The sequence below is a fragment of the Cantharellus anzutake genome, assembly GCF_015039405.1.
Source record: "Cantharellus anzutake strain C23 chromosome Unknown EI90scaffold_10, whole genome shotgun sequence".
Classification (NCBI taxonomy): Eukaryota; Fungi; Basidiomycota; class Agaricomycetes; order Cantharellales; family Hydnaceae; genus Cantharellus; species Cantharellus anzutake.
In genome coordinates, this window is record NW_024066960.1 from 310,279 (window position 1) to 549,645 (window position 239,367).

Here is a 239,367-nt window from a genome sequence, read left to right on the forward strand (position 1 = left end):
CAGAACGACCCCTCGACCCCCGCCCGGCCCGGAACTCGTAGATGGAGAAGAGGAGTACAAAGTTGAAAAGGTATTGGACTCCAAATGGCTACGCCGGAAACTCTGGTACCTGGTAAAGTTCACAGGCTGGCCAAACTCGGAGAACCAGTGGCTCCAGCAGGACCACTTAACCCATGCCCCCGACCGAATCGAGGAATTCCACAGAATGCACCCCCAAGCCCCAGGGAGAGAGAGGGAGAACCACCTGGCCACTTCGAGGCGAAGTGGCTTAAGGAGGGGGTGATGTCAAGGCACACCCACCTGACCCGGCCCCACCTCGCCCGGTGCCCCACCACCCACTCCTCCTGACCTCCCCCCTCTTCCCCTTTTACTCTTCTCTTTCTTCTTTCCTCTCTTCTCTCTTCTCTTTCCTCTTTATTCTTTTCTTATCACATGGACGACTTCCCTTGTATCAATGTACCATTGACCCAGCTGCAGTGTAACGCGCCCGGACCCGGACACACCGGATGACCTCCTGCATACTGGATGCTCCTAGGACCTCTTACGGAGGTACCCGGACGGATGCGGCTGTGCGCATAGATGATGTGGTGCTTCCCATGTGGCCTCAACCACATGTATATAAACACAGCCTAAGTGGGAACTGAGAAGCAACCTTCTTCTCACATTTCCCACTTTAGCCTGAGTGGCCAGGGACCCTCATCTGCTTCGGGCCCGTTGTTACATGCACCCACATCATACCTACCAGACCCTCAGCCCCGGGCGATATACCCGGGCACGCTCGACCCCGGGTCGGTCCCTGACATTTGCTTCCGAAATGCACACACCTCTAAGCACCTATTACTCATCACAGGAACATAGTAATATGGTACTATAGGTGCACCACCTGACTTACCCTCTTTTGCCCTTTGGGTGCATGCACTGCTGCACTGCTGCACTGAGAGCAATTACATAAGTAATAATAGTATAAGGGCCCAAAGGGCACCTTGCTCAGCCAGGGGTGAGGCCCTATAGGTGTCAGGGCACACCTGCCTGACCCGGCTCCACCCGCCCTCACCCAGTATCCCACCATCTCCATCCCACCTCCATCATTGTCCTCCATTTCTCATCCTTCTTTCCTTTTATTCTCTATTCTATTTCTATCTACATGGACGACCTTTCTCCATTCTATGTATCATTGACCCACCTGCGATGTGTGCATGACACACCCAGCCCCAGATGACCCGGACAGCTTCACGGTGCAACCCAGCATGTGCATGTGCAGCACACACCCTCAGGATCCCCCATGGGGACACCCGGGTGACTGCAGCTGTATGTGGGGTGACGTGGCAACCTCATGTGACCCAAGCTGCATGTACATAAATGTGCCTGGAGTGGGAACTGAAGAAGTAACCTTCTTCTCACTATTCCCACTTCAGGTAAGTAGCTTAGTTTTCCCCTTTTAATAATAACTCACCCCACTTCAGTCTGAGTAGCCAGGGACCATCATCTGCATTGGGCCCATCAGTACACAGGCCTGCTCCACACCCTGCAAGGGCCTCAGTGCCAGGCATCACATCCAGGCCCTGACCCCAGATGCGTCCCTGACAATAGGGTACTGATTTTGTGCTGCTAAGCCTACCTAAGAGGTGGTTTTTACCAAGGGGCCCCCATGAAACACCACATAGGGCAGTGGGGCCCCAAGATCAATGTGGGGGCCCCTTGGTAAAAACCACCTCTTTGGCGGGCTTAGCAATGCAAAATAGGCACCCTGAAAAGACAGTGAATCGATTAACATGTAAATAAGTAACATAAATGTAATTGAAGAATTGAAAGGAGTTGGACAGAGTGAACAGATTAATCAGGTAACATAAAAAGTGAGTAGAAAATGAAGGAATAGGGTGAGTGAAGAAATGAGCAGCCAAACAACAGAACAAATGAGGAGGCAAAGGGACATCTCTATGCCCTAAGACCAAGTGAAGTCCCCCAGACCATCAAAACTCATGTCTGTAGTTTGGTGGTGAGTCAAGGTTGGAATACCAGTCCTGAAGGTCAGTGTATTTAAAAGCGGCAAGTCAAACATGCTGGATGAAGAGTGAGATAGCAGCAGCGGCTCTGCTGGCAGCATGAAAGGTGGTACATTGGCCATCAGATCCAGAGTCCCAGATGTTGATCCTGTCACAGTTGAAGGCAGAAAGTGAGAGGGAGACACACTCAGTGTTGCTGGCAGGGAGCATGGACTTTGAACAGCTGTAATTGGACATAGTCAGCTGAATATCAGCCAAACCAGGTGCTTCATTCATCGAAAGAAGACCAGAGACATCACATATGGTCAACAACACATGACCCTGATGACCCCCAGCCCCTTGATTGTCTCAAAGCAAGACAATGTCCTTGTAGTCCTTACTGTTTGGAATGCAAGCTCCATCCTCAGCACTCCAAGGAACGACATCCACCAGCTTCAGGGAAGGATTCTTCCCATACTCTGCATACCTTTCAGTTGGAGCTTCTCCACCAACAGCATCATAGAGGATGTGCCACTGCTCGACTTTCGCATAGTCACCACCCTTGCAAATGAGATCAAGGAAGATATTTGGGGGACAGTTATGGATAGCCACCTTCTGCTTGATGAGCATAAGTGGGAGGGTCTTCCAAGGAATCAAGTCAAGCGGTGGAGAAAAGCACCCCTTGAACGTTGAAAGAGGGCTCACAGCTCTCGATGGCTCGTGGGGCCAAACTCTCCCTAAACTCCTACTTCTTGACTAGACTTTGCTTAACTTGATCCTTAACTCTGTGGTGGGTTCTCCAGGATTCTGCAAGGTCCAGGCTTAACAAATCCACTACCCACTTGTTGCAGGCTAGATTGTTGCCCTTATTCCTACTGTTGGAATTCCACTCACTCACTCCAACTCTAGCGTGTCCTAGCACCTTAGAGAATTTGGGGGAGGGGAGAACTTCTTTTCAAAAATCCAGTATGTACAGGATTATAAGAAATAATTATTTTTAGAAATAATAGATGAGAAATATTGGTGCCATGTGGCACCTGGGTACCTTATTAGGTGAAATAATAAAAAAGGGTAACAGTATCAATAAAAGAATATTGATCAATAACTGAAATGATGCAAAAATATGAAAATATAAGAAAATAAGTGATTTCTCAACGGATTTACGGAATTAAGAGCCGAAATTGGAAATGAAGCCGGAGATAACTCTCACACAGCCGATAAGCATTTTTACCAATTTATTAGACGCTGTGGGAACGAGTGAGGCTGGGATTCTGGGTTACCGCTTGAGATTCCCACACCCGCACATGCTCATGACCTACTGTGCCTAACTTCTCCAACACGGAACTCCATCAAATCTCCACCGATTGGGACGTTCTTGATATCGTCGGAATCGTACGAATTAGCACTATTTTTGGATACCAAATCTGTACTGAATCGTTGCATGAATGGAAGGGGTTTTCTGAATGGTGGAAGCAGGTATCCAAGCTGGCTCTGTGCTGGGGCAATTATCCCACCTACAACGTCCAACCAAATGCTTGGTGAGCACAGTCACAAGTTGAAGTCTCCATTTTCTGCTTTTGCTTCCAAAGCTTTTGCTTCTCTCTCACAACTGCGTCTCCTTGACCCTGATGGGTGAGAACATATGAATAGAAATCACTTTCCAGCTGCTTCAGCTTGCAATGGTCATGAAGGAAGTTTTGCACGATGGAGTCATTGAAAAGGATGATATTCCTTCCATGTGCAGCGACATTTGACAGTTCTCCAGACACCATACCCACAAAACAAAAAATGCCTGCATGTCGAGTGAGGTCAATGGTGCCCCTGAGTTCTCCCTCAAGCCATTTCATGGCAACTGCTTGATTGTCATCAACAAGAGCCATGTCTTTGATTGCCTCTTGCTTCTCCATGTTGAACTGTGCCGCCATCTTCTTGCAGTGATTGTCAGGGCACACCCACCTGACCCAGGTCCACCTGGACCCACCCAGCCACACCACACCTGCTACCCTGCTGTCCATCCCTCTCCTTCCTCCCTCCTCCCTCTTTCCCTCTTTCTTCTCTCCCTTTCTTCTCCTTTCTTTGTTTCATTCTTCTCATCATTCTCTTCCTGTTTATTCCTTCTATCTACATGGACCACTTTCCTTTGTATCAATGTACTATTGACCTGCCTGGCCCAGACACCCTGGACAGCTTCCCACTGTGCCCAGCATGCACGCATGCAGCAGACGCTCTCAGGATCCCCCACAGGGACACCTGGATGGCCGCAGCTGTCTCTGAGGATGACGTTGCAAGAGGGCTCGCGGCTCTCTATGCCGACTAAGCTCGTGGGGCCAAACTCTCCAAACTCCTGCTTTCTTCACTAAACTTCGCTATACTCTCGATCCTTAACTCCGTGGTGGGTTCTCCGGGATTTCCGCAAGGTCCGGGCTCAGTGTCCACTACTCACTCGTTGTGAGCTAGATCACTGCCCTTATTCCTACTGTTGGAATTCCACACACTCACACCCTCTCTAGCGCGTCCTAGCACCTTAGAGAAAAATGGGGGAGGGGAGAACTTCTATTCCAAAATCCGGTATGTACAGGATATAAGGAACAATTATTTTTAGAATAATTGATGAGAAATATTGGTACCATATGGCACCTGCATACCTTATTAGGCGAAATAATAAAAAGAGTAACAGTAACAATAAAAGAATATCAATCAATATCTGAAATGATGGCAAAATATGAAAATATAAGAAAATAAGCGATATCTCAACGGATTTACGGAATTAAGAGCCTAAATTGGAAATGTAGCCGGAGATAACTCTCACGCAGCCAATGAGCATTTTTACCAATTTATTAGATGCCGTGGGAACGAGTGAGGCTGGAATTCTGGGTTGCTGCCTGAGATTCCCACGCCCGCACATGCCCGTGACCTGCTGTGCCTAACTCCTCCAACACGGAACTCCGTCAAATCTCCACCGATTGGGACGTTCTTGATATCGTCGGAATCGTACGAATTAGTACTATTTTTAGATACCGAATCCGTATCGAGTTGTTGTGTGAATGGAAGGGGTTTTCTAATCGTAGAAGCGGGTATCCGAGCCGGCTCTGCGCGTGGGCGATTATCCCGCCTACAACGTGGCACCTGTCATGTGACTCAAGCTGCATGTACATAAATGTGCCTGAAGTGGGAACCAAAGAAGTAACCTTCTTCTCACATTCTCCACTTCAGGTAAGTAGTTTTCCCTTTTGTCAGGGACTGCATGTCAGTTCATGACGATAAAGGTGTTCCTGAGAATCCTAGTCATTGTTAACACTGAGGTGCCATCCTCAGCAGAGATAGAAGTTATATACCGCTACCCACTAGAGCGTGGCTACAATGAGATAAGAGATAGCCAATAGAATGATGACATGAAAAGATAGATATTCATTCGGATAATCGTAAGTGAGGTGTGGGAAAGGGGTGACATGTGGACAGAAGATAGAAGTGGGATGCTAAGCGAGAGCTAAGTGAAATTACCTGCATTCTTCGGATCACTCTGGATCGTCTTACAGCAACTCCCTTCTGGCATAGGGAGTCAGGGTAGCCGGTTAGGCCATGCCCTGACACCTTTTAATTAATAACACATTCTCCACTTCAGTCTGAGTGGCCAGGGACTGCTGTCCCTTTCTGGACCTGCCAGTATGCACACCCGGTTTACACCCCACAAGGGCCCCTCTGCCGGGCAATACATCCGGACCCCCTCTACCCCGGACGCATCCCTGACAGTGATCCTTCCAGTCCTCCAAGCCTTCACTGCCATGCTCATCATGAAGTTCGTTGAACATGGCTGATGCCTTCATGGCAGAATAATCCCCCTCACAGTCCTGGGTGAAGTCATGCTGGAACTTATTCCAAGCAATGGTGGTTTTCGAAGTTTGAAGACTCTCGCTGCGATTCATGCTGTGCAGCAGAAACACAGAAGAAACCCCCCCTTTTCCTCCAAATACTGTAGGAACTCTTTCTTCTTCAATGCCAACTCCTTGATCTTTCCCTTGCTCAACTTGCCACCTCTGTGCTTCTTCTTAGCCAGTTCCTTAACTGACATGTGACTGTCCCGTTCAGGTGAGATGCCCCTCTTTGGAGCAGTTGAACTGGTAGGTGCCATGCAGCTTGACTGGCTAGCAGGCCTGGAGTGCGGAGAGAGGTCATGAAATAGGATGTCTGTGGGGGCAGATGCTGGAAGGCTGGCATTGGGACTTTGCGACGGTGCCATGATACCGACATGCTGTTTCACTGCATTGACTCTAGGCTTCACACCTCTCTTAGGAGCAGTGGGCACAGCAGTGTTCACTGGGAGGACTGATGCGAAGTGTGGGGAGAGATTATCAAGTAGGGGTTCCACAGTGTAGGCAGGATAATCACCCACATGCACAGCCAGCTTGGATACCCACTTCCACAACTATAAAACCCCTTTCATTCATGCGACGATTCGGTACTAAATTGGTATCTAAAAATAGTGCTAATTCGTACGATTCCGACGATATCAAGAACGTCCCAATCGGTGGAGAATTGACGGAGTTCTATGTTGGGCAAGTTAGGCACGGGCATGTGGGGGCGTGGGAATCTCAAGTGGCAACCCAGAATTCCTGCCTCACTCGTTCCCACGGCGTCTAATAAATTGGTAAAAATGCTTATCGGCTGTGTGAAAGTTATCTCCGGCTTCATTTCCAATTTCGGCTCTTAATTCCGTAAATCCGTTGAGATATCGCTTAGTTTCTTATATTTTCATATTTTGCCATCATTTCAGTTATTGATCAATATTCTTTTATTGTTACTGTTACCTTTTTATTATTATTTCGCCTAATAAGGTACCCAGGTGCCATATGGCACCAATATTCACCATCTATTATTTCTAAAAATAATTATTTCTTATAATCCTGTACATACCAGATTTTGGAAAAGAAGTTCTCCCCTCCCCCAATTTCTCTAAGGTGCTGGGACATGCTAGAGTGGGTGTGAGTGAGTGGAATTCCAACAGTAGGAATAAGGGCAGTGATCTAGCTCACAATGAGTGAGTAGTGGATGCTGAGCCCGGACATTGCGGAAATCCCAGAGAACCCACATGGAGTTTTAGGATTGAGTTAAGCAAAGTCTAGTCAAGAAGTAGGAGCTTAGGGAGAGTTCGGCCCCACAAGCTTAGTCAGCATAGAGAGCCACAAGCCCCCTTTCAGCGGCATGGGCTTTAGATCTTGGAGGACCGGCATTGGGATGCTGTGAAGGTGCCACAATTTTGGAACACCGTTCCACCACACTGACTCCAGGTCTCACATCACGACTGGAATTTGCGATGGAAGTGCAAGAAGGGGATGTGGGGCATGAAGATGATCCAACACTATGTTGAACATGATTTCAATTATCAATGAGCTAAATAGTAAGAATCGGAATACATACACGAAGTCAATGGCATGAATTATGTTATCCACCTGCCCCCCAAGCATGGTGTCCACAGTGTAGCCATTGCCTACTAGCCACTGGAGAATTTCTATAAAGCCATTGAGGCCGTGAGGACTGACCGAAATCTGATTTGCCAACTTCTGAATAGCCCCCAGCTGTCCCATAGCCCAAACTCCAAAGTGCTGGTCAAGCCATGGATTAATTTCCCCCTCCCATGCATCTGCAGGCATTGCGTATAATGATAAGGCATGCATGATCGATGTGATGCTGTATTGTCCAAAAACTGAACCTGGACTCCCTCCAGGGGTGGAGGATGGAAGTTGTTTCGCTGCATCATGAAGTCGAGATATATTTGCAAAGATTGCAGGGGGAGTTACTGGGGTAATATTCATGGAAGGACCTGGAACTGTCCTCGCTTCTACTGGGGCAGTTCTGGAGTTGGAGATGACTCGGGAGCAAGTGGGGTTACTCTTCTTTAGGGCCCGATAATCAGGGATGGTCCGAGTACAGCTGCTTTGTTCACAAAGCATGGGTGCTTGTTTTGGTCATTTTGGGGAACTGTTGGAGCTCATAATTAAAGGATTCTGTGGAAAACATAATCAATTGAGGTACCACACTTGGCATTTTGGTCAACATACATTAAGAGGTATCATCTATATGATGGGTCTTAATAAGAAATCCAGGGAACATGCTCTTCTCGTGCTTGGAAATGGGGATGCATTGAGGTTGAGTGCTCCACCCTCCTTGCCAGCCAGAATGATTTGACCTTGCTTCACTTGATGAAATACGGGCAGACTGAATGCTCCACCCTTCTCATCAACCAAGAAGAGTGCAGACACTTCAATAATGTGTAACCTCTATGAGCAGCTCGTTCCTCCTGTGAAAGAGCAGAATGACCAAGACAGCTTCAACCTCATGTTCTTAGATAGAGTAAGAGGCTAGTGATGAATGGGATTCAGGCCATGGCAGCTTTGAGGAACTCAACTCACCACAATGTGCTAAACAAACAACTATACAGTTTGTTATGTAATCAATGCATCGCTAGTGTGACCTTGCCTGCACATGATGCCAAAAATGTATATATTATATGAGAAGAGAAAAAGGAGTACATGTGGGAGATACAGAGGAACATGACATTGCAGTGGAAAGGCAGGAAAGAGAACACATTACGTAATTGTGGACTCCAAAGTGACCATGCAAGCACGGAAATGACATGAATACACAAGGCAGAAGAATGACCACATCAAATAAGATGAGTCCACAGCTTGGAGATGTGCTTCATGTAGCGAAGCCTACCAAGATTCAGTTCAAGCATGATTTGCCAATTATTACCCTTAGGGTGATATTGAAGCATTTCTGCACTTAACTCGATGATACATGGTTCTTCAGCATTGCTCGTCATCTCTTTGTGAGCCCAGTGTGCAACATGGCGAATCTGTCAGGGGATGACTCCCGGGTCCCCATGACCCTCCCCTATGGTCCACAGCCTGACCTATGAACAGCCCTACTGTGGGTAAGGAGATGAATAGATAAACAGTAGGTAAGGTACACTTGCCTACTGTGGGTAAGGTGATGAGAAGGAAGCTAACTTCTCATCTTCCCACAGTGGCCACCATATCAGGAAAACTTCCGGGGATACCCGGAAATCACATGAAGGCAGGATCCGGGGCCGGACCATGCGGCACACGGAGCATGCGGCGCGGGAATGCGCGCGGGAAGTGTAGCGGGTCCGGACGCAGGTCCGGGTCCGGGCTAGTCAGGGTGTGTGCCCTGACAGAATCACACCATCCATAGGGCCTGACATTGGCCACATAGGCATGGAGAATTTCAACAGACCTTGACTCTGGAGAGAGTGGGCACCAATAAGAACCTCAAAATGATGGAGTTCAGTATCAGAAGCCTCCTGATACACTCTAGATTGTAGCCAGGCAGCTGAAAACGTGATGCATTGCATAGGACGTATACAATCATTTTTGTTGGGGGGAGGGTGTTGGTATGGGGACTGGGGAATGAGGGGGATACTTTTTGTACTGAAGGAAAGCATGAAGATGATTCACCTTGTTCGCCTTCAGAGGTGCAGTACCGATGATAGCTGGAATATCAGCATGCTTGCACGTAAAGGCCATATCCATGTATAGCAATTCCACTGTGGATGTGTAATTAAGGAGTGAGCTGACATACATATCTGATGAACAAGCTCTTCCCTCTGAACACAACTTATCAGCCATTCCATCACGATCAGCAAGATGCTTAAAGAGCAGCTCCATAGATGGTGGCTCATGACACCCACTCTTCCTTGCATGATGCGCTGCATAGACTCCTTGGGCACTGCACTTTTCCAGCCAGAGCAACTCTGTATCCTGAACCTCATCTACCACAGGCCAATGCGCTGGAATTGACGAGCTGAGCATGCCAACTGACTGCGAGGGAGCAGCCACATGGCCACCCTCATTTGGCAGCAAAGCATGATACCCAATAGTCACAAGAGGATGTGTTGGCTCCCTCGTCACCGCAATCTTGGCAAGGCCACTGTCTGATGCCTTCTGGCTTTCATTGTTTGGCCTTGAGAATGAATCCACGGATTGACTGCCCTTGCTCAGCGATGTGGCCATTGGTGTCACCACATTCGGCAGAGGGAGGTTTCCCAGCACAGCCAGCGGGGAGGCAGTGACATGGCTGTCCCCAGGATGCATTGGCCTCCTCACCGCAGAATCGGCACTTTTGACAAAGTTGTTGTCTGACACCCTCGAGGCAGCAGAAGTGAGATGAACACCATGACTTGGTGTTGTACCATGTCTGGATGGGATGGGATTTGGCAATGGAAAACGATTGAGCAGAGGGCAACCGGAGGGTCAGGAGCTAGTCACAGATCTGGAAGATGATTTTGGTCCTTCACAGCATGTCATGCACTCCTTGAGTGGGTTTTCGACAATGGTGATGTTGGGCATGAAGGATGGTCGACAGGGTTCCTGGTGTGTGAGGAATCCGAAGTCTCAATATGAATGGGGTCAAAACAAGTGTCTCCTGGAGACAACCTGGAGGTGGGGGTAGGAGGTGAAGGAGACAATGAGACAAGAGCTGGTGGATTAATGCAGCTGACGGACATGTGATGGCACTTGGAACCTTTATCAATATTATTTGTCTCAAGGTCCATCGCAGGCCCCATGCAGACGTCTTCATGCTGCAATGGTAATCCATCTCAACCATCGACCTGATGTCCATCATGATCCCATAATTTCGGCTTCGTTTGGCAAACTCTTGATCAGGTCTGTACTTATGCCAATTGCTGATGATATGGTAATCATGGGCTGACAGTTGCCTCTTCTTTTTCCCATGTCCTCGATCCCAAATCCCTTGGCATCTTTCAATGGCATCTCTGTCGTCGTCCCATGCATTTGCAAGAGTTGGCAGGCAGCATCCACACTCTGCTGCTCATCTGAAAACTTTTGAGCCACCACAGTCACCCTTTCTTCATAATCGGATGAGTCCTTATCATGTTCCTGATGGGGAGGCTTGAAATGAGGGTAAAATTTGTTGTTGCTAGAGCCTCCAACACTATCATGCCAGGTATGCACTGGTTTAAGTGTAGGGGAGGATGGACACCGTGGCAGAGGGGATGGAGGAGGCATGACAGGAAAGAGGTTATGGCCGAAAAAAGATTTAATCAACCAACACAGTTCCCCTTCTGTGTAAAGTGGATTATGGCTAGGATAAAGTACATCTGCAAGGGCCAATTCCATCATGATTGAGGGGTCCCATAAACCAGGGTAGCCATGGGTTGGCCTGATGATCCAGGGTATTGGGCAAGCAGGTGTGAACTTGAGCTGCTTGAAAATGATGCCCCTTGGCTGTACTGCTGGAAGGGATGCAGACTGAACTGCCATCGCATAAGTTTTAAAATCTGTCCTGCACCATGGCACGAAATCTTGCCAAAGACTACCCCCACTCCCAATGACCTGAACACCGAAAACAGGAACACCGTGATGGGACAGCATTTCCATTCTTGTCCTCAATGATGGGCAGTCGTCTGCAAAAGGGAGTTTAAACACAACACCTATCAGCTGATGTGTCGTCCACACCCAAGAAATAATCACCATTGTGTTCACGAAGGAGCCACTTGATGTGATGATGACAGTACCATCGACCAACGCCACCCAACTTGTACACAAACATAAGCACTTCATCTACATTGTTGACTAGCCCTTCAATATTCCCCCCATATGCCTCAGCCTATCCTTCCATTGAAAGGATTCTGCAGTCAGCCCATCCTGAGTTCAAGGCATTGGCATGCATTGTTCCACTAATGAAAACATGTCCCAGATTGCATCCCACCACGAGAATAGGTCAAACTGAGACTGTACAAACGCTTCGACCTGGAGAATATATTCATTACTAAGATGTTTTCTGCCACGGTGGTTTTTGACAACTGATGGACCAGGAAGTGGAGGATGATATGGTGCATTGTGTGAGAGCACGAGAGGCACATGAGAGATTGATGACCAGTAGAGGAGGGAATAGGGGGAATTTTTGGATACTGAGGGGCATTGTGTATCTTTCTTCGCTCAGCAGAGGTATGATTGTGATGAAGGGTGAAGGGATAAATGGGTTGCTCAACATGGTTCCCAAGAAAGCAAAACTCCCTCAGAGTGTTAGCATAACAAAGTATCCATGTGTGAGTGAGAAAGTCTCTGGGTGGCTTTGTGGTCCGGATACCTGATGGGTCATCAATGACAAATTGTTTTTCAAGATCAAAGGAAAGGAACGTACCTGCCTGTATACGAACAGCCCATTCTTCCATACTTTGGCACATAGTGCTGGAAGGCCCTATGGGCTCCCATTGTACAAATGTCCCAGATGTGGTCCAGGTCAGCAGAGTATCAAACCCAATTCCCTATTAGTAATTCAATACATGTTTGAGAACACCACCCCCAATCACACCATTTCAGTTGGTGTTTCAACCAGGTGGGGACCTATTGGTCCAGCTGGAACAGCAGGCTCTGTGGTTCAGGAGCATGCTGCATCACAAGCTGAGCTTGGGCTGCAGGGATGACTCAATGTCTGGTTCCATGACATGGAAGAAATGAATGGGTTTAGACTTCGGATGCAACAAATTGACCAATTCAAGAGACAAACCATGGCAATCATGTGACAGTTCAAAAATGGCAGCAAATGAATGGTGAACAGCTGGTAAATCGCATATTCGGGACAATAGAGTTGGAACACATTAAATAATTGGACGACAAACATAATGGTTCAGCGAGACATGTTGGAAATCAAACGTGAAAAAATGCTGTAAGGTTTCGTTGGGAGACAAAACTCATCACTGACTTCAGGGGAGTTCATTGCCCAAACAGTGCCATAAGGGGATAATTGGGATAAAATCCCATATTTTCTCCATGCATTCAGGTCTTTCAACTCCATGTTGGAGGTGGACTTAGTCTGGGTGGGTGGAACGATCGAAAATGATGGTGAAGCAGATGCATCATCCCTTCCATCATGTCCACATATTTGATGCAACCCTCTTGAATTGTGAATCATGGAAAAGCCCAAAACACATCTTGGTAGCCTAGTCGCAGTGCAAGCAAGAATCATAATGCATTCACATGAACACCATCACAGTATTATATGTACCTGCTGCCTCTAGATTCTTCACACTTTCAACCTTGCAGATAGAAACACTCCAATCTGACTTGTGGCCAAGATCATCTTCTGGAAACTGACATTGACATGTTCTGAGCAGTTCATTTTGCCACAGATGGTCTAATGGCAGAATGAGCTTGCAGACCATCAAGTCCCATACCTAAAATCCGAAGTGACAAAGAAACCTGATCTTTGGGCCAATTGGCATACCTCAGGTTTAAACCAAGCACCATTCAAGGTGACATGGTTCTGGGACACCCAGGCATCGAGGAGCAACAGAGGTGAAGGCACATCAACACCTAACAAGGTGAACCACAAGGGCATGCCCTTTATGGAAAGAAGCTTGGAGACAGTTGAAGTTACAATGGCAGGCTTCGCAGGCTTCTTTTGGAAGTGTGGGAGGGTCCTCTTAGTCAGAAACATGCAGCTGGATGTCAGGTCTATGTGCATGAGATATGAATGATGGTGTATAGATGTCGTTGGAGTAAATGGAACATCAAACGAAAATGACACTGCCATGCAACTGTTTGAGGCTCAAGTAAAGGATGTGGCATAGGGTCAATGATTTACTCCGATGTAGAATAAACTAATTCATTGTGCATGCATTATCACTCCAATATTGATATTTGGCCTTCAAATCAATCCCTGGCTCCAATCCTAACTTCTCAGCATAATGGAGTTGTGTAATGTTCTGAAGAAACAGGTTGTTTTTTGATTCAAAGGTTATTCTGCGTTGTTCTTTGGCTTTCGCCAAGAAATGACTAGAAAAATGGCAACTGTTCAAGTACATCAGTTTCTTTGTCATCCCTCAGCATGCAAATTATACTTTATATGATAGTTGACAAAACCGCACTTTATAGACAATGCCCAGTGGAAATTGAAACAAGTTGGCAACGTTGATGCCATCAATACAACAACGCTTTATGTAGTGTTAGCTTTGTGCACAGGAACCATTTTCACTTCGATCAATAGGCATGGAAAGAAACTGTCAACAGGAGTTTTTTTGAGGATGAAAAAGAAACAATGCAAAAGAAATGATCTGAAAAAACCTGTTTCTTCCTACTGAACAGAGCAGTTAGTAAATCTCCCGAAAGTGCAAGCAGGAAACATGAATATTGTTCAGAATAAAAGATGGTTTGTTGTTAGTATTACATAAGAAACTGGGCATACCAGACGAAGCCTTATTCTTGGTGTGTCATGAATATTCTGCAAGGGGGTTTTTAAATTGGCCAAGATGGTCTACAGACAATGTGCTAGTTGGTCTCAAGGAGAAATGGGGGTCATGTTGGCAGTTGACTTAAGTGAGCACTCAGGTAGCACAGCAGGCATAACTAGTAGGGGTGTGCCCTGGTTCTATGACAATATCACGAACCGGTTCTGAACCAAACTGCAACTGCAACCGCAAAGAATTTGACCATGTTGAAATGTAATGTTGTGCATGCATTCATATAATAATGATACACTCCCAAGCATTTGTAAATGCCCATAGTGTTAGACACTGGTCCAGGGTCAGCACTGAGGGTCGCTGTTGCAGACTGCTATAGGCTGCGATGGCCATGATGCCATGAACAAGGCCCGAGGGTAGGGCATTTGGCCTCAGCGACTCTCAAGGAGCGCTGTGCCCCCTAGCTGTCTCTTGGCCCTCATTTCAGACTCACTGGGGTTGCCTTGTTGGGGTCAGGACTTGGGAGGTCATTGTCACGACCCGGCAATTCCCACGGTCAGGTGACCACTCCCCACACCTTCTCCCTCCTCTGCTTTGACCCCATTAACTCTGCTGCCTGCCTGACACCGCCTGGACAAGCCTGTCATCCCTCCCCATCACTGCTACCTTTTCCATGGCCTGTCACAGGCCTACAAGTCATTCCTTATTACTCTTGTTTTCTTGATGGCTGTGCATGGCCATCCTTCTCCCATGCTCGTTGTTTGTTTTGTTCCTTCTTAAAGCTGCCTGCAATCTCCATGAGATCTGGCGACTTATTCCTATTCATTCCATTACACTTAAATACTGGTTGTACACTACCTCATACTTTAGTTCGAAAATCAACTAGGGTTACCCCCTGTGCTCCTTGTCTGACCCAGTTGCACCCTCTGTCCTCTGAAATATCGGGGCCACATCAAGTACAAGGCACAATGCTCATGGATGAGTCATTGGAGCCGAAACCCCGCTTTGCTGTGGTTGTCATCCCCACCCTTAACAGGCTGTTACACTGGAGTAGCAGGCCTTAACGGTTGCCGGTGGCGGGTCATGGTAACGTTCTTCCCATGCCCTGACAGTATTTTCGAACTCCCCTCGCTCTTGACGTTAAACTATGTCTCACAAACCCATGACCCATTCTCAGACCCGCCCACCAGTGGCTGGTACATACTTCCGCATCACCATATGCACAGTATACCTCCTGCATATTATTTGATAGGAAAGAGTCAGATGAACCTTTATTTGAGAGTTTCACAGCAGACCAGGCAGACTTATGGTCCTCAATGCCAGTGAAATGCTGTCAATACTGCTGGCAACAAACGCTGAGCAAAGTTGACAGCAATTCACTTGGTAATGAGGCTGAGGTAACAGCCCAGACACCAATCGAGCCGGTGCCAGAACCCAAACCAGAGCCTGAGCCAGCGCCACAAGAGGAGTTACCTGCTGATCCACTGGTTACTGTCAACAAGGAGATTGAAGAAATCGATACTGAGCAAGCTGAGTGAGCCCTGCCAAAGGGACGGATGGTCTTCATGCTTACCAAGGCGATCACCGATCTTGCTCGAACCACTCACGACATCTGCCAGATAATTCCACCGCCAGCACCACTGCCAGCTCCTCCACCACTGCCTTGTCCTGAACCAGCCCATAAGAAGGTCCGTGAACCCAAACCATTCGATGGCTCTGACTGTAACAAACTTTGTATGTTCTTCGTTCAATGCAAAGTAAATTTTATGACCCATGCCCAAGCATTCCTGACTGAGGCTGACAAGGTACTGTTCACTGTCTCTTACTTGAAGGGGGCGGCACTGGACTGGTTTGAGCCCAATATCCTTTGTGGCCACTGCCCCAGTCGAGAACCACAGTGGATGAACGATTGGACAAGGTTTGTGGGAGAACTCGAATGTAACTTCAGCCCATGCAATTCCATTGGTGAGGCTGAAGAACGTTTGTTCAACCTAACAATGGAGGATGGACAAACCATCAGGAAGTACGTTACCGAGTTCAACCGCTATGTGGGTAAGTTGGACAACTGGGGTGAAGGAGCCCTCCGTGCCCTGTTCTACCATGGTCTGCCCGATCACATCAAAGATGAAATCACTCAGTTTGGTAAACCAACATCGTTATATGACCTACGGGACCTTGCAGATGAAATCGATATGCACTACTGGGAACGAAAGGCCCAGACTGATCGGCACAGTAAACCTGCCTCTGACACCCATGACAAAGGCTCCCAAAAACCGCACCCCACCAAATCTCAATGATCCACCACACCTTCCCCTGCCACACCCTCCACATCCACTAACAATAAACCAAAGGACAAGCATGCCGATGGTAAGCCAAAATCTGACCTCGCCACAAAGCTTGGGAAAGACGGTAGGCTAACCAAAGAAGAGCATCAATGGCACTTCGACAATAACCTATGCATGTTCTGTGGTAAGCCAGGACACATAGCTAAGGACTGCTACAAGGCCGGGTCGAGTGCATCCAAGGCCAGAGCGGCCAAAGTCGCCACCCCAGAACCGGCCACGACACCAGAGCCGGAGTCAGACTCGTTGTCTGATGCAAAAAACTAACTGGCAACCCTCTGGACACTGCACAATCAGAGGGTTGTACTCAACCCCTTTGTGCGAAGAGGGAGGTGTGCTTGAACACGTCCACCCTATCTGACCCCAATTCTCTTTCTTTCTCTGTTTCTTTTGGTTCCTGCGATGGTTGATTTCCTGCTTCAAGGGGGAATGCCCCCAGCTCTCCTTTGTTTTCCAATTATGGGGCCTCTATCTGTTATAGGAATGGAGTCTCTCGCGACCGAGTCGATGGAACGTCAACCACAGCAGGTCCTCCTTGTCCACATCCTCCCATCTCTTTCTTACATTCTCCCCATTCCCCCCCCTTATACACTCACTCCACACTAAGCTTTCCCTTATTGGGTTTTGGTGCTGGCCAGATTATTTATTCCATTTTGTGAGACTTCTCACGATCATTCTTATTCAATAGTTAGTGTCACGTTCATGTACAGCTACAGCCGAGAAAGATGAAACTCAACGAATAACACACTCTCACCTTCTGTGCAACAACTGTAAACCTCCTTGTGCCAACACTGTAACATCTGTGTAATATTGTATATGTCTCGGTCACCATCTATATGGGTCATCCCTACCGAGGTTGACAACTCTAGCCATGGATCGTTGTTGTGGGGACAAGTCCATGCAGGTTAAAACGAGCCTCATTGCACACTTCACCCTTTACTGCATCAGGGATTAGGATTGGTGAGTCGGGGTAATAGTAGGAGTTGTAGAGGTTGTAGAGGCGGTTCTGACGAGTCTAAGATCGTTGGATTTGGTTGGGTTGTTGAGGAGATATGACATTTTCTTTATTATCTTTACTATTTTCATTCATTCACGCATGTGACTTTCCTTTTCTATTTGTATCGGACTCTTCCATGACCTGCTGTATAGTAGTTAGAGAGGGTTATCAGCACCGTACCCAAGGACCCCACTACATCTGTCTGACACTAGAGAGAGACCTACCCCCCCCCAGACCTGAGCCACGAGTCTAGATTGACTAGACCCGTTACATTGTCAAGTTCGCACATGACTCAACTCAGGTATGTGCGAACACCTTCTGTTACGACTCACGTCACTCGCCCAGGTACCAGGCTCTTGTCTGTCTCACCATACGGTGAGAATCTGGTTAACTCTATAGATGTATTAGTATTCAATACAAGCCCGTTCCCTTCATCGCCGGTATGCTCTTGCGAGCGCCAAGTAGCTGCCAATACCACCACATGTCATTCGACCTATGATCAACTAACCCCTCTGTCACTGGTATGCTCATACGAGCACCAAGTACCCATTGACACGAACACAGACCGTTTGCCAAACAAACGGTCTTATACCCCATTGCCGGTACACCCATCTGGGCACCAAGTATCCGTCAACCCAGCCTCAAGTGGCTCCCTCAAGGAGCTGGAATCTCATTCGTTGCCGGTACACCCATCTGGGTGCCAAGTACCCATCAACCAAATCTCAGGAAGCTCCCTCAAGGAGTGGTCATATCACTCGCTACCAGTACACTCCCTCGAGCACCAAGTACCTGCTAGCCTCTTGCCCTCGACTGGTCCAGTTCTGGATATCCCCTTTGTCTGTGATCCTATACATCCGCGCACGGTACACTCACGTAACGAGCACCAAGTACCTGTCGTAGCAGACTCCCATTCACCACAAGGTCCCAGCTTTCTGTCAAAAGCTCTAAGGCTATCGGACAATACTCATTACACGACTAGGCCACCCTACATACACAAGGTCGACGATCCCAAGTTGTCTATAAGGACGGAAAGAAATGGATTACCCATAACCCATTTCTTTAACATTGGTGCCCCAACCCCGGTGTGACTAGATCGCACCATGCCACTAAGGACGCTGTTGTGGGGACAAGTCCGTGCAGGCCAAACCAACATATATTGCACACTTCACCCCCTACTGCATCAGGGATTCGGATTAGTGAGTCGTGGTAATAGTAGGAGTTGTAGAGACTGTGGAGGTGGTTCTGACGAGTCCAAGATCGTCGGATTTGGTGGAGTGGTTGAGGAGATATGACTTGTTCTTTATTTTCCTTACTATTTTCATTCATTCACGCATGTGACTTTCCTTTTATATTTGTATCGGACTCTTCCATGACAACTGTACAGACAGTTAGTTAGAGGTTAGACATATCAGCACCATACTCACAGGACCCACATCTACCTGAGAGATAGAGAGATACCTACCCCCCCCAGACCTGAGTCGTGAGTCTAGTTGGATAGACTCATTACAACACCAGCTCAATTGACGCTCAACCATGATGCTTTGGCATCATCCACACAAGACACCCTCTCCTACCAGGTACCTGACTCCGCAGCAACGTCTTCCCCATGGGGTGATGTGCAAACCTCGCCTGAAGCCATTCGGAGGCGACGAGATCTCACACTCATCATAGAGGCCATCAGAGAGTTCGAGGGTGGAGTTTTCAACAATCCCAATGCCCCTATGACCAAAATCTGTAATTGGCAGAGAATCATGCCAGCCCAGCTCGAAAGAGAACTCGTCCCCGATGACGGTGCTAAGCCAACACTGCAATATCGGCTTGCACCCCTAGATCGACTAGGATTGTCTGATATGTTCTCGAAGATTTCAGCGTTCACGTGTCTGGCCACTGCCACCAAATTTGCCACAGGCGAATTCATTATAGACCCACGTGGCAATTTCTCACTCATGCTGGCTGAGAAGGGCTGGGCGTCACAGAAGGAATTCAATATCGTATGGCACTTCCTTGACCAACGACTCAACGCCTTCAAGAAGCACTTCGATTCCATAAAAAGAGCTGTCAACCCTTCACAAGAGTTTGACAAATTGTGGCTTGGTGGTTTCAGGCCGGCCAGTGTGCCACATACCACTTTCACTGACCGGGAATTGGTCAAAAGGGTGTGGTCCACAGAGATTAGGCCTACCTGCGAGCCAACCTGCAAGACGTTGGGTTGGGAACTAAACAGTCAGCACGAACCAGCAGTCGACGAAGTCACCTTCATACATCAATGCCAGCAGCTGCCAATAGAGCTCCCTGTTCCCAGGCCCAGCATTAACATCGCTGCAGCCATGTTATGAAGGGATGAAGGGACTGTACCAATGATGGACCATCCTCATGAATCCTGTATGCTCCACGATCCCAAGAAGGATCTGGACTACTGTCAGGGCCCGGCCTGGGACCCAGGAGTACTCTTATGCTATGTGGGCACTCTATGCGGGCACTAAGTTGAGAAGAAGGGTAACCTTCTCAACTCCCCGCATGGCACCCATAAAAGGAAAGACTGTACAGTTCCCCAGTTGAGTGGTGTGACTATGGGGAGGGTCTGGGTGGCAGTACTCAGAGGGCGTGGGAACATTCTGGGCAAGCAGCTCGCCCAGAACTGTGGCAGTGTCTGGAGGTCTTCTCACACTTCTGTGCTCACACAAGTGTACAGGGCAGTGAAACAACAACTGGTAGAGAAGGGGAGGTGGTGGTGTGGGGTCAGGGCTTAGGTGCTGGGCCCTGACAACTACACAGAATTTGTTCAGGGCCTCAAGGGCAGAAAGACAGAGGTGGGCCCCACCGACGAGAGGTATCAGAACGATAGGAACAGACCTGGGCCCAATACAGGTCCTGCCCACTCATTGTTTCGAGATCCTCTCACTCCTATAAACCTCGGTATGGAGCCAGTTAGATCTGGACCCCAACCTTGGCCACAATATCACCAAGGTGACAAACCACCGCAGCCGCCTGCTCCTCCAGACCCACCTCTAGCCCAGGGTGGGCCACCTCCACACAACTATCTGCCACCTCCGTCAGGAGGTCAAGCAGGTGCGCCCCCTCCACCACTGCTCCTGCCAGGGGGTCAGGCAGGTGTGCTGCCACCACCGCCACCGCCACCACCTGTGCCAGGAGGTCAGGCAGGGGTGCCTCCACCTCCACCACCTCCAGGGCCGGGCGCCGTAATTCCTCTCCAAATGCCAGGAATCAGGCCATACCTCCCATTTGACCAGACACAACCTTACGTCAATCATAAGTACACTATGTCAGATTTCCCCGAGTTCGATGGCTCGATCGACAGTTATATAACCTGGTGCAGTATCTGTCGAAATTTAGCAAGACACTTGGTGGCCTTCACCCAACAAATGGCAGGAGTCCTGCCTGAGAGGTTCAAGGGCAAACTCACGGACTGGTGGACTACTGTCCCAACAGCCGACAAGCTGTATTTCACTCAAAATTGGGAGGCTCTACACAGTTATATTACACTACTTCTTGACACCTGCATTTATTGACAAAATACGAGAGCATTACCACTCGTGTCAATACCGTAAAGGTGAGGGCCACACAAGGGAGACACCGCTCAATTTTGTGACATGCAAGTTGCAATTATTGTGCACTCTCTACCCTCTGGCTGATGTACCAAGTCAGGATGTCCTGAAGGGTGAAGTCCAAAGGCTATTGGAGGACGTTCCCAGAGGTTGGTGGGCCCACATCAACATCGACCATCTCGAGACAGTGGAGGCACTCCAACAAATGGTCGTGCTCAAACACGACAAGCTGGTGGCCACCAAAGAGTTCAGCATCGATGCCATTGCCAATAAGGTCGCCAGGTTGAACTTCGAAAGGAACAAATGTGGAACAGATCGAGTAGAAGCTCGAAGTGCAGCCGCAGCGTCGGAGAGCCACACCTACCCCATGAGTGACTTCAAATCACATAAGAAGCCGCCTCGACCCTGTAGACATTGTGGGAGTGCCCTGCACTGGGACAATGACTGTCCACCTCGTAAGGTGGACTGGACCAAGAGTGATCGCAAGGATCAAGGTGGCCCTTCCAAGTTGGAGCATTCCTATTGATGGGCGTTGTAGGAGAAATAACGGTCACACTATGGAAACCCATTATGGAAATATGCCAGATAAATCACAAAACCCCATATGACAAGTAGATAAGAGAAAATAGAAGGACCTGAATTTTAACGAATTTTGACGAGATTTTACAAATTATTACGACTACATACGATAAAATGGAAGAAAGAAAATTAGCAAAAATACTTCAAGCTTAGCATCAACGAGACAGAATTTTCGGGGGAATTTATAGCAAATATTAAACCAAGAGTTAGGACAATCGACCAAGATTTGACTATAAAAACAGCCAGAGAACCTCCACAGAAACTACTTTCCCATGTCTGCACACATAGCCAAGGATGGAAGTACCACAGAACAAGGATTCCTTAGGAACTAATGCAAAATTCAAAGTTGTGTTTATAATAGGAAATGTAGATGTCCCCCAAACGGACCCAATGAAAGTAATTACAGGGAACACTACCCATAAACGACAGAGATATGACTAAAACTCCTGGAAAACAAGGATAACGTTTAAAAAGCAAGCGTGAAGAATAAACAGTAATGACCAAGACGAGCTTGATAGCCCATTAGAAAGGAAGGGATCTAATCTTAATCCACCGAATTTTCATAATAAAAGGATCATGCATTAATGAGATATCCAATAATGGGAATAGCGACATCAAAAGTCCGGACTCAGGGAAAAGACGATGTTTACGAAGGATCCATAATTAAAACATACAACGAAATGTACACGGAAATTATGAAAAATAGGGAACTATAGTTATGCAAATTTTCAGCCCAAACGGTCCAGCCGTTGTGAAGTTATACCAATGACGGGAATATAGAAATCCGCATCATGTTTAATGACACGTGAGGGTGGCAATGTGAAGGGAACTGGCCGTCGGAACCGAGATCTGCACTTCAGCAGACCGCGAAGACCAATTTCTGTCCAAATAAGGAAGAGCCCAGTCAAAATAAAGCACAGAAAGTGCAAAACAACCTTAGATCATGAGGGAAAAATCTGAAATAAATCATGGAAGCCCATATGAAGGATATAAACACCTGCACATACCATAAATCCCAAACAATTGAACAGAAACAGTGCCCGCATACGAACGACTATGGGAACGACACATGTGATTACCGAAGTACCATTGGAAAGATGGGAATAAATGAAAATTTATGATACCAAGAACGTGAAAAACCATCCAGAAATGAATGAGATACAAGGACATGAAGTTAAAAACCTGAAAACATGTGGGAAGACAGCTTCAAGAGGTCCAGAGCCCTAAATAAAATACATAAAAATATGATATCTTCAAGGATGACCTACTATAACAATGAACAATACATATGGAGGATTAGGATATGATAATACAAAGGGGAATCAGGGAAGATGAACAAAATCCACAAAATCCACTAAACTACAATGGACCATGGCAGGAATTTTAGGGAACAATATTCTAATGAAGTGGAGAGCTATAATACATTCATTTGAGTAATTCTTGACTACTAGCAACTTTTTCTTTCAGTTTTAAACCTGAATAATTCACTCATTTACCGCCATATGCATAATAATGCGAAGTTTGAATTCAGAATCACTGAGTCATAGCAAATTTAATGGTAAATATGAGGAATTTGAAATAGGAAACTGCGACAAATGCAGTGCAGTCAAGTTCTAATTAACCATTAAAATAGCTTAGGTGAGGAAGGACAATAAGGATTCTAGGCATGGTCTGACTGCAGTATAGCTGCAGTTCAGCGCAGCAAAGTGCAGTAGAACTATAGCATGAAAATTTCATTTTTTATTCAGTTTGAGAAAAATACACTGTAAATAAATCCTGTAAATACAAGGTAGAGCATGAAAAAGGAAGGCAACCCAAGGAGTATAAAAGGGACACCATTTCTGCGACTTTTCGCCCCCCCCAGAGAAGTAAGAAAATAGAGTATTATTTTTCTCAAGCATTTCTGGTTGTCACTCCAGCACAAAAAAGTGATATACAGTTAAGATTGCCACTGTAGTAAAAGGCAGCAATTAAGGAGAGAAATATTAAGTAGATATTTCAACAGGAGAGCTGGTTAACACTCCAGATTTCAAAGTGTAAACACAAAACAGTTATTTTGCTACTGTTAAAACAAGCAATAAAATAAGACAAAAATAAAACAAACTCAAGGGACACTCGAGACACAATCCAAATCCATTAACTGAGTAGAATCTTTGAAACTTCACCAAGTAGAAGATTTAATTAAATAGAATTAGCCAAAACACTCGGATTGGTACTATATTTACAACAAATACTACTAGTACACTTCCCCATCCTAACTAAAGAACCAGGGAACAGCTTGGTGGTGGTCTCATTTGAACCTCCCAACTGACCTTCCTTCGTTCTCTCCTTCAACGGCATTCCCTCCCACATCACCTCAGATAGGGGATCCGAGTTTATCTCCCACTTCTTCCGCTCCCTGGGCAAGGCCCTTCTTCTCACACTTCCCACTTCAGGCAAGTAGCTTATTTCCCTTTCTACTAATAACAATTCACACTTCCCACTTCAGCCTAAGTGGCCAGGGATGCCTATCTGCACTGGGCCCACTGCCATGCATGCCCACATCACACCCTACTGGGCCCTCAGCACTGGGCAATACACCTGGGCACTCTCGACCCCAGGTCAGTCCCTGACAGTCTTCCATGCATATGGCCCCTTCCTTCTAATGGACTACCAAACTCATCTCGGTCATTACTGGTTGTTCTTCACGCTTTCCTTTTGAACATTGTCCTTGTTTCCCACGAATTTTGGCCATTTCTCCATCATCTATCAGTAGTTTTCCCTGAAATTACCTTCATTGAGTCTATCTGAGAGGCATCTACATTCCCTATTATAAACACAACTTTGTCAGCTACATGTGTGGGCATGGGAAAGTAGTTTCTGTGGAGGTTTTCTGGTTGATTTTATAGTCAAATCTTACTCAATTGACCTAGTTCCTTGTTTGATATTTGCTATAAATTCTCCCAAGCATTCTGTCTTGTTGATGCTAAGCTTGAAGTATTTTTATTAATTTTCTATCTTCCTATTTGCCATATGTAGTTGTAAAATTTCATAAAAATTCGTGAAAATTCATTAAAATTCAGGTTCTTCTATCTTCTCATTTCTACTTGTTGTATGGGGGTTTTTGTGATTTTTCTGGCATATTTCCATAATGAGTTTTCATAGGGTGACCGTTATTTCTCCTACACCGGAGACTTAGCAAGGAGGGACCTTGGCCAGGGGGAGTGCTGTGCCATTGCTGTTTGTCTGTTTGGTCCTTAATTTTGGACATGGCAAGTGAGAAGTCTCTGGGGGCATTCAGGTCAATCTTAGACTGAGTCAATTGAGTATGTACAAGTGCTGCAAGCAGGAACAGACTCCTAGAGGGGAGAGAGGGGGAAGAAGGAAGGGAATGCTCCAGCTTACTCCCTGACAACTCAGGGAAGAAGAAGAGGGGGGGGGTGAAAAGGGGTCAGGAGGTCTACTGTACTAGGTTCAATGTTTTTAGCAAACAAAACCAACCACTCAACTAAACTGGTGGAATTGCCCTAAGGACCAAATTTTTCCTTAGCTTTAGTTACTAAGCCTCTCATCACACCCCAGAGTGCACTGACTCCAAGCTAGATGTGAAGAGGGGGGAATTCGCTCTATTTCCTAACTAAAGTACATACTTATATCGAATTGCTACATTGTGCCAAGGAATAGTTCCGAAATAAATGGCTTTGGCAAGAGTAAGCCTCCACCACCAATGGTGGTAAGGTTCAGGCACCATTGGCTTGAGTAAAATCCCAAAGAACAAAAGAAAAATGAAGTGAAAATCAAAAACTTCGTCATATCACCCCCATCACTGCGTCAAAACTTTGTCCCTTCATACCATCCGACTCTCCTCAACTGTAGCTTTCAAACGATACCAATTTTGTGGAATTTGGTGTAGAATTGGCTAAGAATGGGAATTCAGTGGTGTGGGATCCTGTCACATCCCAGAATCCCAACCCCATATGCTCCCACTACACCTTCCTAACAACCTCACCATCCCCTACACCATACCTCCCCACTTCCCAATGTCACCTTCCATCCCAACTGTCTCAGCTCTGGCCTGGACTTTGGCACATTCACTGCGTTTAAGCCAAAAATTTCCGCAGCCCTTTCTGCCATCAGAAACATAAGTGCCATGGAATCCCAGCCCTTTCCACAATGGAAAATCGAAGCCTGTTTATCCAACAGCAGAAATGTTGATGGAAAATTGATGTGTGCTGTCCGACAGTGGAAATGACAGGGAAACCACATGTCCCCAATTTCTCCATGCAATCCACCCGCTTTCCTTCAAGACTTTGCATCAAATCATCCCATCCTCTCACTGTCTGTTACATATAACATAAACTGACCAATAAATCACCTGGGCAACGTGTCTGTGTTATTTGTTGGCATTTGTTTGTAAATGTTGTTGTTCCCTTTCAATGTTTAACTTAGCTGGAACAGAACATCCAAAGGGGGCATGATGTACTTGCTCTTTCACTGCGGACTCAGCGGACTCTGGCTAGACTTCTACTCTGGGTTACTTGGGTTGTCATATCTTTCATGGCTCTCTGTGCCATTATTCTAGATGTACAGGGTTGGACATGTTATGTTCAACATCCAGGGCCATCTTGGTAGTCTCTGAGTCCATTGAGCTAATCTCTGGTGGTTTGTTTGGTGGACTCTTCAGCTCCTGCTTGCTATGTGGGTTTTTGCTCTATGGTTTACCAATGAGTTATGCATTGCCATCTATACCAGGACAGCGTTAAGTTAATATCTTCATATGTTCATCTGTTCTCCAATCATCTGGTATATAGGACTCCCACTAACAAGTACCACCTTATCCAGTGTTCTCCCCTCTCCCCCTCTCGCTTCAGGCAATGATATGATGTATATTCACTTCCCAACTCCCCATGTCTGATTAATTGTCCTTGTTGTCTGCCACAAACTAATGCTAGATAACGCTACAGTTGTGTGTGAAGTAGTGGAAGGTGTGGAAGGAAAGGCTAGGGTAGGGGCAGAAAGTTTTATAGTTTATTTTCTTGTATGTACATCAAGAAATATATATGTGCTTTCCAGACATGGATTGGACAAGAAATCAATATAATAGATTATCAGCCACCACCAAATCCCCATCATTTCCCAGCCCCAACCATGGTAAAGTGATGCTCAATCTGCCAGCAGACAGAACCAATATCTGCTGTGGGAAATTGCATGGAAATCTGGTTATCCCTGCCATTTCCACAGCGGAAATTTTTGGCTTAAATGCAGTGATTCACCCTTGGCCATCTCCACCCCAGAAGCTCGGTCCCAAGTCAGAACATCTGGAACCTCTGGATTTGCTTGGACCTCCCAACGGATTTCCAATGTCTTATTATATACCTCTAAACCCTTCCCTTCCTCATTTTATTTAGTGGAGTCACCCAACATTCCTCAGATATGTAACTCCGGCTTCAGAGCTACCCATATCCCCTGGTGACCCCACTCTAGTCATCTTTAATTAGTCATCTTCCACTTATAGCATGACTGATGTCTTCTTTCAATTCAGTCAGCTAACTTCACCTTACCCATTTCTCATTCCCATTTATCCCCCAGCCTTCCACTCCACCCTCCTAGACCGACACCTCAGTTCCCTGTTAAGGATATCATTCAGAACCTTTCAGTATCTTTCGGTACCTGTCGGTATCACTTGGACTTTGACTAAAGTCCTTCTCCTCCTCCCTCTTATATACCAGTAGATTAGTGTCATATCCATCCACGGCCATCGACTTCCACTACCTCCGATCTCTCCGGACTACCTCCGCTCCTTCTTCACTAACCTCGGAGCTCCTGTATTCCGCAATCACCTCGGTATCCCTCGATGGTCACCACCCCCTCTTTTCAATTTATTACCTATGCCTCCCTAAGTACGGAGCCCCAAAGGCTTCCAGACAGCTCCGACGTCCGCTAGTGCACTCCCACCTCTGCTGGGCAATACACTCGCTTGCCCTGCAAGCCCACCTTCAGGCCTATCCCTCCTTTCCATTTCTGGGTTATCACCTACCATTCCGCTAACCCTGTAACCCAACTTGTCAGTAATATTCAATCGGCTAATGTTTAACCCTGTTAGCTCTGCTCCGCTTGGCCCTGTCGTTTACAGGCCCACCCCCGCTGTAACTATATATACTTGACTTGTAAACAGGTTACACCTCAGTAATAAAATCGACTAGAGTTTACCCCCTTTTAGTTCTGGTTGCCAGTTAGTAAGTTAGGGCATGGATGTGTTACTTGGCACAGCGCTCCTGGCATAAGTCGCTGAGGCTGAAGCCCTCCACCATGGAGACCTTCCTTTGTCTCGATCTGGTCTCTGACAATTAGAACCCATTGTACTCTAGTTCTAATCTCGACTAAAACATACTCCAAGTTCCCCCTATGAGTGACTCGACGAAAGCATGAGAAATCAGGGGGGTCCAAAACAGAACAAACGGAGACAAAGGGAATCACAGAAGCAGAGTGGTACCGAGAGTCAAGGGTTAGACTCTATGGCACATCTGAAAGGAGGTAAGGAGGGCAAAGCCCAGAGGGGCAGGAGGATGAGGTGAAGTGGGGTTGATGGCTAACTGGCTAAGTGTAAAGAAGCAGTAGTCCAAATAGGGGTGAGAGAGAAGTGTGCACTATACACTACAAGCAGTGAAGGTGCCAAGGATGGTCCATGAAGTTTGGAGGTAGTGGAGCTTATGGAACTTGCAGAGATGGGGTTGGAAGTCCAAGGAATATTGGCAATGGTGTTTATGTGAAATGAGGTCACCAATGCAATGGACTTAAGCTGAGGTGGAGTCAAAGTCCGAGGTCAGTGTTAGATACGGCGAGTTTGGACAACTCCGGAGTGGAATTGGAGACTTAGTGTGGAAGGACCTTGGCCTCAGCAACTCAGGTGGAGCACTGTGCCATTGCTGGTTGTCCTGGGGGTCCCTAATTTCAGATCTAGCAGAGGGGAAGTCTCTTAGGGGGGAATCAAGTCAATTTCAGACTGAGGTTACAAGTTACTAGGTACATTGTATATGAGGAGGGGTCTGGAATCAAAAGGAGACAAAGGGAGCTGGAAGGAGGAACAACACCAAGGGTCAAGGGTTTGACTCAATGGTGTTTCCCAAAGGAGGAGTGAAGGGCCAAGGCCCAAGGAGGAAGGAAGGAGGATGGGAGTGGGGAATGGCTGACTGACTGAATAGAAAGGAAGCAGCAGCCCAAATAGGAATGAGAGAGAATAGCGGAAATGAATAGGACAATGCAATAGTTGCAAGGTCTGAAGTAAGTCTGGAAAGTCTGAACTCGGAGGCCAAACTCCAGAATATTGGCAAAGGTAAATAAATGGAATGGGCTAAGTGGAGGTGGGGTCAAAGTCCAAGGTCGGAGCTAAGACCAGAGTTCCGAGATGGAGATGCGAACGGGATTCCGGAGCAGAGGTCTGGAGTCAGGAGCATAGTTGCATACTCATCTGGAAGGTGTCGAGGTTGAGGTCAGACCTGGAATGGTCCAGAGTCAGACCAAAGGTGATGTTGGAGCTGGAGGTGGGATAACCTCTTGGGAGTCAGCAAGGAGAAGGTGATGGGAAGGAAGTAGGGCTCTGGAGTCAGTTTCGGAGTTCCAGGAGCCCAGAGCAGAGGTTGGGATTGTATGGATATGACAGTCAGGACCATGACAGGATCTTGGAGTGAAGGTATGAGTGGTGTCCAAGTATGAGGTACAGGAAGGTGGCAGAAAGTCATAACTTGGTGAAGGTTGGTGGAAGAGGGATGGAAGGAGAGGAGGGTGGTGTCAGGTCTGAAGGTGGATATCAGAGTGGACAGTGAAGGAGAGAATGAAGGAAGGTCAGTTGGGAGGTTCAAACGAGACCACCACCAAGCTGTTCCCTGGTTCTTTAGTTAGGATGGGGAAGTGTACTAGTAATATTTGTTGTAATTATAGTACCAATCCGAGTGTTTTGGCTAATTCTATTTTATGGGTTAGTCTAAAAGTTTCTGAGAATTGACTTACAGATAAACCGAGCCCTGCAGAGCTGTTCCTCTATTGTAATTTCTTAATTTGTCTGGGTGTAATTCTGTGTAGAGTTGTTTTAATTTTGATTTTAACTTGAATTAAATCTTCTACTTGGTGAAGTTTCAAAGATTCTACTCAGTTAATGGATTTAGATTATGTCTCGAGTGTCCCTTGAGTTTGTTTTATTTTTGTCTTATTTTATTGCTTGTTTTAACAGTAGTAGCAAAATAACTGTTTTGTGTTTACACTTTGAAATCTGGAGTGCTAACCAGCTCTCCTGTTGAAATATCTACTTAATATTTCTCTCCTTAATTGCTGCCTTTTACTACAGTGGCAATCTTAACTGTATATCACTTTTTCGCGCTGGAGTGACAACCAGAAATGCTTGAGAAAAATAATACTCTATTTTCTTACTTCTCTGTGGGGGGTAAAAGGTCGCAGAAAGGGTCTCCCTTTTATACTCCTTGGGTTGCCTTCCTTTTTCATGCTCTACCTCATATTTTCCTCAAACTGAATAAAAAATGAAATTTTCACACTATAGTTCTACTGTGCTCAGCTGTGCTGAACTGTGGCTCTACTGCGGTCAGACTGTGCCTAGAATCCTTATTGTCCTTCCTTGCCTAAGCTATTTTAATGGTTAATTAGAACTTGACTGTGCTGCATTTGTTGCAGTTTTCTATTTCAAATTCCTCATATTTACCATTAAGTTCGCTATGACTTGGTCATTCTGAATTCAAACTTTGCATTACTATGTGTATGGCTGCACTGAGACCTTCAGCTGATTTATTCCATTTTTATCCCATGACATTTGATTAAAATGAGACTTGAAATGGTAAATGAGTGAATTATTCAGGTTTAGAACCAAAATAAAAAGTTGCTAGTAGTCAAGAATTGCTCAAACAAATGTATTATAGCTCTCCACTTCATTAGAATATCGTTCCCTAAAATTCCCGCCATGGTCTGTCATAGTTTAGTGGTTTTCATGGTTTTCATCCATCTCCCCTGATTCCCCTTTGTATTATCACATTCTAGTCCTCCAGATGTATTGTTTGTTGTTATAGTAGGTCGTCCTCGAAGATATCATATTTTTATGTATTTTATTTGGGGCTCTGGACCTCTTGAAGCTGTCTTCCCACACGTTTTCAGGTTTCTAACTTCATGTCCTTGTATCTCATTCATTTCTGAATGGTTTTTCACGTTCTTGGTATCATAAATTTCCATTTATTCCCACCTTTCCACTGGTACTAAAGTTGTGTTCTATTTCTTGGTATTCGTCGAGTTAGCAAAAGTTCACACGCACATTCAGTAATCATGTGTGTCGTTCCTGTAGTCATTTGTATGGGGGCACCATTTCTGTTTAATTGTTCAGGATTTATGATATGCTTGGGTGTTTGTATCCTTCATATGTGTTAGACACTGGTCCGGGGTTGGCACTGAAAGTCGCCGATGGGGGCCGCTATTGGCCACGATGGCCTGAGGGTAGGGCATTCGGCCTCAGCAACTCTAAAGGGAGTGCTGTGCCCCCTAGCTGTCTCTTGGCCCTCATTTCAGACTCACTGGGGTTGCCTTGTTGGGGTCAGGACTTAGGGGTCGTGGTCACATCAATATTAGAGCTAAAGTACTATAATGTAGTATACAGGATATATATAGGAGGAAGAAATGAATGGAAGCAGACCCGGGCCAAAGGCCGAAGGGTCTGGAAGCAAAAGGGAACAAAGAGCAGGGTTGGCCACACAGCGGCCAGCAATGGCCAAGGGTCAAAACAAACAATAACAGATAAATAAAGGAAGGAGTGTAGGGCTGCAATAGCGGCGATGGTATCGTAGCAGCGCTGGACTCGGAGTTGGGCCGGAGTCGGGCACGGGAATGGTAGTGGCCCTGTAGGGGCCAAGTGGGCAGGGTAGAGGAGTCGCGCTGGGCACGGTGCTGGAGGCGGACTCAGGGTGGGAAGGTTGGTGTGGCTGTGGGGAAGTCGGCCAGGTGCAGGGGAGCCTAGGGGCAAGTGGGGGAGTGAGCAGGGAGTCCTCATGGAGGATAGGGCTGAGGTCGGGGCTCACGCTCACACTCGTGTAGCGGGAATGGGCTCAGTGGCGTCAGGATGGGTGGCTAACGGGCCAGAATGCATGGCTGTGACAATATGGGCGTCCATGATTTATTTCAGATTTTTCCCTCATGATCTAAGGTTGTTTTGTACTTTCCATGCTTAGTTTTGACCGGGGTCTTTGTTATGGAAATGGGAATTTCCATTTTAGACTCTTATGGGTTCTGTATCATGTGATTTATATAGTAATAGAGTTTAACTAATCAATAATCAACAAAAACCTGCTGCCACACTACCTGTTCAACAACATGTTAAACCATCTGTGAAACCACCTGTAAACCCTTATGTCCAACCCCCTTCCCTATTCCTGCACCAGAACAGACGAAAATGGGCGCTTCCAGCCCCATTTCTGTAACAGTCTTCCTTATTTGGATGGAAATTGGTCTTCATGATCTGCCAAAGTGTGGATCTCAGTTCCAATGGCCGGTTCCCTTCACATTGCCACCCTCACATGTCTTTAAACATGATGTGGATTTCTATATTCCCGTCATTGGTATAACTTCACAACGGCTGGACCATTTGGGCTGAAAATTTGCATAACTATAGTTTCCTATTTTTCATAATTTCCGTGTAAATTTCGTTGTATGTTTTAATTATGGATCCTACATAAATGTCGTCTTTTCCCTGAGCCTGGACTTTTGATGTCACCTTTCCCATTATTGGATATCTCATTAATGTGTGATCCTTTTATTATGAAAATTTGGGTGGATTAAGATTAGATCCCTTCCTTTCTAATGGGCTATCAAGCTCGTCTCAGTCGTTACTGCTTGTTCTTCGCGCTTGGCTTTTAATTGTTGTCCTCGTTTTCCGGGAGTTTTAGTCATATCTCCATCGTTTATGGGTAGTTTTCCCTGTAATTACTTTCATTGAGTCCGTTTGGGAGACATCTACATTTTCTATTATAGACACGGCTTTGGTTTTGCATTAGTTCCTAAGGAATCCTTGTTCCGTGGTACTTCCATCCTCAGCTACATGTGCAGGTGTGGGAAAGTAGTTTCCGTGGAGGTTCTCTGGTTGTTTTTATAGTCAAATCTTGGTCAATTGTCCTAATTCTTTGTTTAATATTTGCTATAAATTCCCCCGAGAATTCTGTCTTGTTGATGCTAAGCTTGAAGTATTTTTGCTAATTTTCTTTCTTCCAATTTATTGTATGTAGTCGTAATAATTCATTAAAATTCGTTAAAATTCAGGTTCTTCTATTTTCTCATATCTACTTGTCATATGGGGTTTTGTGATTTATCTGGCATATTTCTATAATGGGTTTCCATAGTGTGACCGTTATTTCTCCTACAACAGGGATAGGGCAGGACTCCAGAGGTGATGAAGAGGAGGGTCTGGAAGTCAAATCGGGATCAGGTATGGACAGATATGACAGATGGAAGAGGAAGGAAAGACATATTTTTATGGGGTTCAGACTGCCTGGAAGAAGAAAACAAGCAAGAGCCAGGAGCAACCTCCCTTGAAGTCGGAAATTGACCATCATCAGAACAAGGAAAAGAAATCAAAACAGAGAGAGAATGAGGAGCAAATAGTCCCGACACTGAAGAAATTGCATGTTGCCTGCCTGGACTTACTCCATGATATCCAAATGATGTAAACCAGGTGACTGGACAAATGACATAAAATGGACAAGCCTGGTATCAAACCCATGACCTCTAGTGTGCATCCATACACTACTCACCCATTATGCCAGGGAGGTTACTCCATCCCTTATTCCAACAAACACATTCAAATGTATGAGGATCAACATGACCAACCAGTTGTATGTGGCCCAGAGGGTCACTACCTAGTTTAGTATGTATCTTGTCTTCATGCAGAAGTGGCTCAAAGGAGACATAGCATGTTGTCATGACCATGCATTCTGACCCAGATGCCGGCCCTTATTCTGTTTCCTTTTGTTTCATTTTGTCACCTGACTCATTCAGTTTCTTACTATATATATATGTATATTACATTATTATAACTTTAGTCTGAATATCGACATGGTTTGTCCCCCCTAACAAGGCAGCCCAAGCCACTTCAAAATGTGGGCACTGAGACAGTAGGTGGGCACAGCGCTCTCTTGGAGTCGCTGAGGCCGAAGCCCAACCCCGGAGCCTTGTCCCCGCCAGTCGTCCCTTTTGCTGACCCGTACCTAACACATGTTGACAGCCCTGACTTGCACCAAGACTTCTGAATTGAGGACACATAATGCAGAAGAAAGCGCACAACCAGAAGGAAAAGTGAGAGTGTAGGGAATGGATGTGTGGCGATGTGTGCTGTGCATGCTTTCTTTATTCTTTGTTTATTCCTCTTTATTCTTGTTGTATACAATAGGGGGTTTCACAGTTGGCTAAACTGAGTCTAAATTTGATCCAACTGTCCAACAGCACCCTTCCTCCACCTTTGTTTTCATCCATGTCTCACATTGTACATATGTCACTATGGCTGTCTCCCTGCACTTGCAGCAACTCTCAAAATGAACAATACCGCATCCAATCTGCCTGTTTATTGAAGCACCCTAGCTCACCGGTCACTGCTCAGTCCAATGTTGAGAATGAGTGACATTACAACCTATGATTATGTAGCTACAATACATGAACATAACACAGGTTGGTTGGGATTGTGGAAAATATGAGTGGATGTTCCTTCACCTCAGTCTCATGTTGGAGAACTGAGGGAGAGTGCATGGATGTGGTATGAACGCAATGTTTGTGCTCTGTCATGAGGTCAAAGCATCCATGACATGGTAATTGCATGAAAGAGAACAAGGAGAAAGAGACAAGCCACATACTCCATGTCCCTAGCGGCCTATGCTATGATAGTTCCCATTGAAGTCCAAGACCATGGTGTGGAGTCAGTGACAGTGGAGACAGTGGAGACAAGATGATGGTGATGGGGTTGATGAAAGTGGACAGGTGATCTGGGATGAAGAACTGTATAGTAGACACACTCTCAGAGCTCACAGATTTATCAGCAGTAAGCCCGAGTTTAGATTCAGTTTAGAAAATTGGCTTTAGGCCAATTGGGGCTCTTGAGCCCCAAGTCAAAGTGGCCAGTTTAGGTCCAGTTTTGTCACTCATGTGCCACTTTAGAAATTTCACTTTGGATCCAGTTTAGCCCACTTTAGTCAACCATGAAACCCCCTAATGTAAAACAACTGTATTTACATATGTATGGCTCAGGCTCAGGTAAAGGGTTCTTCACTCTTTACCCTCACCCACTTGTCAAATCATAAGCTCAATACAGCCTAGATCTCAACAGCCAGAGGACTGAGGAGTCACCCAGGTTGGAACCCCAACCAACCTTACAGAGAGCTTGGAGGAGACAAATCACGGGAATACCTATAGAACCTGCAATGTCGCAAATAAATGGGTTCCCACTTGCTGAAGGCATCTGAAGGGCATAAAGCCCCTTCTCCTACTGCAAGACCGAAAATCTGCAACACGGATCCAAATTAAGGGACAAAAGGCTCAAGCACTGCCTGGACTAAGAAACATAAATGACACTAACAAAAAGGATTAAGAGTGCATCAAACAAAGAAGATAAACGAGCCATAATCTGCGGAATACAAGTTTTATTTAATGTCGTTCCTCCATTAAATCACAAGACATCGACTTCACCCCTGATAAAAACTCGCTGAAAAGTAGCGTGGGTTTCCTGGTCCAGATTCACATGAGCCCCACACTAGGCAAGAAGCCTGACATGCATAAATGCGGTGGCAATTTTCGGAACAACTTGAAAACGATGCATACATGCAAGTTACACCAGGAACCCCTCCCCAACAAACAACATACCTCAGTGTGTACACACCACACTGCGAAAGCTTAAGGTTCCATCAAAAAAATTATAGTTACATGAAATTGATGAAAAGTCTTGATACACCGTTTCATGATTAAGAGTCCAGCGATGCGCAGCGAGCACATTCCCCCCAGGAAAAAAAAACCGATCTTTTTGTAAGCAGATGCCGCATGAGCAGTAGGCAAATAAATTTAGACTGAGGAGGATGCTAAGGCAAGAAAATGTCAAATCTTGCTGCCACATAAATAAGAAGCCGCACGTACGCTCCGAACTCTCAATGGAAGTAGGCATGCTGATAGGAATGGCCTGCAGAATCCGACTCTTTATCTACGGAGCTACATAAGCAAATTGGCGAGATCGACAGCTCCGGAAAGGATGGTACCGCAGCTGGTAATTTGGACAAGTGAATGGACTGTCCAGCATCTCCTACGGGCCCCGGAAACAGGTATTGTCGGACATGACTACGAGCATGCAGGCTGGATAAAGTGGTGAAGGGAATGCGGCGATATTCATGCGACCTAGGACTTACTTTGCTAGCAAAGTGATGGTGTATACTCCTCCCAACGACTAAATAATGGAATTGCAGGTAATAGGAATGACGCGAGTAAGAGGATTTCCGAACTAACCACTGAAAAGCACATATGTACGAAGTGAAATCCACCATACGCAACAAACTGGATCGAGAGGACGGTTTATCCTTTGGTCATCAAAGCAGATCAGATCAATTCTGCTCACTGCAATCAAGACGGTCAGAGCCAGAACACTATCAAGAAAGGAATCCTGAATCTCGCCCAGATGTGTTGACGAATGCGGGGGCGGCTGACCTTGTAATTGCACCGGTATGAATCGCGTACCTGACTAGGATTCCTATAGCCCTGTCCGTCCTAGCAAGATCTATTCAGGCCTGCGTCCTAGCGGGCGGAAGCTAGCTCGTACCTTGCGAATCCGGTTCGACGGCGGCGTAACAGGACAATCATTATTGCTGCGATCAACGTATCTGCGGTGGCCTAAGGGGTCCTCTCAGAGTCTTCGCAAAATAATCCGCATGGATGATGCTAACCTGAGCTGCACACAAACCGACAACTGGTGTTCGGTTCCAATTGGGTAGTGAATATACTTGCGGGTGCAGATTCCTTGAAAGACGCGATGCGATGTTATCGTTACTCCATCGCACTCGGCACGATCACTTGCCCCACAATATACACCCCTACAGATATACAACGCAAGTTGATCAGCACATTGTGACGAAACAGGATGAGACGATTTACAAAGCCCGAAAACTGTGGATAGCAGGGCCCATTAGTTTGCAGGTGCTCGGATTAGTATAAGCTACGACATACCAAGCTGAAGCAAACTAGTCATCATTACAAGCAAAGGGACCCATATATTGGTCACTGGGAGTAAACTAATGAGTGATTCTACTTGTCCGAGCGGAAAAAAAAACGAAACAGACTTTTTCTGATACGCCAGGAGAAGAAGGATTGAACCAAGATGGAACACACAGCCTGGGGAAAGTACGTAAGATAGATGGTGTAAGCGCTGGTCGGGGTACAGGACACACCGTTGACATAGGAAACTCAGAGTTATACCTGAACAGTAGGTGAGGGAAGTTGTGGGCAACATTCAAGGTAGGCCCACCATGAATTTCTGATTGGCGAGTCCTTGCGCGAAATAATCATCCTGTACTGACCGGACATACAGCATCCACTAAACAACGAACGTGAAATGAAGTGCTTGCGATGCTCGGGAAGCACATACAGAGCAAAGAACTGGACGAGCCTGAGATACACATGGAATGAGAACCTGGACTTGGTGCTACGCCGGCCTGGCTCACATTAGCACTAGAACCTGGATGGGTGCAGCAAGTGTAAGATGGTGTCAAGGCCGCGAATCACCGTGATGAGAAAAATACCAGAAGTTTTGTCACCACAGGGTCGTTCGGATAGGCCAGAAAATATGATCGAGACTGTACAGTCGTGATCCCAAGGAATCTGTAGGCGGAGACTTAGCCTGCTCCACTTTGCATGACAGCTTAGCTTACATCGCGATGAAGAGCATGCCATAGGTGTAGCCACCAGAAAGGTGTTCAAACGGAGTCATTGCGAGTGAGGAGTTCAAGTTCGAGAGTTTCCCCCGTGTGCTGGGGATCTTATATAAGTAAAAGACTAAAGTTCAAATCTTATTGTCTTGTTGACGTCCCTTCCCAACGGGTTCAACCTTCTTACAAATATAGAAAGCCGACATTGGGAAAAACTATACCCGCTGATCGCCACTGAATTGAAGGGCCGATGGACGATATAAAATTGATACTGGACTCAACGTGATAAACAACTGCCGTGATTATCTACGAGATGGCTATTTCCCTGATGGATCGATGGCGTAACTGCACGGAGTAGGTTTTTGATTGATGGGAAATTAATTTACAGCGAGAGAGTGGCAGTTGAAAAGTGAAAGGTATTGGTAAAAAAAAATTAAGTACAGGGGAACCGGATAGCTCCGGGACTTCTCCGGACATTCAGTACTGACAGCAAAGGACAATTCTATTGTGCGCAACATCCATTCACGCCCATGGTGCAACCCTTTGACATCTCCAGCCACCTCGAAACATCACCCGGCGCCCGCAGGATAGAACATAGTAAAGAGGAGTGATGTCAATAGTTTTTTTGGCGTACTTTTTTTAGCTTGGAGTCAACGAGGCTTCGGGATGATGTTCTGATCTGAGAAACAAACGATGGATATAATTAATCAAGGAACTGTAAAATGAACCGCCGCTTCATCAAAGGTGTCATAAGCATCCTGTGTTCTGGGGGATCAGGAAAGAACAGTGAGCCGAAAACGGATGCTATGAATGAGAGTCGGCCTCAGCACTTAAGTGGGGAAATATATTTCAATACCTAATACTATTTTCTTTCTAGACAGGTTTGAATGATGTTGCAAGTACAAGTGGAGATATGCTGTCAGAGAAATAACGGCCTGGACGATATTAAAACATTAGCCCACACATGTGAACCAGCAAGCTTCAAATGGACTCACGTTTGCTGACACCGGTGGTAGCAAGTCAACAATCTGTGGGAAGTGAATGAGCCGAAGGCAGACGAGACTCCGGCCCAATAGCGTACCTCGAATGCGCCCTCTCGCGAGTCGATGAGCGCACATCTCCCATATAATTCATAGGGAATTAGAGGCGTAGGGGAATATTCTATAAGCCCGACGAGACACGAAGCAACAGCATGCGACGTCATTGCTAATTTCCCACCGAAGGGTTCAGAATGACCAAATTGACCATCAGACCCCTGGAAAGTGGGGAGATCTTTTCCGATATCCAGAAGCTGAGAATATTAAGCCGGCGAAATGGATTAATGGTTCTCATACTTACCTCCAGTATTCTCAGTTTCGAGTCGGCATCGGGTGCACGAAGGAATAGGTCGTCCTGTTGGGGACGGTATGACTCAGATGTCATTGGTCATTAATGGAGTAGAACACCAACCACGTCTAGTGCTTCAGTCATAAGCCAGTTAATCAATTTGAGAATTTGAGGGGGCGCAGCCAGGGAGTCTGATGCCGAGCCTAAATCAGAATCGGCGCTGAACTCCCTCACTGGCACAGTGAGCCTCGAGAGAACAGCGAGGTCTGTCCCAATACATGTACGAGCTAAAACGAAGTCAAGCATTCAATTTCATTGGGAAGACACAGCGCACCGAATGTTCCTTTGACGGATACAAAAGCATCTCGTCCCCGAGCAGCATGAAGGACAAGAGTAGCCTCGAGATCACTTAATAGTCGTGGGGGATTAAACCGCGATGCAACGGAGCCGCTGATCCTGGCGGTACAGAGAATGTTTATCTGGGCTCCCGGGGCAACTAGACCCTATGATGATGCGGATGGTAAGCCAGCCGCTGAAAGACCATACATTACTTACATGAGATGGTTCTAGGGAGAGCCAAGTTGAGACTAGAAGTCACCTTGCCGTCAATATACACAAATGGCCAAGCATCGCACCATACCTATGCCTTCATTTTGCTTTAAAGGAAGGAACCTAAAGAAAACGACCACCTAAGTTGAGTTGAGTATAAGTACCGATAGAGGTTTCATATGGAATCATACGGACATTTCTATCGTTTCTGACCGCAATTTCTCGTTGAGAAGGACGATCATAACTGCCTCAAAGATCAACATGTGCTAATTCCTACACCTGTGTACCCACCGAACAACACCGAAATCTATCTCAGAGTTAAGGACTGTTAGCCCCAAAGCCGCTATTTCATCGAAAGGTTCTGCATTAATGAAGTCAAGAAACCGAGTGATAGTCTTGTCGAATTCCTCCCATTGCAAGGTGCGAAGCTTCAAGTCCCGATACTTGAGTACCGGACCAGAAGATTTAAATAAAGAGGCAAAGACTTACTGTCACCAAATATTCTGCTGCCACAGGTTTGTGATCACTGATTGGAATCTCCGGGTAACTCGTGTAGGAGATTGGTGTGACAATGCGTGGAGAACCTTTAACTAGTATTCGGTCCGTCCAGGCCGGTGTCCGTTTGGAGTCGTAGATTGAGGATGTGTGACCCCGGACGGTCCTGTACGTGCTATAATATATCATTACTACTAGTGTAGTGGATAGGGTATTGTCGTTGCTCACGGGGGGAAGGATATTGACTGTTCCGAGTATCCAGTGAAGACGCTCCCTTCACCCCTTTGCTGATTGAACTGCGTAGAAACATGAGACGAAAGAAAACGTGGGAACAATCCACCAATACCTGATCGAAGGAGAGTAAATCTTGGTACCCGGTAAGTGGCGCATCGCCGATGAGAACTCGTACTTCATGATCAGGCAAGTTGATACGATAATTAAGATCTTGATTCGCGCAGAGAATCGGCATCGACGGTGGAAAGAACATCGGGAATCGCACATACCACCCTTCAAAAAGAAATCAATTCATTGAGTGGCTCAGGTGTGGACACACATGATCGCCACCCACAAGCCAGAACAAGATGTCGCAATCATCGAGAGTTGAGGATGATTGGGTCTCCAAGGGGAACTGAAGTCGCCGACAAAGCTCATGGTAGTCATTATTGCGTCTCAAAGTCATCTCATCACCTGCAGCAAGATGAGAATTTACGAAGCAAAGAGCCGTGTCATCTAACGTGAATCGAATGGCTACGGCCCCTTTATTCCCCATTGTCCCCAACAACCCAGCTCCTGCCGAAGCTGAGGATACGGAACCGACGGCAAGTGAGGACTGAAGAGATTCATGAATCAAGACGATGATAAGCATCCCCACTAGCTGCCTTGAGGCTAGCTTCAAGGCGAATGAGCCTAACAAACCGCCAACAGCCAAAGTAAATACCTTCGAATATTTCTGTGCCAGATCTTCCCCTAACCCTTCGAGAATGGCTGTATACCAGGTATCCTCTCTTTCCGTGGTAACACTGTAAAGGAGAGCCTACATGCTGGTATCCAGCTCTTGAAAGCCAAAGACATAAAGATGGGGCTGGGAAGAGTCGTTGGGTGAACGGATCCAAGACTTTAGGCTATGGGTCGGTAGTTGATTCTCGACGTTGAATGTTCCGATGCGAATCCTAAGACACTGAGCATCCACGTTGTGCACACAAAAAACAACATAGACTGACAATATTGAAGAACTTGCTGAAAATGAATGCTCTGTGGATCGTACTTGCTCCCTGATCCACGCCTCGCGTATCTGCATAATGTCAGAGTCCTCATCGCTGACGAACCCAGCACCAGCATCGGACAATACCAAGGGCGGAGGTACTGAACGGAGATCTAAAACGGGGACTTGATCCAAACAGACAGAAGAATTCTCAAACATAACTCACACGTTCTATAGTTGTGAAGACGACCTGGGATATCATGGAGGTTCGAGATAGACGCGCTGTAGTGCGCAAGCCAGTGGCCTGAATCGTTGTGCGGGAAACTTGAGTCTACTGGAAACAGGATGAGTCAATGGGAAGAGTCAGTCCACTGAACATACCTACCCGTAACCCGCAACCACTCTACTTCATTCACAATAGCTTCCATGCCAGAGACATGATGAGATATAAGGCATACTGCACTTCTAGAAGTGGCCCGGACATCCACTTGGACATACTCCAGAGCTACGATGCGAAGCTTACCACCAAGACTTCGTCATCTCGCAAATTTCAAAACGTACTCACTAGTGCCAAGTATTCCATCGTTCATTCCTAGTCGGGCGTCGCGGGCAACCGTGGCTCTCTTTGAGGTAATGGTGAGCTTAGGGGTCACCGGGAAGATGTCAATCAATCGAACGATGAGAGGGGCAGAGCGAGACAACTCGTAAAGAAATAGACTGATGATAAAACATGTAAGATGAAATAAACATAAATGCAGAAAAAAGTGAGGACCATATTTCAAACGATGGGCCTTCACTTCTATGGCGAACGACAGCCAATGCGACGTCATCCACCCAGTTGTGTGAAGTATTGACCGATGAAGGTGCAAATGAGCATTGAGACCATAACAAGATGTCTTCCGATTCCCGAACGGAAGACCTTAACGCATCCTCCAGCTGCGACTCCCGCTGCGACGACATTCCTTCGCTGGCTTGAGTTAGTGAGTTGAGGTGACTCCAACGTTCCTGTGCCTGTGTACATACGTCCTATTATCCAGGACTTCGGCCCGCAATTTCTTTCGTGACACTCAGTAGCTACCAGGTCCTCAGGGATGGTTCTGGACAGGATTCTTCGGAATAAATACACGAAAATAAAGCAAAAAAAAATATAAAGTCCGATTTGGGCAGGCTTGTCCACCTTCATCCGAATGATGTCATTTCAGGTCTTCACATACAAATCATCGGATATTCAGTTGACCATGTCGAAAATGGGACCTGCCATCCAGTCTAGAAACTTAAGCACCAAAAGTCTCGACACAAACATGTGTAAATACATGGTTCAAGCTTGAATTCCAACATCGGAATCCAGAACGGATGTTATGGGTCAGGGTTTCTAAGTTACTCGTTCTCTAATATATCCTCGATCTTCTCGTATGCGCCGTTTGCTGACAGGGATTCATTCTACTATCGGCACTGGCTACCCAAAAGGTCTGCAAGGATCAGGTGGGTTTTCAGGGAGGACAGTCACTCATAGCCGTGTGCAAGCACGCACTGATGAAGGTGATATGGTACGAAGAAAAATATCAATGGTTGAGAAGTAGGAATGACAATTGATAAGGAGTGGCATAAATAAAATATCAACAGTATGACGGGGCACGGGTACTGTGAGCCCCGAGCGCCGTCATAACTTGCCCGTCCAAATGGAGCTGATGCACGAAAAAACTATATTGGGACTCTTCTATCATTAGGTATCTGCAATGAAGGCTTAGGCCAGTTTGTGTTACCAGCAGCCTTACTACGTAGGCTTCCCATACGAATGTGCCGAGGCCGTGTCCAACAATATGAAAGTCTCTAGCCACGATTACAAGGAGAGCGGGGGAATGCCAGCACTCTTGGAACTGTTAGAGCCATGGCCAAGAGGAGAGTCGGTGATCCACCTATACCACGAGATTGAGACTCGCCACCAAAATCAATGAAAGGCGACACGCTTACCGAACAAAGAGATCTAGGGCGGCCTCACTTAAAAAACGATTGTTTTAGTGCGACCCCCGAACAGGAATATAATCGCGACTCACGGTTGATCATATGGAACCATGTGCCTACAAAATGCGAGATCATAAGCCCATGCTCAACGGCAAAGATAGGGTGGCACATACCCAGCCTCGTGAACGACAACGTAGGTGAAATTCCCAGCACCGAAATGACCGCCTCCACCAGCTGCGCGGAATTCGCCAGCGAACTTACCACCGCTAGTGTGGAATGGGAAGAACGGCGCCTTATGGAACTCGTCCTGCAAGCATTTGGTTGATAAAATCATGTCATCCTAAAAATTAGAATTACTGACATGGTAAACTGACTCGAGCTTAAGCATCCAATCGTGGTTACCAATGAAATTGCACATAAAGTCAGCGTCCCCTATAGCGTCAAACTGGTTATGCCCACAAATCAACCCCGATCTCAACTTTGCTTACCGGCATAAACAAGGAGGCGTATACCATTTTCTAATAACTCAGGAAGAACGGCAGCACTGTTATGCACCCCGTCACCTTGCAACATGAACGCTTGGTTAACGTCTGCATCGCAGCTCTTGAACTCCGTCGCAGGGTCGACGCCAAGTTCTTGCTTCACCGAGGCTTTGTTAAGGTAAGTCTCGATCCAACCCGTTTGCTTGTAGCACAAGTCCCCATCTTGCGACCTATCACACTTGCGACGAACGTCATAAGGATTGAGACCGAGTTGCTGCATGAGAAAATGAGAGAAATACCAAAGGTGAGCGAGATTGCAAGAAACCTGGAACGGCCCGTACAACTGAGACCAACAATAGAGACCAGCGGGAACGCTGACATGGCATTAGATATTTCCATATCCAGGAAATAGCTCAATCGACCTACCAAGTAAACTTGGTTCCAAAAGTGTAACAAGACTGGACGAGTCGCTGGCATGTGGGGACCTACCACCCAAAGTGAGATGCCAAACGATCACAAGCCAAGCGGTAGTCACCACACTCACCTTGCTTCGAAGTGCCTGACATTCAGGCCCTTCTGGGTCATCATAAACGGGGTATGGCCCGTTACATGCATACTCGGGAACAGTAGAAAATTGAGTATATGGCTCAGTTAAACCATTTCCAATGAGGAGGGAAGCCAGGTTAATGTGCAATATAGTGGGGCTTGGGGTTGGCGCGAGAGCAAGTTCTTGATTGTGTTTGAAAATTGCTGAGGCGATGAGTGGACCATATCGACCTCCGTAACTATATCGCCAACGTGAGCCGGTGCGCCACAGATGGAACCAGGAGAATCACTACTTACCTTTCGGCTGCAATGTGGAAAGGCAGTTTGGCGTATTCCTCGAAACGGTTTAAAAATAGCTCTAAGAACACCCAAACATCTATGGGACACTCAGTAGCATTCCGAATAGAAAGGAGGGGTGGTCATGCCTTCGGCCGCGGTAGGGGTGTTGTTCACGGTGGAATCTTCGGAGTAAGAATACCCAACATTGACAGGCTGCGAGGAAAATGTAAGTTCAGGTGATGACAAAGATCCCAGCTACGCGCCTGATCAAGGAATATTATCTAACACATCCAGTCATCCAGATAAGCGCTACTCAAAGATAACAAGAGAGCAAAATTTACGTTAGCGTGAGTATTCCAAGAATACTTGTTTAACTCGGTGTCTTGACCATCAGGCCTAATGCTACAGGGGCCGAGCTCGAAAAGGAGACCATTGCTGCTGGAGCAACCCGGTCCTCCTGAAGAAATTGAGTTGGATGTTGGCGAGGTTAACATGATCACCATGCCCACCATTCAGCCAAAGGACAAGAGGTGCTTCCTTTGGGTTCACGCGGGCCTCGAAGAACCTACTAAGCTTGAGAATCAACCATGCCAACAGAGAGCCGGTTATTACCAGAAAAAGAGATGCTTATTCTCCGCGATGTCGAGGTACCCGGCATACTGTTTCACGCTTTTATCGCACAAGCTGGGCGATTTCAGACGTATCTGGTGCTCAGGAAATTCGGGCATGCGAAGAAGCTCATCTACATAGTGCGACGTGAGTCATGTTGAATATCGCTCAGCAAAATTGCAAAAAGAAATAACTCACAAACACTGTTTCCGTGTTGAACGAACTCGACTTCGCGCTCCCCCTTGAATCCCTTCCATCGAGAGATGGTGGGCGGAGTCCTTAATGCAGATGAGATAGTATCGGCGACTTTCTTGACAGCAGATTCAACAACGCTCGCGACGCCCTCTTGCAAGATTGCCCACTCGTCAACTGGTGGTGGGGCGAGGTTTTCAACTAAGCCATTGAAGCGAACCGCAGTATCTGTCGGCATTGCGTTCGTCGCAAGAGCAGATGCTAGCGCAAGGATCACCGCCCTCATGATTGTTGAGCGAGGAAGGACGAGACCTGAACGAACGTGAGGAAGTTGTCACATGCTCTTATATAGGAATGGGAGATCACGAATTCCTCCTCGAGGATGATACACGTCCCACAGAGTAGTTTTCTACTCGGATAACACGAGTGTGATCAAGCGCATATTCCAAGGCAAACCCAGGAACACACGGGCCTTCAGAAAAACGGTGTGCAAACTGCTCGACGACACCCGACTCTCACTATCCTTCGTAGAAAGCCTGCACAAACAAGACATGGAAGGATCGCTGGACGTCCACGACCCCATCCAACTCAGGCTTCCATACAGCGAACCAACACCCCAACCCCATTGACCAAACTCACCACCAGGTTCAAGACGCTAGACCAAAGAACCTTCAGCAGGCTGATTTAATCCCGCACCCACGCGGACGATTATGTACTACCACCGCTCCCGATCACATCAACCAGTCACCCTTATCATGTATTGCCGATCCCCTCATGTACATTCAGTTGTTAGCCGCACTGCCACGTATGGGGTAACAAAACAGAGTACAACAACACACGAAGTTATTGGATCGGCATGCGATCATATCTCCTTTCCATCTGTACCTTTGCAGGTAACATCGGCCTGCCGCCTTCAGAAATATGCGGATTTAGCAGCATCCTGAAAACCATCTCAATGCCCCGCTTCAAGATAACCCCCCTTTTGCAATCATCTACTGTATCTCCAGTGTTGGGTCCTTCCTAGTTTTGCAACCAGAGCGACAGAAGAACCCAAATGGACAAGATAGCGGATTTTTTCCGTGACAAAGTTTTCCATGGTGGAATTTCTTCGCGACAGAAGTTCTCATGATGGAGTCGTCCTGCTACAACCCTGTGAACGTGGGCCAAATTCAGCACCGCCCTGCGCTCGGGGTCCAAGCACGCGCTCCGTTTTGTGGTCTTACATTTTAGGGTACCTATCTCCATCGAACCGGAGCTGGGGGTTGCGAGGAGCACCTCATTTCAGATGGTCATGAGACCGCTGGGGGCGGGCGGCCACCTATCTATGATGTCCATCTATTTTGTCCACCACCTATACAACCTGGTCATCCTATGGGAGGAAACCCACGGATAAACCTTCGGTCCCTATGTCGAACTCTCTCACCGACTCCCACTGCCAAAAGATATGGCATTCCCAGCCTCCTGGTGATCACGTTCTGCCGCTTTTGGAAATATATGCATAGCTCCAATACCTCCTAGTTCAGGCCAAATGTGGGTATCTTCTGTTGTTACTCTAATGACAGAAAGAACTGAGGTACACAGGATAGCTGTTTTTCCTTCACGACATACTGTTCTCATGATTGGATTTTTCATGCACGGCCTGAGCTGCGCATAATGGGCCAACTCAACTCTGCTCCACTTCCTGCCGTTTGAGCTACACACCCTGTAAGGTGGCCGTACGTTTTCCGTCGACCTATTTCCGTTGAGATAAGGAATGCGACCGCCAGGCCCTTCGAGTTTTCTTGGATCGCGTCAGGAAACGTTTATAGGATATTCCAATTTCGTCATCCAATGGAGAAGGATAGCGCATTTCTTTGGTCCCTGGCTTCGGAACTAGCTTATCTATTTGTTTCGCGCATGCTCCGCCTCCCTGTCTAGCCCCGTGCCAGACCCCGATTCCAGGATTCTCTGTTGACATGCCGCGCATCCGATAAGGGATACGATGGTTTCCATTTCATCCAGGTTCCCTCATATCTAGGATATAACCCCTGTCGGATGCATAAAAGGAGGATGTGTGTGAGGTATCGCTATGCCCCCGATGGCTTCAAGTCAAACTCACAACGTCCCCAGACGTCATGCTAATGGCTGCCTCGTGTGCCGCCTTCGAAAAAAAGTAATGAGACTCTCCGTTGGCTTGAATGGCCTTACCTTTCTTTTCAGAAATGCCAACAAGATGATGACGACTCGTGCAACAAATGCAATGAGTTACTGATGGAATGTATTCCATTCAATGGCCGCCTTCAAGTCACAGCGGTGGGTTCATGATTTCACCCCTGGCTCTGTGAGATAGCGTGACACTCTACGTTTTCCCAGGAGCTCCAGTCACATATCAATGATAGCAAAGCAGAGATCAAAGCAATGATCGCAGGGCGACGCATGCGTTCTGCAAAGGGTGAGCACATGTCCCAGCTCGCCTAAGATCGCCCGGTCTTACTCCCTATTATCAGCATTACTCCCAATAACCCGAAACTTGGCAACTCTAGTAACGCAGTAGATCTCACGGATGTCACTGAACAAGCCCCAGCGTGACAAGCCGCATCTCACCAATTCTTCTACGTCCCTCGTCTATCACCTAGTATACCGAACCGCATTCTCGTCTTTGCCATATATTTGGTGTTCCGCCTACCTCCCACCATCCCATGCTCGTACCACCGTCTTCTTGGGAATGCTAGTGATGAAGAGAGTCAGCGAGCCAATTCAGCCGGGCTTTGAAAGTCCAATCCATCGGTGCAGCGGATCTACTAGAGTCATGCAGAGCCGACCGACCATACCATTCCTGCTACCTATATATATACTTGAACCCTGCATGCGCGAGTTGTATTGAAGGAGTAGGAGCTGCTTCCGCTCGCTATCACTGACCATGCGACTGCGTGATAAGGGCCCAGCAAACCTTAGGCCTGTCCATCTTTGAGCCTCAGAAGCCCATACGCCATGCGCATTAAATCGATCGTTGAGTTGCCACCCACCAGAACGTAATACTTCCTTCCTAGATGTCCAGCTCGTTGCAACTTGAACCCTCTCTGTGAAAGAAAATAACACACCCTCAACTACTAAATAATCTGCATATGAAAATCGTGCATCTCCTAAACCCAGATCGGGTTAAACCCGATATTATCACACACGCGTAAGTTCTATATTATTGCCCACAGCCAGTGGACACATGACAGTTTCATGGCGATCGAGGCTAGCTGCTTCAGTCTCCGGCGGACCGGACACTGCTGTAATGCACCCAACACAACCAGACCAAGTATCTTCAGTCTTTCGCGCGCTCACTGCGGCGCGGATCAAGATCGATGCACCCTGGATGCACCCCGAAATCAGCACTTCTCCGTCTCCGAGCTGCTGACCCAGGCTGGCCTTAACTAACGACCATATCATAGCGCCAAAATTGGGAGGATCGCTAACTATTATTCGCTAAACTCAAGTTGGATGTGCAAATGCACTTGGGCCATGCACGGCGTGTGTCCAACGCAAGTGCGGATATGCATTGAGTTTGAAATTTGGACATCTGGGTTGAATACAATTGAATTAAGCGGCGGCAAAGCTCGACCGCGCACGGATCCCCAATCTCTGACCAAGAGGCTTATCTCGCAACCAAAGGTCCCTGAACGCGCCGGCACACTTTCCTGGAAGTTCACGTAGACCTGGATCTAGGGGGGTCAGGTCACCGCCCCAACTCGCTAACTGTGGTGTTCTAGACAAACCTCCTGATGCTGAAGTCGTTCATCTAAAGTGTGGCTCTGCCTTACCTTGATCCCACGTTGCTAGCTCATTTAGGTATCCTGAGAACAACTTTTGGGGAACTAAATCGTTCTCCGAAATTCATCTCATTGCTCCTCTTCGTCACTTTCCTAGAGAGTAGCCCACGTGCAGAACGCAAGCTCTTCTGACTTATCATGCCCTGGAACGACTCCTGGCGTAACAGGTTGAATCCGTCCATGCGGTTCCAGAAAACTTCGTAAGCCCGCGTGGTTTCAAGTAAACGATCTGCCAAATTCCAACTTCCAAAAACGGCGATCCCAATATATGATTTTTGGGCCGTCATCCCAGCGACGAGTCCCCAGTCTGATTCCGGTGCACCATGACTAACAGGTACCTAGTGATTCAGCGAGTTCCGTAGCCATCAAACCAGCGTTGTTACAGAAAGGGAAAAAAAGGAAAGGAAATCGTTCATACCCTTCTGCTTAGTAGGCCCCACGGCCCCGAGGATCCATGCTATAGTGTTGTCTCAAATCCTGGGATGAGATCAGGATGACAACTTCAGGCAACAACGAACTTGCAGCGTGAGTACCCCAGCCCCTAAGAGTGCTTTTCGCTGATGCGTATGATGACCATGCTCTATTCGGGCCTACACTCAATTATAGCCACGCGTTCAGCAGATAAGAAGTAAACTGCCTCGCATCCATGAGGGAAATATGGGTCTGCATGATCACGAATCAATTTTGGCTGCAGCCCATAGCTAGCTTGCTCAGCATCAAGGTCCTCACACGTGCCACCGAGCGCGCGGCCACTTAATACATAGAAAGGGAAAATCATTATTTAATTAGAGTCTGCATCAAGCGCTCTCGTCGTGAACAGAGTCATTTAACTGCGTCTGCTTTCGAACTTAAGCACCAGGCAGTCCTCAGTGCTCCTCACATTATCGCTATTATCTCGACCTTGCACCACCATCCCCTTTGAATTACTATCCCGTTCACTGTAGAGGCGCACAAACGATATTGAAACTCATCTTTTTCACTCCCTCCTTCCAGACATTACGTACGCCGCCACAAGTGCGAGCATAGCCTGACGCGGCCGTAACCTAACGTGCATCAGCCTCTATGTGCGGGGTCTTCCGCCTAGCCCTCACTCCGCGAGTCCCCCACCCTCCGATCCGAAACTTCGTGGGTTGGACCTGCCACCACGATGCCTGAACATGCGGGCGGCCTCCCACGGGATCCTGCCCATCTCGACACAACAGCACTTTGGAACGACGCAACCGTTGTCACACACCCCCCTTTGCGCAGCTGCAATTTTCCCACCACTCGCGAGTGCAGCAAAAAAAGAATCGCATTTCCTACCGTCGTTGGATGAATATCCACAGCAACTCCATCCACCTTGCATCTCCCCTCAGTCAGTCCTCAGAGTCGGGGGGAGCAGCGTACAATGCATTATGGCCCCGAAGCCCCAGCCCACGCCAAGTTCAGTTCTAACGTATCAATACATGGGGTTACGTGTCCAGATTCGTCAAGACCAATTACATAAACTGTCCAATACCCATGCCTAGCGTGGTGGATAACTAGGCAGGCATCGCGCTTGGGCAAAGGAAACATCCGCAAACCAGATGCTGCTGGAATGACGAGGAGGCTATCGAACCAAGTATCTCTCAGAGCGTCAACTTGCTATATCCTTCTTGATTGGGCTGATGTAGGTTGGCTGGGTGACCGAAATGGGCGCGCATTCTTGTTCATTTGCTTGACACTGTCTGATGTAGTGGAACGACTTTCTCCTCGTCTTTCTTGCGACTGGACGGATATCTTCTTTCGCTTCCGACTGATACTCTTCAAATAGGCCTTCGGTCCAAAGATGTCCCAGCGCCACGAGCATCGCAACACAGGCGGAGTGAATTCATGATCGATCCTCAGCACCCACGCATTGGTGACCATACGCCTTGCCAACAGGAGGGCGCTGTCAAGAACTGGTATCTTTCTACATCCACGAGCCCCTCCCGTCTTTTCGAATGATGATCATATTGCTCGTACGCTGTCCACCCGCCCTATTCGTCGGTGCCTACCCCGAGGGCTATTCACAAGTTTGTTTGCGGAGTCCTTTTACTTCCCCGTGCAATGTACAAACGACCACGTCCATCCTTCTGTTGAACTTAATGTCGACGTGATTGCATGACCGCACGCGCACATTTCCCCTTGTTTCATTTATTGATAGACACACTTAAAAGTCACTTTTCGTGGATTTTCTCTCTCCCTCTTGGACCAAGGCGAGATTTACACGTACCTCTCTTGGTTGTTGACTGAAACATCTTTTCTAGCGCTGCTTATGTAGTCGCTAATCGCTAGATTCTAATACCTTTCTTTCTGCCGTAACAGACTCTTGGTCTGTACCCCAATCTTTATACCATCGTCACCCTACCTTTTTCTACCGTCCGTGTGGTTTAAGGGGAATATACACAAGGGGCAGTGGATCGATGCCTCATGAGCGTCAAGTTGAATACCTAACGAATCCCAAATACCTCAGCGACTGTCAAGTAGAGCACCCCCGTCAGTCTTGCAGCCTGCTGAACAATAGATAGAACTTCAATGGCAACTACAAAACATGTCTCCTGCACATGCATCGGCATTAATTTGTAAGGGCGGCCATAACCCTTACCGACAGGATCGCTCTTCTATAGATGGCCACTTTTGGGATGGCCCGTGTTAACATCCCCATGCGGTTGCTGGGAGAAGGGCGTTCCCTGGATGCATTATTACTCCCTGCTCATTTTTTCATTGAGAAAGGTTGAACCACTAGTTTTCCATTGTTTGAAGGCTTCTAGCGCCGGGGAAGAACCCCAGCGCTGCCTGCCTCGCCTCAGTCACACTTAGCCCACCTGACACCCCCAATCTTGGTCATGAATTCCACCAGCTTCTCCACACGAATATCCTTCGATATTGACCTACCAACGTGCCGCCCCGGGTTCGCACAGGTTTTATTCAATTGGAATATAGGGAACATGGCGAAAGAACCATCTTATTCGGGTGCCCATCCGGTACTAGCCGCCCAGCGGTGTTAGCCGCTGGTAAGTAAGTCGCAAATGATCCACGAGCTATTGGGCACTGGCCTGGTCTGGCCTCTCGTCTAGCCGAGCGGTCGCCTCCGTCTTTCTTATGCAGGCCTGTCTAGTCTCGTGAAATTTGCTACATGTCACCACAGGGTCAGCATCCAACGGAGCTTTGAACGGGTTCCTGATTTACCCAGCCTAGCCCAGGAAGCAGATTGGTGTTCGCCAGACATGCAGGACCGAAACGCACTAGTTTAACCATGGCTGTGTGCTACGCTAGAATTGATACACGCACGATTTTGAGGATATTCAAAATCTCAGGGAGATTTTTAGCTGCTATTTCTAATTCAAACACGACTTAACCATGAACATGATTCGTGTCTCTCAATGCATCATTAATTGCACCTCAAGGCATTTTGATCCCTGGTTTCCTAGCCCGCTATAGAAAGTGTGACAGTACTCACCGCGTGCTTGTGTTTCGTCGTGACCTACCTAAGGCATGCCAGTGCATCAGCAGTATAAATCCCCCCTCCTCTCAAAAGCAGTATAACTCCCTGTTATTTCTCTCCCGCGATAAGGGAACAACTGCTGTGCTCAAATAACGTGGTAATTCTATTCAAGACATGACTTCTAGTGTCTCAAGTCGCAGCACTGGCTCATGCCTAATCTGCAGGCTCCGTCGCAAGGCACTCTAGGAATTCTTTTTGACTGAAGTCAAGATTCTTATCGTTATTTCACGTGGACAGAAATGTAGTGAACCGCTAGCTGGCGAGGCCTGTGTGGCGTGCGCGGAGTATCGTCTACCCTGTTTATCTAAACAAGGACGGTCCCTATCGGCTGCCCAGGAGGTGAGCATTCTTCCCGCGGCTGTCATCTGGGACTACAGTTTTAAAACGTGGTTGGTTGTGATAGACATCCCAGGGTGCCAAGAAAGCGCGTCGCGAGATAAACCAGGCAATTAAGTCCCGGGATTCTCGGGACGGAGTCGGTACAAATATGTAGCATCTGATTCAGCACTTAAATAGGCTAACATCGCATTTCAGCCACATTGCCGTCAACAAGGGAATTTCTGGAATCACTAAACCTTCCTATCGAATCAGAGACATCGCTCGCAACCCCCAGGTACATTGTTTCGGTGTAGCCTTGGAGTAACGCGGAATCCATTGTTGCCTCTGCTAGGGACACCGTCTGGGACGAAGATACGCTCGAAGAAGCAAATGACACGATATCGTTCATGACGGGGGAAAGCGCAATTCATGACCCTGTTGCAATGGATGATGAACTCCCTCCTCAAATTGACGTACTATTTCCGACACCAAATGCTCTCGAAGCAACTGGCCTGGTTTTTCACGTGCTCGGGCAATGTCATTGCGGCCAATATCATGATAATTGACGGCCCGAACCATACTTGGCCAGGAAAACGTGTAGGGCACCTATTCTGTATTTTTTTACCTATGTGTTCGACTATGTTATATGGTGGTCCTTTCGGAAATGCATATTGCGATTGGAATGCTCGCCTTTCGTCTTTGATAGCTATCCATTCACAATGCAGCTGCTTCTAGTTCTCGTTGATACTGTCGTTAGCCTCAAGAGCACAAGAAACGTGCGCAATTTAAACGGCCACGCTGCATCAGCAAGACAACCTCACATCAACCCAATTAACGTTACTTCTCGGTGTGGATATACATGCGTCACCGCACTCTGGAAGCGTAGGTTTGGAACGATAATGACGCAATTTCGACGCAAAGGAGTAATCAGACCCATTAGGAGCCTGAGCGATCTGATGGGGCCGAGCAACTGCACTATTATGTGACATCACGAAAACCAGACAGGTGCACCTGACCGGTTTTGATTTGGATATATCACCGCGCCGGGCGGCAACAAGCCCCTAAGCTCTAAGCGGGTACTTGCCGTTCCGAGGATACCAAAAGGCCTTTGTTCTTTAATTTGGCTCAATTCCGGAGCAGGCCTCCATTTTATTTGTTGTTATTTTGACCAGTTCATTGGCCGTTATTCAGTCCGAAGCTGTCATCGGATCTTCCCGTGTCTATGTTGTCCGGTTCTTTGAAAAGCAGCAATTGGTAACTACCCAGTGGACGCTACGGATTCAATGTACATGTATATAATTTGACCCGAGCTGTGAAGAGGTTATTGTGATTGCCAAGGCGTAAACCCCCCTCATCTCCAGAACAAAGTCATTGGTTCATTCGTGATCAAGGCCTTGACTGCGCACGCCATCGGCTGCTGCTACGCGGAGAACTCTGTTACTCCGCAGATTGTTTATATTGAACGTCACGAAAAAGCGCGGCACCGATGCCACACCTCACCCCTTTTGTCGGCTCTGCACACACGCAACCCTGTACTCGGTCGTCTCTCTCGATGGCGAATCGCCCACATCCACCCCGCCCTTGCTGACATCCAACAGCTGATGCGGGGCTCAAAGTCGGTAAGCCGGTCCAAGAGGGCGCGTCACGTTCAACTGAATCACGCATTATCACATCCAGCCTGGAATGGTTAGCGGAAGAAAGCAACACACACTGTATAGGTGATCAGTTCAACGTGCGAAAGAAAACTAACCGCGCGAACAGTGTTCAATGAATCATACCTGCTCGACCCCTGCCAGCACCACACTCATCCATACGAGTTCCCCGTCTGCATGATATTGAATCTCAAAAGGCTACGCCTTGGTTCTAGCGCCGTCCGCCCTACGTTACGGTCACGTACTAATTTCCCCAGATTCAAGCGAATCGGAGACTTTCCAGATTGATGAAGTAACACGCCGTCCACTGGTAAAATTCTCGAGCTCATGTCCCGCCTGCGCACGCCAGACTGGGCCCGATGTATGAAATAACCAACACAACTTGATGACGTCTCCATGGGCTAGACCCCCGGTCCTTGTGAATGGCGTTATAGGCGCACCAATGAGGGTTTTGGTAGCGGGTAAGAGACTGATAGAAGGATTCCAGTCTGTTCGGCTTAATGGCGAAGGCTATTACTTCGCTGGCGAGAGGACGTTGTGAATGATTGGGAAGCATCAGGAGAGAGCAGTTTGGAAATCATAAATAATGAGGAAAAGCGTTACTGCCGGAGGGGACGGCACGCCCGTATTCGATACTAGAATAGACGAGGCGAGTAGCGTTGCCGTGTGTCACGGGGAGCACTCTCCCGTCGTCAGAGGGGACGTTGAGACGTGGAAAACCGATGGTTGAATGATAGACGAAGGGTCTGGGTACGAGTATACAGTCCAAAGGGTAGGGATTTGAGTCGTTCGTGACTGAAAAACGAGGAACAGTGGATCTGGACGCGTCAGCCGTGTTATTCGCCTTGGAAAGGAGAAAGCAAGAGTAATTGTATTCCACTCAATTACCTTGTTTCCCTTTTTGATCACTGCCGAGCAGTAGATTCCAGCTTCATCACCGCATACGATGGAACAGACGATCTAGATTTCTGCGCAAAGTGGGGTTAAGCCATCCATCCGGGCTGGCGAATCTAAAAGACGCTAGGAACCCTATAACGAATATCCCCTACCTACAACATCCGGCTCACCAGTTCTAAAGAATCACCTAGAAATGATGGGCTCAACGCAGTCAGTATTGGTCCCCCTCGCGGATCCAGGCCTTTCGTGCCGTCGTGCCGCTCGAAGCGGCGCTAAACGAAGGTGAGATGCCATTCATATTTCCATGCTGTTGCTTTCCCTAGATTCTGGAGCCAATATACATAGGTCGTATTTATTGGTGGTCATTGCTTTCCCCAGTTTGAGAGCCGGAAAGATGTGAGCCCTGTTCTTCGTGGCAACTACGACATTTATCGCCCTTCAAGGGGTGTGAATCTGAAGCCCTGGGCCTTGTTTGGGTTAAGTGACGGGGTCATGGGGTGGGATTTGTATCACATGTGTTGTTGATAGGAGGAATTTATCCCAATAGGCCGGGGACTGATTTTCGCCTCCTTCCATCAGCCTCATCAGCCCCTTTCCCAAGGTGCGAAGGACACGGGCCCTCGACGGACGAGCGACTCTCCAAAACCCTAATCATGATGCAATTCTACCGCATGTCGTAAGAGACGGAGAGAAACCCACCTCAGAAAAATTTCCCTCTGCCCCTGCACCCTTAACTTAAGCAGCATCGACCCTGCCTTGTATTTGGAGTTCAGTAGCAAAAATGAGGTCCCCACGATCTTGGCACTCCCTTTGGGTACGGCAAGCATTGGCGCCAGACCCCTTTTGTTGAGGGCTAAGAAGCCGTCCAAAGGCAAGCCGAACTCATTTCCCTCACTTTGCTACACGTAACCTAGACGTCCACACAACTCTCTGTGCAGATGTTGGGGAGACGCGAATGTTGCATTAACGCACATGTCATCGTTATCCTGAGTTCCACCGGGGCTGCGCGGCAGAAAAATACAGTCCCTGCTGACAGCCATCCATACGCCCACATATCACCACCGTACGATGACGCGGGCCAACCGCACCGACCTTCCCAGGCCCGACAATCTACTACCCCCAAGCCACATTAATGTCAGACCATCCCAATAAACCCGACTCTGCACTTTAGGACATGAACACTCGGCGCGCCATCTGATGCCAACCATCACCAATGTATAGCTATGCTCCTAGATGAGCATAATCCTTTGCGATTAAAAAAACGCCGGACGAGACCAGTTAGAAAGTGCAAAGTGAGTCCAAACATACCAATTCTCGCTGCTAGATAATATTCTAACGCAGTGGCTGGGACTCGCATGATAGAGAAACACTGCTGACCTGGACTGACGAATCCCGACCCTTGAACCTCGATTATGGATATCAAAAAGAAACCCCCACCTTCCATCGAGCTCAGTAGACCGCGCTATCTCCCACCAGCGACGAAATGATTTTAAACACATCAGTGTTCATTTCCGGGTCTCCCTTAGCATTTGAGGCGTGCCATTCGATCAACCGGCTCATATCTCTCTTGTATCTTCATTCGTGTACGACAGGACGAAGGGAAGCGTCCGTAAAGCAGAAAGCACTCCACGGCGAAGGCGGGAACACGGCCAACATGAACAGCGCGTAGATTTACGATACTCCCCGCCATCGCCGCCCGTGACCCGTCGTGCAAGCTGTGTACATGGCCACATCGTCTCCTCGCCCATCGGCAGACCCGGCTTTACGGAACCTTCGGGAGCTGTGATTGCGAGGACAAGATGTGGTCGTGACATGATTATGCATGCGCGTTGGTTCAGTAATGCTTCTCTTCTAAGAGAGTCATCCTCAAGGCTATAGGTCATAGGAGTGCTTGATCGTTTGAGTTGTGGCGGTATGGCCAACTTGACCCATCATTTATTATTTAACGTAAGTGCTTTATTCTCTCTCTCGACCTCTATCTCGTTTCCCTCGACAACTATTTGGCTGTCAATGGATGTATCGTTGTCACCAGAGGCCGCAAGGGCGCGAGTCAAATCCCGTGTGCAATCAGTAACATAGGCACAAAAATAGCCATACTCACCAATAGATCAATCGAGTCCCAATGAATCACTTACTTGACTGTTTAGGATATACAATAGGACAAGGCTATTCTGCGCTAGCGCAGAAATGATCACGTGAAATACCCCAAATGTATCATTGAATTAATGTCGTAAATCGTGCAGCGCTGCTCACAGCTTCCAGCGTGGCTTCTTGGTGCTATTTGAAATTTTTTCAAGACCCGCTTCTCCGCTGTTCTTGTGAAGAACAGGTTGTTGACTGAACATGTGTACTGCTGATCAACATGATCGAGGCAACACGTCACAGTAGGGGATCAGTGTGCAATGTGGATTCCCGACCTAGCACTATAGATTTATGAGTTGCTGCGCGTCACCATTGTTCACCCTGCGAGTGGTTCCCGGTCAGGGTTACCAAAGGACAAAAATTACGGATCGTTCTAATGGGAAGCCATTGATCGATCACCTGTGCTTAAACAAGTTAAGGAATCGGCGACACAACCCAATCTAGTTCTGAAACAACGAGCTTTCACCCGTTGCCCCTCCAAGCTGAGCCAGTGAGGGCAATGATTGTGTGTTGTCTAGGGTTAACCCACTCCTTTTCGGTGGCATGACATATCGATCCAGACGCCTGCGCACTGAATTCCAGAACCTTTTGGGTATGTACGGCATCACATAAGCTAGTTGTGACAATTTTTTGTTATAGTTTTACATAAGTCCATTTTTAGAGGGGAAAGAAGACAATAGGCCCGTCTTGCACAAACCCGAACATGAGGATCGACCGTAAGCATGTCGAGATATAAAAGATGGATCTCGACGCCCCCTACTGCTGCATTCGCCCCTCCCCGCCCCAAATGTCAACTCAAGCACCTGCTCGTAGCACTCAGGGTTGCGTGACCTGTCGCCTAAGAAAAAAGGTTTGTTATCTGGAGTCTGAGTGCCGCGCCCGCCGACGATGCTCTCTCAAACCATCAGAAGTGTGTCCCCGACGAACCAAGCTGTAAGGCCTGTAAGCGCTTCAAGCTTCAATGTGTTAAAAAGGCTGGCCCTATTCGAGCGCAAACGAATGTGAGCTGGGACACAATCGCACCAACCTTTCTACCCAGTCGCGCTAACATTTTTGGTGCGTGAACCAGGCATCAAAGCTCAAAAAAGAAGAGGCTCAGAGGCAAGTGCGCAGTGCTATGCGAGATAGGCAGTGTCGAACGGACATAGGTGGGGTTCTCAACCTCTCTACTACTTGTGCCTTGTTTCTAACTTGAAGGTGCCCTCAGCAACTTTGAAAGCCGTCGAGGAGCTGGCTGCTCTTCAAGACGAGGACCATTGGTTTAGTGAAGGCTCCGACGCCGATGCTATTGGGTCAGAGGTTGAAGAAGAAAACGCCGCAGGGTGCCGATCCGACATTACAGGACATATGAACACTGAACTTCAAGATTTACAGTCAGGTAGCTCGCTTCCCGACGGTTCATTACCTCCCGGTCTTGAGACGATCACTCGAGCCCTTCGCTTGACCCTTGTTCCTGATGCGAATGTGCCAGCCCGCACCATGTCCGACATTCCACTTCATCGTCTTCCTTACAACCACCCTGTTATACAAGATGTGACTCGCGGCGCTTGCACGCTCGCACGATATTATGGTTTCCGCGTGGACCTACTTGAACCCGGCCCCTCGGCCATGCCTGAACCACGCCATAACGACTCAACAAGCCAGTCGGAGATCACACAACAAATCCCGCTGCCACGACCGATCTGATCATCTTGGCCTAAAATGCGAAAATTTATTGGGTGCCGACGAACCAAATAAGCCTCTACATTTCTTGGGAATGTGATCTGAAATCTGTTTCATTTTCATTTGGTCACGTAAATATCATCGTAAACGTCCACAGATAGCCCTTCTGGAAGGTTGGGAGCATCCCAGCTCTTCGAAATGATCCTCCCGCCAGAAATGCCACGAGTCACAGCAGAGTATGCGAACGCACCGCGCAATGACTTCACACAAGGACGTCATCAAGCATTGGCACTAGGGTCGAATAGCTCTCAGGACATGTATGTAAACACGTGTGCAAACGACACAACTGGTTTGAAGTGGTTGTGATTCTCCACCAAGACATCGTGGACCCTGAACTTCCCTGACGGCTGAAGCGGACCATGGACGCCGTTGACAGGAGAAATTTATGATGCCAAGGGATAAGTTTCGGATCAAAGTTAGATGTTCTGGCCCTGGGGTTGTGAGGTTTGGTTCAACGCTATTTTACACGTAGATCAAAGTACACTATGGAAAAGCTAACAGATAGGAGTACCCAACCTACCTGCCCTTTACGATAGTGTGGCTGCAGACAACTCATCGGAGGGGAACGTGTCGAAACGAACTTCGACACGCGGTGGATTAGACGGAAGGGGTAAAACCTTGGACAGTCAGGGGAAGATCCGGTATGATAGACACCCTGCAGTCAGGGTGGAAGTCACGAGTCCGCCGTCAAAGGGTGTTCAGTAGCGGAATAGTGCCTCTGTCGCCAGACGCGCTTCCGAATCATCCGTTAGTGAGATTCAGGTGAATTAGGTATGGGACCCAGTTAGCTGGCGAACAACTATCCGGGCGACCGGGGGCACCATACATCGCTCCTTACTATAGTCCGCCCCACTAGGCGACGACTAGAAGCCCGGAAAACCAGAATGTGAGAAAATTCCTCTCCCCACTCGCCTGCGAGGAGAGAAAGATAGGGGGATTTGGGATGTGGTCGTCAAATGCTGGTCATAATCTTGACACCTTGGAGGTGTATCCGACTGAACGCGCGGGTCCTTGGACAGCGCTCACTTCTGGCTTGGGCGTTGAATTTGGGATCATCCACACGTAAAGTGAAAGTTAACACGTACTCCGGCCCGGGGATGTCTACCGACTCCGACGCTAAGTCACAGAGGCTGGGTCCTACCTACTCCGATGTAGCAACTATTTCATGTCCTGGCATCGGTATCGCCATTGCTGGGGCATTGGGACCTAACTTAATCCTTCTACCAATCTGGTAATTATTGCCAGCAAACGTACTGCTAGCTTCTTTCCGCTGTATCATTCGCAGAAGCAGCACGATTCTCGGCTGGTTCAATTCTTTGTGAGTGGAAGACTGGTACCAAGGCCAAATTAAGAACGTTCAACTGATATGCATTTATCTTTTGTGTCTTGAAGGCTTCACTGTAGCAACCGAAGCTTCCAAGCATCTCTGCCATTTAGACGTCTCTGTATATACACGGAAGGTAATAGGACTCGGTTGTTCCTTGTTGAAAATGTATCCTAAAGGGGTTTGAACCCACCAAGGGGAGGATTTCAGTTGCTTTCTCTGGATCTACAGCAGCCACCACGGACGATGCTTGTCTATACACGGTATTCCTCCACTCCTGCTCATCCCTATCCCGTGTGATGGCACCAAGAAGCGCCTGTCCCCCATTACAATGTAAAACGCTGCCAGCGCTACTTCTGTGATGGGACGCCACTACCGCATTTGTGGTTGCGTTGCAAGGGAGTGTAAGGGTTAGAACCCTTTTCATGTAATGCTGTGAGCCGAGTTATGCAAATCCCTTTTGGATTTCAATCATTGATGTTGCAACAACTGTGCTCTTTCCTTCTAAAGGATACTTGCATGACCGCAAATGGCCGACTTCCTCCTTAGTTCGCAGTCGCACTGCTGCGCGCGTCTCCCCACCTAAGAAATGAGTCCTCGAGGATAGAGCGTGTCATCAGTTCAGTATCCCTCAGAAGCAAGATAGAAAGCGATGATCTCCATTTGGAGAATAACTTGCAGAACATGTACGGATCCTCCCAGGTCAACAGCTAGTCCCCCCGGTAATTCCCTTTTGTTCATGATACCGTGTGATCCCCCAAGAAGCCTCAACATTTACGGCTTGAGCGAGACTTGGATATCCCGGGTACCGTCATGGGAATCACCTAGTCGGTTTATGATATAGCGTGGCGGTTCAATCGTGACTGCTGGGCAGCCTTCAACGTGGGTCAAGAACACAACCTATGCTTCTGGGCAGACGGCCGTTTCGAACGAGTTGTGAATTTGCATGTGTTCATCGCCCCCACTCGAGAGCGTCCCGCCCCTTTTGGACCAGATCAGGGTTTTGTCTGGGCATTGAATAACGCGATAGACTGCGACACAGGTCCCTATGTTATCCTGGTTTCTCTCCCCTGTCACTGGTGTCGCAAAGGATGCACCCATCGTCCATTCTTCTCACCCCTTACGTGACCATCGTCCTATCTCCCCTCCGAGTCGTTTTTATCCTAATCGTCACGTTCTCGTCACAACGCAGGCGCCCTCGATTCACACGCTTCAGCGCCAATGCCCGTACTCACCAGCTAATACAGGACTCAGTGAGATTGCGTTCTTTACTTCCTTTTGACATGTGCCCGCCATTGGGCGCTTGGGACACGGCAGCTCTGAACGCGTCTCCATCCTTTCTCAGTGCACCGAGTGTGAGACTCTCTCGCGCCGTAGTATCGAGCTCCCCGGCCTGCCGAGCGTCCGCCAGGCCGTGTCCCTCGACTCGAACGTTGGCCGCGATCGAGTGCTTATGACGTGTCACATAGTTATCTTGCTCAACTTGATTCATTGACGTTGGAACGTCACTGGAATGGATACTCCCCACGCGAACACCGCACTGACACTAATCATCTTCCTCAAGTAAAGGCGAAACTCAATTATACGGGCTCAAACGCTCCTACACCACTATTGGAAGCTTGCCCTTTGGGAATACGAACCCATCTATACCAATCGAGGGGGCACCCGCCTAACGAACCCGGCTATCGCAATAGAACCGAAACCATTCATGGCAGAGAGCAAGGGTATCGCTTTTCGAGAGGTTACTATTATGTCGGCTAGACTGTGGTTAGTTTCAGCTTACGTTGCTCCAAGCCTCCAAAGGGCTTGGAGATGAACGTTTGAACGTTCGTGAATGCACGAAAATAGCTCCACACCACGATCGTCGATGCACATTTAGTTAGATCTGCCGCAAGCTGGTCTGGTTGTATGTTTGTTACTTAGCGACAGAACATGTTGATGTCAGTTTCAAATGAACCGATCATGTATGATGCCGGCTATTCCCGTCCGAAATTTCATGGCAAGACAAAGGCGATCATCGTCCCCGACACTTCGATATCTCCTCTGCTGCCACTATTAGGGCCACTTTAGAGCTTCGCTTCTTATGGGTGTTTCAATTCTCAGTTCGCATATCCCTAAATGCTAGGGCTCCAATGCTGCCCTCGTCCTGTCGTAGCTCGTAACCCGGCTTGATAGGTCAACCCCTGCCCACCTGAGCCTGCAGACGTTTGGGCATACCCTGTTCCCCTATATGTACTTATTCACTACTGCGTATAGCCCTTCGGGTCCATGGACTTTCCAGGCAAGGATCTTTCCGTTGCCATCCCTTTCTTCGTCTTGGAACCAATGATCGTTTCATATCAGCAATACTAGCCCCTCGTGGCTTCTGAGGACCACGTTTAATTGTGGTGGCTCCAACACGTCAAGAAATGCTAACTTATTCAAGGCAAAACGAGGGACCTTCGGGCATGCTCTGCGCCACACTGCGTTGTTCGTTGTGTTCCCTTAAGGCATTCTCCATTGATGCAACGCTTCTGATGGCGGTAATAGTAGCTACACGATTACTCCTCCAATCGCGCCACTTGACTGCTAGAGATCCGTCCACTAGGTTTCATTCGGGCACCATACGCAAAGTGCTGTATGAGGGGGGACTGTGATTTTCGTCATCATCGCAGTGTGCATGTGAACCCAGCACAATGAACGTTTTCCATTGTTCCTGACTCGCTCTTCGGCACTTTCTGCCCGACACTATGTCGCAATTAGTGGATCAATACAGGGTATCGCTCCAATAAACTCCATCCGCCATACTGCTGCTCAAACGGCCCTGCCTTATGGCTTCTTCCGTGATTCTTGAATGAATCATTGAAACCTGTGCGACAGAAACTTGAACTGGAAATCACATCCGGAGCACCGGCTATGCCAGTCTCAATTTGTCATTGAGCATGCTGCAATTTTGGGGGTTCCGTTTCTGCGGCTTCCATCCCCCATGCCCATATTGCCGTGTTTGGATATTACTCGTAATGCGCACTCAAGACTGCCACCAGGCATTTTGCCTAATCACCATTCGAGTACCGCCTTCAAATTGCCCGTCGTCGTTATTGGGGACGTGTTGCAAGAAGCACTCTTCCTCATAACTTAACCCTTTGTCTCACTTTGCTTAAAGTCATTGTCATGGGACAAACAATGGCCTGGGGGGCTGTTTGGACCCACATGTAATGTTGACATACGTCAACCGTTATTTGATGGCTGTCCTTGTTTTCATTAGGAACGTGTTGGTGCCATGTTCCCTTGTTGGCATATCGCCCTGTGTCTCATCAAGCCCCTGTTTCTCTTGGAACCCGTTGCGATACCCATTTGTTCAGGGCCGTCCTCGTGGCACCATTCGAACTGGGTTTGTGATGACCCTGGGCATACTCATGAGGGTGAATCGTATAGCGCCCAAGCTTAGGGGTCAACCAGGCTCCAGCCGTGAGGTTGCAACGTTCTCGCTAATCTATTCCGGATGAAGGCATTTTGCGTAATTACATGCAGGATCGTCGCCCCAAATTATTGCCAGAAACAAAGCGCCCATCACTTCACGAAAGGCTATGACTGTCCACACGCCTTCACTTCGGATTTATGCGACTCGGCAACTACATCGGGGTGCCACCAGAAGCTTCTGCTCCACACAATTCCGGAAGTTACCCTGAGCGAGCTGGACACTTCCAGTTCGGTGGCATGCCTGGAATGAAATAACATTATCGTTCTCATACGGGACTGCCTCGCCGTTCTATAGAACACCGTGATTCCTGAAACGTGAAGGTCCAAGCCAGGTGCTCAATGGCCATTCCGAGGCGATTTGCATGGTGGCCAGTCCATTGCACAAATTCCCTTCCACTTCACTGCTACGTTTGGTATAGCCAGCCAAGTATAAAATGATCCCCGTTCGTTCCTCCAAGACCTCCAAGACATAGAAAATTCCAACGCTATGACGACTCCTCACTCTGTCTCGAGACGAAGCACTACGGGCTGCCTAACCTGCGGTGTGCGAGCTAAGGTGAGGTGATATTTTTAGTGCCGGTGGTCATGGCGGACTGATTCCCGTGCATCAGAAGTGCGACGAGAAATGGGCCCAGGATGGGTGCAAGGAGTGCACCAAACTCCGCATCGAATGTGTTCGGGTGGAAGGGCCAAGAATTCTGTCAAAGGATATTAGGGTACGTCCAACCTTGCCTTCGACGGGACATCGAGTCACAGAAAGCCTCTGGACGTAGGGATCAAGCGAAATGTCAGCGTGTACCCAAGAGATTTCCAAGGCTGTTAAGGACGCTAGGAAGCGACCCGAAGAAAAGATGATCAGTGAGTCACGATGGAGGCATTCGATTCCAGTCATCTAATTGCTTGGTCCACCTATCAGGGCCTCTCCCTGCCGTCCGTACGTTTGCGATTTGGCTAACTGAGCGCAACTTTTCCGGACTCCAAGTGCCGCCCAGTTACGAATCGCCCCAAGCGCCCTACCTTCAAGAGTACACTCACAACGCACAAGCAGATCCCGACCCATTCGCTGGGCTCCACATCTCAACCGAAGCTACCCCGTCTAGCACCACGGCGGCGTACGGCCACTTTGTGGGCCTCCCCGATATTCACGACAGGCTCCTTGCTTGCGACCAGGTTCTCCACGATCTTGCGAGGGTGTTGGGTTGCTACCTTGAACCCGCACCTGGAGTGCCAGACGGCATTCCCCCAATCGTTAGCATCCTGGATGAAACGGGGGAGGATGGCGTTAGGCTGGCCGAGATTATTTCAGGCGTTATACTGGGCTGCGGCATCATGAGCACCAGCCTCGGAAGGTCCTTTATGATCCCGAATGCGTAAGCTGTTTACAAACATGCGGTACTACTTCCACATGTAGCCCATTTGTAACTTGACTTGAATGGCTTGATTCTTACTACCAATGTTGATTGTCTTCGAAGTACCAATGTCGCTCCCCAGGGTCTTCATTTTAGGCAATGTTCGATCTTCACGGTGTTCAATATTCCACCTTAGTTTTATGCAATCGCATGAGCCGCCGCACACGACTAAGCAGGAGAGCCCTCCAACGGGTGCGCACACCGAGGTCCATGCGATGGGCCGAGTCGTCATCAACTCGTGATCGTCGATCGAGGCCTGAGTGGCTGTGCGCAAGGCCACGTTGCATGCTAAGTATTTTTGCCTCGAGGCAGTATCAAGGAACAAAAGTTGGCGAATGCGCTGCGAGCGCCTCTCGGTTAGGCTAGGACCGCGAGGGATTCTCTTCAAAAACATGACATTGAATCAGTTCTCGCCAAATAATGTGGTCCAATCATTGTCCTCCATCGTGATTCCGACACCACTCCTTCCCTTTCGTCTGAGCTTCTGGCATTGATTATCGCACAAAGTCCCGTGCTTCCACACACGAGACCCTCTCCGAGTCGATCGGACATCAGACGGCTGTGGTCTGCGTCTCTGATCCAACATGATGCGAACCGGTCACAGACAAGCCCATATTTTCTGTGACTTGAGCTCATGCACCTATACAACTGCATGCATGTCCTAGGTCAATCTCGCAGCGTGCGAGTCACTCGGGGTTTGCATCCTATCGGATGGATCCGTCTCGGCTCATTACACAGAATCAACGTGTTGCTCTCGTCATTTTGCTGCCGTCACTGCCAGCGCTTGGCGTAAATGGAAGGAGCAAGTTCCCACGTTGAATATTAATATTGATTAAGCGCTCGACCTGTGCACCCTGTGCACTTCCGCCGCATCGTCTGTGTCGCTTCAATGCCACTTCGATGTTTGGCGCCTTGTTGTCATCAGAGCGCAGCTAACATCATTAGATGACGATGTTCCTGAGATTTACGCGGTATGCTGTTGTTGGCGCATTCATTGTGATCGGAAATCAATTATTGCGAGGATTACTCATCGCCTTCATGCATAGCAATCGGGTGGCTGAGTCAGTTTGGAAATATGTTGGACATTGCATAAACCACTCTTTGGACCGCAATTTCTTTCTGCGTCTTAGGCTTAACGGTTACGCCTTGCTTGCATTTCTTGTGTATCGATGGTCAGTCCGTGAGCTCTTTTTCCCAAACAAGCTATTTTTATCGGTGGAAGATTCAGAGTCATAGCCAAATTTGATTACTTTCGGAGCATGGAGCCCGCCCTGCCCAAAGGAAGTTCATAAGTTCGGGAGAATGAATTCAGCTTCGTGCCATCTTCTCTGGTCATATGGTACGTCCATCACCTTTCCAGGAATCATTTGATGCAGGACGATGTATATAAGACGCCACCCCTAGCAAGTCTCAGAGCCCTCCAGACACCGGGATGGCTGCAGTGCGAGAGTCACGCTCTCTTTTATACGCTCCTTCGTCCCCATCCAGGGCAGGCCCCTGTATGGTGTGCCGGCTTCGTAGAAAAGTATGTTCCTTGTTTCGAGAACATGAAAGTATTGGCGCTCACACTCTACTTTTCTCCCACGTCGCGAAAAAGGGTTGCAACTGGTCAGGCTCGCATACTACTGGGTGCTCTTCATGTCTCAAGTTGCGAATCGAATGTGTTCCGAAGAACGGACCAGTTCCTTCAAGCGTGAAGGTGAGTTGCAAGCATCGTTAGTCACACGCTTTCCCCCTCACCCCACGCAACCTGTAGAATTCTGAAGAAGGGCGCGCTTGTCGCAAAGAAATCAAGGATGCGGTGCGGAGTGTTCGCGACCGCACGGACGTCGGTATGTCCTATTACCCCACGATGCGATTCACAGGGTACGATCATCACTCTAGCTCAGCTGCCCAAGACCCGTAGACTGGCATTTAAGCTGCGACACCGTGGCCCTGCTTCAGGGATCTTTCCGACCCTCCATCACACCCCACAAGACCGATCGTGCACCGAGGAGAGAGAAGTTCCAACCACAGTGTACAGTGGCGCTCCTAGTGCCACTTTGACATCGCCGAGGGACCAGGTGCAATACACCTACGCCACTCCCCACAGCGCAGGGCGTGAGGGGTTCCTGAGTGACCAGGGATCTTCCGTCGATCATATCCAAGCCAAGGCATTCCCAGCCGGCCCATCCATTCCCGCGTTAAACACGCCACAGATCAATTGGATCCAGCCGTTCCCTCCCTTAGGGTCTCCCAGCCCTAATTCATTCATCGGGAACATGCAGGGCATTGTACCTAACGATCATCCCCCTAGTTCGGTAGGGGGGGTTCGTGATCGCCAGGGCCCTGTGGTAACACCTACCGCAGAAGAATATTGCATCATCAACGGCATCTCTCCGTGGTCATTTGCGCGTCAACATTATCCGATGGATCTGCACAATGCTTGAGCACCCAAAAATGGTTGCAACCTCTAAAACGTTCACTGGAAGAACGAAAAGGATACCGCTCATTTTATTACGAATGGACGGAGGCCGGAGGTTGTCAGGGACAACACCCTCCATCCATTCAATAGAGTCTTTTGCTGAACAGGACATTTACGACCTTATTTCTTTGCACAAGTGCGCACCTGGCTGTGCCAATTGTCAGGGACTGCCATCAAGTTATCGCGCCCACCATGTGAAATATACTTGCCCCCGCCATGTATCTATGTCCTATGTCCTATGGTATTCATGCTGGGACCATGCATCATCTTTCTACGACCTAGGATAGCCGTTGATCAATCTTCCTCAACTGTGGAGATTATGATAGACGCGTCTCTCCATTTATTACTCACTATCGCCCGCGTAATTAACCCCTGCATCGATATCCAAGCCACCATTAGTAACGGCGGGAACAAAGAATCGGACATGACGTACCCCCTCGTTCGTCTCGCTCTTTCGTTCCCGTTCTACATCAGGGCGTTTTGTAAGCACGTACTGAGGGCGCAACTGATAGTACCCGAAGAGGAATCAGGACACATCCGAAATGACTCATAGGCTTCTTCTAGTACTTAGTCGACTAGATCGGAAACTTGTTACTTGCAAAAAAGCAGCGTTCTGGATGGGTTGTTCGCTCATCTGGCAACTGTTAAATGCAAACTGAATCTGGTGCACCTGACTCTCCTCGCCTTGCGCACACTCACTGCGCAGTCGGAATGTTCCAAGCAGAACTAATTCACAGGTCCAGTATCGATCAGGACCTTGGGACTCAACCATTCAGTTCATCTCCTCGGGGCCGGCAGCTGTAGGCCGCCCTGGTTGGGCGCCCAAGTGTGAACGCGAACCAGCCCTCATCAGTCCCCTCCAATCAACATACACTCGCTCTCAGTGTGCTGTTCTTCATGCAAAGTGTCTAATTCGAAGGCCCGAGTTTATATAGCGCCAGGGATCATCTGTCCATTCAACATCTGCAACGTGCACAAAATTCTCATGCGTCCATTTGATTGATCTCTTTGATGGATGTGAACCAATTGACTTGCACATGCCATTGCCTGCTGGCCAAGTGTTTTGGATTCTCCGTTACAGCTCCTTGTTTCAGCCATGACAACGGCACGCGTTAGGGTTTCTGTTTTCTGTTTGATCGCAAATAGGCAACAGCTATCCCACCTCGCATGGCACGGGGGTGCCCCATTGTTTGTACTGGCCGCGTATAAATGCGCGCGGGGAACCTGAAGTACTTAGTCGACACAACCGCATCAATTATAGCATCGGATCATTCCATTGCGCATCACGGCGCTTGTATGGAACAGTCCCGGAGTGAGGCAGAGATCCTGGCACCATGCTTTTCAGGCTCTGTGCTGAGTGCTGGTATACCCGAGCGGACGTTGAAATTGCTAATCATCTCGCTGCCAAGCGATGCATTAAAAAACTACTGCCAACCCGATTCTATTATCAGATCCTTCCACGGCACTCCCCCTTCCCTTCGGTGCTCCGAGCTCCCGATTCATAGCTCCTAACATGCGATTAGGTTGGCAAGGGCGATGCAATAAGGGATGACGGGGTCGGTTTCCATGTCTTTCATCTCTGTGGCAACGGTTACCGAGATAGTCCGTTTGAGTCTAATTGGGAACCGAACAGCACCTGAGAATCTCTCAGTTAATTATCTCCTCGATTCTACTGCCATTGATATTGCTGTGCCCGCGTATTGCTTCTCGAAATCGGTCGCATCATCGCTTTTTGCCATGCTCCTTATCGTCTCAATCGTATGAAGTGAGTTACCGAAAAAAATTGTTGCAACTGCAATCGGACGAAGCCGAGCATGCACACGGTCGTGAATGCTACCTTGTGATACAAGCTCCGCACCTTTCACCAATATCCACAAACACGTATGTTGTGATGAGTCTTGTAGCTTACGTCGCGGACATGTCAGCACGTTGGCCGCTGCGAAGCGGCCCGCCCCGGGCTTCTACCACTTCAAATTGTCGTTGCCTGCACAGCCCGTCTCCGCAACGTGAGTTGTGTGATGTCCCTATCTTCCGTATGTATGCCATCCGATCCCGGCAGGCCATATGAGTGTGCCAGGGCAGCTTATCGGTTGCCAATCTGTATGTGAATGTGAATCAATCGAAATGGTTGCCGACTCACACCCATCCGGTCTCCTGGCAACCAGCTTCCCGTGCCTGCAGGCGTCCGTGCTTAGAACGAGAGCGCTCATCAATGCACATAGACATAGCCACTTCGAATAATAAATACCTGCGCTTCCCCATTGCCCAGCAGAACATCTAACGCAGACTGGACAACATTATGGCTACACATTCACTGGACTCGTTCAAAGCACCCACTTCCAACGTCCAGGGTCAGCGAGGTGGGAATGGATGCTTTGTATGTCGGCTCCGAAGCAAGGTGGGATTAATTCTCATTTTCGGGTGATGACGAAATTGGATATTAATTCTTGACTAGCGCTGTCTCAGGACCGAGAACGGTGCAGGCTGCCCAGCCTGCTGCAAATTGCGCGTTGAATGCGTCAAGAAGCTTGGATCCATCTCCTCCTTGATGGAGGTAAGTCAACCAAATACGACGGCTTCACAAAGAAGATTGATCGTGCGCTATAGAACTCCGTGGAAGGACAAGCCTGTCGAGATGAAATTCACTCCGCGGTCAACAGCAGGCGTTACCGTCGGGATGTCGGTGCGTGAACACATCTTCTATTTAGCCTAGCATCAGTTTATTGATCCAATGTCTCTTTAGCTCTTTTACCCCAAACTAGAGCTTTTGCTGCGAAGCTCGCAACCAACCTTTCATTCATTCATTCAGATCCTTCCCCGCAACAAGCCCCCTAGAGGACGATCTGAAGTATGTCCTCGATTATGACGAAAGATCCAGCCTCCCTCCGAGCGACCCGTCCATGGTCCCTTTCGCGCCAAATCGCAGTTCGGACTCCTGCTCCAACCGTCTAGACGATATGACCTCAAGCCATGGCAGCGCTAGTTCATCATTCTCCCCACTGTCATCATTCATTCCTCAAGGAGATACGAACGACAGTTCTGACTACGTGCTTTTTCCGTACACCTCTTCACCAAAGAGCACGGCGATATTGAGCGAGTACCGTTCGGAGCCAAATCCCATCCCAAATCGTCCTCATCCATGCACATCATCTTATACTTACGGTATGCCACCTACATCCAAGGCGAGCCCCGATGCGTTCATCGAAGGCATGAGGACTCTGTTACGAAGCTACGGATATGAGGTTGTGCCTATATCGCGGTGATGTGACGTCGGTTATGAAGAATGGTTGCTCGCGGATCTCTTTGTGAGGTTGCTCGGCTGTTTGCTTTTTTTCTTTCTGGAAGGCTACTATACCCTGTATTAGTTTCACTGGAAGCAAGCTAGTCTGCTTCATCTCATCACCATGGTTCGTTTGTTGCCTCCTTTGCTTGCGCGAATCCCAGTATGAGCATAGGACTATCGGGGTCGATAAACATGTGCCGATCGCGAGAATCAGTGTGATGGAGTTTTGACTAGGGCCTATAAGGACGCTGAAGGCTCCGCTCAGAACTGTGGTGTGATTTGACTTTCGAATCCAGCCCTCTGCCTAATGAACTCCGGGGTTGGGTCAGAGTTTGGACAAACGTATGTTCTAATTCCCTGGGAGAGTTGTAAAAACTAAGTGTGTTTCCCTACATTGGGATGTGTTGTGCGGCTACCGAGAGTTCTTTGTTTTCTACGTGTTCGGCTCCACGCGCAGAACGTACGTAGCAGAACGCCAGTCTAGCATTGAACGCAGGGTAGCTTTCCATCAATGGCGACAGACTCATGAAGCGCTTCCCAGGTTTTTTAGAGCATTTCATCAGTTTTAGATGATTTCCGGGATTTCGGGCAAAGTCTGTGGGGTCTGTATTTCTGGATCCCTGGTGTCTGAAGATAACTTCCCCCCCCTCCGGAAACATCAATACAGTTCTCAGCAGACCCCCAAAAGTCGTGGTCGAGACTCGCGATGCCCTAAAAGGGCGAAGCTGTGCATGAGGCGGAAGAAGGGTGCCAATGCAAATTACTGGTGCATACGTACGCTCTGATAGGGACGGCCATTTTGGATTTCGGCTACATCCTGGTCGCCGTTACAGCTTGATCACATCCACCGTGCCAGGTTGCCCCTCAAGCCTCTGAGGAGTGGATGGAACCCTCCTGCCCACAGTCGACATTTTCGCTCGGATAAGTCGTTGGAAGAGACTTTGATAGACAGAATGCGCATTGGCAAGTAACTGAAAGGCTTCGAGATCTAGCGCCCACGACATGATGGCGTGGGATGTACTTCCTGAGTAATTTTTGATGATACCAGGGCCAGTACATTCCTCGTCCTCTCGTCCCGTCATTAGATCTGTGGTCAGCCCCAAAATTAAAGCTTGGCGACCCGTCAGCTGGTCGAAGAGTACGTGTCCCTCTTCCCTTACACTCTTCAGTGTTTCATAGCGACCCGATACCGCAACGCCCGTTGGCTCGACAGAAAATATGTGTCACTTGCTTTTATGAGGCAATATCTTGGCATCTGCACAACGCCCATCGATGTCGTCTACATCCAGCTCAGCCACAACGTTCCACAGTGCACTGCCGCGCGGCCGTTTAATTTCGTGTGACCTTGAAACTGGTGTCTTCTTGCGGACCGGCGCCGCTGTGTATCCATGGAACTTTCCATTACATAAATTGTCAGCATCGGTCCCTTCCCAGAATTAGCCAGCCGTGGTTTATGATTGCTGTTTGGAGGCTGGTAGCTTCTGGCGCACGCCGGGAGATTATACCTTCTTATTATGATGAGTGATATTCCGGAACCACCCCGGAGCAGTGTGGGTTACATTGTACGGAACACAGGTTTGTCACCTTGTAGCAGCTTTCTTACAGCTGCTAATTAGGAAGATAATTCCTCCTGCACAGGATGCTCCCTCAGGTCTCTGTGAAATAAAGTAGGTTTCCTTTTGCGCTGGGATTCGTCCCGGTTTCAGTAGGGCGCGCGCCATTGAACTGCGTCCTCCGTTTCATGAGTGCGTGGGATTCTGATGATTCGACCCAATGTGAATCCAGTGCGTGCATTGCTGACTGTTTCTCACCTCCTCGTGGTGCGCTGTCAGACTGGCAGTGTCGCAGATTCGTCGTCTCATCCTCCATGTATCTCATCTCTGGGCCGTGCTAGGGGTTATCACAACTTAGAGTAGGCTTTAGCGTTGCCCATTGATTTAACTATTCGGTGCCAATACGGCTCACCCTCTGGGGCCCTTTTCAAGGGATTTTTTCAAATACTGAGTTTTTGGGTTGGATTCTTTCCGAGTAGAATTTCTCACATTGAGGTAGAATGGATGACCGTCAGGGACGTAGAAACACCCTAGTTCATGCTGGAACTTCACCCCGGATTCCGGTAGCTCTGATGCGCGGAAGGTGCGCGCGCACCATCAGATGCGCCGGGGTTTGAATTGAAATTTTTCTTTGCTCTGGGATTGATACTGCGATAGGCAATTGCGGACGCGAACTCCATGTTTCTCTAGCCACGGGAGTGCCAACGAGATTTTCTTTCGGAGAGCGAGCATTCAGTATCGACCTTGCGCTTCGTGCGTGCTGCTTTGAGATTGATTCTTATCCGCCGGGCACAGTATAAGATGACCGAGCACTATGCTTGTGCAGCTAGGTTCATTCCACAGCACAGACAGACATGGCTACTCACTCAGACTCGTTATGCGCGCACACTCTACCCCACTTCCTAACCGGCTGCCTGGTATGCCGGCTTCGGAGTAAGGTAAGGAAGATTGAAACCATAATCCGGACTCCGCGCTCACTATCCGTCCTCTGCAGAAGTGTAGTGGGTCTGATGGTGGAACCTGTCTTGAATGCCTCAATTTACGCATTGAGTGCGTAAGGAGATACAACCCTGTACCGTCTTGGATGGAGGTGTGTTTCGCGGTTCATCTGACTCGGACTTGCGAATCCAAGTTTGTACTGAGTGAAGTATGTAATTCAAGTGCTCAGCCGATGGGCAGGCCTGTCTTCAAGAGATAAGGGCTGCAATTAGCACTAGACGTCGTCGTAGACACGTCGGTACGTTTGTTGGGCACTGAAAGACTCCATTTTGTTGATTAGGATCTACAGCTGCTTTGCCCATAACCAGAGCATTCGCGACTCAAGTCATGACTTCATCCACGCCCCCAGGCGTTGCGTCCTTTTCTGAGTCTTCCTCCGAGCCGCCCCACACTCCTTTAACACCTGTCAACCCTGACGAAGATCTGAACTACATTTTGCAATCTGGCAACGGATCTGGAATCCTGCCAGATTTATCCAAACAACCTATGGCGTCAAGCAATAGCTTAAATCCGAATTTTTTCGTTCCTTTCGATCTCTATGACCCGTCGCAGTCCTCTCTCTATGGTAGCGCCAGTACATCTTCCTCGAATGCATCGTGGTTTACCAAAGGGGATCCAACCGAGCCTTCAGATGTCGTAGTTTTCCCTTACACAGGCACCCCCAGCGTTTCTGGTTCGACGGACTTTCAAGCACCGATTGCTGGCATTCCACTAGCACAGCCTCTGTTTCCACCTCCCCCTTTCATGCCTTCAGGTCCCACTGAAGTTATGCCGTCCATCGAAATTTTGGGGGTTTATTTGAGAAGCATCGGGTATGATATCGTACCGCTCAATCACTGACAGGCATTGCAACAGATAGCAAGGACCAATATGTCCTGTATTGTCTGATGCATTGCCGCGCTTGTCTGTTCATGGTGGCCTTGCAACTGAGCGGGCACGGTGTCCCCAAGCTTACACGGACCCATGTTATGTATGATAATCTCCGAACCCCCCCATCATGCTCTTCTGACCCAAGTACCCAATTCCCTTACTGTATCCCTCCATATTGTACATAAACGACTATCGTACCTAAGATATGACTTAATCTGAGTTCTTTCGTGCCAGTACTACATCATGATGGAAAGTTGGTCAGCAGGCTCCGGGATCGCCATTTTCGTCAGTGTTTGATCGAAAGCAGCAACCCCCTCCCGCTTTCTTTGGGAGGGGATGTCTTTTCTCATCCCTCAATCTCAGCTTTTTCTGGACAAGGAAACTTCAGGAAGGGCAAATCTGTGAGTCTATTTAAAGCGGTTAAGTGCTTCCAAAACGGGAAGCATCACGTGTTTCATGGAGGGACCTGGAAGCGCAGGCCAGGCCGTCCGAGCCCCCATTGGGTCTCAGATCTAATGTCCAGTCGGGCAAATATCTCATGTCCCGGTATTCTTGGATTTGTTCAAGTTGCTCTCGATTCTTCACTAAATGCGTTCTGGTAATGGGACCGTTCCTGTGGACTCGGAGAAGTGCTACGGTGTTCGGTAAAGTGTGGTCCATTTGTCTCGGTCAAATAAAATCTTATCTTACCTTAACTTTTTTCTCTTATTTCCCGTTCTTTTTGAAATTTAGTCCACTCATTGATCGCGCATGCGATCCTCACTTTGAGATTCAGTCTGGACTATTTTTTTTTTATCCACAACGGGGAATCATGTGTTTCCATCAATTCCTCTGGAGCGAGGGTTCCTTACTGTCTTCCGAAGAACCTGGTACTCATGAGCTATGAGCTATCACAAAGGCTCCTGTTGTCCTTGCCAAATTAACCGGACCACAATGAGAGCACGTCGTTGCCGGTGTGCTGCTGTTGTCGATTCGCACCCAAAACGCAGGTTGCTATGTGTACGAGGGACAGCCTGCACATGACTACATGTGCCACGAGTTCTTCTAGCTTTTCCAATTACTCAACGTTACATTGGTGTGTTCATTCATACTCAAATTTCATCTCGGCCATGATCAACGTTGAAGGTCTGTATGTTGTAGAGACCTTCAACGCGAGCCTTTGCCCTATTTGTGTCCGCTTCTTGCTAGTACAAAGCCGAAGCTGCTTCGAAGGCCGATGGGTGCCGCATAGCTGAACACTCCTGTCACCCTTTTCAGCATTCCCCCATACGCCTCTTCAAACGAATCACCGGAAGTCTACATAATAGGAAATCGTCTTTTGTCGCGATCAGGGGCATTTTTGGTGGTAACTTTTGCGGTGGGGCTAGACATTGTCCCGGATAATCGGACGAGAACTTGTTCGATCGAATTCTCAGTACCCTATCACTCGCCCCTCCTACTGCATTCACTAATTCATCCCACATAACGAGCAAGATTCCCATTTCCCCAGAATCACCCCTAGTTGACACAAAAAGCTGCCCCCACCCTTCCTGGCCCCGGCAATGTCTGGCGGAAGTAACATACTACGCAGGGCATGTATTTTATGGGACCCACGCGACGCACAATTGAACAGCGCTGGTTGGGAAAGTGGCCGTGCTGCGCGGCTTCTCTGACCTGTTTTCTTGCCATTATTGTAAGATTGGGTAGGAGGGTTGCTCCAGGTACCGCATTGGTGTGTGTTTGCGTTTTTGCACTGTTGAGTGATGCATCCCTACCCTCATGTAAACCACCCGGTTGCCTGCAGCTATGGGAGGGAAGATATAAATTCCTCGGTAGTCCAGAATTCTTTCCACCTCTCGCCCTCAAGTCCCCCCCAGATTTATCATGTCATCAGCCCGCATAGCAACCACCGCTACACGGAAAAGGAGCACGACAGGGTGCCTAGTGTGCCGCCTGAGGGGCAAGGTACGAGCCAACTCTCGGTCGTCCTTTCCTACCTTTAATCAACCATCCCTTAGAGATGCGTACGCCCTTCCGGAAGTCCTGTCTGCTCCGACTGCAACTACTTTCGAATTCAATGTCATGGACGGGTGGGGTCAATCCCGTCTAGGATGAGGGTGACAATTTTTCGTTGGGTCATACACTGGGAATGTAACTCAGTATTTATTTATGTACAGAATCATTACGCCTGTCAGGCCGCTCGCGAGGAGATCCACGACGCTATTAGCAGTGCAAAGTCCCGCATCTACCACCGTAAGAGTTAATATGCAAATGGCCTGCAATATCTCTCCATGGGTTGGCTCACAGATACATTACCTGCAACCGAGAAGTTTTCGGGTTTGTTGGAACGGGCGATGTTGAGCCGGTTGAATACCCGGGCCACTCCGTCACCCCAATATCGGGCAGCCTCACCTCAGCACCGGGTTCGGCCGAGTGATACATCGACTCCTGCAACCTCCCCCATTAGCAGCTCTGGAACAATGGACTCGGCTCACTCTGAGCTTATCCCCGGATTCACATCATTCCCCTTACTTCCGCCGTATGTCTCAAGTCCCGCCCCCGATTTCGACCTGCTACCTGGGTCCTCAACCTCTTCAATGGCTAGCGACCAGAGCATGAACTGGCTGGAATGCGATGGCCAACCGCCGATACCCACATATCTTGATTCGTCGTTGCCCCAGCAAGACATTCATGTGATCATCGAGAGCTTGAGACCATTCCTGTGGAAATACGGGTACGAGCTCGTTCCTTTCAGGTGATAACGTTGTCGTGAGGGTGTTGTGCCGCTACACCATTAGAGAATCATTCTGCTACTGGGTAGTCGATTTTCTCGTGATGTTGTATACATCGTAGTGCTAATGATGTATATGTTGTGGTTGGCGCAAAGTGTTATGAATTACCTGATTCTCCTTGCCCTTAACCCGAACGGTTGCAGGCAAACCCTCGATCTCATATCCTGGCTTGGAGAACATCATTTCCGCCAGCGAAAGAGGCTCTTGTAGTCTGTACATGGAGACGTACGCCGTACTAGATGACTAGGGAGACAAATCAACGATTACATATAGGGAGACGGAGTAGGATGGCCGCTGGCGTTGTCGGGTGGTCTGGGACGAGGGAGAGGGAGAAGGAGGCTCCGCAGGGATAGTGCGTTAGAGCTCCAAACTGGTGCTGAACACCCCCGGTGATCCTGATTGAAGTTGACGATGTGTTAGGGTATTGGAATATGATGGGGTAGGAAAGGGGGATGAGGAAAAGCAAGTAGGGAATCAGCTGCATAGAGGTGAGGATCCGACTTTGGGAAGATAAAGGGTTGTCCTGTTGCGTTGTGTCTGTGTGATATGGAAACGGAAGCAGCCTGTGCTTTTGTGACGAACCCTAACACGACAGGAGTTGGAGGAGGGCGAAGGCTTCAATCGACTTGTCTGTGTGGGAGATGAGACGAGTTTCGAAGCGAAGCACACGTGGTTCGTGGCAGGGTCGCGGCAGGCGTTCAAACTCCGGGACGCAGCGTAGGGTCGTAGTATGGCCTGAGTGGAACTGGAATATGGTGCTCGCTGCACATCGTGGCAAGCGTGTTGCGACGTCCGTGACGTCACTTCGTTGCATTGAAATGATTTTTTGCAGGGTTCGCGCATTGCACAGGTTGGGAGGTTGGTTGGGTTAGCACCTCCAGATAAGCGAATCGAACTTATCCTCAGCTTTTGAAAATTTCAAGGAAGGCACGTAAGATCAAGAGTGTTCAAGTTGTCCCTTGCAGGTTGGGATACGAATTATTTAATTAAAAAAAAAAAAACTCCTGGGGCAAACTCCGCAATTCAAGAATCACGTTGGTTCCTCACGGCCAATGTCCACGATCCAGCTTGCGTCGGAAGCGTTGTGCTATGAACCAGTGTCTCGGGCAAGGTAACGAGAAATATACCTTCCGCCCTCGGGACCTGAATTCCCACGCAACTACTTTAGCGTTGAATGGTCGAGCCGTGGGAATTCTAGTTCAACTATCACGCGCTTGGCATGGAGACATGATATATAGTTTGGGTTACTTGATTTTTATGCGTTCCCTTACTTTAGTGCGTTCCGACCCAAGTTGATTCGTGGAGGTTGACACCAAGAAATTGCAGGGTTTTTGAATTACGGAGTTTGCCAAGGAATGTCAATAAATTGATCGGGGGATCAGTTCCGTTGGCCGGGCCTCGGGTTGGACAGCACGTTGTTACATACATCTTTCCCAACGAATGCTGCGAGGTCGTTCTGCCCCCGTTTGGGTACTCTTTCTTCTAAATCTCCCACTCGCAGATGGTGTTTGGGAAAGCGTCAGACTTTGGCCCGCAACTGAAGACGGGTTTGCAAGGGTGGAAGTGCATGGCACCACTTTAGTCGAAAGAAGAGTAACTGGGGGAGATGATCGGCTATCCTCTACGCTCTATACAGATTCAGAGCAGGGCGTTGTGCGTCCCATTGACGCAACTAGTACTGCCTATTCAACACTGGAGACGACATCGTTCCTCATACCAACCAACACGCCTCCTTTACGTGAAAATGAGGTGTGGGTATTCTCAATATCAGTTTATACTGAAATGGCTGGTTTTGAGACGGCTACTATTTACAAACGGCCAATCTTGGCGGTTGGAACAAAGCAACCGTCGCCTAAGAGTGTGTCCCCCGCACTTCCGACTTCAGTTGTTGGGCGGGAAACCAGCGCGCTTTCAGGCGATCCTCAGGCCCCGTCTGCGATTGTCAGTTCGCTCATTTTACGAACCTTAGCTCCACGTTGACGGCACGTTGATGGTCAACAAAGACTGTTACAGAACCAGCGTCCTCTGTTACTACGACTATGGTACATGAAGATTTTCTGACCGAGATTAATGCCTCCGTCTACCTCATTCCTAGACTCTGACAGCAACCACGACATTGATCAGAACAATCACAGTCGCAACCCCTTCTCCCACCAATGTAGTACGTTATCGGATCTGACATGAGCCTCCTTGCATATTAATCAAAACGTTACATGCATGAAGACATTAACCGAAACCAGCACCAAGGTGCCTACACCCTGGGTTCTTGGGTTTCCCATGAGGTTGTCAAACTAATGAGGGCAAACTTAGGAGGTCACTCTGGGACCCTCGACAGAATATGTGACGAAGGTCCGTTGAAGCCCATCGCGCGATACTTGGTAGATTTGTCAATGGTTTTTGGGTTGGATTCAGGACCCTGTGACGGTATGGCAGACTCAAACACTTCGAACCACTCTCCCCGGTTCCCCGCAGACTTCGTGGATGGTGAGCAGGCCGGTATCCTTGTCCAGCTCGTGCTCATGAACGGCGTAGACATCAACAATTCTCGACGAACGAACCTCAACAGTGACCATATCCATTCCGACGATTACTACCATCAATGTCACCTTCACTGAGACATCGGCGTCAACCGAGACTGTGACGGAAACCGAACGGGTGACTGTGGCTTCGAGCATCACCACCGATACAGTCGATGCCATAGCGCAGTCATTCAAACCATCTAATGTGCGTCGCAAGCCCCGAATACTTGTGTAGTATCCTTACTATATTGCGCTCATCATCCACCTTTACGTGAATCCAAATTTCAAACAGACTTCGCGCGAGCTATTGAATGTCACGAGGACGGAGACTGAGACTTCAACATCGAACATCGTTCCTCTTATATCTACTCCTGAATATGTGATTATCAAACCGACTCGAATCTCTATTTAAGCTACCTCCTAATGAATCTCTCGTTCCCTTATAGGCTATTGGAGAAACTGAACAGTGCCCCATCCAAGTCGAGCCCGGGATTTTGACAAATAACGATGAACGAGATTGCGCGGAGAGAGTCCTAGAACCTTGGAGGGCCGTGAGTGTCCTAGCAGATCCCCACAGACCCTATGATTTCTATGATCTATGGTATCCACATCGAATCAAGTTGACGATCATCGATGCAGGGTTTCGGTGAGTCATCCATTTTTGTGAACGAGTTGATTCCTTTCTGACATGCGCGTCGGTCGGTAATTTCGCTTCTTCTTCTTCTTCTTCTTAAGGTCCGAGAAGTACACGCTCGTCGCGAATGGGGCACCAATCGGTACGACTTCGGATTTTGATTCTGATGTTAGCAACGAAGTCCATTGCGGAAGGGCACCGAAAGATGCTGCGAGATGTCTTGTACGCGGGTTTAGTTGGGGAGTGTTCGTTCTCCCTGCGTACTCGCGAGGCGTCAGGTTGTTTACATCTCATACTAGTCGTTTTACGGGTCTTGGTAAGTTTTTTTTTTTTTGTCTAAGCTGCGTCTTAATCGTGGGTGTTCATGCAGCTGACCAAAGCAGCACCGTGTTATATAAGGTCACGTCGGTTTGCGATTGATGTGTATTGGAACCCTTATTATTGTTATTTTTGGCTTGATCTAATCCACTCGTCTTTGGCAATCTCGTGAGTACTGTCCTGGTCGCCAGTGCAGCGTCTGTAATACGGTACAGCATACTATTTCCCACAATGCGTCGTTAGCTTCGGCGGGAATTCGACCATATTAAAGTAATTGGCGTGTGCTGCTTGGCTCGGAACAAGTGGAGCCAAGTGAACGAAGGCACATTACTGGATTAGTTGTTGGAAACCATTAGTTGGCCTGTCACTTCCTGCAATGACACAACGCAACCAGGAAGACGCGAACCAAGGTTGAATCTGAGGCGCGATTAGGCGAATATAATACACATAGTCGAAGATACGACTTGGTGGGAAATCTCGCTGCACCCATCGACGAAGAGGTCTTAGACGCTGATCATATGGGACCTATTTATGAGAGAAGGAGGCGGCTACTACTAAGGGACGTGGCCTAAGGGATCGAAAAGACATCGCCGACTAATCGGAAGAATCGGCTGTGTGTTGGGGAGTGCCGGTACGAAGGGTTATACATACGCCGCAACACTACATCTCTGGCGTTCCTATGGCTTACGTGGGTGATCGCTTTAGCCTCGCAAAGATGACAGGTTCGGAAAAACTGTGTGCAGTTTAGGGTGTTGGGTAGTCTACTAAAAATGGTATAGCAGTTCGCGCCGACCACAACGATATCACGAGAAAATTGGCCACAGCTGCCCAAGGAGCAGAATGATTTTCTAATGGTGTAGCGGAAGAGAACATTGCACAACCTTCCAACTAGATCGTTACAACACGTTCAGTTGATACGAACAAGTTGGTACCCGTAGTTTCGTAAGAAGGGTCTCAAGCTTTTGATAATTGCCTGAATGTCTTCGGCGGCGCCTAGATCGAGGTGCGCGGTATTGATAGTCCTGAAGGGTCAAGGTGTAGGATGGAGTTCGAGGCATACAGTGGATATAGAGGAAGTGGGTCGAATTCAAGTTCAAGGAGACAGTTGGTTCCATCATTACAGAGCCTGAGGCAGGACGCTGCGGGCGTCAACGCACTCCGCCGAATCTGGTGCTGAGGTGAGGTTTTTCGACGTCGGGATGGTTGGGCAGCTAGGTTATTGAGTAGGCTCGACTTTGCCTGTTCCAAAAACATCTCAGTCGCGGGCAACAGATCTGTGTTGAACAAACCCGGACCATTGAGATAAACTGTGTGCCAATCACATTTTGACTCTCACGGTGAGTCCTGCAGCACCAATGGCTTCGTGGATCTGCTCACGAGCGGCTCTGCAAGAATAGTGGTTCTCAAGTTATGTTTACAGCCTGTGACCCACTAATAAAGCCTTCACTCTCATCTCGGGTGGGATACGCCCCACAGACGTATCCGGAAATGATGACAATATGAGCAGGCGGGACTTCCGGAAAAAAGCCAAAAGTTGGCTTATACCTTCCCCCTGAGCCGGCACACTCGGTACCCCGTGGTACTCCTTCGTGTGCTGGTGCTGACTACTGGGTTGATAAATGATGGACGCGGGTGAGGTTTGGTGATCGGGGTGAGGAGGGGTGGAGAGTCACTTTCTGGGAAAAGAGAAACCACATATCGTTGCAGCATCTGGAGCAGCCCTCCTCACAGTGGCAAAAAAAAAGAACAGCTCACGGAGCTGTTAGAAGTTGCAGCCCAACGCCACTGGTGGTCAAGGGAGTCACCCGGGCCGGACATTCACGCTTTGGGAAGGGGAGGGGCGCTTTGAGGCGCGAACGACGGCAAACTCATTACAGCTTTGACTCTTTGTCTTCACGCTTTTGTCTTCCATTTGTTGTCTACCACTCATGTTTCACTTCAGTGGCGTAGAGTCATTACAAGATGTATATAAGGACCGGACTTGCGCTAGCAGGTAATACCTCACTAATCGAGGTATCGCGCTGCGCAGTTGTTACAGGAGCGTGGCCAACTCATGCACCACAAGCGCGCGCTATTCAGTCGTCGGTCGCGTGGACTGGCACCTTAATAACTGCCATTACTTGAGACATTAAGAGGGAGGAGGCCAGCTGCTTCCAGTGCCATTGATCGACGGAGCCTGGATATGTGGATGTTGTAAGGAGGCATTTTTTGGGGTGCGGAATGAATTCCGGCACGAATGCAACGAAACGTGCTTGAGTATTGAGGATTGATCGAACAGGCATTGTATCTGGATTAACGAATGGAGCGTCTGGGCTGGCGGTGGGAAGCGGGCAACAAAATAAAATGACAAGTGCCGGGCGGGTCATGTGATCGTCCCAGAAATCAAATAAATGATAATCGACCTCCAAAATGGGTCAATCACATGACCTGGCTGGCTATTCATCCCCCCCTTTTTTGTTTGTTTCTTGTTTTTTGGTGGAACCCCGGTAGCTTTCGGGCAGGTATTGCGTGGGGTTTGTTAGGAAGGCTAGGGGAATGGGTCGATGTGCGTCAAAGACTACCACCTCGGGGAAATGCGTTCTCGCACTGGCGACCCATCGCGTTCTGTGGGGCTGAATCGGGTATACACCACTATTTATTTGCTCCTGATCAACTCGCCGTAATTTTCTGGAATAAATCATGTGCAATCTTTGGTCGCGCGTCGGACATGAATTTTTTTGCACAACGGGACGGAATCTCGAGTTTCCACACAGACAAGTCATGGACGTTTCGTGTAGCACCACGGCGTTCTACTCTGCATTACATAAGATAATCGGCTTGGTTACGACTGAAATAATTAGCACTTGCCACATCTGGTAATCATTAAGGGTTCACGCCATCAGTGGCTTTGATTGCTTCATTTGGTTCCAAATCGGGTTCTCAGGTGGGAAACAAGTCATGTACTATACGATCAGCCACTGGCACTCACGTCCTCGTTAGACGCGGTGGCAATTGGGAGACATTGCCGATTGGCTCATGTTTTCCTTGAACGACGGGCGCTCATCTTATATCTGCACTTCCAGTCGTCACTCACTCGTTCAAGCAAGATAATAACCGGTTGATGGGAGCTAGTAACTACAGGGAATAATGGGTACTAATTAGGATTTTGGGACGTTTTAGGACACCTCACTAGACGTGGCTGGACCACCCAATCAGGTTGAATGACCAATTACCCGGGCGTTTGATAATTCCCGGATGTAAAGCCAATTCCCTGCGAGCTAGGTAACTAGAGTCTGGCGCTAGCCAAGGACCGATCATCTTCTGCAATTGACAAGCACGATCATCCCTGACTTTCTTCTTGGCTCTTCTTACAGGTATCTCATCCCACTGACCTTGACGAGGATAGACTCTGTTCAGCTTGGAGAATGTGCAGAATCGAGTCTTGGTTCCTGTGCTAGTAAGTACATATATATCGGAATTGTAGGAATTACATGGATTTGCGCATTCCGCAATGCATGTGTACATACGCAATAAGCATCAGTATACTGTTTATGGAATTCGTGCTTTTGCCATTATGTCATGAGTTGGGGGCTTCTTTTTGGCAATATCCACACCAGAATAGCGCGGCCACCTGCAGCCCGATTTTGCAAAGGAAAGGATGGGGCGACACCAAAATGGCTCAGAAATAATCTCAGGTGTTCAAGTTGTGACTTCCAGTTCGTTTGTTAGATTGATGCGCCCTATCAACTTCTTGACGCTCCTTGACAAGCCATTCGCTGGCCATCAGACCGTCAGAGGGGGTTGGTGGATGCTGTCGGCTGGTATATGTGTATGTGTATATGCGTTTTTTGGGACGTGGAACTAGTCAACCAAGCGTCCATTTAATGCCTATTGGGGATGGATTTATGAAAGCGCCAAAAGTTTGGACTCAGGGTTGTAACATTCCACTGCTTCTTAATCCGCAATGCTTTTCACTTCCGCAATGGTAGAAAAGGGGGAAAGGCCACCTCCCAGGCCTCAACCCTTGCCCTTCTTCGCACCGTTCCACACCCATGAGTTCCTATCCTTCTGGAGCTACCATGAGCCGGCCTCTTCGAGATCTGTGCCCTCTGGCAGTTGGGGGCAGTCGTGCACACACTGGTGGCAGGCGGCACCGGAATTACAACAAAGCATGTCTTGGATGTCAAAATAGTCCCAGGTATTTGACGAGTACTGCTGCTGGACAAGTAGAGCCACTGACTCTTAACGCTAACGTAGTAAGCGCCGCTGTGACCGGGATTGGAAAGTAGACGCGAAATGCACAGAATGTGAGAAATCTCGAATGAGTGTGAGTGGAGCGGAACCAAATTGGGCCTGGGTTGACGCGCTGACTGTCGCTTAGTGTGAGAAAGGGAAACGTAGACGCGCCCCTGCCTCAGACGGTGTGGCCAGAGCCCTGCCCCCTAATACTAATGCTACTTCAATCTGGGTGGCGTCTTCGGGTACGGCAATCATCTCTTTACTGCGTGAATCAATCCCTCAGTTGGTGAATACAGCAGTGAATCTCCGACAATGGTCCCAACCACCCGCCGTGTATACCATAGTACCACTGGGTGCCGGAATACTCCTCGGTGTTAGTCTGGCAAAGCATCACTTCGAAAACGTTTTCGATGAGCACCGGTTCATGGAACGCGCAACACTCATGGCGTCGGACATGAGCCCCGACGACCATTTCAGTCCTATGTTATATCGGGTCTTCCGTCTTCTCCACGAGAGTTCGGGACAGGAGGAGCTAGGGGAGCCTCTCCTGAGCGAAGCTAAACAAGCTTTTGCGGAGGAATTCGAAGAGCCTACTTTGGCCACCGTCATAGCTACTATCCTCTTGTCATGGTGGCTATCTAAGTCAAGACCCCGGTTTTGTAAGTACTCTTCCTGCCTCGGCATTCTTTCGTCATTTATTGCTTACGTCTTCAACAGCGAGAGACCTTTTGGGTAAGTCGATTTTGGACTGAAGTACATTGACAATGGCTGACTTTCAATTATGCCAGAGAAAGCCTACGCATGTTAGTGCTTCCCCCCTATCACACGCTCACACCACACCACTGAAAGTTTCACAGGGCTGGACTCATATCAGGAGCGTGCGGCCTTGAGGGATGTGTGTCCTAACAAGATCGAGCGACTCTTCCGAAAAGTTCTGACTCTGGTACTTATGTTTTCAAGTGGCGATGGCTCGTTCGCAACTAACGCCGGAGATTACTAGGCCGAGGAATATGGAATCAGGTTATGCGTACATGTATCCCAGCCGGAGGCGTTGCCGATTTACGGGCCGGGGACGCAATCCATGGGCACAGATTTAGCACCATCGGAACAATTCGGCTATCTAGTGCCCCCAAGACAAAACTTATCACTAAAGAATCCTCCATCAACTGCATACCCATTATACCAGGATTCTCCTCCCGATCCGCAGGGTCCCGCTGTTATTCCCGACGCCTTGAGCAGCGCCACCCTGCCCCCCATCCCTGGGGCCCTATATTCTTAGGCGGCTGGGCTGATACTTATTAATTTTTAGCCCCTTGAGCCCGAACAATCCTCAGCAACGGGACCGCTTCCACAAATAACGAAATTTAAATCGTGAATCGTGAACATGCATACCAAAAGGTGCACAAGTTTTGTTTGGGGATGAAACTTGAATTTTCCCAATATGCGTCTGCTTGTAAACAAACTATTTGTTGCCTAATCGTCAGATGCACTGCGAGGCTGCTTATGTAAGCCTTGCACAAACCCCGACGTGAGCGTCAAGGCTATGTACCTCCCTTGCTAGGACTCCTAGCTGTGCTAACGTACCATTAGTATAACACTTCATCCCATGCTCATCGCTGTTCTCGCTGCCGCGCCTCAAGGCGAAGCCGCCGAGGATAGGGGTCCCACTCGCCCCTTCGTGTCACAGGGCCCAGCGAAAACGGTCCTTCGGTATCGGGTTTACTCCCCATCCGCTTCGTTAATCAAACGATCCATTGATATTTAGAGGGGGCGTCAGGGCCCTGGTGGTCGCTGTGAGCCTGAGTCCTTCAGTCCAGTACGTCTCTGCACTGGGTCTTCTTTCTTCCACCAAAACTTGGGGGGGGGAAGTTCTGGGAAGCCCTCTGGGGTGCGGGATAAGCGGGCCTTTGGAAGGAGTTGGAAGGGCCTACTCTCCCCACTGCCATGGCGCCTCAGGTTATCTAGGCCGAAGCCCCTATTTTGGTGTCCTTTCTCCACCAGTTGCTTACGTCTTCAGCAACAAAACTTATTATGGTTTACTGCGAACTACACCAGACAAACCCCTGTTCCATGTGAGCTTGCTCTTTTCCATACCTTTAACCAGCCTTACCTTAGGCCGAGGATTCAGACTGCGTTTCCACTACAATGCGCTCTGCTGCTTCGCTTGGGAACAACTTAACAATTAAGGAATTCCCCCTTCCGGGCCTTATAATGGAGCGCTCATATCTTATCTAATACATTTGTTCATAGTGACTTTCACTCAAGAAAATTTGGGAGTGATGTGACATGCTCCAAACGCACTAAGTAAGACCATGATCACGATAGATCCTCCATCTGGTAGGATCGGGTCAAATCAAATCAAAAAATCTGTCAAATGACATAATTCTGTCATAGTGGCCGGTTTTTCGCTACAATCGGTGCTATCTTCTCATGAAGTCGGCGGCAATCAGAAACGGTCGCTGCTGTACTAGGGAGCTTCCGCACTACCCACAATGGTAATGCTCCACCCACAGCTTCCTCTCGCATTTGCGCTGCTTTTACCGTATTGTGAACCTGTGCCACTTACTATCTTGATTCGAAAAGCATGATGTCTAAATCCGGGGAACGGGATATTACGCAGGTTTCCCCTAACTCGGAAAATTTGCGTTGGGATCCCCCTCCCCCTTTGTTGCGTTGACGCAGCTCCCCATGCGATCAATCGGCGCTGAAATGGTTGCTGCATGTGTCGTGGAGCTAGGAAATGCTATAGCTTCGCTTCCCCATATAGCAGTCGCTAAACTTATCGCCGTGGTCACGGCATGCTTCCCCGAAACAAATTGCGCTCTTGCTGCAGCATCGACCTGACCAACCCCGTTTGACGGGAGATGAGCATGCGCGCACGCAGCGTCGGAAATATAACAACGCGTGTCTTGGGCGCCAAAGAAGGAATGAATTGTCGTGCCTAAGTGGGGTTCTTGACGTTGGAACTTGACACAGAAAATGCGGCTGTAACTGGTGCGCCATGGGCGAGACCCAAGGGAATCATGTATATGATGTACAGAAGGGAGGCCGAGGCGCAAAATTAAGAGTGGGCCAAATTAGAGGATTGGCTCAGTGGGAGTCGGTTTCACTGTTGCAGAGCTGCTGACTCCGGACGCTGGAATAGTAAACGCATCACTCCGCCGAATCTGGCACTGGGTCGATAAGACTTCCTGGTGTTGGGTGGCTATATTATTGAATAGGCTTCAGCCTCGCCTGTTCCAGCAAATTCGAAAACCTCCTCTCAGTCGCGGGCAACGGATCTGTGAACAAACCAGGCCATTGAGATAAACTGCCTGCGTGCCAATTACATTTGACCCTCACAGTGAGTGTTATGAGATCGAGACTCTGGAGTACTAATGGCTTCATGGATCTCCTCACGAGCGGCTTGGGAAGAATAGTGACTCTGCGCATGATTATCGAGTTATTCTTGGAGTTTTGACCCGCTAACAATAGATAGGCCCCTTATCTCCATGGCATTGTATCCGGAAATGATGGCAATATGAGCAGGTGGGACTTCCGGGAGGGCGCACGCATCTCTAATGGATCACCGATTGTGTGCCGCGCTGGCTGCATGGGTTGACAATATGATGGGCCTGGGTGGTTGGGGTGAGGAGGGGGTGGAGTGTCGCTTTTTAGGAAAGAGAACAGTCCACGGAGCGCGGCCACCACAGCGCCGTGCTATTAGCTGTTTCTGATCGACGGGAGGGGAATTAATGAATTGATGAAATGCAATGAGGCAACGAAACGTCCCCAAGATTTGTGATTTAATGGAGGTATGAGATTGACTTAGGCTGGTGTGCCATAGGTGGCCCGGCACTCATGCTCTTTCCTTGGCGTCCGCTGCGCGCTTGGGACTCTTATGCGTCTGCTGCGCGCCTTGCACCGTACCCGCTCAGGTTGGCCTCATGCACCGCGTGCTGTAACGCCGCGCTCGTTCAGTCACACCGATCTTGCTCTCGCAGACCCTAGACCGATTTTGGCAGTCCTTGTAGGTGTTCTTGTCTTCACACATCCACCGCATGCATCGGTGACTCCTCTTCTCTTCTCTTAGTTTGGTTTTTGTTTTTCATGGTCTAATTCTGTTATTTCTATTCTGCAGTTCGTTGTCTCTCGCTCTCCTGCCTCCGGTGTAGAGCATGCTGTTTTGTAAGTATTTCGGTCTTGTTGCAGGTGGAGGTGTTGACCTTCGGTTACCTACGGCGTCCCGGATATTTACGGTTCTTTGCGTTTCGGCCTTTGAGGGTTCCCACAAATTGCGAGGCAGGAAGTGACCTTGCAAGCAAGGTAATTTTACCTCAAAATGCCGTGAGTACAATTGGGGGACGTTTGTCAGCCCACATGTCGGAGATTACCTATGCAGCCATAGACAGAAAAATCATATAAACAACACGAGGAAAGGATAAACACAAGGGAGAGCAGCTAAGGCCAATGATTAAAACTCGAACAAGGGGTCACTCTTGATATCGCCGTCAGCCCTCAGCTGCAAATGATACAGGGAAAAGGTCAGTTATCATCACGACTCCACATTGGGAGCCGGACATACCCAATGATACAATAGTTCCACGAGGCTTCGGAGATTTCTCTTGTCGATGGTGAGTACTGGGCCTTCGTACGAGATGCGATTTCCTTCGTCATCACGAGAGTATACCAGAAACATCCATGCGTCTCCATCAGACAAACAATACCGAACAGTCTTAGTGCTGTTTACACGATAATCAGTGATGTCAAGGGCAAAGGAATTGAACACACCCTGTGACTTCGCTCAAAGCAACAGCCTGACTAGTAGCTTGTGGCAAGTAATCTATCAACATTTCAACCTTCGCTTCAACTAACATGATTGGATTTCTGGTATAGATCATAAGATGGTCAAGCGAAGAGCCGAGCACCACAACTAGGCAGGATATCAAGGTGACATCGCACAATCAAGTAAGAACCGAATAGAGCATACCGCGATATTCCTCGTATTGGTAAGTGCAGATCCCGTAATCAACATTCCCGATGAGGTACACCTCAAACCCGTCCCTAGCGTTCTTCACCAACACACCATCGCCAGATGCAATTCGCATATATGGGAAAATTGCCACCGGGAGCTTTTCTTTCGCGTCAAAGGATATGTCGGCGATCGTCAGAAGAATGGCATCGAGGACCATTCGAGCGCCTGCTCCAGACTGCATACAGGCATTGCATTGTCATGCTCAATGTGTGACTAAGTTGGACTTACTCTCTTGCTGGTCGAACGTCGGATTCGGCTGATCTGCAAGCAGAGAGCATCTATGTATTTCACTTCGATATCAGATTTTTCAATGCGTGCCTCCAGTGCAGCTCTATCGAGTCGGAAAACCTTCCGCTCCAGTCCCATTTTCTCGAGGTCGGATTGCTGTACCGAAGAAAACGGAATTGTCTGACAAGTGCTTGAGGCAAGGAACGGGAAGACCTTTGCCGATTCAACTCACCAGCTTCTTTGTATCGCTGAAAATGTCTTGCAGCGCATCGAGGTGTCTCATGATCTCCCCCATTTCGGCCTCACCGCCCAACTCTCCCTGTAATGCAGAGAGTCGCTGTCGGACTAACTGCATTTTGGTAAGGTCGGCTGGAGTGTCCTGGATACTGCGCTTATGGTTGAGACCTTCCTGGGTGGACATGAGTGGCCAAGGATGCTTGTCTGAGGTTGAGTGAGGGTGCTCGAGTACCTGCTGAGAATTACATAATTCCCGCTACTCCGTAGCGAGTCCTGCAAATTTTTCGCCCGGGACTGAATTCGTTTTCTGACAAGGTCCTCCAATATTGTAAATTCTCAATAACCCAGGGCCCTCCCATTATTATACATTCTCAGTTATACTCTTATCTTGCATTCTTTCTACATTACCCTTCCCGCAATGCTTTCCATTCCACCGATAGCTAAGCTGTCTGCTCAGTCACTGCGATAATCCCAATTGGGTACAACCTGACGATGTAGCTTACCGTAGCCAGGCCTCTGCGAACGGTCAATCGATTTGAGGTTCATTGACGACGGTCAGCGATCATTCCAATTTCACTCTTTCAAGGAGGTTGCTTGTCAGGTTGCAGCAACGAGCCAGAATTGCGAAACGCCATACCTGTGCTCATTGCATATCACGATGTCCCGCAAACCTGGATTGAACGGATTAACGTCACGGCACCGAAACTAAACTAGGACCTTGTCGCATGGGTCAAGTTGGACATGGAAAAGGTTCTGTTCCCCAAGTTCATCAACCCGCGTCCGCGTGGGTGCCCGGTTCCGATCAGTCCCGTGAAATAAGATACTAAACTAGAATTAATAACCCGAGAAGTGTAGTATCGCTCCTTGCAATGACGAACAACAAAAAGATCCCAAGAGGATTTCAGGGCCTTATCCACGCCATTGAGGCGATCAAGCGTCCTTTCTATTGCGCCGGCAGCTTCCATTGCCATTCTGGTTCGGGATGCGTCTGGTGGTTTGCCATCCAAATTCACCCCCGTCTCCTTCCCACTAAAGAATAAGAGCGACATCGTGCCTCTCATCAATGCGTCTAGTCAGGCGTCATTTGGGATGGGAGGGGAAGCGATGATTGATCCTTCATACCGTCGCGCTCTCGTGCTACACAAGAAAGACTTGTCCTGCAGGAAGTCTTGATCCTCACAATCTGGGAATCCTTTTCGCTTCCTGCTAAAAAGATGGGTAATGAAGATGAAGAAATCTCTAGTGTTTCGGACGAGGATGAAGACGTTGGAGGTGCTCGTATTATTGCTCAACTGGACAAACTTAACGTTTACTCCGAGGGAGACTTCTTCAAGGGACATGACGACACCGCTCGCTCCTCAGACATGTTTGGAACGCTGTTAATCAACTTTCCCGTCAAACACTAGGGGGGTCAGCTTGTGATCAAGGCGCCGATGGTGAAAAGCAGTGACACCCAGAAACGCGACGAGTACACCACGAAATGGGGAAGTGGTACAGGTCTCGAGTGGCTTTTCCGACTGTGAGCATGAAGTTTTGCCGGTCACAAGTGGCAACCGGTGAGCATGTCCAAGTATGCGTTGTCGGGATCGTTTCTGATATTCGACAGAGTAACACTCACATTTACGCTCTCGTTTGACAACGCCAACAACGGTGCTGAACCATTCGGCGCCGATATCGTAGCTAAATCTCTAGATCCCAAGATTGAACTGCTACATCGTGCACTCACTGCTCGCGGCATATTCACCAAAGGTCACCCTCGTCTGTGTTTCGATTTGGAACACAGATATGTGAGTCATTGGTCATTTGTGCACTTTTTCGATGGCTGACGTGCATACTAATATGCAGATGAGGGTTTCAAACCAATGCTGGGTGACGCTCGGAAAATAATGTGCGCAGTGGTCAAGGGGTGTGTTGGGTAGCCTGGTTCACGGCAGTAACAGTAAACGGGGTATACTAAAAGAAATGGTATGGTAGTTTGCGCTAGCCAGAACGTATATCGCTGACGCATCACGGGAAAATTAGCCGACCGGCAGCAAAATTCGATTCTCTAATGTAGTGGCGGCGGAAGAGGTTCTTCAAGAACATCTCTGCAACGCGTTCATCTGATACGAACAAGTTCGTATCCGCAGTATCGTAAGAACAGCCTCAAGCTCTCGATGACCACGTGAATATCTTGAGGGGTCCCGTCTGGTTCGGGATGTGCGGGTAGTGTCGACGGTCTTGAGTGATGGCTGGGTCCCTCCGAGCCAGTGGGACTAAGATATACCACCCGATCTGGTGCGCCATCGACGAGATTCACGGAATCATGTATGGGATGTACAGAAGAGGGATCAAAAAGGAGTGGATCGAATTGGAGGATAGACTCAGCAGGAGTCGATTCCATCGTTGCAGAGCTGCTGACTCCGGACGCTGCAAGAGTAAACGCATCACTCTGCTGCCGAATCTGGAACTGGGATGAGATTTCCTGATGTAGGGTGGCTGGATCATTGACTAGGCTCAGCCTCCTTGCCTGTTCCAGAAAATTCGAAAACCTCTGGGTCGCGGGTAACGGATCTAGTATGAACAACCAGGCCATTGAGATTAAGTACATGCCGATTAGGTTTTAACTCTTACGATGAGTGGTACGAGGCTCTACATCATTAATGACTTCCCGGATCTCCTCTCGAGCGGCTTGGCAGTAATAGTGGCGCTGCGCATGATTGTTGAGTGATGTTTATAGTTTGGGAGCCACTAAATATACAACTCACCTTTATATCGGACGGGATAGATCCTACATGCCCATGGCAGTGTATTCGTAAACGATTACAGTCGGAACAGGCAAGACTCCCAGGAAGACGCACGCATCTCTAAGAGATGACCGATTAGGGTCGCGAGGAGGCTCAAAACTTGTTGGCACATACGTTGGCTCTGAGGCGACATACCAGGCACCCTTTTGTGCCCTTCGTGTGTCCGTGGTAGCTACGTTGGTCGATGACATGAAGGCGGCGTTAAAGCGTTGAGGGGAGGAGCTGAAGGAAAATTTGGGCATTTTGTACCTTCACTCAGATACCTGCAGGCAACCAAATGTCTTCACATGAGGCGGCAGCGGCAGGGAGATGGCAGCTAACCGAGGTATGACTTACGCACCACCGCGCTATTCAGTTGTCCGTCGCATGCGCGCATTGGCACGCGGGCCCCGTTGCTTGCGTCAGATATTCTGGCGGTCCGGGTGAAGGCCGGCTGTTTTTCAGCATGAGGGATTGACTGAGAGGGGCATGAGGGCGAGGATGTGGTGAGGAAGGGAGGGATTTTGTTCGTTGCGGGGGAAGAATCAATGTGGGGCATCTAGACTAATGAGCACGATTCTGGAAGCGGAGAGAAGGCTTGTTTGGGTTTGAGTAGCACACTCGCTCTTCAGCTTTTGTGCAGCCAAACGCCAGCACAAGAATGGCAAACTTGAAGATTTCAACCACATTGATCGTGAGGGAGGCGAATTTTGAGCACGAATAAACGCTGGGATGAGGCACCCAAGGATTTGGGAAATGACATAGTAACTGACACTTCAGTTAACTTGAATGACTGTACGTATTAATCATTACGCAATTCAAGGATCACTATGCTGTGTATTAGTTCACCTTGAACTTGAAACCGAGGACCACTGCTTCGGACGGTGCTTCCCGAATAGGATGTGAGGGTGTCGAACGCGCGTGACGATCGGATCGAAGCCAAATCAACGTGGCCGAAATGATAATTGATACCTCCAAACCTGTTACTTAGGTAATCTCCAGCCTTACGGCAGTTTTTTGTGAAAACAGCTGTAAGTAAGTCAAGTGTCTGCCTTCAGGTCGAGATAAGAACTTGCCCTGACAGCGGGTTTTCCCAGGCGCTATTACTCGGTCTAGCCCTGTTGATCGAATTGGCATGCTGGCACGACAAATTCGTTTCTGTACTCCCCTGCAAGGTTGCTGCCACTCCAGGATTGATAGAGTATTGCCTAATTCACACTCGGTCTGTGTAGTAAAATATTGGCCTGAACTCCCTCTATATGGAGGATGTGCTGCACTGAATCAGAACCGTTTCTCTAGTTCACGCGTCGAATAAACCGTTTTGTCGTGGATCAGCAACAATCGTTTCGCAGCGCTCACATAGTATGGATGAAACACATTCTTCCATTGCATCCCTCGTTTCCCGCCCACCTTGTGTTGCCTGGAGGCTTCTATCGCGTCACCGTTATGCTGAAAAGCCCACCTCCAGCCTTCAACAAACCAAAGAAAGACGGGCTGCACTAAGGCATGTCCCTTTATGTTTCGAGTCTCCGCAAACTCACCGCGATATCGGCTATTTTATCCTCGTGTCCTCCACGATCAGCCATGCCCCTGACCGTTAAACCACTGACGGAGACGTGGGACTGTTGTACCGGTTACGCTCTCAACTAATCAGGTCGCACCCTCGTTTTGGAGTGAACAGCGGATAAATGGAGCCAGAGGCTAGGACATCGCATGGTAAGTATGTTATGCGCGTGGCAGCGCAGCACCACCGCATCTGGATCTTCAATGCATTATGCTTCTCCAAAGCCAAAGGTAGAAAGAAGACAAGTCTAAACCATCAGACTTCTTTGTTATCGATGCACCCCATCTCGCTAGAACTATATACAGTACGAGCCTCCAGAATCACAGAGCCCTGCGCGCGGAAGCCGCGCGGGAAAAACAACGAAGCGATCTTTGGATATCAGAGTGTCGTCATAGATAACCCGAGGCAATAGAAAGATCTCTGAACTGAGGACATCAAATTTTTGATCCGGTAACCGCTGCTGCGACCGCAATAATTAAAAAAAAAAAAAGACACCTCACTGCATTTATTACCAACTTAAGCACAAAGTGCTCAAGCCGCCCTCCGAGAATAGGGCGCCCAACCGTCCTGCGCATGGATGTCAGCATTGGCATTCAAGTTGCGGGGCGCCACTGCACTCTGTGAGTGTGTTTGACGGAAAAAGATTCATGGAGCACTCGATGTTCTCAAGCGACGTGAACCCGGTGCCCGATGATCACAAAACCATCAGCCAGACGGTGTGTCATGTCTATTGGTGAAGAGTTTCAGGAGCCTATGTACTCTAGCCACCGTTGTGACTACGATCCTTCACCGCGGCGGCTATCTGCGCCACTGGCGGACAAGTCCTATTGGTACTTGCCTTTTTCGTATCCATATATCCTATTGGCCATCTCGTAAGGCTGTGTTCGCGTGGCGAGCATGGCACCCTTGAGGAGTGTACCGCCAGACAACCCCTAGAGAAACTGTACGTTCCCAGAATGGCAAGGTCCGAAGCTCACACTCGACTTTAATTCGAGGTAGGATTGGTGCTACGTGTCTGCCCCAATCTTGGAGCAGTTCCGATTGGGTCACCGGTGAACAGATTGGCAATCGGCCCATGTCAGTTGAGCTAGGATCAACATCCGCCCACTGAACGATTCGACTGTTGATTGCTCCCAGAATAATCTCCGTCTCCGCCATCGTAACGAGCTACATAGACAGTACACCAGCCCCTCCTAACTACTGGGCAGATCTCTACGGTCCTTTCCGACGACTTACAGCAATATTACACTACTGTCCCTCCCGTCGATGCTGATCTTGGGATGGCACATATAATGTTTATGATGCCCGTTCTGGCTTTTTGAGTCCTAACGCTGCCTCAACACCGGGCTCGTCGTGAATGGTGATCTTGGTTCCTGAGTTCTGGTATTGACAACGGGCCGTGCCGGTTGCGGGGGATTCATGTTCGTCATCTCACGATGAATTTCTTGTAGCCTTTTCTCTGGTTACGGAAGGTTCAGTGACGATCACACTATCCTAACTACTGCACAGCTAACTCTGGGTGGATGGCATGTGTCATACAGGGCTGGCGCCTACGCTGTGTGAGACGAGATGCTCTAAAATTTAGATTGGGCAGCGGCGGAAGTCAAAGGGTTCTAGGACGTTTCATCAGGCCTAGATCTGAAACCTTCTGCGCAGGTCATGCGGAGAACTCAAGGAATAAGTATACCTTGTTCGATCAAGTTTCTAATGGGATTGTCCTTTATCCGAGGTGGCCGACACTTTTCCACCCACGAGTATTGTGTACAATCGAAGTCACCGTACCATCAAAGGTCTTCCCTTTATCCTCCCTAGTTTCCCCCGCACCGCTTTCGTCGTGCGGTTGGGCCAGAGATTTCACCAATGCTCCGAGTACTTCCTATCACAACAGCTGTCTAAGAGTATACCATCCCATTGAGTCCATACAAGACTCGAGAACTTCGGTTTAGGGACGCAACTGGTCTGCATTAGGCACTCTGAACCAGAGGTCGGGCCCCCTCCATCTGGGTTCCTGCAGCTCGGTTTGCTTGTTGCTGTACTCTTACGACGTCACAGGAGCCCAAAAGAAACAATCCGTCGATCGGTGCTGGAGGACATGCATGCTCATGCCCACCTGCAACCCACAACTGCCCTGGGGCACCAGGCAAAAAGGAATGCATTCGCACCTGAGACTGAGAACAAACACGAAGGCACCCAGTGGCATATAGTGGTTCTTCTCAGTCTTATACAACAGGAATGCTCGATGGACGCCCGGCATGTCATGCCATCCAACATGGTTGGTGTGGAGACGACATCGGCAACTGCCCTTTCTCATTCAAAATGTCTGCAGACAATATGAGATCATCTACCACGTTTTCAGCAAAGAGGACCCATCGCCCACTCAAGGACGAGGGAAGAAACGACGGAATATAAGATCTATTTGCATGCGGCGTTCTTCCAGGCGAATTTGGGCTTTCGGGCGGCCTTCGCGCGAACTGATCAATGTTGTAAGGACTATGTACTCCGCTCCCCGTTTTAGAAGCACTTACTTGCTGCATTCCAACGACCCTGCCTTCTCCGGACGAAGCTCAGGTTGAGGATGATCCCGAGATAAGACTCGCCCTGACTGAGAGTGACTTGCCCCTAGAGGGCGGGAAATTGCCCTGGTGATCGAATTGGCATGCTGTGGTACGACAAAACTCGTTTTATGGATCACGATGGATTCTGTGGTTCCGCAAAGGTGAACTTCCTTAGTTGTTGTGCACTCCGGGATTGATAGAGTATTGCCTCATTTCTGTTGTTAGTATTTAAATGCTTCCATTTATCCATGTGCACGCCCAAGGTCTTGTTTTGGTAAAATATTGCCCTGACCTCCTTTATATGGCAGATGTATTTCGAACCGTTTCCCTAGGGCACGCGTCGAATAAACTGTCTTGTTGCGACTCAGCAACGATCATAAGGTTCGTTTCGCAGCGCTCACATAGTACGGGCGAAACACATTCTTCCACCTTTCGTTCTCCCCCTTGAGTTTGGGGCTTCTCTCGCGTCATAATTCTCACTGCTAATACAATGCGCTGAAAAGCCCGCCAGCAGCCTTCAATAACCAAAAAAAGATGGGAGGCACCAAAATATGCCCCTTATGTTTTGAGTTTCGTCGCATCAGCCGCGATATCGACTACTTTATCCTCGTATCCTCCACGGCCAGCCACGGCCATGCATGGCCCATGGCCCCCTGGCCGTTAAACTGCCGACAACAGCCAGGGGGCGTTGTTGATTGGGGTTGTTGAATCGACTGCGCTCCCAGTTGCACCCTCCTCGATCGGAGTGAACAGCAGAAATTGGAGCCAGAGGTCGCAGTCAAATAGAGGCTGGAGTCCTGCCTAGCACCCAGCGCCAGGCGAAAATGGTGGCTGTATCAAAGCTATTCAATTCAGCGCAGACTAATGTGCAAGATATTTCCCACGTAAATGAGGCGTGTCCGTTGGTGTGATGAATGTTGTAATTTGTCTCTAAAAGGTTCAACAGATCACAGTAGTAGTTGAGCCTACACCAATGCACAGCGCCCAGGCGAAAAAAAACTGGTTAGAGAGTAAGCAACGACCAATTCCTTGCTTAACCTCCATGCGCCCACACCGTAATCATAAACCCGTGTTTCGGTTCGAGCCAAGGAATGAGAAGGAGCCTGGCCCAAGCTAGGACAATATCGTTGGGTAGCAGGGAACAAGATGTTCAAGCTCAAGTGCTCCACAGAATAAGCCTTGAATGACGAGTCTGGTCTTGGTCCGGTTCATTTGTCATTTGTAAAGTAATATGATTGTTGTTGTTGTTGTTTATTCTGGATATTTATCCTGCAAACTTTAGGCTGCTCGTGAGAGCGCCGAGGGCAGGGGTTGGAATAAATACACGAAAATAAAGTGAGAAAATAATAATCTAAGTCCGATTCGAGTGCTCTCATGCGTTCTGACGAGGTTAACTCCGAATGCTGCTCCGCTTTTGAGTTGTCGCGTTGTGCTGGCCGGTTTTGGGTGACGGTGTCGAAAAATGGGATGGGTTTCGCCGTACAGCGATGTCATAACTCGGTTCGTGTCGGTTTCTCCTATTATGTCTCTCTTTGCTTCTCATATGCTCCACTCGCCACCAGAAATCCCGCTATTCTGTCCATTCCTTTCTCCTCCCCCAGGAGGTCGTCCAGGATCAGTTCACCTTCATCGTCTGGTAGCAGGCTTCGGTAGTGGTCGTATTTCGGGCACTTGAGGAGTATGTGTTTTCTCATTTCTACGGTTTCCCCGCAGGTGCAACTGGGGTCCTCTGTCGGGAGGAAGCGGTTGTAATATTGTCCGATGAACGCGTGGCCTGTGCGTAATTGTACTAGGCGGCTAAAGGTTTTGCGAGAGCGAGCTTTGAAGCGCTTCGTTGGTCGGAGATGCGGTTCTATGCGGTTGCAGCTGCGGTATTCTGACGCTTTCTGCTGTATAGGGTCTGTGTTCCAGCGGGAGATCCACTGGTCTTTGAATTGTCTTTTGTTTTGATTGCGCATGAATGCCGCTGAGGAGGTGTGTGGGTAGACGGATGGCAGGTTGGATCCTTCTTTGGCCAATGTGTCTGCACGTTCGTTCCCTTTGATGTCTTCATGGCCTGGCACCCAACTGATTATTATGTTGCAGAGGGGCCGTTCGGCTAGAAGGTTGGATATGTTTTTGCGGAAGCGTAGCGATTGTTCGATGTCTAGTCCCGGGGATGTGGCCATGATGCGTTGGAGGGCCCCGGTGTTGTCGGCGAAGATTAGGATGGTGAGTCTGTCTTCTATTGGGAAGTGTTCGTCCAGCCATGCTTTCAGGTGAACTGATCCTTGGGCGAGTCCTTCCATTTCTGCGTCGTACACTTCCACTCTAGGTCCAGTTCCCCCTTTCCCCTCGAGTATGACATTCGCGCTGTGGTAGGCTGCAAACCCGTACCCCGTTTTTCGGATGCCCTGGTCATACGCGAGTGATCCGTCAGTATAGAGTAATACGTGGGATTTGTCGGTCTTCCATCTTTTCAAACCGTGTTTGTGTTCTTTCGCCCAAGACTTTTTGGCTGATTCTCCTGGTTCGTTGTTTGGTATTTCTATTTTTACTCTTCCTTCTAGGTCGTCTACTGTGTTTGTCCATGGTGGTTCGGGCCATAGCATCGTTGGTTCCATTTCTGTTTCGGTTTCTTTTGACATTCTCCAAATTTGGGTGCTATTTTGGTCTTTTTCTTTTCTTTTGTTTCTTTTCTCTACGTTTTTTAGGTTTCTTCTTTTGGGGTGTGGTATGGGAATGGGGGGGGGGGTAAAGTAATATGAGGTTGCTAGCAAAGCGGGGCAACTCAGTCTCAAGTGCGAAAGAGAACTCAAATATATAACCTAGCAAAGCGGGGCAACTAGAGGTAATATACAGTATATAAGTATAGATTGAAATAAAGGAATCACTGCGTTTAGAGCAAAATTATCCTGTGTACAATTTCCATGCTGAATAATACAGAAGCAGTGTTATCCTGAGCTATCCCCTGAGAAATCCCAGGCTTCTGAGCAGGTGCAGGTTGAACTTATGAGACATGCAAAATCACAACCAAGTATTTATAGAAAACCATAGGAGTGAGGCCACAACGGGGCCAGGATCGGACCAGCTAACGATAGACCACTAGGATTAAAACATCGGTGCAAACATGTGTAAATACATGTATCGTGCTTGATTCCAACACACCCTCTCAAGCAAAGAAAACATGTAATAACCAAAAATGAAATGAAATCAATATAATGCAAATGTTTCAATGTCTGATCCTGATTTAGGCTCGGGATCTTTGACCATGTTTGCTTGTTCATCCTTCTTCTTCTTCTCCAGTTCCAGCTTGTGTCGGAGTCGCACTTCATAAGGACTTAATTTGCAGTCTTGCCAGCTGTGTCCTACATCGCCACAATTGAAACAGCTAACAGGGGTCCTTCGTGGCTCCTTGGAGTGTGCAGTGAGTGCAGCTTGTGTTTCCACCGCCTGGTACTCCATTTGTCGGTTCTCCTCATTCAGGAGTCTCATGATAACATACTGGACAGGATTTATACCTGCACTAGATGTGGGGTTGGCGAGTTCTGTGTCAAAGTGGACGATGAGTGCAGCATAGGATGGGGGAAGTTGGTGAATGATGACATTAATAATGTCAATCGGGATTATGGGAGAGCCAAGTTTGTCCAAGCGCCGAGCTGCGTTCTCGACCTTTGTAATCCATTGGCGCATATTTACATCTGGTTCATGAGGCATTGAGTGAAATTGGCGATGGAGCAACATAATTGTGCTGTGCCCTTCAGACTGGAAAATCGATTTGAGTTTGTTCCACGTCCCAGGTGCATCTTTGTTATTGCAGTGTGCCATGTATTTGTCCGATACGTTTAATAGAATTTCAGCAGCTGCCAGACAATGTTTCTTTTCCCAAGCCTTGACAGCCTTTGAGTTTGGACTGCCAGATGGCCGTTGGTTATCCCCTGACACAATGTCCCATAGATCCTGCTTGACCAGGTATGCTTCCATCCACATTGCCCAACTTGGGTAATTGTCATCAGCAAGTTTCTCAAATAGAGGAGTAGGCATGGGGAGGGTGGATAAAGGAAGCGGTACACCCTCTGAACCGGATGTATCCGAATCGTATGAGAATGAAAATGCAAATATAATCAGGAATAAGGGAAATTGAAATGAAATCCGCGTGCCTGTCTGAGGGCTTACAGTGGTAAGAAGGAATGATTTCCTAGTGCTACCTTCAGGACTTTGAAGGAGGAGTGGTTTGCCTACATGGACTTATTGCCTGCACGGACTTATTGTGAAAGGTTATCTTATGTCAGGGCACGGCCTAACCGGCTACCCTGACTCCCTATGCCAGAAGGGAGTTGCCGTAAGACGATCCGGAGTGATCCGAAGAATGCAGGTAATCTCGCTTAGCTCTCGCTTAGCTCCCGCTTCCTATCTTCCGTCCACATGTCACCCCTTTCCCACACCTTGCTTACGATTATCCGAATGAATAGCTATCTTTTCATGTCGTTATTCTATCGGTTATCTTCTATCTCGTTGTAGCCGCACTCTAGTGGGTAGCGGTACCCATGTATATAACTCCTATCTCCGCTGAGGGTGGCACCTCAGCGTTAACAACGACTAGGATTCTCGGGAACACCTTTATTGTCGTGAACTGACACGCAGTCCCTGACATCTTACTATTTTGGGGACAGTAACGTTCCGTTCCCCCGTTCGCCTCAGGCCTCAGTTAGTCCGTCTAAATATAAGCTTAAATGTGCTGTATATTCAATGGGGTAGAGGTAAAAGGCTACCGGGCCTTTACAACTACTCCGAGGTATATATATGTAATTTACATATCTCGGCACAAATAAATAAAGAAAGAACAGCATCACTATAATGGGAATTATAGCGATGCAACATAATATAAATATCACTATAATCGGAATTATAGTGAAGTAAGGTTAATCCCTTACATATTGCCTAGACCGATTTTTGCAAGTGATTGCCAACATGGACTTATTGCCTACACGGACTTATTGCCTACATGGACTTAAAGAGGGGGTGGGTATAGTGTGTGCCAGAAACCCAAGGAAGGCCATTAGAGCTCTTAGCCTGTCCACCATGAGGGTCAGGCCGGCTGGGCTCATAACCTATAGAAAACCATAGGAGTGAGGCCACAATGGGGCCGGGATTGGACCAGCTAACGATAGACCACTAGGATTAAAACATCGGTGCAAACATGTGTAAATACATGTATTGTGCTTGATTCCAACAGTATTTGCCCAGAATACAACGGGGCTGTGCACCTGCGTGCTATATTCTCTGTTCTGTCCCTCGTTTCTGCAGTATCCTGTACCAAGCACTGACATTTTATGGCAGAATTATTTAATCACTGCCTCATTGCAGATCACTCACTGGTTTTTTTCCCCCTAAGTCCCTCATTTTCTCTGCATGGTGTCAAAGCGCCCTCTGGCAAAGGTGAAGGAAGATGTTCAGCCTCTGGCTTTTTCACATTACAGCTGATCACATCATGTAGTACCTTTCACACTGACCCATGGCTGGCCCACAGCTCGTCCACTGGCTGGCCACTTGTCCTTTGCTTGGCGCTTCCATTGCTTGGCTGAGCTAGTGTTTGCAGTAGCACTGGTAGTATTTGCCTTCACTCATTGAAACACTTGTTCTAATTGTTGGAATTTGCATGTGGTCTTTTAGGGAAACCTAAAAGTTGGACATACTGGGAATTGAACTCCAGTCCTCTGGATTGCAAACTCAGCATGCACTGCCATTACACCATATGCCCTGTTAGGCTGAGGTGGTTATTTCAACACTAATTGCCCTGCCATAGTTGCACTTTTTCATCTACCTGTTGGACAAGGTCCTTGACCAACTCCTTGAAAAATTCCTGAGGGAGTGAAGGTCCATGTGGCACAGAGCTATTAACCAGACCTGCATCCTGGAAGTTGTTAAATTTCTTGGGATACAAGCGTACGCTGAGGCCAACTCACGTTGTTGATGTTGAGTCTTGCGGCGCTAAGATTTACTTTGTTTCCCTTTTTTGGATCAGTTGTTACTAAAGTCAGTGTGCATTGATAGCGCCTGACTATAAAACACCATTTTTTGGACCTTACGACTTTTCCTCAGTTCACGCATAGCGGACTGAGGTGAGTCTAAGTTTTCTCCTTCATTTATGTGTTTAACAACTTGTATCTAATATTCTTACACCAGCGACAACATCGCTAGGTGAATACTTCCTATATATTTCTAGTTCACACATAGCGGACTGAGCGACAACATCGCTAGTCCAACATTTCGTCTAATAGAAGTGAGTACCAGTGCTTGCAAGACTTTTGTCACGACCTGGCGTTCCCTGGAGTCAGACGACCTCCTCCCCGACCTTCTCCCACACCCAAACACTCCCTGCACACTCCGCTCACCACCTGTCACCCTCTAACCACTTCCCGCCACTTCTCCATGACCCCTCTTGTTATGGAAATGGGAATTTCCCATTTAGACTCTTATGGGTTCTGTATCACATGATTTGTATAGTAATTAAGTTTAACCAATCAACAATTAACCAAAAACCTGCTGTGCTAACTTCTGTTACACCACATGTCAAACCATCTGTGAAACCACCTGTAAACCATTATGTCCAACCCCCTTCCCTATTCCTGCGCCAGAACGGACGAAAATGGGCGCTTCCGGCCCCATTTTTGTAACACCTCTCCTAATTGTCATTGAACAACCTAGCGGCGCAGAGCACCGCGACCTTTTGTCCCATGTTTCACTGCACCCTGTTATCTCACGGAAAAGGTCACGTTTGACCTTCACTGTCTTAAATATGTGCTTCTTGTTTGTTTTCTTTCTTCTTTTCTCCACCTGCAATCTCTGTCATGACCCAACATATCCATCACTTCTGTCAATGCGTCCTAGTGCCACTTGTCCCATCCCACCCGCTATCATCATCATCCATCCATCCATCCATCCACCTGTCACCCTCATCCGCACTTCCTCCCCCGTGCACGTACCTTCCAACCTAGGTTGCCTGCTTCGTTGTTGTCCACCTGCCAGCCAGACGGCTTGCTAGACAGCTGGATGGCCTTTTCTCTTTTGTCTGCTTGTGAACTATTGTTCCTCCTTTTGTTCCTTGCTTGCCTTTTGTTGACCAAGTTTGCCGATATTAACTATTTGTTTCTTTCTTCATTCATTAATATCATGCTTGATCTGCCACTCCTTCCGGGCCAGTCTTATTTAGTTACTTGTGTTTATAACATGTGTAGGTTACACCGGATGTACCTCAGTTCGTATATCGACTTGGATTCCCCCTCTAGACTCCTCTCCTCATCGTAAGGCTTCTGTCTGAAATTGGGACACCAACGTAAGAATGAAGCACAGCACTCCACCCGAGTTGCTGAAGCTAAAGTCCTGCCCCTCTGACCTTACAAGCCCGGATGACTTCGCACGCCTCGCGGGTCACCCAGATACGCGTCTGACACGTTCCTGACAATCTCCATGAGATCTGGTGACTTATTCTCTATTCAGTTCCCTAGCGCTTATATACAGCTTGTAACTATTGCTTGTACTGTAGTTTGAAATCAACTAGAAATTCCCCCCTAAGCTTACCTCTGTTCCCCATAAGACCTCCGCCTTCTGAAGTATCGGGACCACATCGAGAATGAGGCGCAACGCTCCTCCCTGAGTTGTTGAAGCCGAAATCCCAGCCCTGTCAGGGCCCGGCCTTGGACTTGGAGGCTCCCTGACCTCAACCCCCATCTGACCTGTCCTCACACTATGTGGGGCATGAGATGTATAGTAAAAGAGAGTGAAATATATACACTTGCCTATGTGGGGCATGAGATGAGAAGAAGGGTAAAGGTCTCTGTCATATCCATGCATACCCGATCCCGACCCGACTCCCAGACCTCCTTCACCACCTCCGGAGTTCTACCCTACCGCTGTCCGTTCCGATATTCACCTTCAGTCCTGACACCACACCTCCTCTCACCTCTCATGCCACCTCCACTCCTCCGTCCTTCTCCTGTCCTATCTCCGTCCGCTCTGATACTCACCTTGGACCGAACACCACTCCTCTCGCCACCCTCCTCCCACTCCTCCTCTTCCTCCTCACAACACCTCCACCCTTCTGTCACTCTCCTACCCATCTCCCGTCCGCTCTGACACTCACCTTCAGACCTGACACCTTTCCTCTCCTCCACTCCTCTCCCCTTTCCTCTTTCCTCTCTCTTCCCTCTGGCCCTCTTCTGCCGACCTTCTGCCAAGTTACGACCTTCCTGTCAGAGTCCGTGCATCAGTTCACACGTAAGGATCTCCCTGGGAAACTAGTCATTGTAAAAGCTGGGGGGCCAACCCAGCTGGTGATAAGGCCTTATATACATGAGTTCTGCAACTCATAAGAGCACAGCTACATTGGGAACACATGGTAGCCGATAGAGAAGCGACATGAGATAGGGGAATAGATCATGTGGATAAGGGGGCGATAATGGGTAAGGGATGATGCGATAGCGGAAATAGCGCATTGAATACAGCCTGCATTCTAACTACGGCAAATCACACGCAGATATCGACTTACAGGTACTCAACCTATCCGGATAGGGGTCCGGGCTGGCCAGGTAACCGTCCGTGCCCTGACATCACCTCCTCTTCAAGGATTCGCGCCCCAAGAATCCGCTAGTTTCTCAACGTGGCACTCCACCTAGGGGGAGTGGAGGGGCATCCGGATTATGTTGTAAGCAGGCTAGGGATCTAACCCAGCAGGCAAACAGGAAAGGATGGGGACTGGATTGGTATCCAGCGGGTCAGGGAAAAGGTGGTAATGGTAATTTGGTATGGTCCGGTGTGGTACGGTGCGTGGTGTACTCCAATCAATCTCTCACCCCACCTCTCTGGGTGACACCAAGGCGAGGACTGATCCAGAGGTCTTCTTAGTCGTCTTCTATGTCATACTACTCCCTACTAGCTTGGGAGGGGCAAACTCGGTGGTTTCTAGTCCAAAGGAAAAGGTAGATACATCCTCATGTACAGGTATATATGAGAAATGATCAAATAAAAATGAAGGAAAATATCCGATGAGTCCCATGTGCTCAGGTGGATCATATGGGCAACAAACAATATCGGAAAAAGGAAGGGAAAACAATAATCAAGAAAACAATAAAGCAATAAATGATTTCCAGCCAAAAAAATATCCAACTCTATCCATCACCAATCAATTCCGGCTAATCATGGATCCTAATACTCCTAAATGGCGCGTTTCCAATGGTACCAATATCGTCCAAATCGGTGCAGTGGTTGCTGAGATAAGTGAAATCCAGTCTGAGTGTGGCCACGCTGCTGGGTGGGTGTGGGAATTTGGTCTGTGGGGACTGGGAATGTGTCTGGAAAAATAGGAAGAAAATCATGGAAGAGTAGAAATGGTACATGAGGACGTGTATAATGTGTTTCGTGAAGTGGGGATGTGCAGGGATGGGGAAATCGCGATATTCGGTTTGTTTGTGCAGTACCAGCTGTGCCCGCTGTCACGACCGACAAATCCTGGGGCTCCATCAGCGGCGAATCAATGCCGATAGGCAAATCTGCCGACCCGAAACCCAATCTAACCAGCCCCAATCCGATGTCTGGCCCCCTGCCCTATCAACCATGCACTGCATCCAGACCTCCACCCACATCCGGACTTCTGCCCGCATCCGGACCTCCACCCGCATCTGTACCTCTGCCCACCTCCACACCCTCTGGACCTCTGCCACTCCTGGTTGCCCTCCACACCCTGTGGTCAGGCCAACACTCCCCTCCGACCTTGCTGGCCATCATGCTGCCCTTGTTTGTGATGGCACTGATGGACCACCCTCTGTTGTGGACTTGTCAGCACCATGCTGATTTCCATGTCCCTTCACGGACTTGTGTCGGCACCGCACCGACCCCGCTTATTTGCGGACTTGTATCGGTGCCGTGCGCTGACCTCCGCTTTTCTCTGGCCATCTTGTCACTCGGCAGCATACCATTCATTCCTTGCCGAGTGCCTATATTGTTCATCCATTCATTTGCTTAACTTGCCAATATTGGCACTTGATCCATGTGCTGATGCACTTCTTATTACCTGTCAATATTGGCACTTGATCCACTTTTGTTTAGTTCATTGCCTCCCATTTCCCGGGCTCTTGTCCTTCATTCAGTTTGACAATCCCTGCTTATTTCCGTGCCGGACAGCGCCGGACTGACCGGTCCTTCTGTGTTTCCCTCCTGCCTATTTATATCCTGTAAATACTTTCGGGGACCTTAGTCTGAAATCAACTAGAGTACCCCCCTGTCTGGTCTGAGTCCCTCCTTCTGCAAAGGGGGCTTCCCCCCCTCTGAGTCCGTGCTCGCGGAGTCCGCGCTCCTCCTACAGGTCCGCTCCGCCCGCAAGTCTTGTTTGAAGTCCGCTGTGAGTGTCAATCCGTAAATATGGGATCTCCCCCAAACGTCAAGCTCAGGGCACAGCGCTCCACCTGAGTCGCTGAGGCTGCGATCCCACTCTGCTAACCTTGAACAGTGCTTCTGGACGCGCCGCATATTTCTGCCCGCATATCCGCACGTGCGTGCTCCAACAGACCTCTGCCACAATCTCCGACTCCGACAATAATCCAGCCTCTGACAATATTCCCAGTCTCTGACACCCACCTACAACGTCCTCCTCGACGTGCGGTTTGCCTGGTACGGATCCGGTCTAGCTCCATAGCGTCCGGATCACAAGGGGTAGCCTGGCCTGGCTGCAACGTAGCAGGCCTAGAGGTGGGGGGAGGGGGGTCAGCGGATGGAGTCGATCGGCTGGCAGCCTGAGAGGGGAAAGAGGGTCCTGCAGGAGCCCAGGGGGTGCTCGCAGTGGCCTGCAGTGGCAGCAGTTGTGGCATATTAGCAGGAGCGGCTGGGGCAGGAGGGGGGAGAGAGGACTCAGCCGTTTGCTTGCACTTACGACGAGGGGTATGGATACGTTTCTTAGTGATCCAGTGGCCGAGGGTGATGAGAGCATCCCCGATACACTTGGGCTCTCCTCTAAGTGTGACAGCACGCAATTCTCCAGGGCCTACATGGGGGACATGTTGACCTTTGCGTGGGAAAAGTCCTGGATCTGTTTCAATCCAGCACCCGCCCGCCCGATAACATGCCTGACAATGGTGTCCGGTATGCCAATCATCATGGTGATACAGGGCGGAGGTGTAGTGGTGGTGGTACGGATCTGCATGTGGGCAGGGCACTTCCCTTGCACCCCTGTAGAGCGGCTGGGGCCTCGTTGTCCCTGAGGGGTACGCGCCTGAGAGGGTGCGGAAGGGGGATTACGAGGGGGGTGGGTTGTAGGTTGTCGTTGGGACATGAGTGAAGCGAAGGAGTTGATGAAGTCTGGATTGTCAGCAATCTGCTGGACCATAGCATCAAGCTGCTCCTTAGATAGTCATGTCGTGGACATGGTAGGGAGGGGAGAAGTAGTGAGTAGGGTGGTGTCGAGGGCTAGGAAAGTGCTGTCGACGTTGGGTAGCTTTTACAATCTGTCAGAGTCTGCATGTCAGTTCACACGTAAGGATCTCCCTGGGAAACTAGTCGTTGTAAAAGCTGGGGGGCCAACCCAGCTGGCAATAAGGCCTTATATACATGAGTTCCGCAACTCATAAGAGCATGGCTACATTGGGAACACATGGTAGCCGATAGAGAAGCGACATGAGATAGGGGAATAGATCATGCGGATAAGGGGGCGATAACGGGTAAGGGATGATGCGATAGCGGAAATAGCGCATTGAATACAGCCTGCGTTCTAACTACAGCAAATCACATGCAGATATCGACTTACGGGTACTCAACCTATCTGGATAGGGGTCCGGGCCAGCTGGGTAACCGTCCATGCCCTGACACTTCCGCTGCTGTCCCATACCTCATACTCGGACACCGCTCGTACCTTTGCTCCAAGACTCCGTCATAGTTCCTACCTCAGACTTTGACTCCACCTCAGCTTTAGTCCATTGCATTGGTGACCTCATACTACGTAAACACCATTGCCAATATTCCTCGGACTTTCAACCCTGCCTCTGTAACCTCCATAAGCTCCGCAACCTCCAAGCTCCACGGATCATCTTCACCACTTTCGCCACTTGTAATGTATCTTTCACGTTTTCCCCTCATCCCTATTTGGACTGCTGCTTCTTCCCATTCTAGCCAGTTAGTCATCATCCCCACTTCCCCTCATCCTCCTGCCCCTCTGGGCTTCACCCTCCTTACCTCCTTTCGGATGTACCACAGGTTCTGCCCTATGACCTTCGGTACCGCTCCGCTTCTGTCATCCCTTTGTTCCCGTTCAGATGCCTTCATTCCGATTCAGACCCCCTTTGTTTCCTTGTGCTTTCGCCCTCTCCATTATATATATCGGCGCTTGTACATACTCGTTTTAGGCCTTAGTCTAAAATCGACCTGAAATGCCCCCTAGAGACTTCCTGCTCACTGCCTATGAAATTAAGGACCAAATGGACAAACAGCAATGGCACAGCACTCCGCTTGAGTCGCTGAGGCCAAGGTCCCTCCTTGCTAAGTCTCCAGTTCCCCTCTGGAATCGTCTGCCCTTGCCCAGTTCTAACAGTCTCATCTCCCTGCATGGTTGCTATATAAAGGAATGGGTCACATGCCCACAACTATACAGCTCCTAGAGTTGTGTAGTGTGACCCGGAGGGAACATCCAGGTGGCAGTGCCCAGTAAGTGTGGGAACGTTCTGGGCGAGTTGCTTGCCCAGAACTGTGGCTGTGACCTGTGGGAACATTCTGGGTGAGCAGAAAGTTCCCACGCTATCCCGTGCATGCAGATACACAACACAGAAAGGCAACAACAAGGCAACAATGAAGGAAGGGAAGGAAGGGATTGGTTGGGGAGTCTGGGGCACCCTAGGGCAGGGTGCTGAACCCTGACAGGCCCGCTCACCTAAGTAGCCCCGGCCTCGAGATCAGTGAGGTTGATCCTCACTAAAGCTCGGTCGTGAGTAGGATGCCTGTATCGCTAGCAGCCAATGTTTGGTCGCCGACAGCTATCATCGGCAAAGCTTAGCACGGTTCTGACAACTTTGACTCATGGAATAGTACTGTTGCATCATGATGTTGTGTGTAGTGGGGTCGGAATGCATGAGAGTATATCACATAAGTGCTGATTTCTCAATGGTTTGAGATGACTGACCAGGTGAATTCTGGTCGTAGGTATGTCCTCCAATATTTTGATGATGATTTGCATGAGTTGGAGCAGTGTTTGGGATACCTATGGTTTGGGACGAAAGTTTCTTGCAACGTTTTTCTGACACAACTAGACCTGAAATATTGCCTCAAATTAAAATCCTACTATAAAACATAGGTATAAAACTCTAATATACGAAGTTTCAAAAAAATGAGGGCAGACAATTTTTTTTTTTGAAAAAAATTTTCCATTTGAGCAAATTCAGAGTATTGGATATGGCTGTATGCAATAAAAATGAGGTATGGTATCAAAATCTAATCATAGATACCAAGACTAAATGGTTTTGGTGTCAGGAACATGCCAGATGCGTATCCAGGTGACCTGCAAGGCACCCGAAGTCGTCCGGGCTTGTAAGGTCGGAGGGGTGGGACTTTAGCTTCAGCGACTTGGGTGGAGCGCTGCGCTTCGTTCTTACATTGGTGTCCCAATTTCAGACAGGAGCCTTACGATGAGGAGAGGAGTCTAGAGGGGGAATCCAAGTCGATATATGAACTGAGGTACATCCGGTGTAACCTACAAGCATTGTAAACACAAGTAACTAAATAGGACCGGCCCAGAAGGAGTGGTGGATCAAGCATGATATTAATGAATGAAGAAAGAAACAAATAGTTAATATCGGCAAACTTGGTCAACAAAAGGCAAGCAAGGAACAAAAGGAGGAACAATAGTCCGCAAGCGGACAAAAGAGAAAAGGCCATCCAGCTGTCTAGCAAGCCGTCTGGCTGGCGGGTGGACAACAACGAAGTGGGCAACCTAGGTTGGAAGGTACGCATGCAGGGGAGGAAGTGCGGATGAGGGTGACGGGTGGACGGATGGATGGACAGATGATGATGATAGTGGGCAGTGCAAGAGGGCTAGCAGCTCTCTATGCTGACTAAGCTTGTGGGGCCAAACTGTCCAAAACCTCTACTCTCTCTCTAAACTTTGCTCGACTCTCGATCCTTAACTCTGTGGTGGGTTCTCCAGGATTTCTGCAAGGTCCGGGCTCAGTGTCCACTACTCACTCGTTGTGAGCTAGATCACTGCCCTTATTCCTACTGTTGGAATTCCACTCACTCACACCCTCTCTAGCGCGTCCTAGCACCTTAGAGAATTTTGGGGGAGGGGAGAACTTCTTTTCAAAAATCCGGTATGTACAGGATTATAAGAAATAATTATTTTTAGAATAATTGATGGGAATATTGGTACCATATGGCACCTGGGTACCTTATTAGGCGAAATAATAAAAAGGGTAACAGTAACAATAAAAGAATATCAATCAATAACTGAAATGATGGCAAAATATGAAAATATAAGAAAATAAGCGATTTCTCAATGGATTTACAGAATTAAAAGTTGAAATAGAAAATACAGGCGGAGATAACTCTCACGCAGCCAATGAGCATTTTTACCAATTTATTAGACACTGTGGGAACGAGTGAGGCTGGAATTCTGGGTTGCTGCTTGAGATTCCCACACCTGCACATGCTCGTGACCTGCCATTCCTAACTTGCCCAGCATAGAACTCTGTCAATTCTCCACCGATTGGGATGTTATTAATATCGTCGGAATCGTACGAATTAGGACTATTTTTAAATACCAATTCCGTACTGAGTCGTCGCATGAATAAAAGGGGTTTTCTAATCGTGGAAACAGGTATCTGAGCCAGCACTGTGCATGGGCGATTATCCTGCCTACAGCAGGATGGGACAAGTGGCACTAGGACACATTGACGGAAGTGACAGATATGTCGGGTCATGACATTTGGCACCATTGTTTTGCTTCATCATTGACATCACTTAGCACACATGACAGAACCAGCCTCAATCCCTAAGGCTGATTTTATGTATTCCTGAACTAAAATAGCTGCATTGAACCCACTGATTGCTCTCGTGTTGAGACTCAGCCACTTCAGTGACTTTAACAGGGCCTATGATGGTCATTTGAAGGGTATTTCCTGTTGGAGTGCAGTGTGCGTTCCGGAGGTTTCTGATCAGGTGACTTTCACCTGACCTGTACTTCTCCCTTTTCTATTATCGCGGAATTATCCGCTACTGACTATACGGACATACCCGCTCTTTCTATTCATTTCCCTTTTCCTCAGTTCTCCACACTATTCTGCTTGAGACTGAGTTAAACTACGCTAGTATTTTCACAGGTTATGAGCCCAGCGCTCTAAATCTCTCAAGTAACAGCTGAACTTAGAACTCAAATTATTTTCCCACAATGGATAAAGCATCCATGGACCGAATCACCAAAAAGCATTTTGATGCTGAATCCCTGAAGAAGGATGGGTCAAATTGGGGATTTTGGAAATACTGGATGGAGCTGATTCTAAAGAAGCGGAAGCTCTTTACACTTGTGGAAGGGAACAAATCGCGACCGGACCCAAATGATGCAGCAAATACAACAGCCCCATCAAAGACCCAACTATCTCCACTTGATCAATGGGATGAGGACAATGACACTGCTCTGCTGCTAATGGTCATGTCCCTTGACGACCAAGTTGGAACCCTTATTCAAGGGAAAACATCGGCTGCCGAGGTTTGGAGCTGACTAAAGAATTACTTTGATGGGATGGGCGTTCAGTCCGCAGTGTTCCTAATGGGGAGAGTTTGGCAGACCAAATTCTCAACTGAAAAAGAACTCTTACCCCAAATCCATGATATCCTCGAGATGATCAATCATCTCGATTCCCTCGGTTACGGACTAAAAGAGGAAGTTCAAGTCATGGCAATCATCCTAGCCTTACCCCTCGAATACAAAACTCTCTGTACCATCCTCTGCACTCGCAACAAACTTCCGACTCTGCAGGGAACAATTGACACTGTAAGGCAATATGAAAATCAAGAAGAGGAGGAAAGAGAAAATGCCTACTTGAGTCGTGGGAGAAAATCCACGAAGCCTTCCCCAAAAAGCTCTGGAAGACCAAAATGCTCAAACTGTAAAAGATTTGGACATACGGTAGAGAGATGCTGGGCTGAGGGAGGAGGAGCTGAAGGATCTGGTCCAAAGACACCAAAACTGAAGCCTAAAGGCCAAAAAGATGGTGGAAAGAACGAGCAGACAGCCAAGACAGCAAGGGAAGATGAGGAATCTGTCTCTGACTTCAAGGCCTATACCATGCGCTCGGATGAGGACCTCTTCCTCACACGTAAATTCTCAGATTCTCCCATACACCCTTATTTCATTGTTGACTCAGGAGCATCATCACATATGACAAATGACTCCTCTCACTTCTCCTCATTCCATACTCTCCAACCTCCAACACGCATATGGGTCGCAGATAATCGCGCTATTGAGGCCCATGGCATGGGCAACATTGTCGGAAAGATTAGACTAAGCGGAAAAGAGCAATCAGTGATCTTCCACGACGTCTTATACACACCACAAATCAGTGACCCACTCCTTTCAACTACGAAGTTGAGTGAGGATGGAATCAATGTGTATTTTGACCGACATGGGGCAACCTTGATGCATGCAAGCAATAGTCAGACATTGGCAAAGGCCCCTCGGAGCCAAAACCTGTGCCGACTCCGCATTGACATCACCAAGCCCGAACTTGCCCACATAGCCATCGTTACTAAGGTCAACTCAAATGGACATGCTCTTCTGACACAGTTGTCACCAACATCAAGAGCAACCTTGACACTATGGCACCGCAGATTGGGTCACATAGATGAAGATACCATACGAACCATGGTCAAATATGGGTCGGCTAATGGGATTCAAATAACAAGCGGCGAGTCTATCCTATGTACCGCATGCCTGAAGGGAAAGAAAACCCGAGCAATCATTCCCCATGCGACCAAAGAACACGCCACAGAGGTTCTAGGCAGAGTCTTCAGCGATATCTGTGGCCCCATCGAGCACCCGACGAAGGAGGGCCACCGCTACTTCATTACCTTTACAGACGATTACAGCCGATACACCACCATCATGACTTGTGTGTCAAAGGACAAAGCACTTGACGCTTTCAAGTTCTGGAAAGCTCATGCAGAGAAAGAAACTGGAAAACAGTTGAAAATTTTCCGTTCAGATGGGGGTGGAGAATTCACGTCACAGGCCTTCAAAGCTTATTTGAAATCAGAAGGTATAAAACAAGAGGTGACAAATGCCTACACACCGCAAGAAAATGGCGTCGTGGAGAGGGTTAATCGAACCCTGAACAACCTAGCCCGCTCTATGATTGCCGATGCGAATGAAGTCCTTGAACAGAAAGAACTCCTGAAGAGTTTCTGGTCATTGGCAGTCCGCCATGCTGCCTGGATCAAGAATCGGACTTTGACATGAGCAATTCCCAACAATATCACACCATTCGAAGCGTACTTCGGCGCGAAACCAACTCTTGTGTCTCTCCAACTATTTGGATGTCGAGCCTTTGCACATATCCCGGAGAAGTACCAATCGAAATTTGGAGAACAAGTAGTTGAGGGAATACATGTTGGATTTGCGGAAGACAAGAAGGCATATTTGATTTTTGATCGCAGGAAGCGCCGATTGATTGAGTCGCGCGATGTGACGTTTGATGAAGTAGAAGGAGGCGATGAGGAAAGAATAAGGGTAGAGGATGACAGTGGAGATGAAGAGGAAGATGGCCCTAATGGAAATGGGAGAGAAGGTCAGAACAACGATTCAGGGGGGAGTTAAAGGTCGGAAACGGTGAAAAAGATGACGACGCACCTGAGATGACCCCTAGGAATCGTCAAGAACCATCTCCTATCGATAATCCTCTCAAACAATCAGTCACACCCACTGAAACACCAACACCACCAGAACCGACAGTTCCGTGCCGATCTGCTTGCCCGAACAAAGGAGTCCCACCAAAGCACCCAGATCAAGACCCCAAATCGATCCTAACCTCGTATTCGAGACGAAAGAACAACAAGGACAAAGATCTGGAAGAGAAAAACGAATCAGTGGGCGAAAATGAGACCGTGGATGACAATCACACACCGACAAATAATACCGAGACGGTGCTACTTGCAACAGAAGCACCCCAATCCTACCATGAGGCAATGAAACGAAAAGATGCCTCGGATTGGCTCGAAGCGATTGTCGAAGAATACCAAAACTTGAAGCGATGCGGAGTGTTCATTGAAATCGACGAACCACCTGATGCACGAATCCATGAAAGTCGGCTAGTATTCGCAGAAAAGGTCGGATCTGAGGGTGAGCTAACTAAGAAGAAAGCAAGGGTAGTGGCAAAGGATACACAGAAGTTTATGGTGAAGATTACTTCAACACTTACTCACCAACTCTTGGTCACGATACCCTATTTCCCTGTCTCGCTTATGCCGCATCCCGCAATTTGGAAATCCATCAACTGGATGCAGTCGCCGCATATCTCAATAGTGATCTCAGGGAAGAGATCTACTTACGACCTCCAGTTGGCATGCCCACAAGTCCGGACAAAATATGGCTACTGAAGAAAGCGTTATACGGACTAAAACAAGCAGCACTGGAATGGTATCGTACCTTGAAATCCCACATCACCTCCATTACTTTCGACCAATCTGGATATGACCCATGCCTCTACGTCAGGGACCAGGATCATTTTATCCTAGTTTATGTCGATGACCTGTTATTATTCGGACGCAACACAACGATTGAGAAAGTGAAAAGGCAACTCACCACGAAATACGAAATGCGAGACATGGGCGAAGTCCACTGGTTCCTCCAGATGGAAATCACCCGCGACCGAGCTGCTAGAACCATCACGATCAATCAGTGCCAATATGTGACACGGATATTAGAACGATTTGACCTACAGAATATGCAACACTATGCAACTCCAATGGCTGCAAACCTCAAGTTACCTAAGCTTGATTCACCCGAAGTTAACACTCAGATTTACCAATCAATGCTTGGGTCGCTCATGTATGCCGCCATTAGTACGCGCCTGGACATCTGCTTTGCTGTCGGTCTATTAGCCCAACATGCTATAGCTCCTGGAGAAGACCACCTTACTGCAATGAAAAGGGTCTACCGCTATCTCAATGGAACCCGAGACCTCGCGCTCCGGTATGATGGTAGTAAATTCGAAGACCCGGTGGGATACTCGGATGCAGACTGGGCCGGAGATCCCAGCACCCGGCGCTCCCTGTCTGGCTATTGCTATATCTTCTGTGGTGCTGCCATATCTTGGGCCTCGAAAAAGCAGCCTACAATTGCTCTGTCAAGCACAGAAGCAGAGTACATGGCAATGACTCACACTGGAAAGGAAGCAGTCTTCCTCCAACATCTCTATGGCGATGTTGGTATCCCTATCCAGACTCCACTCTATCTCCTGGTAGACAACCAATCAGCGATCCAGATCGCTGAAAACCCTATATTCCACACACAGACGAAACACATAGAGGTTAGACACCATTGGATCAGAGAAAAGCTGGAGGATGGAAGATTGGCAATCGAGTACATACCAACAACCGATCAAGTTGCAGACATCTTCACCAAACCACTCAATGCCGAGAAATTTGTGAAGTTTAGGGATGCATTGGGGTTGGTTTCAGTGGGCGCACGCTGAGTGGGCGTGTTGGAGTGCAGCGCACGTTCCGGAGGTTTCTGACCAGGTGACTTTCACCTGACCTGTAAATGAATACTTTTCCCTTTTCTATTATCGCGGAATTATCCGCTACCGACTATACGGACATACCCGCTCTTTCTATTCATTTCCCTTTTCCTCAGTTCTCCACGCTATTCAGCTTGAGACTGAGGTCAGTACTACTTTCGTTCTTTCTGATTTCCCTTCATATCTAAATGTGTATTATCTTTAGTTAAACTACGCTAGGTAATGTTAACTAGTTCTCCACGCTATTCAGCTTGAGACTGAGTTAAACTACGCTAGTATTTTCACATTTCCTAATTAGGAAGATAGGTGGACAATCATCTGGACTGAAATTTTTTAAAACTCAGTTTCACATAAATCTGCTCTGATACAATCAAAGAGCATCCAGAAACTATCCATTTGAGCTATTTAAAATGGTATAATGCTTTGGTCTACAAGTGCTGAAAGGAAAGTTTGCCGGAAGCAAATTGAGTTGTCAAAAATTAGCGTCTCAAACTATAAGATGCATGCACTAAGGAATTTTCACGGTCTTTTTATCTGTTAACACTCACCGATGTTTAGTCCATAATAACCTGATCCTGTCCATGGAAGCAGCGATGGAGATGAGGAAAGTGCGGTGTGTGCTTGTATTGGTTACATGTACAGTGTCTGTACAGATCAAGCTGTAGCAAGGGTGAGGTGGATGGGCTCCTAGTACTGCTGTTTGATGTATTTATCGCTCAGTTTTCCTGTATGTACAACAGGAGGCACAGGAATAATAATATTTGAATAATCAATAATCGTGTCAGGCTTGTTTCGGACTCTTATTCCGAGTCTGTAATATTCAGAGAAGTGTTCAGTCACGGTTACTACCAGACATGGCTGTTGCCCCACTAAATCTGGTCTGTGCTATCACTGTGCTATCCTCTGTCAAAGTATGTGGGGTTTTCAGAAATATTCTGCGCTTGTGCTGCGATCACTAACCTCAGTCTCAAGCAAATAATGCGAAAGAGAACTGAGGGAAAAAGTGATTCAATGAGCGGTAATTCCCATGTAGTTTGGGAGCGGGATAAGTCCGAAATGAATACAAAGGAATGAATAAATAGATGTGGCTCGCTCGGCCGTGGGAATGTGGCTGTACGAAAACTCGCACGGCCGCTGAACAATTTGTACTCCGACCATAGTCTGGGACTCATCAGTGCGGTTCTGAATGCGGATTTTTTTTAAATTGTTGCTAAGGTCTCATAAAGGGTCCTTGTATCTATGTCCCAATTTGTTAATCAATACAATGAATCACGTGCCGGGAAATCTCGGGTTCTCATCTAGTCATGCCTTAGCAGCGTGATGGCGGGGGTGGCCGAATATATTGTATCTATCCTAAAAAACTTGCCATATGAGTGCACTTATCGAGGGCGCATCATCCCTCAAGCGGAATGAATACGACAACAAGCTTGATCAATTTCGTAGGAGTTTGGCACATTTCGAGACTCGATCCGAAGAATGGATGTGTACAATATTTAAGGAATGGCTGACAATTGCAGCACCCCGACCATGGCAGATTTCACACTCACTCGACCTGTTCAAAGGACAGGAAGTATTTCTAACAGCCAAGACGGGAAGTGGGAAGTCCGTCCTCACCTTAGCGCCGGTGATTGCTCGAAAGATTGCTCAAAAAGATTACATTGCGGTGGTTATCTACCCAACAGAATCACTAATAATTGACCAAGTCAGTACCTGCTTTCAACAATGCTATACACTTACAAACCAAATTGGCATCCAGGAAGCCAAGGCACGTCAGAAAGGCGTCCGGTTTATCGGAGTGAGCGCCAACATCCTTGCCTCCATGGCAGCCAAGGAAGGTCGCGATCTGTGGAAAGAAATTAGTGACGGTATATGGGATGTGATTGGAATGGGCCCGGAGATGCTGCAAAGCCCACCAGTGGCTCGGCTATTCCGGAATGAGAATTTTATGCGGAAGCTTGGGTTCATCTTCATAGATGAAGTCCACCTAGTACTTCAATGGGGATTAACATTCCGGAAAGATTACCTGAAATTATGTGAACTGCGCGCGCGTTTACCAACACGGATCACCTTCCTTGCAATGTCCACCTCCCTTCATGATGATGCCCGTACCAAAGTCCAGGGAATCCTGGGATTCAAGAAGAATCAGTTCCATGATATCAAACTACCCATTGACCGCCCTGACCTGAAATATTGTCCACGCTTCCTTCTCAATTCCACCGAAGGGACGACATTCCCCGACCTTGCCTGGGTCATTCCCCCAATCATCAATTCATCGCTTGATCTTACCCCGACCCTCTTTGCATGCCGTACTATTAACAAAGTAATGGTGCTTTGTCAGTGGCTTGTGATGGAACTAGCAGAAGGGTTGCCTTGGACGGATGTGATCAAGTGCCGTGGAGTGGCATCAAAGATGGTATCGCCCTTTCACGCGGAAATGGATGACAGCGACCGTCGAGAAGTGCTTGCCGGCCTTTGCGCAGGTTCCATCCGGTACATTGTCGCTACCGTTAGTGCTAATGTCGGAATTGACATGAGTGTTACCAATGTCATCTGTATCGATCTTCCCAACTCGGTCGAAGAGTTGACACAGTGGGCAGGACGAGCAAGTCGGGATGGCAGTGGTGGGATGTTAGTTGTGTACGCAAACGAAGATCTCCAGGTCGTACCTGCTGAGCATCGAGATTTGAAGACATATGTGCCATCGAATGCTAAGGGCCTCACAGTGGCGAAGATCGAGCGTCGTGATAAAGTACAAGCGATGGTACAGCCTGCGCTGGTCGAGTTCTTCAATCCTCACCCCAGTGACTGCCCCCGCATGGTACTATGCCGATACTTTGGTGACGAGTTCAAGGAAGTGGCAAACTGCTGTGAACGGTGTGAACCCGGACCAATGGAATCCCACCTCGCCATGGTAAAAGACTACATGGCCGTTCTTTCTGGGAAAAAGCCGAAAAAGAGCAAGCAGGTTAGCCGCTTGCCTGGGGAGAACTTTCGTAAGCCATCAAAAGACCTTCGCGAGCATGCAATAAATGATCTGCTGAGTTGGAGGCACAGCGTCTGGAGAAAGCGACCATTCAGCTTTGATTCTCCTGATGATATCTCACCTGAAGTTATCGTCGGTGATGGTGATATTCGTGGCCTTGCAGAGCGGCTATACACGATCTCCACGCGCGAGCGTTTAGACTTTGTGGTCAGAACCTGGTTATCAGTCAGGCCTCTGTCGGAAGCCGAGATAGATGGACTGTGGGAGAAAGTTCAAGCACTTAACGCGGAATTGCAAGAGATTATCATTAAACGTGTCAAGGCAACGGAGGCACAGAAAAAGAGGTTGACAAGAAAGAAGGCTACACGCGAGAAGCCCTCAACATCGCATGCAAGTGATGGTGCCGAAGCGATAGATGGTGATGGAGGGGCAGGGCGTGCCACAGGGTCCAAGGAGCCAACAGGGGATAATGGTGAGATGGAAGATGGGGGGAAGTCAAAGCGAAAGAGAGTGCGATCGGCACGTGGCCTGTTAATGGACGAAACTGTCATATCCATACAATCCCGACCTCCGCTCCGGGCTCCCGGAACTCCGAACCTGACTTCCGGAGCCCTACTTCCCTTCCGTCACCTTCTCCTTGCCGACTCCCAAAAGGTTATCCCACCTCCGGCTCGGACACCACCTTCGGTCCGACTCCGGAACATTCCGGGTCCGACCCCAACCTCGACACCTTCCAGATGAGTACACAACACCTATGTCCCCGACTCCGGACCTCCGCTCCGGAATCCCGTTGGCGTCTCTGTCTCCGGAACCTCCGGTCTTAGCTCCGACCTCGGACTTTGACCCCACCTCCGCTTATACCCATTGTATTGGTTAGCTCATTCCATTTAATTATCTTTGCCAATATTCCGGAGTTTAACCTCCGAGTTCGGACTTTCCGGACTTACTCCGGACCTTGCAACTATTGCATTGTCCATTTCAATTCCGCTATTCTCCCTCATTCCTATTTGGGCTGCTGCTTCCTTTCTATTCAGTCAGCTAGCCATTCCCGACTCCCATCCTCCTTCCTTCCTTCTTGGGCCTTGGCCCTTCATTCCTCCTTTGGGAAACACCATTGAGTCAAACACTTGACCCTCGGTGTTGCTCCTCTTTCCATCTCCCTTTGTCTCCTTTTGTCCTACCCTTGTCCCTTTTGATTCCGGACCCCTCCTTATATACAATGTACCTAGTAACTTGTAACCTCAGTCCGAAATCAACTTGAATTCCCCCAAGAGACTTTCCCTCTGCTAGATCCGAAATTAGGGACCCCTAGGACAACCAGCAATGGCACAGCGCTCCGCCTGAGTCGCTGAGGCCAAGGTCCTTCCATGCTAAGTCTCCGATTCCATTCCGGAGTCGTCCGAATCCGCGCATTCTAACAGAAACCCTGCAATTAGAAAAGCAGGCATAGACAGCTGGGCGCTGATTCATAAATAGAATACTCACCTATCAAGTCATGTACTTGTCCAAGAAGTTGCTCAATGCCCCATTGCGAAGTTTTGCATAACCATGTGAGAGTGCATCAATTGCCAAGTAGGATTGTGATCGGTTTGGATGATAGAGATGATGTCGCTGAACTAAGTACGAGTGACCCAGTAAGTTGATGTCCGCTGTCAATTCGGCATCGGTTCAGTTCGATACGGTTTTGTGAAGACCAAGCCGATCCTTGATCGTGTTTGCAAGTTGACCCAGTGGCACGACATTCAAGGAGACGGCCTCCCGAATGAACCTCGAATCAAACCTTGCCAAGCGTCCATTATGCACCCGCTTGATTGCAAGGTTGTGGTGCTCCTGAAGGAGATCTCTCTCCTTTCGCCCCCCAACTAACCCTGATACATTCAAAATGTACCAGTCAAAGACTGCCTTCTTCGTCGCCGCCGTGAAATTGAACCATAAATCAATCGCTTGATGTAAAAGTTCGTGGCCATAATTGCTCGCCCCAACGCCGAAGAACCACATGCGTAGCCACTGTTGCTTGGTTAGTTGGCACTGTTTAATCCCAAATTCCAACTATTCTCACCTTAATCACTTCAAACGTCTGTCCTACATCTCCTTCCTTCACGCTACTCTTGAGCTCCCAGTAATGAAGCAAATCTCGCCAAAGAAATGCATTGTTGTGCATTAAGATGTCGCCACGAGTGTTGTTTGGCATCTCGAAGGTGAGAGATTCATTATCGAAAGTCAAATCAATATTCATTGATGCTCCGATGCAGTCATTGGCATTACCAGCCTCGTCATCACTTTCGTCCACATCGTCTTCATCGCTTTCACCCTGCTCACAGCTTCGTCGGGCCATATTGGATACAATCGAGGGCTCTTCTGGCATTGGGAAGAGAGAGTCCAGTTGAGGATCGATGAAGCGGGCGAAGTATGACTGGCCATCGCTTACATCGGGTGACAAGGCCATGTAACCGGAACGTGTCGAGCCAAATGCATGGTATGCATCGCAAGCAAGGCGGTAGAGATCGTTGAAACTACATGAATGGAGAAAGTTTCCTTCCTTTGTGTATGCCTCGAGTTCTTCGGTAAGGTGCATCGGCTTCCTGTCCTCCCGGACAGGGCATTTCAAAGATTTCTGGCGAAGTATATGTCTAAGAAAACTTACGAGTGAGCTGTGAAGGAGGAAGTGGGAAGTAAAAAATACCTGATGTAATTTAGCGTCATCGCTGTGAGTACAACTTCAATGAGTCTCTCAGCGGGATAGAAATCCACTTTGTTGGGGTTTAAATTCCGACGAAGTTTATCGGCAGCGAAGCGAAGACCAACGTCGCCCTTTTCGGTCTGCTCTGGCCAGTGAGCTTTAATTATCCCTTTGAGCATTGCGAACTTCATGTGCCAAAGCTCGATAAGCGGTAGGACATAACGGTTTGAAGAGAACCAAGAAGACCCTGAAGCTGTGTGGCGCTTCAGGGTTCGGATGCGTGATATTGTGGCCTGATCACCGGAGAATGGTATGAGTCGTCCTTCGACAGCATGTGGAGGGATCCCAAGTTGGCGTTCGATGATGTCGCGGATTGTCTGACGGTTTCCCATAGTAGTTGCCTCATCAAAGCCCGACGTCTCAAGGGGGATAACTTCGGTGATTTGGAGTGGCGTTGGGTGAATCGCAGCAGTTTGCCTGAAATTGTCGAAGTCGTTCTTGTGTCGCTTCAGGCCAGGTATGTGATCGAGTAACAGACGCAATATGTTGATGACACAGACGTTTTCCAGGTGCTTGCGGTCAACGTCATCCCAAATCCTCGTTAACGTGATGTCATCACGTTTGACGTGCCGCCGGCGTTCCTCATATTCAAAACCATCGAAAGCATCTGCAGCCACGCCAGGCTGCATGATCAAGGTGGCAGCAGTCCCACTTTCCATACATGTTTGTGAAGAGAGGGATGGCCGCCAGTCTTTATGGTACTGATTGATGTTATCATAAACGACATGGAATGAAGCCAGCTTGTTGACCCAGTTAGCCCCTATGTTGCGAATTTTCTCGGATGCAACCGCGCTCATTGAGTATAAGCGCTGAAGAGTTGAGCTATTCGCGACTGCAAGTCCGATGTGGCCAGTGATGGATTGTAATGACTTTGAAGAATTCTCAGAGAACATGAGTAATCCCATGATGCTCTGGAATTTGTTTAACCCTTTATTACAAAAGTACAACAGCACCATCAGCACAACGGTGCATCCCTCACACGATCATCAGTTAATTCGCTAGCAAGTACTGAATCGTTCACTCACTAAATAGGGATCTCGTACGTGATTCGACCCACGTCCCTTCCCAGAGTCCCTTAATTTCGCTTCTTTCAGCTGCTCCACCCTCTCCCCACCAACTGCAATCCATGTTAACAACATCCAGGTCACAGGTGCGACGCTGAGGGCCATCTTCTGGACTGTGTTAACAGAGAAGTCTAGGACCGTATCCCAGCTAAATCGGCTTGTCGCGGTGTCTCTTGCACGCAAGTAAGGGCTTTTGAGAAGAGCCCTGACTTCTGTCTCCAGCCGGTCAACAACGCGTGCAATAAAGTACTCCTGTAGCTTGCTGTACGTGTTCTTGATGTCTGAATGAGTTCCTGGCTGAGAACTCATCATTGGAATAGCGTATTCTGGCAGTGTGTCATAGGTGGGTTCATACGATTGCTGGGGCTGGGCCCATGGATGACTGTATAATGCATGGACGATGTCAACAGGGTGGTTCTTCACGGTACGTCCCCCTATGAACCACTTGAGCATCTCCTTTGCTGATGTACTTAAGTGCGTGGTATCCCCAAAAAGCGTAATGAGAAACTCGCCGAGTGTGATATCCCGCGATCTCAGTATCGACAGTATCAGTTCTACTGTTGCCAGAGGCTTGGGCCTGGGCTGGCTGCCCAGCAGGTATAATTGCTCGGGGGCAGAGCTATAACATGAAGGGCACCTCGAGGTACTTTGCCATTTATCACACTCCGTCGGTGTCTGGGAAGAACTGGATGCCATCCATTCCGACTCGATGGTATTGAATGCGTTGCAGCTCCTGGCTTGGTCTTCTCTGTTAAGCTGCTTTGATGGTGAGAGTGGTTCTGGTGGGCTTCCAATGAACTCTGCCCGTTGGTTGGCAATAACAGCAGTTCTTCCTGAATTCTCGCAGATTTTTTTCACTGGAGAATCCTGGTCCTCTGCAGCTTTGCGCTTGGGACGGCCCCGTGATGGAATTGAGGTAGCAGGGCTGTAAGTTTCATTGGGGTGAGGTCTAGAAAATATTTTTTGTTGTCTATAGCCTGCAAGATTCCCAGTCTGACCAGGCGTGTAGAATATCGGTAGAGAAGGGATCTTGACTTGGAATGCATCCATTGTGGGATCGAGAAAAGAATTTGCACTTGTTTGTACTGTAAATATAAACAAATATCTTTCATCCCGAAGTTCTCCTTCCATTCACTTAAACTGTATTGCTTAAGTAACCCATGGCAACTGTGAGGACCCTTTCTCGACTGTGACAACCATTCAGTAAAAATCCGCATTCATCAACTGGGGTTTGGTTCCAGCCTCTCTTTATTGTTACGAAGTCAGAGAGGCTGGAGTCCTGCCTACTCCGACCAAGTTGATAGCGCCTCCAGAAAGAGCAGTAGCCTCAATGCCCTTGTTCACCTGGGTCCTGTGCATGCCTGTGCATGCCAAGGGCAGTCTTCGGAATAACAAAAAACCTGTGATGTTTACTCGGCAAAACGCGCGAGACGAAAGAATGAACGCTTTTACATGAGCGTCAGACGGCATCCAAATCGTGCATTCCTGTTGTTTGCGACTGAGAAGAGCCGCTATCTGCCAACTGGTGGCCTTGTGTTTCTTCTCATTCTCAAGAGCCGATGCATTCATGCCTGCGTTGCTCGGAGTGGTTCATGTTGGGGTTGCGGATCCGTGCAAGATCTCTGTGAGCATCAGCTTTAGGCGAGACAATAAACTCGCGTTGGGTCATGGTCTAGAAAGAATAACAGTTGTGCCAACTACCGTATAACATTACGAGAAAGTCAGGACATAATGATTCTCTGATGGTGTAGCGGCCGAACGAGTTGCGCCGCATCGTCTTCCAGCGTCCCAGGCGTCCAACGATATTGTAACACATTTACCCGTGAGCAAGCTCATATCCATAGTGCCGTAGGAACGGTCTCAAGGTCTCGATGATTAGATGAACGTCCTGCTGAGGTGATGGCGGAGGGTGTGAATCAAGAAATACAGGTGTCGACGAATTTGCTTGATGGCCATCTCCTTCCGGACTGTCGATGCTTCGGCCGGTGAAATCGGCGAATTGCTCCGATGGCACAACGTTGATGTTAGCACCCCTCTGCGGGGGCGTGTGGGTAATGACCGATTCTGCCCCTTTCCTACGCGCTTAAGAGCTGGTCGTCACCGTGATCGCAGTGCCCGCGCAACCTAAACCCTGCCTCCTTCGCCTAAAGCCAGGCTTTTAGTGACGAACAAATTAAACATTGCCTCCTGTAAACATACAATAGCATAAACTTTCTCCACAAGTTTGCTGATCTTGTCCAGCGATACATTCTGAAGGAGGTTACGCTCCCTGTGCGAGTCAAGCCCTACGATATAGTCAGCGGCGTAACACGTGGATATGAAGTTGAAGAGGGGACCTGACATGCAAACGCGTTGTCTGGCGTGACTGGCGTTCAGCAATTGTTAGAAATTATGAATACACTCCCGAGGCGACTTACTCAGCAGGTCTTCGGCTGTTGAAGGGGTGAGTAACGACCAATGAATATCAAACTAGAAGACAAACTTACCCAGTTGTGGTTTCGGCTTCGATAGCAACGATGAAAGGAGGATGGTAGCCATGATGGTGGCTATACTAGGCTCCTCGAGCTCTTCGGAATAGGCCCGCATAGCTTCGCGCTGGAGCTTGCCAGACTCTGCTGCGCTTTTGCTAGCGCTAAAACGGAAGACCCAATGCAACATCAAACTAAAGTACTCGTCGGGGTTCAGGTCCCTCGAGAACATCGAGCGTCGCATGAATTGTTGTTCATCGAAGATGCCCGGGAAGTAGCCTTCCGCAAGGCGGACGCCACAGGACATGTCGATGCTCAATGGCAAAGCATGCACGGAGGATGGTTCAGAGCCTTGTCCTTGATCATGGTGACCACGTTGGTTGCCGGCCTCGACTAATGTGATGCATTATGCGACCGTTATGGAATTAACTGCTACAAACGACGAAAAGAGGATTCGTACCTGGGGGTGTTTCATGGGAAGCGTAGTTGATAATGTTGGGCGGAATCCCAGCGACGTCCACAGCAGTTTGATAAGGCTTGTTCCCCCTTCTCTCACACTGAGGCAGTTAAATAAGTTAGTGCGTGAAGATTTTTGCCAGCGTACAGGAATCCCGGATTTGACACATTGTGAACATTTCGCATCCTTCGTGCTCCAATCTCTGTCACAACGGCGTTTCCTATACCAAGTTTCAACATCAGGAGTTAGGACCTTCCCTCAGTTCAGCATTATTACCTATTATTTGTTTGACATTCATGGCATGACTTGTTGTTTTTCCGACGTTGGGCGCCTGGGTGCCTGTCTTCTGCCAGTGCCAAGGGAGCTCGCGATTCTGGATGCCTGTCCTGCACCATTCCAGATGGGTAAGAGTTCATTGGCACGATGGGATGGGAAGAGCGATCTGGGGGGGCCGGGCGAATACTTGGGTATTTATCCCTCTGGCGGAAGGTGGAAACACTGCGGAAGCACCTGGCGCCGTATGCGGTCGGATTAAATGCATATGGCTAGATCATGTAGATGAGACGCAAACTGGTTCGATCTTCCGAATCGCTTGGCATACATATTCATTTTCACACCACGCGGCAGGCCCTTCAATGAGGATTTATTTTTTCCTTCTCGAATATCCCTAGCTCCTTGGTCTTACAGCCTTTTGCCACCTGCCGAATTGGAATCTTTTCACCTGTTGATTCCTCTCGCTGAAAACAACGGTGTTTTTTTCAACGTTTGTACTGTGTCGCATATTCTGTTTGGCGACTTACCAAGTTCCCAGCCCCTTTCCCCGTGTGTGTCCATCTTGGCATCCGATTTCCATATCACGTATGACAGATATCCCGCGGCTTCATTGTTACGTGGCAGTGCGGTTATCCACTTTTGTTTCGAATATCATTGTTTTTTACATGTGATTTTAGTCGCGCATTGAGACGTCCGAGATTGGTAAGACCAATTTGGAGTTTTGCCAACCTTTTCCACATTTGAGGCTGTCCGTTCAGTGGTGGGACCTGCCATGCGCGCCAGGCGGTGTTATCGTATATATATTATCCCCATCGATCAAACCCATCAAGGCCCAAGAACACCCCCGTTTCTTCGAATGAGCTACCTTGCTATCAGTGTTTCGCCGCATGCCTAGATACTACAGTGCTTGCGCTTCACACTTCGCTTTACTCTGAACAGCCCTTGTTTCCTTTCGCCTGTCCCAGCATGAATCTATTTCTATTTCTTTTTTCTGTTCGTTCCGCGAATATAAGCAGGCTATAAAAATATGTGTTTAATTGGAATGCAGACATCCAACAAACACAATCCAATTTTTCCAGTCATTCAGAGTCTGGAATTATTTAAAGGCAAAGCAAAAAAAGGTGGTAGGCGACAAATCACAGTGGAATCAGCATACACCTTCACGGACTACCGTGCCCAAGGACAGACAAAGGAACATCATCAAGGGGCACTTTTAATGCATGCGAGACATTGTTACATGCAAGAGGAAGAAAAAGCACATGATTAAACCCAAGTGGGGGAAGGAAAGTAAAAGTCAGGCGAGATGACATAAAAGAAAGCATGTAAAGAAAAGGGAAGATGATGGATATTACGCAATTTTAAATTTAATGGAGGCACGAGATTAAATATGACTTGTGTGCGCCGGCCTCAGCGCCTCAGTTTTCTTCTGGGTATCCGCCGTGCCCTTTGCTAGGTCAAGTCCTCGTCTGTACGCAATGTTCTTTGCTTTATGTCTTTAGACTGTTCATCCGCGATGTTCAGTTTTTCTTAGTTGTGTCCATATTTCTGATTTCTGCTGCTTGATCGGTACGCAGGTTTATTTTCTTTCTCTTTACACGCGTCCGCTGTACGCTTCGGCCTCCGTGCCTTCTCTTCTGCGTCCGCGGTACGCTTTGGCTTCTCAGCCACCACCTCTTGCGTCCGCTGCACGCTGTTGCTCTACAGTCTTTGATCTCTCTTGCGTCCGCGCACGCTGGAGTTTATTTTCTTTTTCTATGACTCTGACATATATTTCTAACTAATTCTCTTATTAGTTTTGGTTAGGGTGGTTGGTTGGCGTTGAATATTCGGTCTTGCATTGGATAAGGCAGTTAGCCTTGGTTACCCTTTGCGAGTTGGATCCCGGATGTTTACGGTGTCTTTCTCTTTTCGGCTCATGCCTTGTTTTTGTAACCTCACTTCTTCTCTTTTGTTGGCGCTTCTCTGCTGCTACTCTCACTTGTCTTCATCGTTACCCTCCACCTGCCCCATCGCCTCCTTTTTTGGGGGGGTTTTTTGTATCTACCGGCTCGCTTCAAATCAAGAGGCTTCGACTTCCTGTCGGGGCCGTCGCCACGCTATCCATTACGCCTTCGCCCACGCACAAGTGGCGACGCTTGCTGAAAATTGGTAGTAACTCTGAGTGGTTAGTAATTCTGTGTGCAGAGTAATTACACTCGTTGATTGAGATACAACGAACCACATTCCCTCTTCCCCACTCTCAGTCAATAACTCGCGCTTATACAGCTGACCGAGCCCACGCTTCCAGACCCCTGCAATGTCTGACGCCATTGACGGCAGATCATCACAAGGGCGTCCGTTATCCTGTCCCAACCCACGCCGCGGACATCTCAATAGCGCTGGGTGCGCATCAGATAACACATCAACATGTAGTTTCTCTTTCCACCGGCTCTCATATAAGACACTTGGTCGCCTTCTCATGTCGGAGCCAAAGTATGTGTCGCTGAGGACTTCCCCAACCCAACATTCCAATCATCTATCATGTCATTTGCCTACGCAGCGACTCCCGATACACGAGGCACCACTGCTGGGTGCCTAGTGTGCGACCTCAGGAGCGAGGTACAAGCGAACGTTCAGCCTTTCTTGCGTCGTCTGATCAGCCATCCCCTAGATATGCGTACGCCCTCCCGGAACCCACGTCTGCATCGATTGCCACTACTTCCAGATACAGTGCCATGGGCAGGGGCCGACTCCATCCGAGATGAAGGTAGGGTTTTACCAGCGGGTCGCAGACTGCGAACATTACTCAAAAATTGTGCAGAGTCACTATTCCTATCAAGCTGCCTGCGAGGAGATCTACGAGGCCATTAACAATGCGAATTCCCGCAACACTCACGGTAAGAGTCAAAATGTAACTCGCCTGCAGTTATCTCAATGGCTTGATCGTTCATAGATCGCTTGGCCGCGACCAAGAGATTTTCGGATTTACAAGAACAGGCAAAGCTGGGTTTAGCCAATGCCCTAGTCACTCAAGCCCAATGCCAAGGAACCCTACCCTACCGGCGGAGTGGCACGTCGACTCCTGCAGCCTCCTTTTCCAGCGCCTCGGGAATAATGGAATCGACACCCTTTGAGCCCATCCCCGAATTCGCCCTATCCCCTCTATCCCCGGCCTACACCTCAAATCCTATCCTAGATTTCGACTCCACGCCCGGGCCTGGACATCTCAATCCCATGAATCTCCTGGACGGCGCTCCAGATTATGTGTTGTATCCCGGAAACTCGAGTTTGTCAGGGACCACCGAGCAGAACATGCACAATTCGGAAGAACACCCTCATCATCTAAGTCCACTGACACCTGCGTGCCTTGATCCATTCGCTGCCTCGTCACAAATTCAACCCGACATTCATGTAATCATCGAGAGCTTGAGGCCGTTCTTGTGGCACTGCGGATACGAGCTTGTTCGTGTCAAGTGAACGTGTGGTGGAGTCGTTGGAGGGTGAAATGCGATGTCGTGAAATGTTCTGATCTTCCGCCACTACGTTAGAGAATTATTCTGCTGCTGGGTGGCCGATTTTCTCATGATGTGTCTGCAATATGCGTTCTGGTTCGCGCGTACTATACCGTTTCTTAGCTAGCTTATACCCAGACTCCTTCCCAGTCGCTCACATGATTTCTCCGAGGTTTAGCCGCAACTTACGTTGCCCTCCGAAATCTGTCGAGCGACTGGTACAACTTGCAACACGTGATGTTCCCACGCTAAGTTGTAATGAGTTGTACATAGGTTACGGAATATAATTTTTAGTATTTATGCATGCGGTCATTGCACCCAACCCAACCCGTGGAGACTAAGGGAGCACATCCAAGGTTGTGAAGTCAATATCCGGGGGTGTGCGAAGTTTACGGTTTATATATTACTTAGTTACCAATCACTTGTTTGTGCCCGGTGGCATAAGTGGTATGGCATTAGCTGAGGCTATGCAGTCTTTTTAAGTGGCACATGTTCAATTCTCACTTGGGAAACTTTTTTTTTTTCATACCCTCCATTCCTTAGTGTACAGAAAACAACCATTTCAAACAATTATTCCATGGGAGGGCCCAAAAAAAGTTTGCCTAAGTGAGAATTGAACATGTGCCACTTAAAAAGACTGCATAGCCTCAGCTAACGCCATACCACTTATGCCACCGGGCACAAACAAGTGATTGGTAACTAAGTAATATATAAACCGTAAACTTCGCACACCCCCGGATATTGACTTCACAACCTTGGATGTGCTCCCTTAGTCTCCACGGGTTGGGTTGGGTGCAATGACTGCATGCGTAAATACTAAAAATTATATTCCGTAACCTATGTACAACTCATTACAACTTAGCGTGGGAACATCACGTGTTGCAAGTTGTACGACAGATTTCGGAGGGCAACGTAAGTTGCGGCTAAACCTCGGAGAAATCATGTGAGCGACTGGGAAGGAGTCTAAGCTTATACCCCACCTAATCAGTTCGGTTCCGTGAGCGGTCCATGAGTTAGTGGACACGGTCCATATGGACCTGCAATGCGTATGATTGTGCGCCATATGATTGTGCGCCAGCGATGCGAGCCGTACGTCAATTAAATACATTAATAGTAAATGCAGGAGAGGGTAGCAAGTGAAAAAATGATGTAACGCAACGGAGGCGATGGGAAAGGAGGTGGGAAGCGCGGAGATTCAGTTAAGAACTATGAAAGTAAGAGTAAGTGCGCGTTTAGTGGATAGCGAGAGCAGGGATAACCGTGTGCAGGCCTGAGGAGCGGGGCCAGCACACACGGTTAGAAGCCTCATCGCACTACCGTTAACTTACCAGTTAGACGTTGTAGTACGATTGCGCAGGCAGGTGGGGAGTGGATAAGGTGCGCTATTTATCTCACTCCCGGATGCAACTTGTCTCTTCCTGCAGCTGGTCTGAGACCAAGTTTGGGCCCGGAGGAGGGTTTCGTCCGTCTTGTTCCATCCGCACTGCGACAGTGCAGAACAAGACAGCCTCCTCTGAGGCGCGCGCGGATCCACCTGATTAGTCACGTGAAATGGGATTAAACTGAGATTAATTTTGCTGAAACAAGCACGTCCGACACCTCCTAACCAACTGTATACATATTTTCGTTCCAAGCACCGCACGCATCGTGAATTGAAACCGTCAGTCATCTTCGTGAAGCTGAAGCAATCACCTACTCGAGCTGTAAGAAAGTAGGAAACGCCAAACCTCATGTTGTAAACGTGGTGTTCCAAATATGGCAACCCGCTTCAGCGGTTCACTCGCAACCTGTCACGACCCGACATATCCGTCACCTCCCCCTATGCGCCCTAGTGCCACTTGGTCCGTCCCTCCCGCTATCATCATCATCCGTCCACCCATCCGTCCACCCGTCACCCTCATCCGCACTTCCTCCCTCGCGCGCGTACCCTCCAACCTAGGTTGCCCGCTTCATTGTTGTCCACTCGCCAGCCGGACGGCTTGCTAGACGGCCAGATGGTTCTTTCTCTTTTGTCCGCTTGCGGACTATTGTTCTTCCTTTTGTTTCTTGCTTTCCTTTTGTTGACCAAGTTTGCCGATATTAACTATTTGTTTCTTTCTTCATTCATTAATATCGTGCTTGATCCGCCACTCCTTCCGGGCTGGTCTCATTTAGTTACTTGTGTTTATAACGCGTGTAGGTTACACCGGATGTACCTCAGTTTGTATATCGACTTGGATTCCCCCTCTGAACTCTTATCCTCATCGTAAGGCTTCTGTCTGAAATTGGGACACCAACGTAAGAACGAAGCGCAGCGCTCCACTGTCAGGGACGCGTCCGGGGTAGAGGAGGCCCGGGTGAGACGCCCGACACTAGAAGCCTCGCGGGGTGTGGAGCGGGCGTGCGTACTGGCGGGCCCGGCTCAGGAGGCAGTCCCTGGCCACTTAGACTGAAGTGGAAAAGGGTGTTATTATTATTAAAAGGGGATACTATGTTACTTACCTGAAGTGGAAAAGGGTGAGAAGAAGGCTACTTCTTCGGTTCCCACTTCAGGTATGTTTATATACATGCGGCTTAGGTCACATGACGGGTGCCACGTCATCCTCGCATACAGCCGTAGTCACCCGGGTGTCCCCGTGGGGGATCCTGAGGGCGTCCGCTGTGGGCGCGCGAGCTGGACATAGCGGGGGTCGCCCGAGGCGCCCGGGCTGGGCGTGTCGTGAGCGCGCTGCAGGTGGGTCAATGGTACATCGATACAAGGAAAGGTTGTCCGTGTAGAATAAAGAGAAAATAAAGAGAAGGTGAGATAGGTAAAGAGAGAGTGGGATGGAGGAAGAAAGAAAGAAGAAGGGGGAAGGAGGTAGGGGAAGACTGGGTGGCGGGGTACCAGGTGAAGTGGGGCCGGGTGGGGCCGGGTCAGGCGGGTGTGCCCTGACATCCACCCGAGTCGCTGAAGCTAAAGTCCCACCCCTCCGACCTTACGAGCCCGGACGACCTCGCGCGCCTCGCAGGTCACCCGGATACGCTTCTGGCACGTTCCTGACACAACCAAGATGTAATATAGAAAGAAATATATCTAAAATACACACGGCGCTCCAGCGCCCATATTTATACTTCTCAACAATATTCCAGGCTCTTCTATGCCCAGCGCTTACGCAGGCACCTAGTAACCCCTAGAATATTCCCGGATATTCCGGTTCAGTTTCATCATGTGACTCGTATTCCAACACCTCAGTGCACCTGTACCCCCACACCGTGGAAGCCATTGGGATTCGACCAACAAAAATCAATATAAAAAATGTAGGGCATGCGCGCGATGTATAGCAAACCCTTCATATGGTAGACACCACTGAACTCTCTAACACAGCTGATCTTTTGATCTTCATGTCCCCTCCCACCATGAACCTTCCAAGCGCCTCTGGACCACTGCAAGCCCCGAATCCCATCTACTGAAAGTCTACCATCGAAACGCGAACTCCATACCAAAATCTTCAGACGTAACTCTGACATCATATCCTCCGGACCGCCAGCGTAGCTCCGTGAGAGCCATCTAGTTCCAACCGAGGCCAATCTCATCTTGTTCATTAGGTACAGACAGGACCCCGTTAAAGAGTATGATGTCGATAGGGCCAATTCAGGAAGGACGAACGATACGGGAGTGGGATCGATTTAGCACGCCTTGGAACTGAGGCATAGGCACCAGCGTCGTACAGTGTTTCCCGATCGAATAGGATGTCCTTCTCGGAACCAGGATGAATCCGGCAACAGGTGAGGTAGCTGGGGTGGGTTAATTGGGTTGGCTGGGTGGCCTCAGCCTTATATACGGCCGTTTTCAAAATAAAGAAAAGTGCCGGTTCCGATTTTAGCGGAAGAGATTTGGGTGTAAGCGCCCCCCCGCTGAGCTAAATAGGGAGATATCCTCACAACTCGCCAACTTTATTGTCCTGATGAATCGAAATCAGTAGTAGTTTTTTTTTTTTGAGAACGGCTGTAAATACTTAGGTGAGTTACAAACACGTTATATGTACATGCTGATCTTCACCTGCATGACCCTGCCTTCTTCAGACGAAGTTGAGGATGATCCCGAGATAAAACTCACCCTGACTGAGAGTGACTTGCCCCTAGAGGGCGGGAAATTACCCGGTCAGGCCCTGGTGGTCGAATTGGCATGCTGTGGCCACGACAAAACTCGTTTTATGGATCACGATGGATTCTGTGGTTCCGTGAAGGTGAACTTCCCTTCGGGATTGATAGAGTATTGCCTCATTTCACACTCGGTCTGTTGGTAGTATTTAAATGCTTCCAATAAATTTATCCATGTGCACGCCCAACGTCTTGTAAAATATGGCCCTGAACTCCTTTATATGGCAGGTACTTCACTGAATTAGAACCGTTTCCCTAGTTCACGCGTCAAATAAACTTTCTTGTCGCCACCCAGCAACAATCATAAGGTTCGTTTCGCAGCGCTCACCTAGTACGGACGAAACACATTCTCCCATGTGTCATCCCCCTTGTGTTGTCTTGAGGCTTCTCTCGCGTCATCATTCACTACCAATATAATGCGCTGAAAAGCCCGCCTGCAGCCTTCAATAACCAAAAAAATATGAGAGGCACCAAAATATGCCCCTTATGTTTCGAGCCTCATCGCATCAGTCGCGATATCGGCTACTTTATCTTCGTATCCTCCACGATCAGCCACGCCCATGCATGGCCCATGGCCCCCTGTGCCGACAACAGCCAGGAGACGTTGCTGATTGGGGCTGTTGAACCGAGTACGCTCCCAACTAATCAACTCGCACCCTCCTTGATCGGGGGCGAACAGCAGGAATTGGAGCCAGAGGTCACATAGAGGCTGGAGTGCAAATGGTGGCTGTATCAGAGCTATTCATTTCAGCGCAGACTAATGTGGAAGGCATTTCCCACGTGAATGAGGCGTGTACGTTGGTGTGATGAATGTTGTAATTTGTCTCTAAAAGGTTCAACAGATCACAGTAGTAGTTGCGCCTACACCAATGCACAGCGCCCACGCGAAAAAAAACTGGTTAGAGAGTAAGCAACGACCAATTCCTTGCTTAACCTCCATGCGCCCACACCGTAATCATAAACCCGTGTTTCGGTTCGAGCCAAGGAATGAGAAGGAGCCTGGCCCAAGCTAGGACAATATCGCAGCATTCGTTGGGTAGCAGGGAACAAGATGTTCAAGCTCAAGTGCTCCACAGAATAAGCCTTGAATGACGAGTTTGGTCTTGGTCCGGTTCATTTGTCATTTGTACTCCGACCAAGTTGATAGCGCCTCCAGAAAGAGCAGTAGTCTCAATGCCCTTGTTTACCTGGGTCCTGTGCACGCCCGTGCATGCCAAGGGGAGGGATCTTCGGAATAACAAAAAACCTGTGATGTTTATTCGGCAAAACGCGCGAGACGAAAGAATGAAGGCTTTTTACATAAGCTCAGCCGGACGGCATCCAAATCGTGCATTCCTGTTGTTTGCGACTGAGAAGAGCCACTATCGGCCAACGAGTGGCCTTGTGTTTCTTCTCATTCTCAATAGCCGATGCATTCATGCCTGCGTTGCTCGGAGTGGTTCATGTTGGGGTTGCGGATCCGTGCAAGATCTCTGTGAGCATCAGCTTTAGGCGAGACAATGAACTTGCGTTGGGTCATGGTCAGAAAGAATGACCTGTGGGAGAGCGCCCCTAGAAACGGTGGAGAGAATGCGCTTGATAGGGGGTGTGTAGTTAGAAAGAATAACAGTTCGTGCCAACTACCGTACAACATTACGAGAAAGTAGGACGGAATGATTCTCTAATGGTGTAGCAGCCGAACGAGTTGCGCCGCATCGTCTTCCAGCGTCCCAGGCGTCCAACGACATTGTAACACATTTACCCGTGAACGAGCTCGTATCCGTAGTGCCGTAGGAATGGTCTCAAGGTCTCGATGATTAGATGAACGTCCTGCGGAGGGTGTGAACCAAGAAGTACAGGTGTCGACGAATTTGCTTGATGGCCATCTCCTTCCGGACTGTCGTCGATGCTTCGGCCGGTGATCCTAGGCAAATCGGCAAATTGCTCCGATGGCACAATGTTGATGTTAGCACCCCTCTGCGGGGGCGTGTGGGTAATGACCGATTCTTCCCCTTTCCCACGCGCTTGCGACGTAGTCAGCGAGAGCTGGTCGTCACCGTGATCGCAGTGCCCGCGCAACCTAAACCCTACCTCCTCCGCCTGAAGCCAGGTTTTTAGTCACGAACAAATTAAACATTGCCTCCTGAAAACATACAATAGCATGAACTTTCTCCAAAAGCTTGCTAATCTTGTTTAGCGATACATTCTGAAGGAGGTTACGCTCCCTGTGTGAGTCAAGCCCTACGATATAGTCAGCGGTGTAACACATGGATATGAAATTGAAGAGGGATCCTGACATGCAAAGGCGCTGTCTGGCGTGATTGGCGTTCAGCAATTGTTAGAATTATAAATACACTCCCGAGGCGACTTACTCAGCAGGTCTTCGGCTGTTGAAGGGGTGAGTAACAACCAATGAATATCAAACTAGAAGACAAACTTACCCAGTTGTGGTTTCGGCTTCGATAGCAACGATGAAAGGAGGAGGGTAGCCATGATGGTGGCTATACTAGGCTCCTCGAGCTCTTCGGAATAGGCCCGCATAGCTTCGCGCTGGAGCTTGCCAGACTCTGCTGCGCTTTTGCTAGCGCTAAAACGGAAGACCCGATACAACATCAAACTAAAGTACTCGTCGGAGTTCAGGTCCCTCGAGAACATCGAGCGTCGCATGAATTGTTGTTCATCGAAGATGCCTGGGAAGTAGCCTTTCGCAAGGTGGATGCCACAGGACATGCCGGTGCTCAATGGCAAAGCATGCACGGAGGATGGTTCAGAGCCTTGTCCTTGATCATAGTGACCACGTTGGTTGCCGGCCCCGACTAATGTGATGCATTATGCGACCGTTATGGAATTAACCGCTGCAAACGACGAAAAGAGATTTCGTACCTGGGGGTGTTTCGTGGGAAGCGTAGTTGATAATGTTGGGCGGAATCCCAGCGACGTCCACAGCAGCTTTATAAGGCTTGTTCCCCCTTCTCTCACACTGAGGCAGTTAAATAAGTTAGTGCGTGAAGGCTGACTCGATTTTGGCCAGCGTACAGGAATCCCGGACCTGACACATTGTGAACATTTCGCGTCCTTCTTGTTCCAATCCCTGTCACAGCGGCGTTTCCTGTGTCAAGTTTCAACATCAGGAGTTAGGGTCTTCCCTCAGTTCAGCATTATCACCTGTTATTTGTTTGGCATTCGTGGCACGACTTGTTGTTTTTCCGACGTTGGGCGCCTGCGTGCCCATCTTCTGTCAGTGCCAAGGGAGCTTGCGATTCTGGATGCCTGTCCTGCACCATTCCAAATGAGTAAGAGTCCATTGGCACGATGGGATGGGAAGAGCGATCTGAGGGTGGGGCCGGGCGAATGCTTGGGTATTTATCGCTCTTGCGGAAGGTGGAAACACTGCGGAAGCACCTGGCGCCGTACGCGTGTCGGATTAAATGCATTGCCACGCGACTTGAGCCCAAATTTCCGATAGTACAAGCGGATATCTGAGCTGCATTAGCGTGACGAAGGAGTGGGATATCTGAATGCAGGATTTTAGCCGGACACGATGATTCCAGCTTGTTATGAGTTGTGATATAGTATAGGCGCTTAATCCGGTGGCTACATGAGGTCTAGTTAGGAACATTTGGATCTTAGAAACATACAAGCACGCAGATTTTCTCCAGAGGTTGCGCTCGTCATATGAAATCTGCCTGGAAAGTGGTCAGTAATGGGATCTACAGAAAGAAGAATGCTAACATCTATGTGCACTGTCAAGTGCGGTAGCATTCAACGGCTGTCAGAAACTTTCCGATGCAAACGACGTGCCTAACAGGTCTGCCCCTCCCCCGAGATGACGTGAGAAATAAACAAAGAAAACACCAAACGAAAAGGCACATTTTTCAAGCTGCCAGCAGGGTCTTGACTTCGATAGCCTCCGTGACAGTAGCGGGGCTGACTCCCCGAACTCTTCTCCATACACTTGTTTAGTTTCGGCCACGAGCTGGCTGCAAGATCAACACCATCCAATGAGGGGTGGTTGGGGAGCGGGCTCTCGGCCATGATGGACATTTCGTCCCTGACTTACTGATGTAAAAACGTCATCGAGTAAGGAATCAAGCCATCACGGAGGATGAAACGCCACACCTGGATGTGTCACGAGCAGATCAGCGTTAGAACTAATGGATGAAGTACCAGTGCCACCCGCTGTCGCACTTGGAGCTCGGAGGGTAAACCTGGGTTGATTCTAGCTGAGAGAGTCACAGAAACTCCCGACCCGAGCACACCCCGCCATCGACCGTCCAGTCGCGATCGCAGCGACACTTAACAAAATGACATCCGACAGTTGTTTTCATACCGTGAACTAGAGATATTCATACCTTCGCTTGCATTGGACACATGCCTAGCTGTTATATGGTCCACGTCCAGCACCCGGGCCTGGCTAGCACAGGTTCCGCCGCTGAGCCCCCTAATACTCGTAACCCGATCAGTAGGCTGAAGCAGCCTCTCATATAAGTAGGTAACTAGGACCGTGCCCGAGCACTCTGGTCGGAAATTCGGAAAAGACCGACTGGGTAAGAGTGAGAGAAAATATAGAGGGAAATTTCAAAGTTCTACCCCGAGAAGCTCGGAGGCGCTCGTGACCAGATTTTTAATTACAATATATTGTAATATTGCAATATTACACTTGTTATCGTCATCGAGAAGCCACTATGCTCAGGAAGGGAATGTCTCAATCTGAAAGAGCCCTCTTTCCGATCGGATCTGTCAGCTTGATGCTGCCTGTGGATGCGACAATATCGCCGCCAGCTGCAACCGTCCCCTCTCACCTGACTCCAAGGGACGGGTGTGCGTATGGCTAGATCATGTAGATGAGACCCAAACTCTTCCTGGTCGGATCCTCCGAATCGTCTGGAATAATTGCTAAAACTTCATTTTTACACACCACGCGGCAGGCCCTTCAATGAGGATTTGCTTTTTTCTTCTCGTGCCGGTTCTATTGGTTATACAAAGCTAAACGTTGCATTGAGGGTCGACGGCTGTTTCGCAGCTCGAAGAACCCATCTCCTTCAGCATTCACCCGTCCCCTTCAAATGAAATAGGGTGTAGGACATGCGCGATCGCCCACCCCGATCAGCGCACTCTCAGCCTCTTGGGGTAGGCCTAGACATTCCAATGGTGGCGGGGGAAAGAAATTGTTCAATTAGCTGATCGTCACGCGTACAGACACCTGGGTAACATTACTGTTACCATCCGGGAGGTTCTCCGTAATCCAGAAAGGCATCACCGTGACCACCTTGCTGAGACGCGTGGCCGACGATGCTCTCTCAGTATTCATGCTATCAATGTACAATTCATATATCGTGTCATTATCCAAACACCCCACTGTAGTTCCTGGATAACCAAATTGATACGAAACCCGACATTCTAGTCTCTGAGCTGTGAAATCGGTCTAACACCTGCGAACCTGAAGACCCCGCGCCAGGTCCGGTCGCTATGAGTGCTAAATGCCGAATGTATTGACCCTGATGTCCGACTATTTTTGGACAAGCGGAAGATCCGGGGGCCATCCAAATCTGAGGCGCAGATTCTTTCCACGGCCGCTGTAAATTTCTCAATACTCAGCCCCTTTCCTTATCGTACCCCTCCAATTCAATTTCAGGGTTGAACTCAATGGTTTCACAATTCCCACAGTTGTTTGGCCACTTCTCGCGGACATATCCAGCAGGAGTGGCCAAACTGAACGTGGACAACTTGCTGATGAAGCAATACCCATGTTGAAGAGGGCCGGCTTGCTAAGCCGTGGAAATGTCACGGTGGGTTGCTGTGGAAAGGCCTCATTTGTTGGACTGAGATACATGCGACGAACGCAAAGTTGCGAAAGTTGGCCGCCCTGCAATTTCCGACGCCACTGCTACAACTGTTGTTTTTGCTCTATTTCACAGCTCAAATCGTTGAGTGTGAGGGAAGGTATAATTTTTTTCTGCTGGCTCGAAATCCCTTCCGCCTCTCCCTTAAACGCTGTTCATGCCTACCACAATACCAACCCGCGCAGTCACCACCGTCGGTACTCAAAGATGGCGCTCCGCAGGATGCCTCGTATGCCGCCTCAGGAGCAAGGTGCCGTCTAACTTTCAATAAATTCGCAGAACCTTACACTAGACATCGGTTACTAGATATGCACACGTCCTCCCGGAAGCTTTGCCTGCAGGGACTGAAACCGTCATGCCATGAGCAAGTAGGGCCTGTCCAAATTGGGCTAAGGGTTGGTGGCATCACGGTCTACCAACATAACTCAACAAATTACGCACGGCGTCACTATGCTTGTGAGGCTGCTCACAAAGAGATCCGCCATGCAGGCTATTATAACGGCGACGTCCCGCACCACTCACCGTGAGGACCAAAATTCAATAACTCTCCATGTTTGTCTCACTGGCTTTTCTCACAGACCCATGACTGAGACCTTTTCGCGTTTACTGGAACAAGCCACGTTGAGCCGGTTCAATACCCGAGCCGCCCAGGCACTTCGATACCACGAAGCCTCACCTCAACGCCAGATTGGACTAGGTGACGCGTCGATCCCCCCAACTTCCCCTGTCGGCAGCTCTGAAGCGATGGTGTCCAACGTGTCCTCTCTGTTTCCGACGTACCCTTCAAATTCCATTCCGGAGTTTGATCCGCTACTTGAATATTATATGGAAAATCCTGCAGCTTCTTTGGATGACGCGGCCCTCGGGTCCGTCAAGGATCACCGGCCGAAGCATCGACAATCCGGAAGGAGATGGCTATCAAGCAAATTCGTCGACACCTGTATTTCTTGATTCACACCCTCCGCCATCACCTCAGCAGGACGTTCATCTAATCATCGAGAGCTTGAGACCATTCCTATGGTACTGCGGATACGAGCTTGTTCACAGGTGAATGTGTTACGATGTCGTTGCACGCCTGGGATGCTGGAAGACGATGCGGCGCAACTCGTTGGGCCGCTACACTGTTAGTCCATGGGATCCCACCTCCCTACACAAACACCAAATACAGATTATGTATCGCGAAAGCTACTGGGGTTCCACCGAAAAAAAAGAGAATCATTCTGTCCTGACTTTCTCGTAATGTTGTATGGTAGTGAACTGTTATCCCATTTTATTCTTTCTAACCACATATCCCTTTTCGCCCGACTGAATCAACTGCACGCAATTATTTCGTCATCATCGTCGTTGCTAGGATGAAGCAGTCACCGGCATGGGCGATAAGAATGGCAATCCGCACCAGGACTTTTCGCCACACAAATATCTTTGTCGATGTCTTCCCATCATATGAACCCTCAGGCCCTTTCTTGACCATCCAGTTCGCTCGTCAAGCTATCAAGCGCATTCATTTCTCTTCTTTTTAGGGGCGCTCTCCCACAAGTCATTCTTTCTGACATGACCCAATCCAAGTTCATTGTATATCTCCTCAACTCATTATGTGCATGTGCGTGCACCTGATCCTACTGGGACCGGAGCCAACTTGTATCCCATGTTCTGCGGATGCGACGCGTCATTGTACTTGACGGTGCCAGACTGAATCAACGACATCCAACAGCTAATGTTTCAGGAAACTATCCCAGGACATAAGTGCGCTCGTTTTATCGGTTCCATTTGTTTTAGGTCCAACATCAGATGGGTTTGTATGTTGTTCATTGAAGATGCCCGGGAAGAAGTTTTCTCAAAACGAATTCCAGGAAATATCTCGATGTCCTGTTGCAGAGTACACACGGGGGATGGTTGGGATGCTTTCCATCGACAACTTTGATCGACTGCATTATTTATATGTTAGATGTTGCGCATGTGCGTGCCGCCGCACAGGAGCATTGCAATTATGTTTTGCACCCGTTCCAGAAAAGGCATAAACTAATCGAGGCAAGGGATAGGCAGAGAAGTCTGAGGGGGAAGGCTTGAGTTAATTTCCTCGTCCTTTCCCTACTCTTGCGGAAAGCGGAAAACGCGGCGCCTTACGCATGTAGGGCTTGATGTGCTGCGGTGCGACCCTCGGTCCGATTTCCAGCGATACGATAAACTGAGGTCCGAGCTGCATCCGCGGAGCGGGACATTCGAGTGCAAGGTTTCCAGGCTTAGTAGGGGGAAATCTATGTGGCGCCGCGTTCTTACCTGCAGATCGTTTTCAGAACACTCTAGTCATAAGAGCAGAAGGTCTGGCCAAGATTCGACACATGGTGACAAAGCGAGGAGAGGAAGATGTGTGAGGGAACCACATCGATCGATCGTGATTGCCGCAATAAGCTGTCATTGCCGGATTATGTCAGGTACATGCTTATGTAAGTGCGGAGGGTAACAGACCTGGATTACATAATAATGAAGCCTGTCAGCATCATCAACAACGAGAACTTCTAAGCTTTGCGGAACTGCACGCAGAACTCAGAAGCCGGCTAACATACGCTGTAGCTTCTCTGAAGACGCGCGCGATGCTCAGTGTGGACAAGATTCGGAAGCTGTCGAAATAACGCATGTGTCAAGATGAGACGGAAAGCTCGCCCCATATTGGGCTTCCGATAGCAAGTTCTACGTTAGTACCACATGCACAGGAACCATGGATCGTTGCTGATTGTCGCTGCACAGTCATCTAGCCACCCGTCGCAACGAATTCAAATTCAACCCGTGTTAGACCTCAGCATCCAGTCGGACATGGCTGGTTTTGTGATGAGTGCTCCCTGGCCCAATTTTCGGCGCCGTCATGAGTGCAAGGAGGTGGGTGCCATCTGATTAGTCAGGCTCATGATGTGTTCGTGTAAAATGCACCCGAATCGACAACGTCTCCGGGCCGAAAGCAGCTGATAACCTAAATTTGTCCAAACATAGACAGGTTGTCATGGTGCAATCGATTCTCGTTTGAAGTCAAGAACCTTTCTAGCTCTTGGTGGGCCCAAGTCTACTCTATTATTGGCCGAGCTTGCGAGGCGTTTGTTTACAGTGGGGGTCCGTTTTTTTTTGTCCGTCGTGGAGTTTGCGCATCGTCACCCCGTGAGAAATCGTCACCCTGTGGGACTTCATCGGATCCAAATGCAAGCTCGGCCATCCGGTTTGAAGGGAACCCTCATAACAATTGTAGCCTGGTTCTATGTGGGCAGTGTGGGGGCCGTGAGGATGCACTGCGTTTACATAAGCCAAAAATTTCCGCAGCCCTTTCCGCGATGGAAAGTCGATGCCTGTTTATCCTTCAGCGGAAATGTCGATGGGAAATTTTATGCGTGCTGTCTGACAATGGAAATGACGGGGAAACCACGTGTCCCCAATTTCTTCATGCAATCCACTCACTTTCCCTCAGGACTTTGCATCAAATTATTTTCAAGACGTGGATCGAATGTGAAATGAGACAACGCTTTATCCATCCTAGAGCAGCCTGGAACGATCGATATGGGGGATCTCGCCTTTGCTGGCGGGAACCACAGCATCAAACAATTTTGTCCGCGCGTGCAGGCCGGATCGGGGAATATTAGGGCGAGTCTATCCTATTCAAGAACACTGTACGAATGCGTGATCAGATCTATACGCTTGGATCGGTCGAAAAAGTCTTATGTTGCTCTCAACAATCTTACTTCTTTGGTGCAGCGCAGTTAGCTCATTGCCTGAGTATGCGGTTCCCCTTGTTATACATTAGGGAATAATGGTGTTTCATTAACAACCCCTCCCTATCGATCGTATTACTACATTTAATTAACCAAGGGCGAGTTGGTCATAGCGTACACCATGATACCAAGAATTCTAACATGTCATTTGTACTCCGACCAAGTTGGTGACGCCTCCAGAAAAGAGCACTAGCCTCAATGCCCTTGTTCCTCCACAATCACCCCGGATCCCACGAGTGCCAAGGGTAGGGATCTTCGGAATAACGAAAAACAAGCAAGAAACAACAAAAGATCCGGATCAAGGGGATATCCGAGTTTATGTGTTTATTCGGCAAAACGCGCGAAATGAAAGCATGAACGCTTACATAAGCGTCAGCCGGGTGTTCGAGGACGGCATCCAATCGTGCATTCCTGTTGTTTGCGACTGAGAAGAACCGCGATTGGTGGCCTTGCGTTTCTTCTTATTCTCAAGGGCGGATGCATTCACTCCCGCGCCGTCGGAGGGTAGGTTGTGGTTCATGTTGGGGTTGCGGATCCGTGCGAGCATCAGCCTTAGCTGGCGGGCGTTGATCTATGTATTATTTCTCCACGCCCCTGTAGGGTCATGGAGCGAGGCTATGAGTTAATGAGGGGAGAAAGCCGTGACCAACTTGGAAAATACATGAGTGGGAAACCAACTTGGCAAAAAGACCTGCAGTGCCAACCGCAGCTAGTAAAATATCGAGAAATCTCACATACACACAGTGTAAAATCGAGACACAGTAGATACATCTGGGCCTGTCCTGCAGCAGATGGTTGTGAACCCGCACGATAAATACGAAAAGGAAGTGTATCGTATGCTTCTTAACGACTGTGATCCTCCATTTCACCGACCCATAACGGAAGCATCCCACCCGTGGCCCGCCTCATCTCTGCTCCCACCATCACCATAAAAACTCTGCTATTCGGAGAGATCGTAAGCAGACAAGTACCGGAAAAATTCATTACAATTGGTGCACCTTGGTCGTCAGGCAAAGACTCATCACCCATATCCATTGTCTGTAGTGGTAGGTCCGTTACAGGCATGAGAGGATTATTAGGGCCTGAAGCGCTAGGATAGGTATCAAACCGGCAGCGCATGCCGTCGGTTGATGCACTGTGCCGAGGCATAAAGCGCCATCGATGACACCTGGAGGGAGCATATTGGGCAAGGGGAATGGATATGTAGCTGCAGTGGTGTATCCCAAAGATGGTTGTGATGGGGTCTGTCTCGGAGGCAAAGACGAGGCGAATTGTTCCGACGGAACGTTGATGTTGGCACCCCTTTGCGTGGGCGTGTGGGTAATGATCGATTCTGCCCCTTGCCCACGCGCTTGCGACGTAGTCAGCGAGAGCTGGTCGTCACCGTAATCGCGGTGCGCGCGCAACCTAAACCCTTCTTCCTCCGCCTAAAGCCAGGTTTTTAGCGACGAACAAATTAAAACATTGCGGTCTGAAAACATACAATAGCATGAACCTTTTCTAAAAGCTTGCTAATCTTGTTTAGGGATACATTCTGGAGGAGGTTACGCTGCGTGTACGAGTCAAGCCCTATGATATAGTCAGTGGTGTAGCACATGAATATGAAATTGAAGAGGGGTCCTGACAAGCAAAGACGTTGTCTAGCGTAATTGACATTCAGCAATTGTCAGAAATCATAAGTACACTCCCGAAGCAACTTACTTAGCAAGTCCCCGGCTGTTGAAGGGGTGAGTAACAACCAATGAATATCAAAATAGAGGACAGACTTACCCAGTTGTGGTTTCGCCTTGGATAGCAACGATGAAAGGAGAGTGGCAGCCATGATGGTGGCTATACTAGGCTCCTCGAATTCTTCGGAAAAGGCCCGCAAAGCTTCGCTCAGGAGCTTCCTAGACTCTGCTGCTCTTTTGCTAGCGCTAAGAAGGAAGACCCGATGCAACATCAAACTAAAGTACTCGTCGGGGTTCACGTCCCTTGAGAGCATTAAGCGTTGCATGAATCGTTGTTCGTCGAAGATGCCTGGGAAGTGGTATTCCGCAAACCAAATGCCAAGGGATATGTCGGTATTTAATGGCAGAGCACAGACGGGGGATGGTTCAGAGCCTCGTCCTTGATCATGACGACCACTTGTGTTGCCAGCGTCAACTGATGAGATGCATTATTCGACCGTTATGGAATTGACTGCTAAAAACAACGAAAAGAGGATTTCGTACCTGGGGGTGTTTCATGGGATGCGTCGTTGATAATGTTGGACGGAGTTCCAGCAACGTCCACAGCAGCATTATAGGACTTGTTCCCCTTCTCACACTGAAGCAGTTAACTAAGTCAGCGCGCGAAGGCTGACTCGATGTTGGTTGGCGTACAGGAATCCTGAGTTTGACACATTGTGAACATCTCGCGTCCTTCTTGGTCCAATCCCTATCACAGCGGCGCTTCCTGTGTCAAGTTTCAACATCAGGAGTTGGGATCTTCCCTCAATTCAGCATTATCACCTGTTGTTTGTTTGGCATCCATGGCATGCCTTGTTGTGTTTCCGAGGTTGGGCGTCTGGGTGCCCGTCTTCTGCCAGCAGTCCCGGGGGAGCTTGCGATCCTGGATGTCTGTCCTGCAGCATTCCAGACGGATAGGAGTTCATTGACACGAGGGGATAGGAAGAGTGATCTGTGGGGGCCGGGCGAAAAATGGGTATTTTATCCCCTTGCGGAAGGCGGAAAGCACTGCGGAAGCGCCTGGCGCTGTACGCGTGTTGGATCAAACGCAGCCACGCGACTTTGAGCCCAAACCCCCGACAATACAAGCTGATATCTGAGCTGCATCAGCGTGGCGAAGGAGGGGGAAATCTGAATGCAGGGGTTTTAGCGGGCCGACACGATGCTTTCCAGCTTGTTATGAGTTGTGCGATATAGTATAGGTGCTTAATCCGGCAGCTACATGAGGTCTAGTTTTGATTAGTTACGAACGAATTGAGAACATTTCCATCTTAGAAACATACGAGCACTTTCTCCAAAAGTTGCTTAATCTTCTTGTCTTTAGAAGGTTGCGCTCATCATTTCCGCCTGGAAAGTGGTCAGTGATGCGATATACCGATACAGAAAAAGGAATGCTAACATCTATACGCATTGTCTAGTGCAGTTAGCAGAGATGACGTGAGAGAAAACGCTAGACGAGGAAGCACACTTTTCAAACTGCTAGGGTGTGGCTGGGGACCGGGTTCTCGGCCATGATAGTCATTTCCTGACTTACTGATGTAAAGAGGATAAAGCCATCACGGAGGATGAGACACCACACCTGGACGTGTCACGGACAGATCGACATTAGAACTAGTGGGTGGAGTACCAGTACCGCCCGGATCGATGAGCCTCAGACGTCCCGTTGCCGCACTTCGGGCTCACGATCCAGGAGCCCGATTCGTTCGTGGAGCATATACCCGAATCGACAGCGTTGCCAGCCTAACGAACACGACTGATGATTGGGGTTGCGAAGCAGGTATGCTGCAGAGAAAAAGTGACAGGGCTATCGGTTGATTCCGCCGGTACATGTGGAGGCTGGGATCCGGCCTACGGCACAACCCTCCGTAACGGTCATAACAACACTGGACGACTTGGATGCGCGTGAAAGCGCGAAAGTGTAGAAACAATTCATACACTGTGATCGGCGATATACATAGGAAATAGCTGATGGAATGCAATATAACGATATTGTTCTCAGTCAACCCTCATGTACCGGCAACTCAGGTTCCGTTGATGGCCGTCGGACTGATTTGTTCAGAACTCGATCGCGTCGCTGGATATTCTGTGCAAATTTTGCATGTACCTTAGTTTAAGTGCTTCCAAATTTAGTAACATCCCATACATCCCAATTTGTTATTAGCTACCGGCCTCTTCCGGACCCAATGGCTAACCAGACGTTCGCAAGAACCAGATGAGTTTGAGTTCCTCAACTCATTTGTGTCTTGGTTACGACGTGAACATCCTATCCGAGAAGCACTGTACTCAGGAAGGAAATGTTTCAGTCTGAACGAGTTGACCTCTTCCCTGTCGATGCGACAATTGCCAGCTGCAGCCGTCCCCTCGCGCCTGACTCCAATCGAATCGTTTGGCGTCATTGCTGAAACCTCATCTCCCATACACCACGCGGTCCTCCAATATATGCCTTTTACCCTAGAACCCCTCTCATTTAGCATTCACCCCTGTTCCTCTTCAAATGAACTAAGGTATGGGACGTGCGTGAGATAGGTATTCATCCCAGGTCTAGACATTCCAGATGGCTTGGGAAAGGGATTGTTCAATTAAATTTCTCAATATGTACAGTACCCCCCTTTCCTTTTTCCCAGCAGCAGCGAACCACTTCCCCCTTATCGGAATATCCTCGTTTCCCCCACCACCCCGTCGAGCAATACCCATGCTGAAGAGGGCCTGCTTAGCTGTGGAAATGTTACAAGCAAGTGGCGGTGGGTTGCTATGGAAAGGCCTCATTCGTTGGACACACGCGACGAACGCGATGTCGCGGAAGTTGGGCGCCCTGCAATTTCCGACGCCACTGCTACAACTGTTGTTTTTTGCTCTATTTAACGGCTCAATCGTGGGTGTGAGGGAAGGTATAATCTTTTTCTGCTGGTTCAGAATTCCTTCCATCTCTTCCCTAAACGCTGTTCATGCCTACCACAATACCAAGACGTCGCTCCGCAGGATGTCTCGTATGTCGCCTCAGGGGAAAGGTACCATCTAACTTTCAACAGATTTCCTTGCAGAACCTTACTAGACATCGGCTACTAGGGATGCACACGTCCTCCCGGAAGCTTTGCCTGCACGGACTGCAGCCGTCTTCGGTTGCGATGCCATGAGCGAGTAGGGCCTGTCCCAGTTGGGCTAAGGGTGGGTATTTCTTGGTGGCATTACGGACTACCAACATAACTCAACAATTACGCACAGCGTCACTATGCTTGTGAGGCTGCTCACGAAGAGATCCGCCAGGCTATTGCAACGGCGACGTCTCGCACCGCTCACCGTAAGGGCCAAAATGCAATAAGTCACCATGTTTATCTCAGTGGCTTTTCTCATAGATCCACTGCCCATGACTGAGAGCTTTTCGCGTTTACTGGAACAGGCCACATTAAGCCGGTTCAATACCCGAGCCGCCCAGGCACTCCGATACCAGGAAGCCTCACCTCAATGCCAGGCTGAACTAGGTAACGCGTCGACCCCCCCAACTCCCCCTGTCAGCAGCCCTGAAGCGATGGAGTCCAACGTGTCCTCTCTGTTTCCGACGTACTCTTCAAATTCCATCCCGGATTTTGATCCGCTATTTGAATGTTTTATGGATAATTCTGCAGCATTGTTGGATGACGCACCGGATCGTATTGTGTATCATGGGCCCTTGGGTCCGTCAAGGATCGCCGGCCGAAGCGTCGACGGTTCGGAAGGAGATGGCCATCAAGCGAATTCGTCGACACCTGTATTTCTTGATTCACACCCTCCGCCATCACCCCAGCAGGACGTTCATCTAATCATCGAGAGCCTGAGACCATTCCTATGGTACTGCGGATACGAGCTTGTCCACAGGTGAATGCGTTACAATGTCGTTGGACGCCTAAGACGATGTGGCGCAACTCGTTTGGCCGCTACACCATTAGAGAATCATTCTGTCCTGACTTTCTCGTAATGTTGTATGGTAGTTGGCACGAACTGTTATCTCAATTTATTCTTTCTGACTACATACCCCTTTTCGCCTGACTGCACGTAATCATTTCGTCGTTGCTGGGGTGAAGCAGTTACCGACATAGGCGATAAGAATGGCAAACATAAGTTTTCCGCACCAGGATTTTTCACCACACAAATCTCTTTGTCGATGTCTCACCAACCCATGGTATCTCTTCCCATCATGAACTCTCAGTCCCTTTCTTGACCATCCAGTTCGTTTGTCAAGCTATCAAGCGCATTCTTTCCACCATTTCACCATTTCAGGGGCGCTCTCCCACAGGCCATTCTTTCTGACTACGACCCAAACCAAGTTCATTGTCTATCTCCTCGGCTCATTATGTGTATGTACGTGCATCTGATCCTAACTGGGACCGGAGCCAACCTGTACCCCCTGTTCTGCGGATGCGACGCATCATTGTTCTTGACGGTGGCAAACTGAATCAACGACATCCAACAGCCAATGAAACTATGCCAGAACATAAATACGTCCGTTTTATCGGTTCCATTTGTTTTAGGTCCAACATAAGAGTGGGTTTGTATGTTGTTCATCGAAGACGCCCGGGAAGAAAACGAATTCCAGGAAATATCTCGATATTCTGTTGCAGAGCACACACAAGGGATGGTTGGGATGCTTGCTCTCGACAACTTTGATCGCCAGCGTCGACTGCATTATCTATATGTTGGATGTTGAGCATGTGCGTGCGGCCGCACAGGAGCTTTGCAATTCTGTTTTGCATCGTTCCAGAAAAGGCGGAAATTAATCGATACAAGGGATAGACAGAGAAGTCTGAGGGGGGAAGGGGCTTGAGTTAATTTCCTCGTCCTTTCCCTACTCTTGCGGAAAGCGGAAAACAATGCGACGCATGTAGGGCTTGATGTGCTGCCGTGCGACCCTCGATTTTCAGCGATACAAAAAGCTGAGATCCGAGCTGCATCCGTGCGACAGAGGAGCGGAACATTCGAGTGCAAGGTTTCCAGGCTTAGTAGGGGAAAATCTATGTAACGCCGCGTTCTTACCTGCGGATCGTTTTCAGAACACTCTAGCCATAGGAGCAGGCCAAGATTCAACACATGGTGACAAAGCAAGGAGAGGAAGGTGTATGAGGGACACGGCAGCGATCGTTAGCGATTGCCGGATCGTGTCATTGCCAGATTATGTCAGGTACTGCTTATGTAAGTGCAAAGGGTAACAGACGTGGATTGCATAATCATGAAGCCTGTTACAAGAAGCAGCATCATCAACAACGAGAACTTTTAAGCTTTGCGGAACTGCACGCAGAATCCAGAAACCGGCTAATATACCACAATAAGCTGACAGCACGTCAATGTACACGATCACGAATTGAATATATGACACAAATGTATTTTCATGAATGCTCCAACAACGCGCAATGAGCATGAGGTTATTGGTTGGGGAGTGTTTGATGTTCTCCAGAAATCATCTGAAACAGCACACGGGGATAGCTATGCAGTTTTTATCCAAATGGCTTCGTTCATAGATAACCGAGCGGTGATATAAGTACTACTAGTACTAGTAGCTAATGTAATAATGGAATATTAGATAAAAGTAATACTATTACTGTTGTTTGATGTTAACGAATGACATGGGGCGGATGGTGCGCGCTGCTACACGTGGAACGCTGCAGCGTTGGGTGGAGATAAAGCAAGGTAGAAGTGGCATAAAGATATGAACAGTAATTGGCGTACCAGCGCACCGTCATGGCACGCTCCTCCAACAATCTTCGCTGGGGTGGATCCCTGACGCGATCCATAAGAATGCAGGCATATAACCCTTCGCACCACAGCTGTAAATAGTGATGACCTTGGAGCTAGCCATTTTCACACTTCATTCCCACATCAACGAGGTTGTGTTCAGTGGTGGTGTGCATGTGGCGAATACAATCGTCTCCAAGTTCCAATATATCGCAGCAGTAGCTGCGCCTACACCCCACACGGTTCCAAACCTAGATAGAAATCGAGGAATATCCGATCGTCTCCCCTTCGTGATCTTCTTTCGGCCAATGTAGTGTCATGCGCCCCCACCTCGCAAGCTCATTTTCAGTCGTAAGAATGTACGCCTATCGAATAGATTGCCGAGAAACGAGGAGGGAGAGAGTCACAGCAGACAAGCACATATACACCATCAGTCGAGCGTCAGGGAACAAGCCCAAGGAGCCGCACGGCCGGAATCGGCCTTGAGTCGGCCCCATCGTTTACTCCGGTCTCAATAACTCCACCAAAGAGCAACAGCCTCAATGCCCTTAATCTTCCGTGGCCACCTTGGATCAGACAACGACGTCGAGCGGCTAGCCAGACCCGTGGCAAGGGTCCAGAGACTAGGCAGGTGGCCAACCTCGATATATCGGAGCCTCGGCGTCCAAGGTGACCGGAAATGGGGGAATGAGCAAGATCACCTCTATCATAATGTATTTGGTGAGTTCGGAGAAAATGTCACGGAGGGAAACATTCAATGGAGTAGCTCTGATAATGCAATCCCTTACAGATTTGAAAACCATCGAAGGGTAATCAATTGAGGTGCAGTTCACCCTACCCGAGGATTTCAAATTCAAGTGGCTTCACATCCACCCTTGAAGCGTTCCACCAGGGTTAGCTAACATTCTGACTTTTGGTTGGGGCACTCAGCGAGACACTCGAACGGGAGGGAGAACAGAACTAGTTGACATTATAGCCCGCACGGCAGTATAAGTAGCTAAAGTATGTAATAAAAGGATATCGGACAAAAGTGATAAGGAAATTGCACCTAAGCGCTACATGTGGAACGTAGGCAACAGCGAACCATGTAACACATGGTCAAGAGGTATCATATCAATAACCGATGATACGCGTACCGGCGCGTCATCATGGCTTGTTGTCCAACACTGACCCTTGGCAAACATATACCATGCCGTACTGGCACTGAATTGAAAACTCAATGCCCCGAACACATCAATCCACTTACACACGTTTCCAACGTATGTATACAACCAACCAGGGCTAGCTTCTCAATAATCACAATTAGTCAAATGAAGGGCCTAGGGCCTGGGACAAGGGCAAGGGAAGACATTGTAAGCGGATGAAAATGGATACCGGAAACTCCATCGCATTGGCTTACCTGTTGTATAATGCAAACGATCGCCAGTCACTCAAATTAAGCTTCCAAGGCTCGATCGCAGGCTCCTGAGTAGCGGTAAGGCTATTAAAGTTATCAAGCGTGGATCCGGGAAGCAAATAGCCCTCGAGCGGTTCCACTGGTGTTGCGTTCATGTTGGTAGCATCCACGCTCTGCGCGGGGGCTTGAGGGATCATAAGTCGCGCATATTCATGTGTCGATGATGGAGGCAGCTGAGGCTGAGCCGCCTCATAGGTGCAGTGGTCACGTAACCCGAATCCCGCTTCCTTAGCCTAAGGTCCGGCCATAATCAGTTATGAGCGAATTGGGATATTTCCATTTATAAACATACAAGCGCACGGACTTTCTCCATAAGTTGCCTAATATTATTGGAAGGCACATTTTTCAGGAGATCGCGCTTGTGGTATGAATGTAACCCTGAAAAAAAAGCTCAGCGATGCCATATACCGATATGAAAAATGGTGTGCTAACATGCATATGCATTGTCTGCATGATGTCACCCGATGTAAGAAACTTGCCGGTACACTTTTACTGAAACGACTTGCCTAATAAATCCTCCCCTACCGAAGACGTGAGCAATGAACAAGAAGAGAACGCCAAAAGAGCTTACCAAACTGCCAGTAGGGCTCTTCTAACTTAGACAGCATCTCTGATAGGAGGATGGTAGCCATGATGGTGGCGAGACTAGGGTCCTCGAACTCTTCTCCAAAAGCCCGTTTTGCTTTCTGCAAGAGCTCCCGAAACTCATACGGTCCTAGGCTCTTGCGAAGGAGGCAGAAGACCCAATGTAACATAGGACTGAAATGTTCATGACCATCGCGCTTTGCCTCCATGGGACGCATTGAGCGCTCCGTGAACCGATCTCGGTCGAAAATTCCTGGAAAATGGCTTTCCGCAAATTCAACACCGTCCAAGATCCCGGCGTCCTCTTGAAAGAGTGGGTGAAATCAATCGAGTCATCACGACTCGAAAGGATGAGATGCCACACCTGACGGTGTCACAAGCAGATTGACACTAGAGCTACACTGGAACGGCGTGCCAGCGCCGTTCGAAGGAGGCTCAGACAGCGGATAGTCGCACTTGGAGATCGGGGTAAACATTCGAAACCCGGCTTGATTCTGGGAGACTCACAGAGACTTGCAATCTGTCACAAACCGAACACTTCCCGCCGTCAACGGCCCAGTCCCGATCACAACCACGTTTGCTGTACGAACGTGGGTTCTTACTTTGTTCTCCAACTATAGGTCGTGGGCGTCTCGCACCTTCGCTTGCATTGGGTACAGGCATGTCTATGGTATTGTTTACGCCGTCTGCCCCCAGCACCTGGATGGGGGCTTCGTGGTGCCAAAGAGTCGGGCAGCATGGAGGAGATGAAGGGACGCTGGTCCCTTGGTATTTAAGGGCAGCCATTCCGAACGGCGGAATATGTTGCGCAACTGAGAGCGCGCCTTAAGGCATTCACATGGTGGCTGCTGCACGAAGTGTTGGCTCTGGGGACGAAGACATCTTCATGCGCAATAGCTTCTCTGAAGACGCGCGCGATGTTCAGAAGATTCGGAAGTTGTCGAAACGATGCGTGTGTCAATATTACAGGAGGCGGAAAGCTCGCCCCATATTGGGTTTCTGATAGCAAGTCCTATGTAGTACCGCATGCACAAGAACCATGGATCGTTGCTGATTGTCGCTGCGCAGTCATATAGCCAGCACCCGTCGCAACGACATTTAACCCCTTTTGGACCTCAGTACCCAGTTGGGAGTGACTGGTTTTGTGATGAGTGGAGGCTATCTTGCCTCCCCGGCCCAATTTTTTGACGCCGCCATGAGTCCACTGCTGTGCAAGGAGGTGGGCGCCATCTGATCAGTCAGGGTCACGATGTGTTCGTGTAAAATGCACCCGAATCAATAACGTCTTCCAACCCCCGCTGCCAGTCTAACGGACATGACCATTGAGGACGAGGGGCTGATAACCTAAGTTTGTCCAAACATAGACGGGTTTCCATGACGCCATTTGAAACCAAGCTGAATAAAGAACCTTTCTAGCTCTTAATGGGCCTAAGTCTACTCTATGGGAAGTATGGGGGCCGCGAGGATGAGGGATGGGGGGATGAGCCGTATTATACAGGCGCGCGCCTCGGATCCGAACCGTTTCATAGCAACGCGCGTGAAAAGCGAGGCCGAAATACGGAACATTAATTCCCGCTGCCTTTACCATTCCCAAGCTACAGGAAACTCTGCGATATGAAAAACGCAAAGTGTGCATAACGGGGGTTCATGACACTGTTTACTAAAACAATGATGGAAAATTATATTAGAATTACTTCAGGGAATGGAAGACGCGGACCGGCAACACTTTATCTATCTCGCCTTTGCCGGCGGGAAACCACAGGATCAAACAACTTTGTCCGTGCAAGGTCGGATTGGGGAATTCCCTGAACTCTGGTCTTATCTCGGCAGCATCCGGCCTCGTATTCGTCTGTAGATGGCAGTGTCCTGGAGTAGGACCCCGGCATGCTCCGAGAACCCCCCGATCCAGGAAAGGGCCGAAAATCAGCGCTCAGCGCCAGAACTCCGATCCAATGAAGGGCCAAAGTTGACTTTTTTGGGAAAAATGATATAGCCCATTGAGGGCCTTTTACGCCGGGTAATACCAAGCCTCGATCTGGAAGAGGGCCAGCCTTGGCGGCTGTATATATGCATACATTAGAAATATATTTGGAAAATTATTGAAGGTGGCAAGCGGAAAATTTTCGGCCCCCTCCAACGTCGTTTTGAGATGTATCCTGCTCTGCTGGTACCGCTAGGATTTCAGAAAAGGATTTATGGACTTTCCTCAACACCTGTCTCTGCACTTCCACCCACACCCCATCTTGGAGAACCAAACCCGGATATCATCCTCCGCCTCAGTGATAATCCTCCTGATGTGTTGGAAGAGACCGAAGAGACTGAATCCGTCAAACTACTCTGCCATATACTGTCAGAAAACCTTCCCTGCCAAGAGAGGTGGAGGAGTCTTCTTGCTCACGTCCATCAAGAACCAAATGCTTACCTCTCTGTTTCGCATTCTCAGTTTCCAAACTGGAACTTCCCCCTATGGCTCCTTACATTTCTCGATTCCGCATCTCGGTATTCATGCGACTCAAGTGTTGAGGACTGGAGAAAAAGCCTGAGTTGGCTAGAGTCGCTGCAGGAGGCATGCATGGTGGACGCCCATCTTAGGGAGTTGCGCAGCCAAGCCCTACTCCATCTCCAGGTGTTTCCATACAACGAGACTATGAGGGACATCTATGAGGAAAAAAGCACCTCCGACCTTCAATTTCTAGTTGGGGACCGGTGGATCAATAACTTCATTATTGATGCAGCTTGTCACCTTGTCAACAGAATCACGGCACAACATGGTTCTAGGACATTTGCGTTACCAATTACCCGCTGCACTGCCATCATAGATGCCTTTTCCGATGTCCCATCTCATAAGGGGGCTGTGGAGGTCCTAAAGCTGGAAACGGATCTTGAGCGCGAGGCCCGTGATGGGCGAGTCCACGCACTTTTCATGCCACTTCATATCAATGGGAATCACTTCGTCGTGATGAAAGTGGGCTTCGAAGAGAGATTGCTTACATATAGTGACTCGAAATCTCCTTCCCTCCCACATTGCCCAAAACAGACTCTAGTCGCAATCAAAGGCTGGCTATCCTCAGTGTCCGCGATGTCTGGTTGGAATTACCATGCCAAAGAAATTTCTCTGCCATACCAGGATGACAGTACATCGTGTGGAATAATAGTTATTTCAACTATTGCTGCCAGAATACTCGGGCATGAGGATTGGTCAAATAAAACCCGATTTCACCACCGTCTTGCTTGGTTTTTATGGATTACTCATCCCAATGAAGAACCAGTATGCATCTCCCACAGTTAAATCGCAGCAGAGCTACTCAAAACCAATTTTCCAGGAGTTGGTGAGAATGCTTTTTGACGCAAAACTTCGAGAAGTTGAAGTGAGCAACCAAATCCCAGTCAAGAGTCCTACACACGAGCATGGGAATGAATCCGATACAGATGTTGTACCTGAAGGCCAGGAGAAAAAACCGGGCCATCCACACAGTAATAGCAGCCTCAGGAAGAGAAGTGCCAATCAACAAAGCTTGGCCATGCTGCCCTCACGCTGCCCGGCTCAAAATGAACATCGGAACAATTGAGCGTGCAATTAAGAAGTTTCAGGAGGGCTTGCAAGAGGGTGTGCTGAATCAGGGTGAACACTAATATTCTATGTTCTTGTACAAATGGTGTTCTAGGCATCGTTGCGGTGGCGCAAAGGGCTGCCAGCGAAAATATATATATATATATGTCTGATCGATTTGAGGGCCAAATTAGAGTTTTTGGAAATGTTTGACTTGTCAGAGGGCCTCAAGTGGGGTCTGGAGACTCGAATTTTGAGGGCCGAAATGAGGCCCCTCCGAACGGACATCTGACGGAGTATGCCGGGGTCCTCCTGGAGTTCAACAGCCTTTCCGGGATATTAGCCGTTTCCGAGCCTAATGGCCAGCCTGGCGAGTATACATATATCGCGGAGCCAGATATACTCAGTCTCGATCGAGTCGCATCTGACACCTCTCTCCCCTGTCAAATGTATCCTACTTGCACTTGCGAGACGAGCATCCTATTCAAAGAACACTGTACGATGGTGTGATCAGATCTATACGCTTGATCAGTCGAAAAAGTCTTATGTTGCTCTCAGCAATCTTACTTCTTTGGTGCAGCGCAGTTAGCTTATTGCCTGAGTATGCGGTTCCCCTTGTTGTACTTTGCCCTAATTAGGGCATAATGATGTTTTATCGTCCCTATCGATCGTATTACTACATTAACCAAAGGGCGGGTGTGCAGGCCCGCGCAGCCATGCATGTCCAACGTGGTACAATAGTCTTTGGCGCAGAGATTTTGCTGCTCTTGTGCTAGCGCTTCAGCATCACAAAGCCCAAGTACACCTCCTTTCGCGCTCTAGTATCTCCCCTGTTTCTTCGAACGAGCTACCGGAGGTATTAAAAACAAAAGGGTGTTGCTATCAGTGTTCCGCAGCATGCTTAGACATTACGCTCGTTAATTCAGATATCCTGCGCAAGGATTTTTCCCTCAAACCCTTAGTAGCCGATCGAACACCCCGTTGTTCCCGCATCCCATCCTGCACAACGAACCACATTCCCTCTTCCTCACTCTCATGCCCTCCAGTCAGTAACTCGCGCTTATACAGCTGACCGAGCCCACGCTTCCAGACCCCAGCAATGCCTGACGCCATTGACGGCATATCACTACAAGAGCGTCCGTTATCCAGTCCCAACCCACGCCGCGGATATCTCAATAGCGCTGGGTGCGCGTAATTTAGTCATGCTACATCCTTCTCTGCCCTGTTTTTCTTTCCGCTCCTATGGGACCTGTAAGCAGGAAACTTGCTCCAGATACCACATCGACATGCAGTTTCTCTTTCCACCGGCTCTCATATAAGACACTTGGTCGCCTTCTCATGTCGGAGCCAAGGTATATGTCGCTGAGAACTTTCCCCAACCCAACATTTCAATCATCTATCATGTCATTTGCCCACGCAGCAACTCCCGATACACGAGGCACCACTGCTGGGTGCCTAGTGTGCGACCTCAGGGGCGAGGTACAAGCGAACGTTCAGCCTTTCTTGCGTCGTCTGATCAGCCATCCCTTAGATATGCTTACGCCCTCCCGGAAGCCACGTCTGCATCGATTGCCAAAACTTCCGGGTACAGTGCCATGGGCAGGGGCCGACTCCAGTTGAGATGAAGGTAGGGTGTTACCAGCGAGTCACAGACTGCGAACATAACTCAAAAATTGTGCAGAGTCACTATTCGTATCAAACCGCCCGCGAGGAGATCTACGAGGCCATTAACAATGTGAATTTCCGCACCACTCACGGTAAGAGTCAAAATGTAACTGGTCTGCAGTTATCTCAATGGCTTGGTCGTTCATAGATCCCTTGCCCGCGACCAAGAGATTTTCGGATTTACTGGAACAGGCAAAGCTGGGCTTAGCCAATACCCTACTAGTCACTCAGGCCCAATACCAAGGAACCCCACCCTGCTGGCAGAGTGGCACGTCGACTCGTGCAGCTTCCTTCGCCAGCGCCTCGGGAATAATGGAATCGACACCCTTTGAGCCCATCCCCGAATTCGCCCTACCCCTATTCCCGGCCTACACCTCAAATCCTATCCTAGATTTCGACTCCATGCCCGAGCCTGGACATGTCAATTCCATGACTCTCCTGGACGGCGCTCCAGATCATGTGGTGTACTTTGGAAACTCGAGCTTGTCAGGGACTACCGAGCAGAACATGCACAATTCGGAAGAACACCCTCATCATCTAAGTCCACTCACACCTGCGTGCCTTAATCCATGCGCTGCCTCGTCACAAATTCAACCCGACATTCATGTAATCATCGAGAGCTTGAGGCCGTTCTTGTGGCACTACGGATACAAGCTTGTTCGTGTCAAGTGAACGTGTTGTGGTGTTGTTGGAGGGTGGAATGCGATGCCGTGAAATGTTATGATCTTCCGCCGCTACATTAGAGAATTATTTTGCTGCTGGGTGGCCGATTACTTCATGATGTGTCTGCGATATGCGTTCTGGTTAGCGCTAACTACTATACCGTTTATTAGCTAGTATACCCCACTTAATTTCGCGACGCCCTCCTAACCAACTGTATACATTTTTCGTTCCGAGCACTGCACGCGTCGTGAATTGAAACCGTTGGTCATCTTCGTGAAGCTGAAGCAATTACCTACTCGAGCCGTAAGAAAGCAAACCCCAGTGCATAAGTATGGACCCCCACACCGTAGAAGCCATTGCATGGGGTTCGACCAACAAAAATAAATATATAAAGAATATAGGGCATGCACGCGATGTACAGTAAACCCTTTATACCGGCACTACTGCACTCTTTAACACAGCTGATCTTTGATCTTCATGTCCCCTCCCACCACGAACCTTCCAAGCGCCTCTGGACCACTGCATTTCTTCGATGCTTACATTACATCTTCTTTAGCTGTTTCAGGGCTTCATCATGAAAACCGGTCCCCGAGCCCTGACAACACATGTATGACATGACGAAATGACAATATGATTTGGCCAACTCCGCTACAGTCAGCCAAGGTCATAACTGCTAAATAAGACCAAACCCAAAGCAACCACATATTAAACAAAGGAAATACAAAGATGCTTGCACCAAGGACACCAAGGAAGGGCTAAAAGACAATGATGATGCTTCCGCTCAATAGTGGCCGCGGTGTTCCAAATATTCCTGTCCCTCGTTTGTACAGGATTTCTTCTTCGCTGAAAACATCTGGGTATCCATTTGTTCCTATCAATGCCAACACTAAGTCCGTAGCATAACGTGAAGGTATCATTCCCGACCCTCTTGACCACCCTTCGGATGGGCCCTGTCTAGACTGATCTTTGTCGGACAACGTGTTCTACTCGTACGCACGTAGCCGGGCGCGAAGTTGCTGATTCTCTTCAACAACAGCTTGTAAGCGCTCGTTCGCCTCTTGCAGTGCAAGTTTGGTTTCTGCAAGGTCTCTCGCGCTATCCTCTTGAATTTCGCCAGCTCCCACTGCGACACCTAGTAAGTCGAAACCTCAGCCTAGAATTGTTTACTAGAATCCACAGAACTGACCCCCAACCAACTTGACCAGCCGCCAGAGACGCAGGATAATAAGCAAAGCGGCGAGCTCCCTTTCTTTTCCCCTCAGCACTACCTCCAGGACGAATGTGGTAATTATGATGACGCCATCGAAGAAATGCAAACTGGCGTGAGGTGCAGGTCCGAACGGCCAATATTTCTTCCAACCGAGTGACCATATTGTGAGTGGAATTTCAAGAACGAATAGACAATTTATGACGAGGGATATGAGCGCTGTCACGTTGAGCCAGATAGGTGCGTCTTCACCCTCTACGGGTGTGCATGTAGGTGATAAGAGAGAATAGGCCACTACAGGGAAGCTCAGCATTGGGTAAGTCATAGTATCGAGTACTCAACGGTCAGCTAAAACACACGCAGCATCTATAGCAATCTTTCGGTCGAGTAAGTAACCATGGCCATGCCAGCAGAAGCAAACCGAGTACCAGTAAGATGATTAACGTATGTGTACGAGGCGATTCCAAGGTCTCCGCAGTCCATTCCCGCCACTGTTTGTCTCTGCTTTTGTCCCCATTCTCTAGATCATAATCTTGTCTGGGAAGCAGAGGTTCAGCTTCAGGGGGGCCTGACATGGCCACGCACTTATTCTTAGGTCTCGATTGGATTTCTGGCGATCCCCACGATGCGGCAAATGCCGACGCAGAAGTCACGAGAACAATCCAGCCACGACTATATATATTCATCAAGAGAGATAATCCGTGCCGTGCTCTGGATCAGTCACAGGAGTGGATTCAGGACGCTCGTAGCAAAGGTGGCACTGAACAGGGCCGTTTCTACTTAAGTATGCTGCCCGATTGAATGCGTTGAATGTGGATCGTTCCAGTATTCGCTTCCAAGCGCGACCTGTGTGAATGCAAGAAGTAGGCAGGATTAGCGTTGTGCCGGGCCTGAGTACCGAGGGTATGACGCGCTTCAATGTCAACATGCCTTTGGGTGGTGGGCAGCCTCGTTCACTATTCTTCTGCCAGATTTGCTCAAGTACTGCTGCTTCGCTCAAGCACAAACGAAGGTTCAGATCCTTAGGTACCATGGCTACTGATTGCGGGGCCCCAGCCTATGTTTTCGGATCTTACCACTTGGTGCTGGACCATACTGTTCCACTTCTTCGGTTGGCGACGTGAAATAAATGTAGAAGATCCCCACATGGATCAACCTTTTGGAGAGAAATTAGTTCGGAGTTGTTGTGCCATGATGTAAGTGTCAGATGGTTCTCTGGTCATTGTGCGAGGTCGAGTGCCTTTGTACTCCATGACCATTGCAAATCCTTGCGAGCCACGACACATGAATGAGGTGGTGCCTTACCTGATTTTTGACCAAGCAATGCAAGCTGTTCTACTCACATCGTTCGTCCCACGTGCCTGCAGTCTGGGACACTGAAATCCGGTACCATACTTGACGTTTCCGACAAACACTCATTTATAATCCCGCCTCACCTCCAACCGCAGCGATTATCAGCGGAAACGCATTACCGTTAAGTTGCCCCCTTTTAAAGCGTTTCTAAACCCCCCAGCTTTTCGGGGAATTCGGCATTTAGGGATGGAGCGTACTAGCGAACCAGCTCTTCCTTGTAGTGAGATTTCAGTGTGGAGAGCCAATAAGATGCGGGGAAACTTCCGTCCGAAAACTGCACTGTATTCCGATCTGCGCTCGACTGTACACACGTTGCCCACGAAATTATCTGTGGGTCATGGGGCGTGTCCCATAGCGTATTGCGAAGGGCGTCAGCGTCATAGATATTGGATTGGAAATCAAGGAGTAACCACGACATTCCGACATCCGAAATACACACCCAACGTTTGGAATGGCCCGTTGGCAGACAACCTTACGGTTGAGGTGGACATGAACGGCAGCGCTTACGCTCACAGACAATCGTTTGCTCGCGATATGCCGTGTCCTCTGTGAAATTCGCCGGACCTACTTCGCCGCGCTTATGACAGGGGTACCCTTTCCGATTGTCAAGTGACTTCAGCGGAAACGTGCCACATCTGTCTGTGATCCATGGCTAACGAATCGCCTGCTTCGGCACATCAGGCGCCCGAGGGCCTTTCTGATTCGGCTGAGCTTCGTCGCAGCACCACAGTAGCATTTATACTTCCGACTAAACACCCCAATTTCCGAAGAGCTCAGGCAAGTTATGACTTAGGTCGACGATGAGCCGCATTTACGCTATGGTTCATGCAGGAAGAGGCCCGTAGCTTGAGCGAGGCTCTTCTGGCGAATCGCCGTGAAGTGAGGGTCGACCTAGTAAAACTGGTCTGTCGGCGTTATTCCAGCGATTGACCGTGCCAAAGTTGAGACCTTGACCCAAGCTGCATAAGATAGAAGGGGAGGCATCCAGGTCACTGAAGGAGGCTGCAGATACACCATCAGGCCCAGTAGGTTGCAATCGAATCCCTTATCTGGTCCTAAAGCGGCTTTGTTTTAGGAATCGGAAAAGGCCATTGCCGACTTTCGTCGAAAAGCCGCCGACTCTCTCACTTTCAGGCAATACGCAAGTCCATACTCTTTCTTTGTGGCTTCATTCCCTGATAAATTTCGATCAGCTCACGTCATTAGATAAAAGTATAGAAGAGATCCGCAGCCTAGCTCACAGTCAACCCTGTTATGAGAGAACTGGTTACAAAAGTGGGCAATAATTTTGCGGTAGAATCCACATATCTGATGCCTTGATCTCTTTCGTGATAGGTGTTGGGGACTGGTGTCAGGTGAATCGAACTTCTGCCCAAGAGTTACCTTTTTGTGAACCTGATGTCTTCCAGGATGTTCTGAACGCTTATGACACTGTTATCACCGCGGTGTCAGCCGTTACCGCCCTTGGAGCTGGTTTGACGTATACTACCATTTTCTCGTGAGTAGTACTTCATCTTGCGTTGTATTTGGCGTCTAATTCGGTTAACCTCAAGCGCCCAGAAAGGAAATGTGACATACATGATGTGGGCCTTCTCCCTTTTCACCATTGGTCTCGTTACCATCACCTGCAGTCAAGCAATCCTTAAGTGGGGAGCTACGCGCACTCAGCACCCTTTCTTGACGGTCGGGTTGTGGGAGTTCTTTGTCGCCGTGGGGGTGTTCTCCGCGGTTGGCACGCTGATTGCCGCGTTTTGCCTCCTCCTGATCAGTGTGTATAAGTTCAATGTGAATGACGGCATCGAGTCGAGCGGCTCCTCCAAGACCCCTGCGGCGGTAGCTTTCGCGGTATGTACAACTACCCGTGTCCGGAGTGTACCTCCTGGTGTTCTGACTGTGTGTACAGGCGATTGGCATCAGTCTCGGTGTTATATTAATTATCTTTGCATTGTTTGCCGTGGCCCATAATATCAAAGCTTTAGTGTGGCAAAGGTCAATCGATCGTGCCAGTGCCAAGAAGAAGCTTCTACAAGATTACCCAGACTGGCAGGTCTGAAAGCACTCAGTTGGTTGTATTTTTAACGACACTCTAGAATCCTATTTCTTCCATTGGCTTATGTGTTGTTGACGATTATGAAACCTAGTTTGAAGTTGCGTACTTGTACTCGTTATTAGTAGCATACGTCGTGTTACGGATGACTTGAGGTGGATACTGGTGTGTATAAGCATTCGCGTGGAACGTGGTAAATAATAAGGCATGCGCTTACAAATGCCGATGACTTGGGCTGGGCTGGAATAGATAAGAGTGTGGAGCTGAGTCCTCAAGGCTCATCCTTCCCTTACTCTTAGTCTCCTCATCACAACGATCATCCATTCGACCATCCTCATCCTCGCACTCCTCTCCATGTCTTCTACATCTGTACAGTTGCTTTGTCCTCCCTCGCGCAATATATCAAAAAACGCTTTCAGAAGGATTCACTAAAGCCATCATTACTTTGAACCATACAGAACCGGTGACGCTGTTGGTCCTAGCATTATAACAACGCTCACCTGGCGAATTACACAAATATCGGTTCCCTTGCACAGGCACTACGAACTTACGCAAGAATTATTCCACCCAAGCTAGCTCACTAAATGCTGGGGGTTCGGCGAAGTCCCGACCGAACCCATACATCTCTGAATCGCATACGCGGCGCGATCCTTTGGCAGAGCTTAGCAAAAGGGCAAAAAGCAGCAGGCACTTGCGACAGTTATCTATGAAATTCAAATTGGGTGGCGAGTTGAGCGTGATTAGATGAAAGGTCACGAGGCCGAGGTGGCTTAAATTAAATATTATGTTTTGTGGTGCAAACGCATGATTTCATTGCCAACGTTTGGAAATTAACCCCTTCTCGTACCACCCCGTCGCACGCTAACAATCTTCGTATCAACCACCGAAAGCTCTCTTTTCGCTAGGGAAACACAAACAGATACGCCTGTAATCCACTCTCCCTTCGCAAACATGGCTCGTGTACCTGTCTTAGGGCGTCTTTACTGGTAGGGCATTGGATCTCACTCAGAGGAGCTCGTGTGTTTAGTGCATGTTGTCTCAGGGGCGAGTACATGGCTCTCCTGGGCGCCATATCTGTCCTCCTTCTCGAGGGCGTAATTCGTCTCTTGACGATGGTATGCCCCTGTCTTCCCCATGCTGGGTGTATGCACTCTCATCCTTTCATTCTTTCTTCGCACAGTGTATGCCAGACATCCTCATTGACTGGTTCTATGAGACATCCCGCTGTATCTTTCATCATTCTCATTACGCCTTACTCGCCCCTCGGACTCCTGAAACTGAAGCTAGAGCAGACCATGTTGAGGCTATACGATCTGCCGTCAACTTCGAGCGACTTTGTGCAATTCATGGATATGTTGCCGAAGATCACATAGTTCGCACTTCAGATGGCTACTTCCTCTGTCTTCATAGGCTGTGCACGAAAAGGGGTCAACGACGAGCGAGGCCGGGGGTTCGGACGGGGAAACCGGTGGTGTATCTTCATCACGGATTGTTGATGAACAGCGAAGTTTGGGTCTGCCTTACCGACGAACAAAGAAGCATTCCATTTGTGTTGGTGGAGATGGGGTATGATGTTTGGGTGCGCCATGGCTTCGCATGGAGCTGTTGACGCTGGGAAACTAACGGTGCTCTTCCTAGTTTGGAAATAACCGTGGTAACAAGTATTCCAAGAAGAATATGACGCTCTCCCCGAATACCAACAGTTTTGGGACTTCTCGATGTAAGAGTTCCACGCGTTCTGTGGTACAATGCGGATTAATCCCTATTATAGAGACGATTTGGGCATGACGGATATTCCTGAGACATTGGAATATATCCTCCAGCTCACGAAGCCTACATCAGGGAGATTAAGCTACATTGGGTTCAGCCAAGGCTCTGCGCAGGCGTTTGCAGCTTTGAGTGTCCATCCTCAATTAAACGACAAGATTTCGGTATTCATCGCTATTGCGCCTGCATTCAGTCCGAAAGGTGTCCGCTCCGATTCAGAAGTATACTCACTTACTTACGTTGTCCGGACTCTTGCTTTCTATGTCCAGGTTTAGCGTCCAAGTTGGTGGACGCACTTATGAAGTCGTCGCCAAACTTCCTTTTTTTGTTCTTTGGGCGCAAATGCATTTTACCCTCAACCGTCATGTGGCAATCCATCTTGTGTAAGTCCCCGTCTCTAAATCATTAATTTTAGCCACGATCGCTAAGCCCATGTCACAGATCCACCAATATTCGTCCAGACCATCGATACTGCTCTTGTTTTCCTGTTCTCATGGTATTCACGCAACATCTCACAAGAGCAAAAACTGGCGGCCTACGCTCACCTGTACTCGTTTGCGTCTGTTAAGTCGGTGGTCCATTGGTTCCAAATTATGCGCACGGGTGTATTCCAGATGTACGATGATGATGCGCATTCGTTTTATTCCAAGAATTTCTATCATCCTGTCAGGGTATCATGTCTGTCCATTTCCAGGATGATCAAACCGCTGATCGGTGATTCAGTTCCCCAGCCGCAACATCATTACACCCATCGTTCTCCTCTACGGAGATTCGACAGTCTGGTGGACATCGATGCTATGCTTGGTCAATTACCTGATCATACGATACCCAAACCCGTAAGTCTGCCGCAATATCTAGTTGCCCTGCGTGGTGACGCATTTTTACGAGGATAGTTGCATGGATATGAGCACATTGATTGCCTTTGGGGTGAAAATGTGTGAACTTATGGAGCCTTCTTAAGCGTTATCCATTGCTGACGACGCCCTTTCCCCAACAGGTAGACGTGGATGTTATCCCAAAGGTGGTGGAGGCATTGGAGCAATATCAATCCCCTGAAGATGGAAGGAAAAGAGCGTCGAGATGGCACTGAAAGCATATACCATATTCGCCAGGAAAGAATAATTAGGAATTCAAGGACTCCATTATCTCATGCCATAATGTATGATAGGCCACTGGCTCGGATGTACTTTAATATAAATCTTATAGTTCAAGCCGTGGATTGGCCAGCAGGACGCGTGAAAGGCTTCGCCTCGGCTATGTTGACGGAGTAAGGGTGTAGTTGTGCAGAAAGAAAGGTGATGAATAATGATTAAGCATTTTCGTATGCTGCCACAAAGGCTTCTAAGTCGAATTTTGGGTCCTCCGGATTGGTGATAACTGAAATACATGATGTGGGAAACCAAAGTCTTGAAGGCATATCGAAGAAGGGAGGGAATGCAATACGTACGATCAGAATTCTTCGATGTGCTCTTCTCTGCCCATGCTTTTCGTGCCTGTTCCAAAAGGGTTTCGCGTCTGTGTAGCTCGTGTTCTATGGCCTTTTCATTAGCTTTGGCTTGGAGAGTTCGGCGGTGGGCTATGCCGTAGAAGATACCGCCAATTAGGGCCGTATACCGGGCCACCTGTATATATGTGTGTGCATGTTATGCGGCAGAAAAGATGAGGGACATGTTTAAGCTCTGTGGTCTTGGGAGAGCCTGGAAAGAATGGACCTACAGTGAGTGTTGGCGAGGCCATCGGGTAATTTTAGTCTAAGGAAGAAGGGTCGAGGGTCGTTCCCCTAACAAAATAAATATGAAATGAACCCCTCGTCAATGCCTCCGTCTCCCATAAGTACCGGAATGATAACGTACCGGGCAGCAGAGTGGGAAACTAAAGGTTGGGAGGTGAGCGGCAAATCCCGTAATTCAAACTTTGATCCACGTCTTATATTGGACGCGAACTTGTGTTGGCGCGACCCGGCTGAACTTCGACGTCGTATTGCTCCTTCCGCTTTTTCTTTACGGTCCATTTGTGCCACTCGGCTTGAGGGGAGGCGCTTAGACTTTCTTCTTTTACAACCTTATTTCCAACATGGCGTCGACCGATCCAATCTCCTTCACGGTTGTCTGGGGTGATGCCTCTGAACTTCCCTCCACCCAAGAGTTCCGACAAGCGTTAGAAAGGGGCTCAGATGAGCTCAAGCTAGAGACTTTACGGCGTATCATTACTGCTACTCTTAATGGCAGCCCTCAAGTGCGTTGACTCTGTTTTTCTTTCAAATCTTCAAGATTGCACATTTAGTCACGTAAACATAATGGGGTACTTTTACTTATGCTATTTGAATCCCCTATATCGTGTAGCCTCAATTGCTCATGCCATTATTCAATACATTCTCCCGTCGAAGAATAAAACTCTGAAGAAACTTCTCCATACATACTGGGAAGTCTGCCCAAAGCACGATGACAATGGCAAATTGAAGCAGGAGATGATCCTTGTGGTTAATGCTATTCGGAATGATTTGGTGTGTTTATAGAACATCGTCCTGGGCTGCTCTCCCGTTCTGACGTTCGTGTTTTTTTTTGCAACTCGATGTGTGTGTGTATGTGTGCGCGCGCGAGCAGCAACATCCCAATGAATACATACGTGGCGCAACTTTGCGGTCCATCCAAAAGATCAAGGATGCAGAGTTATTGGAGCCATTGATTCCACTTGTCGTTCATGTCTGGTATGTGTGTTTAACGAGGCCCTGAATACAGACTGAGTCCGTATCTATGTGTCTCTTCCAGGAACATCGACATTCCTACGTTCGAAAGAATGCCGTCCTTGCAATTCTAACCATCTACGCGACTTCGAACACTTCCTCCCCGATGGCCCCGAACTTATTCAGATATTTCTGGCTGCTGTATGTCTCGACACCATCCAGTGTTGCTTTCTTCTGCAGAAACGCAAATCGAACTGACAAGCGGCTGTCAGGAAACCGATACGACATGTCTTCGCAATGGTCTTGTTTTCCTGACAAACTGTGCCTACCGAAAGCTGTGGAGAAAGTCCTTTCTTCCATAGATCAAATTCCATCATGGGACGAGCAGATGCAGATGGCAGTTGTCGAGGTGATACGGAAGGATTCTCTTGGGGATTCCCCGAACCGAGTGAGATGCGACTGCTCCCTGACGTTCGCGATAACTCGCTGATGCCCGTCAAATACCAGCCCAAGTATATTCGCATTGTGTATGAGCTTCTGGAATCGAGCTCAGCATCTGTCAAGTATGAAGCCGCTACGACTTTAACGACATTGACATCCAATCCTGCCGCTGTCAAAGGTGAGGGGTGATTGTTCCATTAGCCTCACAATTTTAACGAAAACATTTCATCAGCGTCCGCCACCACCTTGATCAACCTCGCTGCCGGTCAGCCTGACAATAACGTGAAGCTCATTGTTCTGGACCGCCTGTCCGCATTGCATGAGAAGCACTCCGCTGATCTCAATGGTAATGGACCCCTTGTGCTCGATCTTCTTCGTGTACTGTCAAGTCCCGATATGGAAGTGAAGAAGAAATGCATTTCCATCGCGCTTTCGATGATTACCAGCCGTAACGTCGATGAAGTTGTTGACTTCCTCAAGAAGCAATTGGTGAAGACTGTTGACTCTGAATTTGAGAAAGTAAGTCTGATGGACGTTTCCCTTCATTGTAACTATGTACCTATTGATTGTCCATAGAGCGGCGAGTATCGACAACTTCTCATTCAATCGATACATGTCTGCGCCATCCGATTCTCCGAGGTCGCAGCCAGCGTAGTACACGCGCTTATGGACTTCTTGGGTGATTCGAACAACGCGTCAGCTGTCGACGTAATCGCTTTCGTCCGGTTAGTCATTTCCTCGGTTCGTGATTCATGATCCAAAACATTTACACTGGTTGCTTTTTTGAAATTAGGGAAGTCGTGCAAAAGTTCCCGAATTTGCGTGCCGCTATCACCAAGACGTTGCTGCAGACGTTCTCTCAAATCAAATCTGGAAAGGTTTTCCGTGGGGCTCTCTGGATTGTCGGGGAATATTGTACCGAGGTTGCAGGTCAGTGTACTCGTGAAAAATATTTGATTACGTGGGGAGATTTTGATTGGGGCGACAAAGAGATTCACGAAGCAATGCAAGAGATCCGCAGGACGATTGGTGAAATACCCATCCTGGCGTCCGAACAAGTAAGCTTTAACCTCTAGCTGTAAATCATGCATGTTAATTTTCCATTTTAGCGATTGCTCGATGAAGCTGGAGGCGACGTTGAACCGGAGAAGAAAGAGGGGACTGGTGCGAGTGGACAACCCCGTGTGCTCGCCGATGGAACGTATGCGACAGAAACTGCGTACTCGAGCGCTGCTGCTGCCCGTCTTGAGGCAGTCAAGGCAGCGTCTAAACCCCCGTTGAGGAGTAAGTGTGTGACCATCATTTTTGGGATCGTATGACTCATAGGCACATGAAGCACTCATTCTCCAGGGAGACTACTTCACGGGATCCGTGCTAGCCACAACGCTCACGAAGCTGGTCTTGAGATTTAGGAAGGTGTCGAAGGATGCGAAGGGTGTCAATGCGCTTCAGGCTGAAGTGATGCTAATTATGACGTCCGTTGTTCGGGTTGGGCAATCCAAATTTTCGTCTGCACCCATTGATGAGGATTCTATGGAGCGCATCATGGGATGTTTAAGAACACTGAGTGATGCCAACTCACAAACACCGAGGAGGTGAGGTGGAAATCATTTTCTTGGAGGACACTAAAGCTGCTTATGCAAAATGGTCGCTACCGAAGAAGTGGGCTGTGTTTCTCTTGACCTCCTTCGACGGTGGTTTATAACTCTGCTTTTAGCGCAAGGCTGCCGAAAAGCGAGAGAAGGACAGCAAAGTAGTCACTGTGCAAGTGGATGATGTGCTCTCTTTCAGACAATTCTCGAAGAAATCGGGGATAGACGCTTTTGATGATGTGAGTGCGACTTCCGCGTCGCTGGACAAATGCCCCTAACTCCTCGAACCATGTTATAGTATGAACAGGACGTGTCAAGGGCAACTGGAGCAGAAGAAGTCAAAGAGGATCTCCTTTCTAACCTCAGCCGAGTGGTGCAACTGACAGGCATGCATACTGTCTATTTGATTTCCATTTCGCTGACCCATCTTCAGGCTTCTCTGATCCAGTATACTCCGAAGCATACGTGAAAGTGCACCAATTCGATATATTACTGGGTAAAGGCAATGGCCTTGGAAGTTGTGCTCACTCATGGATCTTCCCACTCGACAGATGTTCTTATCGTCAACCAAACCCAAATACCCTCCAAAATCTCTGCATCGACTTTGCAACTCTCGGAGACTTGAAATTAGTAGAGCGGCCATCTACATATACCATTGGACCGCATAGCTTCCACAGTATAAAGGCGACCATTAAGGTCTAAGCTTAGCTGAAGACTTTGAGCGCCGTAACTGATGATCTTCACCAGGTATCATCCACTGAGACGGGTGTAATCTTTGGGAACATAATATGGGAATCAGGGACGACAGAGACTTCCGTTGTTCTCAATGACATCCATATTGATATAATGGATTACATCAAACCTGCCTACTGCAATGAAGCCGCCGTATGTGATTTCGCCATCTAGACCCGGCTCAGATTTCCTCATGCTTTGATCCTTAGTTCCGAAGCATGTGGACTGAATTCGAATGGGAAAATCGAGTGAACGTCAACACAGGCATAACGTTCGTACACATATGCGTCACTGCCACGCCCAAAGGCTAAAACTATTCACAGCGATCTGCGGGAATACTTGCAACACATTATGAAGTCAACGAACATGGCGTGTCTCACTCCTGAAGCAGCCCTCGAGGGTGATTGCGATTTCCTTTCTGCAAATCTGTATGCGAGAAGTTTATTCGGTCAGTATCTGTTCTTTTTTTTTTTTGCTTCCTTCATATTCTTCTCCAGGTGAAGATGCACTTGCGAATCTCAGTATTGAGAAGGCCGAAGACACAGGCGCTATTCAAGGGCACGTCCGGATACGAAGCAAAACGCAAGGCATTGCTCTCTCCCTCGGAGACAAGATAACGTTGGGTAAGTTAACCCCGGATGATAATTAGTACAACCACTGATGATGATGGAACCCAAGCACAAAAACGCAAGCCTATCGCGCTTATCTCGTAGTTCATGCTATGTAAATAATTAATATACTATTAATTCATCAGCACCAGGACAGCATGAGAGTAGGACAATGAATGGTGGTAACCAGAGAAGATCTAGCGACGTTTTAAGGATCTCGAATCTCTCTCATGATCCTCTGAATGGGGCCGTTTCCTATGAACAGAACCTTACTTGACGCCTCACTCAAAAATGGGTAGTGCGTACCGGCTAATGCTTTTATCATCGCTGTCCCGCCGGCGCTCGTCACGCGAACTGCGTCTCTCCTCACGACTCCGACGTTCACGCTCATCCTTGTCCGCATCTTTTCGAGGTCCAAACGGCGGCGTCTTTTCCTTTTTGCGTGAGGGGTCATCACGATGCTTGTCTCTCTCCGAGTCGCGTTCCTTATCCCGCTCACGATCTCTCCCACGCTCTTTCTCCTTGTCACGCTCACTGTCTCTGTCCCTGTCACGATCGCGCTCCCTCTCTTTCCCCTTTTCCCGATCTCGTTCAGAATCTCGCTCACGGTGCCGGTCTTTATGTGGGTCACGATCGCGATCCTCAGCACCGCTGCCATTGCCAGAGCCACCACCGTTCCCTCCATAGTCCAGCCCATCCACCTGAGCCAAGCCACCGTCACGATCTTTATCCTTGTAGCGGGGCATTTGGTTGCGCGGCCCAGTAGGGACGTTGGGGGCAATGGGGATGCCGGACGTTTTGGCAACATTTGGGGAGCCGCTAGATAGACTCCATCAGCCGATATCTACTCACGATATAATCATCACTCACACCCAACGGCCGTGAATTGCCCCCTACCCATTGGAGGGTTGGCGCCTGGGCGTGCCGATGCAGGCCCAGTGGGACCCCACCGCCAAACGGCCGAGATGGTATCCCTCGCCCTCGCCCTCGCATTGCTGGCCCGCCAGTATGACTGGGACCGCCGATTCTGAATATGATGGAATAGGTGACGGACCGACCATAGAATCCTATCGAAAGCTACCTTAGATAATGAAGGCATTACTAGTAACTCGATCTACTCACCTGCATGCCACCCCCCGAACCCTGAGCACCAGTGTTTGTAAAATCCCCACCAACTCCCTGACTCAGGCCCATTGACTGGGGCGAAAAGTGACCCATCTGCATAGGGAACCCTCCTTCTGCTCCGTGAGGCACCTGAGGCTGTTGCATAACACCAGAATCATCACCAACTTGTTGAGCTTGTCCTGGGTTCATTCCACCTGGGCCACCCATCAAATTGTTGTGCATTGGTGTACCACTACCATCAGGCATCCCATGTGCGACGCCCATTCCCATTCCTGGCCCACCCATGCCCATTTGTGGTGGCAACCCAACTCCCATCATGTCAGAAGGACCCATTCCCATCCCAGGATGCATCATCTGCATGGGGAAACCACCTTGGGGTTGCGGTCCGCCAAATTGTGAATGGAAATTCATTCGCTGTTGCTGCTGCTGTTGTATTCCCATTCGAGCAGACTGGGCAATCAACATCGATCTTAGTTCTGGTGGCACCGAGTTTTGAAGCATCTCTTCTGACATTCCAGCCAAATTCTGTGGGAACAGGGTCCATCGGTAAACGAAGAAATAACTCAGGGTTAGGATAGCGCACCATAACGTTGGCCTTCAATTCCGTTCCCATAGTTTCCATTTCTCGGCGACGGGCACAATACGCCTCCCACGATATCTCGTCGAAGCCGTAGTTGAACCAGTCACTAAGGTCACTACCTGGCCGTCTCCAAGCCTTATTTGACAGCGACTGTAGGTCGACGTCATATATTGATATACCGGAGAACTCTCCAGTTGCAGAAGGGTCAATCGGTGGTGCAGAGGGGGGTGCAATGGCAACAGGAAAGGAAGACGAATCAGGAAGTAATGATGTAGTCGTATCGTTTGTCCTTTGTTCGGGTTTGGGTATGATAGGCCGTTCCATTGCAGGTTCGGTTTGTTTGGTGATTGCCGTGGATTCGGCTTGTTGGGTCGGGGGTTTTGCGACTGGCGCTCCTCGTTCACGGGGGATGTATTCAGTTGTTAAATGGACGCTGGCTAAATAAAAACGGCAACGATTCGTATCACAACAAGTTTTGTAGAATGTTGAGAAACTCACGTCGTGGTGTTGGGTTGAAAGTTTTTGTGATGCTTCCTCTGAGGGATGGGCCTGAACTGTCGGGGAAGAGTCGCTTAGCCAAGATAGCTATATGTACCACATCTGTGGTATGGAATGCCCCTACCGAAAATCACGAGAACGCGCTGCAGCGGAAGTGTCTTCTTGAACAGGTGCGTTCAAGATTATCTCGATGTCCTACAAGCCACAGTTTCATAGAAGTTCAGTCAAGTTGAATAAATTTCTCACAGACTCATCGTCATCCTCCTCGTCATCCTCCTCCTGTTCATCTTCTCCTTCTGCATCAGCTTCAGCACTGTGCTCACCAACAGCACCCGGTGCTGACTCTGACAATGGTATGTCTGCACCCGCGCTAATGCCTTTGTATTGAGCCCTGGGAAAGAAACATTGAGGGGCAGCCTTCGAGACGATCAGATTTGAAATACACACAGGGATATGTCGACAGCTGCAAGTACAAAAAGTTAAAAGCATGATCACATACGACGATACCAGCCCGCTAACCTGGAATAGCAACGTTCACGACAGGCTCAGGCTCAGCGGTAGACTCCCCATAAAGGAACGCGTCTTCATCTTCTTCCATGATCTTATATAGGACTTCTATGTATTTCGCCTTCTGGTCGTGTCGGCGTCAGGCTCGTGACGGTGCCAACCGACGATCACGTGTTTAAACCCATCATTCCCAGGATCTACAGTGTGATACTGACAGTCGAACAACTACAAAAAGGTGAGCACGAACAGAGAAGACCGCTGACGCAAGCCTTACAGCCTTAGACAAATCGGCACAACTCGGGAACAAGTCAGCTGATTGACAGTGCTGGAAGATGGCACGGCACCAATCAAACTGTTCCAATGGTAGCACCTATTAAGGGAAGGACGTCGTCTATTAGCTGGATAATATAGTTTACAGCTTGGCTGTGTTTCACCTGCAGGATGTCATCTATTGGCTAGATGGTGTACCCGCACCGCAGTGCAGAGTTGGACTGTTACTGTAAGCAGAAAAGGAAACCTGTAAATCCACTATTCGTAACACTTACGGCTGGGGTACTGGGTGATACCAATATCACAATCTTCCACCTACTTGGCATCCTTCCCCCCGCACACCCAAACCGAAAAGGACATGCAGCATCTTAGTGAAATATCATCTATAAATAGGATGAATGTGCCGCATGTTTCTTGTTGGCTCCTACCTGACTTTACATATTCCTCTTTCAAGTGCAAATCCTTAATTACACTCCTTTCTTGATTCTATAACTAGAGCGCTTGCGCTTCGCGCTTCGCTGGACTCTGCACTTTTTCATTCTGTTATGTTGCGAGAGTTACATAATCAAATCCATAACTTTTTCTCATAACACAAGAAAATACAATCAAAAAAGGGAAGTGGAGCCTTTCAGAGTTGATGAAGGAAAAGACAATAACACAAAAATGATGAGGGTTTCGCAGTGAAGTGGTTTGGCTAAGCGATGGGACCCCAGCGCATGTTGGCATTGAGGGCCCACAATAGCTGAAGAGCCACCTCCTAAGCTGGAAACGACATAGGATGCATTGTATGTGTCATTCCTATGATGGAGTTGGTCGCCCAGGAGCAGTGGTGGAAGCCATTGGACAGTTTGACGCAGAAGGGGTCAGAGCGCGGGGGTGCTCAGTGAACTGGCACCCAGCCTGGGCTGTTAAGCGCATTTCCCCACCTAGAACCGGTGGGGAAGCAGTTGTAAGAAGTTCCTACTACCTCTGGTCTCTCAGAACGAGAGGAACAGTTGGGGCTGGAGATTCAACAGCCTCAGAGAAAATCGATGCACAGGGCGAATCGGTGAGCCGCACTCAGCAGAAGCTGAGCTGCCCTCATTCCGGTGTGAAACCGGATGGAAGAGAGTCAGGTAGACTGCATTTGACCTCTCAGAAGGAGAGGAAAGAGGAGGGGCATTTAACTAGCCCAGAAAAAGCCGAACCGTGGGACGCTTCGGTGAGCTGGCGCTCAGCAGATGCTAAGATGCCTTTATCCCCATGTGGAACCAGTGGGGAGACGGTCGCTTGGACCATCTTAGACCTCTCAGAGCAAGAGGAATGGATATGGGTCGTGGATTTGGCTGGCCCAGAAAAAGTCGAAGCGCGGGGTGCTTCAGAGACGGTTGAGGCCAGGGATTTGGCCTGCCGAGAGAAAGCCAAAGCGCAGGGCGCTTTGGTGAGCTGGCACTCAGCAGATGCTTCTTTTCGACGTGAAAACGGTTGAAAGATAGCTAGATGAACCATTTGTGACCTCTCTGAATGAGAGGAATGCTCGCGAGGGGGCAGGGGGAAGTCAGCACACTGGAGGAGTCAGTAAGTAATCCCATTTAAAATGGTACCGCTCCAAACATTCTTGGAAGTCTTCAAAGGACAAAAAAGACAACAGAGCATGTATATCGCTGCTGGGAGAGGTGGTGCTCGTTATCATACTAGCAGCGGATGAGTACGCATCTGAGAACGCTTGTGCAAGGTCTGATATCGAGTCAGGCGGAGGTCAGCAGACAACTGGGATGACGTAAGTGCAAAAAGGAAACGTAAGAAAATGCATGTAAAAGAAACCAAAAGGGCAAGATGCTGACAAATTTTCAGCGTCAAAATTTGCGTAATATTGCCACGGGTTAATGACTCTGTGTGCAGAGTAACAGTGTGTATAGGTACATACTGTGCAGGAATCGGGAAGCAATGCAAGCACTCTAGTTTTATATTGCGTAAGACGGTGCAGAGTCAATCGAGCGAAGCGAGCACTTTAGTGCTAGACTGACAACGCCAAGGAGAGGGGCACGTGCTCTATGCCCTAAAGAACGGGGTGGGTCGTGAAGTGACCTTGCAAGCAAGGTATCCCCACAGATGACAATGCGAGAGCGTTTCATCTCGTGGGTCACGTACCTTCACGTAGCTATTCTTGATGACCTGCCCTATCTTTTCAGAGGCTTCGAACATTCGGGAAATTTGCAGTTGCGAGAGCCGGCCGAAACAGCGATCGCACGGCATAAAAAAGGTAATTACTGCGTCAAAGCAGCATGTAAAAATGCAGGAAAAATCTCCATCATACAGCAAATATCACATACATGTACTTGATGTGAATGCGGAACTAAGCACAGAATGAGCAGGGTGGTACCATACTATGTGAAGGGTGAGTACCTCGATTACCCCAGCTGGAGCTGTACGGGCCACGGGCTCAAAACTTCACCGATCAGACTGAAATGCGAATTGGACGCCTTAGAATTAATTGAGGAGGCCATGAAATTTGAGTGGCCCTCTGATTCTCATTTCGCGTTGGCGACGCCTCAAGTGTGTGTCGGTGTCTTGTTGGCAACATTGGTTCCGATGGAGGCTGGTCGCCAATGGACTCTCGCCTGTGTTGTAATCAAGACACCTCACCGCCGCATAAGCAGGGTAATAAAACGGATCTATAGCCACCTGATGAGCATCCCGTTTTGGGGATAACAAGAAAAATATTTGGTAATGGTAGAAAGCACCAATGAGACGAGCCAGAGGCACAAATGTGCAAAGAGAAGAAAATAACACCTCAGAAGCTAATGTCTGCCCCAATTTTAGCGAAGCACAGAAGAGAAATTTCCCTACTGGTCGTTACGCATTCCCCATGATAGGAGTATTCTAGACATCTGCAGCGGCTCCTCCACACAAGCCCAATGACCTACATCCTTCAATATGATCTCCTTCACACCCGATCCGTTCCCAGCTCCACTTCCACTCGTCCTGCTCCGTTTGCCTTTCCTCCAAACTTCCTGTCCGCCCCATCCAGACTCGAACTCGTGCTGTCCACGCTGAAGCTGTACTTCCTCAACCCAAGCACGCAACAGCTCAGGCGAAGCGAGATCATCCTCTTCACCTCCAACGATAAGCATCTCACAGTGCTGAGGCGTGACGTTCACATTCAAATTAAGACCACTTGGGCTTGTTGATGACGACCCTGCCGAATATTCGGACGCTAAAGGAGAAGAGAAACAACATCGCACAAGAGCCTTTTGAGTTGCTGCGTATGCGGATGGGTGTGTCGAAAGCACAAGTCGATGGATGAGCGACTGAGCGGAGTAATTCGTTTGCAGTGAGTGTCTCGATATAGAGGAAGTTGACGTCGTAACGGCGATCGAGGATAGTGCAGCTGGCGTGCTTGCAGGCCGGATAGGCGGAAGGGTCATCCGGGACATCATACTGGGCGACAGTGGCGAGGATGGGGGAGAGTTGCCAGGCGACATTGATCTTATGTGGGACGCTTGGGAAAGAAGGGCACCCCGCATCGCGTCCGTTAGATATCGTATCGGGTGGAGGAACACTGGATGGGTGAAGGTGAGTAAATATTCGGCAATAGTTGGTGGGCTTCTTACATAATTTGTCGGTCCTTGCAGGGAAGTTGAGAGCGAACAATGACGCCACGTGCTAGGGATGGGAATAAGGAAGATTAGCTTGAGATCATGGGCCATCGCGAAGCACCGAAACTTCGGAAGGGAATGTGCAACCATCAAGTCACACGGGGAGTTTGAACGTGAAGAAAAAAGTCAAAGAGCAATCGAGGAACATAGTTACTTACACAGAAGAGTGAATGGGCAACTATGGCAACTTGTCTGAATTGCAGCTCATTCAGAAGGGCCAACAAATCGTGTAGGAGATCTACGACCGTCATCTGATCGCGACCACTCCAGGGACTGAGGCCGTGGCCATCGCTGTCGAAGAGCACTAGCTGACGATGCTGTGCGAGCTGAGGTGCCATGAGGAGTGGCGTGACCCATGAGGACGAGTTTGATCCAACGGCATGCAAGAATATCACAGGTGGCTTCGTTGTTGGTGCATTAGGGGGAGGTGCTGGTTCAGAGAGTCGCACATGTATGGAACGTTGGCCGATGGAGACAAACTTGGATGTGAAAGATGTTTGGGACATAGAGTAGGAGGAGAAAGGGGGGAAAAGGATGTCTGAGGTGATGCAATTGCGCTCAAAACCAGTTGGATTTAAACCTGTATCGGGGACGGCGTATAATTCAATAAATATCAGTGACTCGCGAAAGCAGTATCTATGCGAGCGGACTCAGTTGACGGTTTTCCGAGACAGGGTATTATGTAAAAAGGAAAGGTCGAATTTTGAAAAGGAAAACAGGTGTGCGGGACTCATGGCCAGAGCATGGGCAACGGTACTATGGGAAAGAATCCCTCGGTAGATATGGCCTACCATTGATTCCCCTTGGCGCAAATGACAATTATCATGAGGATCGGATGCAATTCAATCAATAGTGCATTATGCCGGTAAAGGAATCAAGAAAAACGCAGCCTCAGTTCGCGTGCACCTACATGTGCAAATTGCACAGGATACAACTATCCGACTGTCATTCGGTACCGTCCTTTTCAGTGCGGTTCTGATCGCGCACTAGGTATCACTCGACAACGCGCGCTCAATGTATCACAACCATCTTACGTATCCAAGACACTGTTGCCGAATATGTTGCCCAGAAAACGGTAGACCCAAAGCGCGTCGGAGATGGTCGTGAAGCTTGGACACGTGATGGGAACGGAAATAGATCTCCGTAACCATCCAAAAAAAACTAACCCGACAGCAATGCCCGCAATGGATGAAACGTGGCGCTCAAGCCATTCAACCAATACTCGGTCTCTCCCTGTCCCCAGAAACTCGCCGTGCTGCGCTACGTAGTCTTTACAAACCCTTCCGGAATTCAACTTGCGCTTTCTCTTATGGGCGCTTATCAAAAACCGGTCGCACCGACACCGTTTTCCCACTCCTACATCAATGGGTTGTATTTCCTGGACCCTGCCCCTTGGTTTGCGCGCCTATACCGATCGGGAGATATATTATGTATGTACATCCTCTGATGCCGCAGATCTGGTGATCTATTTAGTCGTATTTCTGTTCTTCTTTCCGTTCGCAGGCTTTCTTTCATCACTGGGGCGGCCGGAGCGGCCATCCCGCCCTATGGCCGCCGTGGGGTTTTAGGACATCTTGCTTTCCTCTTTGGGGTTTTTCTAGAAACCTTGTGACCTGGCATTGGCACCCGAGCTCCAGCGCGGACATTGTTTTGCTAGGTCTCTCCGCATCCTATTTTATATTCTTAGCTGGATCGAGTCAGAATGAAGCACCCTCAACTTCCGGACTGAAGCGCCCAAGACGTCAACCCAGATTCCCAGATTAAGCGCCCTTACCTTCGATGGTTGCAATATACAGCGCTACTATTGGGTAATATTGCTAGCGCCGTATAATATTAATAGTACATGCCGAAGCAGCCAAGCATATCGGAAGTGATGAAATGAATTCAGGAATGAAAATGAAGAAAAGATGTCCGCCGCCGCACTTCCGGGCCCGCCTTATGCAGTTCGTCAAGTCAGTCTCAGAACCCCCAATTCTGAAAAGCCCCCTCCCCCCCCGGTTCGCTCGACCGACTCAAATTCGTGTACCAGAGGAAGTGAACAAGCCTACAGCGGTGACAACCATCATCCCAATTACTAGACCGGATACCCCCACAACTCTTTTGTTGGCAGTCCCATTCTCCAAGTCCCCATGGCTCGTTCGAAGTCCCTGTTTCTTCCTCTCCTCCTTACCTCCACGCCCATTCGATGTCTGCAGGACGCCCTGATCAACCTTCGCACCGTAGGCATACCTGCCTGTTTCTGTAGTGGTAGGGAATGTATTCGACGGGTCTCCTGTGTCATCATCTACCCCGGTGTTAACCGCGTTGAGCGAATCTTGGGTTAGGAACACGAGCGCAGCCGACGGCCCCTTGAGAGGGATTCGACAACCTGTATTTGCATCGCACGTGATCTGTTGAGTGTCCCGCTTTCCTCGCAATCTCCCATCGGACTGGAACGGCGCGCCCATCGTCTGGCCGGCATACGTAAGATTGTACTTTTGTGTCACGCTTCGGAGCGCATATCAACCAAATACCATTTATGTCAGGATGCGGGCACGATTGATAAGACCAAGTGAAAATGCTTACGAATTTGCACTATAGTACCTCACGTATGCGGTCTGCGGATTTTGCGCAGGCACGTTCGTAGTTCCCCCTCCGACCGACACCGTAACGATGGTATCAGCCGCACCACTTGGATCATTCATATAATTTATCAGTACCAGTTTTGTTGGATTAGGTCCTTCATAGATTGCATATCCAGGGGTGTAAGGATTGTTGTTGTTAAGCTTGAGATCAACGACCCGAGAGCTATTCGAGGGACCCAGTGCTTCCGCGACCATAAGCATCATGTAGTCTGAAGTGCGTTCAAAAGTGATGAGAATCAGAAAGAAACGAGCGGCTAGGGGAATGGGAACTAGAACACGCGGAGAAGCGACATACACATTGGTCCTGTAGTCCAGCCAAAGTTATCTTCAATATTAATTGTTCCGGGCGGTGGAGTAAATGCTATGACAGACATTAAGCGACGGCAATTAGCTTCTCATTTCTCGGCGGACGGAATACTGCTAGGCCGCTTATTACCATTGTACGCGACGGTTTGACCACCAAAGTGGTAAAGTACATTCCTATCGAGGGTGAAGTGGAAACAAGCATGATAGTGGCAATATCCACTTACGAGAAATTTGCCCATGCCATTTGAAGCGAATAGTCTGCCGTGCGGGGAGGAGAAGAGCAGCGAAATCAAATTAGCCAATCATTCCCAAAAGCGGGAATGGTTCACCGATGCCGAAGACTCACCAATGCCCCATAACCCGGCTCCAAAACTATCGGAGAGCCCCACAAACCCACCGCAAGAAGCCGTATTAGTCTCGAACATTACCAACGGTTTTCCATGCTGCAACGCATATGCTGTTTTGGGGTAGATATTCATGAGTTTAGGCATCAACTTGTCAAAAACAAAAGAAACAAAACGCACCAGACGCACTATTGTATTCCTTCACGACGTTGACAAGATTAGTGTGAGAGAGGTAATCCGCATACAGAGTCTGTGGGTTAGTTGGATTGATCGGATCACAGTTGTCTAACGGTGGAAACACCAGAGGGAATTGATGGTGATCAGCGGTCCTCTTCCTCCTCGGGATCGACCAAAAACCCCGTAGCGCTCACCATGGGGATAACGTTGCACGGTCAAAATCTTTAAATTGCTGTCGAACCCAGTCACGAAGCCGGCTTGGATCACTTGGTCGATACTCCATTGGCCGTCGATATTACAACAGATACTTGGCCCAAGGAGGCTCTGCTTGTTGCTCACCAGGGGATCGTTGTTGATTGCTTCGATTGCCTGGGGTCACGAGAGACAATTGAGTTTGCATGTGTTGACGGTCCGACGGAAAGAGTCGACTTACACGTCCCCATTCATCCATGAAACTTCCGATGGGATACGGATTCGGTCGTTTGCGGGAACCAATGCCATACCTACAATGATTGAGTGTGAGAACGTGGCCCCTGAAAGAATTAAATTAAATTCACAAATCCGGTTCGTTTGCTGTGATGGAGAAATTGGTGAATCAAACGGCCGAGGTCCAGGCGACTCGGAGTTTCTCACCCAGCTGAGCAGCAACCAGCCTATCTCCGAGGATCTTCTCAGCGTGGCCCAACATAGCTGAGATCCCAGTTACGTTCGTTGCGTCCGCGAAGGGCAGGCCAATGTACCATTCAACTCCCAATAACGCGCTAACGTTCGTCATGGCATAGTATAGGTCCAATGAAATGTCCACATCGGGTGTACGAGTCTAACGGAACGATATGAGCGCCTGAAAAATAACAATATAAAGACAACGCCAGCGCACAGGGTTCAGGGGATTGATATTTTCCGTCTTGTTGATGAATTGACGATTTTCAAATGATTGAAGAAACAATCGTGCCTTTTCCTGTGTATTGCCGCCCACTCGAATGGGCGGAGCAGCTCCGGAACGAGATTTGAGGCCAGCGACGTAATTAAGGAATGGAACAGCAAGCCCTATGGAAAACTTGAGTCAACAATGCTTTAGGGTAGGATTTGACGTCAACATACTTGATGAATTTGTGCCCACTGAGGTACATGATTAATATTGTTACGTAAATAAAAAGTTGCGCTACGGGGGATGGTAACGCACGAATTTGGTTTGCCACGGACAACTCAACACTGAACCCTACGAAGTTCCCCTTCACTGGAATACTTAATCTAGCCATGCCCCCTGTGGGATAATCTTAGTGAAGTGTCATAGAAATTGCAACTAATTATTGACACACCAGGATAAAGCTGGGCGGTGTACTGCTTTGCTGGCATAGGGCTCGGAAGCGGAGGTGGGGTTAACCTGCAAAATTCGTACGAAAGATTCCTCATTTTAATAGCAACATCCCACTCACTCCGTGAGATTGTACGCATCCAACGTCCGCGCTGGGGGTGGTATAGCCTCCACGCCAGTTGGTAACAAGGGGTTGCCAAGCGGATCGACTGATGGCGTGCCATAGATGGTCACTGCAGTACCATGTGGTATGGTGAACGCCAAAGTAAGATATAACGAAGGATACGAGAGCATTAACATCCCCCCAACTAAGATTCAGAGTGGGAAGAGGGGAACGATGAGGCAAAGAGCGGAAACCACACATCCACGGCTTGGAAATGCACAGCGAACGCCAAGTGCTTGGCATATTCAGTTCAGGCTTGCAGTACATTCAAAACTGCCATGGGGAAGCATCTGCAAGGCGAACGAGAAGGGCCAAATGATCCAGAGATGCTAGTTGAGCGCATTCATGAGACAGTTTTCGGAGCACATCATCCGACTTCAGGGCGGGCGTCATACCCATGAACTTCCCACTGTCAATGGCAAGGGCGCCCAGAAATGCTAAGAAGCTGCGCGGGGATAAGGTTCCCGTTTGGGACGGCGATCTGGGCACCTTGTGCGAAATGATCAGGCAGCATAAGCGCCCGCGTTGTTTGACGGAAACTACCGAATTAAACTTCGCTATCACGTCACTAGCCTTATGTAACGGATCGATTTGTCATGCAGTAATTCCGCCCTGTGACTGCGTAAGTACTGTATGCTGGTAGCTTTTCCCCAGCAGCCAGCTCTCTTTGTTCTCAGCTGGTTCTACCTCAGAAGAGTACCTCCTATTGAGCGGGTGACCAGCCTCTATTGGAATGGAACCTCCTATCCCGGGTAACGTGAAAGTTGTGCTGTCCGAATCTCGTTCCGACCGAACTCCCTTCGGTTGAGCGGGCAGGGCACACAGAAAGCCACCACCGAAGCCTTGGGGACCTTGGATCACTTGCTCTTCGTCTGTGCCTTGTGGCGCTGGTCTAGAATAACTCCGAGGCGGTCAGACAACGGCCAGACCTTCGGAGAATCTTAGTGTCCTAGAAGTTTCTTCCAGCTATGCAAAAGTATGGCACCATGGCCTTTTCGCCAATGTCCGCAATCAGTGTGGTGCATGCCATTCTTATTCGCTCGTGAGAGTGTTTGCGCCACAGTGGAGGCTAGCGTCTCCTTTCATATTGACTGCGGCAGAAGTTGAGAGGCGTGGATATTTAGCTGGAGCGCATCGCATTATTGTTGCTTCCCCCACGCCGTGCGGCGCAGCCCGCTAACAAGGCTGATGAGCGCAAAATATAGAAAACTCCACCATGCGGGTATCTACCGAACCAGGTTCTCCTTCCCGAAAGCACGTAATTGAAGGCCATATTTTTATCACCTCGGTAATGATACATGCATGGAACTCCATACCTTACTCCTGACGGGCTTCCCTGGCGGTCTTCGTCAAACCATACTTCGCGCCTCTACATAACGAGCGCGTATTGACCAATTGTGCTACAGTCTCTTTTCGTTTAGGAAATGGTTGAAATGCTCGGTTCCAGGTTCAGTCTCTTCGCCAGTACCAGACGATGCGGTTCGTTTTGAGGGCCCTACATTCGATCTGGTTTCCTGGCTCAAATGGAATGGCGTCGAAAATCGCAAACGGTTGTCCTGTGCTATTGTGGATCGATGTGCCTAAGTTTTCATCCAGTATGACGGAGAATTTCGTGTTTGGGACCTCGTGCAAGAAGTGAGTCCTCCTTGTGTAGCGCTACGCTAACCATGGATGTTACGGTGGGCGTGGGGTGCTTCCAGCCCCAACCTCCATGGCTTTTCATGGTGGGAGGTGGTTCGGCGCCGGTGTGCCAAGCATGCCCGTGGTCTATTAACTCAAGAGCTTAGAAAGATGACGGACGACGAGGCCACTTTCCAACAGATCCCTCGTCCGCCAATCACTCGGTGGAAGTGGTGCCTTCTCCCGCCATGTCGGTGGTTCCCTTCTAGTTCACTTTTGGTTCTGGAATGGAACTGGTAATTTCGTAAGCATCAAGAATCGTCCCATATATCCAGTCAACCCCCCCACTAGGTTAGTGCTTTCTCCTCCTGGCGCCTCGCCCTTCCAGTCCCTGAATGCTCTGCATGCTTTTGACCTGAGTTTACCAGCTCACGCATCCGCCAAATCCGCCACTTTTCAGCGCTGACTCTGTTATTTGAGGTCCGAGGGGAACAACGCCAAGAATCCTGAACGCTGTAGAGGTTGTGCATAGGATAATTCATATGCTGGGAATGCGGAGTCGGATTCGAGGAGTGATTGGTATCATTTCTAGCTTTCGGATTTGGATGCATGAATGGGCCGTTAGTTTATGCAGTTATCCCTGCCCCTCGCTGGCTATTCCCGTATGCCGTTGATCTTCCCAAAAAGATGATCGCGTCGGCTCGCCCCATGTCCGCGTATCAAACTTCATGTCTTAATGGGCCTGGCATGTACTATTATGGAAATGCTCAATTCAGGCAAAACTCGGCCAATCCGCGCCTTCAGGTCCGCTCGGCCTAAGGACACATAATCCGCACGTTTCCCATCGACAAGCAGGGTTCACGCTGGCCGCGTCCGGCCGAAGGATGTACTGTCAAGTGTCGGGCGACATCGCATGAGTTGCTTCCGGGGTTTATAAAACCCTGGAAGCAATCGACACCACTCCACAAACTACCACCATCTCCTTCTCCATCTCTCTCTCAAAAGAAAAACATCACCTTATTCTGAACCATCTAGAAACGTCTTTTCTGATTATTTGTTTTTACTTCCTTGAGCTTTCGTTCCCATCTTCTTCCATATATCTAATTTTCTTCCTGCTGGTCAATGAATTCTGCACCTTCGGCCATATCTCACATGTCGTCTCTTCCATCGTCTAAAGCACCTCCTCTGATATCTACTGCAGCTTCCATTTGGGCCCCAAAGCCTTACACGCCCGCTCAGCCTCATCATTGGCCGGAGCAAGTCGCCTCTTGGCCGTCGATGTCTGGTCATCCACTGCCTTCTCAGTCTCAAGTACTTAACGAGAGGACTAACATGCATGAGCGGGGGAGGGCTCCAGGCGTACCTTTTGGTCCTTTGGGAAGCTGAACGAGAACGCGCTTGTCGTTGATCGAGAACGCCGTCAGCGCGTCGGGGCCATCGGCGAAGGAAGGCAAAACGGTAATGGTCCTGCAACTTCAATAGTGCGTGCGTTCCTCGATCTCTACATCCCTTCACGCGTCGGTCATTGCTTTCATACTTTTCCGAGATCGCGCCCTTTCATATCATTTTCCATTCCGGGAAATCGCGTCGCCGCTGTCCGATCCCGATCCTTGGCGTTCCTTGCAGACTAATTGTCGTTCATGTTACACTCTTCGAGAGCGCTGATACTAACTTCCGTTCTTCTTCCCCGCGATCACCCAGAAGAAGACATTCAAAGTTATTGATTCGCTTCAGCTCATTCCCGACCCTGACGAACCAGTCAATGTAAAAAGTCTCACGCTCGATCTTTCGGGTATAGACCTCGATAACATCGGCTCTTCAATCTCTAAAAAGGAGGATACTCCAGCTCTTCCGACGTCTCACTCGAGTCCTGTGGACTCTCCAATCACTCCGAACGAATTCCAGTACCCTCAAGCGCATCGTATTCTTTCGCCTCACGAATGGTTCAGCTCTATCTCCGCGCGCGAATGGGCCGACGCGCCCAAGAGATTGAATCATGTGGATGATATTCGTGCTTCATTCAACGATCGCGTCATTCAAGGCCCCAAGGGCCCTTTGAACTCATTCCAACACTCACCTATGACTACTCCAGGCCTCTGCGGACCACTCGACCCGTTCAGCGCAGTGCGTCAGACGACTCACGAAGGCACTCGAGAGGCCTTCAACGATGTGTATCCATCACTCGGACTGTCTGCCTCTAGACACGCCCCACATGCCTCTAGCCGAGTTCTCGAGAATCCAAGGGGGGTACCCAATAGTTATGATCCCGCGTTCGAAATCAATTCGCCGTTTCCTTCTTCAACTTCGTTTTCACGTTATTCGCCTCTTAATTCACTCTCACAGTTACCTCAGCCATATGATGCGCATATATCTCCCTCCAGGTATCATATTTCCCATGCTCCCTATGGCGCTGTCGGTCGACCTACCAGTTACTCGTCACTCCCTAACACACCATCTGCACGCACTTCAGCCTTGCCTGCTGCATATGAACATCCCTCGATGCTTCAACAGCAACACATTCCAGCACCTGTTTCTTATCCTCATCCGTCATCGCACCCATCCAGTATTTCAGGGGCTAGCTCTGGACATCTTTCTTCTGCCGCAACTTCTAGATCATCATCCCAAGTCCCGGAATCTATCCCTCAGCCCGCCGCTGAGGTAAGTACGCATGTTAGCACTTTTGGTCCTTATTGCGCGCTGACCAGTGTTCTCGGTTTAGCCGATCAACTTTCTTCAAATGCTTCAGCCAAATGCAAACCCTCCTTACGAGCAGTTTGTTTCTCGCATCGTTAATAGCTCTGACCAACAAGCCTCTGTATTCCTTCAAGTATGTCCCTAATCTCTAACGATGAGATATGATTGCTTACCCCGGCCGGTTTCACAGCAAAAGCTGAAAGTCGCCAGTACAGAAGATCGCGTCAAGATCGTCGATGCTATTGTTGGCAGAGGCTTCGAAATGATGGTAGGTAGCTGTTGCCCCCTTCCCGTGGTTCCCAGACCTGACTATGGCTAACCCTCGTAGACCCATCGGTTTGGAAACTGTCAGTGTCATGACCTTACCTTCAAAAGATAATCTCTGATTCTAGGATGCTGCAGGGGCTGTTCAACGCTGTTTGGAGTCACCTTGCATCCGTGAAGATCGTCTCAAGCTTGCCTCCGTGATGAAGTAAGTTGGATCGAGTGACACTGGCTGATTAGCTACTACTGATGATTTCAAAGGGGTCGCGTCGTTGACCTCGCTACCAATTGTTACGGTACCCATGTTATCCAGAAGGCCCTTGACTGCGAGGAAGATATCAAGGTTTGAACTTTCCCTTTACGCTGCGTGTCTAATCCTCACTTTCTTCAAGCTCATGATCCTCACCGAGCTGCTTCTGAGTGACCCATATGCAACGCTGATGAATAAACACTCGGCACATGTCTGGAGCCGTATCATGGAGCTAACTTGGGCAGATCCAGCGCCGCCTATCTTCCCTTGCGTTAATATTGCGTTGAAGGGACGCTGGGTCGAGCTTGCTTGTCATGAAACTGGCTGTCAGTCCAAATAGGGACACTTCCTCACTTCCTTCCTGATATGTCTTTCTCAGCTCTGGTCGTTCAGCATGCGTTTGAGAATTTGGAGGAAGCTGATACGAGGGATCTTGTGGACGAAATTTTACTCGGATTTGATCGTGTTGTTCGTGATTCTTGGGGAAGTAAGCACTTCGTCCGAACTTTTGAAAATTATTCATGACTTACTCGCCTTGTTAAGGCTGGGTGGTTCAACATTGTACGTAAATGCCGCTGCGAGACACATCTCTATGATGATCACGAACATTCAGTACTCGAGCACGGCGCTGGGGAGGACAAGTCTCGTGCTTTGTCTTGCTTCTCACTTCGCTACACATCTTTGGAAGCGATCCTCAAGCTATCAAATCTATCGAGAAGGCTCTCAAATGCGGCGGACCCGAGGTATTGCAGAAGTTCGTCGATAGGCTTTGTGAACCTGGTTACAGGTTTGTTGGCCTAATTTCTCGGATTCCGGGTTGGCGCCATTGATACTCGTTAGCAAACGTCGTGCCATGATTGTCGATCTTGCATTGAATGGAACGGGGAGTCAGTTGATTGCTCAACTTCTTCCAATGGTCAACAAGGACCAGGGAACCGTTCTCTACGATGCTGTAAGCCACGTCTCCTAGCGTTGACTTACAGTTCCAGGCTTATATTTTTGCAGATCAAAAAGCATGTCGTTACTTTAAAAGGGAGTAAGGCTGGCTCCCGTGTCACTTGGCTTTTGTAAGTAGCAGTGTCGGGACTGCAGATAACCTTTCACTGTGACATGCCCGCATCAGTGATAAAATGCGTGCATACTATGGCTATTGAGCATCACTCTGGTTTTGAAACCGTCTATAGTAATCTTCTCGTTTTTTGCATTGCTATAATCACGTCTTAGCTTCTCTCAAATCATCAACAATCCAGCAAACATCTTCGTCAAGTTGTCAATCACCGTCATCAAAAACACAATTTGTATCGCATCGCTTGTCATTTCTAGATCTCAACCAGAAGTCCAACGTCTTCTCTCGCATATCGTTTCGAATTCCTACTCAGCATATCAATCGTGCATGCAATTGACAAACGAACTTCGCATCTTTCTTTACTCCATTTCCATCTCAAATTCCTTTGGCTTGCCCACATCTCTCAACAACCGTAATACCCTCGCAGACAAATAACACAATCTCATCAGCCACCCGTTATCATTTCGGCTTGATCTTCCATCAGTTTCACGCCTTCATTCATTCACACTCAAATTACTCCAAAAAACGCAATTTGTTCGAACGCAAAAAATCAGTTGGTCTAAGCAGGCCTGTTTGACTATAAAATATCACTGTCATCAAAACAGTGCAATATATTCATTCAACATTTGATATTGTCAGTCGCTTTGCGTTCGACAAGTAATTGTCTTCTGCATGTGTCAGTGAAGCGCGAAGAAAATAACACGGATTCAAGCTTTCTCTGCAGGTGTTGAAGCCACTTGTCGGGCCCGAGCGGACTCCAACAGGGTTTTTGAGATTACAAGGTGAATGTCAGCGCATTGTTTCATGCAGAGCTCCAAGCACTAGTAAGACGGTAAGATCTTTCGCCTTTGGCTTAGAATGGGTGTGGAGGGACGCACGGATGATACTTGGACAGATGTCATACACCCAGACTGTTTGAGGTTCGTTACAGTCCCTAAGGCAGGCATACAAGCCATGACGACCGTCCCTGAAGCCAAACTGCCCTCCTCTTCATTGGGATCCAACCAAACCCCCTTCCAATGATGGTCAGCTTGATCATCTTCATCCATCCTTGTCGTGTCGTCGTCGTTCCTTGGAGGGTGCGACGATCCTCCGCCATCTCGAGAGGGAGAAGGAAAAGTACAAGCTGAACAAGCGGCGACGAGACCGAACATTTCGATGCCTGCGTCTGCGAGAGCTGCACTGGCTGCTATCGAGCCTGACGCGATGCAGGAGGCTTCGCCGTCCATTTCTAGAACGGTGATGAATACGTCGATGATAGATTTGGGGAAGAGGTCTAGACGGAGGGATGGTGCGAGACATTGGTGTATTTGCATGGATAAAGATCGATCTTCTACGTCCTGGTTGAAAGTGGTTTATCGGGGGGAAACTTTATTTGAGTTTAGACTCTAGATTAAGGCTGTGAACACGTACGCACCTTTATCGGGATCCGACGTCTTTTAGTAGCGAAAGGAACAATTTTAACTTCTACATTCAAGGCACCTTGTTGAGTATAGGGTGAATTCTTGTTCTGACGTGGTCCATAACTGATGGGGTATATAGACGCCGTCACCGGTGGATGGAATCGATGGGTTTGAAAGCAGGAAGGGGGAAAAAAAACCGTCGTTCAATAAATCCTACGAAGTGTTCGAAAGACTCACACTGCACAAGCGATCTTTAGTTTCTCAGTCTCTATATAGGCTGAGCCGTGGGCCTGAGTGATTAGCCCAACTTTGAGGACTTCAAAAAGATGCTGAGTGTTCAAGATATTAGCAATTGATATCGCACACACAAAGGGTCTTATATTGTGTGGTTTTCTTCCCTGTCTTCGAGTGGGCGACGGAGCCTCTTTGGTGGATTCATAGGCAGGTGGATAGGTGTTCTCAGGTCCATTCACGCGTCTGCGATCGAATGAATACATTTTGAATATTGCAAGGGTAGTTGCCGTCTTTTGGACGATCATGTGACTAGCCCGAAAATCGGGCATTTGCAGCTGCATACTGTTCACGATTGAAGACATCCTAGACTTTGCCCTGGATGAGGCTCAAATGGCTAACCCTGTGCTGACTGAAAGCGTGGATGCACCGACTCCCCAGGAACCGTTGGCTGAACGTGACAAGTGGCACGAGCGGTTCTGGTCCGAGATCCTGGAGGAACTCCCGGCCATCAGGGAATTCAAGCGGGAACCTGGGAGCTTGTCGACCCGTCTCCGAGTATAAAAAACGCCATTGGGTGCTGCTTCGTGAAGGAGTTCGGCGTCGATGGGAAAGTCACCCACTTCAAAGCTCAACTCTCGTCGCCCCAGGATCCTCAGCCTCTCTCTACTAAAGTAGATCGTCGTCCAAGGTTTTAGGCATCGAAACCTTTGCGCCTGTCGCCAAATTTTATCACTTCGTGCTATCCGCACTTGCCATGGCTTATCAGCGCGGCCGTCAGAGCGCCGGCTCAACTTCGGACAGGAGCATGTAGAAAGGATCAGACACATCATGAACCCCAAATCGAGGCATTATATGCACCGCGGGCGGAGGGGTCCTCTTCGGGCACACCGACGCCGGTTGGGCAAACGATGCACTGAACCGAAGGTTACGCATTTCTTTTCTCTGGGGAGCAGTGGATGTTGAGACAGCAAGCCTCAGACTACTCGAAGAGCTGCACGAGGGCGAAACCCACCACCTTACATATCGACAACCGGGCTGCGGACTTGCTCACTCGAAATCCCGTGAATCACAACGTGACCAAGAACATCGACATCACTTCATTAGGGGATGCATCGCTGATAGAACGGTCGACCTCAGGCTCATCGAGACCAACGACAACACCCTCTCACTAAATCTCTGCTAAGGTGAAGCACGATCGCTTTTTCCTAATGCAGGGATGGAGTCCGTGTGCTAAAATAACGTGCGGATCGGATGGGGAGTGTTGGCCAGCGAACCACCAGGTGCATTGCCGACGTGATGCGGCGGAGTCACATAAGCAAAGTCATACCTTAGCGTTGTTCACTGTCGCAAGTTGTCTCCCTTTGTCTTGTAGCGCCGCCTGTGGCGCGATACAAGTCGTTGGTGTATATAAGCGCAGTGCGGAAACCTGGAGCAGGATATCGTGGCCTTGGTTGTTGCCACCGATATTACGCGAATCGGGTTCACTTCGAATAACGTACTTCGCCTTATCTTGAAAATGATTTTTATCTGCCACCCACATTTCGTCCTTTTGCTCAACCATACAAGTCTTTCATCTTGTACTTCACATGGAGTCTTGAACAGAGTGTCTTTGAAGTCGCAAACAAATCGCACATTCGCATGATCGATAACATCACGCACATGTTAAAAGGGGGAAGGCTTCCTCTCAGCGGAGTCCCGGTGTCTGCCATGAGTATCACGTTCTGTGCGGGTATTCGCGATGCGAAGCACGCACTCTGGTATGTATTAGGAAGTAGTTTGAAGTCGATAAAGTGGCGGGGCTCGAACATGGCTCACCGTATGGATTTCTTTCGGAAAAAATTATATCAATGAACAGCCAACTTGAGCAAGATAGCCACATAAGCGTGCGGAATATGTGACATACATAGTCATATGGATGCGGCAAAACGGGAACTGGGCAGTGGGCGGGCTTCTGGGGCCCTTCTCCGCAATGAACGAAAAGCAATCCCTGCAATTGTCAAGAGGGTTGTTCTACATATGTAGTTGTGTCATTTCAATCGACTGTCAACCGCTGTCACCGTTCAAGCTGATAAATTAACTGGCCGAAGACGAAGCATTTCTATCACGAGTCGCCCGTTTTAGTGGTTCTTAGCGATACCCAAGCATTGAGCAGAAAATAATTGATTTTGCACGGTAGTGAGAGATCAAGTGGGAGGAGTGTATGGCAAAAGGTTACATAATCGAGGAAGAAGCGGCTGTAAAGCGGCAGTAAATTATATTGATGACGCACGTGGCATGCAGCCTTCGATCTTAATTAGTAATTGACTTGTCCGCTCTATGCCATTTCTTCCCACGACACTGATCAGCGCCCAACCCAACCAACCAAATCCAACCGCGCTACAGTCCCGCATTGGGGACTCGTTCACTGACCATCATAAAGAAACCACAAGCAGAGGGAATACAGCAAGATCTCAGCAGCCGTTGTGATGTCTCTCAGCTGGGGTTGCCGGTTTGGAGAAGTGATGCGATTGCTGCATGAGGCTGCGGACGATGTATCTTATTCCCCAGGACCATTCCAAACACCCGGGTCATCCTGTCACTCAGATCTGACGCGTAGATCTCTTTGTCGCGTGCCGTAATAACGTAGGAAAAAGATAAAAGGAGGGGCTAGCACCTAGTTCTTTCCTTGCACAACACTTTTGCACCGTCTTCCCCGAGATCCTCTTCGTAACAATGCTCTGCTCTACGATCCTCGTTCTCGCTGTATCCGCCTCCTCCGCCTACTCGCTCGTCCACGGTGTAGACAACTCAGCCCCAGTCGACAATCGAACTTACTCAAAAGCTATCGGCGACGGGTTTACACACCTCGTCATCCGTGGATACGAGCAGGCATGCAGCTCCGGTGGACAAGTGGACCCCAACTTTCCTTCGTCATACCACAATGCCAGGGCGGCGGGGTATAATAGTACGGAGATTGATGTGTATTGGTTCCCTTGCACGGGGACCAACAACCCTTGCAAGTTTTATTCTGAACAGGTATGGATTCAGGTGCTCCAGATCGAGCATTTGTTGCCGTTCTTGGTATTGAGTTTTGACTTACTTTAGCTCGCTGAGCTCGGCGCGATGTTGCATGCGAACCAGACGGAGATAGGTAGGATCTGGCTTTACATTGAGAACGACCCATCCTGCGGCACTGTAAGCCTTCCACTTATTCATTCACATGTTTGATAATGTGTATTTGACTATTTTGCAGTGGGACTACGGTGCCGATGGTAACGTTCACGAAGCGATGGCGATAATTGCAGCTCTCAGGAATGAAACCTACAACTTTGGGATCTACAGTTCTCCGGGTGAATGGGAGACCATCTTCGGATCTCAGCACGTCGTCTTGGATTCCTCCATTCCCCTTTGGTTCGCTACGTATGATGGTGACGACTCATCCTTGACTCTCAGTTCACCGTTCGGAGGGTGAGTTGCGCATCTTGACAGCAGACGTTGCCGATATGCTAATCATTGGATGGCGTTGGCTCGGAAAAGGTGGAGGACTGGAAAAGGTAAACAGTACAGGGGTCGGTCTGCCTCGGGGGTGTTCAATCTTGACATCTTTGCGAGCTGAGGGGGAAAATGGGATAATTAGAGGAAGCTCGTACTTTCAATTCACAATTGCCCACTTTTGGAAAGATTCTCTATCCTCCTGCATCAGTCATTATTTGTACCGTAGTGTATGGAAACAGAGGTAGCATAAGCAATGAGGAGCCTTTAAAGGAACCAATTTGCTTCCCCCTTGGGGAAACCAACATAAAGACGTGTGCTCTGGAGTGCTCCACAGAGCACTTGGAGCACTTGCCCGGTTTTCGTGATGTACCCCAGGAAAATTTATCCGAGCAATTATCTTCCCCGCCTCTTCCAGTACCAAATGTTTTACAGCCTCCTCCAACAGTCTCGACTGCTGATCCCGAGGCACTGGGAACAGCATGCATCTGACCCATCAGAGAACCGACAATTGTTTGTGTTCTGGTCAGCAGGGCAGCGAAATGACACAATGGTGGTTATAGGAGGTCACAGAGCTCAAGATAGTACGCGGAAATCCCAACTTTTATGATCAAACTCGCTCAGCAGAGATGTGACTCTAACCCAGTGACCAAAATCGACTCCCGGCAATTAGCGTCGTAACACCATCCCTCTCGTTTGAATACACACTTCAAATGTTTAGCCCTCAAACTGTCACTTGGGAATCTACGCTAATTAGTTGTCGTTTGTCTGGACTCATGCGCCCCAGATTTGGCTGGATCACTTGAGAATCTTATGTTGCCACTTGTCAGTCTTATACGACTTTCAGAGGTGCTCCTGTTGATTGAGGAAAGTGTCAAGCTTTGGGGTCGGCTAGCTGCTATTCAGACGGTATCGTGCCACTAGAATTTAGCCAAATCATTCGGGAATCTGCACGCCTCGCTCTATCAGCTTGGACGGCATTCCGAGGTGTTTCCTGTGATCGAGGTGTCGAAGTTCATTTAACATCATACACCCCAAACTTGGTCCGGTCACTCCATAATCACAATCTCAGTTGCTCGCTCCAAACCCCGTTTCGTCCTTTCGTCCAACCATACCAGTCTTTCATCCTGTGCTTCACATGGAGTCTTGAACAGAGTGTCTTTGATGTCGCAAACAAGTCGCACATTCGCACGTTCGTTGTACTCCCGACAACGTCACATACATGTTAAAAGGAGGAAGGCTTCCTCTCAACGGAGTCCCAATGGCTGCGCATAGGTATCACGCGCTGTGCAGGTATTCGCGATGCGAAGCACGCACTCTAGTATACATCAAGTTGAATTTGGGAAGTGGTTTAAAGTCAATAAAGTGGCGAGGCTCGAACATGGCACATGAGATTTCTTTCGTGATTTGAGCAAAAAAAAGCCACACAAGCATAGGAATATGTGACAAACATAGTTATATGGATGCGGGGAAATGGTTCGCAAAAGACCGAAAGAAAATCGTATTACGCAATGAACGAAAAGCAATCCCTGCAATGTCAAAAGGGTAATTTAGTTGTGTCATTTCAAATTAATTCAATTGACTGTCAACCGCTGTCAGCCTGTCAATATCCGTTTGATCCGTTCAGCTTGCAAATTGAATGGTTGAAGACGAAGCATTTGTATCACGAGTCATCCGTTTGGGTAGGCAGTGATACCCAAGAGATAATGATGATCTTTTTCCAGATGGTTGTACGGCAATGAGAGACTAGAGTATATGTCAGATCGAAGGAGCGGTGTGAAGCGGTAACAAATTATATTGGTAACGCACGTGGCATGTAGCCCTTGCGGTCATGACTAATTGACTTGTCCGCTCACTTCTCACGACACTGGCACTAGTACTGTGATCAGCGCCTACAGTCTCGCATTGGAGACTCGTTCACTGACCATCATAAAGAACCCACAGACAGAGGGAATACAGCAAGAGACAACTAAATTTCAGCAGCCGTTCTGATGTCTCTCAGCAGCTGTTGACTGATTGGAGAAGTGATGCGATTGCTACATGAGGCCAAGGACGCTGAAACAACGATATATCCAATTCCCCAGGATCATTCCAGACACCCGGGTCATTTACTTATTCAAATCTGACGCGTAGATTTCTTTGTCACCTGCCATACATAATGGCATAGGAAAAAAGGATAAAAGGAGGGACTAGCACCTGCCTCACTTTCTTTCCCCGAGACTGCAACAATGCTCTGCTCCACGATCCTCGTTCTCGCCGCATCTGCCACCTCTGCCTACTCGCTCGTCCACGGTGTAGACAACTCAGCTCCAGTCGACGGAGGGACTTACTCAAAAGCTATCGGCGACGGATTCACACACCTCGTCATTCGTGGATACGAGGACGCATGCAGTTCCGGTGGACAAGTGGACCCCTACTTTGTTCCGTCATACCACAATGCCAGGGCAGTGGGGTATACGGAGATTGATACGTATTGGTTCCCTTGCACAGGGACCGGCAACCCTTGCAAGAGTTATACTGACCAGGTATGGTGCTCCAGATCGAGCGTTTGTTACCGTGGTCGGTATTGAGTTTTGATTTACTTTAGCTTGCTGAGCTCGGCGCGATGTTGTATTCGAACGGGACGGATGTAGGTAGGATCTGGCTTTACATTGAGAACGACCCGTCCTGCGGCACTGTGAGTCTTCCACTTTTTCCATTTACCGTCATGCTTGTTTGATAACGTGTGTGTTCGACCGTTTTGCAGTGGAACTACGGTGCCGATGGTAACCTTCAGCAAGCTCAGGCGATGGTTGCAGCTCTCAGGGATGGAGGCTACTACTTTGGGATCTACAGTTCTCCGGGTGAATGGGGGACCATCTTCGGATCTCAGGGCGTCGTCTTGGATTCCTCCATTCCCCTTTGGTTCGCTACGTATGATAATGATGACTCATCCTTGACTCTCAGTTCACCGTTCGGAGGGTGAGTTGCACATCTTGATAGCAGAAGTTGCCAATATGCTAATCATTGGATGGCGTTGGCTCGGGACAGGTGGACAACTGCGGAAGGTAAACAGTACAGTGATCACTCTGCCTCGGGGGTGTTCAATCTTGATATCTTTGCGAACTGAGGTAGAAATGGGATAATTAGATTTCGTTCCAGGAAGTCCGTACTTTTTCGATTCAAAATTGCCTGTTTCTCGGAAGATTCTCTATGTCCTCCTTCAATAATCATCATTTTTACTGTACAGTATTATGGGGACAGAGGTAATGATGAGTCTTTAGAGGGGTATCCAACCACATCGCGATCTTTGAACCAATTTGCTTCCCCCTTGGGGAAATCAACACCAAGACGCGTGCCCAAACCGACGGGCTCTGGAGTGCTCCATAGATTACCTGGAGCACTTGTCCGATTCTAGAATCAGATTCATTTCCCTTTCTGTGTTTGTCTTGAAACTGAGGCTTCGTTCGGTATGAAGAAACAGGCCTGTTTCTTCCAGTTTTTCAATTCAATATTCTCTCTCATTTCTTCTACCTAAAGAAACACGCAATTTTTGTATTAAGAAACAGGAAGAAACAGACCAAAGAAACCTGTTTCTCCATACCGAACGAAGCCTGAGCTCATTGCACATACCGATCGTTAGGATTACTGTAAGCCTTCTTATCTAGCTAGAGTCTCACGCTGAGTTCACCCACTGATTCCTTGCCTGGGTAGAGACGGAGACAAAGGCTTTATAAAGTAATACTGAGTCTGTTGTCTGCGTTTTCGATGTGTAGGACAAGACCGATATTGCCCACGAGGGCGACGCTATGCAACCTAGCGATCGGCATGCAGCTAGGAGCGTCAGAATGTGGCGAAAATATTTGGAGGCGAGAAGCGTCCATTGGATTTCTTCTTTTTTACTTACTATAAGTAGCGTAATCTGTCACGCATTTGCAAATTCGATGTTCACCGTTGTGGGCGACATGGGGAAAATCTGAAACAGGTGTCCACGAAATTCAAATCGATTTCCATTTTTGTTAACTTCGGTCCGTAGGAAAGGATTACAGTAAAAGAGGGACTGACACCTTTGCACATCAGCAGTGGAGTCCCCCCCCCCCCTTTCCAGCTTTTCTATCCCTTCTCTTCCCAACAATGTTCCGCTCTGCGATCCTCGCTCTTGCAGCATTCGCCTCCCCCGCTTAATCGCTCGTCCACGGCGTAGACACCTCAGTCAGCCTTCAGACTTACAGAAAAGTTCTCGGCGAGGGATTCTCACATCTCGTCATTCGTGGATACGAGCAAGCATGCAATGTCGGTGGACAAGTGGATCCCAACTTCGTTTCGTCGTACAAAAATGCCAAGGCGGCGGGGTATTTGGAGATAGATGCGTATTGGGTCCCTTGCTCGGGGACTCGCCACGCTTGCAAACCTTACGCTGTCCAGGTATGTATCTACGCGCTTCAGATATCATCTGTTGAGGCACCGTAGTTAACATTGAGTTTTGATTCATTAGCTTGCTGAGCTCAGCGCAACGCTCAATGAGAACCAGATGAATATACGCAGGATCTGGCTTGACATTGAGAATGACCCGTCCTGTAGCGCCGTGAGTCTTCCACCTCATCCATTCACTATCATGCCCATGTGTCCGAACGTTCTTCAGTGGGACTACGGTCCCGCTGGTAACTTTGCGCAGGCCCGAGAGATGGTTATAGCCCTCAGGGCTGCAGGATACAACTTTGGGATCTACAGTTCTCCGAGTGAATGGGAGACCATCTTTGGATCTCGGAACGCGGTCTTAGATTCCTCCATTCCTCTTTGGTTCGCTACGTACGATAACGACGATTCATCTTTGACTCTCCGTTCTCCGTTCGGAGGGTAAGTTGTGCATTTTGACACTAAGAAATGACTGATGTGCTAATCATTGGACGGCTCGGAAAACAGGTGGACGGTCGGGGAAGGGAAGCAGTATAGTGATCGGTCTGAGTCCGGGTTGTTCAATCTTGACATCTTTGCAAGCTGAGGAGAATGGGGAAGAATTAGAATTTGTTTTGAGATGCTCCTGGGGGGATCATAAGTTCTTGATTAACAATATTCCATAATGACATGCTGCTGTCGGTTCCTCACGACCTAGCTCATACCTTCAGGCTCATAACGGAGGCTGGAGTCCTGCATGTTGTCACGTTTTCAGGGTTGGTGTGCACTAGTACGCTGCCGGGACTCAAATTTGGGTGTCAAAAACTAGTAACGTGTACGTAATAAACGAAAAGCAACCAAAATCGACTCCCGGCAATCAGCGTCGTGACAAGCACCCGAAAATCGAATATCGGTTCACCGTCGGTGACACGGGGAAAATTTGAAACACCAACGAAGTGGGTTATTCAAATCGATTTCCATTTTTGTTACTTATGTAACGGCTGTCACTTCGGTCCCCGATCAAGCTTTACAACTTGAACGGGTGAACCATTTGTTGTCATCGGTGGCCCCGTTTGAGTGAAGGTTCTCGGCGGCGATATCCGGGCGTCGAGCAGACTCGGTCTTTATTTCGGATGGTTTGTACGGCGGTACTATATGTAGATGACATGGAAAAGTAAATGTCAAAGGTTAATAATCGAGGAATGAATGGGGCAATAAACGAGCGGTGTAAAGCGGTGACAAATACATAAGATTGATGATGTAGCACCCAGCTTTGTGGGCGCAAGCCATGACTTGTCCGCATGTATGTTCAAAACTATCCCTTCTCGCTGATATCCACAGTCTCACGTTGGGGAATCGTTCATCAGCAAGGCCTTTCCAGTTCATCGTAGAGAAATCATAGGCATAGAGGATACAAACAAAATTGTGTAGTTGATTTGATTGAATGTGTCAGGAGCGTCTCAGCTGGTTGACAATGTTGAGCGCGATTACCATATGAGGATAGGAACGCTCAAACAGCGACATACTTATTCGCCTCCGATTCGCTGCTGTTTTTGGACCCTGGGTCATTCATTCAACTGACGTGCAGATCCCTTGGCCACATGCCGAAGAAAAAAGCTTAAAAGAGGGGACTCGCACATCAGCTTTCAATGCACTTCCCCCTCCTTCCAACTTTTCGACCCCTCAACAATGTTCTGCTCTGCGATCCTCGCTCTCGCAGCATTCGCCTCCCCCGCTTACTCGCTCGTCCATGGCGTAGACACCTCAGCTCCAGTCAACGATCGAACTTACTCAGAAGTTCTCGGCGAGGGATTCTCACATCTCGTCATTCGCGGATACGAGCAAGCATGCAATGTCGGTGGACAAGTGGATCCCGACTTCGTTCCGTCGTACCACAATGCCACGGCGGCGGGGTATTCGGAGATAGATGCGTATTGGTTCCCTTGCACGGGGACCCGCAACATTTGCAAACCTTATGCTGACCAGGTATGTATGCTTTAGAAACCATCTCTTGAGGCCCCGTGGTTAACATTGAGTTTTGATTCGTTAGCTTGTTGAGCTCAGCGCAACGCTCAATGAGAACCAGATGACTATAGGCAGGCTCTGGCTTTACATTGAGAATGACCCGTCCTGTGGCACCGTGAGTCTTCCATCTCATCCATTCACCCTCATGCCCATTTGATAACATGTGTCCGAACGTTCTTCAGTGGAACTACGGTCCCCGTGGTAACCTTCTGCAGGCCCGAGAGATGGTTACAGCCCTCACGGTTGCAGGATACAATTTTGGGATCTACAGTTCCCCGGGTGAATGGGGGACCATCTTTGGATCTCGGGGCGTCGTCTTGGATTCCTCCCTTCCTCTTTGGTTCGCTACGTACGATAACGATGATTCATCTTTGACTCTCGGTGCTCCGTTCGGAGGGTAAGTTAGATATTTTAACACTAAGAAATTACTGATGTGCTAATCATTGGATGGCTCGAAAAAAAAGGTGGACGGCCGGGGAAGGGAAACAGTACAGTGATCAGTCTGAGTCTGGGTTGTTCAATCTTGACATCTTTGCGAGCTGAGGAGAATTAGATTTTGTTTCGAGATGCTCCTACTGGTGGATCATAAGTTCTTGATTAATAATATTACATAATGACATGCTGTCAGTTCCTAGCTCTTAACTTCCCAATGAACCTTCAGGCTCTATTATAAGACACAGGCTGGAGTCCTGCCTGTTGTCCCGTTTTCAGGATTGGTGGCGTGCGCTAGCAGTTGCCGGGACTCAATTTTGGGTGCCCCTAGTCGAAAACCGGTAATGTGTATGTAATGAACGAGAAGCAGCCCAACTGTCACTGAAATGTAAAGAAGGGTGTTTTGTCAGGCGGGTATTCAAATTGATTCACTATTTCTGTCAAAGTGCTCCGGGTGCTTTGATCCGTTCAAGCTTACATGCAAGATGAACTCCGATTCGGGTTCGCTGCTGTTTTTGGATCATCATCAGACACCTCCAGACACCCGAGTCCTTTCATTCAAATCTGACATGCAGATTTTTTGTCATCTGGAGTAATGAGACAGAAGAAGGATAAAAGATATCCCTTACACAGTGCATTTTTTCTCCTCCCAACACTCGCATACTTCTCGTCCCACTCGCTTGTCCGCGGTTTGCTCATAGGGAATCGGTATGTCAGGCAAAGTTCAGGTGATCCAATCCAAAAGGAGGCCAATGGCTTAAATTGTTTGATCAACGGAACCCACTCACACGTGCCCAGACCACAAGATCTCTGGTTTCAGGGTACCTGATTGCCCACTGTGCCGGGTGGCTTCTGTCTCCGCCCGCGATGGGCGCGAGGAACTCGGACCCGCTGCCAATAGAGTTTGATCCGTTTCTTCACCCGAATAATGCATTTCTATGCGCTGAGCGACAGAATTTATCCTGTTTTGTATCTGATGAAAACGCATCGAGTCAACTGTGGTGAAGTGGGCCTATCAGACGGCGAATTCGTCTTACTGTGGGAGGAAGGCGGGACACGTGTATCGAGATCCCATGTTCGGAATAAAGTTCTTCCCGGAGTATCGAGCGCGAATGTAGACTGATTGAAGTAGGAGGAAGCAGTGGGTCCGTCAGTTATCTATGGGTTTTTCCGCGGTCGCGGTGGTGCAGACTGCTCCGTGACGTACTTTGCTAGAAGGGACACAGTATAAACTCCTCCAAGCGGCTAAGAAGCATAATATAACAAATATCTGTACTGAGTGACACATATTACTCACCAGGATGAAAAGCATGTGAACAAAGTGGAAGCCGTAGAATGCAAACTGCCCAAAAGAAAGGAGAGCCTCAGGACTTCCTGATACACCAGAAGAGTTGAGACAGCCATACAGCAAACATGACGACCAGCGCCAGAACGCTGAGTTATGAAAAGTTAACTCAGCCCATCTCATTACCAAGTTCGACAAACCGCACCTCGTTACCAGCCCCGTATTGATGGCATATACTATTAACTTCCGAATCACTGTATCCGTCCTTCAAAGGGAAGCACCTGTTCGGTCATTCGGCCCCCCCTCCAACCAATGCATGGATCGATCGCTTACCGTCGAAATCCCGTGCGGCGGTTCTGGAGGTAGTATGACATGGAGAAGGCAATTATGAGGTCGGCCATTGCCTACAATTTGGTATTGAGCCCCAAGCTCTTTAATGAATGCAGAGGAACGTGCCTCCAGTGTTTGCCAACTTATTAGCAATGGGCGTTCGGGACGGATGATACTTTCGATACCATGAGTAACATTTCTACCAACGGGGGAGGGGAGATGTCAACACAACAAATTACTGATTCGAAAAAGTACAGACAATCCACTTACGCTCTGACGCAGATCGCTATATAGAGTACAAGGAAAATATAGAGATTCTCAGAAGCGATTTAATTCGGCGATTTGTGGCACCACCTTACCAACTCCAGTCCCTAGAGCAAGATAGCAAGCACGTCAGACACAAGATCTGTCTCCATTCCAAGTTCACTCGCCCAGTTGCCCCAAAGTCAAAACGCCCTATCGACAAGGATTGAAAATATCAACAGATTTATATATAAGATGAACAGTGGAAGGCGTACCAGTAGTGTTGGTAGCCAAGTTGACCTACTGACTGGGCGACAGACGTCAGGAATTCGTGACTGGAAGGGAGATATAACAGAGATAACGTACATCGATGGAGTCGAAAGACGAAGAAAAATTGAACGGGGACGGAAGAAAAAACCTAGAATGTACGTCGGACGACATTGTCGTGAGTTGAGTGGAAATGGAATCTTACCGTACAAATCTGGTACATGGTATCGTACCTGCCGTGGGAGTAAAGTCAACGCCAGAATCACTGTAATGATTCTATGGGGGGGCTTACCATACTGAAGTTAAGGCCGGAATACCGAAGTGGAGGATGAAACCTTTGTAAGCTGAAATCGACGAAACTACCCTAGAGAATCGACAGGTCACCGAAAGGTACACCGCATGCGGCTTTCGACTAACACTTCAAACGTCTGTACGAGCCTGAGGATGGAACACGCAATCACCAAATCATACACTACGAGTCACTCGATCAGCCAGTGCTTACCATAAGAACCCAACAACGAACTTTAGAGCGATATGATCCTCAGGGAACCTTTGGTAATAAAGGGAAGCCTGGACGGTGATTACCCCGAGGAGTCTATTGTGGGGAAGGAAACAATGGGAAGTAATCCGAACGAGCGTAACGCATGAAGTGAAAATGTCCATTATTCACGGAAAGGCAATTGTCAGCGTCATCATCCACGTACATAGTTTCGAGCACAAGCCCAGAAAGGTAACCCCCGACAAGATTTTCATAGAAGGACATACCCATCTTGCGCACTGCAAACTGATGAAGTGATTCGAGGAGGGGGGGATGGAGGTGCTCAACATGAGCCGGCTGCGAAGATTCGCTGCATGTGCTATATAAATCCCATTGAAAAGCTGAGCGCAGTGCCGGAACCGGGTAAGTCGTTTCTTATGATTGTGTAGCTCTGTTCCATGATCGATAAGCCGACACCGCATCCAGACCAGCGTGCTTCTGAATATGACGCGCTGCAAGAAATGCCTCCAATCAGATCAATTCCACGGATGTAAATTCGTTGCCACATGACGCGGGATCCTTCGCCATTCCTTATCCGTGGGATGAAGAACTTTAAGGGCAGAAGGCCACACGAATAATAACAGGCATCCGGGCTGTGCTGACGTACGACTCCGAAGAGCACGGGCTCCACTTGATTCCGAAAGAGAGTGCGATAAGACCTTCATGGGACTAGTGTCCACTCAGCCCCGTGAAACTGTATCTGCAACCAATTTCGCGCGATACCTAGCAGATAGCGCACTGGCCACAACCCATCCCGCAGGACCCCCGTGGAGGGTGTCTGCGTGACGACTCTGATGAGGCATATCTATGTGATGAGCTTATCGGAGCCTGTACAATAGACGACTGAGAGTGGGGCCAAGCATAGCCCGGAGATCATGAACGCGCGGCTGGATGCCAAATCGACTTGTGTTTACTCGTACTCATATTTAGGACTATTCACAGTGCTAGAAGTGCTCGCTCTGGCGTGTGGCTGCGTGCGTAGGGGGCGGCTGAAGTGTGCCAAGGCGCCAAAGCGCTATCACTATGGAGGCTGCCAGTCACCTGCCTAACCAAAGCGTACATATTCTGTGCACGTATTGTGTGTATGTACACAACAGAAGCGCATCACATATATGGGCTCCAAGGGAGAAGATTCCGTTCGCAGGGGCGGGCGATCGAGAGCTTGTTGGCCATGTGGAAGCAAGAATAATGTAAACCTGTGACATAGTATTACCACATTTCAAAGACTCACTTAGGCAGGTGACCAGCCTCTTACTTGTAAGACTCACTGCAAGCCATCAGAGGAAGAGGCTGTCCAATTGGAAGAGTTGAGCGATGGGTCATGTTGACACAAAAAAGGCCAGTCTCGTGATCGGCCAAAAATGGCAGCGAATGATTCTTGAACGATGGAGCGCATCACACGCATGTTCCGCCCAATTTTTGCACCCCCTTGGTGCAGCATCATATCCTTTGGAATCGTATCTCAGCCCTATCGGTGCACTGCATAAATGATGCTCCCCTTGCAAACAATCGTTTGATCAACCGACCTTCTTCTTCTATCTGATCGAGGGGAGAAAACGTAATATTAAGGGTATCGCGAAATAGGCCAAGCCTTTTCTGGGTGTTCAGCATCGACAGCAAGGCTGTCTGTTTCCTTCTACCTGGTTCACCCTCACAGCATGATTGGTCACAGCCTCGCCTAGTATGTCATAATCGACCCAGAGTTGAATAACCTGTGCTTTGCAGGACACTGTGCAGTAGAAACGAGCGGGGCCCATAGTTTCTCTTTGCGCTTAAGGGCAGATCAGGATCCAGGATTAAGCCCCAGTACGCTTAACGCTCACCCTTGCATTCACATTGGAATGCCAATGCCTTTGGTCATTTTCTTACCTCCTGGTCTTGCTTTGGTCCATGTCTTCTTCATACGCTTAACGTATTGCCCGCTTTGTTCACGCAATCTCGCATCAAAGACGTACTAGCTCGACATAATGTAGCATGGAATGAGCAGCGATCTGGCCCCGCAACACAGTTTGTTATAATTATTCAAGCCCACCCCCGGGGTTGCTCGGGTTTGTGTGAACGGGGAAACCCCTAATTTTTTATGAACACCGATGGGTGCCAGGGTATCGCCCTGGCGCTGATCTACATCCGGAGGGTCTCGCCTTCTAGCTGCAAGCCAGAAAGTAACCGAACAGGCGCCCAGAAGAACACCAAGAGGAGATAGAATGTCGGTCTTCCAGTCAAAGGTTTGCATCGTTGAGAAATATCTGCTGAGTTCCAATACTGACAACCTGACAAATGTGGAAGTGGATGCCTCCCGCGGAGAAAAGTGGGGGGAGTACTAGCAGGTCAGTAGCCGAATATACACATAGAGGGAAGCTTCCTCGAACGTGTTTAGAACGTAAACTGTCGGACGAGTAGTCATTCTAGCGAGAGCGAAATGCGCGCAAACCGACAATGTTCTCGTAGGGGCCATATGATGGCAGATAAGGCCGATGGGACTTACGTATGGATGGGAAGCAAGTCATGTCCTCATGGATGATGCCTAAAGACTCGATCATGACCGGGGGTGTTTGACGTATTTCTGTCCAATCTGTAGGTCATGTTCGGACGCTCGAGACTTGAATGCTGATTGTCTACCATTTACTTCATGGCCGCGTTGTCTAGTTGCAACCTCACCCCTCTCTCTCTAGCTCATGATCACTCCCCACCTTCCTCGTGGTGCATTGGGGACATAAGCCGAGGTCTACAGGATAAACACAGCCCCATGCACACCGCTTTTCAACTTTGTTGAGCTACCAATAGAATACCCTGCGCGCTTCATCCTGTTTCTCCCAGGGGTCGGAAGCATAGCATAGCACACATGCGGATTATATGGGCTTCTGAATGCTCTATTCCCAAAGATGGAAACATGTTGCTAACAACGCTCCACCTTATTGTCTCTCAATTGAGCTTCCATCATCGCGCCTGAAGCTTCCACACTATCATTTGATACAGACCATGTGAGCACAGCAGGCTTCCCCCTAAGCGCTGACTAGACTGGTACCATGTCCCTCGTCCATACCGTGGATTGCTCAACTCTAGTCCCACAAGCAACTTTCAAAAAAGCCTATGACCAGGGATTCAGAAAAGCGATCATTCGAGGATACCGCGAAGCGTGTAGTGTTGGTGGAGCAGTGGATCCTAACTTCGTTCAGTCATACGAGAATGCTCGTGCGGCAGGTTTCACGAATATAGATACGTATTGGTTCCCCTGCACGGGAAGTGGTAATGATTGCAAGAGTCCCGAAACCCAAGTATGGATTTTTATGTGCATTAGAGTGTCCGTTGTGAAGCGCGCCGTGTCTGATACGGAATTACAACTCATTTTAGCTTGCTGAGCTTGGGGAGGTGTTCAAAGCGAACAACATGAAGATAGGTAGGATCTGGCTTGACCTTGAGCGTGACCAAGTGTACTGCAATGCTGTGGGTGACCCACCTCATTCATCAGCCCTAGTGCCCATTCGATAACATGTGTCCGGTTGTTTTGTAGTGGGACTACGGTCATAGCGACAACCTTGCCCACGCCAAAAAAATCGTTCAAGCTCTCAAGGACTCGGGCTACGCATATGGGATCTACAGTTCCCCCGGTGAATGGTCGAGCCTGTTCGGATCGTACTCCGCCGCCGTGGATAGCTTAGCTCCCCTTTGGTTCGCCACATATAACAATGTGCAGACTGTGACTCTGGGTACAAAGTTCGGAGGGTGAGTTTGCGAATTCTTAGTGTTGGAGTATTCCGATGTGCTCAACATCGAATGGGGTCGGCTTGGAATAGGTGGACGAGCGCGGTAGGCCATCAATACACTAATAAGTCTGCCTCCGGGAAGTTCTGTCTTAGCGTCTTTTCGAGCTGAAAGGGGAAAGGCAAAGTTGCGAGAGGGGGGGGGGCTCCGCAGCTACCTTTTCGTGTGGGCGCTCATGCGTGTCGAAACGACGTTCGGACCTGCCTGCTGTTGAAAAAGCGCTCCTTCTGTATCTACAATCGCACAAGTCATCATCTGCATCGCGATACAAAAAAAAGACAGATCAGTAAGGCGTATTAGGTTATGCCCACTTTGCTCAGTCATGTAATGAACTGAGCAGTGATGAATACCGAAAAGGAGAATCAACCGCTTCGAAACAATTGAGTCAAATTGCATGTCCCTCTTGGAGATGCCAACAACGGGGATTGGCGAACCTCGAGGCGATGAAAGCAGCTGGAGTGGGGTGGGACGGCCATTCTTCCGTGCTCGAAGCAGAAATGGTCAGAGAGTCGACTTGTCCGATATTCTGGATTTAACAACGGTCGGAAAAAAACAGTGAGTGTATGTAGGATTGAAGGGGCTATGTCTTTAATACGACCAAAAACCAGGTGCGCCATCGCCCCAATGCACCGAAATGAATCCAATGTTGATGAAAGAGAAAGATTGGATGCTCATCGACCGAATGAGCAAATACATTCAGGTCGAAGAATTCCGAAACAGACACCTCAATGTACTGGTGGCTAACAGCATTTGTCTGCCTACGCGTGTTGTTGATCAGATGGCCAAGCTAGATATCAATTGTCAGCGAAACGCCTCTCTTACGCTAAAAGCACACCCTCCAAAGGGTTGGTCCATATACAGATCCTCTACAGTATCATACCCCAAACCAAGAGGGGGAAAGGACCACGTCGTAAGAGTCGAGATATCACAATTCAGTGAAAGTACAAATTCCAAATACGCCACCAGAATCCCTAACTTATGTAAGAACGTAAGCAAGATCACCGGGTTGGTCATAATCCCACTGAGGGAAGTCGATGGAAAGGCAAATCTCAGACGGGCGATGGAATGATGAAAGAGGGCACCTGCGCGTTACACGTGATGCCGCGATCAGCGTCTAAATGCTGTGCCAAGCGCTGCAATTTGGCGACAAAAGATCGCCACGTGTGCAACGTAAAATAATTGAGAGGTGCACAGGTTAATTAAGCTGTCTTCGGCTGCCGCGCATGGCCAGGAAGGCCAGAAGTATGGTGATGATCACCCAACTTCAACCCACCTTCTATTCCAATAGAGGCTGGTAACCTGCCTAAACCCACCCAGTGCCTCGACTGTTGGACTTGGAGCAAGCTTCGGAATACCACAACACCAAACCTGTGCTATTTTCCTTGCATAGTCACACCCCGCGCGGCTACAGATCGAGATTCGAGTTATCCACTATTAACACATTTATGGCGTTAACTAAGCGACAGGAGATGCTCACGTAGCGCTGCATTGACTGGGCAATCTGGGACAACATTTACGTATTCCGTTCTACAATCACCTGCTGTCCAGGTAAATGCTGTGTCTGCAACGCAAGCGCAATCCATTCGAGCACAAGAAATTCTGTTGCAACGTGCAAAAAAGAACCATGCGCGCGGAGAAGGCGTTTGGAGGTGTAAAGGGAGGGAATGGCCCCTCCAGCAGCCAGCTCTGGCGTAGCTTTGTTGTGGCTCTCCATTTCCAATACTCGTGCACTTCCCTCTTCACCTTGAGTTCATCTTCGTGATGTTCTGCTCTTTGCTTCTCGTCCTTGCAGCCTTCGCCCCCTCCGTTTACTCCCTGATCCACGCCGTCGATTCCTCGACTCTTGTCCCTCAGGCAACATTTAAAAAAGCCTATGACGAGGGATTCACAAAAGCTATCATTCGTGGATACTACGAAGCGTGTGGTATCGGTGGAGCAGTAGACCCCAACTTCGTTCAGTCCTACAAGAATGCTCGGGCGGCAGGGTACACGAATATAGACACGTATTGGTTTCCCTGCACGGGGAGTCGCCACAATTGCAAGAGTCCTGCTACTCAGGTAAGGAAGGGTTTATGTGCTCCAGGGGATGTCCAGTGAAGCACCTAACTAATACCGGATTTTGTCCCATTTCAGCTTGCTGAGCTTGGTAAGGTGTTCAAAGCGAACAACATGAAGATAGGCAGGATCTGGGTTGACATTGAGCGCGACCCGATATACTGCCATCCTGTGGGTCATTCACCAGCCATCATGCCATTTGATAACATGTGTTCGATTATTTTGCAGTGGGACTACGGTTACAGCGGCAACCTCGCCCACGCCAAAGCAATCGTTCAAGCTCTCAAGGCCTCAGGCTACGTATACGGGATCTACAGTTCCCCGGGCGAATGGTCGAGCATATTCGGATCTTACTCCGTCGTCGTAGATAACTCCGTTCCCCTTTGGTTTGCCACGTATAACAATGTGCAAACCGTGACCCTGGGTACAAAGTTCGGAGGGTAAGTTGTGAGGGAAGTTCTTGACACGCTAAACATTGAATGGGCCTGGTTTGGAATAGGTGGACGAGCGCGATAGGGCATCAATACACTGATAAGTCTGCCTCTGGGAAGTTCGATCTTAGCGTGTTTTCGAACTGAAAGGAAAAGGGGGGCTCCGCGTCTGCCTTTCTGCTGAGAGCCTCATGTGGAGGCTAAATGATTGTCTCGAGCGTGTGTGGTTTCTGGGTATTTAGCCTGTCCTGAGAGCTCCAAGACCGGGCTTGATGTTTGAATTTGCCTGTTTTTGAAAAACCAATCTGTACTCCAGCACAAATCACCACTTGCGTCGTATTGTTAAAGAGAGGCACCAAACTAGTGGGCGGGCCGTGCTCAGTAGGCAGGTTACCAGCCTCTATTGGAATAGACGTGTTCAGCACGTCCAGCTACGCAATGAATTGAGCAACAATTCTATCCGAAAGGAGTCGGAGTTAGCCGGACCCAGCAAAATATGCTACCAAACGTCCCACAACCTCACCGCACAGACACACTTCAAACTCCTTATCAGGTTCATTCTGATATTCCTTGCAACTCATACTTACCTTGACCCGGAGAGCCCCTTCATGTACTGGGCGCTTCGGCAGCGGGGGCGCATCATTGCACGGTGACCGCAAGGCCTCATTGTGACCCCGGTGTTTGTATGCTCCATATGGGGTATGCAGGGTCTTAATCTTTGCCTGCCTGGCTCAGCCCTCTGGCTGTGTCAGGTCAATTCGCTTTGCCTGGCCAGCATTAACTCCTAATCCCGATTTGCCTAGTTACAATGACATGTACATGTACAAATGAAAGACTATTACGAACATTGCTTGTGCATCACTTGGGGTTTTCCCTAGCTTGATTTTTTGCAATGTTTCCGCTTCAGTTGTGAACTGCCCCTTCCGCATAGCTTCCCAACCGGGGCAATCACTCAGAACGTTGGAATGTGCATGTCTTTCATATATAAGTACATAGCCATGGCAGAGACAACTTCGATATTCAGCACTTGGTATCTGAAATCCATTACACGTAGTGCTCCTAGCTCTGCAGTTTGACGTGGAAAGGGAGTAACATTTCCGCCTGGGGGAACGACATCCAATTTCCGCAGCCAAATCACAAAGATTACTCATCTAATTTAGAGACTTACATACTGCCACGATTTGATCGTCGATCTATTGTCTCGCGGGTCCCATCTGCGGACTTGCTTTCCTCAGATCCATCCCTGGGCACCCGACTTCAGGCTCGAAACAACCACTGGGTTCCGTCCTCCATCTCGATATTTTCGAGTCTCGAGATCCACTGCCGAGCGTTCCTGGGTGCACAACATGGGACGAAAGATATCCATGTGAAGTGATGGGATAGGGGGATGTGGGAGTCGCACGCGAGAGGAGTGGACGCGAGCGGATGAGGAGATTCTCTCCATCTCCCTCTAGCTCGACCCATGCAGAAGAGACTATTCTGGCGGCTGTACACTGGCATTTCGGCCTCGCGATTTTGCGTGAACGAAAGGTTGGCCTGATCGCAGGACTTCCAGTCCCCTTCCAGTTGTCCGCGAACACTGGGCAGGAGCCGCTTCAAGGCTGAAAGATTGCAGCGGTAGCAGTCATGTAGTATTATTTGACTGGGGACCACCAAACGCTGTTCCTCATCGTCATCCTGCAGATGTTCGTCCTCGATTGCTATCGACCGGTGCCATATACTTATTGGCAATTGCAGCCACGACTCTCGTTCGCTTCAACCTTTTGTCATTCATTCAAGGGCAATCTTATGTTACTTTCTTGTACTGTGAGGGAACATCAAACCCCACACGTTTGAGTGTAAGGAACTGAACGAAAGGATATTATACGCGCTTTTGGACGTGTCGAGACGCGTTCGACGCGTCGTGGCAGAATCAATTGATTCGAGAAAAGATCGGAAGCAAAGCAATTTCCTCCTCACATTTGACGCGTCGACACCTTCACACCTAAATCACAGTTGAAAGAGATATGTCATCGCCTCCACCTCTCTCTTTCCCTACCAGCGAGCCTGATCATGAGAATGAAGCTGTGAGAACCCCAAGGAGGTCGCCCAAGAAGCGCTTGCTCTTTGGCACACCTACACCTCAACGGAACGGAAGTCAGCCTATGAGTGCGGGCGATGTTGCGAGACGCGCTTTGCGTATGTCCACCCCTCGGAACCGTGGAACACAAATGAGTGGTATGCTCCTTTAGTCGCGTACCAGGAGCTATTCGTATCTGATGGTTTTCCTAGATGATTCACAGCTTGCATTCCCTGACTCGTCTCCAGTCCGTCAGAGGACAGCTAGTCGCAGAGGTGATAACGTGCCGCTCTTTCAGTCTCCGTGAGTGAACTCTTTTCCTTCGCCATTCCCCGTGCACCTTGATAACCCAAAGGCACCAGAACAACGAGTGCTCGCTCGACACCACGAATTCGTCGCGGTGACATTCGTCCTTCTACGTCCACTCCACTGTTCCACTCCTCTCAATCTCGTCAGGCAGCACGTCAGGGAGTCCCTCCCTCATCAGAGGGTGATCCGCTCTTCCCAACGTCCAGTGCGGCGTTGTCTGCGCAAGTGCCTCCTTCAGATAACGCAGACGATGCTGTTAAAGTTATTTGGGGAACCAATGTTTCCATCATGAGCACCATGACCGCCTTTGCCGATTTTTTGGCTAACTTCAAAGTCAAGTACCGCATCAAGCACGATCGGGAGAATGGTTTCCCTTGGCCTGCTCTTCCTGATCCTGAGATGGGCGAACGAACCCTCTACGGGGAGTATCTTAGGAAGATGAGACTTACCTCCCAATCAAGTCTAAACCTCGATGCTGTCAATCTTCTTGCGTACCCTCCCACAGCGAAACTTTACAAGCAACTCATAAACTATCCTCAGGAGGTTATCCCTATTATGGATCAAGTCCTTCGCGAGGCGGTTGTTGGGACGGTCGAGGAGGAGTTTAATGAGGAGACGGACGATGAGAAGAAGGAATCACTTCAGCAAGAGTTGGATGAAATGACCCTTCGAGTGTACATGGTTCGACCTTTTAATATCCCCACTGTTAACATGAGAGATTTGAACCCTGGAGGTTCGTCGCCCCGTTGCATTGATGTGAACCCGTCTTGACCCTTGGAGGCTCCAGATACGGACAAGCTTGTCAGCATTAAAGGTCTCGTTATCCGAGCGACTCCTGTCATCCCTGATATGAAGCAAGGTAAGCACATGATGTCGGTGGCAGTAGACTGGTCTTCTGAAGAGTTTCTCAGCCTTTTTCCGCTGCTTGACTTGCTTGCACACTATGCAGGTCGAAATAGACAGGGGCCGAATAAGCGAGCCACAAGCTTGTCCTCGAGATGTCTGTGCCGCTGTTGGCATGATGTCTCTCATTCATAACCGAAGTCTATTCGCGGATCGCCAAGTGATCAGGTTGCAGGAGACACCAGGCACGTTTTCCTAATCTCCCAATTCCGAGTCTATGACTCATTCATTGTTCACAGATGTTGTGCCTGATGGACAAACGCCCCATACTGTCTCACTCTGTGTTTACGATGAACTCGTGGATATTGCCAAACCTGGTGATCGAATCATCGTTACGGGGGTCTTCCGCGCGGTCCCAGTTCGCGTCAATCCAAAGCAACGTGTAGTCAAATCGCTTTTCAAAACTTATATTGACATTGTCCACATTCACCGCGGAGATGCCAAGCGATTGGGGTTTGATAAGAGTACGCGTGACGATGAGACAAAGGTCCCAGGAGTCTCTGGTGCTCAAGGTGTAGGCGTTGGTGGCGACTTGGCTGACGAGTTGGAGATTGGAGTCGATCAACCGACAAAGGAGGGCCAAACGCGAAGTGCGATGCTTGAAGATACTATTCAGCAGCTCAGTCAGCGCGAGGACTTGTATGATCTCTTAGCGAGGTCCCTTGCACCGTCTATTTGGGAGATGGACGATGTAAAGAAGGGGATTTTGTTGCAACTCTTCGGAGGAACGAACAAGAATGTGGAGAATGGGGGTGGTGGTGGTGGTCCGCGGTATCGTGGTGATATCAACGTTCTCCTTGTTGGTGATCCTGGTACGAGTAAATCACAAATCCTTCATGTGAGTTGGTGGAGCGTTGCCGTTGACACCTCTGATTTATTCTCCCGCAGTACGTCAATAAGATTGCTCCTAGAGGGGTTTATGCCTCCGGAAAAGGCTCTTCTGCTGTTGGTTTGACGGCTTATGTTACACGAGATCCAGACACGAAGCAATTGGTGCTTGAAAGGTATGATAGGTCCCAAAAACATGTATTTCGCTTCTAAGCGACTTTTTCAGCGGCGCTCTTGTTCTAAGTGATGGAGGGGTATGCTGTATCGACGAATTCGACAAAATGGCGGACGCCACTCGGAGTGTGCTTCATGAAGTAATGGTGCGCACTCGTCAAAATGCTAAATATTGCCCCTACTGATTCACAAGCTAGGAACAACAAACGGTTTCCATTGCCAAAGCTGGCATCATCACAACACTCAACGCTCGTACATCAGTTCTCGCAGCAGCCAATCCGGTCTTGTCCAAGTACAATCCTAATTGGCCCGTAGCGCGCAATATCAATCTGCCACCAAGTTTAATTTCGCGGTTTGATTTGCTCTACTTGGTTCTTGACCGTGTAGATGAGGCGCTTGATAGACGACTGGCACAGCATTTGGTTGGATTGTATCTTGAAGATACTCCAACGCGAACGGGACAAGATACTATCGTAAGTCGTCGATAACCTTGCTGCTCAGAATTAACGATGACCACGTCCACTTCAGCCCGTCGAGACGCTCACCGCCTATATCAACTACGCTCGTACAAACGTTCAACCGGTGATCACGGAAGACGCTGGAGAAGAGCTCATCACTGCCTACGTCGCCATGCGTCGTGTTGGTGAAGACTCCCGTAGCCAAGAAAAACGTATCACCGCAACGACACGTCAATTGGAATCCCTCATTCGCTTAAGCGAGGCTCATGCTCGAATGCGCCTATCTCCGTTCGTGGAGGTATCAGATGTGTCTGAAGCAACTCGACTGATGCGAGAGGCCATCCGGGCTAGTGCTACCGATCCGCTCACAGGATTGATCGATATCGACCTATTGAATACGGGCGCTGGCCAACAACAACGAAGACTGAGGAGTGACCTTCAGAGAGAGGTGGTTAATATGCTGGATGCACTTGGAGCCAATAGGTCTTTGAGATGGGCTGATGCGTTGAAGCAGTTGGGCGAGCAGAGTAGTATTACCATTGATCCGATCGAGTTTGCGGAGATCATTAAGGCATTGGAAAATGAGGGGAGTGTGAAGGTCGTAGGGGAACGTGAAAAGAGGACAATCAGGAAGATTAGGAGTTAGGCGACTAGCGGTTAATTAATCATGGGTCCGTATAGGCAGACTTCTTTGGCATATCTTAGTTGGATGGTTTGATGGTTTGATGCGAGCGGTTCTTAGATATGTGCTGTATTGGGTTGCTTATTATGTGCCTTTCTATGTGTGTTTGTATGTAAAATATTACGCGTTTGATATCATTCCTTTGATCCGTCTTACTGCTGCGTACTGCGACTTGGCTGCGTAATTTCCGCCGATTGGGTGTGCGTGAAAACAATCAGTCCGCATGAGGCGACGTGAACATGGCCGTGTCAGTAACCGTTCATAGTCGATCAACTCAGAGCTCGGCCATTTGAGGTCTAGCCAGGTGCAGGGACTAACGTCAGCGCGCATCACAATCAGCAGTTGGGTACCTCAATGCAATGGTTCGGCGTTGTGGGACCCAGCAAGCTGGCAGTAATCAAACAAGGCGGGTTATTCATCCACATGCATTGAGTTACTTAGTATCTAGTGGGTCACTCGGGACAGTAAATGTGTACCTCCAACCGGCCGTCCTGAATGACGCGGCATAAGGGTCAAACCCAATCCCATTAGAGATTGATGGTATCGCACGCAGATAAGTATTGTTATCATGTTATCGCTAGAGAGTGGGGTGTGTGTCATCGGCATAGTAACCAGCGTCGGGGGGATCGATTGTCTTCCCCGGATCCGTTTACAGGCCGATAACCATTGAAGAACGTCGGTTCATTGCATAGAGAGGGAGATAAGGACAACGAGTCTTTCGAGTTGACGTTTGGAGAACGTACGACGCATCCTTCACACGCGATTGTGCCACCGCAGGATTGTCGGCGTTGATCGATGTGATATGATACAATCTTTGTTTGTGGAACGGTAAATCGACCCCATTTAGTCATCGTGGTGATCGCACACCGGGGTGCCAATGGCCGAAATGAATAACGATGCGTGGGATAAGATCGAGAAAGCATCTAGGACGGGCCACAGATATCGGTGATCTGTGTGTCTGGAGTTGTCTTTTGCGGAATAAACGTGCATATGGATGTCCAATGTATTACATCATGCAGCAAGACGAGATTACAATAATCGGGAGCGAGGGATGGGTAGGTATCAGCAGCCCAGCCGACAGTGAGAGGACTGAGCTATCGATGCCTCAGCCAGATTTGGGACTTTAGATGAGACACATCAGAATATCAGCACAAGTCGCGCAGCCACATGCAGCCCCAGGACTGTGGCATTTTGTGGCAGTAGTGTGTACTGGAGGGCTATGCATATGAAGCTAGTTACGAACGAACGTGGCAGAGTGTTTGGCTTCATTCTAATGGAAATGCGACCCCAAGCCCCTGATTCCGATTCTGGGACCTGGGACTAGCTCCTGGACCTTCTGATTGTTTGGAACATATTTGTGCACAGGTGTTGACATATGCTAGGTTGCGAAATGCCCGCGATAGCAGAATCGCTGGAGTAGCTTTTTGCTACGTGCGTAGTTTCTGCGTACTGGATAAGAGAGGGGCTAGGAGAGGTCCAGCTAAGAACCCAGGCGCCGAAGACACAAAGGACGGGCTATCGATTGCCTAATATGATATGGTGCTCACCTTAACGTTTGGGTTGATGACTCGATACTTAGGGGTAGATGAGTGATCAGAAGAGCCCATGGCGTATGTCTAATTAAAAGGTGTGTGGGCGCTAAAAGCGATTCATGGGTATAAAGCTTCCGAATGGACGCTGGACGCCGAGGCACAGCCTGCGACCATTCAAAGGCCCAAGAGCGGCTCGCCCGGGATCCGGGAAAACGCGCCGCGCGCATGGGAGGAAGTGAAATGAACTCTTATTTCACGACATCTTTGAAAGTTGCTGCATCAGAATCACATCGCCTCCGCGCGTGAAACGCCGCCGCAGTCTGCCGGCGCGAGCGCAAAACGAAAAGCCGATCGTTTGAGGAAATGAGAAAGGGGGGGGAGGGAAGAGCGATGAAGATCCCCCCCCAAGTCAGATGATGTGGCAAAGCAAGCTCATTGCGTTATCGAGGCCACGCGCCTGGACACTCTATACTATAGAGGCTGGTCACCTGTTTACCTGGTACCTGGACGCATGGATATTTTTCGCCAGATGGAACCACCTCATTTGCTGTTCATTCGCTTCTCAGAAAAAGGACACGATCCTGAAGAAAAAACCCTCGAACGTTGGCTACCGGGGGAAAAGCGATTCCATCTTCGGGAAGGAATGAGGTAGGAATCACGTGCATGGACCAAGTGAATGCAGTGCGTACGAGATCAGTTGATCTCAGGAGACGTGACTTGTTTGCTGAATTGAATTGATTGGGGCCAGATTGGAATCATTTTATTCATCATTTTTTGTTTTTGCCGCCCTCTAAATTGCGATGACCATGTTATAAAACCACAAGACTTTATAAACGGACATTTCATCTTTCTCCCCTCTCTCCCAACTAGCATCCCCCTTTTCTTTCACCCTATGCTGAACCTCACTAAGCAATCGGTAAAGCGGTCTCTTTTGCGCCAGGCGGCGGTCGTCACACCTGTAAGTTTCCACCCTTTGACGTCGATTTCGTCGAACTGTTCGTCATAACTCGTATTTATTTTCTTCTCTAGCCGCCGCAACCTCGACAACTTCAAAAGTTTGCACACGATGTCCCCCAGGATGAAACAGCTGCTAACGTATGTCACCTCTTCTCTCGATTCGCTCGCTCCTCCTCTCCTTTACACCCCTACCCTGGCTGATGAATGCTGGTTTACCATCCCCATTTTACTTAGGATTTCATTCTCTCCATCCTTCACGCATCTCCATCTGCGAGAGATTCAAAATTATATTTGAAATCATTCGGTCCGCAACCCAAACGCTCACCAAAATCTTCAGACTCATTAGAGACCTCATCCACGATCCCCCCTCCCCAGGAACATTCCTCCGAGACTCCCTCGCAACAAGAAAATGGTGTCCTGCCTGATTCTCGGATGAATGTATCGGCCGATGCATCCGCCACCACGGCTACAACTCGGACCGTCACCACTGCATTCAAGCAAGAGGTCGTCTCTCAGATTCTTGATCCCACCACGAGACATACGGGTCTCATTAAAATTCAAGGGCCATTCAATGACATTCAACTCGAGAGTATATGCCGTGGAATGGTTTACCTGGAAAAACTTGGACTGGTGAGCGTCATTGTCATCGAGAATGATGAATGGACGAGAGGTATGGATGGTGAGAGGAGGAATGCGATCGAGGAAGTCAGGAGGGTCGTTAGGATGCTCGAAATGCAGGGCGCAAGAGCTAGGCCGATCGTACAGCCCGTCGCCCGGTTAGGACCTAGACCAGGCGATGAGGTCGAAGGCGTGGACCTCCCCGAGGCACACGCCCTACCGGAGACTTGGGTGGGATCAGAAGTGCGTTGCAGGCGGGGGAGATACCCGTTTTAGTGCCTTTTGCGTTGGATTCGTTCTGCAGGACCCTGAGGATTGACGCAAATTACGTTATTGCGGCTCTGGCGAGGGGGATGGTTGAGGCTGCGCAGCTGGACGACGTTGTTCGTCTCCAGGGGGAACAGTCCCCTTAAAGACGCCTGCCTCGCCGTCGTCAGCTGCGGTTGACGGCATGAAAGCCGCTACCAAAGCGGTAACACCCCTTATGGTATCGGCGAGTTTGATATGACGCCCCTTCGCCTCATGATCATCAACCGAGAAGGAGGCCTTCCTTCCTACGCCCGAGATGGCCTCCCCACCTCCTAATAAACCTCACCTCCGAATCCCAACACATTCAAAACACCTTCAAATCAGACTGGCGTCAGTCTCACCCGACGGCCTTGTCAAATCTCCAACTAGCGAAAGCATGTTTGAGCCACATGCCCAGTAGCTCGAGTGCGATCGTAGTCTCCCACCGAAGTTCACGTTCCTTGATCGCTAACCTGATCACAAATAAACCCGAGCGCAGCAGTTCATTGCCTCATGCGCTGTTGAGTGGGGGCCCCAAAAAGGTGACTAGGCACACGCCCACGCTGATTAGGAGTGGACTTCCTATCAGGGTTATTAGGGATTGGAAGGAGATTGTGAGGAACGGCGAGACGAGGGAGAAGATAGTTAAACTTATGGAGAGCAGTTTCCGGAGGAAGCTGGATGAAGGGTCTTTCTTTAAGAGGCTAGAGGAGCGGTTGGATTTCGTGATCGTTGCAGGAGATTGGGCTGGTGCGGCTATCGTCACGAAGGAGGGGCCGTTCCTGCTTCTGCTTCGTCTTCTGGTGATGGTGGAGAGCAACAGATGGTATCATACTTGGACAAGTTTGCGGTTTTGCCATCGCACCAGGGGATGGGACGGTTGATTTCCTGTGGGTGGCATTACACGACGAATCCTATGGGCTTGGATTAGACAGCGCCCTGAACCCGAACGTGGGCGGCCGACAAGGGAGGGGTGTTGGGAGGGATCTAGTTTGGAGAAGTCGAGCGGGGAATCCGGTGAATGGGTGGTATTTCGAAAGAAGCACGGGTCATAAGAGGATTAGCCCGGACGCGGGGAAGGGGGATTGGGTGTTGTTCTGGTGTGATGCCGAGGAACGATTACGGATGAGGGAGGAGGAATTGAGGATATTTTGGGAAAAGGAGTTGGAAGAACCTGCGGATGAGGAGATGCGTGGGAGAAAGGTTAGGGTTCCTGGGTTGAGTTGGTTGATGGAGGAGGAGAAGGGAAGACTTGAGAGGTGGGAGACGATCGTGGGTGCTATCCCGAGTTCTTGGGTGGCACAGACAGAGCCCAACCTTGATCAAGATGACTCGGGCCGACACCCTAAGAACCGAATACCCCGTTCCACCGCTACATAGAATCTCCGTTTATCCATCACACTGTTTATGTACACAATGTACGCCTTCCTGTTGTTGTAAAAAAAAGTATGTACTACGCAATGGTTAATCGTACATGAACAGCATTATATAACGTGCGGGCCCGCGCTTGGACAAGGGGGGAATTGATTCTACGAGGGAGACCACCCTTGGTGTCTTGCACGGACAATACCTTCCGCTTAGAGGCACGGACGCAAGAAGAACGGATCCCACATACACAATTGTTTGCACAAAACCTGTAAATAACACCGTACAGCGGGTCAGGCTTTTTCTATATACCTATGGCATTTTGCTCCGTGGAAAACCCTAGCTAAAACCTGGGTCGTTGCGCTCAGATTCCGCGCCGTCGGTGTTTTACTTAGGGAAACCATGGTTTCTTGTTAAATCCGGATAGTGATACGCCGCAGCCAATTATGAAGACAGAATTGTTGTGATATACACGCTTTAATCGCGATCAATAATGGCCGTTTGCTAGATGCCCCATATTCAAGATCGTCAATTTTTACGCTTGTCGCTCGAATGGACGGCACAATCAGATAGGGAGATTCTAAGCTATCAATCCTTTCAAGTGCACATATTACAACTGCAAGGAGATGTGGATGAGGACGTTTACGACCAGCGATGCATCATTTATTTTTGTTTGTCCCGAGTCGAGACTTAGTACTTTGCTTTTCTTTCACCACATCCCAGCGCATCCTACTGCACGTTTGCAAGGCCCACCGAATGGGGAGATAGTGATCCCCTATGTGAGAAGGTGTTTACATATGGCCAGACTCTACAATCCGGCTTTTCACGGATCAGTTCATTCACCATCCTAAAGTCACCTCCGCTGCCGCCCACTCTCTTTCACTTTGCGATCGGCTGCATTGCACGAACCGCCACATGCGCTATATTATGCTTTAGGGTTACCTGAGAGACAGGCCACCCGGATTTTCCCCATCGGGTGGTGGATTGTCGTGCGATCGATACACAGGTACGTCGCACTCCTCGTTCATGTGCCGATCAGTCCCGGGGTAGTACGTTCTTCGAGTTGCCCATTCTAGTGCGATATCACGATCTTGTCAGCGCTCATCTCATCATATAGGTACTGCTCGCTTCTTCCTCTGCTCGCACGTTCACTTGTTGGGTGCTTTGCTTGGAATCACGGTACGTCAGATCATCCATCACTTGAAATATTCATTCCGTTGCAAGGGAATGTGATGTGGAAAAAAGTAAGAAAACGTGACAGGGGGCTTAACCCGACAAAGAAAGAAACAAGAAAACGAATTCGGTCTAGGTTGATCAAAGGGGAGTAATTTTGAGACAGAAGAAAAAAAGAAAGAAAGGAGGAATCATTCAGAGCACTGCTTCTTCCTACGTACACCCCTCTCGCCTGACCTAAACTCCTCACTGTCCGTCGCATAATCGTCCGTGTCATAGTCAGGCTGAATACCACCTGAACAACCTTCCAGGTGGCGGCGTTGGGACTCTCCCCTAGTAAGCCTTGCCTGACAGTTGGGACATTTGCAGGCATACCTCCAGGCTTTTCCGTACTTTGTCCAAAACGCTCTGAATATGAGCGGGTAATTATTGCGACCGAGGCCGGTGATGGGTTCGGGGTCCATTTGAGAACCAAGGGGCCGTGGAAAGATCCATTTTTGATTGAGGAGCTTGCTCACCTCGAGGGACTCGTCGGGCGTGGGGTTTTCTTCCCGGAGAAGGAGGGCACAATTAACGAGAAGAAAAGCCTGCGCAGCAGGTTCTAGGCGGTCGAAGCGATGGGGAAGCCGGGATTTTGCCCAGATAATCCTGTGAACGGACTCCACGTGTCGTTTCATGGATCCCTTCTGAGGTTTTCCACACAGAAGGCAAGGCAGCTTACTGATGCCTTTCCCTCTTTGAAACAGCCTCGAAACCCACTGTACGAAATCAAGGGGCTCCGAAAGAAGGTCCTCGTGGTTTCCGTGACGGCGAGCGCCGGCTGAGGGGGCGGTGGGACGCGGTCGACCCACCTTGGTCTTTCGGGAGCTGTTAGAGGCTACGGTACTAGTAGAGCGAGTTAAAGACAATGAGGTCGAGGCATTTAGTCGGTCGGCGGCGGACGGGCTATCGGATGGGGATGGAGGGATGAAGGGGGAGGCGGTATGAGGAAGTGGCTGACCCAGGATGTGGGCTGCGAAAGGCCGTCTGTTTGGAATTGTTGTTGGCCTCGTATTGGCGAGTACGCCATCACTCTGGGGGTCGGAAAGAACAACATAGGGATGGAACAGGCGTTGGTTTGGCAGCATCCTTGCCATCACTTCTTGGTAGTCCGGGAAAATATCTGCGGGAGAAATGCATTGAGTTACTTCCCAGCTGTAATCCATGGCGAGTAGAATGCTCTTTGATGTGCGGAGAGATGCGTAGTTTTTTGGGGGCAGACGGTGGCCCCTCGACTACATTATATCTCCGCTGGACCGTAATACCAAGATGAAAAAAATTCGTATATCCGTGCGTCTCTTCCCAGTAAGAAATTTTAGCAGCTCAGGGATCGACTCGCTCTGCTTTGAAATGAGCAGGGTTTGACGAACTGCCCGCCTAGAAGAGCAAGATGGCATTAATTCAGGTCATTTAATTGAACAGTCGCTTTGTGATGCTGTAATATAGGGCGAGTGGCGAAGGCCACAGCTGCTGAAACGCGCGTGAGGGCAAAGCGTGATGGATTCCCAAATCCGGGGGCCGGACGTAAATTCACAGGGACAAAGAATCGACGAATTGAACGTTCTAGACCACGCTGATATGGTCCCTTTTTGGCTGTTCTGTTTCGTTACGAATATTAAACAGGCCCGCAGCCCTACCGATGAGAGAGCCAACGTTCCCTGGTGGAAATACGCAGAGGAGCTGTCAGAGGTGGGAGAGGAGAGATGGAAAGGCGGGTAGCCGTTCGCGGTGAGAGCTCCTGTGACTGACGAAGGATCGAATTATTCAAGACGATATGAAAACTCCCAACAATCATCCATTGAGGCTAGCCTCAGAGTAAATCAGAACGTTGTATTTTAGAAACGAGGGATCTTCTTTCAAAAGGAGAGAGCGGCGACAATAACATCCCTAATCTAATAATACGGGCATTTCCATCAAAAGGCAACCTGGAGTAAAATTGGAGTGTTTGTGCGTAAAGCCTCGGCCTGCACAGCATACTTTTCAGTTGCCATGCATTGCATGAGACACCGATTGTGATTCGGCTCATTTTCCAACGTGCAACACAGATAGAGCTTTGGCGTTCCGTGCTACCGATATTCCCGATGACGCAAAACATCACGATCTTCATGCCGAACGAAAATCTGGATTAAATCGTAATGGACACTGTGTGTACGTTGGCCGATCCTCAGGAAAGGGGAGAAACAATTGAGTGCCTGCAGGCAGACATCGATACCGACAGGCAATTGATAATGCATGCGTTGGAGGCGAACATGATGACAAAGGCAGGTTGGGATAGGCGCATGATTGTAGTGGAAGGTTGGGTTGGAACGGGTGGAAGAAAACAATGTTGAAACTGTCTGTCCGCGAAGGCTTTGACCCTGAACCAACCACAATAAACGATCGGCAAGCCCCGACTCCTGATCTACGTAGTGTTGCTAATTTTGAAATTCATTCATCACTTGCACGATCATGTCCGACCTCGTCCCAGTCTCCAGTCTCGCCTTCTCTAGACATGGGACGCCAGAGGAGTACCGAAAACGCAAAGTTGCCCTTATTTCTGGTGGGTTCAATTTATTTGACTGATCGCGATCTATCTTGACAGTTGCCATCAAGGTATAACCGGACAAGATGGATCCTATTTGTAGGCACGCTTTCCCCTTGTCTTCTGGGTGTTATTTAAGGGTCTGAATTCCAGGACTGAGTTTCTTTTGTCCAAGGGCTATCAAGTCCATGGAATTATTCGACGGTCCTCGAGTTTCAACACTAGTCGGCTTCATCATCTATATGAGGTCCGAGCCTAGGCCGTTCTGATTTTGTTATGCTTGAGGGTTCTGACCATCATTGTTATTGTCTAGGATCAACATGAACGTATGTGCTATCCCCGTCCCCCGACAACCCTTGTTTCTGAACTCACGCGACCACAGGTCCTAACAAATTCCACCTGCACTATGGTGATCTGGGCGACAGCACCAACCTTGTCTATATCATCGCTCAAGTCCAACCAACTGAAGTATACAATTTGGGCGCTCAGAGCCACGTTAAAGTATCCTTTGAAATGGCGGAGTATACAGTCTGTGCATGTTCATCCTTTTGACTGTCCTCGTCTAACGACACGCTCTAGGGCGATGTTGATGGCCTCGGAACTCTCCGATTGCTGGACGCGATCCGCACTTGTGGGCTGCAGCACCATATCCGGTTCTACCAAGCATCTACTTCTGAGTTATACGGAAAGGTCGTCGAGACGCCTCAATCTGAAACCACACCATTTTATCCCCGATCGCCTTACGGTGTAGCTAAGCTTTATGCATACTGGATTACCGTCAACTACCGCGAAGCATACGATATATATGCCTGCAACGGTATTCTCTTCAATCACGAGAGTCCTCGTCGAGGAAGGACCTTCGTCACGCGCAAGATCACTCGTGCCGTTGCAGATATTAAATTGGGGAAGCAGCATTGCTTGTACCTTGGTAATCTCGACGCGAAGCGCGATTGGGGCCACGGTAAGTTGTTTGCACTCTGATCAGTTCAAGACTCACCTCTTGACCTATGAAGCGCGGGATTATGTTGGTGGGTTACTCCAAGTTCACCGGTTCAGGGGCACCTGACAACGCGTGTTGTGAAGAGGGAATGTGGAAAATCCTTCAACAGGACAAGCCTGAGGACTTCGTTCTTGCTACTGGTGAGATGCATTCCGTGAGGGAGTTCGTCGAGAAGGCTTTTGCTGTCGTCGATGTTACGATCCAGTGAGTGTATTGCTTCTGTGATCGCCTTGTTCTCCCAACACTTTGGTTAGATGGCAAGGCAGCGGTGTGGATGAAGTTGGCATTGACAGCAAAACGCAACAAGTAGTGGTCCGGGTTGACCCCCGGTACTTCCGGCCAGCGGAAGTCGAGTGGGTATTTTTTTCTTTACCCAATGTGTTGTCTGACTGGTTCTCAAAGGCTCTTACTTGGCAATCCAACTAAGGCCGAAAAGGTTCTTGGCTGGAAAAGGAAGGTCAATTTCGACAGTCTCGTGACAGAGATGGTGCATGCCGACCTCAAAAGCTCCGGAAATCTTGTGGAAGATCACAATTGAATCATAAACTTGCTGCGGCTGGGCCAGATACTGGCCAAGCTTGGACAACGCAATTCATCTGTATATTCTATGTAGGTTGGACGAATGGGGGTGCGTGATCAACCCCCCGTCAACTATTTGGTGCTATGCCTTTGTAGGCCGACTACGGACTCTGATCGCCTTGTCAATGTCATCAGCTCACTGCGTCATCCATCGCCTCGCCTTGCGGCGCAGTGAACCAACGCTCAGGGGTGGCTCTATTTACTAGATCATCCTTATTGAGTTGTTTATATCTACATGACTCCTCTCTGATATTTGAATGTCCCAAGAAGTTGTCAATCCTCCATATGTAGCAGTCCTTATCAGGCGATATTGGAATTCTCCACCCCTATAACTTCCCTATAACTCGTGTAAGGTGTCCTCACATGTCCATGATCTGCACAGAGCCTAGGATATTCATTTATATACCATGATCGCAGGCTAGAAGTCTCCCCCTCAGTTACAATGGCATCAGACTTGCGCTCAGAATACTCTCTAGATAGTCTCTCTGTACTTGGCGGTATAGAGATAGCGACGTCGGCTCTAGTAGAGAGATCTTTCTCAGAGGCAAAGTTTGGATCCGAGATTCGGCAGCTATGCTGCGCACCAGAAAACCTTGTCGTGATATTTTCTAGTTGAGTGCTCCCGTCTATTGGCCGACTATTCCTGGACTGACATCGGTGTCGTTACGCAGGCGATCCAGCCCTGTTATCAAATCTGAACAACTTTCTCCTTCGCCAATATCCAGTCGATGGATCCTCGCTGATAAGGTCATTGCCGAATCAAGTGCTCGGAGCTCTTGCCGAGTTTTTCCATGGGATATCTCCCCCGCGTGAACTGGATGGTCAAGAGTTTAAGGACCATGTTGCGAAGGCGTCACGAATTGCTCAAGTCTTGCATGCTCTAGCGGGTATGAAATTTGATAAACCCACTGAAGAGCTTTCAAAGTCTCGTGGAGCGAGCATTAAGAAAGGGAAAAGGCCGAAGAGGGCATCCATTTCTGGCTCCGTGATGTTGGTAGTAGTTAGCGCCGCCGATTCCGAGGCATTTAGGGCGCTAAATCTGGCTGCGCCATCTTCGGAGGTTGAGGCGTCCGACCTTCTGAAGGGCTTGACAGATTCTCACAGAGAAATCCTTTTCGTACGCAAAACCTGGCCGAACGAGCCAAAAATCTCCTACTCATTCCCAACTTTCAGTACTTCCTTGGTCTGCTTGAGCTTGACAGTATTCGTGAGCTCGTTTTGCAGAAAGTATTGCGTATCATTGCGCCCCCGTCAGACGTTGTCCTTCCTCAAAAAATTAGGGAGGCAAATGAGCACATCTCGATTCCGGAAGCCACTGATTTCCCCGTCAAAAAGCAACCTCTGAAGCTTAGGTTCCCAATGATTGCACCGGAAAAGGCAAGACATGCGTTTCAGTGGCCTTCAGGCTTCGGGGATTGGCCTATCCATGTATCTGCGGCCGCTATCAAACATTTACGCCAGTTCCGACGAGGAGACGGAACATTCAGGGCCACTCAAGAAAAGATAGCCCAACTTTCTCAAGGTATGTACCGCTACTCTCTCTCCTTGAGAGATCAATGCTAATCATTCCCCATGTAGGACTTTTCTCCGAATCAAATCAGAAACGTTTGGAAGGTGCTCCTACCGATGTGCCGATCTTTGAAGCCAAGGTAACGGGGGACCTCCGCCTTGTGTATCGAATTGACATCGATACCGATCATTATCTCAAGGTTCGTATGCTCACGCTGCTCGACGTTCCTGGGCTGATTCTCCATCGCATAGATGGACAAGCAGGTGATCAAGGTATATGGTGTCTATACTCACGATCAGTTCGACCATCGGCTATGGACTCGGATTGCACACTCGTCGCCTCGAAACGATAGAGAACATATGAGAAAGTATGTATTACAGTGCATTTCCTCGGTCGATTCACCCTCCACGCCACAGGGTCAATTATCGGATGGAGCCCAGACGACGTGGGGCGAAGATAAACATCGTCACGCCACCTATGACTTGGCCACATGAGGGACGAGCGTTGGTAGAACACCCTCCTCCCAGAAACACCAATATGTCGTTGACTGAAGACGAGTGCCTGGAACTTCACAAGATATGGTCTCTCACAAAATTTGTTCCGTACTCAACGGTAGGTCTCGTAGCAGCTGTTTGTTTTCAAGGTCGCTCATAGTCCACATTAGGCTGTACTTGCATGTAGGTACTCTTTGAGACCCCAAGGCAAAACTTCGCACTGAGTTGTGACCAGCCATCATTCAGGATATAGACGCCGAGCACGAATTTAGCGTCTCGTAAAGTTGAATTACATTCATCGCTCTCAAGATGCTGATTATCGGCCCAGACCCGCGGAGGAGAACATTATTCAACACCCGTCTTCCTGCTTTGTTATCGGGTGGAGTGGCACCGGTTAGTAGCATATTTCATCACTCTGGATGTCGTTCACCAACCTGTTACAGGGAAAACCACTACAATGCTTTTCAAATTGCTTATGTTGGAAAGGGCGCAGCAGTCCAATCTCTTGGGTGACTTCGGCCCTATTCGCCAAATGTTTCTAACCCAATCCCACGTTCTGGCGTCCAAGGTTGAGGAGTACTACCTGAAACTACTCGAAGCAGCACAGCTTGGGATGCCTCCCACTCCCAAGGATCACCGAAGGGGGCGACCCGCCGAAAGACACATTACCGAATTTGCCGAGGATGCAGATGATCGTCCAGATTTACCAACACGGTATTCAGACCTCAAAGAACAGCATTTCCCGCTGTTCCTGACGTATGATCAGGTAGGTTTCCGTGACCCTAGTGTATGTCTTGCCTCTCAATTGCTCATCCGCAATGATACCTTAGCTACGTCGTATGCTTGAGGTGGAGTGCGGAATTGAATCGCCCGCCTCTTCGCGGGGATCTCGAAAACCCATTCGACCGGAAAACTCAATGTGTGTACCTCTGCCAGAACCAGTTGATGAGGAAAGCTGGGACACTTTGGGTTCCTTGCGGAAAGGGTATCGCGACCGCAATAAAAATGTTACATTTGAGTTAGTCACGCTCTCTTCAGCATGGGCGGCCTTCAACGTATTTCCCCCAGCTTGTTCAAGTCGCAGTATTGGATTCACTTTGATCAACAGAAGATCAAAGGACTTGGTGAGCCAGTATTCATGGATCATGGCCCGAATTCACGATTTTCCCTTCGCTTTTCCCCTGATATGTAGATGCCGCACAGGTATACAGTGAGATCATGTGCGTTCATCGATTAATACTGGACGATGACAGAACCATCGGCTGACTTTGCCTCAGGGGGGTAATTTGTGGACACGAAGACACGTTGGAGACTCAGAGTGGTTGCTATATGGACCGAGAATCTTATATGAACCTGAGCCACCGTGTAGGTCGTCCGACTGTCCAACAAATATGCTCGACGCTGACCCTTCTTAGTCACATCCCTCTTTTTCCACAGCACGCGATCGAGTTTACGATATATTTGAAAAGTATCTCAAATTAAAAATGTTGAACAATGCTTTTGACAGCCCAGGGAGGTGAGAGACTGACTTTCCGCTTGCTGCCCCTGTCAGTTCAGCCTATCCATCCAGGACGCATGCTATCCTGAAGCATATCGATGAGAGCATGATGAAAATTGACTTCCTTTATGTCGATGAAATCCAAGATTTACTTACGATCGACACTAAATGTATGCAAACTTCTGGCTAGTTTAGCCCTTTGGGCTGAACCCTCCTCAGTACTTAGAGATTTGTGTCCGAACCCCCATGGTCACTTCTGGGGTGGTGATACGGCTCAGACTATCTCTGTCGGAAGCAGTTTCCGATTCGAAGACCTCAAGGCTCTTGTGTATCGTGAAGAGGTAAGAGATCGAAAACTCCGCCTAATTTCCGCTTAGTTAGCACCCTTGTAGCTGAGCGATCGTTTCGTGGCCTCGGGGGCGAGGGAGCCGGTAAACCCTGAAGTCTTTCAGCTCCCGATCAATTACAGAAGTCATCAGGGTATTGTGGCTTGTGCCGGCTCCATCATTGATCTCATCACTACTCTCTTCCCCTACTCGATCGACAAGCTTCAAAGAGAGGAGTCCACTGTTCCTGGCCCAGAACCGCTTATTTTTCGACACGAAAATGTTCATTGGGGACGATTTTCATCGGAGAAAAAGTGTGTCTTTCGAGCCCTCCAGGTTCTAATCTCACTCAACCCTCTAGAAACTCTGAGTCGTGCTTTCAATTGGGCGCGCGGCAGGCGATTATTGTGCGGGATGACGTGGCCCGTGATGAGGTTCGGACCCTGTCGGGAAGTCAGGACAATGTCTACACGCTTATTGAGAGTAAAGGTACAGCGAAACTCTCATCATTCCGAGTTGAAGTTCCTGAAACTATAAATATCTAGGGCTTGAATTTGATGACGTCCTTATATACAACTTCTTCGCATCTTCTCCTGCATCAGGTGCTCAATGGAGAGCGATCTTAGGCGTGCAGAGGGCTGATGCCACGGCATACCGCGTCCTTGAAGTTGAACTTAAAAGGCTTTACGTAGCGCTCACGCGTGCGCGTTTTCACGTCTGGGTCTGGGACTCGAGTCGCACAGCGGATCCGATGGTGGTAAGTATCCTGTTGTCATACGAGTTTACCAAGCCAGCACACAAACAAACTTCTGGGAGCATTATTGGCTTTCCAAAAATTTAATTGTAGTTCATGATCCGTCAGAGTCAATTCCGCAGCTCACAAGTAAGATCCCCCCCCTCCTGGCTGCCGAACATGTTTGACATGGAACATGGCCGCTAGCTGATTCTACAAGGGAGGAATGGAGGGAAATGGCCCTGACGCTATTCTCTAATTCTCGCTATACTCAGGCTGCATCATATTTTCACAAATCTGGACGTTATCTTGACCGTGATATCGCACTGGCCTATCAGCAAAGGAAGGACGCCAGGGCTGCCTCTAATGACGACAGACGCATAGCTGCATTCAGTGCTGCAGGGCTCGCTTTTCAGTCTTGCGCTAGGCGTAGCTTGGACGGCGCTCAAGCCCTGCAACACAATGCCGCGGAATGTTTCGTACTTAGTGGGGATTTCCAAGATGCAGCAAAGATTTTTGAAGAGGCTGGTCAGCACACGGACGCTGCGATTTGTTATCACAAGGCCCATCTACTTGAGGATGTTGCTCGTCTAGTTTTCCCCTCAGATGGCTCCAACTCACTTGTTACGGAGAAAACAAGAGAAAGACTCCTGGGCACTATAAGAATTCATTATTTGTGTGCTGGGGATTTCGAGTAAGTCTCTAATCTTGGGCTCCGAGACGATCGGAAATGTTGACTTTTCGAAGACGTGCTGCGTCGCTATTCGATTGTACGAAAGACCAGATTTCGTTTGTAGAAGAGTACCTGAACAATAGTTCCGAAATCGTTGCTTCCATATACGAGCATAAAGGCGACTATATATCTGCTGCCAAGATATACTCCAGCATCGGCCAGGACATGAAGGCGGCCTCACACTGGCTCCGTTCTGATTCGCCAGAGGCTCAGACTCAAGCGGCATCGGCTTTGCTGGATGCTATGTGGAAAGTGGCCTTTAACACTGTTGACGCCCACCACGTAAAAGTACCCTGGGCGATGCTGAGCGACATACCAACGGACTCCATGACAGAAACAATGCAGATGGAGGTAAGACTTGAGACGAGTTGGATCATGTGAAGTTGTTCTTACGAAAATACGAAGATGCAAATGTTCAGGGCCATAATTGGGAGGGATGTGTCCGCTCTTTGTGCTCTCGGTCGAAGTTTCGAGGCCAAAGAGTTAACTACCGAGGCCGTTTTGTCGTTCAACCATGTCCTTCGGGGTGGCCTCGATCTTGGCAATGAGGATCTCTCTGGCCTATGTTCGAAATTAGCAATCGTCGAGAGTTACTGTCGCCAACTGATCGTGTTATTACGAGAGCGTCGTATCTGCGACTCTACCGTCGCTCAGAGACTTGCAGGATTCTTTCCAGCTGCTGGAAAGGCCGCAGAACACGTTCGCGATGAATTCTGCGCTGCTGGTGATTCATACGCCAAAAGGCTAGTGGAGCAGGCTTCCTCCTCTTCACGACCTACTAGGATTGTTTCGAAAATGCGGGAAGGATCGGTTCATGTGAGGGGCGAGGATCTTCACCGGTTGCTGCGTCAAAGTCTTGGGGCCGACATGCAAAACCTATTGGTCGGTATTCACTCAGAATTGTTGGGAGCTGGTGTTCTCCAGCCCTGTCTCGGATATTTGCTGCACGCAGAGTGCAACAGGGTGCCTACATGCCGGGCGCTTCACCTAGAAGCAGGTTCACGGGACATGCTGTCTCGTTACTTCCGTGTTCACATGCAGATAGTAGTGACTCTGGATTGCATGTGGCACCTCCCTGCGACCACAATGTCAATGTATAGACCGTATGGTGATATTCGGCACAAATGGATCGGACGGATTTTCTCTGTGCTTTTCCCTGTAACTCGGATGTCGAGAGACCATATGACATTCGACTCAAAATCTCCTGAAGCACGTCGCGCCATGCCGATCGTTCGAAGTTGGGTCGACTATCGCATTCGGGGTCTCGATCGCCACAGCGAAGATCTAATAACTTTGGATCGGAATTTTGCCACCAACATCGTGATGCTTCCGCTTATGGCCTATGTCCTTCACGGGAGACGTTTCCTCCGGAATAACTTGAAGACGTATCCCGTGCCGAGAAAGCAACAAGTGGGTCTCTCGTCCTCCCGGGAGGCCGTATATAACGGAGCTCGATTTCTCCAGTGAGTGACCGAGTCATAGGTTGGTGTAGACGATGCACTAAATTGTTGGCCAAGATGGGTCGTCGAGGCTAAACCTCCTATCGACTTGAACGTCGTCGTGCATTATCTAGAGCTTCTCTGCATGCAACTAGTTTTCGAATACAGCATGCTGTTTAGCCCTCTCCATAATCTCCTTTTGCCGCGTAGCTGGGCACCCTGGGTCCTCGACATGTTCTCGGACAGTCCTCCAACAGTATTTTGCATCACACGATTCCTGGCTCCCGTAATAGATATACTTCATGCCCTCAGTAGCCGGGATGGCTATGGTATGCCCTTCTATTCGACCTGTCGGAGCTAAATCCTATCCATTCATCAGGATTTTTCACGCTTCGTGGATCCGTGCTCCCGTCGTGGTCATTGAGGCAGGAAATGATTGCTCGAATGTAGGTACATGGGGTTTAATTCAATAGTTTCATATGCCTCATGTTGTGATTCTTCAGTTGTCGTGCGCTTGTTATTGGCAAGTCCCATTTCCGAGAAGTTTAATGTCATAACAAAGCTCACTTGACTCCCAGTGGGATTCAATGGCCCTCAACACAGGGCCGACATTTTCAATGCAATCAAGACACTGGATTTTAGTCCACCCGGAGAACGCTATGCAAGGTAAGTTATGACGGACTTTGCACCTGCACCATTAAGCGCATGATTACGCCCATAGGTTTGTTAAGGCCAAAAGTTGGTGGGAGATGGTGCAAGCCCTGACAGCCCACGGCGACCCAGACTCCTTAGTAATTCTTTGCCAAATTAGTGCCGAAAACCCCGCTGCGATGCAAGTCATGGTGGAGTGTGCCCACGAGCCCACGCAAACTATTCACCCCTCGGAGGACAAGGATAAGAGCGGTCATGATAACGCCGCGGACCCTTTGATAGGTTCGAATGTGAACAAGACTGTGAAACAGTTGGCCACAAAGACAGAAGATGAGATTAGGGCCGCTGCCGTCCTTATCCAGCGGTGCTACCGTCGCCTGGCTGCAAAACGGATACTTGAATCCTCCGAATTTCAGAAAGTTTTCCTGGCGTGTGTCAAGAACATCAACTTCCAACCCAATCAAGGCCCGGTGAACCGCATCCACTTCTTTGCCATCCTCCGCGGCCCACTTCCTCATGTCTTATTCGTTCTTTCCAGAGTTTTAGAGGGGGCTCGAGACGCCAAACACGCGGCTAAGTCTCGTCTTGACACTGTGGAACTTGGTGATTTAATGGTGGAATGCCAGAACCAGATCACGGTGTTAAAGTAAGTTCATATTGTACAGCCTGTGCTGGGGTGCGCGGCTCATACCTGAGAACCCACGTTCTCCACTTAGCCGCTGCTGTGAACGCATGAACGAGCTACTGAGAGAAATAGGACCTGAAAGTTCAATATTCCGCTCTGGTAGTTTCACCTCTCTCGAGCCGCAGGTTCTCGAAGTGGACGCGCTACTAAAGAAGTTTGAATCCACTCTGACGAAACTAGAGGCGGAGTCTTTGAAATTCCACATGGCCATGGGGATTAAGGGGATAGTCACTCCTTCGGCGCCACAAATGTGCCCCCCAAACCATCACTGAACGTCGAAGATTTGGATGGGTATTAGCCGTATGAGGCCCATAGCTTCCTGTATCTTGAGGCTGGTGTGTGTTAGATGCCTAAAAAAGTATATTACGCGGAAATGGTGTGCACGTCGGTTGGATAGCGTGGGAATGATCGGGGATTGACCCCCCAAAAAAGCACGAGGTCGTAGAGTTTGCCTTCCCTCCCGCGCAGTGTCAGCAATCGTGATTCTGGGAGTAGAGTCACGGGAAGTACGATGTATGGGGGGAAGTGAAGGCAACATTCTGTTGAACGTTTCTGGGTTTAGCCACCGACTGAGATCAAGGATTTGGAATTCATGATCCATCAGAGCCAATTCCGCAGCTCACAAGAAAGATGCCCCCTCTGGCCGTCAAACATGGATTATGGCCGCTAGCTGATTCTACAAGGGAGGAATGGAGGGAAATGGCCCTAACGCTATTCTCTGATTCTTGCTATGCTCCGAGTCGGGCTGCATTATATCTGGACGTCATCTTGACCGTGATATTGCACTGGCCTATCAGCAGAGGAAGGACGCCAGGGGCGTCTCTAATGACGACAGACGCATAGCTCCATTCAATGCTGCAGGGCTCGCTTTTCAGTCTTGCGCTAGGCGTAGCTTGGACGGCGCTCAAGCCCTGCAACACAATGCCGCGGAATGTTTCGTACTTAGTAGGGATTTGCGAGATGCAGCAAAGAACTTTGAAGAGGCTGATCAGCACACGGACGCTGGGATTTGTTATCACAAGGCCCATCTACTTGAGGATGTTGCTCGTCTAGTTTGCCCCTTAGATGGCTCCAACTCACTTGTTACGGGTTCATTCATCCCTGTTTCAGTCGAGGTCAACTTCCAAATTAATTCTAGGGAATGACAGGCACATGACCGAGGCTTGAACCGATCTCAAAATGGCCTCGAGTCCAGTTTCATTATTTCTCAAATCGGCCGTGAAGCTCTCCTCAGGCAAGCATATGACCTCGGGTCAAGAGGTCAGCTCAACAGAACTAGTCGAGTAGGATTCATGTTACCAGTGCTGGGGTTTGGTGTGTATCAGAATACAGGCCCCACTTGCCTTGAGCCGAGGTACTGAAGGCGGGCTACCGGTACGTTATTCCACATCACGGAATACTAACCATAGAGATAGCTGTTATTAAGGCACATAGATTCCGCTGTTGTCTATCGAAACGAAAGAGAGGTCGGCCAAACAGTCCGTCAATCCGGCGTCAACCGCGACGACGTATTTATAAGTCAGTTTCATAGAGACGAGGCATATCGATCTGACGATGCTGATGACTCCAACTATACAGTCGTTCGCCCTCAGCTACCAAAATAACCACCAGATATGCTGGCTACGAGAGCACGGCCAAAATGGTAGATGAATCGTTGAAAAAGCTTGGGTTCACGGCCATCGAGACCAACGAGTGCTACAGTGATCATCACTGGTTTCCACGCAGAATATATCGACCTCTATCTCATACACGACCCTTATCCCGGAAAAACTAAATCACTAGGGACTCATAGGCCACTCCTAGCCGCCCAGAAATCAGGGAAAATCCGTTCTGTCGGCGTCTCGAACCAGTATGTTTAACTGTGCTGGAAGAAAACTGATCTGAGTTCGTGCGTTCCAGCGGCGTCCACCATTTGGAGGAAATTAGAAATGAAGGCCTCCCTGCGCCAAGCGTGAATCAAATTGAGGTGAGGATTATCAATTGTGTGCCCAATCTTAGGAGTGCACCGACAGGAGGCGATTATCAGTTGCATCCGTTCGGCCAGCAGAAGCTTATAGTGGAATACTGTGCAGTGAATGGAATCGCGGGAGAAGCATATTCTCCACTCGTGCGAGGTGTGGCAAGGGACCAAACCGTACTTCAAGTAGTAAATGAGGCGAGTCCTGGCTGACTCGTTCTCGTGGGGTTGGTTGCTGAGATGCAACATGTGGGTCGGAAAGTCCCCTTTCCTTGTCTACATCCGATGGTCACTGCAGAGAGGGTGAGATTTGTAATTTTCCCATTCATTCCCCCCCCCCTGAAATCCAGGTTGAATGTCGGGCGTGGCGCCACTTTATCCCATTGCTCAAATCAGCAACTCCATTCAGGATCGTGGAAAACGCTAGTGTGTCTAATTTCCAGCTGAGCGAGGAGCAAATGGCAGCGTTGAATGCGCTAGACAAAGGAAGGGATGGCGCTGTGACTTGGAATCCTGTTGATGCTCCATAGTGACCAGAATCTCTGCATAAGAACTAGAACGCGCGAATCTGGAGACGATAGCGCGTTGCTGATCTATATAGCGAGATTGCCTAGGTCATTAAGAATACACGCATCAGGTGTGCAGCTAGCCAATCCGCCTGGAAGAGTATCAGCAACTTCCTAATGCTCTTGTCGAGATTTCTCCTGTCATGTAGATTGGGTGTGTTGGCACTTCTAGCAATTGTGACCCCTTAAGGGGAATGTTGACCGCGGTCATGAGGTCGCAACAGCTTCGGGTACTCCGCCGCGCCCCGGTAAGAATTGTAGGTTGCCATAGCCTACCGTTGACGATCCAACTAGAAGATGAACTTGACAACGGATGAGGTAGCGCATTTCCGCATAGAAGCCCCCCGAATATCTCGAAGACGCGAAAATCATAACGGGGGGCGCGTCTTCTCATATTTGGCGCGTGTGACATGCTTGAATGCATCAATTAGGAACGAATGAAAAAGTAAGAATCGGGGCGAGAAGCTGTGTCTGAGATTTGAACGCCAGAAGGGAAAGTATGTTGGTTGACCACTTCGGCGCTTCCCGTCTCCTGTCAAGCTGGGAAAAAGATCCTCGTTAAGGTCCTGCTCTTCCTAGAGGCTATCAACCTACCAACCAGACTCTGAACCTTCCGGGCGTCTTTTTGTATAGCGTTCGACCCTTTATGGAGAACTATGTAAAGCTCGAGAGGGTTGGAGAGGGTACGTCTTGCCCTGCCACTCACTCCCACAACATCACGTCCGTATCGCAGGGACGTACGGAGTCATATACAAAGCTAGAGATGCCAATACCGGCAAGATTGTTGCACTCAAGAAAATTCGGTTGGAGGAAGAGGATGAGGGCGTACCCAGCACTGCAATCCGAGAGATATCGTGGCTGAAAGAGCTTGACGATGACAATATCGTTCGGTGTGTCCACTGAGACCTCTCGATCCCTGATTCTCACATCTGGAACATCCCGATCGGCCACCACTTACTCCAGGCTGCTGAGCATTGTTCATTCCGATACAAAACTCTATCTTGTTTTTGAGTTTCTTGACCTGGACTTGAAGCGGTACATGAATGCCTTCACAAAACAAAATGAGACGCTTGAACTCTCCACCGTTAAGGTGAGCACCGGTACGGTCAATTGCCCCGTCCCATGGATGAGTAGTCGATCAAACAACAACGTCCACAATCACCACACAACCTACCCGTTTTTTCGCCGCGCAGAAATTCACTATGCAACTCTTGTCGGGTCTTCACTACTGCCACGCGCATCGTGTATTGCACCGCGACCTCAAGCCCCAAAATCTTCTTATTGATGCGGAGGGGAACTTGAAACTGGCGGACTTCGGGTTGGCGCAAACATTCGGCATCCCGCTAGCGAGATATCCGCGTGAGGTTCGCTCTAAAGCCCCTCTCCGATCCTTCTATTGGCCCACTGTATGACCTTACGATCGGCCAGGCTGTTACATTATGGTACCGTGCCCCCGAGGTTCTTCTTGGCTCGAGGCATCGTTCAACAGCAATCGACATGTGGTCTGTAGGCTGCATCATGGCCGAGATGGTCATGTCAGGCACTCCACTGTTCCCAGGAGATTCGGAGATTGACCAAATCTTCAAGATTTTCAAGTAAGGTCCAAAATCCACCGAAATATCCTGAATCATGCTATCCTTGTCAGGATTCTTGGGACGCCTCATGAGACAACGTGGCCTGGAGTTTCTCAGCTGCCCGATTTCAAGCCAACATTCCCTCAGTGGACTGGGACGGGTTTGGGTGAAGCTGTTCACGAGATAGATCGTGTTGGGGCTGACTTACTGCATGTATGTCGTCATCCTGCTATGAATGGCGTGTAATCTGGCCATCAATTGACTTCATGGTTGTTGGCAGTCATTCCTCGTGTATGATACTGCGAGCCGCGTGTCTGGTATGCCATAATTCCTTCCCCTTTCCTCTGGTAACTGACTATTCAAAGCTAAACGAGCGCAGAAGCACCCCTGGTTTGGTAACATGGAATTATAGCTCGCCAATGGTACCAGCAACAGTTTACAGGAATGACTACTGCTTTGACGATGTGTGTTTCCGCCTACATTTTCCTGTAGTGACCAGTGTCAATCCGTCCGTATCTCCCATTGTTTGTGCTATTCCACCTTCCTTCACCAACGATTATCGATTCTCTATTTGTCTATCATACTATTTTGACACTTCATCCTTCTTGCTTGGTGGGCATTGTTTCTATCACCTTTCCTGCATTTATATTACTGTCGAAGCTTGTACCTTTCATGACATTCTGATTGTGTGGTTACTCCTGCCGGTTGGCCCGCCAAGGTGACCTTGGCTGACATCCTTAGGGTGGACTGTCGGAGAAATTACTCCCATATGCATGTCAGACCTAGTAGTGATCGAGTGCATGCATAGATGGTGACGAAGGGAAGAAAGCGAATTCCAAGTTCACATCCGTTTGTGCTCAACGATAACTTGCTTGGTGACCTGCCAATGTTAGATGAATGCCACCGAATCCGTATGTACACGGGGTTTAATTCAGTAATTTCATGCGCCTCATGTTGTAATTCTTCAGTTGTCGTGCGCTTGTTATTGGCAAGTCCCATTTCCGAGAAGTTTTATGTCATAACAAAGCTCACTTGGTTCCTAGTGGGATTCAATGGCCCTCAACACAGGACCAAGACACTGGATTTTAGTCCACCCGGAGAACGCTATGCAAGGTAAGTTATGACGGACTTTGCACCTGCACCATTAAGCGCATGATTACGCCCAAGGCCAAAAGTTGGTGCAAGCCCTGATAGCCCAGGGCGACCCAGACTCCTTAGTAATTCTTTGCCAAACTAGTGCCGAAAACCCCGCTGCGATGCAAGTCATGGTGGAGTGTGCACGATCTGATGATAGG

The 239,367-nt window shown here is 48.8% G+C and overlaps 66 protein-coding genes and 1 non-coding gene across 67 annotated transcripts; 40 read left to right on the forward strand and 27 right to left on the reverse strand.

Annotated features, from left to right (window-relative positions):
* Positions 1–7,142: 7,142 nt before the first annotated feature.
* On the reverse strand, positions 7,143–7,792 carry EI90DRAFT_3119213 (uncharacterized protein; the record flags this gene model as incomplete). The annotated part of the gene is made up of 2 exons (XM_039063187.1): positions 7,143–7,338; positions 7,398–7,792. 2 exons carry the CDS (start codon positions 7,790–7,792, stop codon positions 7,143–7,145), a joined length of 591 nt encoding a protein of 196 aa, XP_038919563.1.
* Positions 7,793–9,367: 1,575 nt separating this feature from the next.
* On the reverse strand, positions 9,368–10,012 carry EI90DRAFT_3119214 (uncharacterized protein; the record flags this gene model as incomplete). Its single annotated transcript, XM_039063188.1, has 1 exon — positions 9,368–10,012. The coding sequence occupies one exon, from the start codon at positions 10,010–10,012 to the stop codon at positions 9,368–9,370; it is 645 nt and encodes a 214-aa protein (XP_038919564.1).
* A 609-nt stretch (positions 10,013–10,621) lies between these two features.
* EI90DRAFT_3013886 (uncharacterized protein) lies at positions 10,622–11,497 on the reverse strand (the record flags this gene model as incomplete). The annotated part of the gene is made up of 1 exon (XM_039056710.1): positions 10,622–11,497. The coding sequence occupies one exon, from the start codon at positions 11,495–11,497 to the stop codon at positions 10,622–10,624; it is 876 nt and encodes a 291-aa protein (XP_038919565.1).
* A 332-nt stretch (positions 11,498–11,829) lies between these two features.
* On the forward strand, positions 11,830–12,484 carry EI90DRAFT_3013887 (uncharacterized protein; the record flags this gene model as incomplete). The annotated part of the gene is made up of 3 exons (XM_039056711.1): positions 11,830–12,072; positions 12,213–12,265; positions 12,319–12,484. The coding sequence occupies 3 exons, from the start codon at positions 11,830–11,832 to the stop codon at positions 12,482–12,484; spliced, it is 462 nt and encodes a 153-aa protein (XP_038919566.1).
* Positions 12,485–12,819: 335 nt separating this feature from the next.
* EI90DRAFT_3013888 (uncharacterized protein) lies at positions 12,820–13,596 on the forward strand (the record flags this gene model as incomplete). Its single annotated transcript, XM_039056712.1, has 3 exons — positions 12,820–12,843; positions 13,171–13,435; positions 13,514–13,596. The coding sequence occupies 3 exons, from the start codon at positions 12,820–12,822 to the stop codon at positions 13,594–13,596; spliced, it is 372 nt and encodes a 123-aa protein (XP_038919567.1).
* Positions 13,597–38,300: 24,704 nt separating this feature from the next.
* On the reverse strand, positions 38,301–42,128 carry EI90DRAFT_3119218 (Endonuclease/exonuclease/phosphatase; the record flags this gene model as incomplete). Its single annotated transcript, XM_039063189.1, has 20 exons — positions 38,301–38,401; positions 38,454–38,532; positions 38,593–38,625; positions 38,679–38,888; positions 38,936–38,989; positions 39,047–39,210; positions 39,258–39,426; positions 39,479–39,510; positions 39,564–39,612; positions 39,668–39,716; positions 39,764–39,900; positions 39,962–40,133; positions 40,196–40,263; positions 40,314–40,474; positions 40,532–41,000; positions 41,232–41,341; positions 41,395–41,499; positions 41,554–41,673; positions 41,734–41,885; positions 41,953–42,128. The coding sequence occupies 20 exons, from the start codon at positions 42,126–42,128 to the stop codon at positions 38,301–38,303; spliced, it is 2,610 nt and encodes an 869-aa protein (XP_038919568.1).
* A 392-nt stretch (positions 42,129–42,520) lies between these two features.
* Positions 42,521–45,966, reverse strand: EI90DRAFT_3044050 (Alpha/Beta hydrolase protein). The gene is made up of 16 exons (XM_039059307.1): positions 45,245–45,966; positions 45,050–45,179; positions 44,947–45,002; positions 44,779–44,894; positions 44,701–44,718; positions 44,584–44,650; positions 44,456–44,534; positions 44,157–44,397; positions 44,039–44,097; positions 43,938–43,986; positions 43,619–43,886; positions 43,492–43,562; positions 43,304–43,437; positions 43,223–43,246; positions 43,140–43,166; positions 42,521–43,084 (listed from the first exon to the last, which is right to left on the reverse strand). The coding sequence occupies exons 1-16, from the start codon at positions 45,522–45,524 to the stop codon at positions 43,009–43,011; spliced, it is 1,695 nt and encodes a 564-aa protein (XP_038919569.1). The 5' UTR covers positions 45,525–45,966; the 3' UTR covers positions 42,521–43,008.
* A 6,641-nt stretch (positions 45,967–52,607) lies between these two features.
* On the forward strand, positions 52,608–53,531 carry EI90DRAFT_3044062 (uncharacterized protein). Its single transcript, XM_039059308.1, has 5 exons — positions 52,608–52,717; positions 52,778–52,879; positions 52,944–53,015; positions 53,075–53,153; positions 53,211–53,531. The coding sequence occupies exons 1-4, from the start codon at positions 52,655–52,657 to the stop codon at positions 53,111–53,113; spliced, it is 276 nt and encodes a 91-aa protein (XP_038919570.1). The 5' UTR covers positions 52,608–52,654; the 3' UTR covers positions 53,114–53,153; positions 53,211–53,531.
* Positions 52,985–53,611, forward strand: EI90DRAFT_3044064 (uncharacterized protein). The gene is made up of 2 exons (XM_039059309.1): positions 52,985–53,057; positions 53,116–53,611. Exon 2 carries the CDS (start codon positions 53,288–53,290, stop codon positions 53,591–53,593), a length of 306 nt encoding a protein of 101 aa, XP_038919571.1. The 5' UTR covers positions 52,985–53,057; positions 53,116–53,287; the 3' UTR covers positions 53,594–53,611.
* Positions 53,612–54,234: 623 nt separating this feature from the next.
* Positions 54,235–55,066, reverse strand: EI90DRAFT_3013891 (uncharacterized protein; the record flags this gene model as incomplete). The annotated part of the gene is made up of 5 exons (XM_039056713.1): positions 54,235–54,292; positions 54,354–54,568; positions 54,637–54,683; positions 54,756–54,925; positions 54,951–55,066. The coding sequence occupies 5 exons, from the start codon at positions 55,064–55,066 to the stop codon at positions 54,235–54,237; spliced, it is 606 nt and encodes a 201-aa protein (XP_038919572.1).
* An 880-nt stretch (positions 55,067–55,946) lies between these two features.
* On the reverse strand, positions 55,947–56,683 carry EI90DRAFT_3044072 (uncharacterized protein). Its single transcript, XM_039059310.1, has 2 exons — positions 56,346–56,683; positions 55,947–56,278 (listed from the first exon to the last, which is right to left on the reverse strand). Exons 1-2 carry the CDS (start codon positions 56,459–56,461, stop codon positions 56,143–56,145), a joined length of 252 nt encoding a protein of 83 aa, XP_038919573.1. The 5' UTR covers positions 56,462–56,683; the 3' UTR covers positions 55,947–56,142.
* A 1,653-nt stretch (positions 56,684–58,336) lies between these two features.
* Positions 58,337–59,235, forward strand: EI90DRAFT_3119221 (uncharacterized protein; the record flags this gene model as incomplete). The annotated part of the gene is made up of 4 exons (XM_039063190.1): positions 58,337–58,399; positions 58,458–58,550; positions 58,619–58,654; positions 58,747–59,235. 4 exons carry the CDS (start codon positions 58,337–58,339, stop codon positions 59,233–59,235), a joined length of 681 nt encoding a protein of 226 aa, XP_038919574.1.
* Positions 59,236–59,297: 62 nt separating this feature from the next.
* EI90DRAFT_3044081 (uncharacterized protein) lies at positions 59,298–60,330 on the forward strand. The gene is made up of 2 exons (XM_039059311.1): positions 59,298–59,728; positions 59,792–60,330. The coding sequence occupies exons 1-2, from the start codon at positions 59,692–59,694 to the stop codon at positions 59,974–59,976; spliced, it is 222 nt and encodes a 73-aa protein (XP_038919575.1). The 5' UTR covers positions 59,298–59,691; the 3' UTR covers positions 59,977–60,330.
* Positions 60,331–64,494: 4,164 nt separating this feature from the next.
* Positions 64,495–65,598, forward strand: EI90DRAFT_3044089 (uncharacterized protein). Its single transcript, XM_039059312.1, has 4 exons — positions 64,495–64,610; positions 64,666–64,770; positions 64,828–64,912; positions 64,971–65,598. Exons 1-4 carry the CDS (start codon positions 64,542–64,544, stop codon positions 65,426–65,428), a joined length of 717 nt encoding a protein of 238 aa, XP_038919576.1. The 5' UTR covers positions 64,495–64,541; the 3' UTR covers positions 65,429–65,598.
* A 1,297-nt stretch (positions 65,599–66,895) lies between these two features.
* On the forward strand, positions 66,896–67,892 carry EI90DRAFT_3119223 (uncharacterized protein; the record flags this gene model as incomplete). Its single annotated transcript, XM_039063191.1, has 4 exons — positions 66,896–66,988; positions 67,061–67,162; positions 67,220–67,295; positions 67,348–67,892. The coding sequence occupies 4 exons, from the start codon at positions 66,896–66,898 to the stop codon at positions 67,890–67,892; spliced, it is 816 nt and encodes a 271-aa protein (XP_038919577.1).
* Positions 67,893–70,109: 2,217 nt separating this feature from the next.
* Positions 70,110–70,955, forward strand: EI90DRAFT_86126 (uncharacterized protein). The gene is made up of 4 exons (XM_039068183.1): positions 70,110–70,325; positions 70,383–70,481; positions 70,535–70,610; positions 70,671–70,955. Exons 1-4 carry the CDS (start codon positions 70,227–70,229, stop codon positions 70,760–70,762), a joined length of 366 nt encoding a protein of 121 aa, XP_038919578.1. The 5' UTR covers positions 70,110–70,226; the 3' UTR covers positions 70,763–70,955.
* A 2,417-nt stretch (positions 70,956–73,372) lies between these two features.
* Positions 73,373–75,052, forward strand: EI90DRAFT_85306 (uncharacterized protein). Its single transcript, XM_039068165.1, has 4 exons — positions 73,373–73,701; positions 73,758–73,853; positions 73,925–74,000; positions 74,052–75,052. The coding sequence occupies exons 1-4, from the start codon at positions 73,618–73,620 to the stop codon at positions 74,600–74,602; spliced, it is 807 nt and encodes a 268-aa protein (XP_038919579.1). The 5' UTR covers positions 73,373–73,617; the 3' UTR covers positions 74,603–75,052.
* Positions 75,053–76,256: 1,204 nt separating this feature from the next.
* EI90DRAFT_3044110 (uncharacterized protein) lies at positions 76,257–77,722 on the forward strand. Its single transcript, XM_039059313.1, has 4 exons — positions 76,257–76,576; positions 76,630–76,728; positions 76,789–76,864; positions 76,919–77,722. Exons 1-4 carry the CDS (start codon positions 76,496–76,498, stop codon positions 77,368–77,370), a joined length of 708 nt encoding a protein of 235 aa, XP_038919580.1. The 5' UTR covers positions 76,257–76,495; the 3' UTR covers positions 77,371–77,722.
* A 928-nt stretch (positions 77,723–78,650) lies between these two features.
* On the forward strand, positions 78,651–81,062 carry EI90DRAFT_86501 (uncharacterized protein). The gene is made up of 11 exons (XM_039068185.1): positions 78,651–78,678; positions 78,730–79,344; positions 79,499–79,564; positions 79,627–79,650; positions 79,714–79,752; positions 79,816–79,887; positions 79,936–80,127; positions 80,215–80,301; positions 80,369–80,568; positions 80,658–80,872; positions 80,927–81,062. Exons 2-11 carry the CDS (start codon positions 78,844–78,846, stop codon positions 80,974–80,976), a joined length of 1,446 nt encoding a protein of 481 aa, XP_038919581.1. The 5' UTR covers positions 78,651–78,678; positions 78,730–78,843; the 3' UTR covers positions 80,977–81,062.
* Positions 81,063–84,912: 3,850 nt separating this feature from the next.
* EI90DRAFT_3044128 (uncharacterized protein) lies at positions 84,913–86,510 on the forward strand. The gene is made up of 7 exons (XM_039059314.1): positions 84,913–85,051; positions 85,111–85,180; positions 85,235–85,334; positions 85,392–85,751; positions 85,810–85,824; positions 85,950–86,035; positions 86,093–86,510. The coding sequence occupies exons 1-7, from the start codon at positions 84,933–84,935 to the stop codon at positions 86,369–86,371; spliced, it is 1,029 nt and encodes a 342-aa protein (XP_038919582.1). The 5' UTR covers positions 84,913–84,932; the 3' UTR covers positions 86,372–86,510.
* On the forward strand, positions 86,486–87,387 carry EI90DRAFT_87025 (uncharacterized protein). Its single transcript, XM_039068189.1, has 4 exons — positions 86,486–86,620; positions 86,683–86,802; positions 86,858–87,164; positions 87,221–87,387. Exons 1-4 carry the CDS (start codon positions 86,577–86,579, stop codon positions 87,269–87,271), a joined length of 522 nt encoding a protein of 173 aa, XP_038919583.1. The 5' UTR covers positions 86,486–86,576; the 3' UTR covers positions 87,272–87,387.
* A 2,034-nt stretch (positions 87,388–89,421) lies between these two features.
* On the reverse strand, positions 89,422–90,798 carry EI90DRAFT_3044134 (uncharacterized protein). The gene is made up of 6 exons (XM_039059315.1): positions 90,567–90,798; positions 90,335–90,514; positions 90,062–90,281; positions 89,863–90,004; positions 89,657–89,813; positions 89,422–89,593 (listed from the first exon to the last, which is right to left on the reverse strand). Exons 1-6 carry the CDS (start codon positions 90,753–90,755, stop codon positions 89,546–89,548), a joined length of 936 nt encoding a protein of 311 aa, XP_038919584.1. The 5' UTR covers positions 90,756–90,798; the 3' UTR covers positions 89,422–89,545.
* An 869-nt stretch (positions 90,799–91,667) lies between these two features.
* Positions 91,668–92,517, forward strand: EI90DRAFT_3044142 (uncharacterized protein). The gene is made up of 4 exons (XM_039059316.1): positions 91,668–91,965; positions 91,987–92,090; positions 92,178–92,358; positions 92,417–92,517. The coding sequence occupies exons 1-4, from the start codon at positions 91,786–91,788 to the stop codon at positions 92,456–92,458; spliced, it is 507 nt and encodes a 168-aa protein (XP_038919585.1). The 5' UTR covers positions 91,668–91,785; the 3' UTR covers positions 92,459–92,517.
* A 152-nt stretch (positions 92,518–92,669) lies between these two features.
* Positions 92,670–93,895, reverse strand: EI90DRAFT_3013902 (uncharacterized protein; the record flags this gene model as incomplete). Its single annotated transcript, XM_039056714.1, has 5 exons — positions 92,670–93,124; positions 93,185–93,260; positions 93,319–93,341; positions 93,493–93,529; positions 93,698–93,895. The coding sequence occupies 5 exons, from the start codon at positions 93,893–93,895 to the stop codon at positions 92,670–92,672; spliced, it is 789 nt and encodes a 262-aa protein (XP_038919586.1).
* Positions 93,896–103,121: 9,226 nt separating this feature from the next.
* On the reverse strand, positions 103,122–103,195 carry EI90DRAFT_t76. The gene has a single exon. It is a non-coding gene; the product is annotated as a tRNA-Ala (tRNA).
* Positions 103,196–121,848: 18,653 nt separating this feature from the next.
* EI90DRAFT_3119237 (uncharacterized protein) lies at positions 121,849–125,034 on the reverse strand (the record flags this gene model as incomplete). Its single annotated transcript, XM_039063192.1, has 4 exons — positions 121,849–122,187; positions 122,240–122,810; positions 122,864–123,894; positions 123,946–125,034. The coding sequence occupies 4 exons, from the start codon at positions 125,032–125,034 to the stop codon at positions 121,849–121,851; spliced, it is 3,030 nt and encodes a 1,009-aa protein (XP_038919587.1).
* A 1,718-nt stretch (positions 125,035–126,752) lies between these two features.
* Positions 126,753–127,787, forward strand: EI90DRAFT_3044183 (uncharacterized protein). The gene has a single exon (XM_039059317.1). It carries the CDS (start codon positions 126,854–126,856, stop codon positions 127,442–127,444), a length of 591 nt encoding a protein of 196 aa, XP_038919588.1. The 5' UTR covers positions 126,753–126,853; the 3' UTR covers positions 127,445–127,787.
* An 823-nt stretch (positions 127,788–128,610) lies between these two features.
* On the reverse strand, positions 128,611–129,310 carry EI90DRAFT_3044188 (uncharacterized protein; the record flags this gene model as incomplete). The annotated part of the gene is given in 6 exon segments (XM_039059318.1): positions 128,611–128,650; positions 128,704–128,717; positions 128,968–128,969; positions 128,985–128,993; positions 129,004–129,118; positions 129,129–129,310. Coding segments are annotated over 5 exon segments (263 nt in total), but the record flags the coding sequence as incomplete, so codon positions are not given.
* A 392-nt stretch (positions 129,311–129,702) lies between these two features.
* EI90DRAFT_3119239 (uncharacterized protein) lies at positions 129,703–130,638 on the forward strand (the record flags this gene model as incomplete). The annotated part of the gene is made up of 4 exons (XM_039063193.1): positions 129,703–129,780; positions 129,833–129,928; positions 129,983–130,058; positions 130,115–130,638. 4 exons carry the CDS (start codon positions 129,703–129,705, stop codon positions 130,636–130,638), a joined length of 774 nt encoding a protein of 257 aa, XP_038919590.1.
* A 4,060-nt stretch (positions 130,639–134,698) lies between these two features.
* On the forward strand, positions 134,699–135,501 carry EI90DRAFT_3013906 (uncharacterized protein; the record flags this gene model as incomplete). Its single annotated transcript, XM_039056715.1, has 4 exons — positions 134,699–134,881; positions 134,942–135,023; positions 135,091–135,103; positions 135,225–135,501. The coding sequence occupies 4 exons, from the start codon at positions 134,699–134,701 to the stop codon at positions 135,499–135,501; spliced, it is 555 nt and encodes a 184-aa protein (XP_038919591.1).
* A 1,031-nt stretch (positions 135,502–136,532) lies between these two features.
* Positions 136,533–137,902, reverse strand: EI90DRAFT_3119240 (uncharacterized protein; the record flags this gene model as incomplete). Its single annotated transcript, XM_039063194.1, has 6 exons — positions 136,533–136,874; positions 136,930–137,066; positions 137,147–137,161; positions 137,216–137,590; positions 137,658–137,743; positions 137,811–137,902. 6 exons carry the CDS (start codon positions 137,900–137,902, stop codon positions 136,533–136,535), a joined length of 1,047 nt encoding a protein of 348 aa, XP_038919592.1.
* Positions 137,903–140,416: 2,514 nt separating this feature from the next.
* EI90DRAFT_3166339 (uncharacterized protein) lies at positions 140,417–141,679 on the forward strand (the record flags this gene model as incomplete). The annotated part of the gene is made up of 3 exons (XM_039066298.1): positions 140,417–140,867; positions 140,924–141,140; positions 141,196–141,679. Coding segments are annotated over 3 exons (1,041 nt in total), but the record flags the coding sequence as incomplete, so codon positions are not given.
* A 3,594-nt stretch (positions 141,680–145,273) lies between these two features.
* Positions 145,274–146,228, reverse strand: EI90DRAFT_87913 (uncharacterized protein). Its single transcript, XM_039068192.1, has 4 exons — positions 146,140–146,228; positions 145,853–146,085; positions 145,368–145,796; positions 145,274–145,306 (listed from the first exon to the last, which is right to left on the reverse strand). The coding sequence occupies exons 2-3, from the start codon at positions 145,964–145,966 to the stop codon at positions 145,425–145,427; spliced, it is 486 nt and encodes a 161-aa protein (XP_038919594.1). The 5' UTR covers positions 145,967–146,085; positions 146,140–146,228; the 3' UTR covers positions 145,274–145,306; positions 145,368–145,424.
* EI90DRAFT_87802 (uncharacterized protein) lies at positions 145,897–147,300 on the reverse strand. The gene is made up of 7 exons (XM_039068191.1): positions 147,067–147,300; positions 146,862–146,986; positions 146,733–146,805; positions 146,583–146,676; positions 146,140–146,514; positions 145,995–146,085; positions 145,897–145,938 (listed from the first exon to the last, which is right to left on the reverse strand). The coding sequence occupies exons 2-6, from the start codon at positions 146,981–146,983 to the stop codon at positions 146,036–146,038; spliced, it is 714 nt and encodes a 237-aa protein (XP_038919595.1). The 5' UTR covers positions 146,984–146,986; positions 147,067–147,300; the 3' UTR covers positions 145,897–145,938; positions 145,995–146,035.
* Positions 147,301–148,559: 1,259 nt separating this feature from the next.
* EI90DRAFT_3044211 (uncharacterized protein) lies at positions 148,560–150,078 on the forward strand. The gene is made up of 4 exons (XM_039059319.1): positions 148,560–149,086; positions 149,145–149,243; positions 149,301–149,376; positions 149,432–150,078. Exons 1-4 carry the CDS (start codon positions 149,024–149,026, stop codon positions 149,932–149,934), a joined length of 741 nt encoding a protein of 246 aa, XP_038919596.1. The 5' UTR covers positions 148,560–149,023; the 3' UTR covers positions 149,935–150,078.
* Positions 150,079–152,851: 2,773 nt separating this feature from the next.
* Positions 152,852–154,728, reverse strand: EI90DRAFT_88039 (uncharacterized protein). Its single transcript, XM_039068193.1, has 8 exons — positions 154,330–154,728; positions 154,187–154,277; positions 153,809–154,126; positions 153,744–153,758; positions 153,670–153,684; positions 153,542–153,615; positions 153,181–153,470; positions 152,852–153,107 (listed from the first exon to the last, which is right to left on the reverse strand). The coding sequence occupies exons 1-8, from the start codon at positions 154,606–154,608 to the stop codon at positions 153,101–153,103; spliced, it is 1,089 nt and encodes a 362-aa protein (XP_038919597.1). The 5' UTR covers positions 154,609–154,728; the 3' UTR covers positions 152,852–153,100.
* Positions 154,729–154,976: 248 nt separating this feature from the next.
* EI90DRAFT_88055 (uncharacterized protein) lies at positions 154,977–155,664 on the reverse strand. Its single transcript, XM_039068194.1, has 2 exons — positions 155,547–155,664; positions 154,977–155,482 (listed from the first exon to the last, which is right to left on the reverse strand). The coding sequence occupies exon 2, from the start codon at positions 155,456–155,458 to the stop codon at positions 155,129–155,131; it is 330 nt and encodes a 109-aa protein (XP_038919598.1). The 5' UTR covers positions 155,459–155,482; positions 155,547–155,664; the 3' UTR covers positions 154,977–155,128.
* A 230-nt stretch (positions 155,665–155,894) lies between these two features.
* EI90DRAFT_3152355 (uncharacterized protein) lies at positions 155,895–157,455 on the forward strand (the record flags this gene model as incomplete). Its single annotated transcript, XM_039065785.1, has 3 exons — positions 155,895–157,090; positions 157,146–157,190; positions 157,252–157,455. Exons 1-3 carry the CDS (start codon positions 155,972–155,974, stop codon positions 157,453–157,455), a joined length of 1,368 nt encoding a protein of 455 aa, XP_038919599.1. The 5' UTR covers positions 155,895–155,971.
* Positions 157,456–158,199: 744 nt separating this feature from the next.
* On the forward strand, positions 158,200–159,894 carry EI90DRAFT_3044229 (uncharacterized protein). Its single transcript, XM_039059320.1, has 6 exons — positions 158,200–158,239; positions 158,311–158,314; positions 158,562–158,851; positions 158,904–158,999; positions 159,054–159,129; positions 159,186–159,894. The coding sequence occupies exons 3-6, from the start codon at positions 158,615–158,617 to the stop codon at positions 159,707–159,709; spliced, it is 933 nt and encodes a 310-aa protein (XP_038919600.1). The 5' UTR covers positions 158,200–158,239; positions 158,311–158,314; positions 158,562–158,614; the 3' UTR covers positions 159,710–159,894.
* Positions 159,895–160,294: 400 nt separating this feature from the next.
* Positions 160,295–161,656, reverse strand: EI90DRAFT_3044231 (uncharacterized protein). Its single transcript, XM_039059321.1, has 4 exons — positions 161,336–161,656; positions 161,250–161,283; positions 160,887–161,201; positions 160,295–160,832 (listed from the first exon to the last, which is right to left on the reverse strand). Exons 1-4 carry the CDS (start codon positions 161,591–161,593, stop codon positions 160,684–160,686), a joined length of 756 nt encoding a protein of 251 aa, XP_038919601.1. The 5' UTR covers positions 161,594–161,656; the 3' UTR covers positions 160,295–160,683.
* A 1,429-nt stretch (positions 161,657–163,085) lies between these two features.
* Positions 163,086–164,313, forward strand: EI90DRAFT_3119247 (uncharacterized protein; the record flags this gene model as incomplete). The annotated part of the gene is made up of 7 exons (XM_039063195.1): positions 163,086–163,163; positions 163,220–163,285; positions 163,336–163,422; positions 163,454–163,535; positions 163,596–163,758; positions 163,814–164,105; positions 164,164–164,313. 7 exons carry the CDS (start codon positions 163,086–163,088, stop codon positions 164,311–164,313), a joined length of 918 nt encoding a protein of 305 aa, XP_038919602.1.
* A 780-nt stretch (positions 164,314–165,093) lies between these two features.
* On the forward strand, positions 165,094–167,283 carry EI90DRAFT_3044244 (putative triglyceride lipase-cholesterol esterase). The gene is made up of 8 exons (XM_039059322.1): positions 165,094–165,293; positions 165,350–165,422; positions 165,488–165,886; positions 165,946–166,027; positions 166,081–166,275; positions 166,344–166,457; positions 166,516–166,910; positions 167,072–167,283. The coding sequence occupies exons 1-8, from the start codon at positions 165,259–165,261 to the stop codon at positions 167,162–167,164; spliced, it is 1,386 nt and encodes a 461-aa protein (XP_038919603.1). The 5' UTR covers positions 165,094–165,258; the 3' UTR covers positions 167,165–167,283.
* On the reverse strand, positions 167,072–167,967 carry EI90DRAFT_3044248 (ATP synthase E chain-domain-containing protein; the record flags this gene model as incomplete). Its single annotated transcript, XM_039059323.1, has 4 exons — positions 167,928–167,967; positions 167,791–167,854; positions 167,522–167,696; positions 167,072–167,451 (listed from the first exon to the last, which is right to left on the reverse strand). Coding segments are annotated over exons 2-4 (254 nt in total), but the record flags the coding sequence as incomplete, so codon positions are not given.
* Positions 167,968–168,147: 180 nt separating this feature from the next.
* Positions 168,148–172,235, forward strand: EI90DRAFT_3144597 (coatomer protein; the record flags this gene model as incomplete). The annotated part of the gene is made up of 23 exons (XM_039065164.1): positions 168,148–168,313; positions 168,417–168,577; positions 168,678–168,767; positions 168,843–168,958; positions 169,020–169,078; positions 169,105–169,205; positions 169,265–169,376; positions 169,431–169,544; positions 169,602–169,753; positions 169,775–169,923; positions 169,992–170,128; positions 170,189–170,256; positions 170,308–170,482; positions 170,535–170,765; positions 170,794–170,867; positions 170,916–171,029; positions 171,089–171,176; positions 171,224–171,486; positions 171,538–171,675; positions 171,732–171,793; positions 171,846–171,970; positions 172,020–172,145; positions 172,201–172,235. The coding sequence occupies 23 exons, from the start codon at positions 168,148–168,150 to the stop codon at positions 172,233–172,235; spliced, it is 2,856 nt and encodes a 951-aa protein (XP_038919605.1).
* On the reverse strand, positions 172,156–175,065 carry EI90DRAFT_3044254 (uncharacterized protein). Its single transcript, XM_039059324.1, has 11 exons — positions 174,853–175,065; positions 174,580–174,710; positions 174,458–174,528; positions 174,334–174,389; positions 173,839–174,272; positions 173,253–173,780; positions 173,181–173,197; positions 173,081–173,157; positions 173,003–173,045; positions 172,412–172,949; positions 172,156–172,385 (listed from the first exon to the last, which is right to left on the reverse strand). The coding sequence occupies exons 1-10, from the start codon at positions 174,929–174,931 to the stop codon at positions 172,412–172,414; spliced, it is 1,974 nt and encodes a 657-aa protein (XP_038919606.1). The 5' UTR covers positions 174,932–175,065; the 3' UTR covers positions 172,156–172,385.
* A 624-nt stretch (positions 175,066–175,689) lies between these two features.
* On the forward strand, positions 175,690–176,733 carry EI90DRAFT_3044256 (uncharacterized protein). The gene has a single exon (XM_039059325.1). The coding sequence runs from the start codon at positions 175,889–175,891 to the stop codon at positions 176,576–176,578; it is 690 nt and encodes a 229-aa protein (XP_038919607.1). The 5' UTR covers positions 175,690–175,888; the 3' UTR covers positions 176,579–176,733.
* A 1,135-nt stretch (positions 176,734–177,868) lies between these two features.
* EI90DRAFT_88784 (Alpha/Beta hydrolase protein) lies at positions 177,869–179,506 on the reverse strand. Its single transcript, XM_039068195.1, has 3 exons — positions 178,907–179,506; positions 178,704–178,755; positions 177,869–178,651 (listed from the first exon to the last, which is right to left on the reverse strand). The coding sequence occupies exons 1-3, from the start codon at positions 179,252–179,254 to the stop codon at positions 177,936–177,938; spliced, it is 1,116 nt and encodes a 371-aa protein (XP_038919608.1). The 5' UTR covers positions 179,255–179,506; the 3' UTR covers positions 177,869–177,935.
* A 1,254-nt stretch (positions 179,507–180,760) lies between these two features.
* Positions 180,761–183,612, reverse strand: EI90DRAFT_2911040 (uncharacterized protein; the record flags this gene model as incomplete). The annotated part of the gene is made up of 15 exons (XM_039054415.1): positions 180,761–181,235; positions 181,314–181,581; positions 181,668–181,733; positions 181,809–181,852; positions 181,903–181,936; positions 182,025–182,135; positions 182,203–182,307; positions 182,394–182,568; positions 182,633–182,702; positions 182,757–182,772; positions 182,833–183,019; positions 183,077–183,246; positions 183,301–183,318; positions 183,383–183,450; positions 183,515–183,612. 15 exons carry the CDS (start codon positions 183,610–183,612, stop codon positions 180,761–180,763), a joined length of 1,905 nt encoding a protein of 634 aa, XP_038919609.1.
* A 2,500-nt stretch (positions 183,613–186,112) lies between these two features.
* EI90DRAFT_3044271 (uncharacterized protein) lies at positions 186,113–187,153 on the forward strand. Its single transcript, XM_039059326.1, has 2 exons — positions 186,113–186,656; positions 186,680–187,153. Exons 1-2 carry the CDS (start codon positions 186,420–186,422, stop codon positions 186,926–186,928), a joined length of 486 nt encoding a protein of 161 aa, XP_038919610.1. The 5' UTR covers positions 186,113–186,419; the 3' UTR covers positions 186,929–187,153.
* Positions 187,064–189,742, forward strand: EI90DRAFT_3044273 (armadillo-type protein). Its single transcript, XM_039059327.1, has 14 exons — positions 187,064–187,955; positions 188,017–188,124; positions 188,182–188,259; positions 188,320–188,338; positions 188,394–188,463; positions 188,517–188,598; positions 188,648–188,831; positions 188,885–188,992; positions 189,049–189,066; positions 189,119–189,158; positions 189,194–189,292; positions 189,346–189,457; positions 189,511–189,572; positions 189,629–189,742. Exons 1-14 carry the CDS (start codon positions 187,377–187,379, stop codon positions 189,657–189,659), a joined length of 1,590 nt encoding a protein of 529 aa, XP_038919611.1. The 5' UTR covers positions 187,064–187,376; the 3' UTR covers positions 189,660–189,742.
* A 386-nt stretch (positions 189,743–190,128) lies between these two features.
* Positions 190,129–191,471, reverse strand: EI90DRAFT_2968657 (3' exoribonuclease family, domain 1-domain-containing protein; the record flags this gene model as incomplete). The annotated part of the gene is made up of 5 exons (XM_039055626.1): positions 190,129–190,392; positions 190,450–190,911; positions 190,989–191,097; positions 191,212–191,290; positions 191,339–191,471. 5 exons carry the CDS (start codon positions 191,469–191,471, stop codon positions 190,279–190,281), a joined length of 897 nt encoding a protein of 298 aa, XP_038919612.1. The 3' UTR covers positions 190,129–190,278.
* Positions 191,472–193,547: 2,076 nt separating this feature from the next.
* EI90DRAFT_3044286 (glycoside hydrolase superfamily) lies at positions 193,548–194,955 on the forward strand. Its single transcript, XM_039059328.1, has 4 exons — positions 193,548–194,223; positions 194,293–194,382; positions 194,441–194,655; positions 194,725–194,955. Exons 1-4 carry the CDS (start codon positions 193,921–193,923, stop codon positions 194,801–194,803), a joined length of 687 nt encoding a protein of 228 aa, XP_038919613.1. The 5' UTR covers positions 193,548–193,920; the 3' UTR covers positions 194,804–194,955.
* Positions 194,956–196,880: 1,925 nt separating this feature from the next.
* On the forward strand, positions 196,881–197,948 carry EI90DRAFT_3044291 (glycoside hydrolase superfamily). Its single transcript, XM_039059329.1, has 4 exons — positions 196,881–197,204; positions 197,267–197,356; positions 197,426–197,640; positions 197,710–197,948. Exons 1-4 carry the CDS (start codon positions 196,908–196,910, stop codon positions 197,786–197,788), a joined length of 681 nt encoding a protein of 226 aa, XP_038919614.1. The 5' UTR covers positions 196,881–196,907; the 3' UTR covers positions 197,789–197,948.
* A 2,762-nt stretch (positions 197,949–200,710) lies between these two features.
* On the forward strand, positions 200,711–201,915 carry EI90DRAFT_3044294 (glycoside hydrolase superfamily). Its single transcript, XM_039059330.1, has 4 exons — positions 200,711–201,039; positions 201,104–201,193; positions 201,261–201,475; positions 201,543–201,915. Exons 1-4 carry the CDS (start codon positions 200,743–200,745, stop codon positions 201,619–201,621), a joined length of 681 nt encoding a protein of 226 aa, XP_038919615.1. The 5' UTR covers positions 200,711–200,742; the 3' UTR covers positions 201,622–201,915.
* EI90DRAFT_89449 (uncharacterized protein) lies at positions 201,591–204,067 on the reverse strand. Its single transcript, XM_039068203.1, has 19 exons — positions 204,053–204,067; positions 203,928–203,999; positions 203,841–203,868; positions 203,735–203,786; positions 203,644–203,668; positions 203,557–203,581; positions 203,485–203,496; positions 203,396–203,411; positions 203,252–203,324; positions 203,129–203,199; positions 203,001–203,060; positions 202,917–202,944; positions 202,808–202,852; positions 202,718–202,755; positions 202,548–202,629; positions 202,299–202,483; positions 202,140–202,204; positions 201,989–202,074; positions 201,591–201,891 (listed from the first exon to the last, which is right to left on the reverse strand). The coding sequence occupies exons 2-18, from the start codon at positions 203,928–203,930 to the stop codon at positions 202,037–202,039; spliced, it is 846 nt and encodes a 281-aa protein (XP_038919616.1). The 5' UTR covers positions 203,931–203,999; positions 204,053–204,067; the 3' UTR covers positions 201,591–201,891; positions 201,989–202,036.
* Positions 204,068–206,095: 2,028 nt separating this feature from the next.
* EI90DRAFT_3044310 (uncharacterized protein) lies at positions 206,096–207,104 on the reverse strand. Its single transcript, XM_039059331.1, has 4 exons — positions 206,820–207,104; positions 206,551–206,747; positions 206,460–206,500; positions 206,096–206,398 (listed from the first exon to the last, which is right to left on the reverse strand). The coding sequence occupies exons 2-4, from the start codon at positions 206,626–206,628 to the stop codon at positions 206,128–206,130; spliced, it is 390 nt and encodes a 129-aa protein (XP_038919617.1). The 5' UTR covers positions 206,629–206,747; positions 206,820–207,104; the 3' UTR covers positions 206,096–206,127.
* Positions 207,105–207,199: 95 nt separating this feature from the next.
* EI90DRAFT_3013927 (glycoside hydrolase superfamily) lies at positions 207,200–208,471 on the forward strand (the record flags this gene model as incomplete). Its single annotated transcript, XM_039056716.1, has 4 exons — positions 207,200–207,448; positions 207,525–207,617; positions 207,685–207,896; positions 208,345–208,471. 4 exons carry the CDS (start codon positions 207,200–207,202, stop codon positions 208,469–208,471), a joined length of 681 nt encoding a protein of 226 aa, XP_038919618.1.
* A 1,225-nt stretch (positions 208,472–209,696) lies between these two features.
* Positions 209,697–210,568, forward strand: EI90DRAFT_3119261 (glycoside hydrolase superfamily; the record flags this gene model as incomplete). The annotated part of the gene is made up of 4 exons (XM_039063196.1): positions 209,697–209,993; positions 210,069–210,161; positions 210,219–210,430; positions 210,490–210,568. 4 exons carry the CDS (start codon positions 209,697–209,699, stop codon positions 210,566–210,568), a joined length of 681 nt encoding a protein of 226 aa, XP_038919619.1.
* A 1,807-nt stretch (positions 210,569–212,375) lies between these two features.
* EI90DRAFT_3044323 (MCM-domain-containing protein) lies at positions 212,376–215,979 on the forward strand. Its single transcript, XM_039059332.1, has 10 exons — positions 212,376–212,638; positions 212,693–212,783; positions 212,843–213,522; positions 213,577–213,648; positions 213,701–213,877; positions 213,932–214,530; positions 214,581–214,696; positions 214,747–214,840; positions 214,892–215,167; positions 215,223–215,979. The coding sequence occupies exons 1-10, from the start codon at positions 212,428–212,430 to the stop codon at positions 215,796–215,798; spliced, it is 2,892 nt and encodes a 963-aa protein (XP_038919620.1). The 5' UTR covers positions 212,376–212,427; the 3' UTR covers positions 215,799–215,979.
* A 976-nt stretch (positions 215,980–216,955) lies between these two features.
* Positions 216,956–217,686, reverse strand: EI90DRAFT_90998 (uncharacterized protein). Its single transcript, XM_039068230.1, has 2 exons — positions 217,382–217,686; positions 216,956–217,299 (listed from the first exon to the last, which is right to left on the reverse strand). Exons 1-2 carry the CDS (start codon positions 217,591–217,593, stop codon positions 217,155–217,157), a joined length of 357 nt encoding a protein of 118 aa, XP_038919621.1. The 5' UTR covers positions 217,594–217,686; the 3' UTR covers positions 216,956–217,154.
* Positions 217,687–219,260, forward strand: EI90DRAFT_3166443 (uncharacterized protein; the record flags this gene model as incomplete). The annotated part of the gene is made up of 5 exons (XM_039066299.1): positions 217,687–218,047; positions 218,115–218,324; positions 218,396–218,461; positions 218,558–219,184; positions 219,246–219,260. Exons 1-5 carry the CDS (start codon positions 218,030–218,032, stop codon positions 219,258–219,260), a joined length of 936 nt encoding a protein of 311 aa, XP_038919622.1. The 5' UTR covers positions 217,687–218,029.
* A 452-nt stretch (positions 219,261–219,712) lies between these two features.
* Positions 219,713–220,525, forward strand: EI90DRAFT_3044329 (uncharacterized protein; the record flags this gene model as incomplete). The annotated part of the gene is made up of 2 exons (XM_039059333.1): positions 219,713–220,024; positions 220,098–220,525. Coding segments are annotated over exons 1-2 (570 nt in total), but the record flags the coding sequence as incomplete, so codon positions are not given.
* Positions 220,526–221,958: 1,433 nt separating this feature from the next.
* Positions 221,959–222,972, reverse strand: EI90DRAFT_3119265 (uncharacterized protein; the record flags this gene model as incomplete). The annotated part of the gene is made up of 1 exon (XM_039063197.1): positions 221,959–222,972. One exon carries the CDS (start codon positions 222,970–222,972, stop codon positions 221,959–221,961), a length of 1,014 nt encoding a protein of 337 aa, XP_038919624.1.
* A 1,282-nt stretch (positions 222,973–224,254) lies between these two features.
* EI90DRAFT_2911315 (GDP-mannose 4,6-dehydratase) lies at positions 224,255–225,865 on the forward strand (the record flags this gene model as incomplete). Its single annotated transcript, XM_039054418.1, has 10 exons — positions 224,255–224,345; positions 224,399–224,426; positions 224,481–224,574; positions 224,641–224,653; positions 224,710–224,855; positions 224,907–225,288; positions 225,341–225,355; positions 225,411–225,531; positions 225,582–225,680; positions 225,730–225,865. 10 exons carry the CDS (start codon positions 224,255–224,257, stop codon positions 225,863–225,865), a joined length of 1,125 nt encoding a protein of 374 aa, XP_038919625.1.
* Positions 225,866–226,348: 483 nt separating this feature from the next.
* Positions 226,349–234,247, forward strand: EI90DRAFT_3013934 (uncharacterized protein; the record flags this gene model as incomplete). Its single annotated transcript, XM_039056717.1, is given in 29 exon segments — positions 226,349–226,403; positions 226,632–227,023; positions 227,080–227,428; positions 227,485–227,615; positions 227,668–227,783; positions 227,833–228,028; positions 228,157–228,188; positions 228,239–228,303; positions 228,354–228,676; positions 228,741–228,928; positions 228,949–229,034; positions 229,103–229,130; positions 229,188–229,275; positions 229,326–229,426; positions 229,481–229,578; positions 229,628–229,749; positions 229,801–230,048; positions 230,096–230,223; positions 230,280–230,491; positions 230,582–230,617; positions 230,743–231,161; positions 231,215–231,551; positions 231,606–232,663; positions 232,718–232,968; positions 233,019–233,085; positions 233,143–233,147; positions 233,218–233,305; positions 233,361–233,936; positions 233,956–234,247. The coding sequence occupies 29 exon segments, from the start codon at positions 226,349–226,351 to the stop codon at positions 234,245–234,247; spliced, it is 6,087 nt and encodes a 2,028-aa protein (XP_038919626.1).
* A 1,320-nt stretch (positions 234,248–235,567) lies between these two features.
* On the forward strand, positions 235,568–236,502 carry EI90DRAFT_3044348 (NADP-dependent oxidoreductase domain-containing protein). Its single transcript, XM_039059334.1, is given in 7 exon segments — positions 235,568–235,647; positions 235,700–235,827; positions 235,875–235,937; positions 235,982–235,983; positions 236,000–236,130; positions 236,186–236,235; positions 236,306–236,502. The coding sequence occupies 7 exon segments, from the start codon at positions 235,615–235,617 to the stop codon at positions 236,460–236,462; spliced, it is 564 nt and encodes a 187-aa protein (XP_038919627.1). The 5' UTR covers positions 235,568–235,614; the 3' UTR covers positions 236,463–236,502.
* A 343-nt stretch (positions 236,503–236,845) lies between these two features.
* On the forward strand, positions 236,846–238,658 carry EI90DRAFT_91453 (Pkinase-domain-containing protein). The gene is made up of 9 exons (XM_039068236.1): positions 236,846–237,061; positions 237,132–237,181; positions 237,232–237,388; positions 237,462–237,588; positions 237,764–237,862; positions 237,927–238,093; positions 238,144–238,285; positions 238,353–238,389; positions 238,438–238,658. Exons 2-9 carry the CDS (start codon positions 237,145–237,147, stop codon positions 238,482–238,484), a joined length of 813 nt encoding a protein of 270 aa, XP_038919628.1. The 5' UTR covers positions 236,846–237,061; positions 237,132–237,144; the 3' UTR covers positions 238,485–238,658.
* The last annotated feature ends 709 nt before the right edge of the window (positions 238,659–239,367 follow it).

What these genes read in the sequence shown, in the direction of transcription:
- EI90DRAFT_3044050 (XM_039059307.1), bottom strand. Translation starts at nt 45,524, where the DNA reads ATGAGGGCGGTGATCCTTGCGCTAGCATCTGCTCTTGCGACGAACGCA. An exon ending in GTTGTCGTTCACGAGGCTGG is followed by an intron (nt 43,247 to 43,303) that starts GTATGTGCCACC and finishes CGCATTTTGTAG; the next exon opens with GCACATGGTTCCATATGATC. An exon ending in GCCCTAGATCTCTTTGTTCG is followed by an intron (nt 43,085 to 43,139) that starts GTAAGCGTGTCG and finishes CTCGTGGTATAG; the next exon opens with GTGGATCACCGACTCTCCTC.
- EI90DRAFT_3044062 (XM_039059308.1), top strand. Translation starts at nt 52,655, where the DNA reads ATGACTTCTAGTGTCTCAAGTCGCAGCACTGGCTCATGCCTAATCTGC. An exon ending in TCTGCAGGCTCCGTCGCAAG is followed by an intron (nt 52,718 to 52,777) that starts GCACTCTAGGAA and finishes TCACGTGGACAG; the next exon opens with AAATGTAGTGAACCGCTAGC. An exon ending in CCCGGGATTCTCGGGACGGA is followed by an intron (nt 53,016 to 53,074) that starts GTCGGTACAAAT and finishes ATCGCATTTCAG; the next exon opens with CCACATTGCCGTCAACAAGG.
- EI90DRAFT_3044064 (XM_039059309.1), top strand. Translation starts at nt 53,288, where the DNA reads ATGACCCTGTTGCAATGGATGATGAACTCCCTCCTCAAATTGACGTAC.
- EI90DRAFT_3044072 (XM_039059310.1), bottom strand. Translation starts at nt 56,461, where the DNA reads ATGTGGGCGTATGGATGGCTGTCAGCAGGGACTGTATTTTTCTGCCGC. An exon ending in CATTCGCGTCTCCCCAACAT is followed by an intron (nt 56,279 to 56,345) that starts CTGCACAGAGAG and finishes AGTTCGGCTTGC; the next exon opens with CTTTGGACGGCTTCTTAGCC.
- EI90DRAFT_3044081 (XM_039059311.1), top strand. Translation starts at nt 59,692, where the DNA reads ATGTTCTGGCCCTGGGGTTGTGAGGTTTGGTTCAACG. An exon ending in TTGTGAGGTTTGGTTCAACG is followed by an intron (nt 59,729 to 59,791) that starts CTATTTTACACG and finishes TACCCAACCTAC; the next exon opens with CTGCCCTTTACGATAGTGTG.
- EI90DRAFT_3044089 (XM_039059312.1), top strand. Translation starts at nt 64,542, where the DNA reads ATGACGACTCCTCACTCTGTCTCGAGACGAAGCACTACGGGCTGCCTA. An exon ending in CCTGCGGTGTGCGAGCTAAG is followed by an intron (nt 64,611 to 64,665) that starts GTGAGGTGATAT and finishes CCCGTGCATCAG; the next exon opens with AAGTGCGACGAGAAATGGGC. An exon ending in ACCCGAAGAAAAGATGATCA is followed by an intron (nt 64,913 to 64,970) that starts GTGAGTCACGAT and finishes TCCACCTATCAG; the next exon opens with GGCCTCTCCCTGCCGTCCGT.
- EI90DRAFT_86126 (XM_039068183.1), top strand. Translation starts at nt 70,227, where the DNA reads ATGGCTACACATTCACTGGACTCGTTCAAAGCACCCACTTCCAACGTC. An exon ending in TATGTCGGCTCCGAAGCAAG is followed by an intron (nt 70,326 to 70,382) that starts GTGGGATTAATT and finishes ATTCTTGACTAG; the next exon opens with CGCTGTCTCAGGACCGAGAA. An exon ending in CCATCTCCTCCTTGATGGAG is followed by an intron (nt 70,482 to 70,534) that starts GTAAGTCAACCA and finishes CGTGCGCTATAG; the next exon opens with AACTCCGTGGAAGGACAAGC.
- EI90DRAFT_85306 (XM_039068165.1), top strand. Translation starts at nt 73,618, where the DNA reads ATGGCTACTCACTCAGACTCGTTATGCGCGCACACTCTACCCCACTTC. An exon ending in TATGCCGGCTTCGGAGTAAG is followed by an intron (nt 73,702 to 73,757) that starts GTAAGGAAGATT and finishes CGTCCTCTGCAG; the next exon opens with AAGTGTAGTGGGTCTGATGG. An exon ending in CTGTACCGTCTTGGATGGAG is followed by an intron (nt 73,854 to 73,924) that starts GTGTGTTTCGCG and finishes ATGTAATTCAAG; the next exon opens with TGCTCAGCCGATGGGCAGGC.
- EI90DRAFT_3044110 (XM_039059313.1), top strand. Translation starts at nt 76,496, where the DNA reads ATGTCATCAGCCCGCATAGCAACCACCGCTACACGGAAAAGGAGCACG. An exon ending in CAATCCCGTCTAGGATGAGG is followed by an intron (nt 76,729 to 76,788) that starts GTGACAATTTTT and finishes ATTTATGTACAG; the next exon opens with AATCATTACGCCTGTCAGGC. An exon ending in AAAGTCCCGCATCTACCACC is followed by an intron (nt 76,865 to 76,918) that starts GTAAGAGTTAAT and finishes GTTGGCTCACAG; the next exon opens with ATACATTACCTGCAACCGAG.
- EI90DRAFT_86501 (XM_039068185.1), top strand. Translation starts at nt 78,844, where the DNA reads ATGCTGCGAGGTCGTTCTGCCCCCGTTTGGGTACTCTTTCTTCTAAAT. An exon ending in CGACAGAATATGTGACGAAG is followed by an intron (nt 79,753 to 79,815) that starts GTCCGTTGAAGC and finishes GGTTGGATTCAG; the next exon opens with GACCCTGTGACGGTATGGCA. An exon ending in AGTCATTCAAACCATCTAAT is followed by an intron (nt 80,128 to 80,214) that starts GTGCGTCGCAAG and finishes AATTTCAAACAG; the next exon opens with ACTTCGCGCGAGCTATTGAA.
- EI90DRAFT_3044128 (XM_039059314.1), top strand. Translation starts at nt 84,933, where the DNA reads ATGAGCCGGCCTCTTCGAGATCTGTGCCCTCTGGCAGTTGGGGGCAGT. An exon ending in GGATGTCAAAATAGTCCCAG is followed by an intron (nt 85,052 to 85,110) that starts GTATTTGACGAG and finishes ACGCTAACGTAG; the next exon opens with TAAGCGCCGCTGTGACCGGG. An exon ending in AATCTGGGTGGCGTCTTCGG is followed by an intron (nt 85,335 to 85,391) that starts GTACGGCAATCA and finishes TGAATACAGCAG; the next exon opens with TGAATCTCCGACAATGGTCC.
- EI90DRAFT_87025 (XM_039068189.1), top strand. Translation starts at nt 86,577, where the DNA reads ATGCACTGCGAGGCTGCTTATGTAAGCCTTGCACAAACCCCGAC. An exon ending in AGCCTTGCACAAACCCCGAC is followed by an intron (nt 86,621 to 86,682) that starts GTGAGCGTCAAG and finishes ACGTACCATTAG; the next exon opens with TATAACACTTCATCCCATGC. An exon ending in CAGACAAACCCCTGTTCCAT is followed by an intron (nt 87,165 to 87,220) that starts GTGAGCTTGCTC and finishes CCGAGGATTCAG; the next exon opens with ACTGCGTTTCCACTACAATG.
- EI90DRAFT_3044134 (XM_039059315.1), bottom strand. Translation starts at nt 90,755, where the DNA reads ATGTCCACCCAGGAAGGTCTCAACCATAAGCGCAGTATCCAGGACACT. An exon ending in TCAGCGATACAAAGAAGCTG is followed by an intron (nt 90,515 to 90,566) that starts GTGAGTTGAATC and finishes AGCACTTGTCAG; the next exon opens with ACAATTCCGTTTTCTTCGGT. An exon ending in GACGTTCGACCAGCAAGAGA is followed by an intron (nt 90,282 to 90,334) that starts GTAAGTCCAACT and finishes GCCTGTATGCAG; the next exon opens with TCTGGAGCAGGCGCTCGAAT.
- EI90DRAFT_3044142 (XM_039059316.1), top strand. Translation starts at nt 91,786, where the DNA reads ATGGGTAATGAAGATGAAGAAATCTCTAGTGTTTCGGACGAGGATGAA. An exon ending in CTCGAGTGGCTTTTCCGACT is followed by an intron (nt 92,091 to 92,177) that starts GTGAGCATGAAG and finishes GATATTCGACAG; the next exon opens with AGTAACACTCACATTTACGC. An exon ending in TCGATTTGGAACACAGATAT is followed by an intron (nt 92,359 to 92,416) that starts GTGAGTCATTGG and finishes ACTAATATGCAG; the next exon opens with ATGAGGGTTTCAAACCAATG.
- EI90DRAFT_3044183 (XM_039059317.1), top strand. Translation starts at nt 126,854, where the DNA reads ATGCATTATGCGACCGTTATGGAATTAACTGCTACAAACGACGAAAAG.
- EI90DRAFT_87913 (XM_039068192.1), bottom strand. Translation starts at nt 145,966, where the DNA reads ATGTGCTACACCACTGACTATATCATAGGGCTTGACTCGTACACGCAG. An exon ending in TAGAAAAGGTTCATGCTATT is followed by an intron (nt 145,797 to 145,852) that starts GTATGTTTTCAG and finishes ACCTGGCTTTAG; the next exon opens with GCGGAGGAAGAAGGGTTTAG.
- EI90DRAFT_87802 (XM_039068191.1), bottom strand. Translation starts at nt 146,983, where the DNA reads ATGCTGCAGGACAGACATCCAGGATCGCAAGCTCCCCCGGGACTGCTG. An exon ending in GGATGCCAAACAAACAACAG is followed by an intron (nt 146,806 to 146,861) that starts GTGATAATGCTG and finishes AACTTGACACAG; the next exon opens with GAAGCGCCGCTGTGATAGGG. An exon ending in CAAGGCGAAACCACAACTGG is followed by an intron (nt 146,086 to 146,139) that starts GTAAGTCTGTCC and finishes CCCCTTCAACAG; the next exon opens with CCGGGGACTTGCTAAGTAAG.
- EI90DRAFT_3044211 (XM_039059319.1), top strand. Translation starts at nt 149,024, where the DNA reads ATGCCTACCACAATACCAAGACGTCGCTCCGCAGGATGTCTCGTATGT. An exon ending in TATGTCGCCTCAGGGGAAAG is followed by an intron (nt 149,087 to 149,144) that starts GTACCATCTAAC and finishes ATCGGCTACTAG; the next exon opens with GGATGCACACGTCCTCCCGG. An exon ending in CTGTCCCAGTTGGGCTAAGG is followed by an intron (nt 149,244 to 149,300) that starts GTGGGTATTTCT and finishes AATTACGCACAG; the next exon opens with CGTCACTATGCTTGTGAGGC.
- EI90DRAFT_88039 (XM_039068193.1), bottom strand. Translation starts at nt 154,608, where the DNA reads ATGGCTGCCCTTAAATACCAAGGGACCAGCGTCCCTTCATCTCCTCCA. An exon ending in GTGACAGATTGCAAGTCTCT is followed by an intron (nt 154,278 to 154,329) that starts GTGAGTCTCCCA and finishes CCGATCTCCAAG; the next exon opens with TGCGACTATCCGCTGTCTGA. An exon ending in TTAGGCAACTTATGGAGAAA is followed by an intron (nt 153,471 to 153,541) that starts GTCCGTGCGCTT and finishes GCCGGACCTTAG; the next exon opens with GCTAAGGAAGCGGGATTCGG.
- EI90DRAFT_88055 (XM_039068194.1), bottom strand. Translation starts at nt 155,458, where the DNA reads ATGCACACTTTGCGTTTTTCATATCGCAGAGTTTCCTGTAGCTTGGGA.
- EI90DRAFT_3044229 (XM_039059320.1), top strand. Translation starts at nt 158,615, where the DNA reads ATGGGACCTGTAAGCAGGAAACTTGCTCCAGATACCACATCGACATGC. An exon ending in TGTGCGACCTCAGGGGCGAG is followed by an intron (nt 158,852 to 158,903) that starts GTACAAGCGAAC and finishes GCCATCCCTTAG; the next exon opens with ATATGCTTACGCCCTCCCGG. An exon ending in GAATTTCCGCACCACTCACG is followed by an intron (nt 159,130 to 159,185) that starts GTAAGAGTCAAA and finishes GGTCGTTCATAG; the next exon opens with ATCCCTTGCCCGCGACCAAG.
- EI90DRAFT_3044231 (XM_039059321.1), bottom strand. Translation starts at nt 161,593, where the DNA reads ATGAATATATATAGTCGTGGCTGGATTGTTCTCGTGACTTCTGCGTCG. An exon ending in ATACGTTAATCATCTTACTG is followed by an intron (nt 161,284 to 161,335) that starts GTACTCGGTTTG and finishes CTCGACCGAAAG; the next exon opens with ATTGCTATAGATGCTGCGTG. An exon ending in GCTGGTCAAGTTGGTTGGGG is followed by an intron (nt 160,833 to 160,886) that starts GTCAGTTCTGTG and finishes TCGACTTACTAG; the next exon opens with GTGTCGCAGTGGGAGCTGGC.
- EI90DRAFT_3044244 (XM_039059322.1), top strand. Translation starts at nt 165,259, where the DNA reads ATGGCTCGTGTACCTGTCTTAGGGCGTCTTTACTG. An exon ending in CAGTTTTGGGACTTCTCGAT is followed by an intron (nt 166,028 to 166,080) that starts GTAAGAGTTCCA and finishes CCTATTATAGAG; the next exon opens with ACGATTTGGGCATGACGGAT. An exon ending in GCCTGCATTCAGTCCGAAAG is followed by an intron (nt 166,276 to 166,343) that starts GTGTCCGCTCCG and finishes TTCTATGTCCAG; the next exon opens with GTTTAGCGTCCAAGTTGGTG.
- EI90DRAFT_3044254 (XM_039059324.1), bottom strand. Translation starts at nt 174,931, where the DNA reads ATGGAAGAAGATGAAGACGCGTTCCTTTATGGGGAGTCTACCGCTGAG. An exon ending in AGGAGGATGACGATGAGTCT is followed by an intron (nt 174,529 to 174,579) that starts GTGAGAAATTTA and finishes TGTGGCTTGTAG; the next exon opens with GACATCGAGATAATCTTGAA. An exon ending in TTTCAACCCAACACCACGAC is followed by an intron (nt 174,273 to 174,333) that starts GTGAGTTTCTCA and finishes GTTTTTATTTAG; the next exon opens with CCAGCGTCCATTTAACAACT.
- EI90DRAFT_3044256 (XM_039059325.1), top strand. Translation starts at nt 175,889, where the DNA reads ATGCATTGTATGTGTCATTCCTATGATGGAGTTGGTCGCCCAGGAGCA.
- EI90DRAFT_88784 (XM_039068195.1), bottom strand. Translation starts at nt 179,254, where the DNA reads ATGTCCCAAACATCTTTCACATCCAAGTTTGTCTCCATCGGCCAACGT. An exon ending in TTGCCCATTCACTCTTCTGT is followed by an intron (nt 178,756 to 178,906) that starts GTAAGTAACTAT and finishes TCCCATCCCTAG; the next exon opens with CACGTGGCGTCATTGTTCGC. An exon ending in TGCAAGGACCGACAAATTAT is followed by an intron (nt 178,652 to 178,703) that starts GTAAGAAGCCCA and finishes TCACCCATCCAG; the next exon opens with TGTTCCTCCACCCGATACGA.
- EI90DRAFT_3044271 (XM_039059326.1), top strand. Translation starts at nt 186,420, where the DNA reads ATGAATTCTGCACCTTCGGCCATATCTCACATGTCGTCTCTTCCATCG.
- EI90DRAFT_3044273 (XM_039059327.1), top strand. Translation starts at nt 187,377, where the DNA reads ATGACTACTCCAGGCCTCTGCGGACCACTCGACCCGTTCAGCGCAGTG. An exon ending in AAGCTTGCCTCCGTGATGAA is followed by an intron (nt 188,464 to 188,516) that starts GTAAGTTGGATC and finishes ATGATTTCAAAG; the next exon opens with GGGTCGCGTCGTTGACCTCG. An exon ending in TGCTTGTCATGAAACTGGCT is followed by an intron (nt 188,832 to 188,884) that starts GTCAGTCCAAAT and finishes TGTCTTTCTCAG; the next exon opens with CTCTGGTCGTTCAGCATGCG.
- EI90DRAFT_3044286 (XM_039059328.1), top strand. Translation starts at nt 193,921, where the DNA reads ATGCTCTGCTCTACGATCCTCGTTCTCGCTGTATCCGCCTCCTCCGCC. An exon ending in ACGACCCATCCTGCGGCACT is followed by an intron (nt 194,383 to 194,440) that starts GTAAGCCTTCCA and finishes ACTATTTTGCAG; the next exon opens with TGGGACTACGGTGCCGATGG. An exon ending in CTCAGTTCACCGTTCGGAGG is followed by an intron (nt 194,656 to 194,724) that starts GTGAGTTGCGCA and finishes GGCTCGGAAAAG; the next exon opens with GTGGAGGACTGGAAAAGGTA.
- EI90DRAFT_3044291 (XM_039059329.1), top strand. Translation starts at nt 196,908, where the DNA reads ATGCTCTGCTCCACGATCCTCGTTCTCGCCGCATCTGCCACCTCTGCC. An exon ending in GCAAGAGTTATACTGACCAG is followed by an intron (nt 197,205 to 197,266) that starts GTATGGTGCTCC and finishes GATTTACTTTAG; the next exon opens with CTTGCTGAGCTCGGCGCGAT. An exon ending in CTCAGTTCACCGTTCGGAGG is followed by an intron (nt 197,641 to 197,709) that starts GTGAGTTGCACA and finishes GGCTCGGGACAG; the next exon opens with GTGGACAACTGCGGAAGGTA.
- EI90DRAFT_3044294 (XM_039059330.1), top strand. Translation starts at nt 200,743, where the DNA reads ATGTTCTGCTCTGCGATCCTCGCTCTCGCAGCATTCGCCTCCCCCGCT. An exon ending in GCAAACCTTATGCTGACCAG is followed by an intron (nt 201,040 to 201,103) that starts GTATGTATGCTT and finishes TTGATTCGTTAG; the next exon opens with CTTGTTGAGCTCAGCGCAAC. An exon ending in ATGACCCGTCCTGTGGCACC is followed by an intron (nt 201,194 to 201,260) that starts GTGAGTCTTCCA and finishes AACGTTCTTCAG; the next exon opens with TGGAACTACGGTCCCCGTGG.
- EI90DRAFT_89449 (XM_039068203.1), bottom strand. An exon ending in CGCCGCACGGGATTTCGACG is followed by an intron (nt 203,061 to 203,128) that starts GTAAGCGATCGA and finishes TTCCCTTTGAAG; the next exon opens with GACGGATACAGTGATTCGGA. An exon ending in GAGGAGAAAAAATGCACTGT is followed by an intron (nt 202,075 to 202,139) that starts GTAAGGGATATC and finishes TCTGCATGTCAG; the next exon opens with ATTTGAATGAAAGGACTCGG.
- EI90DRAFT_3044310 (XM_039059331.1), bottom strand. Translation starts at nt 206,628, where the DNA reads ATGGCCCCTACGAGAACATTGTCGGTTTGCGCGCATTTCGCTCTCGCT. An exon ending in CTCGTCCGACAGTTTACGTT is followed by an intron (nt 206,501 to 206,550) that starts CTAAACACGTTC and finishes TCGGCTACTGAC; the next exon opens with CTGCTAGTACTCCCCCCACT. An exon ending in TTCTCCGCGGGAGGCATCCA is followed by an intron (nt 206,399 to 206,459) that starts CTTCCACATTTG and finishes AACGATGCAAAC; the next exon opens with CTTTGACTGGAAGACCGACA.
- EI90DRAFT_3044323 (XM_039059332.1), top strand. Translation starts at nt 212,428, where the DNA reads ATGTCATCGCCTCCACCTCTCTCTTTCCCTACCAGCGAGCCTGATCAT. An exon ending in GTGTGCTTCATGAAGTAATG is followed by an intron (nt 214,841 to 214,891) that starts GTGCGCACTCGT and finishes TTCACAAGCTAG; the next exon opens with GAACAACAAACGGTTTCCAT. An exon ending in GAACGGGACAAGATACTATC is followed by an intron (nt 215,168 to 215,222) that starts GTAAGTCGTCGA and finishes CGTCCACTTCAG; the next exon opens with CCCGTCGAGACGCTCACCGC.
- EI90DRAFT_90998 (XM_039068230.1), bottom strand. Translation starts at nt 217,593, where the DNA reads ATGCGCGCGGCGCGTTTTCCCGGATCCCGGGCGAGCCGCTCTTGGGCC. An exon ending in TCATCAACCCAAACGTTAAG is followed by an intron (nt 217,300 to 217,381) that starts GTGAGCACCATA and finishes GACCTCTCCTAG; the next exon opens with CCCCTCTCTTATCCAGTACG.
- EI90DRAFT_3044348 (XM_039059334.1), top strand. Translation starts at nt 235,615, where the DNA reads ATGGTAGATGAATCGTTGAAAAAGCTTGGGTTC. An exon ending in CGTTGAAAAAGCTTGGGTTC is followed by an intron (nt 235,648 to 235,699) that starts ACGGCCATCGAG and finishes GGTTTCCACGCA; the next exon opens with GAATATATCGACCTCTATCT. An exon ending in TACTTCAAGTAGTAAATGAG is followed by an intron (nt 236,131 to 236,185) that starts GCGAGTCCTGGC and finishes TGCAACATGTGG; the next exon opens with GTCGGAAAGTCCCCTTTCCT.
- EI90DRAFT_91453 (XM_039068236.1), top strand. Translation starts at nt 237,145, where the DNA reads ATGGAGAACTATGTAAAGCTCGAGAGGGTTGGAGAGG. An exon ending in GCTCGAGAGGGTTGGAGAGG is followed by an intron (nt 237,182 to 237,231) that starts GTACGTCTTGCC and finishes TCCGTATCGCAG; the next exon opens with GGACGTACGGAGTCATATAC. An exon ending in CAAATCTTCAAGATTTTCAA is followed by an intron (nt 238,094 to 238,143) that starts GTAAGGTCCAAA and finishes TATCCTTGTCAG; the next exon opens with GATTCTTGGGACGCCTCATG.